This window comes from Armigeres subalbatus, chromosome 3 (assembly GCF_024139115.2).
Source record: "Armigeres subalbatus isolate Guangzhou_Male chromosome 3, GZ_Asu_2, whole genome shotgun sequence".
NCBI lineage: Eukaryota > Metazoa > Arthropoda > Insecta > Diptera > Culicidae > Armigeres > Armigeres subalbatus.
The window spans coordinates 384,321,936-384,610,293 of record NC_085141.1 but is presented as its reverse complement, the minus strand read 5'-3'; the positions used below and the strand labels follow the sequence as shown (position 1 = coordinate 384,610,293).

Here is a 288,358-nt window from a genome sequence, read left to right as displayed (position 1 = left end):
AGAAGGCGCATAAGGACAATAAATCGGTTCTTTTCGGAACCACTGTCCCGGCCGGAGTCATCATATGACCTGAAATGAAATATAAACATGAATTATAATAATAAATCAACTAACAAATTAATGACTTACTGAATCAATCCGCACCAACTGCAGCATATTTGTGTTGTGTTTGATCTTGCTAAGCATTTACACCTCGGAAAATTTTCCGCCGGATTTTGAACCCGTGCATTTTAAATGGGGCCGGATTTTGATTTTGTGCCCAAATCCGAAAACATCGATATGCAAAAATACATGGGGAAAAATCCGCTTACAAATTCCGAGGTGTGAGGCTACTAACATACGCTTACAATAGAGTAGTCATTATGAGACCAAACACTTATACAGTATCGTGTACCGTAAGCAATCAAAAGTTACGTTTAAGAAATGCAACGGAGATAGGAATGTAGACAGAAGTGTTAATATATCCACTAGGGTTGCTCAAATTAGTATGGGAAAAACTTTTTCAATTTTTTTGATGAGCCGCCCTCTTATTCAGTTCTATTTGATGCCCTGAGGCTCTGGACAAAATGTCAGCCAAATCGGTCACGTTTGAGCGTGTTAAACTCTTAGTTTATATAGTCGTATGCACATTTCGTGAAAATTGGACGGCACAACTTACGATGAAGAACATGATACTCATTCAGACTTGAAGATTACAGAATGTTATGAGAAACCGCGAGAAGATTAGAGTTTGCCCGGCTAGTTATTAGCATTTCTCTGAAGTGGGTTTGAGCAAATTTCGTTCTTTACCTTTGAAAGAAACATATTCACCCCTACAACACTCTAGTAAAATGCTAATATCTTTGCCCAATAAACTCTAATCGTCTGCGGTTTTCAGCATAACATTCTGTATTTAATTCTACAAGAACGGAATGAGTATCAGGTTCTTGATCGTAATGTGCCGTCCAACTGCAAATCACTGTTTTTGAATGTTTCTGCATACATTTTCCATATAAACTTCAACGAGTTTAGCACCGCCCTAATAGCCTATTCAGATTGGGCTATTTATGACTTTGTTAAGGAGAGGGTATCCAATTATTACGAGGTGTTCAGACTGCAGCAAGATAATATATCTTGACGTTTATGCTTCCTCATTTGCACGCTAATACAGGGTTGAATTCAAGAGAGTTTTAAAAAATTTGCGAAATCAAGCATTTGTGTGGCGATAATCCAATTTTTTTTCTGAACAAAGTTTCTAGAAAAAATATAAAAAAATATGAGGATTTTCGAAGAATATTTAAGCTCTCTAAGATAATGAGCGAAGTACATTCATTAGTTGGTGCTGTTCTTCGGGGAATCAGACTATTCCTCAATTTATGTTTAAGTTTAAAAATATTTTGATTCTGTAATATGATCGAACGGAGATTTGATAGAAAATTTAGATACTCTTGGAATTCTCACAAAAAAAAAGGACGATTGGACCAATTTTCAAGAAATATTATCGAACTAAAATGTATTTCACCAGTATCTCCATGTATGAAGGGCAACTCAGCAATTTTTTTTTCAAAATGGAAACTGAACATTGTGTTCTACCTGACAATCAATGATACAGCTTCTAACAAAATCGAATCGTGTCAATGTGATATAATTTAAACTGATGTTGGATGAATATGTATAAATTATATGTATAAACCCATTCAAATCGTACAGTTGTCCCTGAAAATGTTGAACTAAAGTAATTAAGCATTCAAGGAGCAGAATTGAAACAATTTATGAAATCATGTTTATTCATGAAATATATTCGTTTTACAACCATTCCTACGTTTTAAATTGTCTTCCGCATTGGCCCTTGAACTTTGAAAATTTATTTGATTTGTTCTATTAAATCTAGGTTTAAGTAAATACTTCATGTTAATTCTAGAGAGCATCTGTTTTTAAACAATTCATGTTGAATAAGTGGAGAATAAATAATTATCATCATTATTTTCATCATATAAAATGCTTTCCACAAAACCATCACAATCCGAGTTATTCTTCAGCGCTCAGAAGATTTCCATCTAACATGCATCTGACCCTGGTGCGACAGAAAGAGTACAGTCAACTACGAAACAGAAATGAAAACAGAGAGAATTTTCTGTCAGAAGAGAGCGTGACGCTTGTCAGTTTTGTTTGTTGAATTTCTCCTGCATTCCAGTTAGAACGGAAGCTCTCGTAAATTGTTCGTTAAATTTTTTTAGAGGGTATCTTTTGACAGCGCAAATGTATGGAATATTACGTAAATAATGACATCATAAAGCGTATTTACCCTGAAACGCCAATTATTATGTCATTAATGGCGTAATCTGAATAGGTTAACGTTGACCGATTTGGCTGAAATTTTGTCCGAACATCAGGGCATCAAATAGAACTGAATAAAAGGGCGGCCCATCAAAAATTTGAAAAGTGTTTTTGAGCCACCTAATATCCACAAATCAAAGAAGATGACTCGTCAATCTCTATAAATCTTTACAAAAATTCAAATTATTTAGTGGCAAAACAATATTGAAAATCATCTCAAACTGAATACGACATGTAATGAAAAGAATCGATAGTGACAAAATGATGCTATTTGAGTCAATGGAAGGAAACAGTAAATATCGTCCCAGATGCCAAAGTGAAATCAGTTTCAAATCGTGACCAAAAGTGAAATATTCTTTCTCCAAATCTTAAATCAAGTGTTCTAATTCAAAACGTGACTTGTAGCCGTGAACCGTTGCCGGTACACCCAATTCGAGACGATTTTTTTACACGGCCGTAAAAAATCCCATACAAAATTTTTGCAATATTGCTCCATGTTTCATGATTCGTCGAGAAATCAAAAAAGGATTTTCATTGAACTGAAAACTTTTTACCCGTAAAAAAGAATCAGGTGAAGTGAAACCGTTGCAAATGATTACTTATCGTTGAAAATTAGGTCGACGCGAAAACATTTAGCGCTGTCTTCGACATTCTTCATGGAACAGCTTACTGCGACGCTCCGCAGTGGGAAAGTCACGGCACAAGTGAGCAAGCTCAAAACAGACACGGTTTCCATCGACGAACTCAACGCTGAGCTCGATAATTTGCATCTCCATAGCAAGACTTTCGAGACCTGAAATTCCATTGCCTATGCAAAGGCCATCGGAACCAACCTGGGTGACAGTATCTCGAATCGAATCACCTGATTCGTAAGTTTTGATTCGTTTCGAAAAAACGGCATTATCCATTTCGTTCGACTTCATTCAGTCGCAGTACAAGATTTCGAATGGTGCTGTACTACCTCAATCGAGTATGTTCTGTCCAGAGTTATATATAGAGTTACGCAAAGAGTAAGCCAAATCTACCTATTGAACTGTCAAACCGTCTACCTATCGAGCAAAGTAAACAAATGCTTGTTGGTAAGGCGGAAGTATTGTTATCGCCTAATGATTATTATGGCGAATTAAAACGCATGAATTGAAATGTATTAGATTTGTTCGAAAACAGCTTCTCAATACACCCCCAATAAAGTAGCAAAAGACTCACGTGTTTGCACCTGTGGGTGACGGTTATCGAATAAAAGCTTTAGCAGTGAAACCCGTGAAGTCACTTTAAGGGTTGAACAAAATGAAAGGTAAACAGAATAACAAGAAGATCGTTCAGAATAAGTGTAAGAAGATCCTCTTTGCGCAACTCTATATAATAGACTCTGGTCTTGTCAAACGAAATGTAAACAGAGAGAATAAGAGATAGTGTCTCCGTGTTTAGTATGCCGCCCGCTGAGAGACCTCAAGGCATGGCGAATGTGAGTAAACAGAGAGAAGAGTAATTTCTTCGTGTAGTATATTGTCTGTTGGGAAGGCATCCTTCAGGGCATGTATTGGCAGTTAATTTATAATCAAGAAAATTGTGCTTAATGACTTTAAAAGCAATATTATTTATTGAGCAGTCGCAACTGATTAAAACATTATGATACGACATGTTTTGTAAATTGAGATATTGCAACGACACAAATTATAAGTTTTATGTTTATTCGAGTGTATGCCACAGATCCAAATTTGAGCTAAATAATTTAAAGAAGGATCTGATAATAAATTACTTTGATGTTTCCTATTTTAGTTAAATGAACTCTATCTTACGCGTTTTTTATTTAACTCGTCTATTTTACGTAGATTTTAGAATGAAGCTTTTTACGCAGATTTTCTCATAGATTTTTCACGCGATTTATCGAAATCATCAAAAATATGTGAAAACTTCGAAAAACGGTTTTAGTTAAGACCTTTTTTCGCGGATTTCGGATAAGAGATTGCATATTGTCTGAAATAAAAGTAGGTATACTAATTTCTTTTCCTTAAGAGACAATATAAAACATTTATTCTCTCCCGTAGATAAAAATAACAAATATAATTAAAATCTTTCAGCAAGAAATAACTCGAACAACATTCGAACGCTATAAAGGTGACGAGTGTTTTTCATTCGATTTAAGTCGTTTTCAGTGTGCTAACGAGTTTCCTAATGCCAAAACATCTCGTTATTTTGTACCTCCTCGATCATATCCGAACGATGAGTCGTTTTCGAAATCGAATCGAAACCCGTAATGCCAAACATGTTTGACTCGATAGAATTACGTCTGAATCGAGATGCACAATGCCACCCCTGGATTCTGAAGCCGAGCCTGAAAAGCGGTATATCCTGCTAAAAGCCATCATCACGCAGCTTATACAATCTTCCGTGGTCGTCGTTCGAGTTTCGAACTCGGTTGCCAGCAGGGTTTCCAAATGAAAATCTGTATTTTGACCAAAAAATCTTTTCATCTGTATTCCTTCTCCAAAATCTGCATCAATCCTTTCGAAATGTTTTTTTTCAGACTAAGGCCGAAGTATCGTGCGGTATATAAGAGTCTTCCATTCGGTCGGTCCGGCTCACGTCGCCAACCACGCAGTTACGGAGGTCCGCAAGTCACTTCACCTGATCGATCCACCTTGCCCGCTGCACCTCGCCTTCTTGTGCCGTCGGATCGTTGTCGAGAACCATTTCACCGGGTTACTGTCCGACATTCTGGCTATGTACCCTGCCCGCCGCAGTCGTCCGATTTTCGCGGTGAACGATGGATGGTTCTCCAACAGCTGATGCAACTCGTGGTTCATTCGCCCTCCACGTACCGTCCGCCATCTGCACCCCACCATAGATGGTACGCAGCACTTTCCTTCGAAAACTCCAGTGCGCGTTGGTCCTCCACGAGCATCGTCCAGGTCTCGTGTCCGTAGAGGATCTGGTCTTATGAGCGTTTTGTAGATTGTCAGTTTGGTACGGCGGCGAACTCTTTCGATCGGAGCGTCTTGCGGAGTCCAAAGTACGTACGATTTCCAGCCACTTTGCGTCTCCGAATTTCTCTGCTGGTGTCATTTTCGGCAGTAACAGTGAGCCCAGTACACAAATTCTTCTACCAATCGATTTCGTCACCACCGATGTAAACTCGCGGTGGTGGCTCACATTGTCTTCTTTGAACCTCTTCCTATCATGTACTTCGTCTTCGACGTGTTGATGATCAGTCCGATCCGCTTAGCTTCCTCTTCAGTCTGGATGGTTTCTCCATCTTCTCAAAGTTACGTGCCATAATATCTATGTCGTCGGCGAAGCCAAATAGCTGGACGGACTTATTGAAAATTGTGCCACCTGTGTTAATCCCCGCTCTTCGTATTACCCTTCCAAAGCGATGTTGAATAGCATACACGAAAGACCATCACCTCCGTAACCTCTGCGTTTCGAAGGACTCGAGAATTCCTGAAACTCGAACTACGCACATCACCGATCCATCGTCGCTTTGATCAACCGTGTCAGTTATCCGAAAACCGTGGTCGTGCATTAGCTGCCATAGCCGGTCCTGATCGATTGATCATATGCGGCTTTGAAGTCGATGAATAGATGATGTGGGTACGTTGTATTGCGGCATTTCTGCAGTACTTGGCGAATGGCGAACACTCTGGTCCGTAGTAGAGCGTTCCATAAACCCGCCTGGTACTGCCCCACGAACTCCCTTGCGGTTAGTCGGCGCATAAAATTTGGGAGAGTACCTTGTAGGCGGTTCAGCAATGGATTGCGCGGTAGTTGCTACAATCCAGCTTATCGCCCTTTTGTAGATGGGACACACGACACCTTCCATCCACTCCTGCGACAAAACTCCTCCTCCCAAATCTTGGTAGACCAGTGCAGTCAGCCAGTGCCTCACCACCGTGTTTAAATAGCTCTCCTGGTAGTTGGTCGCTCCAGGGCTTTGTTGTTCTTCAGCCGGCCGATCCTCCTGGATTTCTGAGACTCGAGCCGGTAAGATGATGTCCTGCGCGGTTCTCCCAGGTCCACCTACCGCCATCTTCGTCTGCTACATCGCCATTCAGGTGTTCTTCGTAGTGCTGCGCCACCTTTGGATCACCTCACGCCTGTTCGTATGGTTCCGTTTATGTTCTCCACATATCAGGCTGTGGCACGGCCCTTACGTGAACGGTTTATCTTCTAGAACTTTGTGTTATTAGCGCAGTACAGTTGCTCGTCTCTTCACGGTCTCGATCTTCCTGCTGGCGCTTTTCCTCCGGAAAATCGAGTTTTGTCTGTTCGCGCCTGTTATATCGCCTCGTTCGACCTCGTGCGGTGTTGCAGCAACCTCGCTCATGCTGCATTCTTCTCCACTAACTGCTCACATTCGCCGTCATACCAGTCGTATCCCTGATCCGGGGCACCGTGCCAGTGCAGCGGTTGCGGTGCTACAATGGCGGATCGTATCTCCAATCTTCAAAGACGCTGCGCCTAGCTGCTCTTCCGTGGAGTGTCCAGGCTGCGCGTATTCTTGGCTAGTCAGCGTCTTGTAGCCGCCCAATGTTAAGCTGCGGGTCCGACTTCGACGCGTGTTGTACACCGTCGAGAGTTTTGAGCGCAGGCATACCGCAACGAGGAGTGGTCGATTCAATATTCGCACTGCGGAAGTGCGGACGTTCGTGATGTCGGGAAGAATTAACCGTCGATAGAACGTGGTCGATTTGGTTTTCCGTTTCTGGTTAGGTGATTCCATGTGGGGATATTTTGCGGGGAAGAAGGTGCTTCGGACTACATTCCGCGGAGGCTGCGAAGTTTATTCGTTGGCCGTTGTCATTCGATACGGTGCAGACTATCCGGTCCGATGACCGGTCTATACATTTCTCCTTCCTACCAGTCGTTCATGTCACCGATGACGATTTTGACGTCCGCAGGGCAACCATCGCGTCTGTCCAGCTGTGCGTAGAACGCTTCTTTCGTCGGATCTCCTTCGTGTGGACAGTGACGTTGATGATGCTAAGTGAAGAAACCCTTAATCCTCAGCTTGCACATCCTTGCGTTGATTGGCCACCAATCACGCGTTGGCGCATCTTCCCAACACTATGAAGCCGGCTCAGCTCGTGGTGGTGCCACAGCTTTGGTAGAAGGTAGCCGCTCGATGCCCGCTTTTCACACTTTCTGTCCTGTCCAGCAAATCTCCTGCAGCGCCACGACGTCGAAGTTGCGGGATGTAATTCATCGTAGATCATCCTGTCGCACCTGCGAAACCTAGCGACTTGCACCATGTTCCAAGCTTCCAATCGTGATCCCGTGTTCGTCGCTCAGGTCCTTGTCGATTATATCGAGTCGCATTATTTCTATATTGTTCGTAATGATTGGTTTTCAGGCGGTTATTGGGTCTGCAAACCTCCTGTCTCGTCGGAGGGCGTCGTCAGGGCTGTTTAGTGTCCCACCTAACACCAGGATCTGGCTTGTAGGCTTTGAGCGGCACACGGTCGCTTTGGTGGGGCCTACTTGCGGATACATGCAGCTTTTATAGAGGTTAAAGGGCCCACTGTCAAACCCCACCACATCCTAGGCAAGCCCAAACTCGCAGATGGCCTGGGAGGGATCGTCAAGCCCTTGGACATAGTCCCTGCTGCTGTATCGAAATGTTATTGCCCATTTACGCTCATCTATCAGAGAAAAAATCATATAAAATTTTGTATGATGGCGCTTGTGATACAACTTGAAAAAAATCAATACAAAAATTTAACTGAAGTCACAAGCCGGGTGATTTTTTTAATTTGCTCAAGAGCTATTCACAAATAATATAACGTTAAATTGACACTATTTTGTACCCTCAATAGCAAAGTTACAATAGCAAAGCGATTTTACTTGTAACATTTCAAATATTAAACAATGGACTTGCTTCCAAAATAAATTAACAACTGATGTGTAGTACATTTTTTGCATTGAAGTTTAGGAAATTGCGAAAAAAAATATCGGCTTATCTTAAAACATAATATACAGTCATCCGACATACGTTTTGTTTCTCATTCGCAGATAATGCATCTTTACTTTTATGGCAAAAACCATTGCTTTTTTTTTTTGTGTTTTATTAAAGAGACTTTCAGCCCGAGGTGTCGTCTCCGCAAAACCCATTGTATCTGTTTTAATGTTTGAACAAGGATATTATGAATCATTTAGTAATCTGCTTTCGATCATTTAGTAGTTTGTCTATAACTCGTTGAAGAGGCTTATTTGATAGTCATATGGTGGACTTCTAGAAGGGTTTCATTATCTGCTTAATAGGTCGAAGTTCGAATTCCACTAATGCAGGAGTTATAGCTAGTTGCTGTACTTATATTAAATGATACCAAAATATCCAATCATTTATAGTAGTTACTGCTACTTATGCTTTATCTCCGTAATTAGTGAAATTCAAACAACGAACTGTTAGTCAGAGTTGTAGATAAATCTTGACCTAAACCACCATACAAAACAATTTGAAATTAGGCCTATGTAATGAGTTATTTTAAGTTCACACATTAAAATTAAGGAACTGTCGACGTGCATAAAAAAAAATATTATAATATTTTATATTTAGAAGCTTATGAAACATTTAAAAATATATTGATATTACAGGTCTGGTAAATACAAATTTAAAATATCTGTACATACAGATCGTGATTGAAAAATCTGTATATCTGTATTACAGATTCTGTATTCGAAAACTAGTGAAAATCTGTATAAACAGATTAATCTGAATTTTGGCAACCTGCGAAGCAGTGCGCCAAAAGGCTCGTAGCTTTCATCAATCTGATGTTCGTGTTGGGGATGCATGAACAGGACTGATTAAATCTGAATGTATTACCGGGTTTGGAAAGAAATGAAATTTGCAATAGTTCAACGGTGATAATCAATAGTATCGATGGATTTGGCAAATTGTTGGAGAGTTTTCGAATCTATTAGCGTTTGATCTCTGTCCTAGTTTTGATTTGACTCTCGAATTTGTTAATCTTGTTTACGTAGTTTTTATCAAAACACACATTTTTTCCCGAAATCATGAATCATGTTACCACTTTTGAGTTCCAGTTTTCATCCATGGACGAACATGTTCTAAAATAGTGACGTATTTGATGAGTCTTCCCCAAAAGACATTAAACCCATCGTATGGACCCCACACGATGCAATCCTAAGATGAGGTGGTATCCAGAGTAAACACCACCCAATTAAACATTCCACACGACTGTAATTTCATCTAATATAATCAACTCATGGATCGAATCCATCATCGCTACCACCTGCGGCCAAAATAAACCTTTTCTGTGTACACAAGCTCAATCTCTCGCGACGTCAGCGACGGCAGGCTCAGTCCCCGTTGGTAATACGCATATGTACGTCAGATTAACATCATCCAATCGATGTAGCGATCGACTGATGGCTATAGCCGAGTGAGCTGCCCCATCTATGGCTGCGGCTGTCGAGTTTAGATGAAGATCCCGCAGCAAGACCCTTGTTGGCGACAGGATGATGAAAGATTTCTCTTTAATAACAGGCTCGCATGGATACCAATCGACAAGTAATTTGTCAAATGGTTGTTACGTCGCTCGGCTATAGGCGGAGCGTTCCAGTTTCAGCCTGAGAATGGAACGGTAACGTTGGTTGGTAACCTATGATTTAATTAATTTTCATAATTATAATTCCCGCACATCGAGATAGATTAGGTCGGATAGAAACTGAACCAATCTTTATCTGACAAATTGTTTTGCAAATGAGCTTGTTGGCTTGTGTTCGAATCATGCCACGCAATCAATCAACTGCACCCATGTACGGGTTGGGATGTTCGGAATGAATGGGTTTATTTTGAACGCTGCTCGGAGTTCAATGTAATCCTCTGAGAAGAAGTCCAGTTTTCAAGAAACACTAAGATATAGTGATGATGAGATTATGACATGGTGAAAGATGATTTGATCCATAATCCATCGAAGCGGTTATTATTGGTTAACTTGTTCAGGTAGGAAATATGTATCATGTTACTTCATTTTTGACAGATGACATACCAACACATAACATACATTTTGTTATTTCGCATGACTTTTCAACTTTGTAACTAGTAACTCTGTAGGGTTGCGTAGGGTTTCAAAAAGATTGCGAACCAAATGTAAGTTTTATCGTGTCTAAAAATTATCTATCCATCATTTCTACCATGAACCATCAACGACTGCATCTAAATTCAACAATTTCTAGCCAAATGTCAAACGGTCCTCAACTCATATAACCACTGGACACGAACTCCACGAAGGCCTACACTGTGCAGCAATTACAGACTTAATCACACCGACCTAGCGCTGTTCCGAACTCATTAAACTCCCTTGCAACGCTGATCATTTACAAGACGTCCTTTTCAGCTCTTACAGCGAGACCCGCCAGCAGACTTCGAGAGAGCAGATAATTCGAAACTCACATTACCCCGTCAACTAATAGCTACATGTGAGATTTGTCAATAAATTCAAACTTAATCGCCGAGGTACCGACCGCGAGAAATTTTCGGTTGTTTCGAGACGTATTTACCTTATAGGACATGACCGGCGATTATGAAGACGACGAAGAAGACAAAGTCCGACCGGGAAAAGCACGAAATTAATTTTAGTCTTGATACTTTGAGATCATTTACTGTACGGTACACACGCAGGACCTCATTCGACCAGCTGAGGAGGACGAGAAGCAATAATCAAAAAGCCGTTGAATTCAGCCTAGATGTACGTTAAAGGCAGTTCAAGTGCCAGTACGTATAGCTTCATATTGAAGAAGAATACCATACAGGTGAAGGGATCCACTAAAAGCCTTCGCGTCTTAAGTGACTATTTATGGAGAGTATTCGAAGAATTTCAAAGTGCAATGGATTTATGCGCGACGAGGATGAATGTCAAGTTTCGAATGAGATTGCATGTTTCTGCCTTTTCTCGTACATCAAAATATGTCGAGAGGCTACAAGTTCACTTCAAAACTGAATTTTGATAGAGAATGCCCACACCATTATAAAACAGATATCTTTTACAAATGCTTTTCAAAAACATATGTTCACCCATATTTATAGTATTCAGTTGACAGCATTTCAACGTCATTTGACTCATTATATGCTGAAAATAAACTGAAAATTTAAAAAGAATTCATAGCGTTGGAAAAAATATCGAAAGTGACCTAAAGACGTATGCTAAAAAGTGTGATTAATAGTTGCTAATAAGCAACCAGCGATTTGATAAAATATGTTTACTAAATCAATCAGTCAGGAAAGTCAATTAGCGCTAGATGAATTAATCTGAGGTTTGTTTAATAAGATCAATTTACTCCCGTACCGGATTGTGTAATACGGGTCAGCGTAGCATGTATCAAATCGCGTTAGCACGCGCGCAGTTATGTCCGCACGTGCGCATTTTGCAACCTGCAACGAACGATCGCTCACGACTGCCAAGAATCACGAGGCCTGCAGATTCGGTTGTTTTTATAATTCACCGAACCCATTGGTCTAACGAACTAACGACAATAAATCAACCCATAATTCTAGCTGTTAACGGCCCGGTGATAATTAAATAATCAATTACAACCGTCGTAAATTGAATGATTTATTGGTAATTTTACTTCACTTGATTAAGGAATATTGCCAAAAGCTCGATTAAGGCACGAAAGAAACCGATAGCCCTGTGGATCGGTGCGCATAGAAAGCTACCTCAAATCGCGGATAGCGTGGCGGATTGAATCGTGCACCAGCAAAGCTCACTTTCAGCACCCATTTCCTGAGCAATTTAAAACACATGTTCTGAGGTACCTGAGTTTGACAGATTTATTGCCGTATTGATTTATTGAGCGATCGATTTGCGCTTAGCTACCAGCAGCACCCGTCATAAGAGGGAAAAGCCGACAAACATCGTTCCACCGTGGACACATGGAAAACAATTCAGCTGTCACCAGGATGGTTCTTGATCGTTGAAATAAGTGCTCTCGATATTTCGAGCGGGTCCGATTATTGGTCGTAAATATGTGCCACCATTCACTTACTCCTGACGAAGTAGTAAAGGTCTACTGAACAGAAGCACTGAATTGCTTTATTGCGGAAATGTTTTGTATTACCACGCACCGGTGATATATGATATTGTTACAGGCTTTATGCGAAGCCGACAAACACTAAATCCAATATTTATTATTTTTCTGTTTGCACCCAAAATCTCTTGCAGAATTTGTTTAATTGTGGTGATTTTTTATCACAACTTCATTAGAATGCAAGATACCTCTAGGCTTAGTATTGCCTTCGTCGTATAGCTCATAAGACGGTTAGAATGACACTGAAGACGAAGCAATACGTAACCGAACGAAGTACACTGCTCCGACAGATCTGTTGCGATAAAAGCATAATAATATGGATTATGTTTTTGTGTTGCTGAGTGCTTTGGGTTGGGTAGCCAGGTCCTGACCATGGTGGCGATACGCAGAAGTAGGCCCATTCAAGTGCTCGTTAAGTTAACGAATAAATTGGGTGCCGAGCGAACGGGCACGGGGTTGGCAAGCAAAGTTTGTAGATTAATATCCGAGCTGATGTTATTAGGTGTAGTTTGGTTGCTTGCGAGAGATAGCGCAGTTTGATCTAAAGGAATTGGTCAGCGATATCGTTAAAACAACTGGTGTGCAATGATTACCAGTGGAGATTGGATACCGACGCCCGGCAATGTGCTGCTGATCGGTTTGAGGGTGCCTTTATCAGTGTAATTAAATCTTGCTCCGTGACGCGCCTAAGATTATCGCCTCTCAATCCTTCAAAACGCTGACTGTCGGTGCGTTTGAAGTACTTACCTGTTTAGGTGACATTACACCTTTCTTATTAAGTTTAAAGAAACTGCCATGACTGTCATTGGGATTTTTTGAGAGCTGATTCAATTGGTTCCCATGTCAAAATGCGTGAGAACTAAATGTATTCCATTCAAGTGAACGGCTGTATATTTAATTATTATATTCACTTTCTAATCTTCCGCAGACAGCAGCAGTTTGCTCATTGTTTGCTGTGAACTATTATAATCAAAACACTCTACCTACTACATGACGTTGTCCCCTTGGGGATCAATGTGAATGTAATTTACAAACTGACAACTGAGTTCACCCTTGATTAGCACCATTCAACTGGATTGCAACTTGCGTTGGCCTGATACACTTTACTTACAGGCAATGCATGCATGATGAATCAAATTTTACACTACGTATCTCGATTTCCTCCATATGAGCTGTGATTTATGATACAGACACCATTCGATTTTGGCAACACGTTCGGAGCATTTATGTTGCCATGTCGAAAGGTTTTTGTTTTCTCAAGATATTTTACATTTCTTCACTCATTGGAATTTTCTAGACACACTGTGACGATATTTTACGCGGATTTTGAAATCTTGGCTTTTTTTCTACGCGATTTTTTTTACGTTGGCTTTGGGGTCTAACCAATTCATGCGGATTTTAAAATCTAAGCGTTTTTTCTTGAATTTTTTACATGATTTTTTACGCTATTTACGATTTAGGGGTTTTACCAGTTTTTTCATGCGGATTATTTAGAGTTCAACTTAAGAGCGGAACATTGTGTTGCCAAAATCGAATGGCTTGTTGGGTCTGAAACTCAATATAGTATTCGGACCAATCGGTATACGAAGAATCGCATGCCTGACTAATTTAGTACTATTCTATTTAATTCCACCAAGTTTTAATAAAAATCCACCAACAGATATGTATTTCGACTTCTACAGTAAAGGTTAGCGGTATTCAGTGTCTCGTCAGCAATTGGAGCCCAGAGACCCTGAAGACGGCATTACAGTTGATGTTGAAATACGTATCTGTAAAGATTACAACTGATTGGGCTGCAAAATGGTGGGTTGAGGAAGGAGCGCCTTAACATAGCATCTGGTCCCCACAAAGATCCTATCTACGCTTCCACCGGGTCGTCCGAGGGACAAATACCGCCAGCTAAGGGTTGCGTACTTAGCTTGTAATGCAGCCTGGACAGGACAATAGTTGTCCCTTCATTGACATCAGCTAGAGTGAGATGGTTGCGTCTCGAGTGTCTGTTCACCATGATGTGCAAAGCCCAAAACAGCGTTTGCCTGGTCCAGCTGCTGATTGACAAAAGCTGTATCGCATCAGCATCAGGTGGTAGCAGCCCACCAGCATATCTTAAGGTAACGCTGACTCCGGTAAAAGTAGCTTGGATGGAGAAATGGAGATGAAGAAAAAGAGAACGTTATTTTTGTGCAAACGACCCGGCAACGAAAATAAGGACTATGATTGGAAACTCAGTACCGTCAACTGGGGAAGATGATCATTTTTAAGACAAACATGCAATAGCAGTAATGTGTGTTTACATTTTAAATCAAGAACAGTAATATTTTTAAAAACAAGTACTGCTATACGTTGCAATAATCAACAACTTTAGTTTTCTGAAAATGCGTTCGCATGTATTAAAATAAATTGAATTATCACATTTTTGAATAATCTGGTTTGGGGTGAAGTTTTTATTTTTTATTGTCTTTATTAATGAGGTTTTCGGCCCTTGACCAGTTCCACCTCATCGGGGTGAAGTTGAGTCAAGACAGCTCTACTAAAACCGACCTTATGACCAAGTAGTCAAAATACACTAGGTTATCTGTATGAATGTTGGTTACTACATAAAGAAGTCTAAAGTCAATATTTGAAACGAAAATAGGCGTCATTTATGACTATCTCTCTCTTTCTTCCACAAAATACATTTTCATGATTATAATCGAAAAACTCAGATTTCTACCTACATTACTTGAACGGGAGAATATTTGTTGACTACCGTTTTCATAAAGAAGAATTTACGCACATTTGACTGACACATCAAATGATCAATCTTCACCTCAATGATCATCGCTTCACCCAGATTGACGGTACCCATGGAATGTGGGATCCTGAATGAACCTGAACCCAGGTTGCGGGCGTCCGTGAACCTACAGAAGGTTGGAGTGAACGTGGCGACTGTTCAAAGAAGTCGATAGCCTAGAATCCGGAGAACGTATTAGATTCAGAGTCGTGGATCCCACATTGACCCGGCAGCGGAAAAGCAGAAGGTATATGGAGTTGGTTTCGTAATGATGGGGCGAGAAAGCAGATGGAAGCAGAGTGATGCGGAAACCCGAGCAGCACAAGACAGACGAAAATGGTTACAGCAACTTGATTGTGACGGAATCTGGACACATTTCAGTTGCATAAACGAATGAGGAACATGTGTGCTGCTAGGGAACCCATTAGCGAAAGAATCTGTGTGTTGAGGAGACGGGGCAAATTCTTCAATTACAGCCTAATCAACGTTTACGCTTGCCGACAAACGATAAAATCCGACGACGTGAAGGACACGTTTTATGAATGTCTTGATAAAGCTTATGGAGAGTGCCCAATGCATGATGTGAAAATTGTTATCGGAGAGACGGTAGAGAGGACTATCAGTACCCGGCAGACGCCATGAACAGAATAACAAAACATGATATGAACTTGATTGATATAAGAGATACAATTCCAGACAACAATATCAACAATTTGCACCATTTATCATTTAAATATCAAGATATGCTATGGGTAAGAACAAACCAATGGCACATGATATTGATCACTTCTAACAAATAGCATAAATTGATCTCCTCGTGATATGTTTAGTGCAAAAATATTGATATTTGTCGTCTAATCTTTGTATCTCTTATATCAATCATGTCCATATCAAATTTTGCTATCTAATCAACATTTGATATCATTGAGCTATTTTCGTCTACTCGGGTAGCACATACTTTACACGGAAGAACATCCAAAAGCACACCTGGAGACACCCAAATGATGAAACTTGCAACCAGATAGACCATGTTCTACGGTGGATGGGCGCCATTTCTCGGTATGTTATCGATGTGCGGACATTCCAGAGGGATCGAACATGACTCCTGATCCACTACCTCTTGTTTATCATCAGACTAAAGGCCGGAGTGGCCTGTGCTTTGCACATTTTATAAAGACTTCTCCATTCGAAAGCTCGGTTCATGGCCGCTTCGCCAACCACGCACCAGTCTGCGGAGGGTCCTGAAGTCGTCCTCCACCTGGTCAGATCCACCTTTGCCCCGCTGTGCACCTCGCCTTCTTGTTCCCGTCGGATCGTTGTCGAAAACCATTTTCACCGGATTACTGTCACGGCATTCTGGCTACGATGCCCGGCCCACCGCAGTCTTCCAATTTTCGCGGTGTGAACGATAGGATGGTTCTCCCAACAGCTGATGCAACTCATGGTTCATTCGCCTCCTCCACGTACCGTCCGCCATCTGCAACCCCACCATAGATGGTACACGCAACACTTTCCTTTCGAAAACTCTTAGTGTACGCGTTGGTCACTCCACGAAAGAGCATCGTCCAGGAATCTCTCGTGTCCGTAGGGAACTACCGAGTCTTATAAGCGTTTTGTAGATGAGTCCCAGTTTGGTACGGCGGCAAGAACTCTATTCTGATCAGAAGCGTCTTGCGGAGTTCCAAAGTACGTACGATTTCCAGCCACTATGCGTCTCCAGAATTTCTCTGCTGGTATCGTAATCGGCGGTCACCAAGTGAGCCCAAGTACACGAATTCTTCAACCACCTCCGGTTTCGTCACCACCGATGAGAAACTCCTCGTGGTGGGATAGCTCCTGATGACCTCTCTTGGAGCCTCTTCCTATCGCCTTACTTCGTCTTCCTGACGTGTTGATGGTAAACTAGTCCAATCCGTTTAAGCTTCGCTTTTCAGTCTGATGCATGAGCTTCCTCCATCCTCTCTCAAAGATTACGTGTCTGTGTTGCCCAATATCAATGTCGTCATTGGCGAAACCAAATAACTGGACGGACTTCATGAAAAATCGTACCACTCGTGTCAATCCCCTGCCCTTCGTATTCACCTCCCTCAAAGCGATGTTTGGAATAGCAGACACGAAAGACCATCACCTTGCCGTAACCCTCTACGGGTTTCGAAAAGCCTCGAGAATGTCCCTGACACTCGAACTCCGCGCCTCAACCGCTCCATCGTCGCCTTCGATCAAGCCCGTATCAGTTTATCCGAAATCCCCGTTTTCCGTTGCCATTAGCTGCCATGCCAGCCTAGTCCCGATCGATTGTATCATATGCGGCTTTGAAGTCCCGATAAATAGATGATGTGTGGGCTGTTGTCAAATTCGCGGCATTTCTGCAATATTACCCTGACGTATGGCGAGACACCTGGTCGTCTGTGGTAGAGCGTTCACCCATAATCCCGCCTGGTACTGCCCCACAGCTCTCTCTTGCAATTGGTGTTAGTCGACGGCATAAAATTTGAGGAGAGTACCTTGTGAGGCGGCGATTCAGCAATGTGATTGCGCGGTAGTTGGTACGAAATCCAGCTTATGCGCCGCTTTTTTTGTAGATGGGACACACGACACCTTCCATCCACTCCTGCAGCAGAACCTCATCACTACCCCCAAACCTTGGTAATCCAATGCCCAATGCAGCGCTCTAGCCAGTGCTTCACCACCGTGTTTAAACAGCTCTCCCTGAAGTAGTTGAGTCAACTCCAGGGGCTTTGTTCATTTTTCAATGCCGGCCGATCTCCTCCTGGATTTCCTGGAATTCGGGCCGGAAGTCGCATGATCACTACCTCGTTGTCATTAAAATTCGATCACGGTTGTCAACTGTATCGAACAAAAAGATCACAACAAACGATGCGTTACAATATCCAGCGATTGTCGGCGGAAGGAGTATCGGCTGAGTACCGCCGACAACATCAACGATCTATGGGAGTCGATCCATTGAACGGTGAGCACAACATCACGAGAAGTGGTAGGCACTGCACAGAGGCGACCCAGGACGGTTGGTTCTATGTAGAGTGTCAGAGAATGACAGACGAGAAGAACGTTGCCAAAAGTCGGATGTTGGTGTCAGGTACCCGATCGAATAGAGATTGGTACAAGGAAGCAAGAGCAGCCATAAAACGAACCCACCGCAGGAAGAAAAAATAGTATTAAGAACAAGTAATTAACGAGGCGCAGGAAAAAATGGAGCAGAATCATATGCGGAGGTTTAATGAGACTGTCAATGGTGTGCGGAGAAAAACATGTCCTGCCAATCGTACCCTTCCGGCTTTCATTTCACTAATGGTGACAGACGTCGGAAGATGATCTGGGATATCACTTTGTGGGCGGCACTGAGGATGGTGATCGCTTGTCGCCTTTCTTGTAGATGGGGCATATGGTTGTAGGACAAAAAGTCGAAGGTCAAAAGGTCGAAGTCTTCCTTTTTTATTCCTTCTTTCTTTTTTGTTCTTCCTTTTTTCTTCTATTCTTTTCTTCCTTTTTCCTACTTACTTCATGTGTTTCCTTCCTTCTTTCTTACTTCTTTCTTCCTTCTTCCTTTCATATTTCATCTTCTTTTTTCTAACTTCTCTCTTTTTTCCTTTTTTCTTCCTTCCTTCCTTTCATCTTTCTTCTTCTTTCTACCTTTTTTCTACCTTATTTCTGACTTCTTTTTCCCTTCTTTCATCCTACTTGCTTTCTTCTTTCTTTCTTCATGTTTTCTTCCTTTCTGAAGCAGGCTTGGTAGTCATATGGCTACTGCTTCTGCCTCATACGCAGAGGTCGTGGGTTCAATCCAGGTCGTTCCATTCTCCTACTTTGTATCTTTCTCTTTATTTCTCATGTTCTAGCAAACGCTAAAACTGGAAATGGACTTCCATACCGTTTCCATTACTATTCCTATACCTTCAATTTGAGTATTCTAACAGTAACTGCTAGAATTGGAAATGAACTTATAGGGCTCGTTTCCTACATCCAATTAGAAATTCCATCAGTTTGGCAGCTCGTTAACCTCCATCCCAATTGGCAGCTCGTTAACCAAGACAGACCTCTGCCTCTCCAACCTAACAGAAATTCCAACAAATTCACGCATGAACTCGTGGCAAGGTGCAGAGGTATATTCGGCTTGCAGTGGGCGAGTGATTGTATCATCATTTCCTCCCCTTCCCTACATTGACTTGCATTCTGACGTGGCAGGCGCCAGTATGACCCTAACAAATGAGATCACCAGTACTTGTACATTTTTATTGAAGATGTGAGCTAGTCCCAAGCAAACATCTGTTGGTTCCTGTGCAAGAACAGCTGATCTGGTCATAATAGATAACCAACTTCACGAGCGCAGTCAATCAAGCTCAAGCAAGCTCAAGCTCTTTCTTCATTTTTCCTCCTTTCTTCCTTATTTCTTCTCTCTTTCTTCTTTCTCTCCTCCTCCTTTTTCTCGTCCTTTTTATTTCCTGTTTCTCTTCCTTCTTTCTTCTTACATTCTTCCTTTTTTTCTTTCTTTTCTTTTTCCTTTTAGCTTCTCTCTCCCTTTTTTCTTTTTTCTTCCTTCTTCCTTTCTTCCTTTCTTCTTCCTTTCTTCCGTATTTCTTCTTTCTTTTTTTCCTACTTTTTTTCTTCTTTCTTTTTTCTTTCTTCTTTCCTTCTTGTTTTCTTCTTTCTTTCTTCGTTCTTCCTTCTTCCTTTCTTCTTTTTTCATCTTTCTTTCTTCCGTCTTTATTCCTTCTTTCAACCTTCTTTCTTCCTCCCTTTTCTTCCTCTTTTCCTTCTTTCTTTCTACTTTCTTACTTCTTTTTTCTTCTTTCTTCCTTCTTTCTTCTCTATTTCTTCCTTCTTTCTTCCTACTTTCTTTCTTCTTCCTTCTTGTTTCCTGTTTCTTACTACTTTCTTCCTTCTTTCATTCTTCTTTCCTCCTTCTTCCTTCTTTTATCCTTCTTCCTTTCTTCATTCTTTCATCCTTCTTGCTTCCTTCTTTCTTTCTTCTTGCTTTATCTTTCTTGCTTCTTTATTCCTTATTTATCTCTTCTTTATTCCTTATTTCTTCTGTCTTTCTTCTTTTCTTCCTTTTTCTTCCTTCTTTCTTCCTTATTTCTTCCTTCTTTCTTCTTTATTTCTTCCTCTTTCTTCCTTCTTTCTTCCTTCTTTTTTCCTATCTTCCTTCTTTCTTCGTTCTTTCTTCCTCTTTCTTCCTCCTTCATTCCTTCTTTCTTTCTTCTTTCTTCCGTCTTTCTACCTTCTTTCTTCCTTCTTTATTCCTTCTTTCTTCCTTCTTTCTTCCTTATTTCTTCCTTCTTTTTTTCCTTACTTCTCTCTTCTTCCTTCCTCCTTCTTCCATCTTTCTTACTTCTTTCTTACTTCTTTCTCCTTCTTTTTTGTTTTTGCTTCATTGTGTCTTATCTCCTTCTTCTTCCTTTCTTCTTTCTTCCTTCTTCTATTTTCCTTTTTTCTTTCTTCCTTCTTCCTTCTTTTTTCCTTCTTCCTTCTTCTTTCTTCTTTCTTTCTTTTGTTCTTTTATTTTCCTTCTTTCTTCTTTTTTCCTTTTCACTTCTTATTTACCTCTTACTTCTTACTTCTCCGTTCCTCCTTCTCCATCAAATTTTCACTTGCCACTTTGTACTTCTTATTTCTTCCTATCCACTTCTCACTTCTCACTTTACACATTTCACTTCTTACTTCTCATTTATCTATACTCCTACTTCCATCTTGCATCTCCTAACTCCCATCTCATTTCTTGTCTTTTTGTTCTTTCGACCTTTTGTCTTTCGACCTTTTGACCTTCGACGTTATGACACATATTCGACCTTTTGACCCTTTGACCTTTTGTCCATTCGACCTTTTGTCCTTTCGATCTTTTGACCCTTCGACCTTTTGTCCTTTCGACCTTTTGTCCTTCGACCTTTAGTCCTTCGACCTTTTGATCTTCGATCTTTTGACACAGATTCGGGGCATATAACCCATTCCTTCCACTCCTCCGGTAGCTGTTCAGTTTCCCAGATTCTGACTATCAGTTTGTGCAGGTAAGTGGCTAGCTTTTCCGGGCCCACCTTGATGAGCTCAGCTCCGATACTATCCTTACCAGCTGCTTTATTGGTCTTTAGCTATTGGATGGCATCTTTAACTTCCCTCAAGGTGGGGGCTGGTTGGCTTCCATCGTCCGCTGAACTGACGTAGTCATCTCCTCCGCTGTCTTGACTTTCACTGCCTGTACTCTCAGCGCCATTCAAATGTTCCTCGTAGTGCTGCTTCCACCTTCCGATCACCACGTTCGTCCGTCAAGATGCTCCATCCTTATCTCAGCACATTTCGGCTCGCGGCACGAAGCCTTTGTGGAATGCGTTGAGCTTCTGATAGCCCTTGCTTATTTCTGCGTGGTTCGTGCACAGCTGCCCCGTCTCCTCGCGCTCCGCTTCTCCCAGGCGGCGTTTCTTTTCCTGAAAAAGGCGGGTCTGCTGGCTCCGCTTCCGTCTATAACGTTCACGTTCTGGCGGGTACCTTGCTGCAGCGCGACCGCCCGCGCTACGTCCTTCTCCTCCAGAATCTGTCTGCACTCTTCGTTGAAATCGTTCCGTCGACTTCGTCCCATATACCCGACGTTGTTCTCCGCTGCGTCGTTAATGGCTGCTTTGACTGTATTCCAGCAGTCCTCAAGAGGTGCCCCATCGAGCTCACCCTCTTCCGGCAACGCTGCCTCGAGATACTGCGCGTATGCAGTGGCGACTTCAGGTTGCTTCAGTCGCTCTAGGTCGTACCGCGGATAGTGGTCAGAGTCGATGTTAGCACCACGATATGTCCTGACGTCGATAATGTCGGAGAAGTGTCGTCCATCAATCAGATCATGGTCGATTTGTGATTCTGTCTACAGTGGTGATCTCCAGGTGTACCGATACGGGAGGCTGTGTTGGAAGTAAGTGCTGCGAATGGCCATATTCTTGGAGGCGACGAAATCAAATCAATTAGTCGTAGGCAGTTTTCGTTCGTGAGCGCTGAGCTTCCTAATAGTCGGTCCTAAACTCCTCCTCTTAGCCAACCTGAGCGTTCAAATCTCCTATGATGATTTTTATGTCGTGGCTTGGGCAGCTGTCGTACTCACGTTCGAGCTCACGTAGAATGCGTCCTTATCATCATCAGTGCTTCCGGAGTGTGGGCTATGGACGTTGATTATGCTGAAGTTGAAGAACCGGCGCTTTGATCCTCAACCTGCACATTCTTTTCATTGATCAGCCACCACCCGATCACGCGCCTTTACATATCGCCCTGTAGCTGGCACTGGAGATCTTAAGTAAATGTGCGGCTTAAGCGCCACTCAATAAAGGAGACCGCACACCAAGTTTGTTTGCCGGATGAGACTCAACCAAGGCGAGTCCAAGTATAATCTTCAAAGAAGAATGAGATCGATTCAGTACGACTACTTTCCCAAAATGGAACAAGTAGAAACCTCTATTGACGCATCAGCATAACTCTACGCAACATCAATCAAATCTCAAAATCAACGGTAAGAGGTCACGCATACTCATGACGACGCAACAAGACGTCATTTCATCATCATCGGGAGTTTACGCTATCCTCCACCAGAGTCGCGATGGTAGCTAAAGAGTTGCGCAACATAAATTTAAACTCAAGACAAAATAAATCAAACTAAAACGAATCCAAAGCAACGTAGAAACATTCAAAACCTGTATTTAATCAATAGGATAGTATAAATAACAATAATCACATTATTGGTGACTTAACAATGAAGGTTTATTCCACGTTTAACAGTAAGATTTTATTTCACCAAGCATGCTTGTCTTTTGTAAATTTCTTCCTCTCCTCTTTAACCTATCCTATTCTATCTGTGTGCGTTTCCTTCTCTATCTGTGCTTTGTGCTTGTTTTTCATTCCCTCATTCCCAGCGATGTGACGATGATGCAGCAACAAGAACGGCAAATGCTGTTGCCAGGTGTCTACATTGAAGGGGTTGGGTGGGCGGCCATAAATTACGATACGTGCGCACGATTTGTATCCTCGCCGACACCCAACCTCAATTCATCCAACGTTCGAATGTTTAGCGATTCACGCTCTTCAACCTAAGGTTGGCACAAAAACTTCTCCGTGGCGTCCTCAGCGGACGCCACACTTCCACGCAAGAATAATTGGGCCGGACTCACCAGATGGTTACTGCTGCTGTATCCTGCGCTGCTGTTACCGCCGCTGGCAGATTGACGATTGAGGGCCACCACGTGGGCCAATGAATGGCAGTTGGCGACTTCCACGTGTCTCGAATGGCGGCTTGGTCGATGGTGTCAATGGACAACCACACTCCCCACTGAAGCGATATAAGGACGAATCGCTTCCCACCGGACAAGATGACGGTTGCCGGGTCTTTCGTCCGGGGGATTCCGCTGACCTGGCGCTTGAAAGGAAATATAGCCGTCGGCTATTCGAGAAACAATTACAACAATGCATATTTCTACATAGCACAAATTAACTCATTACCTGGCCTAGATCGATTTTAAGCACACAAATCTAGCCTACGACGCACTATATTGACTTGCACAATTCAACTAGAACTAAACGAGGAGAATATAATTAAATACAAGTAATTAAGTTTAACCACGTTACTTTCAAAGCTTACAAATTGAAAACGACACACGAACAAGCAAAGACACTTCCACTGTTATCTGCGGTTCGGACGAAGTGAAACGAAACCGTGATCCTCAGATTAAGGAACGTGACCTCGCCGAATTCAATTCAGGATTTCCCGCGAATCTTTTCGACCGATTGGACAATTGCGAGATATTAATTTGACCGCTGGCTCTTCGTGCAATTTCAGGTGCAGCCGACTCTCTCTTTCCCAATCTTCCGAAAACTTCCTTGGACCGACCTTGATCTCGCGAAATCAGGCGCGGCGGAAATCTCGACCTATCGTTTTAGGTGTAATCGATCAGTGTCTTTATGCTTTTACTGGCCTACCATTTGGCGTACGTGAATTTAATTGGTTTATGGAGAATGCTATGTTCTAAATTAAAGATTGTGTTGCCCTATTATCTATTTAGCTTATTGCAGATTGTAGCAAATGCTACAGCCCGTCACTATGAAAGCTGTTCCCCAGCTCGTGTGTGTTGCCGCAGCTCTGGTAGATGGTATGATTACCTCTAAACGTTCGCACCATTGATCCCTTTCAACAAACCTCCTGCAGCGCTACGATGCCGAATCCACGGTCCTTGAGCACATCGGCGAGTATGCGTGTGCTCCCGATGAAGTTGAGAGATTTGCAGTTCCACGAACCGAGTTTCCAATAGCTAGTCCCTTTTCGTCGCAGTGGTCTTCACAGATGGTTCCGGTCCGTACTCTCTTGTTCGTTGCGTGAGTTTTTTTAAAGGCTGGCTTGCAGGGCCTGACGCCAAACCCCCTAAATTTCCGGAGGACCATTCCTCCTTATTCCCGGTGAACCATGGTGTACAGTTTCACTTAGAGTCCCTAGCTGGCACTTGGACGATGATCAGGTGCCCCTAACATGGAGAACAGACGCTGTTGTGAGCCGATCCTGACATGGAGAACAGACGCTCAGTAAGATTTTCACCTCCGGAGAGGAGCAAACCCCTCCTTCCCTATCAGCATACGACCATAGCTCTCACAGGGGTTGACTACCCGATCTTCCCTAAGGTTGCTCGTATCCCGGCCAGCACCACGAGGAGGTACGTGAAGTACCAATGGTACGCTTTTCCCAACATTTGCCGTGCCAAGCTAAGCTTCCAAGCTTCTCTTGAGCAACTAAAATATCAGCAAATAGAGCATGTTGCATTTCAAAAAGAAGCTAATAGATCTATCATTATCTGTATAGACCTTTGGGTCTATACTGCACGGAATTCTTGGGTTACTTGTAATGGAACACATGTTGAAGGTATGTCCAATTTGATTCATGAATCGCTGGGAATATTGATATATAGGCCGGAAGATGTTAGCTTACGCGAGAAGATCTGAAAACCAAAAATCCAGGAGATTTGTGGAAGACCTGAAATATGTGACGATAACATATTTAATTAATTAATTTAATTTGGATACTTGGATTGCTATAATTGACCTTTCCCGTCAAAAAATTTTATTCGCTCAATCGATTCTTTGGCTTTGGTCAACTTTGCCATATTTTTTGAAGCCTCTAACTGTTTTTAAAATCGAAAACAAAAACCGAAAAAGTGCTGCACATGTGAACCGGCATGAAAAATTCACCCGATGTTTGTTCAAAATCGGGCCAATCTTTAAAAATACAGCACTTTTTCGATTTTTAAAATAGTTAGAGGCTTAAAAAAATATGGGTTCTTTGGGAAAGTTGACCTTAAATAAGCCAAAGAATCGACTGAGACAATAAAAAGAGATACAATTTTTGACGGGAAAGGTTAATTATGTATCAAGTGATCTGAACAAAAAAATTTTGCAGCCTCCCAATAAGACAAAAAAGAGGTTGGATTGTACTCGATTCATTTCAATCGGTGCAGCCGAAATTTTTCAAATGTATAAGAGTTTGAAGTTTTGTTTTTTGTTCTAACAAATTAAGGGAGGACGATGAGCTGCCAAAACCACCCCCAGACTACGGCATGGTAAAAAACAGTGGCGGGGTCGGGGTTAGACAAAATCCGGGATAAACAGATTTGGGGAGTGACAAAATCGGGTCAACAGTGTATACCCAGAATGGACTATTTTAACACTACCGCAGCAATAGGACATACCGCAACGTTTTACTCTATGCAGCAAAATGCCCCTACTCCATCTTTTGCTGTGAATATTTTCAAACAAAATGTTCTAATTTTTCAACCGTCTAAGAATACATTCCACTAAAAGAGCTTAATATATTTTCTTCTAATTTTTGTAAAAGTCCATTTAGACGTATTGCCTGCTTTGTAAAAAGTTTAAATAGAAAAATAATTTTTAGAACAGCAATTACATTCTTAGAAACTAATCAAAAGAAAATTTGTCTATCAAATCATGAACGCAGAAATTGCAAAGTTCTTCAGATTTGCAACTTTCGCTTGTCAAGTCTAACTATAAAATAACATTGTAATGCATAATATTTAGATATCAAGTTAGATCCTAATTTTTTCAATCCTGATAATTTCTTATTGCAAATCAACAAGCTCAATAGCCGTTCCGATAAATGCTTTTCAATCTCGCTAAATTACATGCTGAAAATCAATTTATCGGGATAATAGAATGTTTGCAATCAGAAAAGGCATCCATTGCTTCACTTATAAGAAATGGTTATTGAATCCTGTCCATGCCTTAACTCCATCCTATTCAATAACTGCTGTATGTTGGCTCGTACTGATTGAATAACCGCAGCATTATTCAATGCCCTCGATTTAATAGGGACCAGTTTTGCACCATAAAACGCAAATTCACACCCATAATCAATCGCGTACTTTCAATTAGATCCTGTCTACCTCGGGTATACATGCAACTGATGCGATGAGTTGCGCACCCTTGATGAAATCATCAAAAGTGTCCAGTTTCATGAGTTGCAACAAAAACAATCTCATACGCCCTTCTTGGTTCTCATCTTTTACAGAGTGACCGAAGGTTGAACTAAACTCATAATGATCATTATTTTTCATACAAAGAAATTGAAAATTTCTCAATAAAAACTAAATTTCAATAAGAACATTTACAAACTAAGTGTAAAGCAAGCAAGAAGGAACAACATTAGAAATTTCCAATTAAGCTTAAGAGTTTATGTTGGAGGATGTATAAATCAATATCGTCCTTTCTGTCATCTAAATTAAGTACTTATTCAACTAACTTGCAAGAATTTCGTCTGGCTTATCTTCAAATTTATGCAACTGTGCGACGCTGCCGGTCGTAGGCTCGACCGTATACATACTTGCTCTCAGGTGAGCCCATTCAGATTTATCGATTGCCTACATTTTGATTGAAATGGCGCACCGTTGTCGTTGTCCGTCGTCGTTCATCGCGGGAAATATCCCGCCCAGTTCAATGCAAATCGCTGGCAATGGCTGCATTATGGATCGACCACTTGGCCCCTCTAGCCGCAGGACGACTCCGTAGACGAGAGCCCGCATGCGCGAAATGGAACTGCCGTATCATTATAATAACTAATAGCGATGGATGGCCGTTTCTCATTGCCTGTCGTCATGCAGGGCTCACGTCGTCGTCATCATCATCGTCTCCATATTGTGTATGTTTACGGGCTGCTTACAACAATAAATGGCGAGGGTGGAAAGCTGCAGCAATCTGTACGGTAATGATGACAAATCAATAGCCATTGGACGAAGGCGCCCGCTTGCACATTGTTAACGATTATTAGTGCTTGAATAGATGGACCCCGGCCGTCGGTGGCGGCGATGGCAGTGAAGAATTTGTTTGCATATTCCTACAATATTTTTCCAACGCGTTGCAACGGTTGAAACCGAATTGATTGCCAAGTGAGTCGCAACACTGTAAAAGATGCTGCGAAAAATGAGTCGTATAGAGCATGAATGTCATGTCAATAGCTTTCTGATTTTCTTGAACATCAAAGTGTACCTACCGAAAAGCTGTAAGATCATACAAAGAACAAACGTTTTATTATAGGCCCGGAAAACCAAGTTCCATATCGACTTGGTGTGTGCATAATGCACTTTACACTTTCCTCTAGTAAGAAGACACGGGAGGGTAAGGAATTGGAAATTTTCATTTTTTTGCGTGATGTTATTATTGGACTGTCCTATAAACATCTCAGTTGGTCCTCAAAGCAAAAAACCCGGTAAGGCGCGGGAGGAATGGTTCTAGGCTGTACGTTACATTCATTCCTGGCTTCATTCGAACGGTGTTGACGGACAAGAATGCTTCGCTATGTGAATGGAATCACGCGAGCTGCCGTAAGGTGCCTCTGCAGTTGTCGGCAGCTCAGCTCAGCAACAGACAGAGCTATAAACAATTGAAAACAATTTGTTCTACCAGACGCGTTTGCACCTATGTTATGGGATAACATGAGGCTTTGAGTGGGTGTGAAATTCCAGATGTAGGTGGGTGCTAGTGAGCGATATGTTCTGGACTGATCGTTGCCCACAATGAATTTTGTCCCAGAGGACAGTCATGTTAGTAATGTTAATGTTATGTGAGTAACATGTGTTTGAAGTGGAGCAAATTTCATGAATAAACCTAGCCTGAACTGAACGGTTTGAATGGTTTATGTGGCTTGAGGAAAACAAAATTGTTCCGATAAACTAACAATGCCATAAATCATCCTCGAATGTGTACCAGGAAAGCAAATCAATTGAAACATGTTCTCTAGAATTTCCTGCCACAAGTGCTAAATTCAATACCCTTGTTCCATCGTGCACTTATCATGCGTCCTATCGAGACCGCATATGGTACCTATGCTTTGGGAGTGAGTAAAGAATAATAGCGAAGCATACACAACAAGTTCATCATTTCTCGCGGATGTTACATGCTGCGGCATGTGCCATAAATATTTCCAGTACCTATAGCATAGAACAAGCCCAAAGATTCATTCTAAGGCAACAGGAAGTAATAAATAAGCATTGAGCTGCGGCACTCTGTAGATGAAAGCTCTAAACAGATCGAAACGATTCAATACCGCGCATCATAAAAAATATATTTAAAATCAGTGAGTGTTCTTTAAAATATCCGATAAATTTAAAATTCTTTTGGTAATATATTTTCTACGCCTAATCAATTTTAAAACGCCGCAAATGGAAGAATTGAATACGTCTTGTGTAGACACTGTGCACGGTTAGAAAAATGTACCTAATATTAGGTACTTTTCACACAAATCGAGGGTTTATTGTGGGAACCCAAAATTAAATAACTTTTTCTTGAAATTAAGTAAAATTCATCAAATATTAAGTAAAATATACTTAATTTTAGATAGAAACTAACCAAAAGTTAGGTAAATTTTACTCAACTTTTGTAAACATGAGATTACTTAACGTTGGGTTCCCACACTTTAATGTCCTTGTTAAGTGGTTTTGCTCTTCATTTTATGACAAGAAGAGGGAAGAGGGAGGGAGAAGCAAGAGAAGAAAAGTACCTAAGATTGGATACTTTTTTCTAACCGTGTGTATAATCGGCATGGTATTACCAACTATGCGAGATATATACGGCTCTCCGGTGGGTGCAGGCAGAATTACGCCGAAAGATTATGTGTGGACCATATTGCCTCGCTAAAGGCCGGATTTTGGGATAGGGGGCATGGCTCCGGGCTCCCACAAAACCAACCAATTTTACCGTTTTTAATTTGAAAACTTTTTAATATAAACCCCGTTGGTTTGAACATCGTTCAAATTCAAACTAAAAAGTGCTGAAACGTCATTTAGCACGTACATAGGTTAGAGAAGAAAAATGGAACATGCGAGTAAATGGAATGCAGAATCGAAACAAAACAGCAATAGAGCAGCCAAAAAACAGTTTATTTGATGCTCATAGACTAACCAGAAGCTCAGAACAAAAAATTATCGTTCAAATTATCGGGGGTCCACGGTAGTTGATATATTTCTCCTTCTATGATGAAAACTGTTCGGAGATTGCATATTGAATGAATTGAATATTGAATGTAATTTTTTTTTTGTAAGCAAAAGTTAAAAAAAACTCATCAAATAAATAGGCCTTTTCATGAGACGTTTAAAAACAGCTGATTTTACCGTCAATTGATAGTTCTTCTATGAAAGTGACAGCTACGGGTTTGCGCAGCCAAATCAGTCTCGGCAGCTTCACATGAGAGGGCAGCAGGGACTATGTCCAAGGACTTGACGACCCCTCCCCAGGCCATCTGCGAGTTTTGGCGCCTGCCTAGGATGTGGTGGGGTTTGACAGTGGGCCCTGTTGAACCTCTATAAAAGGCTGCATGTATCCGCAAGTAGGCTCCGCCAAAGCGACCGTGTGCCGCTCAAAGCGCACAAGCCCAAGTCCTGGTGTCAGGTGGGAAACAAAACAGACCTGACACGACGACCCTCCGACGAGACAGGAGGTTTGTGCAGGCCCAATAAGCCGCCTGGAAAACCAATATTTACGAACAATATAAGAGATAATACGATTCGATATAATCGGAAAAGACCTAGGCGACGAATAAAAGATCACGATTGGAAGCTTGGAACATGCAAGTCGCTAGGTTTCGCAGGTTGCGACAGGATGATCTACGATGAATTACATCCCCGCAACTTCGACGTTGTAGCGCTGCTGGAAATCTGCTGGACAGGACAGAAAGTGTGGAAAAGTGGGCATCGAGCGGCTACCTACCTACCAAAGCTGAGGCACCTCCAACAAGCTGGGCACCGGCTTCATAGTGCTGGGTAATTGATCCAACGTGTGATTGGGTGACAGCCAATCAACGCAAGGATGTGCAAGCTGAGGATAAAAGGCCGTTTCTTCAACTATAGCATCATCAACGTGCACTGCCCACACGAAGGGAGACCCGACGACGAGAAAGAAGCGTTCTATGCACAGCTGGAGTAGACATACGATGGATGCCCACTGCGGGACGTCAAAATCGTCATCGGTGACATGAACGCTCAGGTAGAAAGGAGAAAATGTATATACTGATCATCGGACTGGATAGACTGTATCGAACGACAACGGCCAACGATGCATAACCTTCACAGCCTCCGCGGAATGGTAGTCGAAGCACTTTCTTCCCCCGCAAGAATAACCACAAGGCCACAATGGAATCACCTAAACAAGTAACGGAAAACCAAAACGACCCCGTTCTAATCGACGGTTAATTCTTCTCCGACATCACGAACATACGCACTTAACGCAGTGCGAATATTGAATTCGACTACTACCTCGTTGCAGTATGTCTGGGGTCAAAACTCTCGACGGTGTACAACACGCGTCAGGTCGTCCACAACAGCTAAACATTGGGCGGCTACATGACGGTAGACTAGACCAAGACTACGTGCAGCAGCTGGAAGTGGCACTCCCAACGGAAGAACAGCTAGGCGCAGCATCTCTTGAAGATGTTGAAGAGAAGAATGCAGCATGGGCGAGATTGCTGCAACACCGCATGAGGGCGAACGAGGCACGATACAAACGGGCGCGGAACAGACAAAACTCGATTTTCGTGGAAAAAGCTCCAGCAGGAGGATCGAGACCGTGAAAAGACGGAGGAACTGTACCGAGCTAATAACGCACGAAAGTTCTATGAGAAGTTAAACCGTTCACGTAAGGGCCACGTGCCACAGCCTGATTTGTGTAAGGACATAAACAGGAACCTTCTTACGAACGAGCGTGAGGTGATCCAAAGGTGGCAGCAGCACTAAGAAAGAACACCTGAATGGCGATGTGGCAGACGAAGATGGCGGTATGGTGATGGACCTGGCAGAACGCGCGCAGGACATAATTTTACCGGCTCCGGATCTCCAGGAAATCCAGGAGGAGATTGGCCGGCTGGAGAACAACAAGGCCCCTGGGGTTGACCAACTACCAGGAGAGCTATTTAAACACGGTGGTGAAGCACTGGCTGGAAGCGCTGCACTAGGTCATTACCAAGATTTGGGAGGAGGAAGTTTTGCCGCAGGAGTGGATGGAAGGTGTCGTGTGTCCCATCTACAAAAGGGCGATAAGCTGGATTGTAGCAACTACCGCGCAATCACATTGCTGAACGCCGCCTACAAGGTACTCTCCCAAATTTTATGCCGTCGACTAGCACCAACTGCAAGGAGTTCGTGGGGCAGTACCAGGCGGGTTTTATGGGCGAACGCTCCACCACGGACCAGGTGCAGAGCGTTAATGAATAAAGCTTCCAATGAATGATTAAATAGGTTATGATTAAATCATTCAACTCTATGATTAAAGATTATGAATAATGATTTATTCGTTTTTAACAATGATTAATGATTATGATTAACGATTAAATTGATTTTTGACAATGATTAACGATTATGACTAATGAATAAAACGTTTGGGGTATGATTAACGATTACTGATCGTGATTAAATGTTGACACAATATGTGTATGATTAATGATTAACGATTGATATGATTAATGAATAATGATTATGAATAATCGAATTGAATGATTTGCATAGTGATAACCTTTCTTTCAAATTGGGCTATTAATAGGTATAAAATTTATATGATTATGATTGGAAATTAATGAATAAAAGTGATGTATGCAATGATTGAAATTGATGATTAATGAATAAACTCAAAACAATTATGAATATGATTAGTGATTAATGATTAAATGTAAAATTCTATGATTAACGATTAGTGATTAATGATTAAATCGTATTTTTTGTTTGATTATGATTAATGAATAATGATTAAATAACCCATTATTCATTAATCATGATTAAATCTATGATTAATCACTAATGCTCTGACCAGGTGTTTGCCATTCGCCAAGTACTGCAGAAATGCCGCGAATACAACGTGCCCACATCATCTATTCATCGACTTCAAAGCCGCATATGATACAATCGATCAGGACCAGCTATGGCAGCTAATGCACGAACACGGTTTTCCGGATAAACTGACACGGTTGATCAAAGCGACGATGGATCGGGTGATGTGCGTTGTTCGAGTTTCAGGGCATTTTTGAGTCCCTTCGAAACCCGCAGTTACGGCAAGGTGATGGTCTTTCGTGTCTGCTATTCAACATCGCTTTGGAAGGGGTAATACGAAGAGCAGGGATTAACATGAGTGGTACAATTTTCAATAAGTCCGTCCAGCTATTTGGTTTCGCCGACGACATAGATATTATGGCACGTAACTTTGAGAAGATGGAGGAAGCCTACATCAGACTGAAGAGGAAAGCTAAGCGGATCGGACTAGTCATCAACACGTCGAAGACGAAGTACATGATAGGAAGAGGCTCAAGAGAGGCCAATGTGAGCCACCCACCGCGAGTTTGCATCGGTGGTGACGAAATCGAGGTGGTAGAAGAATTTGTGTACTTGGGCTCACTGGTGACTGCCGAAAATGACACCAGCAGAGAAATTCGGAGACGCATAGTGGCTGGAAATCGTACGTACTTTGGACTCCGCAAGACGCTTCGATCGAATAGAGTTCGCCGCCGTACCAAACTGACTATCTACAAAACGCTTATAAGATCGGTACACAGAAGGACCAATCTTCAAAAAGAGGGTCAAAAACCATTTTTTCAAAATGATCCAAAATGATAACTTGAGTCATGGGTTGTTAGAAGAATACTTGACGATGATGGAAACATAGTTTTGAGTCATTTTATTCGGGTGGATCTTACTTTTACAGTCAATCCAAGTTGAGCATGTTGTCGATTTTTAATTCTGTTAAATCTTGTAACATTTATCTTACTGCTTTATTATGTTGGCCACAACGTATACATCACCCAAACCTATTATATTTGGCACCATCACAAAGTATAGTTCAAAAACTAATAAAGCCACGCATATACGTTCGTAAATTATTTTTAATCGCGCAGAAAGTACTCGGTCTTTATTATGTATAAAATTATTATTGTATTATCTTCTTGCTGTATTCATTGTGAAATTCAAAAAGGTACCCATTGGTACCCATCAATGAAATTCACACTGTAGTTTCATTTTTTTGTCAGGAATCCAATCCTGCATAAATTAGGTTCCGCCACCCTGCGCCCGCTCAGTTATTTCGGTTTTACTGACAGTGGTCGTATCGGTCTTGCCAATCAATTTTGATAAAAAGCAACGCACAAATGTTTTCTCTTTTCCTTCTACTTTTCATTTGCTCCAATACAATGGTGCGACATCAGCTGAAAATTGTCTAGGGGTCGTACACTTATTACATAAGCGTTTTTTTCAACAGCCCTCCCTTCATGTAAGATTTCTTACATACAAATGATTTTTTATTGATAGGTAAAACGACAGATCCCCCTCCCCCATGAGGGCATACGTAATATGTGTACGGCCCCCTAGTACAATTTGTTCTTGTCTCATGCATACTTTAATTAAGGAAATTCCACATGATCATGAGTTTTTACAGGTACTTGCGCTCTGAGATTTTAAAATATTGTTAAAGGAAGTAGGACAAACTATTAAGTCATGTCATGTTTAGTCGCAATGCGGGGAGAGTATTTTATTTGACCCCTACGTCTAATTTTCCATACTTACTCTGTAAAAAGATCATGAGTTTTTCACATGAACCGTAATATCAAGAAACGATTTGCGCCTCTACAGCTTTACTTTGTGTAGGAACGAAACAAAATTCATTCTATATGTTTACAATTTCTAATAATGGAATACATTTTTCCGTTAGCACTGCAGTGAAGCGGCAGAAATTGGTAATTAAAGGTAGCAGTTAATACCTGTGAAACTGCTCATAGAAATAGAACTCTACACTGGCGGTGCCAGCCATTGATATTTGATGAGGCACCACTTGGTGCAAGCACGTTGTCTTTGAGAACGTTAGCGTGCTTTCGACGACTGGTGCCCACCTCTCGTTCGGTAGTGAATCTCTAGCTTACGGGTTGGTGATGCCGAGAAGATGAACCATACATTCAATGAAATATCATAATATGTGGCCTGCTAGACCATTTTATTCACTTCAAACATTTTTGGAATTGGTCCCACTGTGCGGTAGTTCTCTACGGACACGAGACCTGGACGATGCTCGTGGAGGACCAACGCGCTCTTGGAGTTTTCGAAAGGAAAGTGCTGCGTACCATCTATGGTGGGGTGCAGATGGCGGACGGTACGTGGAGGAGGCGAATGAACCACGAGTTGCATGAGCTGCTGGGAGAACCATCTATCATTCACACCGCGAAAATCGGACGACTGCGGTGGGCCGGGCACGTAGCCAGAATGTCGGACAGTAACCCGGTGAAAATGGTTCACGACAACGATACGACGAGCACAAGAAGGCGAGGTGCGCAGCAGGCAAGGTGGATCGATCAGGTGGAAGATGACTTGCGGACCCTCTGTGGACTGAGTGGTTGGCGACGTATAGACATGGACCAATGTGGAAGACTCTTATATACCGCACAGGCCACTTCGGCCTTAGTCTGAATAAATAATAATAATAAGGACATTCCGGGTCTCAATCAGCGGAGCGAGTTCAATGCGCACAGCAGATGACACCTCCATCGTCTACAACGATAGAGTGATCAGAGCGCTAGTGGCAAAACTCAACGAGGCCTGGATACCCTGACAGAGTACCTCACCAGCTGGAAGATCTGTATTAATGCGGCGAAGAGCCAGGTCATCATTTTCCCCACTCCAAATCCCTAAACATGTTCCGTCTGGGGACTATTAAATCATCCTCTATGTAACGACTGTGGAATGGGTCAATGAGGCCGACTACCTTGGCTTGACCCTCGACAGCAAGCTTATTTTCAGGCAACAGGTTGACAAAACGGTGTCAAAGTGTAACGTTTTGTTGAAACTACTATGTTGATCCAGGCGAAGCTTGATGACCGGTGGTGGGGTGAAGCCATCGTAACGGCGAATTATCTTCAAAATCGCCTTCCTTCCCGTGCAATCCCAGTGACGCCTTATGAACGTTGGTATGGAATAAAACCAAACCTCGGTCATATTCACCCATTTGGCGTTGATGTGTACTGTCATATACCAGGAGTAAAGCGGGACAAGCTAGATGAGAAGGCCAGAAAACTTAAGTTTATGGGTTATAGCGAAGTATCAAAGGCATATCGTTTGATTGATGTTAAGAATGCCAGGATAACTATTAGTCGAGACGTAAAATTTTTGCGGAAATTCGATTCTGTGCCTAGAGCAATAAGTCAAGCAATGTGTAGCGAAATGATAGTTTCCATAACAAATGAAAAGATGGCCAACAATCCGGTGACTTTAGAGCAACGCGATGCTGCTCCAGTGGATCTAGAGGAGAATGAAATATGGGAGGATGCTAAGCTGGCTGCCGAAGACGATAAGCTGAGAAGGTCCACCAGGTCTACAAAGGGTCAACTGCCGGCCCGATATGCTTGCTCTGCGGAAGCTTCAGGAGGAGCGCAGATCCGTGAAGGAGGCGCTGTCAGGACCGGATAGCAATAACTGGAAGAAAACGATGCTGGATGAACTGAATTCGATCAAGAGCAATGATGCCTGGGAGTTGATCGATGCTCCATCTAACAAGCGTGTGCTAAGTTGCAAGTAGATTTTCAAACTCATGCGCACTGCTGATGAGAAGATCGTTCGTTTCAAGGTCCGATTCGTGGCGCAAGGCCACAACCAGCAGTATGGGAGCGAATATGACGAGGTCTTTGCCCCGTCGTTCGTCAGACCACTTTCAGGACTCTCATGTCTGTTGCGGCGAAAGAAGGATGGTTGTACGACAAGGATGGTGGATAACTATTTACCAGAGCGTTAATGAATAAAGCTTCCAATGAATGATTAAATTTGTTATGATTAAATCATGCAACTCTACGATTAAAGATTATGATTCATAATTTATGAATAATGATTTATTCGTTTTTGACAATGAATAATGATTATGATTAACGATTAAATTATTTTTTGACAATGAATAACGAATATGATTGATGAATAAAACGTTTGGAGTGTGATTAACGAATACCGATCGTGATTAAATGTTGACACCATATGTGTATGATTAATGATTAACGATCGATATGATTAATGATTATGAATAATCGAATTGAATGAATTGCATAGTGATCAATAATCAAGTAACCTTTCTGCCAAATTGGGTTATAAAAAGGTATAAAAATTATATGATTATGATTAATGAATAAAAGCGATGTATGCAATGATTAAAATTGATGATTAATGAATAAACTCAAAACAATTATGAATATGATTAGTGATTATTGATTAAATGTAAAATTCTATGATTAACGATTAGTGATTAATGATTTAATCGTATTTTTTGTATGATTATGATTAATGAATAATGATTAAATAACCCATTATTCATTAATCATGATTAAATCTATGATTAATCGCTAATGCTCTGCTACATACATACATACATACATACATACATACATAGTAACACCTATAAGACAACTAGTCATAAGATATTAATTGATATAAACAAATAAAATAAAAATAAATAAAATAAAGACTACAATAATTCCGTCAATCTTTCTAAGAAAAGGATTTGGATCAGCTCGACTAAAACAAATCAAATTTACGGGATCGGTTCTAAGTCCTCAGCCCGTGCGATAGATGGAAGAAAGAACGCCTTGCATCACTGTTTGTCGATCCGACTAACGCTAACCATCAACTTGGGTTCACCTCCAAGAAATCATCTCGAAATGAACTTTACAATACTTGAGGGGTCGTAATTAGTATTTGGTTTAACACTTTTTGCTTATTCTCTCTATAGCTTAAAGTTTTCCTACAATGTTGTTGATTCTATCGTTAGATTCAGAAATTTGCTTTAGGTGCTTTAGGTGTAGAGTTCAATTTAAAAATTTCACTGGAAAACCATGAGCGTCTTTTAGTCATCCCAAAACATGAGGTAAGCAGACACATTTGCGATTTTACGGACCTTGGTATCTTCTAGCATTTGACAAACATCAGAGGATTAGTCGATTATAGATGTTGAGTTCAGCTAAACTGTGGGGCTATAATGTCCTACTTGAGGAATGAATTGCTAGTAAAAAGAGATTGCTCCACAATGCGATCGTGAGACATACATTCGTTGTCACCTCACTTCCTTTGGGGCACTGCAGATGGGACAGTGAAGCGTAACACGAGATCGGGATACTTCCAGGCACGCGATATTGTAGCCATCGGGTCGCAACCGGAGCGGACATCTCATTGATACTGTTATGCTGATGTCGATTGCATGTAATTGAAGTCCAAACACTGAGCGCAGTTCTCCGCGAAAAGAAATACTGCAAGGAAGAGAATAGTGAAGCTGCTAATGTATGAAACGTGGGCGCGAAACAGCCATTTCAATTAACGGTTATTAGACAGGTTTAGAACAGGGCTCGCCATGATGATATAATTGGCAGTATTTTGTAACACAAGCTAGCAGATCGTCTTTGTGATAGCCAGTGGACATTTAATTGAGAATGAAAAAAAAAACGGGGCATTCAATGGATGAGATTTCAGATTAACACCTTGTTAGCAACCTGACGCGTCGCGTAGTTGAATAAAGATTTGACGAAGGTATAGGCGGGATGATCTATCATCCTGGCTTAAGATGATGACGGTGTGGTTTGGATTGAACATTCATCACTTCTAATCGCCGGTGGTTTCCAGTCAAAGTTTTCCCACAATCATGTTTCATACATAAATGCAACAGGTGTCCGGTGTGTCTGGATCCATCGCCCATTCATTCGTTGCTAAACGATTGCGCAAAAGATTGCGATTATCGACAGTTCGGCATCTCGGTGTTATCGTCGTTGTCGGGTGTCCAACTTGCGCTACAGAACAACGGCGCACAGTGATACAAAAATATTCAATATTTAGTTGTAATCAACTTATGGTGTTGAGATCATTGCAGGCGGTATTGATTAACTCAAAAGTTCATTGAATTCGAGTGCCATTTAATTAAAATCAAATCGCGTAAAAAGCTACCTTAACGTAAACGGAGCACTTTGTACTTTGGAACCGGCTTCAGATAAAAGCACTAATCAATTATTTTGTGTTCTGTGGTTCAATTATCAGTTTATTTGTTCATCAATTAGTTAATAATTGAATCGAATCTATACCCCACATTTCTCATTTACAAAATGTATATGAGCAATTGGACTTCTCTAAATCTAACTCAATGGTTAACTTTTACCATCTAAAACGAAGCAAAGAGTGACTGTGCAGCGTGCCGATGGATGGCGGGATGGTGTAGGAAGAACCGATCGCGCTTAATCGTACCAAATGTGGCTTAATGTTGTCATGTCAGTCACAAATCGACACCTTTTCTGCCGTGCTGCAGTTTAGTTTTTCTGCGCGTTGGACGTGCAACTTGTGTGTGAAACAAAGTTCCAGTTTGTTGTATACGGGGCTGGCGCTTGTTGGAGTGATATTGATTTCTTCCTTTTGGACCTGTCATGATGTTTCCCAAATGATAAGATGAAAGTTTTACGATGGAATAGAATTAGTAACGTAAACGTGGGTGTAACCTAATCGTTACTAACTACATGCCGGTCAGTCAGTATCCAGATTTAATATTTTATTACCACTTGCAACATGCTCTCGCAGTTCCAGCTCAGTACGCCAACAATGATCAATCATATTTATGCATTCATTCATCAAAATGCCTCGAAGCTCATTCGCACCAAATGGTCTAATATTTGTTTTCCAACCAGGTGACACCTTTTTTCAGCGTGCATATAAACGCACCAAGGGTTTTTTTAACGTTCGATTCAGAACTTTAGTTGCAGTTTCATGGTTTCTCGAGTTAAGAACAATAGCGATTGTGGTTTAATATTCCTACAAACCACCACGTGCTTGTTCTTACGCTGTTTGCTGATTTGATGGCGATGATGATGGAGCGTACAATCTTATGACTGCTAGGCGTCCGGCTTATGTAGATAAAGAACCGTCGTTTTGTAATGTTTCGTAACCGGATAGCCAACGGGTGGATTATACGCCTTGGTTATTTTATTTTTCGAAGTTCCAGGCCCTAGCTACACGTGATTTGCACCAGCATAGGAAAGGGCAGCGCAGTATATTTTGGTCGACTCAGTGTTTCCCAATCCAAATAATAGTTAGCGAAGTCATGTTCGTATTTTGGAATAGCATTCGAAAAAACCAATTCAATTTGTGATCTTCTGAACTGATTAATTTTATTCACTTCTCTCTCGTTTAAATACAATGAAATTTTGTATCTTCTCATCTTATTTCTAGCAGGGAAGGTAATAAAGTGATTGTTATCCAATCTCAACGAATGTTCAAAATTGTCATAGCACTGTCACTTGTTTGCCAGAATATTCAAAATAAATTATTTCTTATCTCTGCCGTAATCTGACAATGTGTACCTACATGTTTTCCATTTTTTTGAGAGCTCGATCAGTATAACTCGCTAACACCATTTTTGGAAAATGGCGTATACGTCACTTTTTTAGATTACTGGTCCAGTTATTATGGAGTATGAAACACAATAAGGTATTTTATGAAACGTTTCGCGGCGGCCGATTATTTACATTTAATGTTTTTGTTTTGTTATGATCTATCTATATTAGGGTGGCTCAAAAAATCACTTTTTCAAATTTTTTGATGGGCCACCCTCTTATTCGGTTCTATTTGATGCCCTGATGCTTTGGACAAATTTTCAGCCAAATCGGTCAACGTTTGGGCGGTGCTAAATTCGTTGGAAGTTTATATGCAAAAATGTTTGCAGTAACATCCCAAAACAGTGATTTGCAGTTGGATGGCACAATTTACGATCAAGAATCATGATACTCACTCTTTGTCGAGCTACTGTGCGAGACAGACGTTCGATTTTGTTCCTCCGGGTTCTAGTTCGGTTTTTTTCCCTTTATAGTTTGGTTTTTACCTGAGACCTATCTCCCGTGAATTCGGCTTAAGAAGCCACGTGGCGTGCGCGTCATCATCCGTATCAGCCGATACGAGGGGAAATCATCGCTGCCCCCGCGCAGCAATTATCCATTGTCCCGTTCACCCTAGTAGCAGTCATCGAACAAAGCAACACATTGCCGGCCGTTGGCTCATCGATGGACGCCAGTGCAGCCAAACCATCCATTCGCTGTTTGTTCCAAGTGCTTTCGTTTGGTTCGTGTTTGTAGGTAGCTGTGCGTACCGCAATGAGGAAGATTAAGTATTGTTTATTTTATCCCGTAATTTCCCTCCACCATCTCATTCGATATTAAGTTAGATTTTCTGCAGCAAGTTTTTTCTTTTCTCTCTCCCTTATTTTCCCATTCTGTTGGATTTAATAGTTAAATAGTTATTTAGTATCAGTATTTTTCTCTCCCTGTGATAAGTGTTTTTTTTTTTAATTATTGTGTGTGTTTGTTGCATTCTGGTGTTCCTAACCAGAATATAATGGAAACCAACAACACGCATACCATCTCTCCAGTAGCTAATGGTGCTTCTTCCGCTACGACCCTCCGGCCCAAGGTCTACCCTCACGACTCTGATGGGCCATATGTTGTTTTTTTTCAACCCAAAGGCAAACGCTTGAATATTAGTCAGATCAGCAAAGATCTGGAAAAGCGATTCTCGTCTGTCACGACCATTGACCTGGTTGGGTCCAGTAAGCTTCGTGTCACGGTCAGTGATCGCAAACAGGCCAACGAGATTGCCACCTGCGAGCTCTTCACCCTCGAATATAAGGTTTATTTACCGTCAGCAGTGTGTGAGATCGCGGGAGTGGTGACGGGGGGAAGTATGACATGCGACGATTTGAAACAAGGGTTCGGTCGTTTCAGGAACGTTTCTTTGCCTCCTGTTGCGATACTGGATTGCAAACAAATGTATTCGGTGTTGCAAGAGGGGAAGAAGCGGATTTATTCTCCGTCTGATTCTTTCTGCGTCACCTTCTCCAGATCCGCGCTGCCTGACTACGTAGTGATTGGCAAACTTCGTCTACCTGTGCGGCTGTATGTACCGAAGGTGATGAATTGCGTTAATTGCAAGTAGCTGGGCCACACTGCTCAGTACTGTTGCAATAAACCTCCATGTGCATCATGCGGAGAGAAGCAAGGATGTTAACGATCATTCAGTAATTTGCGTTCGATCATTTAGTAGTTTGTCAATAACACATTCCAGAGACTGAATTTCAAAATAGGTTGTATGGTGGACTTCTAGTGCGAAGGTTTTTCTACAACTTTGCCTAATGGTTCGTTATTAGAATTCAACTATTAACGGAGTTAGAGCGCTAGTTGCAGTAACTGAAACTAAATGATTGGAAATTTGTTATCATTTAGTCTAAGTTACTGAAACTATAACTATAACTCCGTTATTAATGAGTTCAAACAACGAACCATTGAGGCAGAGTTATGAAGAACCTAAGTCCACCATACAACATATTTGAAATTCAACTTCTGGAATGTGTTACAAACTACTAAATGATTGAACGCAAATTACTGAATGATCGATTAACATCACTTGAGAAAACATGTGGATGGCGCATGCAAGACGGCAACGAAATGTGTCTATTGCAACGACGGCCCTCCACATGCTCTTGAAGCTTGCCCGACGTACATACAGCGGCGAATTCACCAGAAGCGTTCTCTTCAGCAGCGTTCGCGACGTAGCTACGCCGAGATGCTGAAGAAGGCCGCTAAACCGGTTGTTTCTGACACCATCTACTCATCTCTTCCTCTGGACGATCAAGGTAGTTCTGACTCTGAAGTTGGAAATGGGGTTCCCTTCGTTTTCAAAGGCTCAACGAGGAAAAGAGTGAAACAGAGCCAGCGACCCTCGAAAAAGCCTAGAAAACTGGCTCAAAGTGAACCCCAATCCAACATGGTCAAATCAAAAGCGGATGGAAATGCTCAAAAGCGTTCAACTTTTGTGATTTCACATCAGGATGAGCGAGAGTTTCCTCCGCTTCCGGGTACATCAAAAATCCCAGATGTCTCAGGTTTTGCAAATTTCCAGCCAGAAAGAGAACATAGAGATCGAACGGAGCAACCTCCGAGCGCTTCAATGTTCACGCTTTCTGGCATCGTAAAACTCATCCTCAACTTCTTTAATGCTTCCGACTCCGTTAAAAACATGGTGAAAACAGTTCTTCCTATTCTGACTCCTCTCCTGAAGCAGCTGGCTTCAAAAATGCCCCTCCTCGAGTCATTCGTATCCTTCGATGACTAACTTCATCAATAAGGGTAACATGATTTCGATTTTACAGTGGAACTGTAGAAGTATTCTTCCCAAATTAGATATTTTCAAATTTTTAGTTAACAAATTACAATGCGACGTTTTTGCTTTATGTGAAACATGGCTAACACCAGATGAGAACCTTCATTTTCCAGATTTTAACATTATTCGCCGGGATCGGGCAAATGGATATGGAGGAGTGCTTTTAGGGATCAAAAAACAGCACTCCTTCTATAGAGTCGATCTTGCCCCCATGTCTGGCTCCGAAGCTGTTGCATGTCAGGTGACTATCCGAGGAAAAGACCTCAGTATCGCCTCGATATATCTTCCTCCAAACACCGCGATATCTCGTAGAGATCTCTCGCACATCTGCTCGGTTATGCCTGAGCCACGGTTGCTCTTGGGAGATTTTAACTCCCACGGAACAGGCTGGGGGGAACTGTACGACGACAACCGTTCAACAATGATATACGACCTCTGCGACGACTTCAATATGTCAATTTTGAATACAGGAGAAGTTACACGAGTGGCACCTCCAGCAAGAGATAGCCGTCTAGATCTTTCCATTTGTTCGAGCTCATTATCGTTGGACTGTACTTGGAAGGTGGTCCAAGATCCCCATGGTAGTGATCATTTGCCGATCGAAGTTTTAATTTCCAATGGACATAATCAATCCGGTTCTTTCGACCTCTCATATGACCTCACAAAGCACATCGATTGAGGGAAATATGGGGAGGCCATCATCAATGGCATACAGTCGATAGAAACACTTCCACCACGGGAAGAGTACCAGTTTCTATCTCAGTTGGTTATTGACAGCGCTCTCCATGCACAACGCCGTCGTAGGATACCACATAGTCCGTGGTGGGACACCGCATGCACACAGCTCTATCGTGAGAAATCCAACGCGTTTAAGGAATTTCGGAAACACGGATCGATCGTTCTTCACAAACGGTACATCGCGCTCGAAGTCCAGTTCAAGAAGCTGGTCAAGGTGAAGAAACGCGAATATTGGCGCACTTTCGTTGAAGGCTGTTGCGCGAGACTTTAATGAAATCTCTTTGGACCGTCGGAAAGAGTATGCGAAACGCGTCGTCCGTTAACGAAGATAGTGAAAGCTCGCCGCGGTGGATACTCGACTTTGCAAAGAAAGTTTGTCCGGACTCGGTACCAGGGGAGCAAGTATCACGTGATACTTTAGCTGACAGGGATGATATGGATCACCCCTTTTTGATGATCGAATTCTCGCTCGCTCTCCTTTCATGCAACAATTCTGCTCCGGGGATGGATAGAATCAGGTTCAATTTGCTCAAAAACCTCCCAGACGCCGCGAAGAAGCGCCTATTGAATTTGTTCAATCAGTTACTGGAGTGCAATATTGTTCCGGATGATTGGAGGTAAGTGAGGGTGATAGCCATCCAGAAGCCCGGAAAACCCGCGTCGGATTATAATTCGTATCGCCCAATCGCAATGCTATCATGCCTTCGGAAGGTGTTGGAGAAGATGATCCTCTTCCGGCTAGACAAATGGGTTGAATCTAATGGTTTGTTGTCAGATATACAATTTGGTTTTCGTAGGGGAAAGGGGACGAACGACTGTCTTGCGTTGCTTTCTTCAGAAATTCAGTCAACTTTCGCTAAAAAAGAGCAAATGGGCTCAGTATTTTTGGACATTAAGGGGGCTTTTGATTCAGCTTGCGTCGAAGTCTTATCCGACAAGCTTCACGCCTGTGGACTTTCTCCAATTTTAAACAACTATGTGTACAATTTGTTGACAGAGAAGCGTATGAGTTTTCTCATGGTGACTTGGCAACTTCACGAATGCTTCATGGGTATCCCCCAGGGCTCATGTTTGAGCCCCTTCTTTACAATTTTTACGTCAGAGACATTGATGAATGTCTCATTCCAAATTGCTCGTTGAGACAGCTTGCAGATGATTGTGTTGTATCCGTTTCGGGGCCAACAGCGGTTGATCTGCAAGGACCATTGCAAGATACGTTGGACAATTTGTCTACTTGGGCTTTAAAACTGGGTATCTAATTCTCTCCGGAGAAAACTGAAATGGTTGTCTTTTCAAAAAACATAAGCCGGCAAAGCTTCAACTGATGGGTAAGACAATCACTCACAGCATGTCTTCTAAATACCTCAGGGTCTAGTTCGACTCGAAATGCACTTTCGGGAAGCACATTGTGTATCTGACACAAAAATGCCAGAAACGAATCAACTTCATGCGAACAATAACCGGAACATGGTGGGAGCACACCCCGAAGATCTCATCACGTTGTATCGACCAACAATTCTGTCGGTTCTCGAATACGGTAGCTTCTGCTTCCAGTCAGCGGCGAAAACTCACATGCTGAAGCTTCAACGGATTCAGTACCGCTGTCTCCGTATCGCGTTGGGTTGTATGAATTCGACACATACGATGAGTTTAGAAGTACTTGCGAGAGAACTTGCTCTGACAGATCGTTTCGCAGAATTATCGCTCCGGTTCCTCATCCGTTGTGAGGTTCTCAATCCATTGGTTATTGACAACTTCGAGAAGCTGCTCGAACAAAACCCTCAATCTCGATTCATGAGTATTTACCACTGGTATATGACGCTTGAGGTAAGCCCATCTTCGGTTGACACCAATCGTGCTAACTTCTTACACTCCTACAGTTCCTCTGTATCATTTGATCTGTCCATGAAGCAGGAGGTTCATGGAATACCAGACTTCCTTCGTGCGGAGGTAATACCTCCATTATTTGCAAGCAAATACGGGCACGCCAGCCAGGAGAGACGGGTCACAGACGGGTCAAAAATGGATGACTCCACTGGTTTCGGTGTTTTCAACTTTTTCCATAGCGCCTACTTTAAGCTCAGAGAGCCTTGTTCCGTGTATACTGCTGAGCTAACAGCTATACACTATTCACTCGAGCAAATCGCATCTCTACCTCCTGATCACTTTTTCATCTTCACCGACAGCCTAGGTTCACTAGAGTCTGTTCGGTTAATGAAACTCAGTGAAGCACTCAGCGTATCTCCTAAATGGGATAAGAAAAGCATTGAGTGCTCTATCGAAACAGTCATTTACAATCACCATGGCTTGGGTCCCTTCTCATTGCTCGATTCCGGGCAATGAGAAAGCAGAACTCTTTGGCTAAGAGTGGGCGCTGTGGAAGGTGATATTTACGATAGGCAAATCACCTTCGATGAATTTTCACATTAGTTCGTCAGGAAACCTTGACAAGCTGGCAACAGAAATGGACAAATGGGGAGTTGGGTAGATGGCTGTATTCAATTCGCCCGCAGGTGTCAGAAGCGTCCATGGTTCAAAAATTGAATATGGGACGAGACTTCATTCGAACCATGTGTCGTCTAATGTCCAATCACTACACTTTAAATGCACATCTTTTCAGAGTGGGGCTCTCAGAGGGTAATCTCTGTGTTAGCGGCGAAAACTATCAGGATATCGATCATGTCGTGTGGGCGTGCGAAGAGCATCGTGGCCCCAGATCTGCGCTAACTGAACATCTCCGGGTCCGAGGAAAACAACCAAAGCCTATTAGGGAAGTGTTGGCGGGTCATGACCTAGAATACATGTCCCTTGTCTCTCAAATCTTGAAAGTTGCTGATGTTCGACTGTAATTATTGTCCACCCATCTTTTGCTATCGTAATCACTTCAGAATATCTTCATCTTGTCGTCACTCCTCATGCCTCCCATTTAACCTCATCCGTATGCCTTCCTCTCGTTGTTGTCTCCCCAAAGAAATGTGTCTTTGTACCGTTACAGATGTGAAACATCACCAAGATTGTCAACCATGTGAACATCAGCATTGTAATTAATTAAACACTTTAACTTCTTTTCCATTCCTACTGTATTATTGTATTCCCTAACCTCGACCAAACCGCAAGTCTTTCAGTTTCCCAAAACTATCCATATATATAATAATCATAAAATGTATAGAAAATCATGGCTCCGTAACGCTTCATGGCAAATGAGCCTACCAAATAAACGAAAGATTAAAAAAAAAATCATGATACTCATTCAGTTCTTGTAGAATTTAATACAGAATGTTATGCTGAAAACCGCGAGAAGATTAGAGTTTGTCCGGCTAAGTTGACCTTTGATTTACTCGTTACCAAACTCATAGTTGTAGTGCCGTCAGCATGCAAGGACCGTATGTAGATACATGCGCCGTAGGCTGCATTTGATGCGTCAGAAAATCCGTGAATTTCAACCGTAACTGCGCCATCCACAAACACCCGTCTAGGGATCCGAAATTGCCAGTCTGAAGGTAAAGCAGCTAAAAATGTCTTCCACAGTTGCGCAAGATCTTAATCCACCTTATCGTCCCAGTCCAACTTCCGCTTCCAAACTTTTTGCATTAGAATTTTCGCAAGAACAATAACGGAGATAGCAATCAAGAGGATCAAACAGTCTTGCTATCATTGATAGAATCTGACGCTTTGTTGGGTTTGATGTAGTACAATCTGGTTGTGAAATGAAGATAAGCATGTCATCATTGGGATCCCACATCAGTCCTAATGCTTTGATCACTTCATTTGCGACAGTGCCTTCGATGTTTACCAACTTGTCCAAATCTTCATTAGGAAGATGCTTTAGAAAATGACGTTAGCTGCCCATTTGTGTAAGTGAAATCCGCCGAGTTTGAGAAGAGAAATCAGCTCCTTCTGAAGATTCAGAACTTCCTCTAGATCATCTCCACCAAACAGTACATTGTCCACGTAAAAAGCTTTTCGTACCACTTCAGCAGCTCGAGGGTGTGATCTCTCCTCATCTCGCGCTAATTGATCCAGAGCTCTTATGGCCAAGAACGGAGCGGCTGCCATTTCGTATGTGACGGTTTGCAATTCCAATACTCGAATCGGATTCTTTTAAGACTTTCGCCAGAATATTCGTTGCAGTGGAGTGTGGCAACTTGCAATCAGTATTTGCCGATACATTTTTTCAATGTCGGCGCTTAGAACGTATCGATGCTTCCGGAACATCAGGATGATCATTTGCAGATCTGGCTGGATTGTTGGATCAACCATCATCTCATTGTTTAAAGACTTTCCAAAAACTTTCGCTGACGCGTCAAACACAACACGGCACTTTGTTGTAGTGTTCGATGGTCTAAGTACCGCATGGTGGGGCAGATACCATTTAAGGATGCCTTCGAAATCCTGTTCCTCATCTATCTCTTTACAGTGTCCCAGATGTTCATACTCCTCCATGAATTGGTCATACTGTTCCTTTACTTCTGGCTGCTTGAATAATTTAGACTCCATTGCGTAAAATCGTCTTAATGCCATCTGAAGCGAATCGCTTAGCTGTTTACAGGTTTCCCGCAAAGGCAGTTGAACTACATATCGACCTTCGGAGGTACGACGGAATGTAGACTGAAAGTGGGCCTCGCACTCTTCTGCCTCGGATGGTACGTTTTGTTCTATATCCACACTCTCCAATTTCCAGAAACGCTGAATTTGTTCACTCAATTGATCTGACGACGATATTGCGGTGTGTGAAAAAGCGACAGATCCAGATATCAATTCGCCAGTGATTTTTCCTCCAACAAGCCATCCAAAGTGGGAATCCAGGAGAATCGGAAGGTTCTCTGATAGTTTGACTCGTCCGGGCTTCATCAGGTCGTTGAACCACTCCATCCCGATCAAACTTGACCAGGTTTGTAGAATGTGAGATCTGCCAAAGTATTCCAGACGGAATGTTCTACGAAGCAATATCGATATCAAAAGTCGGCAAAATTCCGGTGAACTTACGATAGACCAAGCAATCCAATTCTATTTTGAAGCTGCGAAGACTCGAATCCATGTCTTATGTCGTACGTTAGACTTGATGTTGCTAACCCCGGTGATTGATATATTCCTTCTTCCTTCTGCAGTCCTAGCTTGTTGGCCATTGACTCTGAAATGAAATTAATCTGCGAGCTGCTATCTAGGAGTGCTCGACATGTATGCGGCTGCCCATGCTTATCCAACACAATCACTTGTGCTGTGAGCAGCTATGGGAAAACTCACTCACGAACCACACCGATTTAAAATCCCCATCCATCAGCGAACACACGATTGCAAAATGAATGCTACTCAACCCAAAAGCGAACCAACAAACGATTAATACCCCCCAGCAGGAATAAATGAAACCACAGATAGTGCGAAAAGAAATCGAGAGATGAGAATGAACCGATGTGTAGTGAGTGCAGCAGAAAACACTGAGTTGGACTCAGAAGATTGATTCAATTTAGACTCAATGATTCGTTTTGCGGCCTGATTCTTTCTGCCGAATCCTCACTCACCACTCAATTGCGATTCCATTCGTTGACGAACCGAATGTAAACAAATACTCGGCTATGCATCATTTGCTATCTGTGAGAAAGATTCGACGATGAATTTTGTCTGTTTGTTTTTTGGCATGATTCGTCACTAACTGAAGCCAAACGGCAGACAATAGAAATTGAAAATTTCGGAAGGGCTCGTGTACAGTTGCCTAATTTGCGATTGTGTGTAGAGGTGAGTGAAAGATTAGCGCTAAATGAACCGATTTTTCCCATACCTGGCTGTGAGAAGCAACACTTGCTGCGCTGCGTTCCCACACGTATTAGAGTATGCGGCAGTGACTTCGTTAGTGTTTGATGAACCTTCTTCTGGATTTACTGCTGTTTTTGTCGATGAATGCTGTTGCTGATGCACAGGAACTTGCTGTATTTTACCCATGTCCGATGAACGAGATCCTTCTCCATGAAGTAGAGTGTGGTGTTTCCGCTGACACTTTGAACACGATTTCGATGAAGGACAATTCACTCCACGATGGCCTCGCCTTAAGCAGTTGAAACAAACCTGCTTGTCACGCACTAGTTTAAGCCGGGCTTGGATCGTTAATTCGTAGAACTTAGGGCACTTGAAAGTAAAATGATCACCATCACAGAACTCACAGCTAATTGACACGGTTGCTGTATTCACTTGCGAATTCGATTGCTTATTCGACACTGGTTTCACTTTAAGCGACGTTTGGTTTGACTGTTTTTGATTGCTATTGACAGTGGACAACTGGCATCTTTCAAGAATGGGAATGCGATTTTTCAAAAACGTTATTGTGTCATCATAGCTTGGAAGTTCCCCATGTTTCATAGTAGATTCCCATGCTCTCTTGCTCTCGTTGTCTACAGCATTGGTAAGGATGTGTACGATAATCAATTCGGACACTCCAGTAAAGTCTTGCCTCAAAAATTTTAAATTTTCGACTTGACCCACACAAGTATCGATCAGGTTTCGAAGTTCACAATGCCCCTTTTTTGAACAATTAAAAGATTAGCAGCCCAGAAATATGAAGATCAACCATGCGCCTTTTATCCTCGAACCTCTCTTCTAGTATTTCCCATGCACGGTCGTAATTACCATCAGATATGGTTTTCGCATCAATGAGACCGGCAGCATTCCCAATCAATGATTTTTCTAAATGGTAGAGCTTTATTCGCGGCGGTTCATTCGACTTGTCCACCACATCCTTAAACATAATTTTAAACTTCTCCCACTGCTCGTATTTACCATCAAAGGTAGGGATGGCACGAGGAAGCGATTGCTGTACAACCAACGGTTGCTGAATTGCATGTTGATTAACAGAAGTTTGAGAGTTGGGCGTGGTAGAATTCTCGAGCCAGGTTTCGAGAAAAACTGATACTATTTCGTGTACTGTTTCAAATTCCTCGTACTTACTATTTTGGTCCTCTCTCATTTCCGGCGCCACCACCGCCACGATTCGTTCGTGGTAGTTGTGAAATTCGTTGTATGCAGCCTCCAGTCTCTTCATGTACACCTTCACTTGTGGCAGCGTAAGCGCTGTTGCCTCCACCTTCTCCAATGTGTTCTTCATGCGAGTGATCTTCCCTTTTGACAATCCTCGAAGATTCACCAGAGTATCATAGTCTTCCATTTCAACACTATCACGGCCAGCGGCACCGCCAGTGCCTCCCGGCGCACCACCAGTTGTTTTTAGAGGAGTTCTTTTCATTGTTTTTTGTTTCACTTTGTTTCACCAATTCACAGTATTTTCACTTTTCCAACTTGCACTGTCTTTTTCCACCTTTACTTTTTGCTTCCAACTAGCCAACCCACTCACTCGAATCCAGGGCACACATTGATGGCAGTAATCGATGACCAAATCCAATATCCAAAAAAAGGTTCCAATCCGGTTCGCACGGACCAAATGTTGCGTAACCAAGCAGTGGACTGTAAAACTGCTGATAGCAAAGCGAACGATGATAAACCAATCCATGTAGCGGGTTGCTAATTATCCACCAGGTGGCAGCCGTGCCACTAGCGAAGGGCGTGCGTGCCCACGCAGCAATTCCTTTGCGGCCCAGGTGCCGAGAGCGATGCGATGCGAGCGAAGAAAATTATTCTTAATTAACTCAGGTCCTAACAAGGACCGATTTCAGGAACGCCAAAACTGCAACGCGGATTAAGTGAGGGATCAGCCAGAATGGAAGCAACACAAAAAGTTTTATCTGAACATTTTTATTCCTGTTTGTTACAAATGGTTTTCTTCTCCTCTTCTTCTTGTTATGATGATCACTATACGATGAATCGAAACGAACTGACGAACTGACACGCGATGGAGCTCTCGTTATATACTCGCACTGTCTGACTTGTCGAACGCAGCATACTACTTAGGGGCGTGGCTTATGATGGATGGTGTTGTTGCTTGTAGTGATGTTTCCTCCGATTCCACTTCAGTGCGCTGACGCGGAACTGAACAACTCCGAAATTCAATGTCCGACCAGTCAATTTTCAATAAATTTGTACACATACACAACGAGACGAGCCAGCCTCGGGCTGAAAGAACAGAACAGAAGCACTGTGTGACGTGGCAATTATTGCTGAACCGTATCAGATCCCTTCTGACAACGGCAACTGGGTGGCGAGCTCATCGGGGATTGCGGCTATCCAAGTGATGGTCAAATTCCCTATTCAAGAAGTGGTAGACAGCTCAAGCGAAGGCTTCGTTATCTCCGAAATCAATGGAATCTTCGTGTCTAGCTGCTATGCACCCCAAGATGGATTTTGGAGCAGGATAACCGGATGCTGAACTCACTCACGGAGAAGCTGATCGGCCGAAAACCGATAATCATCGGAGGCGACTTCAATGCTTGGGCAGTAGAGTGGGGATGCAGACTGACTAGCCCCAGAGGTTACAGTTTGCTGGAGTCGTTGGCAAAGCTGGACGTCAGGCTGTGCAACGAAGGTACCGTTTATACATTTCATTGAGATGGCAGGGAGTCCAATGCGATCCGGTAGAGTATTGCCGAATGCCGACGGTACGGCGAGAGATTAGGAATGGCAGGCGAAAATGGAAGACGAAAGGCTTCGAAAAGGATCTTTTTATCGAAGCACTTCGAGCAGACAGCGGCGCTACAAATCTAGATGCAGATGAGCTGACAGAAACTCATGCATGCGATGCGACGGTGCCAAGGAGACTAGAGCCAAGGAAAAGCCGGCGGCTAAATTACTGGTAGAACGAAACTCTTGCTAGTCTTCGTGCTGCGTGTCTCAGAGCCAGAAAACGCTTTCAGAGAGCAAGATAATCTTCCGTGAAGCTAGATCGGCCTTCAAACGGGCGATTACAGTCAGCCTATCCATCTGCTTCAAGGAGTTGTGCCGGGAAGCTGACGCTGATCTTTGGGGCAACGCTTATCGGGTCGTAACAGCGAGGATCAGGAGGGCGAGACCAGCTTATCGGAAAAGCAGTTCGGATTCCGAAAAGGCAGATCGACGGTGAATGCAATCAGGACGGTCATTGAAGTTTCAGAGAGAGCGGCCAAGAAGAAGAGACGCGGCAATCAATTCTGCGCTGTAGTAACGATTGACATCAAAAACGCTTTTAACAGTGCCAGCTGGGAGGACATCGCCGCAACGCTGCGGTATGCGGGTCCCTGACTATTTGTGTAGGTTCCTTAAGAGTTACTTCCAGAACCAGATTCTGGTTTACGAAACCAATTCGGGGCAAAAGTCGATTAGGGTGTTCAGGTGGCAGGTGTTCCGCAAGGTTTTCATACTAGGCCCAACAACAGATTGCTCACCACAAAACAGAAGTGATGATGGTTAGCAACTGCCGAAGGACCCAGTGGATGCAGAGTACCGTATGAGGGCACAACATACAGTAGGTGCGGGCTTTGAGGCATCTAGGAGTGAGTGAGTGTCGACTATTCATGCAAAAGGCGGGTAAAATGGTCAGTGCGTTTGGAAGGATCATGCCGAACATAAGTGGTCCGAAAAGCAGCAGTAGGCGTCTTCTGGCAGAAGTATCATCCTTGATACTGTGGTACGGAGTTCAAGCATGGGGAGCTGCGCTCAAGTCAAAACGTAACCGCAGTTCCGCCTTGTGGCCGTTCGAGACGTGAGTCGCGAGTGCGTACCGAACCATTTCGTCGGAGGCAGTTTGCGTCTATCGCAGGAATGATTCCAATCTGCATAACCCTAGCAGAGGATATCGAGCGTTATTAAAGGAAAGACACCAGAAATGTGAGGAAGACGGTGGGACTGGCCTCTATGGTAAAGTGGAAGGGGCAGCAGGAGTGGGACAATGCGGATAATGGAAGGTGGACCCACCGGCTCATCCTCAATGTGTCGACGTGGGTGAATAGGGACAATGGAGAGGTGAACTTTTACCTCACACAGTTCCTGTCCGGACATGGCTGTTTCCGCCACTATCTGCATCAGTGGGGCCATGCGTCATCGCCGCTCTGCCCGGCGTGTGTCAACACGTGGTATTCGATTGCCCAAAGTTTACTGAAGTACGTAGAGGTATGCCTGCCCTACGGGCGGATAACATCACAGAGCGAATATGTAACGAAGAAGACACGTGGAATGCGGTAAATCGGTCGTGACGCAAATACTGCCAGAGCTGCAGCGTAGAGGGAGAAGGGCCAGCAAATAAGCGGTGTTTGGCCTCGGGTTGTCGGGGCGCCGGAACCGGAAGTCTTCTGCCAACCGGAATCGTCGGACCGACCTCGGCACTCAAACCGCCAACCTGCTGAAAATCGCCACCGGACCGCCAGTGCGGACGTCATCCACCACCGGAACTGTCGGACCACCTCTGCAACCCGAAGACGAAGTCGGCGCAATGCGCGAAAGCGTCCCCTGCGATAGCCGCCGGTAGTAGAAGCACCATCGGTGCGAAAGTTTCCTTCGCCGGAACTGGTGGTCCACCCTCGATGCCGGGGGAAGTCAGGAGGATTCGAGTGAGGAAGTTTGTTGCACGACCGCCGAGGGATCGAGACAACGTAGTAGTGGATCTCAGCAAGCCAGGCAAAAACAATTCAATAAAAATTCCGCGGAGAAAATTTGAAATTTTGTTTCGTTTCGTAAAGTTTTGAATTGAATGGATCTTGGTTTCGTATCTTTTCGAAGTATCGACAGAAAATCCATATTTCGTTTCGTTTCGCCCGGAAAAAGTGTGTTATCTCATATCCCCAAATTCTATCATGAACATATACATATGTTTAAGTTAGGCCGAGGATTGCAAGTAATTTTGTACATGCGTGAGGGTTCGACGGTTGACATTCTTCTATCACGGTTGAGAATCACTGACTGTCGTTGAATATCTTGAATTGAGTCACCTTAGTCACTTATTTGAAGCTCTAGCTTGAACAAGCAGGTATACCGCGCGAGTTCAACTAAACTATGCTTGACCTTTCGTTATGAGCGAGCTGGGTTCCACCCAGAACCCGCAAGTCAAATCCCCAGCGACCCAATACAACGACGACGACGATGACGGCGACAACGACGGCCATTAGCGGTCTGGACTGCAGTAGATGAATAATGAAGTGTAAAATGCAAATAATATCGTGAAATGTTCGATATTTATGGTTTTATGGTCCATTTCAGAGCCCCGATGAGCCTATGAATAGGGACTCCGCGCCGGAACGTGACGATGAGCGAAAGCAGCAAGGAGGGGCTACTGAAACCCTCGGGGTGGATTAACCGACAGCAGCATGGGAGGTGGAATTTTAAGTGCTGACACGTGAATCGATTCGTCGTCGGTCTGCCCAGCTTTACACTGACACAGCGCTCAGTTACAAATTGACGCTCATAATGAAGAAATTATGCGCTTATCAATCATAACACCACCGTCGCTCGGACAAGAAAGCTGTAACATTGAACAGTCGGTGGCGGTACAAATGACCGTGTCCATCCAGGTGCAATGGAAGATTTGTTATGGCTGGGGAGAATTTTGCGCCGTAATGATCACAAGGAGCATACTTTAAGAGGTCCTTCAAGGGAATGGATCTGGTCCATGTAAATAATTATTTGTTTTGGCCATTACTTTCGTTTCTGGTAAAAACACATCCATTATATTTTCGCTTTTAAGTTTTACAGTCAATGATAAATGAGCTTTGCTTATTTTTGCACTGGTTCTCAATCAAATACATAAGCTAAGTAGCGTATCAAACGATTTGTAGTCAGGTGAAACTCAATTAACTGCTTTGGTATCACGATGCAATGCCAATCATTCTAATCCGGTCCTATGTTTCCAAGATCCTCATTCATTTTCTCAAATGGAATTATTCCTGCCAAAGTGAATCACGATCTTCAACTCTATTTTCTCCAAGCCCCGACCGATCGCCGTCATATCGCTGTTATAAAAACAAATATCTCGTCCAGCAGCGGGGGAAGATTGGCATGCCTTGCAGAATTGAAAACGGGCAAACACGAGCCAACAATTTGAAGAAGATAAGTACGCCAACGGCGATGCACCGTTTCACATTGTAGTCTCTACGGCATCGTCAGTGATCGAAAGCTGCAAGCTTGCAACAGGTGCTTATAGGATCCCGGGTTATTTTATCAGAACGAACGCAAATATAATAGAAAATGAGACCCCACTTCATTGAGGAGTATGCTTGCTAAGGAGATGCTCTCAACGCGCTGACTGGGTCACAGTATGGGTCTACAATAAAATGTAGCGATAGCTTAGTATGACTCCGTTTTTTGAAATTCTTTTAAGACTTCGAGAAACCATGAGTCTTCAAATAATGATAATAGGAAAAGTGTTGGTTAGCTTTTATCTCAAAATTATGAACCTCGTAATGTACGTCTTAACGAGCCAGTTGACCAGCATGTAATTCAAATAAACCCACAAACATTTATGTTTTTATTTAACTAAATAAAAGTCCTAATGTAGCTAGGTAATCCATTTCAGTCACAGATTTAAATATCTACGGAAGCAATGCACCTTCCCATATTCTGGTACCGATATAGAAAAAAATGGCTTTCATTGATTTCCGAGATTAGTGTCATTTAAACACTTGTGAATCCTTCGACAAAGTTCAACAAATGTTGATGACTACGGTAGCACCCCTTCGATGATCCAGAAAATGCTGTCTCGAATGATTTAGAATTTTGTTTGGCATTATTTAAAAAAATTAAATCCATCAAAATTTCAAAATGATCAATGGCAATTATTATCGGGCGCGGGTCTCATTTTCCTTTTTACTCACAAAAAATGACAAAAAAGATAAAAAAAGCAGTCTAAAGACGGCCTCTGGTACGGTTTTGGGTTTAAAGTGAAGATGCTTTCCACCCCTGGGGCATAGTGTATTCATTGTTCCGGCCACTCATGGTAAGAAAAATCCCATATTTAGTAACCTGAACAAATGCTAAAAATTTGTTAAGGTTCCTATGCATGCCATTGTTGCCCAATTCGTTCCAAAGTTCCATTAATGAAGAAAACATTTTAAATAAACCTCACCAATGGAATATTTAAAAGTATTTTTTTAAAGAATGAAACACATCCCTTTTTGGCAGCTTCTTCTGTACACCCAGCAAGCGCAAGTGCAGTAAGATGAATGAAAATGGGTGCCCTCGCACGCTTTAGATAAACGCAGCGAATCGGTAGGTCAATATCGTGACCTGCGGAAGACTGAAGGCGCATATTGACTTGGAGCGAAAAACAATTTTATATTTTATCTACGCCTCGCTCATCGTCACTTTGTCCAAAGCACAATTTTTATTCATTTCTTTCTTAATATATTTAAAAATTTATTTATATTTGATTATTATTGTGTTTATATTCATTTATGTGTTTATTCACATGTGTGTTAAATTAACAGCTACAGGCATATAATAATAAATATTTCTTTAATTGCTAAGGCTAACACAATGTTTGGTCTCAAAACGCTGAAGTCATCGAAATATCATGCAGTCCTAGAAAATACTTTACGCGTTCTCGGAATATTCATATCCGTTTTCGGTTTTGCCCCAATACATAAAGAGGGTTTCACAATAGTCTACGCTTTTTTATAATTCCACCTTTTTCATTCTCCTCAATACTGAGCCGATCCTTAATGGGTACTTACACTTAGAGGTGTGCGCCGCCGCCAACGACTGTTTTTGGCACGCCGCCGCCGCCGCCGACATTTTTGCATCAGCGCGCCGCCGTTTGCAATTTATCACGCCGTTGATCTATAATTTTTCACGCCGATGCAAATTTGTAGAAGTCAACAGAATTTTTCTCAAACATTCTATAGAATGTTCAAATAGATATACATACAACATCACGTTGCAACTGCAGATAATTTTTCGTGAAAATACGGCCATACAAATTTCTGTCGGAATTTCGGAAACTTCTCTGTAAAACCCAAGACAAACTTCCAATGGAAATTCTAAAGGATTTTTTAACGATATTGTTTGGCCGAAAGTTGTTTGTCCTCTCCCTAACTCAATGTTTTGTAATTCGATATTTTCCATTACTCGATGAAATTCAAAGTACCTTGAATCTAGCATACTACGTTTTCTCCGTAAGTAGATACCTCCCTTACTCGATATTCTATAAATCGAAATAAATTTCCAATGCATTTTCACCTCGCTAACTCGATGTTGTCAGAAACGGTTTCCATGCACGATATATTCGGTCTCGGGTCATTTGGCAGAATTCCGTTTGGCCGAATAGTTTAATATTGTGTAGTATAAAGTAAGAAGTGAGAAGTGAAAAGAAAGATGTTGAAATTGAGAAATTCGAAGAGAGAAATGAAAAGTGAGAAGTTAGAAGTAAGTAAAAGGAGTGAAAAGGAAGATGTGAAAAGTTAAAAGTGAGAAGTGCTATGTGAGCTTTCTTCTTTCTTATTTTCTCTACTTTCTAATTTCCTTCTTTTTCTTTTTCTGTTTTCCTTATTTTTTTAAAATTTATTTCCTCTTCCTTCCGCTTTATTCCTTCTTTCCTCGTTAGAAAGTGAGAAGTGGGAATTGAGAATTCAGAAGTGAGAAATGAGGGAAGAGGAATGAAAAGTGAATGTGAGAACTGAGAAGTAAGAAGTGGGATGTGAGAAGTTAGATGTGAAAAGTAAGTAGCGAGTAAGTAGTAAGTGAGAATTGAGAAAATTTAGCAGTAAGAAATTAATTGTTAAAATGAGGAGTGAGAACTGAGGAGTGAAAGTAGGTTGTGATTGGTGAGTAGTGAGATGTAAGAATTGAAAATTGTTAAATTAATCCTAATTCTTTACAATTTCCTTCATTCCTCTTTTTGCTCCTTTTTTCCTTCATCTTTCTTCTTTCTTTACCTATATCCTTCTTTCTTCTTGCTTATTACCTTTTCCTTCTACTTTCTTCCTTCTTTTTTCCTTTATTCTTTACCTTATTTCTTGTTCTTTCTTCCCTCCACCTTCCACTTTCTCCTGTTTTCATCCTTCTTTCTCCTTTTATCTTCCTTATTCCTGCATTCTCCTTCCTTTTTCGTTATTCCCTTGTCCCTTTTCTTTTTTTTGTCTTTCTTCTTCTTCCTTATTATTTATTTATTCATCCTTCTTTCTTCTTTTTTTGTCTAATACCTCACCACTCACTTTTCACTTCTCACATCCCAATTATCATTCCTCACTTGTCACCTCTTGCTTCAGTTTTCCTCACCATTCACTTACTACATTTCACTTCGCAACTATCGCATCTCACTGGTCACCACTCACTTATCACTTCTCTTTTCTCACTTCTAACTACTCATTTCTCATTTTTCTACTGCACATATCTCACTACTAAGTACCCACTTCCATTTCTCACTCACTTCTCACTACCCTGTACTCAGTTCCAACTTCTCATTTCTCACTTTTAACTGGTCACTTCGAAAATCTCACTTCTCTCTTCACCATTTTCCCTGTTCGGCCAAGTGACCCTTTCTTCTAAAAATGACCCTTGCGACCAAATGGCATTCGCCAAATGATCTTGAACCATATTTCTACATGCTATGAAAAGTATTTATATTTTGGGAAAAATATAAACGTGTTCCCTATCTCGTTACCTCCCTAACTCGATGGTCCCTTTAACATGGAGTAAGGGAGAGTTCACTGTATGTAATTTGACGGAACAAGCAATTTAGATTCGCACAATTGGCCGAAAATGTCATTTAGTCAAAAGAAAAATACGCTGAATAGTTCTTTTGGCTGAAAAAGTCGGTTGTCCGAATAGCTCATATGGTTGAAATGGTCGTTTGTCAGAAAGGATCATTTGGTCAAAATGAACATTCGGCAGAAGGTGTCGTTCGGCTGAACTGACCATTATTCCGAAAAAGTCGTTTAGCCGACTGATAATTTGGCAGAAAGGACATTTTCGGGCCTAATGACTCTTTCTGCCAAAACATCCTTTCTACCAAACGGCATTTTCGACCAAATGATCTATTCAATCAAACGACATTTCCGGTCAAACGATTATTTCGGGTAAACGGCATTTTCAGTTAAATGACCTGTGAAGGCAAACAACTTTTTCGGCCAAATTACCATCGTTTGGCCGATAGGCATTTGGCAGGAAGCTATTTGATCGAATGCTTATTGGCCGATAGAACGTTAAGCCGAAAGTCATCTTGCCGAATTCCATTTGTCCGAAACGGTTATTAGGAAATGGTTTGGCCGAAACCTATCTGGCCGAAAATGTCTTTTAGCGGAAATGGGCATATTCGATCGAAAATATCATTTGGTCGAAAAAGTCGTTAGGACAAATAGGTCATTTGACCGAAAATGCCGTTCGCCGAAATGGTACTTTGGCCAAACGGGTCGACATTTTAACCATAAACTGAGCATTAGAAAATAGCACAATAATAACAAATTTGATTCGATGGCCAAATGAGATATGGATTTGATTGATATATAAGATAAAAGATCAGACGACAATATCAATATTATTAAGTCAGTAGAAAACCGAAATGGGTGACTAGCGAAGTTGGATTTTTCTCACAATACATACGTTAAACCTACAGGGTCGGGCAAATGAACTGCTACATAAGTGAGTAAAAGTAATATAATACAAAATACGTAGTGGGAATTAGTTCTACAAAACCTCGTCGAACCGTGGGCACGTCGTTATTTTGATACCAGGGGTTGGGTCTTACGACAGGATTGGACGCCGGCTCAAAAAATGAAGAAAACCCAACTAAGGCGTTTCCAGGAGTCATTTCAAGCTAAGAGCGGCCAGCGAGTTCGCCGGACATAAACCCTATGAATTTCACTGTCAGGAGTATGTTGGAGGCCGCGGCTGCTCTAAAACATCATGTTTTTTGTGCAAGTCCTGCAGCGACATCTGGTGAACTCTTGAAAAATAATACAAGAGCAGCCGCGGGACTCGATCGATGCATTCCTCAATCGTCTGCGACGAGTGGTTCAGCACAAGGACAAAAAAGGTGAACTTTACCCATGAACTTTCAAAAAGTGATATGTTTGCTGGTGAAATCAAATAAAATTATCGAATGAAAGTGAAATATCGAATAAAAGAAATATTTTTGTTTGTTTTGTTATTTTTTATTTCAGTCAAACCGTTTTCGGTCTAATAACCGTTTCGTACGAACGTCCATTTCGGGTCGATGACTTTCGGCTTAACGCGTAATTCGATTGAATGGCTTTCCACCAAAAGATTTCGTCAAATATTTTTTTAAAATAATTTTCCGTGGAATTGCAAAATAAAAATCTCCCAATCATTCTACGTTCAAATATCGAAAAGTTTTCCGTGAAAATGTTAGAAATTCTGAAGTCAAGTAATAATTTTAATTTCTCGTGGAAATAATTTAATATTTTAATTTCTCGTGGAAATTCCGAATAATTTTCCGAAAGGATTAAAAAAATGTGAGCAAAATTCAAAGAATTTCGTATCGAAATTCCGAATCATGTTCCATTTACCAGAATTTTCCGTGGAAATTCCGAAGAATTTCTCATGAAAATTACAGAGTTTCTAATGAAAACTTTCCCCGCGGATACTTCGAAGAATTTTCTGAGTAAATTTTGAAGAACAATCAACGGAAATTCCGAAAAACTGTCCGTGCATATTTTAAACAATTTAATATAGAATTTAAGAACAATTTCCTGAATTCCTTCCCCTTGAAATTCCAAAGAAATTCTCATGAAAACTTCAAAAGAGTTCCTGTGGAAAATCCGAAAACAATTTTCTAATAAGTTGACTCAAATTCCGAACATTACTCATATTCCGAATACTGGCGTTTTAGTGACCATAAACTAAGTTTTTCATTGATTTTCCGTACTGAGGTTCAAGATTACAGACGAATTCAAGATCCTATGGATAAAATTACGAGAATAAAGCTCAAATGGCCATTTAAAAGCGAGTGTTCGGAATATGAGTCATGTTCGGAAGGCTTTGTCGCCTGTCGAATACCACTTGTTGCGAGAAAATCGGTTAAGAATTACTATATGAAAAAGTGGCTAATGTTTTTCGGTTTTTGTGTGCATACACACATACGCACACACACACATACACACGGATAGACAGACATGTGTTCAGTTCGACGAGCTGAGTCGATTGGTATATAACATCGTGAGTCTCCGAGACTTCTATAAAAAGTTCGATTTTGGAGTGAAATGATAACCTTTTGGTACAACTTTGCCGCCGACCAAAATGATGACAAACGTCGCCGCCGACGATTTTCGAACAGGCGCACACCTCTACTACACTCCCAGTCAAACTCCTTTGGGTAAAATGTTAATTTTTTTTATCCATATATCTGGTCTATTACGCCCAATTGGTGACTCCGATAGCTCAACTGGAAGGTAAAGATTATCATACTGGGTAGTCGTCCAACGTTAGAATGTGTTCACAAACGGATTACAAGTCTTTATTAAGTTCAATGAAATCCTTCATTCAAGCAGAAATATTGAATAAGGCAGACGTTTATAAAAAAGTTGTTCCCAATGTGAAAAAATCTATGTAGACCAAACAAAAAGATCATTAGATGTAAGGTTCAAGGAACATATGTATGGCGGAAGTAAGTAAGGCGAAAAGAGAAAACGATAAGGAATCGTATTACGAGTTTAGATCTAAGGTAGCAGAGCATACGTATAAGGAAAATCACGCAATTACGACATCAAATATCAGAATCTTAAGAAATGTCTCTTCCCCGTGGAAACTTGATGTAGCTGAGAGTTTGGAAATCTACCGCCAGATACAAACAGCGCTGTTGAATAAGAATTAGGGAAACGTTATTCCTCCGGAAGTTCCTTCAGTTATTCATCCAGAAGTACCTTCAGGAATTCCTCCAAATTTCTTCTGAGTTTCAAACCAGGAATTCCTGTGTGTATTTCTTCAAGAAACATTTCATGCATTGATCATCAAAATCTCTTATGAACTCCTTCGGATATTCCCACAAAAATCCCGTCGTGAATTCTTCATGGAAGAGAAATTTCCCGGAGCAGTTCCTTGTGGAGTTCTATACATATAAAGATATTTGTGGAAGAGTTCTTAAAGGAATTTTCGCGATATTTTTGTTTTTTAGGAGAATTTCTAAAAAAAAGTATCTGAAGAAAAAGCGGGAGAATTTCCGGAGTATTTTTCTTATAGTATTTCGGAAGAGAGAATTTCCTGGAAAAATCCCTTATGGTTTTCTGGTCTAATTCTTGGTGAAATTCCGGAGAAGTTTCCGTGGGAATTGCCGGGGAGATTCTTGAAGAAATTTTGAAGGGGTTCTTGAATAACTTTTCGGAAGAATTCCTAAACAAATTTACGGTGAATAAATTTCCAGAATAATTTATTTGTAAACGAATTTTCGGGAGAATCCGTGGAGACATTTTGGGTAGAAATTTCGGAAGAATTTCCAGAGAAATGCGTTTAAGATTTTTTGGATCTTCATCTTCTTATTGGCATTACATCCCCCACTGGGACATTGCCGCCTCACAGCTCAGTAGTTATAAGGCACTTTCACATTTATCTGCGAGGTTTTTAAGCCAAATTACCGGAGATATATACTGCCGTCATACGCACATTTGTCCCATGTTTGCTGGGATTTCGTATGTACATGGGACAATTATGCGTATAACGGCAGTATAATGAACACCAGGAATCGAACCCAGCAACCTTCTGCATGGTCTCGCTTTGTAGCCGCGGATCTTTTCGCACGGCTAGGGAAGGCCCCATTTTCTAGATCTAGATTTCGCAATTTGATTTCCATAAGAAGTTCTTCAAAAACTTCTGGTCAATTTTCTGGAAGGGGGTTTAGTGATTATTTAAGAATTTACAGGACTTCTCGGGAATTTCCTTAGCCAACATCATGGAGCTTTCATATAGGAGGAATACTTCAGGAGGAAATTCTGAGAAATTTCTCAATAAAAAACCGCAAGAGTTCCCGGGAGGAGCTTCCAGAGAACTTCCTGGAGGAGCTTCTGGAGGAATTCCAGGAGTAACTTCCGGAGGAATTCATGGAGGAACTTCCGTAAAAATAACTGCTGGATCCTTCGGAGGAATTACTGGAGAAACTACCGGAGGAATTCCTGGAGGAATAACTGGAGGAACTTCCAGAAAAAATCCCGGAGGAACTTCCGGTGGAATTCCTAGAGAAACTTACGGATAAATAATTGGGGGAACTTTCAGAGGAATTACTGGAGAAACTTCCGTTGGAATTCCTGGAGGAACTTCTGGAGGAACTTCTCTAATTTAAAATGATTGATTGTTGTTATCAAATTTATCGTATAATAGTGTTGGTTATTATTTAGTTATTCTTCTGTGCTCAACGTTTAGCTGACTGTTGTTTACATGTGATTACCATGGCATCACGATCTAAATATCGACATATTTCAGTAAAAGCATAGCCATCTTCTTCTCTGCTTCTCAAGTTGAGTAAATTGGATGAGTACATAGCAACGACACCCTACAATCACTCGATTGAAGTTCGAGTCCCGGTAACGGAACACAATTTTTCACTGCGTGACAAAGTTAGAGAAGTATTATTATTATTCTGTCTGAAACTCGATTTGTGCAATTGCACAACATGTGAAAGATTTTATTCGAAAAATATATTGGAGGGTAAACCTTCGGTAGGGTTTGATCCCACGAAACCAGTACGCTAGACAGGTGCTTTCTTTCTTATTTTCTTAAGTTCAACGCCGTGCACCCATGCTTAGGGTAAAAGTTCCGATAGTCGTGGGTGTTTATATAGTTGCGGTGGTGTTCTTTTTATAGAGTCTACATTTTAATCGCAGCAACCCATTTAGTCAATCAATTTATCGAACTGTCATTACACAAAAACAAAGAAAACAGGTTGAAAATTGCATTAAATCGGTAAAGTATCATTAAAGTAATTGCGAGTTCCATAAGAAAACAATAGGATTTGCAATTATAAAACAGTAAATGAAAAAATATCGCAACTATTAGAACACTGTACCAATAATTGGAGTTATCACTTTTGGTTTGAACCAAGATGAATACACAGCTAGGTGTTTCAATCTTCCCAATTGATGGACGAGAAGAAGGCGGGGGTGAAAAATTCATTTTCGGTGCAAAACATAAACAAACAAGGTGAGTGAATTGAGATTTAATGTTATTCTAGGGAAATGAATATTTTTGGAACGCGCTTAGTTCCTCCACTATTGGATTATTTACACTAATATGTTTCTTAAACAAAATTTCGTTTAATTTTCCGAACTTTTAAGAATGTATTCCATTCATTATTGTGATACATAGTATAATATAATCGATTTTCATTTTTGTTTATCGATTCTTCTTCTTCTTATTGGCATTACATCCCCACACTGGGACAGAGCCGCCTCGCCACTTAGTGTTCATTAAGCACTTCCACAGTTATTAACTGCGAGGTTTCTAAGCCAGGTTTACCATTTTTGCATTCATATATCTAACTATGAGGCTAACATATGAGGCTAACACGATGATACTTTTATGCCCAGCAAAGTCGAGACAATTTCCAATCCGAAAATTGCCTAGACTGGCGCCGGGAATCGAACCCAGCCAAGCCACCCTCAGCATGGTCTTGCTTTGTAGTCGCGCGTCTTACCACACGGCTAAGGAGGGCCGGTTTATCGATGGTTGGGATGAATATTTGGGCTGTTATTAATATAGAAGCATTATGTATTTTTTTAACTGATTTTTATATGCGCATGTGCTGTAGGGACAATTTTTCAACACAGTCTATGTCCGGAAGATGGATTTTTTCACTCTCAAACAACAAACTTGGGCTTGTTGTATATCATGTGTTTATTAATCTTTTGCATACATGCGCATACATACATATGTTGAGAGTTGCATTGCGATGAACAGTGCGCATGGAGGAAGCCAACGACAGCAGATGCTGCTGATATGATTAATTCCTTCAACTAATTCCTCATGTTTAATGCATTTATGGAATGATGATGGTGGGTGAAAGAGAGATGCAAAGTTTTGCATGGGAGTGGACTTGACGCACGGGTTACCAACTGAACGGTGGCTACTCGGAAGGCTGTTTAATTCCACGTAAGGTAAAATAGTCAATTGTAAAACAAGTTCAAACTTCAAAAGCAGCATACAAATGGTATGGGAAAAATGTAAAATCATGAATATCGTAAAAACAGGTGATTATTTTTGAATTATCAACAATCTGCGAACTTACCTTAATCGACATCGGTCTACGGCAGACATGCAAAGACAGATGAACGCCAATAAAAGAGTTTGATTTGTAGTTGGAGAGGTAAGTAAAATCATATGCATTTATGTAAATCCAACAAACTTTATATCATTTGTATGTAAATTTCCTTCTCCTGGTGCTCCTCTAAGCTTCTTCGCCTTGACAAGGATAGGTGCCATACTTCAACCACTTTCGCGCGTGGGTGGCTTTCAATTAAAATTTATACTTTTTAATTTAATTACCTTCTTCTGTTTTTTTGCTCCATATATCTGGGTTCATTTTCCCGTGCATAAAAATATCGATGATGACTTGCCACCGCGCTGCCGAGGGTATGTATCTGTTTGCGGTTTGGCAAAGACAACGACATCGACGACGTCCAGCGTCGGGCTCGACTGTCGTGCACTAATGATGGCTAAAGTGGTGAAGGCTGTTGGTTGGTGGGTTTATTGGAGGGAGGTTTGGTGATTGCTGTTGTTCGGGACGGAGCGGTGTGTGTTGAAGACTCTCCCGTCTCGTGGAAACTCGTGTCTTGCTGGAGGTGCTTCTGGGCGGGTTCCCTCTTGTAGCATGTCATATCTCATAGGAAAAACAAACAACCGGGAGGCCCCTGCAGGAGCACCTTACTACTCTAACCTCTTGTTGTTCGGATTGTACCTTCCAGTCGACATGGACGGATGATGTTGATGTTGTTGTTGGCGTTTGTTGTTACGTTTAGCGCATTGGTTTGAAGAGGAAGCTATAATCGAAGCCTTCCATCGGTTCCTTGTTACGTTTCCCCTGCAACGGATGACTCGATGACGCACCCTTTTGCTGGCCGGTGGGCGAGGTGCCAAAGAAGTTCCAAATGGTTAACATTTCATCGCACCCGGCACTTGCTAGAAAGGAGAATACGATATTTAACCTTCTTTGGATGATGATGTCATAGAAAACAGATGTTTATGATTTTATGTGATAATCTAATTTTCTACTAATCCTAAACGCCACTATAGAAGCCGATCGGTGTACAGTGCACGATAGACAAAGAGCAATTGAGGCTTGATTTTGGACCACATTGATTCAAACATCTGACTAAGGTTCGCGGGGAAAGTGTTTAACATAGGATCCTGACCATCCCCACGGGGTGGACACGGTTCTCGATCCTTGTCATTATTGTGGTACTTATTTTAGTGGGTATGAATAATGGCATATCTCTCACCTAGCTGCTTGCCGTCGGGGCTCCAGAAAAGGTGAGCAACATGGTCATCGTGATTCTCCATGGCATCCACTACGCGATCCATCGATGCGAGCACCAACATATCGGGTGCCTTACCCGTTCGTGCTGAATTCGACCGTTGCATTGTAAAGCAGTAAAAAGGGAGTCACAATGAAAATGGAATAGAAAAAGATAAATCATTCGTTCGATATTGTGCAGCGTTAGTTGGATGGAATGTGAGCGATATGAATTAGGGTACTCCAGAAATGAAAATTGGAATACTTATGGTATTCAACGCAGCCTAATGCAACTCAAATTTAATCAAAGAAGATGTTTTAGTTGAGTCTGATCAAAATTTACAATACTGAATAGCGAGTTTGTTTGTAGTTTTCGATTATTTAAGTTACAATTTTGAGATACGGGTTTTGCAAAGATTTTGTAAAGATATTCATGATTATTCAAAATTGGATTTCGGAATAGTTTTTTAAGGCATTTATTTACAAAGCTGACGTTGCTATAAAATTGAGATGATGTAAAGAATTGAACAAATAATTTTGGTTTCAGAAGTTTTTTGAGTTAGTTTTTGAACGCCCTAACATTTACCGAAGCCCCGGGATGAGAGATTAATCGCACTGTTATTGGCAATGGGAATGGAGAAATTGCTGTGCGTTGTTCTGAATATCGCAAACTTTGGCATATCGCGATGGTTTTATCAATGTTGAAATTGATATTGATGCTTGGTGAGTTGTTACGAGCGGTCCATATCGGTGGGTGGCTTTAGTGTTCCATATTGGGTTAATCAAAGAAAGGCACGAGAGGAACGCTTCGCATTTTTGTGGAATGAAGAGATTTCAGTGTTCGTATAGTTGTAATTGAATTGCTTCAAAAAATATATATAAGCCAGATTATCTGTTTTGATTTTATCATGATCTTATAATCTAGCAACGGACATCACAACGCTTGCAAAAATACTATTACAAAATAATGTAAAATGGAACAAAACAGATAGCTGTGGCAAAAAGTAAGGATTCTTAACAGTAATGAGGCGCCATTTCTATATTCACAATTGACAGGTTTTTTTTAATTAATTGCATATTATTCAGCAACTCGGCCGTACGAAAATCATTTTTTTGTTAAATATCTTGGCTGTGCATATGCACAGTACATGTTTCGAAATGGACAAATTGATATGAAATTTGTGAAAAAATGTGCCTTTGAAGGAGACGAACCATTAACTTCCTACTCTCTAGATAGGCGTGATAGCCCCTACCCCTACACAACAAGACCACATTAAGGATGATGTTAGTCCCAAACGTCATCTGCTGACCTGACCAGCTGACCATAACCGACTGAGGGCTGACCGCCAACGGCTGACAATAACGGAGTAGCAACCGTGGGCGGTCAATCATGCTCATGCGATGTCAAAAATGTCCTTAATCTAATAGCTAGAAATCGAGATTTTAATCCTCAATATCATGACACTTTTGGATAAAAATCAGCGAATGCGTTATAATTATTTTCGGGGTGTAATATATCCAACATTATAAAGTAGACATTAGCTTATTGTGTTTTTTTTTCAGTAAGGGGTTGGGTGATTCAGTAAGGGGGTGGGATAGAACGGCCCTAGTAACACAGTTCAGATCGATTTAGTTGCAGCAACTCTAATGTAATTGGATTTGGTCGCATTAGAGTCACAGTGACTGGTATGTGACAAGTCAAGACAAAATTTTCAAAACGACTTATCTGCTTTTGTAAACAAAGATTCAAACGACGATTTGACGAATCTGATAGCTCTCCCACGCAAACCAACACCATTAATAGGTAGGTGAAAGACTCCGCTACCTGTTGATGGTGTTGGTTTGCGTGGGAAAGCTATCAGATTCGTCAAATCGTCGTTTGAATCTTTGTTTACAAAAGCAGATAAGTCGTTTTGAAAATTTTGTCTTGAAGTGTGCTTCTCGGGGGCTGTTGTGATGTGATAGTGATACCAAAGTCGCGTTGAGGTTTCATTTCCACTTTTTGAGAGGTCCATATTTTTTTGCACGTAATATTTTTCTTGGTTGAAAGCAGAAAATAATGACGCAACATTTTTCAAATCGTCAAAATTGGTAAACAGCATTCGCTAGTTTGAATAAGTTGCGCATCACTGCATCTTCAAATTATGTTTAGGCAGTCGCAAAAAAATATTAGGGTGATGACATGATGGCAATGGGATGCTGTTGAAACCACTCCCAAAAAATGTTAGAGGTGCGCTTTTATGACCAAAAATCACCTTCTTCGACATAAAAAAACAGCATATTCAGCTAAAATTGTTTGTTGCGTCTGACAACAGTTACTTTGAATAGCCGAGAGTTTCAGTTCGGTGTCTACAAGCAGTTACTGTCAAAATAGCAATTTTATAGCATCCGCCATCGTGGAAAGCTGGAATAACGATTGCCTCATGACGCGTTTTGAATGAGGGCAAAACTTACATTTTGAGGTAAACTACGTCTAAGGCTCGGATACATGGTGCAAAAAGAAAATTGAGGATCAATCATGTATGATTTCAAACGATAAAAACGCCTTCACCTTTCGATGGATTTTTAAGATTTATATATCAATCAATTCGCAAACTTTCCACAAATTTCCTAATTGTATTAAAACTATTGATTATCAACGTCATAGTATTAAAAATTTTAATTCGTTCACGCACGATAAAATTTGCAGAACCAACCAATCTTGTTCGTGCATCCCCAATACGGACATCAAATTGATGTAAGGCACGCACAATTGGCTCACCGCTCCATTTTCTCTGGGCATAAAAAGATCCGTGTCTTGCGTCCGCGCGTCATTTTCGTTCGAGATTTCACGGCGAGTGAACCGCTCCACTGGCGGTGCCTTGAAGCGTTGCCAATTACAACGGTGTTGGCTTAGGTGACGTCTAAATGGTGGCCGTGGCAGCAGCAACATTGCGTCGTTTACGATCGAGATTTCACGGAGCGAATTTTCTTAGTGCGCTGTTATATATAAAAGCAAGTTTAATTGAAAAAAAATCTCACTAAGCACAATCTCATGGTGACTGTGGAAAATGGAATGACGTCGTTCTTGATCTATGAGGTGGGCTGTACAAAATTGCTACAGACGCAACCGCGGCGATTAAATTCGCTGCAGCAGTCATCGCTGACAAAAGGTCGACATCGAAACATCGAAAAGGACAGAAGGTCAATAGGGACAAAAGGTCGAAAAAGACAAATGGACGCAAGGGCCTAAGGGTCTATCAATAACAAGTTGGGTGTATTTCAACTGAATTTGTGAAATGCATTTAACTTCAAGCAGAAGTAATACACTCATCTCATCAATCAAAGTTGAAGAATGAGTATTGTGCAAGATTGATTCTCTCTGTTTCAGTTTCTTTTCTATTTCGACGTGTTGTCCCTTTCGACCTTTTGTTCTTTTCGATCTTTTGTCCACGTTTTGTACTTTTGACCATTTGTCCCGTTTGGAACTTCATCCTTTCGACTTTTTGTCACTTTCGACCATTTGTCCATTATACTTTTTGTCTTTCGACCTCTTGTCCTTAACCCCCACCGATGTACGATGAACGACTTATCTGCTTTTGTGAACAGAAATTCAAATACGTCGATTTGACGAATCTGATAGAACTCCCAACCAACACCATCAACAGGTAGCAGAAGCCTTTACCTAAATATTGATAGTGTTGGTTTGCGTGGGAGTGCTATCAGATTCGTCAAATTGACGCTTGAATCTTTGTTTACAAAAGCAGATAAGTCGTTTTGAAAATTTGGTATTGCATTGTCTTCCATTTAAAATGCTGATCCTGAAAATGACCGGTTTGACAAGTTTCTGCATATCATATGTGTGTGGTAATCCAGTTGCTGCTAAACTCTCACAAACACTTTGAGAGGAATACTGCGGAATCAAACAGTTTTTTAAACGACATGTAAACAGACCCAGTCGTAATAACACAGTAATTGAATGTGTCATTTGATTTAAAATTCCATCAAAATCGATGCACATATTTAGAGCATTGAAAAAGATATAAAATTACACGAGTCATTACTCATTTTTCAATTGATGTAGAAAAACATCAATATGTATTTAATTTCCCATCAATAAAACTTTAATTTTACACGATCGTGTAAATTTCAACCCGCAAACTTTTAATGTGAAAACAACATGGAGACATACATAACTTGTTATAGTGAATATTGTAAGATCAGATTTGAATTGTGTTGTTAAAACCGGGCATTAGTGAAGAAGTTTAACCTAACGGAGCAACTACGTTAACGGTAAGAATATATATTGATGAATATTATTTAATTGCTTAAAAATCATCGATTGCTTATTTTGCAGTTGAATTGTTTGACCTGGCGCCAGCTCTCAATTTCCGCGGATGTGATGGCCAACTATAAATTCATGCGGATGCCTGAGTTAAATGGATCACTCTACAACTATTGATATTTTTATTGTGATTGTGAATATTTATAATTGAAATAAAATAAAAAATAAAACATTAAAAAAATAAAAAAATATTTTTTTTAAAGTTTGATTTAGGAATTGGGTGATGAAACGTTGTCGTCCGTTGGATTTTACATTCGTTTAATTTTACATGCGTCAGTTATACCAAACGTGTAAAATTCAACGATCTTAATTTAATTTTAAAGGGATGTAATTTTGATATCTAACTTAATTTTAGATTTATTTTGATGCTCCAAATATGTGCATCAGAATAAACGTTAATTTACACAAAAACTCTAATTGTGCACGCACACTTTTATTCATTTGGAGAGATCAATACCTATCAAACTGTTATCTTATTTTATAACTTCAAAAAATCGAAAACGTACACTTACCCCACGCGCACTCTTGCCCCACACAGATAAAAATATGTTGTGATTTTAAATGAATTTTCATGTAGATATTTGGAGCATGCAAATAAACGTAACATTCAATCGATCTTACCTTTCTTTCAAATCAAAATGAACTGAAATGAAATTGAACATCAAGTGTTTATTAGTTTATTAGGACTAGCGGCAATTTTACACGTCATTGATTTTTTTTAAATTATTTGCTGTACACTCTACTCTACTGATAGTGATTACAAAGGCGCATTTAATTGATCCTTTTTCATGACTATCATTTTATGAAAAAGATTTTGTTTGTCGTATTAGAAATTGTCGCATAAGTGATTTTTTTTCCGCAAATTTCTTACTTTCGATTAGCACCTTTTAGTGAGCATGAGCATGAGCATGATGACCGTGCATTTCGTAGTTGCTACTCCGTGATCGACCAGAACAATCGCAATTGCACAGGGAACCAATGGATGGAAGCATGGGATTTGCTCTCCAACCTCAATGTGCACAGTCCGAGAGCTCTAGTATTACTATTATTTATTTATTTACTGCAAGCCGAGAAAACCTCTGCACTCGCCACGAGTTCACCCAGTTGGAAACTGGGGGTTAGGTTTTATGACAGAGGTTCTTGGTTAACGGGTAGCCATTTTTTTTTCTTAACGAAGGTAATGGAAATCTGCAAACAGACACCTGGGGAGGCGAACCCAGGTAGTGTGGGGATGGGATCACCACTCCCGACCCACTAAAACCAACTCCTTCCTCTCCAGTCATTCCCCCGGCCCGCAATTAAGCAATTCTTCGGGGGATTACTATTGGGCGTTGCGCCCCCTCCATGACGTACACAAGTGCACGTATGCGCCTCAACTCTTCGACACTCCCCATGCAACACATTGGCACAAGACATACTGGCACCACATGTGCCCCAACACTCACCTGACTATGCCGCTTGAATTACTACCCCATGCCGCCATCTCACAACATAGACAGTCCTCACTCAGTATGGTGCTCACCCGTCCTGCAACAGAGTGGCACCACTTGTCTACCAAGCCGGAGGCGACCCTAGGTTGGTGGCTGCGGAGGCAGGCTCTTTCATGTCTCCTATTTCTGAGGTGCCGCAGAGGCATCAACCCCCCGACACTCCTGCCAGTCATAGCGAGACTTTCGTGTCCCCTACTTCTGAGGTGCCGCAGAGGTATCTGCCCCCCGACACTCCTGCCAGGCCTAGCGAGACTTCACTCATTCCGTCCCTGGCAGCCGGATCACACTACTGCCTAAGCAGCCACTCTGACCATACGTACCATGCGAGTCTGACTTGTGTGCTCGCTCATACATTCAGTCCCAATCGCTTGCACCACTTGTGCACCACTCTCTTGACATTCAGTCACTCACTCAGTGGGGGTTGTAATACCCCCATCTCCCATTTTTATCCACTCTGTGCACCTCCTGTGCATCGTTTGGGCGTGGAGCACCCGGCACGTCACGCGTGCCTAACACTCACCTACCCGGGCTTTGATACGGCCAATAGGTTCCGAGAACAGGTACTTTGCAGGTAGCACCCACCTATTGACATTTCGAAGCCCAGACAGTGTGGTGGTCACCCCATCCTGCAACGGAGTGGCACCACTCACCTTACATGTCTCCGATTTCTGAGGTGCCGCAGAAGCATCAACCCCCCGACACTCCTGCCAGTCACAGCGAGACTTTCGTGTCCCCTACTTCTGAGATGCCGCAGAGGTATCTGCCCCCCGACACTCCTGCCAGGCCTCACCAGACAGTCATTCCAGTCATTCTAACACAACCGACCATGCGAGTCTTACTTGTGTGCTCACCCATACACTCGGTCCGTCACTCTGTGAGGGTATTACGAGTAATACCCCCAACTCCCATTCGCTTGCACCGCATATGCACCACTTGGGGGTGTGTGGGTACCACCCACTGCAACCCGCTTGCCGCCGAAACAGCCCTCACTCTGTGGAACCTCCATAGGCTCCGTTAACGACCTGGATAATTGTTTCACCCCCCGGTTATTCATCCCTTCGGCACGGGTCGCCTGACACCTTGGGATTCGGGGTTAGGGGCTTGTATGCTTTAAGCGGCACACGGTCGCTTGATAGGGTCTGCTTGCGGATACTTGTGGTTTTTGGGAGGGAATTAACAGAGCCCCCTGTTAACCCCAACCACCTCCTAGGCAGAACCCCCTGACTCGCAGACAGCTGGGGAGGGGTCGTCAAGCCTTTGGACATAGTCCCTGCTGCCTCCTTGCCAATGTGATAGTTGCCAATTGGGTTGCCAATGTGATAGTAATGAAACGAGCTTTTTTGCTCAGTTCGAATTCTAACAGTTACCTGCTGGAACTAATCAAGTTGTAGGTATAGGTAGGGCAAGTGATCCGATAGTCGTGGGTGTACCTATAGTTGCGGTAGTGTTGTTTTCACAAAATCTACTTATTTAACGCAGCAACCCATACAGTCAATCAAACAGTTGTCCTGTCATTAAATGAAATAACGGAAAACGGTTTGGATTTCTATCAAAATCGGTAAATTATCGCTGAAATACATTATCTTTTTCTCGTCTTTGCTCCAATAGTTGCGGTAGTGTTCCCATAGTTGCGAGTCCCATATAAAAGCAATGGGATTCGCAACTATAGGAACACGAATTAAAAAATAACGCAACTATTGGAATACTGCACCAATAATTGGAGGCATCATTTTAGGCAACAACGATGAATGGTGCTGCAATTGTGAAACTTATCTTTGAAGCATAATCAGTGACTATTCGTTCGCATATTTGAGGTAGGTGAAATGAAGTATAGGCTTGGTGTAAACCAAAAATAGTGGGAGAACGTGCTTAGTTCCTCCACTATTGGGTCTTTACCCTATAGAAGATGGAAATGGTATGAAAGCCCATTTCCAGTTTTAGCGATTGCTAGAACATGAGAAATAAATGAAAAGATACAAAGCAGGAGGAATGGAACGGGCCTGGGATTGAACCCACGATCTCCTGCGTATGAGGCAGAAGCGGTAGCCATATGACCACCAAGCCCGTTTACTTTCGATTTGCAGCTTTTAGTGACTAAATAGAGGCATTGATAGGATTTTTTTTCATTGTCGGCCGTCTACGGGTAGTTGCTGCTGAAACTTCTTCACAAAGATGACGTCTGTAATAAATAAGCGGTAACTCATTCAGCTACAGACCTGCTTTACTAAGATTTTTATACGAAATCAATTAAAGTTTGCTGATGCAAAACCGCAAACGCGCGCGGGAATGCAGCTTTACGATTTGACTTGGAACGAGTTCTTCACCGGTAGCGGTCTTAATAACATCTGTCATGGCCGTCAGTTTGCTATCTGTTTGTAACGTGAATATTTGAACTTTACATTATTTTTTGTTACAATTTGTAATAGTATCAAGTACCTATACAACGTAATATTTACATGATATTACGATTCTCATAGCACTAAGAGGTTTTACGTCGAGCGGACGTGTTTTGTACACAACCCTTCAAATTTTTCAATCTCAAACATTGGAGACAGCTTAAAGTGAATCGCGTTGGAATCCAAATTCAAAGTAACAAAGCGCTTTCAAGGGCACAGAACTCCAAACGCAAATGACAGGCAGTTGTGAAAAGCAATTTTATACCTATTCTCACTTGCAGCAAAATGGAAAAATGGTTTTCAGGTGTGCTAATACACCCGATTATTTTTTTACACGGGGGATGCGTTGTAAAAAAAGTTTTCAGTTCAAAATTTGAAAATCAGTGTAAAAAAAGTTTTATGATTTCTCGACGAATCATGCAAAATGGAGCAACTTTGCAAAAATTTTGTATGGGATTTTTTTACACTGCCGTGTAAAAAAAATCCGTGTAAAAACAGAATCGGGTGTACTGCTGCCTATAAATAGTCATTTGTGCGAGGAAAAATGTGAGGTGATGGCTAGGACGGCCTTTGTGACAGCCATTTTTAAACTCTGTCGTAATTGTCCTTAAAGATCTGAAGTTCTATACAGGTAAACGACATTTAAATATGTTCCTTCTGCACTACATAAGATGTTGGTAGAATTTCTACTAGTGTCATCTTGAGCAGTGTCCGGCGCTGAGGGGCCCCCCTTATATGTTTTCGTGAAACATTACTATTTCCTATTTTCTATAATTGGTTTTTCGTTAGAAACTTTGCACCTTTTGGATTGATTTAATAAAAAGCGCTGGATCCCACGAATGAAATGTTTATCGCTAAGTTCCAAAGACACTTTCTTAAATCCTGCATTGATGAATTCATTTGAAATTTTCACATATCGTGTAAAACCCAAAATTCGTGTAAGGAACCGCATTAATTCCGAAATGTGCATGAAAAACCGTGTGAACAGCAAAATTTGCGTAAAAATATTCGAGTAAAATGCGATCCACGTAGAATGTAAACTGGAGAATAATTTATTGTTTATCGAACTCCCGGTTATTTCCCAGTTTTTTTCAGTGACAACCCACAATTTGGTACGAATGCAATCAACTTTGAATACAATTCTAGCATATTTTATTAAAAGTATACTATGTCTATAACAGAAATTTCATAGCAAGCAAGCCCACAATTGGTGGTTGCTTCATAGTAGAGGGTTTATGGCACAGATTGGAAGCACGACTAAGAATTGCCTGCCCCATAAACAATGCACTTGTTGAGCAACAATAGGCGCGTTTGAGGTATAGCAACTGGCGTTTTCCTTACTACACTACACCTCCTAAGCCAAGTCAAAGCCAAAGTTATTCATGGTAATAGCAGCGTATTGCTGATTACACCTCACCATTATTGTGTTCCGCCTCAAACAGCCAAGCTGATCAGTTTGATTTAGAATTTTAATTAAATTGTGCTGATTCTGCACGGGACGACATATAATTAAGCAGACCATCCAAACGGCATAAAGCAATCAAAACAACAACTTTATTTAATCCCCTTTTGCAGAGTGCCTCTAATGGGAAAGGGCGTTTTGCAATTACAGAAAAATAATCAACCCCTTCGCTGATTATTGGCTTCACCAAATCAATACATAATTCCATAATTATGCCATAAAATGGTCACGGTTGGTCGGGTTGCGATTGAAAAAGTTAGCCCACCACAATGTAGGCCGTCCGCTCGTAACTTATCGTCCTTGAGATCGTGAATTCCAGCATTGATCGATGCTATCTAAGATGGGGCAGCTGCCGCAAAATGGTTCTACGGAGACCAAAATCCCAATGATTGAAAATTCAAGAGTTTTTTTTCGTTAGACAACTCAAACATTGAAGGTTTGATATTTTATTCAAGTTACTATTAGAGTCAAACTTTGTCTGTTTAGTTTTAGAACCGTTATATTAAATATAAATTAGGAAAAATTGCAAAATGTTGTATGAATATTTTTTTACTTAATATTGAATATGAATACCCATAAAGCATAATCTGAATAACTTTGGACGAATTGTTCGAATTTATTATTTACAATTAATAAATTATATTGAACCTTGAAATGCCGGAGATTTATGTTGTGAAATTACTTATTAGTAAAATTCTATCGTATGACATGATTGATAATTTAAATATACAAACAAGATTTGAGGATTTGTTAAATATGATATTAATTTTTTTTGACGAAAAATTGGTATGGAATGAACCACTATGAGATCAGCAACGGGAGCGCGCATTTAATTTTAATCGTCTTTAATTAGTACTTACGAGGATACGCGTAGGAAACCACCAGCTCGCCGGAAATCTTGTTGAACGCCAGTGCCGTGATAAGGCAGTCCACATTGCGACGGCGATGAAACGAGAGCACCTGGCGTCTGGCCACGTGATACACTGCGATCGTAACGGGCTCTGTATCAGCTAATAAAGTTAAGGCCATTTAGCACGATCGCTTCCACTGATTCGAACCTTTAGCTCACAATTAATCTTACCGATAATGATCTCCTCTTCGCGCCACGGGTGCCAATCGAAGACCGAGGCCATCCCATCGTTGTTGACCCAGGCCGTCAATGGGCTCAGCTCGCAGTTGGCATTCCAGCTCCAGATGCACAATCGGCCGGACTCATCCGTTGAGGCCAGATATTTGGACGTGGCACTGAATTTGACCATTATGATCCTGCAGTAGTGCACCCGTAAAATCGGGCCCGGCATGCACTCGAAATCGCGCGTGCGGATCACCATAATTTTCCCGTTGCCGAGACCGCATGCCAGGTATCGGCCGCCCGAGTGCCACGCCAAACAGCTTATATCTGTATCAATGTGGGAAAACACCTTCACGTGCCGAACGTTGGCCTTGACATACGGTCGTAGGCAGCTGAGAAGGCGCAGGATCGGCCTCGACATGGTGAACGAGGCCATCGCCAACGCATCGCCCGCCGGGTTGAACGCAATCGCCGTCGTATATAAGGCACAGTACGCGAACGTCACATCGGAGTTTGGGGTCCAGACGACCAGCCGCTTGCTGAAGATAGCCGCAATCTGGTTTTTGGCCGACCAGTCGATAATGTTGGTGTACTCAACCTGGGGTAATGCATATCACGCATGTGGAGCGGGATAAATGAAAGGAATTGCAAGATTTAGTCAAAACTCCCGTCTGGATTCGTAAAATGCACATGGAGAAAGGAAATAATTATAATTGATTGAGAATAAAATTGAATTGGGAAAACTGGTTTGTTTTTCATTTTCAATTTTAATATCATTGTTTGAACTTTGGATCGGGAATGATTGACGATTTACTGTAGCTATCCACATGAATATATAAAGCATCCGGAGTATATCCAAAGTTTCCTGAGCAAAAGCTTTCACGGATACCTATCTGTGAGAATTTGAAAGGTGAAAGAAAAAAGCTTCTTTCTCAATACGCAAATGCAAATAGTGTAGTCAATCAAACTTAGTTTTAGGACAAGATTTTTTTTAATACGTTAAAATCAAATATAAAACAAATTAATCGCATTGTAGGAGTTTTTACTGTACATATGAAAAAAAAGTAATTTTATTTCATTACCTTGATCCTGGGCAGATCGTGCACCGACTCGATGAAGGCAAGCGGCTTGGAGCGGGGTCGACATCCCCAGTCCAGTTTGTGCTCATTCTTGTACATCGGTTCCCGCTGAAGCAGCAGCGGCTCACGGATAGCCAAACGCTGGCATATTTCCTGATTAGTTGCGTCGCTAAAGTTAAGAATCCGATCCACCGCCGGACTGAGGTTGAACATTTGGTTAAATACCGTGGCAAACGAGTGGGACTTCCAGTAGCCCTTCCGCTCCTTCTGAAAGCAAAACAACAAGCCATTAGAAGAGGACTTGTTTCCTATAGCCGCATGTCGGATCGGAAGCCGCCCGATCCCGGAGGTCATGCCATTACCATACGCATCACGTCGGTGCCTCTATCGGCTTTGCACTCCGCCTTGAAACGGCTCGAACTGGTTTGCGCATATCGGCGCGGGATGAAGCGATCGCCGTACCGATTCGGAACATAGTCCACCGGTTTCAGAACCTGCAAATCGAAAGAAGACAACGAGCGCAATAAGAAACTCAGCAAAAGAAATCTGTCGATGAATCAGTGGCCTTTGGTTGGATTGTTTCTCTTATTTTGCAGCAGCCAGCGTGACAAGCTTCTGAATGAAAATTGGATTGAATTCAGGATAAGGATGTTTTAATTTCAATTACGTTTCTAATAGATACACAGTAGAGGATTTAATTTAAGATATTTTTTCAAAAGAGATAGAATAAAAATAAAACCATGTATTTATTACTCAACTCGAACAGTACGTCGTGCGAACAACTTTTGCTGCGCAACTAAGATCAAGAGCTTTAGACGTGACAATTATTTGCTATGCCAGAAAAAAATGGAGTACAGTAATTCTATCACAATGTTACCTAACTCGCCAATTCCCCCATCAATATTAAATAAAAATAGTGACTACTTCCGGCCACTATGCACACCATTCGGACTGACTCAACTCCAGTTGCTGACGACGCTTACGATAACCTTAAAAGCTACCGCAACACGATAACATTGTGTTTTACGAGGCCTAAATGCTACTTAAAATGTCAGGGACCTATTAAAGGAAAGAAGTTTCTATTAAGTGCCGATAACATGCAATTGTGCGCGTAATTACGGGCGCACCCCGCCACCGACGATCCCGAACACCGTTCATTGTGGCGAAGGGTTGATTCCTGAAGGGCCCCCGTGTGCAGATGTGAGTATTTACCTACGTAGATATCCCATTTGTTTCTTATTGCCTTGGTGCGCGCCGTTAGATTTATTACCGACATGGCGCATGGCTCCATCGCGCGCCGTCATGTCGATCGGCCACATCGACGAAGAAAGGAGATTTAATTACCTCGGTGTGGTGTGCCGATATCCAATTTATACAATTTGACCGGATCGGTACTTCTTTAATGTTGTGCTTTTATCAATATCATTGAACTTTGAATTGATAGTCGGATGCGTGGCAGCAGGGACAATGCCCAAGGGCTCGACCATCCTTCCCAGGACAACTTCGAGTTTTGGTGCCTGCATAGGATAGGGTGGCTCTGTTTAACTTCTATAATTAGCTGCATCAATACGCAAGCAGGCTCCGCCAAAGCGACCGTGTGCCGCTCAAAACGCACAAGTCCAAGTCCTGGTGTTAAGTGGGACGCTAACACTCCTGACAGGACGGCGCTCCGACGAGGCAGGAGGTTTGCGCAACACCAACAAGCTGCCTTTAAAAGCCACCATTACAAACGACATAGTAGAAAAGACGACTCGATACAATCGGCAACTACCTAGGCGACGAATAAAGGATCACGATTGGAAGCTTGGAACATAGAACTGCTAGGTTTCGCAGGTTGCGACAGGATAATCTAAGGTGAATTAAATCCCTGCAACTTCGACGTCGTAGCGCTGCATGAAATCTGCTGGACAGGACAGAAAGTGTGGAAAAGCGGGCATCGAGCAGCTACCTTCTATCAAAGCTGTGGCACCACCAACCGGCTTCATAGTGCTGGGCAAGATGCGCCAACGCGTGATTGGGTGGCAGCAAATCGACGCAAGGATGTGCAAGCTGAGGATAAAATGCCGTTTCTTAAACTATAGAGACCCGTCAACGAGAAAGAAGCGTTCTATGCACAGCTGGAGCAGACATACGATGGATGTCCACTGCGAGACGACAAAAGCGCCATCGGCGATACGAACGCTCAGGTATGCAGGGAGGAAATGTATAGACCGATCATGGTCTGCAAAACGTTTCGAACGACAACGTCAACAATGCATCAACTTTGAAGCCTCCCGCGGAATGGTAGTCTGAAGCACTTTCTTCCCCGGTAAGAATATCCACAAGACCACATGGATATCACCTAATCAATAAACGGAAACCCAAATCGACCACGTTCTAATCGATGTTATTCTGCTCCGGCATCACGATCGTCCGTACCTACCGCAGAATTGTCAGAATTTTGATCGGTGGCGGCGGCGTTGTCGACGTCACGCCGCAAGCCATTTCAGCCGGCGGCGGGGGCGGCGGCGTGAATAGGCGTGGCGATTTTTTTGTTACGTTTCTTTGAGATTTTTTAAAACTTTTTCTCGGGATATAACTTTAGAATTTCCAAAGAAAATTGGATATTTGTCGGAATTTACATGGAAAATTCTTCAGAATTTTCATGAGAAATTGTTCCAATTTTTTACAGGAAAATATTTTTTGAAATTCATAATTCAATTTTTCATAATTGTACAAGAATGCGGCTGTTAGAAAAGGTGTTTGAACGTTGAATTGCTCAGCCTAAAATAATTAGGACGGATGTTTGGCACGGCCAACAGTTCTTTATAATACCTGCAGGAAACTCGAAGGAGTTGTAGAAGGAAACTCTGACGTCAACTGACAACCGTTTGATGTCTAGAATGCATTGCAGTTATCGAACGAAATTCGATAAGTGAAACGTAAATATGTTGCAGTTATCTAACGACTAGTGTATTGTCCATAACAAACTCTTTCGAAATTTCATTGGCTGAAATCTAAATACGGCTGAACTGGTAATTTGGCCGAAAAAGTCGTTTTCCCTAACCGCTCATCTGACGTTTTCCCATTTGATAGCTAAACAGCCCGAAAAATGCCATTTGGCCGAAATGGACGTTTGACAGAATGGCCCATTTGGCTGAATATGTCGTTTGGCCCAACGGGCCGAATGTCAATTACTGAACAGATAATATGGTCAAAAATGTCCATCCGTTCGGCCAAATGACATTTACGGTGAAATGGCCTTATTGTCAAACGACCATTGAACGAAATTTCGTAACCTCTCTATTCTTAAAATCGATACTGGCCTTCATGCCAAAAGTCATCTAACCAAATCTTATTGGGCCGAACTGAACATTTACTCGAAACTGTTATCAGGTCGAAAATAGTTTGTCCGAAGATGTAGTTTGGGAGAACTACATTTGGGACATTCGGTCGAAATGGTAAATTATCCGAAAAAATCGTTAGAACGAATAGATCATTTGGCCCGAAAATATCTGTTGAGAATAGTTGATAGGTTTGTGAAACTGGCAACACTGGTGATTGAATGTATGGTAATGTCATATACTTACACACGGAAGCAATATATTGGACAAGTTTAGAGTTGTGATGGAATCGGTTGCTGGAATATTGAATCCAAACTGGATTGTAAGTTAATTATATGAATATCACTAGCTTTATGTACCCGGCCTTGCTCGGAGTTGCCTGATGGGTTTGCAGTTTTTTTTTTCACAATCGGAAAATATTAAAACCAATTGGTTAACAGGGTAATTGTGTTTACTTGTTGATACTTCATCATTTAATTAAAAGAAGGCTTTTGGAAATATTGACTGATTTTGAAGAAGGGATTGTGGGTTTGAATAGCCTTGTTCCGGGCAAACGGCTATTTCTAAAGAAGGGAAAACATCCACCAATGTCTTATTCCGTGCAAACGCATATTTTTGAAGAAGGGATCACACCCACCATTGCCTTATTCCGAGAAAATACCTACTTTTAAAGGAGCAATCGCATCCACCATCCAGAAGGAAACACATTATTCATTGCTTTTCACTGGGCAAACTATGATTCCGATGAAGGGTAACACTTATCATTGCTTTATACCCAGCAAATGCATGCTTTATATGAATTTTTTTTTCTGATGATGTTCAGTATTATCCCAAATTCACTTCATGTTAAATGACCTTAGGTCAAATAGTGTTATGTTAATGGCCTGCTTCATTCAGGGTTATGTCATTTTCAGGGAAATGTTATTGTCGAGGATTTGCTATTTTTGAAGAATTGTTTTCGGAGCATTGTACAATGTCAAAGAACCTTGGATGAACTAAATAAGAGGGATTTTAAATTAAGTCGTTTTCTATACAATACCCAACCCTAACATTCTCCCGCATTTCAAATACTCCTCCCAGCCTCTCTAAAATAATTTCCTTTGGGTAAACAATACGTGTTTAAATATTTGGTTTGAATTCACCCATGCGATAGAAGGTATACTAAACTGTTCGTTTAATAAATACGCCCTCTCTCGTTCAGCTATGACAGTCCTTCATAGCCTGATATAGTCTTCCTTAGACAGAGAATATGAGTTCCAAATTTGGTGGACATCGGTGAATGGGTTCAGAACTTATGCTGAATTGATCGCTAACTAAACAATACCCCTCTCACAACCACCCCATTTTAAAAGGACCTACCAATATCCACTAAAATCGGTTCCTTAGGACAGACAATATTTGATAGAAATTTGGTTCAAATCGGTCATGGGGCTCAAGACTTACATTGAGTTGATCGATTGTTAAACAATACCCCTCCCTACATACCATCTCTTATTTCCAAAGCGCATGCCTAACCCCTATCGTCGTCTCCTTAAAATAAAGAATGTGTGTTCCAAATTTGGTTGAAATCGGCTAAGGGGTTCAGAAGTTACACTGAGTTGATCGATTACTTAGCAATACCTCTCCCCCCTTACCCTCCCCCTTTTCCGAAGAGCATCCCTAACCCCCCTATCGTCGTCTCCTTAATATAAAGAATGTGTGTTCCAAATTTGGTAGAGATCGGCCAAGGGGTTCAGAAGGTACACTGAGTTGATCGATGACTAAGCAATAACCCTTCCCCCACCCCGCTCCCTTTTCCGAACAGCATCCATAACCGACCTATCGTCGTCTCCTTTAGGTAAAGAATGTGTGTTTTAAATTTGGTTGAGATCGGCCAATGGGTTCAGAAGGTACACTGAGTTGATCGATGACTAAGCAATACACCTCCCCCCACACCTTCCCCCTTTTCCGAACAGCATTCATAACCCCCCTATCGTCGTCTCCTTAAGATAAAGAATGTGTGTTCTAAATTTGGTTGAGAACGGCCAAGGGGTTCAGAAAGTACCCTGAGTTGATCGATTACTAAGCAATACCCCTCCCCCTTTTCCGAACAGCATCCATAACCCCCCTATCGTCGTCTCCTTAAGATAAAGAATGTGTGTTCTAAATTTGGTTGAGATTGGCCAAGGGGTTCAGAAAGTACCCTGAGTTGATCGATTACTAAGCAATACCCCTCCCCCCACACCCCCCCCCTTTTCCGAACAGCATCCATAACCCCTCTACCATCGTCTCCTTAAGATAAATAATGTGTGTTCCAAACTTGGTTGAGAACGGCCAAGGGGTTCAGAAAGTACACTGAGTTGATCGATGACTAAGCAATACACCTCCCCCCACACCCTCCCCCTTTTCCGAACAGCATTCATAACCCCCCTATCGTCGTCTCCTTAAGATAAAGAATGAGTGTTCCAAATTTGGTAGAAATCGGTCAATGCGTTCAGAAGTTATGCTGGAACATACATTCAAACATACATACAAACATACAAACATTGAGTTTTATATATATAGATTAGTTTAATAATTATTAACAAAAAATATATTCTAGCTTTGAATCTGTGCAAATGATCACTGCTTTCAAAACAGTTTATTTCGAGCCAGGGAAAACCGTCACAACAATATGGTTTCCGCAAAACAACCATTTCGGCCAAAAAGCATTTTCTGCCAAATGACCTATTCGGCTATACGACTTCTTGAAAAAATATTCAATTCAGCCGAACGACACGTTTCGCAGAAAATGCCATTTGGCTAAAATGGTTGTCTCGAAGAAAAGACTTTTTTGGGCGCCATTTGGTCTTTCTGTCAAATGACCATTCTTACCATATTGCATTTCTGGTCAAATAATCTATTCGGTCAAACGACTTTTTCAGACGAACCGCAAATGACCTGTCAAATGACCTGTAAGGACAAACAAATGTTTCAGTCAAATTACCAGTTCAGCCAAATGTTCCTTTCGGCCAAACAACATTTTCGGTCAAACCATTTTCGACCTGATAACAGTTTCGAGTAAATGTTCAGTTCGGCTCAATAAGATTTGGTTAGACGACTTTTGGCTTGAAGGCCAGTATCGATTTAAAGAATAGAGTGGTTACGAAATTTCGTTCAATGGTCATTTGACAATGAGGCCATTTCGCCGTGAATGGGATTTGGCCGAACGGATGGACATTTTTGACCATATTATCTGTTCAGTAATTGACATTCGGCCCGTTGGGCCAAACGACATATTCAACCAGATGGGTCAAACGTCAATTTCGGACAAATGGAATTTTTCGGGCTGTTTAGCTAATGGAATTTGGCTAAATCAATTTTGACTTAAAGGCCAGTGTCGAATTAAAAAGTCCGGTGGTCATTTGACAAACGAGTTGCTATGATTGACCATATTATCCGTTCAGTAATTGATATTCGGCCGTATACCAAATGACATTTGAGGAAAAATGGCCAAACGGCATTTTGGCCTAATGACTTCTTCGGCCAAACAACCTGTTGGGGCATGCGGCTTTTCGGTCAAATTAGCAGTTTTGTTGTATGTTGCTTTTGGCCAATGGAATTTCCCAAGAACTTCTTATGAAAAAAAAAACAAAACAAATCGTGTAGAAATCCAAAGAAATTTCTTTAAAATTCCGAGCAATTTAAAAATCAAAGATTTTTTTTGTTGAAATCTTCATTTTGAACAATCTTCCGCGAAAACATTGAAAAATTTCTCGTGGGAATTCCGGAAAATTTCTCGTGAAAATTCCAGAGTCTCCCTACCTCGTTTATGGTTGCAAACGATAGTGCATAGGTCGAAAATTCATGCACCGATCTCATAAAAATTCTGTAAATAGTCTAAGTTCCCCCAAGTCCGTAAAAACAATATTTTTATGTTTAAAACATTTTAAGAAATATTTTAGGTTGAGCACTCCTTTACTGAAAATGCGATACTTAAGGTCACTCCTGACGGAATCCAACTTTTAAAGTGCTCGCGTTTTTGGGGGCACACCACTCGATACGGAAGCAACTCACAACTGTCATTTTTAATTTTTCACGCATGCTGCGACGCAGCAAAGCTAAATCAACAAAAATGACAGTTGTGCACCGCCTCCGTATCGAGCGGTGTGCCCCCGAAAACGCGAGCACTTTGAAACTTGGATTCCGTCAGGAGTGACCTTAAGAACTACTGAACCATCAACCCAAAACGTCAGCCTTATATATCAACTGTCAAAAGTTGGAATAAAGTATTTTCATCTGCTTTTAAATTTCAAATAAAACAATGTTCCTTTTGATTTCTGAGTCGAAAAAAAAACCTGACGCGTTTTAGATGATTAGCTTCGTCGTATTCTGAAAGAAAATTGAACATCTATTCTTCATTTTAAGACCCAACTAATATAGATTGAGAAAGTCAACGTTAAAGCATCCTTTCTACCAGTTACAAGCTCTTAATACGAATATGAAGGATTTTTTGTGTAAATTTCGAAGAATACACAACAGACACTTTCAGTGTATATTCCAAATATTTTCCTGTAGAAATTTGGAACAACTTCCCTTGAAAATTCTGAATAGATTTTCATGTAAAATCCGACGAATTGTCCGCTGAAATTCAAAACAATTTTCTTTGGGAAATCCATAGAGCTCTTCTTGGTAATCCCAAAGAATTCTCGAATCTTCAAAGTAGTTTTGGTGGAAAATCTTAAAATAATTTCTAAATGAATATTCTGGAAAACTGGAGTTTTTTGGGGAAGTTGATCAGATTTTTTTTAACGAAATTCAAAAGATTCTTCCGTTAATGTCTTGAATATACACTACCCGCCAAAAGTATGGAAGCGCAAAAATAAGTATTGCAACACCTGCTTTGAATATTGCAACACTCCGAAAAGTTTAGCATCACTCCGGAACTAACATATTCGTGAAGATTTATCGTCGGATCCTTTACATTTAGAATGGTGGAACCTTCTACAAAATTTATCACGGCGATAAGTGCATTGCGAAAGAGGACAATTTAGCTCTTTGGAGTGCCCTGGCCACCAGGTAGACCGCGGATTATCCGGATTCTGAACCACGTGTGAAATCACCGCTTAATACATCTATTCATTCTAGCGACATGCCAAATGTTCATCATCTTTCGTAATCGCAATATGACAGAAAAATCAATGCTGATTGACGCTTGCTTGACCCTTGGCGTCCTCCCAGTGGTCCTCCGGGAGTTTCGGAACATCCGGTAAAGTGGTTAAATTTTGAAATTCGTCACAGAAAGCTGCCACTTTTGCAAAGCCGATTGTGACAGAATTATCAGAGCAAAATCAATGCAAGCATCACTCATTGACCCCAGATGGCCTCCCAGTGGTCCTCCGCAAATTCCGGAACATCCGATGAAGTGGTCAATTTTTAAAATTCGCTCCAGGAAGCTGCGACTTTTTCTAAACGGCTTGAGGGAGCATTGCCAGAGAAAAATCAATGCAAGCATCACTAATTGATCCCAAGTGGCCTCGTATTGTTCCTCCGGAAGATCCGGGACATCCGGTGAAGTGGCCAATTCTTGAATCTCGTCCTAAAAAGCTGCGACTTTTTCTAAGCCGATTGTGGTAAAATTGTAGGAATTCCTTCGGAAGTCCTTCTAGGAATTCTTGCGAAAGACTTTCCAGGAATTCCTTCGGAAGACCTCCCAGGAATTCCAGGAATTCATTCGGAAGTTCCTCCAGGAATTCCTTCGGAAGTTCCTCCAGGAATTCCTTCGGAAGTTCCTCCAGGAATTCCTTCGGAAGTTCCTCCAGGAATTCCTTCGGAAGTTCCTCCAGGAATTCCTTCGGAAGTTCCTCCAGGAATTCCTTCGGAAGTTCCTCCAGGAATTCCTTCTTTAGTTCCTCCAGGAATTCCTTCGGAAGTTCCTCCAGGAATTCCTTCGGAAGTTCCTCCAGGAATTCCTTCGGAAGTTCCTCCAGGAATTCCTTCGGAAGTTCATCCAGGTATTCCTTCGGAAGTTCATCCAGGAATTCATTCGGAAGTTCCTCCAGGAATTCCTTCGGAAGTTCCTCCAGGAATTCCTTCGGAAGTTCCTCCAGGAATTCCTTCGGAAGTTCCTCCAGGAATTCCTTCGGAAGTTCCTCCAGGAATTCCTTCGGAAGTTCCTCCAGGAATTCCTTCGGAAGTTCCTCCAGGAATTCCTTCGGTAGTTCCTCCAGGAATTTCTTCGGAAGTTCCTCCAGGAATTCCTTCGGAAATTTCTCCAGGAATTCCTTTAGAAGTACCTCCAGGAATTCCTTCGGAAGCTCCTCCAGAAATTCCTTCGGAAGTTCCTCCAGGGATTTCTTCGGAAGTTCCTCCAGGATTTCCTTCTTTAGTTCCTCCAGGAATTTCTCCGGAAATTCCTCCAGGAATTCCTTCAAAAGTTCCTCCAGGAATTTATTCGGAAGTTCCTCCAGGATTTCCTTCTTTAGTTCCTCCAGGAATTCCTTCGGAAGTTCCTCCAGGAATTCCTTCGGAAGTTCATCCAGGAATTCATTCGGAAGTTCCTCCAGGAATTCCTTCGGAAGTTCCTCCAGGAATTCCTTCGGAAGTTCCTCCAGGAATTCCTTCGGAAGTTCCTCCAGGAATTCCTTCGGAAGTTCCTCCAGGAATTCCTTCGGAAGTTCCTCCAGGAATTCCTTCGGAAGTTCCTCCAGGAATTCCTTTGGAAGTTCCTCCAGGAATTCCTTCGCAAGCTCTTCCAGACATTCCTCAGGAAGCTCCTCCAGAAATTCATTCGGATGTTCCTCCAGAAATTCTTTCCAGGAATTTTTCCGGAAGATCCTTCATCTTCCAGGACTGCTTCCGAAAGTTTATCCAGGAATTCCTCAAGAAGTTCCTCTAGGAATTCCTCAAGAAGTTCCTCTAGGAATTCCTCCAGAAGTCCCTCCGAATTCCTCCGGAAAATTCCTTAAGAAGTTCCTCCATGAACTACTCAAGAATTTCCTCCAGGAATACCTCCGGGAGTTTTTCAGGAAGTGTACCGGAAGTTTCTCCAGGAATTCCTCCAAATGTTTTTCTGTCCGTTCTTCCAAGAAATCCCCTTGAAATTGTTTGCAGGAATTCCTCCGGAAATTCCACTGGAGTTCGATAATTCCACTAGGACCTACTCCAGAAATCCCCCAAAATCTCTACATAAATTACTTTGAGAACTATACAGAAATTTCCTCTGAATTTCTAAATACACATGGAATTCTTTTAAGCCCACCTATCTCCGATCTCCGATATTTTTTCCTGAAATTTCGCATTCCGCCAGAAAACCGTTTGGAAATTTTTTAGAAGTTCTTTCAGGAATTCCCCAGAAATCACCCAGAAAACCGTTCACGATTTATTTTCAGGAAATACTCTTGCAATATTATAAAGAAGTTAACCTGAAAATACTCCCACTTTTTCTTCCACAAGGAGGGGCTTGTATTCCACAAGGAATTCTGCCAAAAAATGACCAGGAATTTCTGCGGAAATTACGTGGAGAATTGTTCCAGGTATCCCTTTATAGATTCGTTTCGAAATTCCCCAAAATTTCTCAAGGTATTCTCAAGAAAATCCAGGAATAGCTCCGGGAAATTCCACTTCCAGAAAGATTTTACGATAGAATTTTTATGCGAATATCTGAAGGAGTTCCTAAAAGAATTCATAACGAAATTCCTGAAGGATTTTTTTAACAACGTTCTTAAGAAATTCTCGAAGATATTCCTGATTTGATTCTGAAGAAATTTTTACAAAATTGTTTGAAATAATTTTAGGTGATTCCGATTTATGAACTATATCGGAAATGAGATTATATTCTGCATCATTAGAAGTGGAAAAATGTCATATGAACATGATGGAAAATATGTATTTCTGACAGGAGTTAGACGAAACTGGAAAACTGAACTTGACTTTACTGTTAATGCTCTTTTGGAAAAAAGTTCGAAATCCATAATCCTACTGCCTACAATAGCCATCGGCGTTGTAAAAAATATTTGGACGTGGTAAATTTTCATACAATTCATTTTGATGGAGGCGGCGCACAGGTCTATTCCTGAGGACCACTCAGTGAAATGTTGCTTTCATATTGCTACATCTAACTTACGAGGGAGGATTACTAAGACGAATTTAAAAAAATGGACCACTTCACCGAATGTTCCAGAACTTCTAGAGGACCATCCGAGGAGAACGACTGGTTGTTATATTGAATTAGCTCTGACATTTTTACAACAAGCGATTTTCAGAATGTTGCAGCTTTCTGAGTTGAATTACAGAAATTTACCACTTCTCCGGATATTCTAAAGCTCCCGGAGGATTACTAGGTGGCCACCAGGCGTCAATGGGAGATGCTCGCATTGATTTAACTCTGGCATTACTATTACAGTCAAACCTCTATGAGTTGATGTTCTATGACTCGATATCGACTCATGGAGGCAAAATATGCCATATTGAAAAAAAATTCTGGGTTACTGTGATGGTCCCTTCAAACAGATTTTCAATGATTCTCTATTCCACGTCTCGATATTTAAACGAGTCTTCATTATCGACTCATTGAGGTTTGCCTGTACAAACGCTATAGGAAAAATCGCAGTTTTCTGGGATGCATTATAAAACCATTAAATATGACCACTTCACTGGATTATCCACTGGTCAATGAGTGGTGCTTGCATTGATTTTGCTCTCACAATGCTACCCAGACGTTTTAGAATAACTCGCAGCTTGCTGGGACGTAATTTAAAAATTGACCACTTTACCGGATGTTCCGGATCTTCCGGAAGAACACTGGGAGACCACTTAAGGTCAATTAGTGATGCTTGCTCTGATTTTCTCTGACATTGCTTCCACAAACCGTTTAGAAAAAATCGCAGCTTTCTGGGACGAATTTAAATAATTGGCCACTTTACCGGATGTTCCGAATCTTCCGAAGGAATATTGGGAGACCACCTGGGGTCAATTAGTAATGCTTAGATTGATTTTTCTCTGACAATGCTTCCATCAACCGTTTAGAAAAAATCGCAGCGTTTTGGGACGAATTTAAATAATTGTCCTCTTTACCGAATATTCTGGATCTTCCGGAGGAATACTGGGAGACCACCTGGGGTCAATTAGTGATGCTTGCATTGATTTTTCTCTCACAACGCTTCCACAAACCGTTTAGAAAAAATCGCAGCTTTCTGGGACGAATATTAATAATTGGCCACTTTACCGGATGTTCCGGATCTTCCGGAGGAATACTGGGAGACAACCTGGGTTCAATTAGTGATGCTTGCATTGATTTTTCTCTGAAAATGCTTCTACAAACCGTTTAGAAAAACTCGCAGCTTTCTGGGACGAATTTAAATAATTGACCACTTTACCGGATGTTTCCGGATCTTCCGGAGGAATACTGGGAGACCACCTGGGATCAATTAGTTATGCTTTCATTGATTTTTCTCTCACAATGCCTCCACAAACCGTTTAGAAAAAATCGCAGCTTTCTGGGACGAATATTAATAATTGACCACTTTACCGGATGTTCCGGAACTCCCGGAGAATCAGTGGGAGGCTACCACTAACTGGTCAAGCAAACGTCAGTCAGCATTGATTTTCCTGTCATATTGCGATTACGAAAGATGATGAAAACCGCATCTCGCTGGAATGAATGCATTTATTAAATTGTGACTTCACACGTGTTCCAGAATCCGGAGCATCCGGATGTCCACCCGGTGGCCAAGGCACCCAGGGAGCTAAATTGACGTCCGGCCTAATGCACTTATCGTCGTGAACAATTTTGTTGAAGGTCCCATTATTCTAAATTGAAAAGATCCGATGGAAATGTAGGAGTTCTGAAGTGATGCTAAACTTTTTTGGGGGTGTTGCAATATTCAAAGTAGGTGTTGCAATACTTATTTTTGCGCTTCCATACTTTTGGTGGGTAGTGTATCCCAAATGATCAATTCAGCCGAACGAAAATTTAGGTCAAATGGCGCTTTCTGGAAAATGACAATTTCGGCCAATTGAGCTATTCGGTCAACCGATTTTTTCAGCTGAACGAACTGTTTGACCAAATTACATTTTTGTCAGAAAACTCCAGGCTAGATAGTCTTATACCAAATGGTCTATTCGGTCAAACGAAATATTCGGCCAAACAACTTTCAGCCTTGTGGTCTTTGGCCAAATGGTTTTCTGCCGAACGACCGTTTTCCGTTCAAAAATTCACTTTCGACGAGAAGTTCTTTGGATTTCAACATGAAATCCTTCGCAATTTCCACACGACTTTTTTCTGAGTTGAAAACTCTGCGGACTTCTTCAAATTTGAATCGGCGTGGAAAATTATAGATTAGCTGCGTGACAAAATTTAAACGGCGGCGTGCTGATGCAAAAATGTCGGCGGCGACGGCGTGGCGCGGCGGCGCACACCTATATGCGCGGTAAATCCGGGTCAACGAAACGATTGGTATGACGACGAATGTGAGCAGCTAGTGGAAAAGAAGAATGCAGCATAGGCGAGATTTCTGCAACATCGCATGAAGGCGAACAAGGCACGATACAAACGGGTACGGAACAGACAAATCTTGATTTTTTCGGAGAACAAAGCCCCTGGGATTGACCAACTACCAGAAGAGTTGTTTAACACTAGGATTTATTCGCTAAAAAAAACTTACGCGGATACACTCGAGCAGAAAATCGTTGTAACTAATTTTTCAAATGGCTATTACTCAGTGGTTTTTCAACCGATTTTCTCAGTATTTTCCATTTTTTTATCCATCTCTTCTAGTTTCTGGACATTACAGAATATTGTATCTAGGGGTGTCCATTTTTCACTAGAGCTGATTTATAAAAATGTGATTTTGGAGATATACTCATATTTCATTACCAAAAATGATATCTATTCATATAGTAATGATGGAAATTTTGAAATAACACCCAAAAGATGTCACCTCGAACATATCGAATCAACATAGGCTCCCATGATGTCCCCAGCCGCGATATCAACCCAGTTATGTCCTCCGAGTATTTGTCTTTCACTTGCATCTCAAATCCAGGCATATGAGATGTTGTAAGATCTCCAAATGGTTCTGGAGTTTGAATCAAATGGTCTACCGAATCAACCAAGGCTTCCAAGATATCTTCAGCCACGATATCAACGCAATCATGTCCTCTAAGTGTATTTAGTTTACTTAACAAATGAACCACGACTTGCATGATGTCCTTAGCAACGGCAACTCCAATTGCAGGGCTGTTACAACAGTCGCGGATTTCGCGATTTTCGCGTTTTTCGCGAATTTCGCGGATTTGTCGCGGATTTACCCTTCCAGTTGCGAAAATCGCGGTTCCTTCAAACATTGTCGCGAAAATCGCGTATTTATAACTACACTCTCGCGAAAATCGCGATTTTCCTTATTTAATTTTAGCATAAATTCAACATGTCGATTATTTGGGCGTTTGCAGAATAAGCAATCCGTCAAAGATCAAAACACATGGTATTCGAATAACCTTTCAATAGTCGTATGGATGTTGGTTTAAGTGGACTAATAGAAAGTCTGTCGAATTACATTTATAGATTACTGAAATGCCGAGAATTATTTATTTTATTGTGACGATAAAGTTGGATCAAACGCATTAATACTCACACATGCAACTGACGGGGCGGAACTGATAGCTGATCGAAGCTGTCTTTATTTATAATATTCGGTTCAACACCAATGAGGAAAGGAATCAGAAGGATTCCTTTCGCGAGCCAACCTTGGGTCCCGCCAATAGCAAGGTACATATAATAGCAATTTAAATTAAGAGGAAGGCCGGACCAGAAGGGCCGCCTTGTGAGCCAACCAAGGGCTTTGCCAGTTATTTTGAATTAAAATTGTCACATTAAAATTATTGTAAGGATAAAATTAGGTAGAGAAAAAAAACACAAAAACACTAATAAAGATGATAGGGTTCCCGCGGTTCCGGCTTCTACCTGAGGACCAGTGTTGGTAAAAACTCAAATTCTCAAAAATCATCCACGATTCAAATCAAGCGCGAGGCAAACCTCATCCGAGTCATGGCTTAGAGAATCGTCCATGATTTGACTCGCGATTTGCATCATTGCTTGATTTTTGCGTGTTCTTCTTCGTTAAATTCATCGGAATAAATTTCTTTGCCTAAAACAATAGATAATAAATCCATACGTAAACATAAAATACGCTTCGATTAGGTTTTAACACTTTTTAGAGCGAAATCATTTTTCGGCGAATGAGCGAAGCGATGCGATTCTGCGTGAAAAACTCATGCGCGATGCTTTCCATGCAGAATCGCAAGCCAGTCAGCTCGCGCATGAGGCTTCGGTGAGTGAGATTTGAGCATGATATCTTGATATACCAACACTGCTGAGGACTAGAATCCTGGGGTTCCTGCCGCCTTGCATGACTCCTTATCCTAGGGTGGTGGGAACCTGGTTCATCTGCATCCTCGAGTGTCTCTTGCTGCTGAAGGATTGAGGTCTAGGTTGGGAATGCCACGCTTTGGTCATCCTCGGCAATATTAGCTGTCAAACAGAAAGTCCTTGTAGATTGTTCGACCTCTCTCTTTTTGTAGAGAAAGGATCAGATCGCATGTCAATGGTTGGGGCGATATTCAGAAATCCGAATATCGTCGGTGGAACGATAGATATAGTTTTTTTTTTCATTGCTCGACCATCAGTTGCATCAAATTTTGTACCATGCTTAATGACTCCCACTATTGCATTCAGCATTCAAACCATTCGATATTCGTCCTTTGTTTTATTACGTATTCCAACAACTTTGTGTAGGCTAGTTTTTTTTCAGTTCAATGTGTTTTTGTTCCATTACCTGTGATTCAAAATTCATCGCTGTTCTTATGTCCATTGAGAGTTTATTCGTGATTACTTAGTTGGAACAAACTGTCTGACTGAACTTGAGCCTTGAGACTCCAAAAGACTCCTACGATGGATAGCACATACGGCGTTGTAATGCTCACTATAGATGGCTAATCGCTAGATCCTGACTTAGTTTGGGAGACTACGTACTTACGAACTAGTTTGCACATGTAGGGGCAGAATCTAACTATTTCCACTTACTAAGCTTTACTCCGATATAGATTCATTAACTCTTACGTACTCAGTTAATCCTGGGCCAACTGCTAAAAAGCGCACTGAAATTTAGTACCCTCAGGTCTACTTCAATTGCAAAACACCATCCTGTACGCGACCTACTATGAAGCCTACCTACGGTCTCTTTTGGTACCTCTAGTGCATGTTATCTTTGCTTGATGCTCTTCCGGCAAATGAACAACGCGTCGAGTCTGCCGTGTTATATAAAATTAGCAATCCCCATCCATTATCTCATACGTAGTGGTAATGACATCATTTTTCAAATCGTGAGCATTATCCAAGTTTTTAAAAATTCGTAGGTCTTAGAACCGTTCCTGTCCGCCTCTGGTATCATTTCGCCTGAGTGCTTTTAAATCAAATTTGTCAAGCTTTGTTCGGGTTTCTGCAGAGCTATGTCGCTTGCTTATGAAGAAATTGTCTTATTTCCTAACTGGCGGATTAATGGAAGTGCAAAATCCAATGACTGATCAATAAATAGCCGGACGGATTATTGGTGCGTCCATGCCCTTGTAAAACGATGGTAGATATTAGAAAAAAAAACTAGCGTACTAAAAAGTATAATTCAAATATAACCCTTGATCTAACTGGTATTTACAAAGCTAAATCAACAAAAGTGACAGTTGTGCGCCGCCTCTGAATCGAGTGATGTGCCCCCGAAAACGCGAGCACTTTGGAACTTGGATTCCGTTAGGAGTGACCTTAAAACTGCCATGTGTCCCAGCAAAGGTATGCACCCAAATGTGTCCTCCAAGCCCATGCACAACACATGCACTACTCGCTTGACACCGATAAACACTGTAGTAAATGTACCTAGATAAGTACCTAGATAAATTATTATACCTACGCATAGTATAAATAGTGTAAGCTGCGATCATTTTCTTCAAGTCGAGTCAAGTACGAAACACTGAAGACGGCCTTACTGTTGAGGTCGAAAAACGTATCTGTCAGATGGGTGGAATTCAATGGGATTGTACAAACTCGTCTTATGACAAGTGAAGACATTCCACTAAAAAGCTCAAAATAATTTTCTTATCAAAGAATCGGAGTACCAATTGTTTTATTTTTTTTTTCAGCTAAATTGCCTGTTTTGCGGGGCATGTTATTAATAATGGTAATAATTAACGAGGTTTCTCTCGTTAATCCGACTGTCAAAACCATACAAATGAATCAAACGAAAATCACAGCACAAATTTGAAAACTGACTGGACAGGGCATTCGGCCGAATAGGACATTTGGTCGAAAAGGTCATTCGGCTGATCAAGTCATTTGGCCGAATCTGTTATTTGTCAAAAGGTCATTTGACGTCTCATTTCTCACTGCTTAATAATCATTTCCCATTTCTCACTACTAAAAGTGAGAAATGAAAAGTAAGAAATGTTGAGTGAGAAGAGGGGCGACTCTTATTTTTCACAGTGTACAGTGAGAAATTAGGAGTGAGAATTGAGACTTCACCCTTCTCACTCCTGATTTCTCACTTTGCACTTATTACTATGAAAAGTGAGTAGTGCGAAATGAGATGTGAGAAGTCTCACTATTCCCTTTATACTTTGGTTTTTGTTTTATTTTTCACAGTGAGAAAATAGGAATGAGAAGTGAAAAGAGATACGTCTCTTTTTTCACTTCACCCTGATCATTTCTCACTATTCACTATGAAAATTGAGAGGTGCGAAGTGAGTAATGAGACGTCCTTAGTAGCACAGTTCAGATCGATTTGGTTGCAGCAACTCCAATGTGACTGGATTTGGTCGCATATGAGTCGGAGTAGCTGTTATGTGACAAGTGTGGTACTCGGGGTCTCACTTCTCATTTTGCACTACTCACTTTTCACAGTAATAAGCGCGAAGTGAGAAATCAGGAGCGAGAAGAGAGAAGTGAAAGGTCTCAATTCTCACTCCTAATTTCAGGAGGAACTCCTAGAAGAATTCCTAGGGGACCTCCCAGATGAGCTCCCAGAGAATCTATCGGAAGAACTTCGGGAGGAATTTCCAGCTTAATTTCTGAAGAAAGCCTAAATGATTTCCTGAAAAAAGCCTGAATAATTTCCTGGAATAGCTTCTGGTGGAACTCCCGGAGGAATTTCCGGAGAAACTCCCGGATGAATTGCTGGTGGAATTCCCGGAGGAAATCTCGAAGGAATTTTCTGGAAGAATTTTCGAAATTTCGATAACTCACTTTTCACAGTGGGAGGTGAGAAACTAAGAATAAAGAGTGAGAAGTGAGACTCTCACTTCTCACTAACCGTTACTCATTTCTCACTTCGCCCTTTGAAAAATTAGAACTGTGAAAATTGGCAAGAGCGAAGTAAGAAGGGAGACGCTCTCTTCTTACTCATCATTTCTAACCATGGGCGTTGTTGGCGAACTCACGCCAGCGCGCCTCTATCATTGCGGTATCTACAACAAACCGACGCAAGTACCCCTCACCAGAGTCATCGGTAGGTATCGGAACGAGTTAGAATGTAATGCGATGACAGCCTACTCGAGGACATCGGTGAGTTTGTTTAGTCCGTAAGGAGATAAGAAAGATTGAGAAGAAGGCAAACGCTAGATTATGAACTATACATGCACGTTTAACCGCACAAGTGAATTTCTGCGATAGCAATCTTTTTATTATATACATCGTGAATTCGAGGGCTTAAATTATATAAAAGCTAGGAGCACCAGTGAGTTAACAATACACTATTCTTAACCTAATTCACGTACTGAACCTACGACGTAAACAATACGGAATAGTAGTACGAATAGTTGAGCTGGACGAGTTACGCGAGATTCAATTCTAGACTATATTGCGACAGACTGGACAAATACGCTAAAACGGGACTAAACGTAAGTCTAAACATTTTCATGTATTGGCAATTCACAGAGCATAGATGAAATTGAATTATTGAAGTGTACATGCAACTATCACTCGGTTATTGACATACAAACCTATTTGAATGACCTTTCAGGAAAATAATAATCCCTCCAAACGTAAACTCTACGCGCCGGTCGTTTCATTTCGGGGTTATTATTTCGGAAACTACCCTATCTGTTGGAAACTTCCAACAGGCGTAGCCAGGATTTCAAGAAGGGGGGGCAAACTTTTTTGGTCTTCTAAATCGTAGTTTTATAGTAGTTTTGACGTAGGACTTACGTCTCTCTTTACTATACCGGGTGTCATTCCAAAATATTCAAATCGACCGCGTTACGCTGTGTTGAAAGATTTTAAACGTTAATAGTGTTCGTCTCAGTGGACGAATTTCTGCCGTAAGCCCATCAATCGACAGATTTCAAGTATGCCTTTCATGTCCATGCTTAATAAGACCCGAAAAACTTGTTTCAATAGGCATGAAACTGTTTTCAATGAAAAACATTGAGATCAAGGGAACCTATAAATATGGGTACCGCATAATTCTTGCATCATTCTATTATCACGTTCTCATTGGTGCAGACACCAGCGAATGAGCAGCTGCTGGGTCTGCCGAGAAGCCATAAAATAGCGCAACGCGATTTTTTCCTTTCATTCTGACCAGGACAAGCGAAGCAACCGCATCTTCGATTGAACAGCACTCACACCTTTACGCAGGGAATGAAGTCTGCACCGACCGCTTTTTCGGCTCGACAGCATCGAAGCCACCATCATCAGCCGAAACCTAGCCAGTACAGCAGCAGTCCACCCTACAGACCCGACAAAGCAGCAATGCTGAGCAGATACCGGCAGCAGCAGCAGAGTCGAGCCGAGACCGGCCGGCATCGGTGATGAGCCGAGACAGGCTGAAGAAAAGCCACATGATGCAGCATGTATGTCCAAAAAACAAACGGTTCTTCAGAGAGCCAATAATAGAGATCAATATCAAAGCTTTCAATACCCTTCGGGATAGAAATTGTACTTGGGTGCCAAATCCAATATTCTAGTAATAAAATGTTATGCGTGATTTTCATAAATAGCGTCAAAACTAACAGTGGATAATTTTTCTGATTTAATTGCGAAGTGGACGAAGGACTTCGCTTGACCATGCCTAAAAAAACATAAGATGTCCAAATCTCTCACATAATATTTGGATATTTGAATTAAAAAAAACCACCGATAACAGCTCAAATATTAATAAACTATCAATCGATTTTTCATCAAATATTGGATTCTTTGGCATTGATCAAGGAATATCTAGATAAACATTGTTAGATACTGACCGCACACAAAGCGAACGTGACTGAATGATCGTCCCATGTTACCAATTCTAAATCTTATCACCCGAAATCCCATGTCCGGGTGTTTCCTTTCATCTACTACTAACAATGTTGTCTCAGAAAAGAACACGTACTTCTCACCTGAACTGCAATTCTAAGCTCGCTTGCCCGGCTTATTGGCCTGTATCAAGCGAAAAGTCCCGTTAGGAAATAGACGCCAGCAGCAAACAACAAGCGTAAAAAAGAAGAAGCCCTTCTCGAACGCTTTGATGATGATGACGCTTTGGCTGACAAAGAAGCGGGATACAAGACACTGGCTGATTGGCCCACCAATTGGGAAGCAGAGAAGATTCAAAATAAGGTATAAAAGAAAAGTGCATTCGCTCGCAGAGCATTCAGTCTTTTTTATACCACCACTAGAAATTCGCGGTTATTTGAAAAGATCGTTTTCTTACTTTTTGGACTTAGCCGAAGCAAACAGCCTTTTTCAAGGCTCTAAGAGTTAAAAATAATGTTCTCCTTCAGTCGCTATCGCACGGATTAGGAGGCCCTACATCCCCTGCTGGGCCAACTTGTGACTTATTTCAGGCAGTCCTTCAGTGGGAAGGTTGCCACTGTCGAGGCTAATATTCCGTGACCGGACAGATACTTCCTGAATTGTTTTTGATGATTCTTGTTCGAGGTAGATTTGATTTCTGTGTCGGTTTGATGAGAAGATTTTGCCAAGGAATGGTATGCAACGCCGATTATTTATCCAAAATAGTTGATGTGAGAAATTTGGACATATTATGTATCTTAAAGGCATGGTCAAGTCAAGTCCTACGTCCACTTAGCGGTTATGTCACAGAATTACCCACTGTTCGTTTTATAAAAACACATGAAACCAAATCCAAACCAAATCGAAACAATAATGATTAAAACAATAATGGATTTAAAAATGCGTGATTTATTGCTCATCAGATATTTTTAAATAAAGTGAGAAAAATATTAACAAAGGCTTCTTTAGGAATGCCTCCAGCAACTTATTCGGCAATGTCTTCAGGAATTCCACCATAAATTTTGCCGGGAATTGATCCGAAAATTCCACCATTATTTACTGCAAGAAAATCTTCACGAGCTTCTTTATAAGTTCTGCAGAATTCCCTGCAATAATTCAAATAATTTCGTGCTGTTTCCCATAGTTTTTAAGAATAAGAATATTCCATGGAAATTCCGCAGAACTGCCAGTAAACATTCCTGAGAATTTCACGAAAAATCTTCGAATTTCTTGGCTAAATTCCATAAAATTTTCCGCGAATTGTTTCGAATAATTGACGAATTTCACGCCAACCCTTCTATGGGGCTGGCAGCACCATCTCAGAATCGAATGAAACTTGGTGGGCATAAAGATATGGTATTTCTAAGCCATTCTGCATACTTAGTTTTTCAAAAATTGTCAGGAGTAACATTTGATGAGGGCCTAATTTTTTTTCATGGATTTTTTATAAATCGATGTAACTCTAAAATGACAAGACCTACAAAAAAGTGTTGTATGGCGGACTGTCGTGAAATTCCCTGAAGTTTTTTGGAAAAATATCCAAAAAATAAAATACCGATTTCTACACTGAAAAAAAGTTGTTTTAAAAATTAAAATCGATATTACAAAAAAACCTCATCTCAGAAATCGATGAAATTTTTTCTGCAGATAGGTGTTTTAATTATCTAACTTTTCTGGGAATAATGTTCCTGTGACATATTTAAGGAAAAAAAGTTTTTCTAACAAAAACTTTTTTCTTGTCCATTTTGAGTGAAAATTTATCAGCGTGTTTTATGCCTACATCGCCAATTATAGGTTCAGCAGCCTATCATCAACCAACGACACATTTTGGACGTATAAAAATTTGTTTGGGAAGCAATTTAGCTTAATCTAACATAATTGTGGACCAACATTTGAAAAGGGTTTATGTTTTATTTGACTTTTTGTACCGAAGTAACTTAAAAACAATTACAAAAAAATAATTACTTTGAAAACGGGCAATGTTGACGAAGCGAAACTGAAATGATATTTAATTGTAATAGTGGAAAAGAAGATGTTGTTTTTCAGCAAAGGCTAACCACTGAATGGTGTAATTTAGAAACCGTTATAAAGCCTGTAGATGATTTTGTATCGTATTTTATTGAAAAAATTGATAAACTTATAACTTATGATATTATTTGCAAACAGCAATACACTCGTACTGTTAGATTTCTCTGAAAATTATTCATTCATTATCCAAAATGCTGCTCAAGGTTGGAATAATTTCCAGGCAATAATACATCCATTCGAAGTTTACTTTAAAAGAAACGGTTAATTAGAAAACGTTAGCCTTATTAATCAGAAGTAATGACCCATGACACAACAGCTGTTCACTTATTTATTTCAAAATTAATTGACTTTTTGAAACAGTCGATCGATTTTACAAAAATTACTTTTGTGTCTGGGTGAGCTGCACATTATAAAAATAAAAGGAACTTTGCAAGTCTGTGTAATTTAAATTCAAAACATGGCTTAGAAGCAGAATGGCACTCTCAAACGAATGGCAAAACGAGCAACTCTTGCCAAAGATTATGGAAATACTATCAAGACTCCTCGGGAGTTGTACGAATGGGCGAATGGGCACGTTTTCAATCAAACAAAAATATCACTATACATATTACATTTCTGTTATATCACGAATGAGCAATACCGCCATCGGGGTGGCATTATTTCATTATTCTTTAAATGTGCGTTTATCTGAAATCCCCTAATGAAATTACCTACCGTTTGGAATCAACATGTTTATCTGATAAAAATCGACCTTTAATTTTTTTTGCTAAACCAATTTTAATCTTTACATTCATTAATTTATTTTCTCGGTGAACAGAAACGCTTTTATGTTTCAGACTTCATAGTTCAGACAAATTTACAATAGTCCATCATATATCACAATTTTCTAAATCTGGTAATTTATGTGTAACATTGCTAAAAGAAATCTAGGAAAATATACGTACTCTTCAAATGTCGGTCTACATTAATGTTAGATTATGCTAAATTGCTTCCTAAACAATTTTTTATACTTCCAAAATGTGTCGTTGGTTGATGATAGGCAGCTGAACCTATAATTGGCGCTGTAGGCATAAAACACGCTGATAATTTTCACTCAATATGGACATGAAAAAAGTTTTTGTTATAAAAACGTTTTTCCTTAAATATGTCACAAGAACATTATTCCCAGAAAAGTTAGATAATTAAAATATCTATCTGCAAAAAAATTTCATCGAATTCTGAGATGAGGTTTTTTGTAATATCGATTTTAATTTTTAAAACAATTTTTTTCAGTGTAAAAATCGGTATTTAATTTTTGGATGTTTTTCCAAAAACTTCAGAAATTTCACGACAGTCCACCATACAACACTTTTTTGTAGGTCTTGTCATTTTAGAGTTACATCGATTTATAAAAAATCCATGAAAAAAATTAGGCCCTCATCAAATGTTACTCTTGACAATTTTTGAAAAACTAAGTATGCAGAATGGCTTAGAAATACCATATCTTTATGCCCACCAAGTTTCATTCGATTCTGAGATGGTGCTGCCAACCGCTGGTCGAGTTGGCGCGAAATTCGTCAATTTCTTATGAAAATTTCAAAGAATTTCTTCAGGAATTCCACCGGAAATTTATACAGAAATTATACCAAAAATGAAATCAACAATGGAATTTTCGGAGGAATTCCTAGATTAATTCGCAATGAAATCCTGAAAGAATTCCGGATGAAACTTCAAGATTTCCACTGGGAGATCCTCCAGGAGTTGCTCCGAAAATTCCTCCTGGAATTCTTCCAGGAGTTCCACCGGCATTTCCACCAAGAATTTCTCTAGGATTTCTTTCGAGTATTATTCCGGTAGTTCTATCGGCAGTTCCTTTGAAAATTCTTCCGGGAATTTCGGCAGAATTGGAATTTATTTAGGCTTCTTCAGGAATTTATATAGATTTTCCACCAGAAGCTCCTCCGAGAATTTCTCTGCGAGTTCCTCAGGGAATTCTCCGGGAGGTCCTCTGATGATGATAATGGTCCAGCTACAAACCCCAACAAAGGTATCAGCTAGACGAGATTTGTCTATAAGATGAATTCTCTTGTTTCCGAGAATGCTTTTGGTAGTTTCCCCGGGATTCCTTTGAAAATTCTCCCGGGAGTTTCTTCAGAAATTCTTCCAGAAAGTTCCTTCGAGAATTCATCCGGGAATTCCACCAGCAATTCATCCGGGAGTTTCTCCGAAAATTCCTCCGGGAATTCCACCAGAAGCTATTCCAGGAAATTATTCAGGCTTTTTTCAGGAAATCATTTAGGCTTTCTTTATAAATTAAGCTGGAAATTCCTCCCGAAGTTCTTCCGATAGTTTCTCTGGGAGCTCATCTGGGAGGTCCCCTAGGAATTCTTCTAGGAGTTCCTCCTGAAATTCCTCTGGGAGCTCTTACGGGAGAACTTACGGGAGCTCCTCCGGCAGTTCCTTCGGGAATTCCTCCGGGAGATCCACTAGCAGTTTCTACGAGAATCCCTCCGGGAGTTTCACCGCAGTTTCTTCGGGTGTTTCTCTGAAAAGGAACTCCCGGAGGAGCTCCCAGAGTAATTTCCGGAGGAACTCCCGGGGAATTTTCTATAGGAATTTCCGGAGAAATTATAAGAGGAATTCTCAGAGGAACTGCCGGTGGAACTTCTGGAGGAATTTATTGAAGAACTACAGGAAGAATTTCCGGAGGAAATCCTGGAGGAACTCTCGTAAGAATTCTAAGATGAACTCCCAAAGGAACTTCCGTAAGAATTCCAGGAGGAACTCCTGGAAGAATTTTTAAAATAACCTCCCGGAGGAATTCCCGTAAGAACTCCCAGAGAAATTCTCCGAGGAACTTCTGGAGGAATTTGTAGACAAATGCCTAAAGAAATGCTAAATGAATTCCTGGAAGAAAGTCTGATTGAATTCCCGAAGGAACTACTGGTGGAACTTTGAGGAACATCCGGTGGAATACCCTAGAGGAAAAGAAAACATATTTCTGAAGGAACTTCCGAAATCCCATTTCCCGTGAAATTCCTGCCAAATATCGTCCAGGAATTCTCTGTAAAGTTCCTGGAGGTATTACCGGAGAATTTCTTGTAAAAACTCCTGGAAGAACTCCCGGAGGAACTCCCACAAGCACTTCCGGAAGAATTCCCACATGGAAGTCCTGAAATAATTCTTAGAGAAGTTTCTAAAGGAATTTCCGAAAAAATATCTGAAGGAATTCCCAGAAAAATACCAGGAGGAATTAATGCAGAAATTCCCAGATGAAATCCTGAAAGTATTCCCAGATGAATTGCTGAAGAAAATTCCTGCGGATTGTTCCGAAGAAATTTCTGGAAGAACTCTTGGCAGATATCCGAGTGAATTCCGAGTGAAGTCCGGAAGGAATTCTAGTACACTTCCGCGAAAAATCTCCCGGAGAAATTCCTGAAGGAATTCCTGGAGAAGTACCTGAAGAAACTCTCGAAAAAATACCTGTTAGAATTTTTGGGGAAATACTTGGACGAATTCCAGGAGAAATTCATGAAGATATTTCTAGAGCATTTCTTGAAGGATATTCTGAAGTAATGGCGAAAAGAATTCCAGATTGGGATGCTAGATGATTTCGCTATTGAATGTTTGGAGGTATTCCCGGAAAATTTCCTGGAAGTAATCCCGGAGGAATTAAAGGAAGAGCCCGGAGAAGTTCCTAGAAGAATTTCCGAAGGAATTTCTTATAGATTTACAAGTGAAATTATGGAGCTAAATCGGAGGATTTCCGTCATAAATTTTTGAAGAAACTTCTGGTAGAATTTTGGGAAGAAATTCCGTATGTATTCTTGACGGAACTCTCGAATGCATGCCTAAAGGAAATGCCGGATTCTTCCTGAAGAGAGAATAGCCGAAAAAATATTTAGAAGTAAATCTTGGAGAGAAGAAAAGGAATTCAAGGAATTTCCTCGTGAATTTTCTAAAAACAATTAGTGGGGGGTTTCTAAATAAGGAGGAATTACAATTACATGAGAAGGATTTTCGAACGATTTTCAGAGGAATTTGTGGATAACTTTCCGGAGGAATTCAGAAGTTCAGGAGCTTCTAGAAGGATTTCATGGAGAATTTTGAGACCGAAATGTTTCGAGTTGTTTTGAACTTTCATATATTATGGATCCTGGATGCCCTAATAATTTTGGGAATCTTTTGAATTTCAACCACCTATTTCTGTATATGATTGAATCGTAAAGTGCACATGTTTGAGGGAATTCATTTCAGTACCCGTTCAATCTTTCCACAATTTAGGGGGGGGGGAATTTAAGAGCTCTTCGCGAACAAAATCAGAGCTGAGTTGGCTATCAATAGATTTTCAAGTGATAGATGATATTACAATGTATGTTTGTAGCCTTTGATAGATTGAAGTAAAGTGATGCACTCTTGAATCTATTGTTCAATATAGCACTGGAGGGACGAGATTCGCGCTGTATAGTACTCTGAGTCTTCGGGTGGTATTATACGACTATGAAACTTAGACGTTGAAGAAAGCTGATCAGGGAGCTTTCGGGGTATTTCAGCGTAAGATGTTGTGGACAATATTCGGCAGTAAACAGAAGAACGGCATCAGGCGGCATGATTCACGAGTTATACCAGGTGTATGAAGGGATGAGTATTGTAAGGCTCTTCGTATGCCGGAGAAGCGTCAAGCGAAGATAGTGTTCAGTACAGAATCCGGAAGATGCCACAGGCATCTCCTGGAAGGATTGATTTCTTAGGGTCTGTCTCAATTGGAGAATTAAACTGAAATTAAACTTAAAAGTGACATTTCAATAATTATCAAATAACCCTGCTCGCAGAGCAAGATTACTTTTGACAGATATCGAATCATTTTGCATCGATGTCTTATTGGAATTGCTGGGCAGCACCAGCCATTCTTATGATTGGGTTATTCGCTAATTTTCGAACTGTCACTTTTGAGTTTAATTCTCCAAATGAGACAGACCCTTACTAGCATGGGGCGCGCCTTCAATGGGATTGCTCTCTGCGAAGGGTCTAAATAGTGGGACCTTGTCAGTATGCTCTTGAGAAAACAAAACAAGAAATGTTTCGAAACCTATACTGCATTGCTTCTCAACAGTAATGGAGAAATTCGACATGCACTTGTACACTAAGGATACGGGTTATGCTACAATAGATCTAAAAACTGGTCGCAGTGGCACATCCGAACAGGAAAAGAAAATACGAGAAAGGCAAAAAAATCATTGACTTCAATATCGCATATGCCATAATTGCCAGCGGCCAGATATGACAGTTAATGCACGAACAGGGATCTCCGAATAAACTGTTAGGATTAGTAGGACGATGTGTTTATTTCTAGTTCCAGAAACGATCTCGAGCCCTTTTGAAACATGCAGAGGCTTACATAATACTTATTGTCTTTCGTACCAGCTGTTTAACATCGCTTTGGAGGGGTTAATACAAGGGACAGGAGTTGACAGGAGTACCAATGGCATTGATATTGTAGCACGTACATCGGGTTGTAGAAGGAAGTGAAGCGAATCGGACTAGTCCTCAGTAACTCGAAGATGAAGACAAGAAGTTGTTCAAGATACGATAATATTAGTCACCAATGTCAAGTGTGTACCTGAGAAGACGAAATTAAGGTGGTTGGTGAGTAAGCGTACTTTAGCTCACTAGTCAGCGCCGAAAACGATGCCAGCAGATAAAGCAGAGTTCTCCGACGTTCCGATTTGGTCATCTTCGGGCATGAGATCTGAACAATGCTGGTGGAGGACGAATGCGGACTTGGAGTTCTGCGAACCGTCTATGGCCGAGTACAGAGGAAAGGAGGCGAATGAATCATGAAATGCAGCACCATATGTATCATTCACACTGAGAAAATTGAGTGGCTCATTTGAGTGCGCATTTGATTTTTTTTTTTGGATAAAAGTCTCTTATTCCCAAATTGATGACTTTCAAAGCATTCCTATCAAAAGTTATTCTAAGGCAAAAGTTAGGCCTGTAAACTTGCCCCGGTTTACTCTATATATGTATTAGACGTTTTACATATTGGTTGTTCCTGTTCTGGAGCATGACTTTGTAAAAAATATATGTTTTAACAATCGCTTTCGCTTTGCAAACCCTCATTGATAAAGAATAATCCATATAAATCAAAAAAGGTGTGTCCATATACTCTTCATCAAGTGATAAAGCTTATAGGCTATAACCGAAACCAAACTCATAAAAGAAATGGATAAAATAGAGCCTGCATACGATCGTTCGTTAACAACTCAGCCGACATCCTGCTTTGAGTCAAGTCAAGATCTACCAGTAATTCATCTACATTCATCAATTTGGAGCGCTATACATAACTCACTCTCCCATTTCGCAGCAATAAAAATTCAACGAATGAATCTCAATAGGACCTCGGTCCGATGCTAATGCTCCTGCATCCAGCTGGAGACCCAACGGAGAAGCACACTCCGTAAGCGTGCCGCACCAAGATAGACCCATGGGAAACCATTCCATCGAGCATGCAGCACGCGCGCACACTTCATATTTCTCAATCTGCACCACCGCACCGTTTCGTACAGCTCCACGAGAGAACGACACAAATCGAATCGAGAGAATAGATGTCTCTCGCGCCCCCAGCATCCGATCAGCTGGTTGCTGTCGCCGACGCGACACGACGACGTTGCAAACCGCATGCAGCGGAGGTCATTCCCGTTTTTGGTTCATTGACTCCACGGGGCGAGGCGGGGAGATCCTTGGCAGAATAGTCCATTCCGGACTGAATTGGCTGCTTTGAAACTACGGAGGTTGAGAGTGAGTTACACTGTTAGATTGATGACCGATCCAGTTCCCGAGCGTGATATGTAAGTTAAATCAAATCAATGCTTGTAAAATAGATGCTACTCAGAATACTTGGCTTCAGAAAGTGTTTAATCTGTATTGAAATAGTTCTTCTTCGAGATATTATTTTGTACAATTATGGATAACGTTTCAATACGGATTCTGGTACAGTTTAACTTGTTCGTTTTTATTTCAAATATTTTTTCTTGAAAAACTGTTAAGTTCCTCTATAAGAAAAGTCTACAAATATTTTTTTCGGAGATTATAAACATAAATCGTTTATAACGTGAACATCAGGCGGCTTCCGAGAGCCTGACATGCTGTCAGAATGTCAGACAGTATCTGTTCATTGGAAATTAGTACTGGATTAGTATTCACTCGTCTTATGAAAAGACCTGAAAGCCACAACAATCATGCATAACCGAAATGTTTTTTTTTTTCTATTTTTGCTTTGAAGACTCATGTATCATTATCCACTATTTTGCTTCAACTGTATGATCTCGGTACATTCGGGACCATGCTTTCATCATACAGTTAAGTTTGATCTCACGCTCCACTCGGGTTTCTATTGGAGGTTCACTAGATCTCGCGGAATTCCAATCAGCACTGCCGGTGCCTAGAGATGGCGGTTTTGCTCTATTTTCTCTTGCACACTCTTGCTCTCGCTGGGACCTCAGCCACAGTGCAGTGGAGCAGCCCGATATTGGAGGGGTCAGTTACGACGGGTTTCCTCCTCCGTTGCTGCTGGACGGACACAAGTGGTGCGCGCCTATAGTTGATAGTTTTGCACATGCTACTACTAGTAATTGTTCGTCGCGCAATCGGATTAGGCCAATTCGCGCACGCATCGAGCTCGAAGTGGGATCGAACTAAACCAGAACTTTGATCGAGATCCTTTGGTTGCAGTTTGCAGCAGCCAACTCGTTGCACATGCAGTTTAGTAAATGTGCAGTGTTTGAAGAAAGCGGTTGACGCTAGAGAGTTGCTGAGCCCGCCAATGAGCCATCTCGAACCAATTTACCTAGGCGCAACGAGTTTTCTTGTCGTTCTCTTGTTCGCTACATTTTATGGCACCATTTGATTGAACCAGGTCCAGGCTCCAGCGGTGATTACGAGTGTAGTGACTGACCATTGATATGATTTTTCCCATGAAAAGTGGACCTCTCGGAGTGAAAACGGATGCTGGGCGGGTAATCAAATCATAGTGCTAGTGTGAGAAAAGCGCTTCGGTGATAATTTGAATCGCTCGCCATGAGACAGGAAACTGTTGCTGCATTGGGAGGATGTGTTTCAAGATAACAGTGAAACAGGTAATGGAAGGAAGTGCTATTACTGCCACTGCCCACTCGATTTCGTTAAGACCCAGTTTGTGACGATTGAAGTGAGACAAAGTTAAGTTTATTGAAATTCTTCAAGTGATGGTGTCTATCAAAATTAAAAGGGTTGGCAATGAATGGCTTGGCTATTGTGTTTGATCCGTAACGAATAAAAAAAAGATCACCCCAAACTAGGTGCCAGGATTTTGGTGGAAGTGTAATCAGCCGAGAGGTGAAAAGTGGAACGAAAATGAAAGATTGTGCAAGAGGCAGTAGCCAGCAAGCGACGAACCCGAAAGTTGAGCGTCACCGATGATATCAATCAAAAATGCAAAGCAGATACGATTGAAGAGACTGGGTGGGTTGGTTGCTTCGAATGGACGACAGACAGTGTGGTAGAAGCCAGTTGAACGAGTTCTCTCGATGGTTGTTTGGTAAGTTTAAGAAATGTTGAAGCTATTAATTTAGTGCTTGTTTGGGCTTTTGGGCGGTGTTTTGAACATGCGATCAATCAGTTACGCAACGTTGTTTGGTTTGTGAAATGCGAAGATTAAAGCTCAGTAGTCAATATGGCCAGATAGTATTATTATCGAGGTGTGATTTCTCTATGACTACGGTATTAATTCGAGTAAGGTTTAATACTGCTACAATGGATTTCGCTTCATTACTCATTTTCATTTTTATTTGTTATCAAATTTAAAGAGTGAAACTATTACTCTACAGATCTTAAATAAATGTTAAAAACTGATTGTCTTTTGTTGATTAGTTTGCTTTTCGTAGAACATATCAACAACAATAATTCTTTTGGGTTCAATCAAAGTTAATTGCCTATTTCCGGGGATTAAACCACCCGACTTGGACGTTAATTTACAATGTTATGGAAACTCATATGTGAATATGTACGTTATGTGGAAGATATTGATTTGAAAAATGTATTGAAGGTAACCACTTTCCCTTCGATGGGACTCGAACCCATGACCCTACAGTACGCTAGACTGGTGCTTTAACCAACTAAGCTACGAAGGACCTCCGTCGGCCTTCGCAACCTAGCGGCTACTGAACGAGCTCGAGATTCCCAAATTGGACGCATAGTCAAATCACTCGCAATCCATTTCTCAAGCCAATACTTCCACATGTGTATTGTACACGTCCACATTAGAGGAGCGTGAGTATTTAGAATGTCTGGCGGCTATACACATTCTTCATCAGCAACGGTACTGATCAAGTGAGGTTGTGTAAGCATTTGCCAGTCGGTCGTCAAGCTCAGACCCGACCGCATTGCGTAGGCAAGAGCACGCAACTCAGGTTCAGTTCAATCAAAGTTAATTGCCTATTTCCGGGGATTAAACCACCCGACTTGGACGATAATTTACAATGTTATGGAAACTCATATGTGAATATGTACGTTATGTGGAAGATATTGATTTGAAAAATGTATTGGAGGTAACCACTTTCCCTTCGATGGGACTCGAACCCATGACCCTACAGTACGCTAGACTGGTGCAGAAAAATCTTGGTACATGTCGTTCGGCTGAACAGGTCATTTGACTGAAAAGTCGTCTAATCGAATAGGTCATTTAGCCAAAAAGGCCTAGATGGTCGTTTGGTACAAAAGGGCCATTTGGCCAAAATGAACATACGGTGTTGTTTGCTCGAGCTGCCGAAAAAAAAAACGTTTGACCGAAAATGCTTCTTGACCGGACGAGGTGACATAAGGTTGAAAACGGTTTGCGACGTACGGGTGAAGATCATACGGCCGAACTGATAATTTGGCCGAAAAAGACGTTTGCTTCGACAGTTCATTTGTTCGAAAATGGCGTTTGGCCGAACGGGTCGACGGTTTTCGCCGTATAATCCGATCAGCCGAATAACATTTTCGACCAAATTGCCCTTCCTGTTAAACTACCGTTTCGGTCCAATGGAATTTTCGATGACAAGGCCTATTCGACCAAACGACATGTTAGGGCATACGGCTTTTCCGGCCAAATGACTAGTTTGGTCGTACCGCCAAACCAGTTTCCACATAATAACCGTATCGGACAAATGGAATTCGGCTAGATAGCTTTCGGCTTAACGTATTATTCGGCCATGTGGTATTCGGTCAAATGACTTTCAACCAAACAACCCTTCGTTTTTTGAAAAGTTTCTCGTAGAATCTCCAAAAAGTTACTAATAGACAACATAAAGAATTTCATAGGCATAGGCAAACTCCTAAACAATTTCCCGTGAAAACTTCAAAGAAATTCCCGTGAAAACTTATATTTATTGAACGGCAACTCAGTCTTGCGATTATTATCAATAAATATAATTATAACGTACAGTCCCCGGGTAGACGATAATGGCTCATTAACAGTAAAACGTGATATTGATAACAAAACATGATATTAACTTGTTTGAACTAAGAGTAAAAATAACAAGCGAAAATTACAAAAATTTGCACCGAAATATCATAAAAATATCAGGTTTTGCCATTAACAAAAACTTATCAATATCTTAAGCTATTAGTTCGTTTTACTCTTATTTCAAACAAGTTAATATCATGTTTTGTTATCAATGTCTCGGATTCTACCCGGGTCGATCCATAATCAGTAGGGGAAACTGGACACACATGATCCCCACTTTTTATTTTGGATGTTTCTAGATGTAAAATGCTTTAATTTATACGATTTAAGATGGACGTGATGAACAATTTAATTAGCTATTCAAAAACATCATTGGAAGAAATTATTTTTTCATGAAAGTTATCAAAAAATCGATTTTTCTAAAAGATAGAAAATTTGACATTTTCGAAACTTGCGGGAGACTTGATTCCCATATCGGGGGAATTGATCCCTTTATGAGCTGAACATATTTAGGTTCTTTCAAGTCTGATGAAAGACCAAATTGGTTTATTTTCAAATCCTAACAATTCTTTTAGCCTAACGTAAAAACAGTCGTGCAAAAATTAAATATATTGTTGGTATTAAGTACCTAAGGCAAGTATTTTGGTTCTCGAATAGAGTAACAGTGGCAATTATCGACAAAGTTGACATGCTGATGATTATTTATGCAATCAATCTACTCCACTAAAAGGTCATATTACGGCAACCATGATGTTTCCAAGAGGATCTCTCTGTATGGCTGATACAGTTATGATACCAAAACTGGATGATCGACACATAAATATTAAATATATCTTTGTTGTTTTTAATTTTAAAAATTAGCCTTCAAAATCCATGGCCAGTGGTAAAAATCCCAGAGTGCCTATTTCGGAACCAACAAAAAAGGGCAGTGATTAAGGATGTTATCGATCATTTAGTAATCTGCGTTCGATCATTTAGTAGTTTGTCAATAACTCATTCCAGAGGCTAAATTTCAAAATGTGTTGTATGGTGGACTTTTAGTGCGAAGGTTTTTCTACAACTTTCCTTAACAGGTCGATGTTCGAATTCCACTGCTTAAGGAGTTACGGTGCTAGTTGCTATACTTATACTAAATGATAACAAAATATGCAATCATTTAGTCTAAGTTACTGTTATTAGCGCTTTAGCTCCGTTACTAGTGAAATTCAAACAACGAACTGTAAGGCAGAGTTGTAGATAACCTTTGCACTAAAAGTCCACCATACAACACATTTTGAAATTTAGCCTCTGGAATGAGTTATTGAAAAACTACTAAATGATCGAATGCAGATTACTAAATGATCGATAACATCCTTGGCTGAGATGCATCGCGGTCGCCAGACTACTACCAATACCACGACCGTGATCATACCAGGCTGGTGACTCCATACATCAGTGTGATACTGTCACGCATGCTTGAAACATTCTATTTACGTGTATATTAATAGTACACAAATGCAATTTCTTTTAAAATACTGAATAGAAGCGGTAGGATTAGCCTATTGTTAAACGTTCTTTAGGAAGACAGACAAGAAGACTTACCCCATTTAAAAAAGAAAGTACAATTGAATATTGAGTATTTTTAAAACTTCATTTAATCTTAGATTGCACATTATGTTAATTAATTTACTCACATTTAATAAAACTTATCAAAATTAAGTATGTTAAGTAATTAAGCTACACTTTGTTCTAGATAATGAGATAAGGCGATTGGCAAATTCAAAATACACGTGTGCTTGAATGATAAAATTGAAGGAAGTAAAAAAAATCTATTTAAACAAAGAAACACAGCACCAATCTCGTCGCTTCTTTTTGCTAACAAGCGTGCTCAATGGTGAAAAAATCACAATAATAAGAAACAAATCAAATTCCTTTTCGAGACGAGTTTATACCATCCCATTGAATTCCACCACTTAATTGTATCTTGACAGATACGTATTTCGACCTCAACAGTAAGGCCGTCTTCAGTGTCTCGTACTTGACTCGACTTGAAGAAAATGATCGCAACTTACACTATTTATACTATGCGTAGGTATAATAATTTATCTAGGTACTTATCTAGTTACATTTCGTACGGTGCTTACTTCTACTCGCTTGTTGCGCTTAATGCTTAGGTATAAACTTGAAGCTCTTCGGCCTTACGGCCTTACGGCCTTACTGTTGAGGTCGAAATACGTATCTGTCAAGATACAATTAAGTGGTGGAATTCAATGGGATGGTATAAACTCGTCTTATGACAAGTGAAGACATTCCACTAAAAAGCTCAAAATAATTTTCTTATCAAATTCCTTTTCATTGCTTTGTTTTGATGGGATGGAAATAGGAGCTGTGGAATAAAGTGTCGAACCGTTCACCTAATACAATAATATGCAAATGCAATGGAATCCAACAAACGCCTAAATATGTGCAATATCGGGATCAAGTGTGTCCAAACTGTGGGGGATCAAGTGTGTCCATGTTGAGTATTTAACTTGGTTAATTATTCCATTCAATGTGAAATTAGCAATGATCAATTTAATGAGCCTATTCAATTCTGCAATAATAAAACCACGGCCAGTAAAAATTTGACACATTTTGATTGAATATATCCAAAGTTATTAAACTTTTTAACTTTGCAGAAAAAAAGAATTGAGAACGCCAAAATAATAAAACCTTTCTAAAACCCATATACATAATGGAACTAACATCAAATGTTACGCAGATTCAATTATCTGTCTAACGGATCTGTTTACGCATATCAATGGTATAAAAATGTGATTAGTTTACGAGAAAACAGGGAGGGATCATGTGTCCCCGGGGATCACGTGTGTCCAGTTTCCCCTATCCCGTGAAAACTTAGAGCAATTCCTGTTGAAAATTCGAAAAACTTGGAAGAATCTCCTGGGACAGCTCATTAGATTTTTCCGGAGAAATTAAAAGGATTCTCCCGTTACTGTCTTAAAATATCCTTAAAAAAACTTTACGTCACGGACGTAAAAAAAAATCGCTGGCCTAAATCAGGACAAACGTAGCCGCTAACGATTTTCGGATCGGTGCTGACCTATAACGGTAGTAAGAATCCTTGCACGGTCATTATTTGGTCACTATGTCTGCAGCTTAAAGTCACTGTTTGGTCTCTTTTTTCACCAGTGTTGGTCACTAAAGTCACTATTTTGAGCGCATTGATCGCTATCAGCCCTGTATTATAGCGTAAATCAAATAAAAACTGACATAATGCAATGGAAATCGTATACCTACATTCAGGCGATAATATCGTTCAAATTTACGCTTTTTTTGGCGTTCCCTTTACGTGCATTATTTTTTGTGTACACTGGATTTTGTTTTTACACGATTTACATTTTCTCAATTTTCCACTCATCCTAAATGTTTAACGTATATAAATTATCATGTGATTTTTCTTTGATTTATTCTGGATTTTTTGAAACATGTTGCGAAGAGTTTGGTGGCAAATTGAAGTCACACGATCAAAAATACAAGCGAAAAAAATCGTGTAAAAACAAAATCCTGTGTATTTAAACAATTTTTTCTATCGGTGCGGATTTGGTCGTACATATTGTGTATCCGGAATAAATTTATACCGCTTTTTATACCGAAGTTGGATTTTTCTCCAGATACAGGCAACTTTCCCAACTTCGGAAGTAGTGCGCTGGATTCGCCTAAAGATGCGCTAAACAACGCATCAATTAGTTTGACAATTAAAACTTCGGAAGAAAGTTGGGTTCGGAAGTCCCGACTTCCGAATTCTAACTTGGTGCTACGCCGACAATAAGTGACAACAACTCGTTTATGACAAGTGTGCCGCTTAGGTACTGGTACCGTTATTATTGTCTATCCGGAATAAATTTTTACCGCTTTTTATACCGAAATTGGATTTTTCTCCAGATACAGGCAACTTTCCCAACTTCGGAAGTAGTGCGCTGGATTCGCCTAAAGATGCGCTATACAACGCATCAATTAGTTTGACAAATAAAACTTCGGAAGAAAGTTCGGTTCGGAAGTCCCGACTTCCGAATTCTAACTTGGTGCTACGCCGACAATATTTAACTTGGTTAAAGGACACCAAACTTTTCTGTTTTTACCTTTCGCGTACAACAAAGTTGTACAACTTCAGGCTATAATTTCACTCCGAAAACGATCTTTTTATAGAAGCCTCGGAGACCCACAGTATTTTATACCAATAGACACATCTTGATGAGCTGAACAAATATCTGTCTGTCTGTATGTATGTGTGCGTATTAGGGTTCTCAAAATCGAGTCTGGAATGCTGGGGGCTCAACCTTCAAATGAAAATTTGTAGTATAACAAAAGAAAAATTGTTCTACGACAACGCTGTGAAATGACGTTTTGGGGTAGCCCTAACGAATTTTATGAAAAAAGTGCTTTTTTATAGGGGATAATAAAAAAAAATGATATATCGGAAAAAAAATCGATGGAACCTATCCATGACATTATAGAACCCAAATGAGTGCTTCAATGGATTTTTTGCAATTCCTGATTATAATACCTGGTTTACAGTTGGCGTTTGAGTGATAAAACGGCCTACTTTTCCATACCAATGACATGGATGCTTTAATGAACATTATGCAACTCAAGTGGGTTGCATAAAATCCATTATAGCACTCATTTGGGTGCTATAATGGAAAACCAGCATTAAAACAATAGTTTCATGACCACATTCAGCTAAATTGGCTTGGGTGAGTGTTCAAATAGTGTATTCTTTGTGTTACGTAATAAATGAAATAATGTTATGGGCATGACATCCAATTTTCCAAAGGCAGGTATATCTATCGCTTTATGATCTGTCGAACACACAATGGGGCACGATAATATGGAATCTGTTTGTTTTCTGCAGCAACATGATTTTTTGGTAAGATTGGTCATGCTAATTAAATAAAATTTTACCATTGTGGTACAGATTTATCATATTTTAGCCCATTTTTCGTCATTGCAAAAAATAGCGTGTGTAACTCGTTGCAAAACTCGATTTTTTCAGCACTCGTGGTATTTATCCAACTCGGCAAGCATCGTTGGATAAACGTACAACTCGTGCAGAAAAAATCATCTTTTTGCAACTAGTTGCACAAACTACTATTTTGCAATTCCTGATCATAATATCTGGTTTACAGTTCGTCTTTGAGTGATAAAACGGTCTACTTTTCCTTACCAGCGAAATGGGTGCTTTAATGAACATTATGCAACTCAAATGGTTTGCATAATATTCATTATAACACTCATTTGGGTGCTATAATGAAAAACCAACATCAAAACAGTAGTTACATAACTACATTATGCTGAATGAGCTTGGGTAAGTGCTCAAATAGTGTATTCTATGCGCCTGTAAGAAATTAAATAGTTTGGTGGACAAGACATCAAAAATTTTCAAAGGCAAGTACATCTATCGCTTTACGGCTTATCGAACTATGCAATGTGGCACGGTAACATGGAATCTGATTGTTCTCCGCAGCAACATAATTTATTGGCAAGAATGATCATGTAGAGTAAATTAGACTGTACAATTTTGGTACAGATTTATCAAATTAAAGTTCATTTTTCGTCATTGCAAAAAATAGCGTGTGCAACTCGTTGCAAAACTCGATTTTTCTGCACTCGTAGTTTATCCAACTCGGCAAGCCTCGTTGGATAGGGGCAGCATGGACTATGTCCAAGGGTTTGACAACCTCTCCCAATGGCCACTATGAGGTAGGGGCCTGCCTGGGATGTGGTGTGGTTTGACATTTCGCTCAGTTGAACCTCTACAAAGAGCTGCATGTGTCTATATAGGCAGGCCCTATCACATGAAAGTATATGGTGTCGTGTAGGCTGTTGAAGTGGAGGCGATATAGGTGCTTCTCCATACAACATGTATGTATATCGTGTATCTATAAAGTCTCCAATTTAGCATCTTGTATTGCACCATGTACGACTTTGTATTGACTGAAAAGCGATCGTGTGCCGCTCAAAGCGCACAAGCCCAACACGAGTGCCAACCGGCACATCAGGATTAATACCAGTGAGATCCTGATTACGGTATACTGGTCACGGCAAGCGACAAACACACGCGCGAAAGTAATGCAAAATAAACGACATGTAAAATAAACGTAAATTAACAAAATATGTCTGGCTGAACATTCTTATTTAACGTCAAATAGAGATAAAATAATTAGCTTTGTGATTACTATCAATGTGGTTGAACAGCCGTGAATATTACTTTATTTTCGATTTTAATTCCGTTTTTTTACTTTCCTTACGTCAAAGAAATGATGACGCGGGCGCTTAATCCCTAATTCAAATGAACAATCGCTCACTTTATTTTATTTTATTCTCGCGAAGGATTGAACAAATCAAGGAAATGCTAATACTGTAGTATAAAAGTTGCAAAGTCACATCACTTTCCATGGTGAATCCTGATCTATGTCACTGATTACCCCAACCAACTAGCACAACTTCCTTACCGTGGTAATAGTGGAGTTGCAGAGGAAACCTCGGTCTCTAGTAGCAACAATAACCACACACCAACATTCCTACTTACCCTAACTGCCTGTAAGGACTTGGCCGGCGCCGTTATTGATCAACATTTGAGAGCTGCTGAAACGTGCACTTCGAGAATAGATGGTAAACCCCAACCACTATTCACTTGGATCGTAGTGCAATTTGCACCAGTTCTGATCAATCACGGAGTAGCAACCATTGATATGTACAGTCAGTCTAAGCTAAGCTAACTCGGCAAGCCTCGTTGGATAAACGTACAACTCGTGCTGAAAAAATCATCTTTTTGCAACTTGTTGCACAAACTACTATTATGCAACCCATTTGAGCTGCATAATGTTCATTAATGCACCCATGTCATTGGTATGGAAAAGTAGACCGTTTTATCACTCAAATACCAACTGTAAACCATGTATTATGATCAGGCATTGCAAAAAAATGATTATAATACTCATTATAGTGCGATAATGGAAACCAAAAAATGGAACACCAGTAACCCGAGTAACACAAGTCAGACAAAAATGGTTTCAGCAACTTGATTGTGACCAAATCTGGTCACATATGAGTTGATGTAACTTATGTGATACATGTGTGCTACTAGGTAATATGATTGACTACAAATTTGATTACAAAGTTAGTTTATAGGTTAGCGTTCAAATAGTTTGATGGATATGACTTCAAAACTATCCATAGGTATGATCAGCTATCGTTTATTGCTATTGTCGAACTGTGCAATGTTTCTCGATAACATGGAAATAAGTTAGTTTCTGTATCAACTTGATTTTCTAGCAGCTTAAAGCTTATTTTACTCATTGCAAAATTTGGTTTTTCATCATTCGTAGTATTTATCCCATTCCGCACTGAACAACAAAGTCGGCCCGCGTGAACTTTCTGCTTACTGAGCAGAAACACGACAAAACAGGCACCGTGTTGAGAAAATCACCTTTTGGCAATTATCAATTACTATTATCATTATTTTTTAGCATATTGAAATATTTAGCATCTAATGTTTATGGCATCTCTGGAAATAAGAACAATCTACACTAATAACAAACGATTTTGCCTATGAATACTGAAAACGACGACCTAGACAATCTTGGTCTGCCTTTGAACCAAATTAAACAGGGGAATAGCTCCGATTTCCATATTACTGAACATATATTCATCTCATCGCAAAACAAAGAAATACAACACCAATCTTGTCGCTTCTTTTTGCTAACCCTGCTTACTAGTGAAAAAAAATCACAAAATTAAGAAACAAACCAAATTTCTTTTCATTGCTTTGTTTTTGATGGGATGGGAATAGGAGCTATGGGATGAAGTGCCGAACCGTTCCCCTATATGCTATACTGCAAGGGCTCGCTCGCTGGATCGTTTTGTGCTAATTTTATTTGCTAATTATCTAATAAATGCATTCATCATTAGACTAGGTGTTTTCTTAACACTATCATTCTTATATGCTATGATGCATTTTTGATTATTTGTTGCAATTTCTTAATATTAGAAATTCTATGAAGGCAACGGAGGCAACTTCAAAATAATTTTCCAAATTTTATTTTAAATCTTCTGAAGTGCCTTCTTTCTGATATTGCAGCAACTAGTCCATATTGGCACAGCATACAACATGGCTGGTCTAAAAAAATCGTTTGTAATCAAAAATTTGTTCTTAAGGCAAAGTTTTAGTTTTCTGTTTATAAGTGGAAATAGACACATGTGAATTTTAAAAGTTAATTTTTGGTCTAGGAGAAGTCATAAATATTTCGCTTCGCTAGACCAAATAATTGGAGCCCCATTCATAGTGACAATGCGTCTGCTAGAAAGTTTCAAATAAGAAGCTCTCGTCTTATGTAGAAAAATTATAAGCTGAGTTTTGGAAGCATTCGGGGAAATTTTTCATTTTTGCAAATAAGTGGAGATATCCAAACTTTTTTACAATCTGTTATAAATAACACGAAGGCTTCGTCCTATGGCGGAAAGGCCCGTGTCATCTACGAACAAAGATTTTTGAAATCCTGTTGGTAAATCATGTAAGTCAGAAGCTAAAATGTTATACAATATAGGCCCCAGTATGCTGCCTTAGGGAACCGGCTCTTACAGGTAATCTATCAGATTCAGAATTATGATAGTTTACCTGCAGTGAGCGATCTGATAAATAATTTTGGATCAGTTTGATAATGTACAAAGGAAAATAAAAATTCATCAATTTTACAATCAAACCTTCATGCCAAACACTGTCAAATGCTTTCTCTATATCAAGAAGCGCAATTCCAGTCGAATATCCTTCAAATGTGTTGAGCCGAATTAAATTCGTATTTAAACCGTAAAACCAAATTGCTCATCAGCAAAAATAGAATTGTCATTAATATGAACCATCATTCTATTTAAAATAATCTTTTTAAACAGTTTGCTTATTGAAGATAGTAAACTGTTTGGGCAATAACTAGAAGCCTCGGTTGAATTTTTGTCCGGCTTCAAAATTGGAATAACTTTGGAGTTTTTCCATTTATCTGGGAAGTATGCCAATTGAAAACATTTGTTAAATAAATTAACCAAAAAGGATAAAAAGGAAGGATTCCGGTGCTTTCATATTTTTTTAAATTTCTAGTAATAGATCTCACTTTCTCCAAATTAGTTCCCGACGAAGGGTCAAAAACATTCTCTTGATTGAGAATGTCTACGATCCTCCGAGTGACCTAATCCTCAATAGGACTAGTGAGACCTAGACTACAATTATGGGCACTCTCAAACTGCTGAGCAAGTTTTTGAGCCTTTTCGCCATTTGTTAATAAAATTGTATTTCCCTCTTTAAGCACTAGAATTGGTTTTTGAAAATTTGTTTTTAAGAATTTTCGATAATTTCCAAAAGGGTTTCGAACTGGGATCCAACTTCAAGACATAATTCTCAAAATTGTAATTTCTCAGAATAGCGTTGGATTGTTTTGCTCTTTTGTTTTTGACAACAGAAGAAAGAGTGGATGAAAGAGAAGAGAAAAAATAACTCAAAAGTAAGTTTTAAAAAACTCAACGCTGGGTACTTTTTTTCTTCCGTGTACAGCAACATTGGATTGATCTCAACGAATTTTCCTTACCACTTCCTGTGCGAGGCAATTCTGCTCATATGCCGTAGGTAATCTGTCATTGCCTGGATTAGAGTCGCATATTGAGAACTTTAACCTGCCACAATGTAGAATTCTCGCTTAACTTTTCAAAAGGACCTAAGTAACATTTTTTTCATGATTTAATTTAAATATTGCAATCAACAGACCTTCATATTGTCTTTTGATTGCAGTACTCAAATTAAATCATGAAAAAAATGTTACTTAGGACCTTTTGAAAAGTTAAGCGAGAATTCTTCGTAATATTTGGAGAATAGGTCGACAAAAAACATCTCCATTTTCCTTGAAATATTATTTTCATTTCACACAAGAGCACTCGCGGAAAAAACGGAAAAATGACGGATGAAAAAAATTCGCGTTCATTTCACATCATCACCTACTTCGATCTCCCGAAAAAAGCCAATAAATTAATTTCGATAAAGTCACGCGGTGATCAAAAACGATCCGAATACCTCCTATGAAAAGTTTGCTTTTGGAACAAACATATAGCCTGTACGTAACATAGGGAGAGATTCCCCAGCACCGGACACCTCTCAATATCGGACACTCCGACAAAGCGACACTTGCAGAGGTCTCTCCGCATCTAATGTTGTACAAAAGAAAGCTATAGAAAAGTTCTTTACCTGTATGGAATATCCGATCGTCATGTTGTGAACTTTGTACACAATTTAAAATTGAGCAAAAATGCCAAGAGCTTTAATGTTCCGCCTCACTTTAGAAAGGTTGAATAAATAATATTTAAACCAATCAAATGCATTCTGATTATGTGGAGATGTTCAATATTAGCCATATTTTAAATTACGATCATGTTTTGTTAGATATAGAGAGTAACAGTGGTGCAAAATCAATTTCTGTATCCGGTAGCTGTCCCCCGTGTCCGGACAGTGAGATTTTTTATGTAATCAAGTAGTCATTCTTCACATCTGTTTTGTTAAACTTTCTTTAACTCAATTGTTTCTTCTTGCTTGGGTATCAGAAAGCCACAGAAATAAGCAAAATCAAAAATTGAAGATGTCATTGAAAAAAGTGGAAATTTGGTGTGGGATAAAAAAACAGTTAGGGTAAAAGTTCCGTTAGTCGTGGGTGTTCCTATAGTTGTGGTAGAACGATTTTTAAAGCATAAACAAATTAATCACAGCAACCCACCGTACCGGTCAATTAGTTGACCTGTCATATTACGTTAGAGACATAAACATCATTGGAATTTCTTTGAATCGGTAAAGTATCTTTAAAATAGCTTTTCTTTTTCTCTCTCTTGCGCCAATAGTTGCGGTAGTGTTCCAATAGTTGCGAATCCCATATAAAATCTATGGGATTCGCAACTATAGGAACACGAATAACAAAATACCGCAACTATTGGAACACTGCACCAGTAATTGGAGGATATATTTCAGGTAACATTAATGGATTATGATGCAGTTATGACACGCTCCGTTAAAATAGAGTTCATGAGCTTTCAGATGATCTCTCAAGGTAAGGGAAATAAAGTATAGATGAAGTGTAATCGACCAATTAGTGTAGGATCGTGCTTAGTTCCTCCACTATTGGGTCATTTACCCTAGATGTAGGGTCAAATAAACCCTACCAACATATTTTAATATTTACAACTCACAACTGGGAGATCTCCCCCTGCTTAGTATACGAGAAAGGCAAACATGTGCATTCTGTTTACTGTCTATGATCGCATGTCAATCCCATATGAATTTTTTTCGTTTTCGAGTTAGAATCTGTAACGGTCATATTCATCATAGTATAATTATTATATATATTCAGCAAAAGTAAAAAAATATCGGGCCAATTGCCCAGATTAAAATAAGAGTCCTTTTTCCTTGATAATGGGTTTCATATGCGGCCATTTTCAAGATGGTACAATGATGTTCCCAATTTTCTCCATTTAATGTTTTTTTAATGAGTCAAATATGCGGTCATAAGCAGTTTATCTCTAGTTATTTACTTTGTATTCAGACATCAGACCATTATTAATTCAGTTGAATGTCACATGCCTGATACAGTATTTAAACAGAAACGATACTAAAATTAACTGAGCCTCGTATTAACTACCTACAGCCTATCGACCACATTACATGAAAGTAAGCCGAAAATACGTGCGCAATACATCAACGGTATCCAATTTACATGAGCCATGACTTCAAAGTTTTAATTCTATGATCTACAATTAAAACATAAGAAAACTCGAATATAAATTAGCTCCGCACATTCATTCAACACCCAATAATCCTTTTATGGTGGTTTACAAATGAGTCCCGTCATGATTGAACTGCCGCCAATTAATTATAATTAATTTGAATAAGCAACAGAGCACGAACTATAGAACGGATTTATGAGCTGCCACGTTCTATTCTACTTATACGTTCAATATATCTGTTCATTAAGGTTGAATTCCCTGTGCCGTCGCCATCGGATTCGGTCGCCGGAACTCACACGCCTTTTCGCACTCGATGGACATTGGCATTTGGAGACGATCTGCGGCTATCGCCAGGAGTGTAAAGTGCCACTGCGTGGCCGCCTGTCTGCTGCTTTCCTGCTTGCCACCATAAGTCACACCGTGGGCGATATAGGCCAGCTCTTGAATGACGACGAAATCCACGCATGAAAGGGTATGCGATGCGGATTTTTTTTAAAGAATATTCGAATACAGCGATTCCACGAAAAAATAATAGGTAGGCTCGAAACAAAGATTACTTTTGAATAAATGAATTGGCTGTGGGTATACAACAGTAAAGCACATGTGGAGATTGGACAAATCAAGCATTAGAAAGATATTCAATTTGCCAAAAAGAACTAACCGCGGTGGAGGTTGGTACTCGGATTCTGATGGCTTTTCCGCAAAACGTGACCTTTAAGTGGTCTTGTTGCGTAGCGGATATCACGCCCATCTAGAGAGTAGGAGGTTTAGGGTTCGAGTCCCTCCAAGACACGTGGATTCTTTTTCGCAAATTTCATATTAATTTGTCTATTTCGAAACATGTGTTGTGCATATGCACAGCCAAGATATTTAACAAAAAAAATAAATCGATTTGCAATCTTTATGCATGAATGTTCTAGAATTTATAAAAAATATCGTGAAAGGAAAGTAGTAGTAATGCATGACTGATTCTAAGTTTTTGATTTAAATTTGATCGTAAGGTTATATTTTGCATATGGTACAATGCGTCGGTGAATTTCGTTTCGTCAAGCTGAACCAAAATTCTATCGAGTGAAATTATTCAAATAACTCACAAATACCGTATATCCCTGAACGCAACGAGCCATCGGCCTAATGCCAATAGCTCAAGGGCTGACGGTACCCGACCGTTTCTCTGCCATCCTTTCTCACCAGACGGCAGAGTTGGTGCAAAGTGCATTATAATAGTCTCCTCGCGAGGAGAACCGTACATTGATTTATTGGTGCAATGATTTATTCACAGCTCCTTAAACGGGAACGGTTTCCTTTCGCAATGGTCAACCCCTCGATGCCACCTCCTCCGTCACGTTCCCATGGCATTATGACCATTTTATTGGCCGTTGTAAATCACGCTCCGGTGTTCCATAAATGATTAATACAACTGGAGCTATCTCGTTCCCGGGGTCCTATGGCCTGCCCCGGTGCTTGTAGGATCAAGAGAGTTTACGCGAAGATTAGTGTAATTAACGGGTATCGTGCACGGTGTGAGCCACGATGGGACGAAATTGAGTGTTAATTTACTTGGACGGGCACGGGGTCTGTCAACAGCTCGTATTCTTCGGAAATTAACTGCGCTCACTCAACTGATGTCGCAAATGCACATTGATGGATTTGAATCGAGTGGGTTGGGACATTATCGCGGTTAGTTTAATTGAATTTTAATTGCTGTCTCGTCGCCCGGCAATCAGTACGCACGCCTGTGCACCTTATCTGCGCGCTTCGAGGCTCCTGAAAATGAGACAACATTCCAAAACCGGTAGGAACATATCGGAATGCCGGGAGAGGGGAACAAAGATGATGAGAAGTGAAAATACCTCAAATACTTTGCCTTGAATAAATACATACGAAAATCAAGAGCACAAGTAATCACCTCGTAGAATTGTATCAGCACCCGACAGCAAGAGTAAGTAACAGTACGAGCAGTATTGGAGCCGGTTTCTCGCTTGATAATGCGCCTGGTGGTGTTGATGTTGTAAGGGGAGGCACATGATTAAATGCTGCTAATTAGGCAACGCACGCATTTCTTCGCAACGTCCAATTATCCAACCGGCGAGAGGCGAAAACGTCCCGGATGATTATCGACGTATTGCACTTCTGGTGACAGAGTGGCAGTATAAGGATCAAAAACAGTGTATCAAGTTAATTTATCAACAAATATTGGAGCAAATGAAAGACCCTATAGATGAAGGATAAACAAAAGTGCGCAGACTTGAATTGATGAGTGATGATTTACTTGAATATTTTGGCTATACTGATTATCAATTGATAATCAGCAATGCTTTAATGTGTTTTTCCATGTAAATTAGATGTGCTGTAGGATGTAGTATGATGAGTATGACTCAAGTGTAACATCGTGAAAAAAACGAATGCTCTGCCTGCATCCAAGTGCGTGGAAGATTTACAAAACGAAAGACCGACAAAGATAGAAATGTACATTATAAACTGGTGCCATTACGGTTTAAGGGTAGACATAAAATCCAGGTTCATTCTGATCTACAAGTAATCGAAGCATTGGGTCCGAATCACTGGCGGGTAAATTCACAGCATTCCTAGTAATGGCGTAGACAGCGACACCATAATTTCCTCCTGTGCCATAAATTAACCACCATGTGTTGTATTCCCGGCCTCCACATTCTGCTGATTATTCTCGGGCTCTCTCCTGTACTCAGTCCAGATATCTAGATTACAAAAGACGGCATCGTATTTATTAAATTCAATTTCAAAACATTTCATGTTACTATTCAATTTGGAGGCGAAGATGTAATTGACCATAAATATGCTAAATTGCTATCTGTCTACCCTCGGCCGACAGTCTGCTAATAGCATTATCGGAACTACCACATCTCGCAACATGCCGTTCGTCTGTCCGTCTTGCGCTCAAAATAGCACTAAATAGCTGAAAGTATCTCTCATATAAGGGAGAAGGCCCTACCTCTTCCTCTAATGGTTGGTCGTTGATCGTATACCAGCTGGTAGTCGTCGGCACAGTACCACGGGTACCGTACGGCTGTGTATATTTTTTCATTAATTCAACGAACATAATCTCATTTGAATTTTGATCTATATTACATGCAGTGACGCCCTCGCACGCTTTTCTTACACGTTGTTGCATTTTACACGCTGCTGCCTGATTCCAGACAAGGCTGCCCGCTGCTGCGGCTCTGCTGTTGTCTCATTTGGTGGCAGTTGCAATTGCATTTGCAGCAACCATCCAGTGATCGAACAGAAGGCAGATTCGCGTGTTTCACCACAGCCACAGATTCCCATCACACAGCCCGCTGCTGTCGACTTTGGCCGGCGGAGCTTCTCTTTGCGAATCCCTCCGAGTGGATTAGGGGGGATCTATAATTTGAGATCTTTCCATATTATTCTGTGCCTTAAAGGTATGCGTTCGTAAAATATAAAATCCAGTTGATCGAATGCCCGAAGATTGTAATTCGTTCAATTGAGGTGTGCTTTATGGGTGCTATGTATTGCTTTTTACGTTGTTCTACATGCATTTGCTGGAATAGTCTTTAAAATTAGTGTTTCGCAAGTCGCAATCTGCCTCACATCTGACTTCTTGGATGATTGTGGGTTCATATGTTGCTCATGAGAAACAAAACAGATAAGTTGCACAAATAATATTACTCCGGTTCATTATTTGTACCACAATGCCTCTGATATGTTACAAGAAACTTCGAGGTCCGCTGAGTAGCATTTAATTTAATGTTAATTAATGTTCCCTAAAAGGTGCAATAAAATTACAAATGACTTTGTTGTTTATGTAGTGCACTTGTGAGCAGGACCCCCAAATTGAATTGGTGGTATGATGGTTAAAGTGGTAGGTTGTAAATCTTAAGGTCCATGATTTGATTTTCCTGCAGCAGTTTTTTTTTTGTAGGCACAAGATGTTGCAAAAAGGCTCTATCTCTTGCGCTTTTTGTGTTACAAAAGTGTTCCATATACGATGCATTGAGCATAATTCAGACCTTTAATATGTCGCACTGCAGTTGTTGTTACTTACTTGATACTTAATGAGCTACAGCTTCTCGATGAACCTACGCCGAATGGAGTAGCCTTCTCCACTGGACTCGATCCTGGGCCAATCGCTTCCAGTCGCCCAGGACGTTTAGCGTCGAAATAAGGAGGGTTATTTCTCGGTAATTGGCGCACTCCAGTCTGTGCCCTTTCTTAAAGAGTTGGCAAATGGCCCAGCAAATGACAACCAGCTAGCTGGCAATTCCTCGTCTTCTCGTATTTTCGTATTATCTTCTTCAGGACTTCATAAAGCTGCTCACTGCCATGTTTGAGAAGTTCAGCCGGGAGCTAGTCCTACTCCACAGCATTATACTATTTTTTTTTGGTTTCCAGCTGGAGCTACATGGTATTGTCAAGACTGGACCCGAATAGAAGTTTTGCCTCTACTAGGACCACGACTTAGAAGAACTAGTCTATGTTGACCGCTTGAACACTATTTGTTTGAGTATTGTAGAAGCTAGTAGAATCTCACAATTTCTGTTTTTGTATAGATTTCCCTTTTCTATTACGTCTATTTACCGTCAGCCTGTCAATAATTAACCAAACAAATAATGGAAACTCTAAAGACACAAGCAATGTTTTCCGAGAAGTAAAATGTTATATTTGTGGAAAATTTAAATATTTAAAAATTTCTTGGAGCCGACATTCAATATCTAATAAAAGAAGCCTATGTTGGCTTGACAACGGGTAATAGTATTACCACCTCCAAGTAACACTTAAATTGGGGATATTATTCTGATAGTGTCTCTAGAATCTACTCTCTAGTCTCTAGTCTCTAGAAAATACAAATCGAATGCAAACCGAACGTTCGTCATTGATCTAACTGCACGAGGGCCTCCATGTTTCTGTGTGCCCTACTGTATTGCATTGAAAGTAACAAACAATTTGATAAAATTACGAACAAAATCAACACCTCCTGAATCGAAATCCGTCCACCGTGGATGGATTTCGAATCCGAACAGCTATTTTCTAACAAAATATTTAAATTAAAACAGACCAATTGATCAAACTAACAATAGGAATAGCGCAATACGCACCTTGAGAAGCGATCCCTTTGTTATTTATGCTGCTGATCTTGCACTATTAATTGCAATTTGCAATTTAAACACACTCACTTTTGGTACAATTGTGTCCAACGCGCGAACAAAATGGCACTTGAAACTTCGCGTTTGCAGGTGCCGATTTGTTTATTAAATATGTTATTTTAATTTCAGAGCCTGCTTTCCATTTCAATGGCCAGAAATCTTTCTGTCAAGCATAAGATCAAGATACGATAAATGATTCATACATTAATTCCTTCAAACCCCCTTTATTTTATTGATATCTCACGAAGTGGACGGATCTCGGTGCTTTACGGATTTCGATCCCCCACGGTATAATGGATCGAAATATTAATCCAAGAGCTCCCTTATTTTGATGCGGTTAAAGAAGTAGTTTGGAGAATTTTACCTATCTTTATGTCTTCTACCAATTGCAGTGATGTCTGGTATTACAAGTTTTAATAGTCAAACTGTAAGTTTACTTCTTATTTTGTCGAATAGTTCGTAAGTTGTCATTTTGTTTTAACTTGTTTAATACACCTATCACCGAGCCTATCACATTGTCTTTCTTAGTTTTTTTTAGTTCTCTACGTAATACAATTTAAGTCGATACTTAATGTTGATTATGTTACGTCGTTTCTTCATTTTATTTGTCTAATACCAATCTCCCAGGGTCGTTTCCGCTTAGATGAAAAACCTAGTTTAAAAGCATTGCTTTAAAGTTGAGCAAAGATAATGAAATTTGCCCTACCGTTTCTAATTCTGGGATTCACTTTTCGGTGACAAAATAAAGCTTCATCAGGCCTATTCCCTATCTGTTAATAAAATTTATCGAGAATGAAGCCATTATTAGATTGTTTGTATACCATAGTTGTCATGTGTGGTATTTTATATTATGGCTCTTTAATTTGAGACATAACAAAATAAGAGATGGGCCACGCTCCTAGTTTTGAAAAAACTTCTACTCAGTGAATCCTATTAATGTTGATAAAGTTGATTACATTTTCTCTATATGTATATACCTATCTAGCTAGATTTAAGCGTAGCTACGACTCATCATCATCAGGGAACACATCAGAAAAGTATTGCAAAAATAAAGGAGATCTCATTTCATTATTACTGAGGAAAGGGGCCCACCTCACTGCACTACTATTCCAAGCTCCAAGACACGATGTCGTTGGTTCACATGCAACTCCGTAAAATCAGTGCGTCAATGCCAAATTACCACCACGACAGGATATGTCCTTGGTTGCCATATCAGTGCTAATGGCGTAAGCCCACCCATCGCGGCAAGATCACATATCCGAGGGGAGGGACAGCCTTATTGTTTTCCAGCTCTTCAATGGCTTTTCTAACATCATCTAGTGTTTCACAGGTTGTCCATCGTCCCTAATGCTTATTCTGTTCATCGATACACCGTCATTTCCACCGTTTAACAAACTCTCGAAGTGTTGCTTCCACCTGGCAGCCACTTCGGTCTTATCTGTCAGCAATATCCCTTCTTGGCCATTGCACATGCCGGGAGATGGCACTGTCTTTCTACGCACGCCGTTGACAGTCTTATAAGACCTCCATTCCTTCCTGTGCCTCACTAATCACTTTATCTTCATACTTCACATACTCCACATCGAACCAACCCATCGTGGATACCAGATTGGGGTACTTCGCATCAGCAGACATGGTAACTGGTAACTCACTGATCTGAGTAGATGCAACACTAATAAGGGGTATATCGCAGGGGTATATTGTAAGGCATCATTCGCTGTGATCTTTCATAGTAGACAATCGTGATCGAATTTTACCGACAACAGTGTCAATGATCAGTGTCATCAGTGCACTATGGTCCAGGATTCAGATTTACACGGAAAGATGCATTTTACGCCAAAACTATATTTTTTAGAAAAAACTGTTGTTCTACAAAATTGTTCGAAATAGTAAGGCCATCATTATGGTTCTACCAAAAAAATAGGGTGGCCCATCATATAAAAAAAATAGAAAATATTTTTTTTATTTCTCAGAATATTGACATGTTATGTTCTACAAAGTTCTAGCGCAGCTTATACCAATCAATTTTGCAAAAAAAACTTTCGCTGTAGCTCTTAAGTTGGCTGATTTAGAGCAATTTTACCTAATTGGATTAGGTGTACCTCAAAAAACTGTATTTTGATCTACTTCTTTTGTTTTACATTTCTCGAAAAAGTCGTCTTCAGGTGACTTTTAGAGCTCAAAAATGCAACTTTGATGGGTAAATACGCTCAATATCTTTTCCGATCAAAAGTTATAATCGTTTTCTGTCAAAATTACATTTTTTTCATAAGTTGATATCTCCGGTTAGGGCAGACCAAAAAAAAATGTTCACACGGCATCTGAAAGAGAAATTAATATTCTTTATTATGTCAAAAAATTTAAGATATGTTATTTTTTTATCTCAAGTTTCACCAATTTTACTAAAATCATGTTTTTTCAAATAAATTGATATAACTCGACAATGGAAGAAGATACAGACGATATTCTTATAGCAAAACACGAGTTTTAAAAAGCCTCAAAAGTTTTCAGAAGGTGACATTCGTGAAAAATAAAAAATGAAATGAGCAGATTATAAATATTCTTTTTTGAGGGACACCCTAATCCTGGTAAGTAAAATTACTCTAAACAAGTGAGCTTAAGAGCTACATAAAAAGTTTATATAGCAAAGTTGATTAGAAAAAGCTGCGCTACAACTTTGTAGAACATTTTATGTCAATATTCCGCAAAATAAAAAAAATAAAATTTCACATTTTTATAAAATGGCCCACCCTATTTTTAAATAACACTATAATAAGTGCCCAAGTATCCAGAACAACTTTGTAGAACAAATTTTGTTTCTTAAAAGTATGCTTCAGACCGAAAATGCATCTTTTCTCGTAAATCTTGCAATACGATGATAATGATAAAATTTATAAAAAGTGTTTAAGCTGTAGATTTTTTATTTTCCATTTCTCACGAATGTCATCTTCTGAAGACTTTTGAGGCTTTTTAAAACGCGTGTTTTGCTATAAGAATATCGTCTGTATCTTCTTCCGTTGTCGAGTTATATCAATTTATTTAAAAAAAACATGATTTTAGTAAATTTGGTAAAACTTGAGATAAAAAAATAACATATCTTCAATTTGTTGACATCATAAAGAATTCTTTCAAATGCCGTGTAAACATATTTTTTGTCTGCCCTAATCGGAGATATTTTTTTTTGACAGAAAAACGAATATAACTTTTGATCGGCAAAAGATATTGAGCACATTTACTCATCAAAAGCTGCATTTTCCTGAGCTCAAAAAGTCACCCGAAGACGACTTTTCGAGAAATGTAAAACAAAAAAGTAGATCAAAATACAGTTTTTTGAGGTACACCCTAATCCAATTAGGTAAAATTGATCTAAATCAGCCAACTTAAGAGTTACAGAAAACAGTTTTTAGCAAAATTGCTCGGAATAAGCTGCGCTACAACCTTGTAGAACCTAACATGTCAATATTTCGAGAAATAAAAAAATATTTTCTAATTTTTTATATGATGGACCACCCTATTTTTGGTAGAACCACAATGATGGCCTTACTATTTCGAACAATTTTGTAGAACAACAGTTTTTCTAAAAATATAGTTTTGGCGTAAAATGCATCTTTCCGCGTAAATCTGAATCCTGGACCATAGTGCAGTGTCATCATGACCACTGACTGCATCAGTAGCTTTATGGGCAAAACAACTTAGGGGTCGTACACTTATTATGTAATATGTGTACGAACCTTTTAGTAGGCTTTAACAGATGTATATTCTGGGAATACTGGAAGTAATTTCATTTACAAAAAAAAGCTTTTAGGCTTTGTGAATGCATTTTTCCCGTTTTTTAACAAAAAGGAATCTTGAAACAACATTCAGCAAAATACCGAATATATTACCGAGATATTTGAAATCATGTCACAATCGTCAAAAATTTCTGAAAAGTATCTATATAGAAACGTGCGGCCATCGTGATTTTTTTTCGACACGGTCGAAGGCGTAAAGCCGAGAATACAGGGGTCATTTTTAAGTGCACAAATTCAGCTTGGTTCATGTAATTTTAACATCTTCTTCTTCTTCTTGGCATTACATCCCCACACACTGGGACAGAGCCGCCTCGCAGCTTAGTGTTCATTAAGCACTTCCACAGTTTTTAACTGCGAGGTTTTCTTAGCCAGATTACCATTTTTGCATTTGTATATCATGAGGCTAGCACGATTATGCCCAGGGAAGTCGAGACAATTTCCAATCCGAAAATTGCCTAGACCGGCACCGGGAATCGAACCCAGCCACCCTCAGCATGGTCTTGCTTTGTAGCCGCGCGTCTTACCGCACGGCTAAGGAGGGCCCAATCTTAACATAATAACATGCAATGAATGCTGGTTTTTCTTATTTGTTACAAAAAAATATTATGAACCAGTCTTATTGTACGGGATAATTTTCATACACCCTGTATTTGGCCAAATGACCGATTAGGAAAAACGGCTTTGTCGATCAAATTACCAGTTCGGCCGTATGTCTCTTTTGGCCGTATATCACTTTCTACTAAATAACATTTTTGGTCAAACCGTTATCGACCTAATAACCATTTCAGCAAAACTTTCAGCTCGACCAAATGGAATTCGGCAAGATGACTTTCGGATCAATGTGTTATCCGCCTATGGTCATTCGGCTAAATGGCTTTCCGCTGAATGACTTCCGGCCAAAAAAAAACTTCTGCTTATTATGCAATTTATCGTGGAATTTCCGAAAAAAGATCGTATAGATAATACATTAAATTTTCCTTTGAATTCAACAGAAATTCATTAAAATATAAAAAAAAATGTTGAAATATGTAACAGTTTTTCGTAAAAACTTTTTGAGTAATGTTACGCATACGTTTTGTTTATAACGAATATGGTTGTTTGAAATTATGTTGATAGTCAAAATACCAGCGTTGAAACCTAAATCAAGGCAAAAGCTCTGCGAGCCAATAGTTGTAAACCCCTTTTCATCTACGCCACCTCGAACCCAACACGCCTCAAGCAGATAATCAATGAACACAGCGATTCACCAACACATAGCCCGGGAACGACGATCATCAAAGTGCCTGATAGACGACGAGAAGCAGAAAAGAAAGCGTGTTGAGAGAAGCATTCGCCACACTCACACACAACATACAGCGAGGAGATATACACCAACGGTCACTTGAGGCAATCGACATCAAACCCACGAGAGGTTTAAACAGAGGTTTAAACAGAAGGTTTAAACAGAAAAGGTATTAGGTACTGCGCGTTGATTACACTTGATGTAAAAAACGCGTTTAACAATGCTAGCTGGGCAGCAATTGCTGACCCTGCACCGATTGAGAGTTCCGGATTACTTGTGCAGGATACTGAAAAATTATTTTCAGAACAGGGTGCTGTTATACGACACTGATGCTGGTCAAAAGTCGATCGTAGTGTCTGCGGGTGTTCCACAGGGATCGATCCTCGGACCGGTTCTGTGGAATATTATGTACGACGGAGTATTACGCTTAAGTCTCCCGGCCGGTGTGAAGATAGAAGGCTTCGCGGATGACGTAATGCTAGAAGTAGCAGGTGACACTCTCGACTGGAATGGCTCAACTCGAGACGGTTGTCCCTTGCACACCACAAGATGGAAGTCGTGGTAGTGCATAACCGCCATGGGTTGCAGCAAGCGAGGATAAGAGTAGGGACCTGCACAGTTAACTCCGTGAGGTCTCTCAAGCATCTGGGCGTGATGATCGAGGAAAAGCTCAATTTTACGAGCCACGTCGATTATGCATGTCAGCGGGCTTCATTGGCGATAAAATCTTTATCACGAATGATGTCCAACAGATCGGCGGTGCATAGTCAAGTGCGTAGGCTGATAGCTGGCGTAGCATTGTCTATCATCCGTTATGTACAAAGAGCATGGGACACCGCAATCAAAGGTCGTTGGACCCACAGACTAATTCCAGATGTGTCCAACTGGGTTGATAGGAAGCATGGTCAAGTCAACTTCCACCTAACACAGGTGTTGTCTGAACATGGTTGCTTTAAAAAAATCCTACACAGGTTTGGCTTCGCAGATTCTGCAGAAACTGCAGCGGTGGTGGCGTCTTGAACAAAACCAACGAGTGCAGTAGGGGCACCTGTGTTGCAGTGAACACTTTGCTCACCCCGACAACCAACATGTCGCGGGTGGGCTGCGGGGACCTCAGTATGTAGATATAATTGCGGGCCGGGGGTACCGACTGGCGAAAGGGTTTTGGTTTTAGTTGGTCGGGTAAGAGTTACATGACATACTACCTCCTCAGGTGTCTGGTTGCAGATTTCCGTTTACCCTTGCTCAAGAAATCAAACCCACACGAATTGATCGTGCGAGAGATCGACGCCGCACCGCGAGATGAGAGCCAAGATAGTGGTTTCATCGGTTGCCGCCACTCGCTCACAAAACGTTGCACGATCAGATAGACGAGCGAGCGATCAAATGACTGGTGAAAATCAGTTCGTCTTGGTTCGAGAGACACTCAGCACATGAAATTGATCTCGGGATCGTCTGAACGAAAGTGCGAGCCTACAACGTGCAAAGCACGAGGTGAAGCGTGAACATTCTCTAATAATCCGCACGATAGTAAATTGATTAAAATTTAATATCAATTGGAAGGGAAGTTTGGCGTCAAGAGCTGTGGGCCAGAAAGAAAGCTGTTAAAAGGTGAGTTCGAGTTTCTAGATGATTATGCGAACCACCTACCTAACTGGATCGTTTCCGCCATTTTGCAGTTGACGCAAACCACGCTCTTTTGTCCGACAATCCTTGTGCCGGTGGACGTTCGCTCTATCAACCAAAATGCTTCCGAGATACGTTTTAGGCAGAGTGTATGTAATTAAGAGTCGCGACACTGTCAGAATTGGAACAAAATTTATCTGTCATTCCCATACAAAATCGCGTTCCAAACGAGCAGAAGACCTGTCAAATGCGGCACATGTCGCCACTATTAATTACATACACTCTGGTTTTAGGCAGAACACTAGCGTCACGCAACGAAGTACGCGTGAATCGCCTGCTTTGAGCGTGCTTACAGCGGCACACTAGGAGTTAACTTTCTGAAATCAGTATGGCGAAAGGCATCTAAGGTTCGATTTCTCAAAATTAAGCAACTTAATCGAAAAAATATTTGGTAGGCGTAGTAGCGAACACCATCCTTCATAACCGGTACCAAATAGTTTTTCATGAAAAGCTCCAAATTTGGAGAAAACCCGCATTAGATGTCTTTCGCCATACAAATTTCTGGCGGATAACTCATGCTGGCTATTTTGCGCTTATACTATAGCGCCTGGATGTGGCAGCGGCGGGTACAAAATCAGCCACTGCCAATAATTCATTGGGAGAAGCGAAAGCCCCGCGATAGGGTGAGTTGGCCAATTACGACCATGCAAAAGGGTGTTGCAAATGGTACGATGCCTCCAGGACTTTTTTCTTTTGACTCGTTCTCTCGATCAAGGGCACGTGAAGGCACTCGTAGGTTCGTCGTTCTCGAGGGGCAAGAACATCGCAGCATCGGCCAACGGTCTTGGCGGCGCGACAAGTGGCCCTGTGAATATCGCTGGAACAACATCGAGCCGGAGCTGACGAGCTTTGACCCGCTGTTGACATTAGCGTCGAGCATGCGGCGCGCGGAAGTAAACAAGCGGTGCAATTGCACCAACGCGCACGTTGTTCGCGTCGACTAGAGGACGACGGCGCCGAGGCAAACGGGGTTCGTGGTTCAACGTGAGTAGTATTACGCTAGATGTAAGACAACGATGAAAAGAAAGTAGGAGTCAGGAAAGTAGAGTGCAGGAAGAGCAGGAAGGAAGTATGGGGAAGTAAAGTAGCAATAAATGATGTAAAATTTCAAACAACATTGTCTTGGATTCAGTTTTGTGCGCATTTCCCTTCAGCTACTCGGGACTGCTCGGGTTCGATATTTCCCCGGTAGACCTTTATGCTTCAGTAAGAACTCCGGATTTTCTTCCGTGCAAATTCCAAAGAATTAAAGAGATATCCAGTGGTAATTCCTAATAAGATTTTCACGAAATCCGTTCAAATATATGGATTCCCCGAACGGAGGGTCCGCAAGTCATCTTCCACCTGATCGATCCACCTTGCTCGCTGCGCACCTCGCCTTCTTGTGTCCGCCAGATCGTTGTCGAGAAACATTTTCACCGGGTTACTGTCCGACATTCTGGCTACGTGCCCGGCCCATCGCAGTCGTCCGATTCTCGCGGTGTGAACGATGGATCCAGCATCTCATGCAACTCGTGGTTCATTCGCCTCCTCCACGTACCGTCCGCCATCTACACCCCACCATAGATGGTACGCAGCACTTTCCTTTCGAAAACTCCAAGTGCGCGTTGATCCTCCACGAGCATCGTCCAGGTCTCGTGCCCGTAGAGGACTACCGGTCTAATGAGCGTTTTTTAGATTGTCAGTTTTGTACGGCGGCGAACTTTATTCAATCGTAGCGTCTTGCGGAGTCCAAAGTACGTACGATTTCCAGCCACTATGCGTCTCCGAATTTCTCTGCTGGTACACAAATTCTTCTACCACCTCGATTTGGTCACCACCGATGCAAACTTGAGGTGGGTACTTCGTCTTCGACGTGTTGATGACTAGTCCGATCCGCTTAGCTTCCCTCTTCAGTCTAATGTAGGCTTCCTCCATCTTCTAAAAGTTACGTGCCATAATATCTATGTCGTCGGCGAAGCCAAATAGCTGGACAGACTTATAGAAAATTGTACCACTCTTGTTAATCCCTGCTCTTCGTATTACCTACCCCTTCCAAAGCGATGTTGAATAGCAGACACGAAAAACCATCATTTTGCCGTAAACCTCTGCGCGTTTTGAAGGGACTCGAGCTCGAACTCGACTCGAACTACGCACATCACCCGATCCATCGTCGCTTTGATCAACCGTGTCAGTTTATCCGGAAATCCGTGTTCGTACATTAGCTGCCATAGCTGGTCCCGATCGATTGTATCATATGCGGCTTTGAAGTCGATGAATAGATGATGTGTCGGCACGTTGTATTCGCGGCATTTCTGAAGTAATTGGCGAATGGCGAACACCTGGCCCGTGGTAGAGCGTTCGCCCATAAAACCCGCCTGGTACTGCCTCACGAACTCCCTTGCAATTGGTGCTAGTCGACGGCATAAAATTTGGGAGAGTACCTTGTAGGCGGCGTTCGTGCCGTTATATCGTGCCCTCGTTCGCCCTTCGCCGGTGTTGCAGCAATCTCGCCCATGCTGCATTCTTCTCGTCCACTAACTGTTCACATTCGCCGTCGTACCAGTCGTTTCTCTGGTCCGGGGGCACCGTGCCAAGTGCAGCGGTTGCGATGTTACCAATGGCGGATCGAATATCTCTCCAGCCATCTTCAAGAGATGCTGCGCCTAGCTGCTCTTCCGTTGGGAGTGCCACTTCCAGCTACTGCGCGTATTCTTGGGCTAGTCTATCGTCTTGTAGCCACCCAATGTTAGGCCGCGGCCTCCGACTTCGACGCGTGTTGTACACCGTCGAGAGTTTTGAGCGCAGGCATACTGCAACGAGGTAGTGGTCGGATTCAATATTCGCACTACTTTAAGTGCGAACGTTCGTCATGTCGGAGAAGAATTTACCGCCTCCTCCATGGACCGTCCGCATTTGCACCCCGTCATAGATAGTACGCAACACTTTCCTCTTGAAACCCTAGGTGAGCATTGTCCAGGTCTCGTGTCCGTAGAGGACTTCCCGGGTAATGAGTGTTTTGTAGATAGTCCGTTTGGTTGTAGATAGTCAGTTTGGTGGATTTTGTGAACTTGAGCTCACTGGTGACCTCCGATAACGATACCAGCAGAAAAAATCGGAGACGCATCCTGGTAGGAAATCGTACGAACTTTGGACTCCGCAAAACTGTCTGATTGAATAGAATTCGCAGCCGTAATAAATTGACTAGTACAAACAAGTTTAAATAGACCGTTAGTTTTCCTGGACGATGCCAACGCGCACTTGGTAGTTTCCAGTAGGAAAGTGCTGTGTACCATCTATGGTGGGGTGCAGTTGGCGGATGGTACGGGTAGGTGGCAAATAAACCACGAATTGCGTCAACTGTTGTGAGAGCCATCCATCGTTCACAACCCAAAAATTGGACAACTACGGTAGTCAGTACCCAAGCAACACCTCTTGTTTCTCGGTGAGTAACAACAACTGTGGTGTGACTTACTAAAGGTCTGACTTATGCACAACGCGTCGTATTTGGAACTTCTTTGTAACACAAAAAGCGCAAGAGGTGGAGCCAATTTGCAACATCTTGCGGCTACAATGAAAATAAAAACACAAAAACCAACCGGGAAACGAACCATGGACCTTGAGATTTGCAACCTTCTACTATAACCATCACACCATCAATTCTATTTGGAGATTCTGCTACAAGTGCACTACATAAACAATAAAGTCATTTGTAACTTCTTTGTACCTTATACGGAACATGCAGGGGACTGTCAAAAATAAAATACTGCTCAGCTGAGCTCAAAGTGTTTTGCAACATATCAGAAACATTGTCGTAACAGCAATGAACCGAAGTGTTATTAATTCTGCAACTTATCTGTTTTGTTTCTGATATGAAACACATCGAATTTTAAACCACCCAAGAAGTCAGATGGGTAGAATATTGCGACGCCACCTAAACGGAATTGAAACATTGTGATTTTCTGAAACTGGGAAGTGGCTTTAATGTGACTCGATGTATTGCCAGTGTCTTCAATGCAATTTATTAGGAACAAACACCTATTTGAAAGATGTTGCGCGTGCTGCTTGGGTATGGTGGTCAGTTACCCGATAAAAATGGTTCTCGACAACAATCCGACTACCACATGAAGGAGAGTTGCGCAGCGAGCAAGGTGGATCGATCATGGTGGCGACATTCAGCCATGGATCAAGATGACTGAAAAAAAAACTGTTATGTACTGCAGAGGCCACTCCGCCCATAGGCTGAATGAATAAATAAATAAATATACAATCAGGTGGTGGAATTAAATGGGATATGACAAGTTACACTACAACCCTAGCTTCCGTTTTGACTCAAATCCCGAACTTGACTTATATTCCGAACACTCGCGTGTTAAGGCAATGTCAACTTAATTCGTGTAATTCTTTCTGTAGGATCGTTAAATTATTTACAATCTTAATCGTCAGTACGGAAAATAATTGAAAGTTTAAGTTCAAGGGCGCTTAAACGCCAATGTATAAATTATGACTCATTCCACATACGAAAAATTGTTGACCGCATATATTTTTGACATCATACAATTAGACCAAATACCCTGTTGATTAGAATTTACTAGGAGGAAAACTGAAGTGTTTAATACTGTGTCTATAAAAGTTGTATGAATGCACGTGGGAGTAGACATCAGTTCAATTTAACAAACTAAGACCTTCTTAAGACCAAAACTGGAAAATAACTTTGAACTCATTTAATGAAATAAAGAAACAAAAGAGCCAAATCGAGCACTTACGTAATAAACTAAATGTAAAACAAATTCAGTTCAATTTGTTACATCGAGTGGGTACACCCGATCTTGACCTAAAGAGGAACAAACATTATTAGGAAGCTCTTATACAAAATTGTCGAACCACCCTAATTCGTGTAATCGTGGCCCACAATCTCAGCCGGAGCAAATTTTTAGCAAAAGAAGCTAAGACACGAAATGTGTACAGCGACTGCACATTACACCCATTTTTGTGAGTTTGCTTGCTGGGGAAGATCCATAAAGTACGTCACGCAAAAATCGGCGATTTTCGACCCCCCTCCCCCCTTCGTCACACTTTTTGTATTAGACCTCTAAAATTTTTGTATGAGTTGTCACGCTGCTCGGAACCCCCCTCACCCCTAGGAGCGTGACATACTTTGTGGATGGCCCCTGGCTGGGTTCGAAGTTTCAAATCCATGTTCCCCAGGGTCGATCGAACCGCAAGCCAACCAACTCGACAGTAGGCAGTTGGAGTCGGTGTTAGTTAGTAACTAGTACGATCGGCCAGAGGAGATAAAGCAATGCTGCCCACTCTCGAACATGATTCACTTGTTCGTCCACCGGTGCGACGCGCCACGATGGGCTGGGATCGATCTGCCGACTGGCCAAGGTGCCGATTGCTGTTGCCAGCAGCCCGTCCAAAGAACTAAACACACATACACACGGGAGGAAGGGATTCGGAGCATTTTAGCGAATCACCGACGACGACCGGTGGCTCTTGCGTGGCCGCCACAGTCCGGAGGAATTTGCTAATAGGCGCAGAAAATTCTCCTCTAAGCTGACAGAAGAGGGTGTTTAAGTCTTTCAAGCCAGTCGGCCGCATTCAGATCGAGGGACAACGGCGACGTGCGCTAATGTATGGGGGGATCAGCATTTGGAGACTTATGGCAGGGAAATACACGCGCCTCTCTTGAAAGGGTGTAATTTATATTGTAGCCCAAACGAGAAGTCGCTCATTCGCGGTGCATGGCGTTGGATTATGCGACACTTTGAACAGGCTTTCATTAACCGTCAAGGAGATTGGGGCGTGCTTTTCGCAGCGTTTGATGGAATTTAGGACGCAAGATTAAAGAACTACATGTTTCACGTAAAAAAGGTAAATCACAGCACAACTTTGCACTGTACCCCCATGATCGATAAATTTGTGGAACATTTGGAAAAACTTTTTTTAACGAAGAAATATTTTCCGAATATTTTAAGTTTTTATTACACCAATAACTACCTGTTTTTTTTAAATACTGTATATGGCAATAGTTTAAATTAAGGCTAGACAAGTTTCGTATTTATTGGCTTGATGGAAACGTATCTTATCATCATCATCATCATTGTATCTTAATGGCATATAAAAAGTAAATATTGATATCCTGACGTCTACTAGGTCGTGGGCTCAATCCTAGACTCATCTCATTCCTTCTTAATTTTTCTATATTAATTATTTCTGTGTTTTATGTTCTACCATAACGATTGCTAATGTTACACCTTTCGGACTAACAATTCCAAAACCTCCCGTGGCACCAATGAGAGGTCGTAGAGTGCTTTGCATCTTTCTTAAGTAAGTGCCCAACTAACCGTTATCATCCTTCCGTGGTCAAGACAGATCTCGACTATTGGAGAGCGCATTGCTTCCATTTAAGAGATCGTAATTAGTCCTAAATCCATATATGTGACAACGGATTTAAGTGATGCAACTCTCATGCACCTCTCATACAACAATAGTTCAATGTTCCATACAATATTGTATGTCTTGACTTTTTTTTCACTTATAATTGTAACAGCTTTATCGAATATTTACACCACTAATTTTGTTACAAGATAGTCAATAACTTAAACGACACATTTATGATTTCCGGTGAAGAACTTTTTTTTTTCTTTAAGCTAATTAGATACATCTGTAAATAACTCTGAAACAGGCATAACTGCACATAACATATGGGTAACTCTGGCTCAAAAGCTGTACCCAAATACAGATTCAAAGGTGGTATAGAGAACATCGTAACGTCAAAGGCATTATACCAGTTCACATTCGAAACACGGAAAAAAATATAGTAAACACAACCAAACCTTACACGGTTAGATGACTTTGCCCATTAATGGGTACTGTTTTTTGTTGATATTATTTCCACCGTGAAAAAGTCACTCATTTTGAACTTGAGGAACGTACACATCTTAGTTGCTACACCGTGATTGACCAGAACAATGGTAATAGACTAGACTTTCAATGGTCAATTATGACACCGGCCACGTCCTTAAGGTAATCGGGGATGGGGAGGAATGTTGATGCAGTTACTCGCCCCACTGCAAGCCAAGAACATCTTTGCACTTGCCACGAATTCATGCGGAATTTGATTGGAATTAGGAGGTTAGGTTCTATGGCAGAGGATCGTTTTGGTTAACGAATTGCCGATGTGATAGGAAAGAAATGATTATATATTCTTATTGATATGCAGGAAACGTGCTTTTCCGTTCATTTTCAATTCTAACAGAATGATAGAACAGCTCTTAAAGGAATAGTTAGACGGTATGGTATGGGACTCCATTTTCAGTTCTAACGATTGCAAGAACTTGAGAAGTATATAGAAAGATGCAAAGTGGGAAGATAATGGAACGGGCCTGGGATTGAACCCACGACCTCCTGCGTATGAGACAGATGCGGTAGCCATATGACCACCAAGCACGTTTCATTATTCCCACCGTGAAAAATCCAACAAACAATTAAAGCTGAATAAGCTAGTTTTTTAGCTGAAGAAAACTATTTTTGGCTATATAAGCGCTTCACTCACCTTCAATGTTTGTTGGGAAGTCACCCATTCTACTCTGAAAATTTTGGTTGATTTAGTGTGATCATTACAAAATTAGGTTTGAAACAACAATTAATGTGAGTTAAATTTTTTCAGTAAATTTGCATTATTATTCAGAAGCATAATCAGAACATACATACGATATCCAATTTTTTTGCCAAAACGTAATTTCAAATACAATGAGAAGCAGCAAGCTATACGATGTCGAATCCTTCCCTTCCAATGAGCTTGACAGAGAAAGATAATCACGTCAGACGTCAACTGAAAGCAGTTGTTTTGTTTTGATGCAGTGATGTTAAACGTTTAGGAATTAATTAAATTAAGTTACGATAATTGAAAAAATATGTTTTGCACATGTTTTAAATATTGGATATTTCAAGCGACAAGCGACCAGTGTCGGCAACCGACCACCTTCCCCTTCACATTTTGGACACCCTCATTTTAGTCTGTTCAAAGATGAATTTTCAATTTACACAGGTCATTTAAGCTAAAGCAAAGTATTATATTTTGATTGGGATGCTTGAATGAGAATATTGCATCGATTTAGAGAGAGAGATTTGATTGAATTGAGATTTTCAACGATATATGGTTTGAAGCGTAACGCATAATAACGCTTGTCTTTTTGAACAAATGATTTCATTTAAATTTCATCTAAATATCGTTATTTTCGCACAGGAAACTAGTCAAACATATGCGCAGCAATCTATTCTTCATGAAGACAATGCGGGATTAGCAGCGGCATTGATTTTAGTTCAGAAATCAAGAAAATGTCGCCGGAAGGGTCCAAAATATGTAGAGGCTGAAATCAAGTTGATTATTCTATTTTGCTTAATGGAAGCCTAATTTTGTAAAATTAATCCTGTGTGATACCACCAACGGGGGTGTCATTGGGCCAAAATGTGGTATGCTCCATGTATGTGACATTGGGCCAAGTACAATAAAGTTCAGCGGTGACGATGCAACGATTCAATCGTTCATTAAAAATAATTGCCTACATTACGGCTCTTATCAACTATGTATGGCAAATCAAAGAAAGGCTTGGCCCAATCTCACCCCTTTTCAGCGTGCATTGCTCGTTGCCAAGAAAAACCAGAACCGCTATATAAATATTCATAAAATTCGATAAAATAACAACAGATTATCGTAACATGATAACCAGGTATCCATCGATCTTAAAACTAGTTATGTAATAGATTTGTGGGGCATTACTGACACTATTTTAATACGGTTTCATTCGATCAATAATTTTACATTCAAATTCCAAGCATTATGGTACGAGCACAATTAGTTCTTGGAATTTATTTTGTGATTTCCTAGACGTGAATTTTCATATAATTTCGAACCGTTTGAAGCTTTCATCAAAATTCGTAACAGTTTCTGAGATATAAGGAGTTGAAACATTTTTCGTTTTTGGCCCAATCTTACCCCCTAGGCCCAATGTCACCCCGAACGACGGTACCTTAAAATGAATGAGATTGATATGGTAGTATATTTGAATATTTGCTTCATTGAGAAAAAAAGTGACACGACTGCGTACCGCATACAAAGTGATTTGACTCAATTTTTGGGTTAATTTATTTGTCCGTGCAGGACCTAACTTTTATACCACTTTTGAGTTCCGTGTCGCTTTTCTAATGTGACAGAACGATGTTCCCCATACCAGTTATACAACTTTGGCGAGAAGCAAAGGGGGCCAACTTTTTGCTTCGGTTTCTCTTCGGAGTTACACTTATGTTATGTGCTCATATGCAATATTATGACTAAATAATTCAATTCATTCCTTATTTTATAACAAATAATTATTCATTTATGTCTCTTAATTCTTCATCTCACCGAAGATTCGATGAAGATGTTGGGGAAAAGCGTGTATAGTAAAATAGTAGAGGGTTGTATCAAAGTTGCGATCGCAAATTGAACGTAGAATTACGTATAGTGCGATAGTGCATACGAAATTTGATCATCAACATTTTATGAACGTTTATGCCGGTTGGATAAATGAAGGCAATTTACTGTTAAAGTGCATATTCAACATTGGCTGGCAAAATTGAATTTTTCAATAGTAAAATGCATGAAATCAATTGTTTACAATAGTTGTATGCAATCTTAGAGAGTTTACTGATCGATTCATACCAAAATCTCCGGAATCCGTTGAAAAACGACTGAGTTATTGGATCGTACCTCCTGACCTCTTTTCGTGACGCTCCCAAATTTGAAACTTTGGAATGACCCCCCTATCTTTGCGAAAGACGTAATTCTACGTCAAGAAATATTTGTTTTCTAAACCACATTCAATTAACCTCTCTTTCCAATGTTTCAGCCAATGAACAATTTAATTACAGAATCAAACTCTCGTGCTTGCTTAAAACTCAATCCATTATCATCGAATAGATAACACATACCATCACATACCAGCTGATCTGTTTTGTTAACTGAATCGAAACAGAACTTCGATAGCATATTTGCAATACAATAACAATATTGCGAAATTATTTCATTTATTGTATATTGGCCGACTCATGCACTACATCTTTTCCTATCAAAGTCCAAAGCACGCCGCAGCACGGATTACACCGCAAACATACTTCGCTGAATCAACTGGAGGAAGCTGGGGGTGAAATCTTCGCACGATGTTGAATTCCTCTACCCCCGCCCGGCAACTCAGCGAACCGAACTGACATTGACTTTCGACACATGCCTCACTATCTACCGCTAAGACGAAATAGAAACCGCGAGGAATGATAAATGCTGAAAATTAGAAATAAATGAAAGAAAATGAAGGAAAATGTTCATTTTGCATGTAGCACAAATTAATTAAGCTGATTTATGTATATTAGCAGCGCGGAGCATTACTTCTAAGGTAGGCTGAAAATTTGCAATCGTCATTTCACCTCGCGTCCCAACGGCGTTGCTAGGATTCCAACCAAGGGGTTCAGGGGTCTATCAACTGGTTTTATGATTTTGGGAAAAAAAATTTTTGATTGTAGACAATTAATTTTTAAAAAAAGTATCAAAGGTACCAATAAGCTTTCAGATTTCAATATCTGTAGAAAACCCCTGCAAAGCTAAACTAACAAAGTGTTTGTCTCATCACTTCCTACTTCGCATCTAACTACGCCAATGCCCATCGAATCGATGGTGTTGTCTTGGGCTGTGGTGGCCAAATCGAACACAATTGACCGCGGAACGAAATTGAAGAAACGAACCCGCTTATAGTCGCGCGAGTTGTCGTGGTCGTCGTGGCGCGCGTGGGCAGCGGAGTCAGAATCCAGGGCGGCACCAGCCAGCCGACCGAGAGAGGAAACGGAATGCGCTAGCAAATGTGTAGCGAAATCGGATTTGCATAAATGAATAATTAGATGTTTTCTGTGCATAAATGAACATGTTCTGCAGATCGCCGCGCCGCGTCGCTCCTCCGACGGAGGAGGTGCACTTACAGGGCCTTGTGTGGTTGGTGGTGTGCAGCACGGTTTGCACAATGTTTGACAAGAATTGATGTTTTAACGCCTAATTACAGTGGTAATGTGAGGTGTTCTGGCGGCCGCTGTGGGCCGTTGGAGCAGTAGTGCAATGTAGGTGAAACGTAGGGTGCCCTTCTTATGCAGCTGAGTACTTTGGAATATTCTCAATGGAACTACATTGATACATACAAATATTTTGTGACGATATATATTCTTCTAATGGCCAACGGAGGTCCTTCGTAGCTTAGTTGGTTGAAGCACCAGTCTAGCGTCGTGGGTTCGAGTCCCATCGAAAGGAAAGTGGTTAACTCCAATACTTTTTTTTAATCAAAATCTTCCACATAATGTACATATTCACATCTGAGTCACATCAGAACATTGCTAGCTTTGTTATTATTGACTTCTTGGCCGTTTGAAGGCCGTCAGATGTGCCCGACGAAGTAAACGTGTAGTATTTCGTCTTGAATTCAATAATCAATGAGTTTATTACAACAGATGTTCTTTTGTTATAACATCCGAAATGGAAGTAGCACCTACACATCATTTCGACTATCGGTTTCGGTTTTCGATTTATCTTCTCTATATATAAAAATGAATTTGCTTTTCTTTTGAGGCAATATACCGTGGGGCAACGAAACCCGTACGCTCAAGCACCTTAGTATATTAAAAAAAATAGGAATCGAAATTAAAAAAAAGTTTGTCATTTACACAGGAGCATGAAGGCTTCTACTTTTGAAGTGTTTTACATTTACTCATTAAAAACTACGAAAAATATGATAAAATGAAGAATAAAATCTACTACTCCTGACTCGAAACCCGTCCACTGTGGACGGATTTCGAATCAAAGGATCAAAATCCGTACAGCTATTTCTTAACTAAATATTTAAATTGAAGCAGTCTGATTGACTAAGCTACCACTGTAAATAGTTCGATACGTACCTTGAGAAGCTCTCCCTTCGATTTGTATTCCGCTTATCTTGTGTAATGATTCGCAATTAGCAATTAAAACACAGTTACTTTTGGTGCAATTATGCCCTACCCGAAAACAAAATGGCGGCAAAAACTTCGAGTTTGGTGCGTAACGATTTGTTTTGATTTTTGTTGTTTTAATTTCAAAGCCTTCTTTCCATTTCTATGCCCTTACTGCCAAGTATCTGAACAGGATAAGATAAATTATTTCTTCATTAATTACCTTTAACCACCTTTAATTTATTGATATCTCATGAGGTGGACGGATTTCGATGCTGTACGGATTTTGGTCCCGCACGGTAACTCACAAACGGATGGACCGATTCGCATGATTTTCTCACTAATCGATTCGCCTTGAGATCCGTTGTGTTAATATAAACGAAAAGATAGAAAATTTCACCGGGAAAGATGAAAAATTGTCAAGAGGCAACGATTTTATGAGTTCTGAAGAAAGTATTCATACTTGAATTGAAATCGATCTAAAGTGCAACGCTGCAAATAAAGGATTGCCAATTTGGTCGAAAAAAAAACAAGTTAAGCGAGGTCGGGCAGGTTCGACTAGTTAAGAATAAAAACTAGTTAAGAGTAAAATGCTGAAATTCCAAAAAAGCTTTCAAAATAACTCCATATTTATTTTATTTTATTGAATGGTTTATTGAATGTTATCAAAACACTGATACGGACACTTAGAGATACAACTGCAGAAATTTGGTTCATCTTTCAAGCTGCGTATAATACAATTTCTGTTATGAGCATTTAAATTTACGATTGTAATTGGACAAATTAGGGAAAAAGTTTTCTAAAAAAAAACCCTAGATCTGATGATTAACTTAATCTAATATCACAGTGTCTGAGCATGGAGGGATTCGATGAGAGGATTTGCTGATATCTGACAGGAGTTCCAAAAACTCCGTGCTGTTTTGTTGATGAACTTTTCGATAGTTACTACTCCAGTGACACGGTGTAGTTCTTCAGTTGGGTAGAATGGATCAAAGTTGTATATCATTTTTAACAACTTATTTTGTTTCACCTGAAGGCGTTTCCGATGGGACTTTGCACAATCACCCCATACAGGTGAGCCATAAACCATAATGGGTCGAAGTATACATTTGAAAATAAGTATTTTGTTTTTTGAGCTCAGCTTGGAACGACGATTGATGAGCGAGAACAGAGAGCGAGTTGCTTTATCCAGTTTTTGGTAGCATAATCAATGTGTTTGCTGAAGGTGAGTTTGGAATCGTATATAATTCCTAGGTAATTAGCTTCATTCGTCCAGGGTGATGATAGGCCATTTGTAGATACGGTGGTAATCGGAAGATTCCGCGCTGCTCTTTTTGGTAAAAAGATAGTCTGGGTTTTGGTGGCATTGATCTTAATCCTCCACTTGCGTTGAAAATCCTCAAGGCTGTTTTGTGCATTCTCTAGTTTGTTCACGATTATTTCGGGATCTTTATCCGAAGCAAGGTATGCTGCGTCATGTGCGAAAAATTCATACACTACTCCGTCTACTTCCAAAACATCAGCTGTGAATATATTGTACAAGGTGGGACTCAAGACGGAACCTTGTGGAACACCGAATGGAATCCGGTGTGTAGTAGATAGTGAGCCACTGACCGCAACTGCGAATGTTCTGGAGGACAAGAACGAATGGACTATTTTTACGATATATAGTGGACAATTAGATTGATGCAGTTTGTACACAACTGCCTGCTGCCAGACTGAATCGTAGGCTTTCTCCACATCCAAAAGCACCATTCCGGTTGACCTACCAGCAGAAAGATTTTGTTGGATTTCTTTTTTGATTCGGACTAGTTGATGAGCAGTAGAGTGTCCTTTTCTGAATCCGAATTGTTCGTGTGGAACAATAACATCGGTTTCCAAATGACGGTTCAATCTGGATAAGACCACCCTTTCCAAGATTTTGCTGGGACCACTCAATAAGCTGATTGGGCGATAGTTTCCAGGTGAAGTGATGTCTTTGTTTGCTTTTGGAATCGCAATAACCGATGCATGTTTCCATTTCACTGGAAAGTAGCATAGCTTGAGACACGCGTTAAGGATCTTTGTTAATAGAATAAGTCCTTTTCTAGGAAGGTGTTTTAGTAGTACGTTCCTGATTCTATCGAGACCGGGAGCTTTTTTTTTAAATGGCACTGATTATGGATTTCACTTCTTTTGGTCTAACAAGCACATTAGGTTCAATAACGCTGTCGCTGTCAGATATTCTTGCAATTGTTCCATTCACTTCTGCTGTCGTCGCGGAATCACCATTCAGTGGATTGTTGTGTGCTGCGGCGAAGGTAGCAGCTAATGCTTCAGCTTTCTGTGCAGGTGTTACTAGCAGGCTGCCATCAACTTTCAAGGGAGGGCTGTGCTTCACGTTATTGCGGAGATTTTGCTCAGCTTCCAGAATTTTTGGCAACCGTTGTCCAACGTTCGCAGCATGTCACCAAAATTCTTGAATCGATGCTCCGCGCATTTAGTACGAATAGTGTTGTTGAGCTGAGACACAATTGACCCTAGCAACGGGTCTCGAGTGCGTAAGTACTGACGTCGTCTTACATTTCTCAGTCGGATCAGCAGCTTAATTGATTCGGGAAGAACAGTTTTCCGAGGAACGATTATTTCCGGTACGCTTGCGTCTTCAGCACGGAGGATGATATTTTCAAACAGATTGATGGCTTCGTCTATTTTGTCGTGGGTATCTAGGTTGTTGATAAGCTGAGAATTCAGGTCGATATTCTCGTTGATCGTCCTGGAGAAAAGACTCCAATTTGCTTGGTTGTAGCACCGAGAACTGCGACCTGGAGGCACCATTGGAGTGTCGATGGTTATGTTGAAGGTAACTGGAAGATGATCCGACGACAGTTCAGTATGAACAATCGGGACTGACATTTGGATTAGATTGTTCGACAGGGTGAGATCTAGTGTTGATGACCTTCCTCTCCCTGGTGGGTGGCGTGTTGAAGACTCTGGATAGTTGATATAGAAATCCGATGACATGTACTCCTGGAAGAGAATTCTACCCGCTTTATTTGCACTGGCACAATTCCACATCATGTGCCGAGCGTTGAAATCTCCAACAATGAAGAACGGCACATCCCAAGATGTTAACATTCGTATGTCGCGCCTAAACTGGTGTAGGTGCTGCATTTTATTCGATCCGGGATAGTAGGCTGCCACAATGTTCAGTGACGACACGGCGGTGTTGATTTTGATTCCTATGGCCTCAATAGTCGTAATCGAGAGATCCAGTTGACTGTAGGAGAGTTCTCTTTTAATAAGGATAGCTACTCCTCCACCACGGTCTGCATTCGTGCTTAGGCGATCCATGCGAATTGCCGTGTAGCTTGGGTGGTACATGGAGTTTCTACTACGTAACCAAGTTTCGGTTACTACTGCAACGTCGATATCGTGAGATTCAACGAAATGGAAAAATTCTGTAATTTTGTTATTCAGGGAACGACTGTTCCAATTCAGGAATTTGATGGTATTATGATTAGACATTGTAGATGTGTTTCAGTGCGAGTTCGGAGAGAACTGAAAATTGTGCTGCTTTCGTTTGGCAATTTGACAGCCTTGTAAAGAGCTCACGTGCGAGCATCACAAACTCCTCCACAGAGAAAAGATCATGCTCCACATGTTTCTTCCCTGTTACCGTGGGTTGACTATTAGTAGTCACACTTGCGTAGGAGTGGATACGTGAAACGGTTTCACTAGGCAATTGTAGCACATTGTGTTGCTGGGGCGGCAACCTATCATTTTGGGATTGTACAATTCTGGTCTTTCGGCCCACAGTGGTTCGATTTTTCCCCTCCTCAAGCTTCTTCAGATACAGCAAGCGAGTTGGACACCCTTTGAAGTTGGCGGTGTGATTTTGACTACAGTTTGCACATTTAATTTTGTCTTTCGTCACTGATTCATCGTCTGCTTTTGCAGGGATTTGGCATTCTTTCGTTAGGTGGAGCTCTCCACACTTGACACATTTCGCTTGCAGGTTGCAGTTTCGCATACCATGTCCATATTTTTGACATCTGAAGCACTGTACAGCGTCGATCTTCTTCTGAGTGTAAAAACGCCAGTACACGATCACATTGAACAATGATTTCGTTTTCTGGAGCGTTTGGAGCTTTACAGACCCTTTTGGAAGTTGTAGCAAGTAGGCAGCGATATCGCCAGTACTCGACGCAGAGAGCAGCTTGACGTCAGATGGGACAATGTTGTTAACCCGCAGTTCGGCAATTAGTTCTTCGATGTCATATCTCGGGAGACCAGAAAGAACGAATTTGTCGGGTAGTTCGTCACTCATTCCGTGGGTGTAAAATTGTACGTTGCTGGAGCGTAACTGTTCCACAGCTGCCACAAAGTGGGGTTTCGTTTTGATGGTGATTTGTGTGCTACCTTTTCCAATTCGGAGAAGGTAATCTTCTTGACTAATGTTTGCTGCGACCAACAGTTGATTCAGCTCTGTAACCGTTTTATCGTAAACGAATATCGGTGGGCAACGTATTTTCCTAGAACTAGCACTGTGATTTATGGTGCCACGAACGGATGACACATCATCGTTTGCAGCTGTGTCCATGTTGTCCAAAGACACAGACAACGATTGAAACGAGTTACTGGTCGGTACATTAAACACCGGTTGGTGGGTAGAAGATGATGGGTTGCATGTAGGTGGCACGGGTTGCGATTGTATCAACCCCAGGTCGATATTTCCGGAGTTAGTTCGGGTACGATGTGAGTCTTCAGGAACCACTAACGAGTTTCCTAACATTGTGTCGATTTGTTGTGGTGATGAGGTTATGCGCAATTTGTTTTTCTCATAATTCTTGCGAATAACAATATTAACTTTTCCCACCGGCCCAGCATCCTCACCAATGCCGGTCGCGGGCTTACCGCGGGAAGATTTCCCCAGGATGACCAATAACGGGGCCAAGGAATAGAATATAAATGAATAACAAAGCGCGCTACTACAAGAGAGATGTTTATAGTATGGGCTTTGACAGCTAACTGAACTCCATATTTACAAATCTTTACATCATGTCTCTTCGACCCTACGATGTTATACCTCCAGAAAGTTCCTCGTGAGTTGCTCTGGAAGTTCCTCCAGGAAGTCATATCAAGTTCTCCGGAAGCTCCTCTAGGAAGTTCATTCAGGAAAGTCCTCCAGGAAGTTCCTTCAGAAAGTTCCTCCAGGAAGTTCCTTCAGGAAAGTCCTCAAGAAAGTTCCTTCAGGAAGTTCCTCCAGGATGTTTCTTCAGGAAGTTCTTTCAGAAATTTCCTTCAGGAAGTTCATCCAGTAAGTTCCTCCAGGAAGTTCCTTCAGGAAATTCCTCCAGGAAGTTCCTTCAGAAAGTTCCTCCAGGAAGTTCCTTCAGGAAGTTCCTTCAGGAAGTTCCTTCAGGAAGTTCCTTCAGGAAGTTCCTTCAGGAAGTTCCTTCAGGAAGTTCCTTCAGGAAGTTCCTTCAGGAAGTTCCTTCAGGAAGTTCCTTCAGGAAGTTCCTTCAGGAAGTTCCTCCTGGAAGTTCCTCCTGGAAGCTAGTTAAGAATAAAAACTAGTTAAGAGTAAAATGCTGAAATTCCAAAAAAGCTTTCAAAATAACTCCATCTTTACAAATCTTTACATCATGTCTCTTCGACCCTACGATGTTATACCTCCAGAAAGTTCCTCGTGAGTTGCTCTGGAAGTTCCTCCAGGAAGTCATATCAAGTTCTCCGGAAGCTCCTCTAGGAAGTTCCTTCAGGAAAGTCCTCCAGGAAGTTCCTTCAGAAAGTTCCTCCAGGAAGTTCCTTCAGAAAGTTCCTCCAGGAAGTTCCTTCAGAAAGTTCCTCCAGGAAGTTCCTTCAGGAAAGTCCTCTAAGAAGTTCCTTCAGCAAAGTCCTCAAGAAAGTTCCTTCAGGAAGTTCCTCCAGGATGTTTCTTCAGGAAGTTCTTTCAGAAATTTCCTTCAGGAAGTTCATCCAGTAAGTTCCTCCAGGAAGTTCGTCCAGGAAGTTCCTTCAGGAAGTTCCTTCAGGAAATTTCTCCAAGAAGTTCCTTCAGGAAGTTCCTCCAGGAAGTTCCTTCAGAAAGTTCCTCCAGGAAGATCCTTCAGGAAGCTCCTTCAGGAGAAGTTCCTTCAGAAAGTTCCTCCAGGAATGATTAATTATTTTAGAGCGTCTTAGGGGAAATGCTACAAGGTTAAAAGACTATTATTCTTCCATTTACTTCCACTATTAACTATTATTAATAAACTAAATTTCCTTCAGGAAGTTCCTCCAGGAAGTTCCTCCAGGAAGTTCCTTCAGAAAGTTCCTCCAGGAAGTTCCTTCGGGAAGTTCCTCCAGGAAGTTCCTCCAGGAAGTTCCTCCAGGAAGTTCCTCCAGGAAGTTCCTCCAGGGAGTTCTTCCAGGGAGTTCCTTCAAGAAGTTTCTTAGGGAAGTTCCTCCAGGAAGTTTTTCCAGGAATTTTTTTTCAGAAAGTTCCTCCTGGAAGTTCCCTCAGGAAGTTTCTCCAGGCAGTTCTTCCAGGAAGTTCCTCCAGGGAGTTCCTTCAAGAAATTCCTTCAGGGAGCTCCTCCAGGAAATTCCTCCAGTTAGATCCTCCAGGAAGTTCCTCTGGAAATTTCTTTAGGAATTCCCCCGTATATTCCTTCAGGAATTCCTCCGGAAACTCCTCCAAAAATTCCTCCGGAAGCTCCTCCAGCAATTCCTTTGAGAGTTCCTCCATGAGTCGATATTGAAGGGACCATCGACTCATGGAAATATCAAAAAGAGGAATATAAAATCCGTAGGAAGCTGTTTAAAGAAACCATCATAGTAAACCTAGAAAATATTTTTTAATGTAAAATAGTTTGCTTCCATAAGTCGATATCGAGTCATAGAATATCGACTCATGAAGGTTTGACTGTATAAAAGTACCAACATATTCCTCCTTCCTAAAAAAGTTTCCTAAAGAATTCCATCGCAAAATTCTCCAGCGATTCCTCTGGAAGTTCCTTCAAAAATTTCTCCGGAAGCTTCTCCAGGAATACCTCCTCCGGAAGATCCTGCAAAAATTCCTTCAGTAATTTCTTCGAAAGTTCCTCCTGAAGTTCCTCCATGAATTCCTCCGGTAGTTCTAAGGAAATTACTCCAGATGTTCCACCAGGAATTAGTTGGAAAGCTTCTTCAGGAGTTCTTCGAAAAGCACCTTCAGGAATTCCACGAGAAGCTTCTCAAGCAGGGTTCGGATTTCTCACTCACTCACACAGCAACTGATCACTCCACCATGCCGGATAAATTACAGTGCGATAAACTCCGGCACAAGCGATAGTGCGAAAAATTGTTATCCTTCTTCCCATGTTTCGCGAAAATCAAATGCTGCTTACTTTGCCTCTCCAAGCTGATTGATGCGCTGATGCGCCACGATAAGCAGAAGGTTCAATACAGCAGTTATTCCCCACGCTTTCAACCAAATCATGTGGTGGTGTGGTTATAGTGGGCGCTCAAAATATTTTAAGATTGTTTTGGGTTCGAATCCCGTTGCGGTCTTAAATTTTTGTAAATATGCTTGTAAAATTTATCAAGTGAGGCGACAAGAAGGAAAATTTGTGGATTAAAATTAAATTATCCGGCGATCCGGTGCTCACGAATTTATCACCCGCCATTCTATCCGGATAAAATGTTGTGTGAGAATACTTCCTCACAGGGGGACCATGAAAAATCACACTCCGCTTAATGTATTAATCGCAGGTTTTTATTCATATGAGTGAGAATTCCGAAGCCTGTTCTCAAGGAATTTCTATCAACGTTCTAACAAATTTCTCCAGGAATTTCTTAAAAAAAGTTTCTTAAAGAATTCCATCGGTAGATCCTCCCGGAATTCCTCCAGAAGTTCCTTCAAAAATTCCTTCGGAAGCTTCTCCAGGAATTCCTTTTTCAGAAGATCCTACAGAAATTCCTTCGGATATTCCATCAGCAGTTCCTCCAAGAATTACTTTGAGAGTTCCTCCAGGAATTCTTCCGTAAGTTCCATCAGGAATTAGTTGGGAAACTCCCCTAGGAATTCTTCGGGAAGCTCCTGCAGGAATTCCTTGGTAAGCTTCTCTGAGAATTCCTATAAAAGTTCCAACAAATTCATCCAGGAATTCCTAAAAAAGTTCCTTCAAAAATGTCTTCGGAAGTTCCTTCTGGAATTCCATCGCAAGGTCCTCCAAAAATTCTTCAAAAATTCCTCCGGAAACTTCTCCAGGAATTCCTTCAAAAGTTTCTCCAGGAATTCATCCTGAAGTTCCTCCGGGGATTCCTCCAGAATTTTTTCCAAGAATTCCTCCGGAAGTTACTCAAGAAATTCCTCCGGAAGTTTCTCCAAGAATTCTTCCGGCAATTCTACCAGGAATTAGTTGAGAAGTTGCTCCAGGAATTCTTCGGGAAGCTCATTTAGGAATTCTTCTGGAAGCTTCTCCAAGAACTTCCATAAAAGTTCGAAGAAATTCCTCCACGAATTCATAAAACAAAAGAATCTGACAAAATTTCCTTGAAAGTTTCTCCAGGAATTCCATTGCAAGGTCCTCCGGGAATTCTACCAAATTCCCTTCAAGAATTTCTGTGGAGTCTGAAAAAATCCAAAGGCACTATTATGTGAAAAAAAAACTTCCTTCAGCAACGTACCTGAGGATTATTTTGATTTTTACGAATAGTCCAGTAGAATGTCTTTCAGATTTTTTCTCTTGGAATTTCTCCTAAAATTCTTCCTGGAGTTGCTCTAGAAATTCTCCCAGAACTCTTCATAAATTATTTTGAGAACTCTCCAGAAATTTCCACTTGACTCCTTAAGAATCTCACATAGAAGTTCTCACCCAACTCCCACACCCACAGGAACTCTTCCGGAAATATACAATTTATCCGGAGTTTTACTAGGAGTTATACTAGGAATACTTATGGAACTTTAGTTGCGAATTCCTCCAGAAATTCTTCTAATCCATAAATTCCTCCAGAAATTAACCCAGAAATCCCTGCAGGTTATACTCAAAATATTCCTCCCAGAAGCATCCTATAAAATCGTTTTGGATTCGTCAGTAATTCCTTCAAAATTCTCCTGGTAATTTTTGAACAAATTCGTCTAGAATTATTTTTATTATCTTTATAAAGGAGACTTTCAGCCCTAGGCTGGCCCGTCTCCGAAACCCCTAAAAATTGAATGCACACCAAAACTCATTGGAAATTATATATGTTTGAAATTTCCTCGGCAATTTTTATAGAAACTTTTACAGAAATTACTTCTGAACGTCTCCTATTTTTTTTCTGGTACTTCCATCCAAATTTCACTTCTGGAAATATTTCAACTAATTCTCCTGCCTTAACACTTTCGAGTTCCCCCAGGTTTTTTTTCACCGTTATTTCAAGAATCCTTCTATAAATCCCTCAAGAAATTTCTCGGAAAATTGTTTCGGATTTTTTTATATGAAATTCCCCCAGGAATTCCTTAAGATATACTTCAAAAATTATTGAAAAATTTCCATTAACGACGCAGCGGAGAACAACGTCGGGTATATGGGTCGAAGTCGACGGAACGATTGGTTCGACGAAGAGTGCAGACAGATTCTGGAGGAGAAGGACGCAGCGCGGGCGGTCGCGCTGCAGCAAGGTACCCGGCAGAACGTGGAACACTATAGACGGAAGCGGAGACAGCAGACCCGCCTTTCAGGAGAAGAAACGCCGCCTGGAAGAAGCGGAGTGCGGGGAGATGGAACAGCTGTGCCGTTCTCAAGATACACGCAAGTTCTATCAGAAGCTCAACGCATCCCGCAAAGGCTTCGTGCCGCGAGCCGAAATGTGCCGGGATAAGGATGGGAGCATCTTGACGGACGAACGTGTGGTGATCGAAAGGCGGAAGCAGCACTACGAGGAACATCTGAATGGCGCTGAGAGTACAGCCAGTGAAAGTCAAGGCAGCGGAAGAGATGACTACGTCAGTTCAGAGCACGATGGAAGCCAACCAGCCCCCACCTTGAGGGAAGTTAAGGATGCCATTCAACAGCTAAGGACCAATAAAGCAGCTGGTAAGGATGGTATCGGAGCTGAGCTCATCAAGATGGGCCCGGAAAAGCTGGCCACTTGCCTGCACAAACTGATAGTCAGAATCTGGGAAACCGAACAGCTACCGGAGGAGTGGAAGCAAGGGGTTATATGCCCCATCTACAAGAAAGGCGACAAACTGGAGTGTGAGAACTTTCGAGCGATCACCATCCTTAATGCCGCCTACAAAGTGATATCCCAGATCATCTTCCGTCGTCTGTCACCATTAGTGAACGAGTTCGTGGGAAGTTATCAAGCCGGCTTCGTTGACAGCCGCTCGACAACGGACCAGATCTTTACTGTACGGCAAATCCTTCAAAAATGCCGTGAATACCAGGTCCCAACGCACCATCTGTTCGTTGATTTCAAGGCGGCATACGACAGTATAGACCGCGTAGAGCTATGGAAAATTATGGACGAGAACAGCTTCCCTGGGAAGCTTACCAGACTGATCAAAGCAACGGTGGATGGTGTGCAAAACTGTGTGAAGATTTCGGGCGAACACTCCAGTTCGTTCGAGTCGCACCGGGGACTAAGACAAGGTGATGGACTTTCCTGCCTGTTGTTCAACATTGCGCTAGAAGGTGTCATGCGGAGAGCCGGGTGTAACAGCCGGGGTACGATTTTCAAGAGATCCAGTCAATTTATTTGCTTCGCGGATGACATGAACATTGTCGGCCGAACATTTGAAAAGGTGGCAGAACTGTACACCCGCCTGAAACGTGAAGCAACAAAAGTTGGACTGGTGGTGAATGCGTCAAAGACAAAGTACATGCTTGTGGGCGGAACCGAGCGCGACAGGGCCCGCCTGGGAAGCAGTGTTACGATAGACGGGGATACCTTCGAGGTGGTCGAGGAATTCGTCTACCTCGGATCCTTGCTAACGGCTGACAACAACGTTAGTCGTGAAATACGAAGGCGCATCATCTGTGGAAGTCGGGCCTACTACGGGCTCCAGAAGAAACTGCGGTCAAAAAAGATTTGCCACCGCACTAAATGTGTCATGTACAAGACGCTAATATGACGGACATGAAACATGGACAATGCACGAGGAGGACTTGCAAGCACTCGAAGTATTCGAGAGACGGGTGCTTAGGACCATCTTTGGCGATGTGCAAGAAGACGGTGTGCGGCGGCGAAGAATGAACCATGAGCTCGCCCAACTCTACGGCGAACCCAGTATCCAGAAGGTAGCTAAAGCCGGAAGGGTACGATGGGCAGGACATGTTGCAAGAATGCCGGACAGCAACCCTGCAAAGATGGTGTTCGCTTCCGATCCGGCAGGTACGAGACGGCGTGGAGCGCAGCGAGCGAGATGGGCAGATCAGGTGCAAAACGACTTGGCGAGTGTGGGGCGTATCCGAGGATGGAGAGATGCGGCCTCGAACCTTGCATTGTGGCGTCAAATTGTTGATTCAGTGTTATCTGTTTAGATGTTAACTAAATAAATGAAATGAGCCGTTCAATAAATATAACTCAATCGCACAGTCGATCCATAATCAGTTTATTCAGAATTTTTCTCCAGGAATTCCTTCGGAAGTTCCTCATGGAGCTCGTTCAAAAGTCTATAAGATAATTTGTTTAGAGATTTCTGCAAGATTATTTTCGGAAGTTTCTGCAGCAATTACTTCAAATTCCCTTTTAAAATTTCTGTGGTGTCCAGAAATTCTAAAGGCGCTATTACGAAAAAAAAATCTCAGTGACTTCCTTTAGCAACGTAATTGGGGATTATTTAATTTTTTTACGAATAGTCCCGTAGCGTAGAATATCCATCAGTTTTTTCTCTAAGAATTTCTCCTGAAATTCTTTCTTGAGTTCCTCCAGAAATTCTCCCAGAACTCTTCATAAATTACTTTCTTACTACTCTCCAGAAATTTCCACTGAGCTCCTTGAGAGTCTCACATAGGATTTCTAAACCAACTCCCTCACCCTCATGAATTCTTCCGGAAATTTCATGAATTCTTTCCGGAGTTTTACTAGAAATACTTTAGAAATTTAGAAATTGGAATTATTCAACTATCACTTCTACAATTTGATTTTAGTTAAATTGTACGGGACTTATGTACGAGTCCCATCATCCTAGTTATTACTACTAGCCCTTCCATAGACATCGGCGTGGTAAAAAATATTCGGCGGCGTAGAACATTTTTATGTGGCGGCGCGCTGATTCATTTCTGACGGCGGTGGTAGCGTGGCGCGGCGGCTCGCAGGTCTAATACCAAGTAGCAGTGTTTGTAATAAATTTTCGAATCTCATTCATCGAGCTGTAACGCGCGAGCGAACGTGTTTGTAATTTTGAAGGAAATCTTCAAGATTGAGTTTCAAGTCGCATCATTTCACCCATTTACTGAAAATCATTCTGCTTCAAGTGTTTGCACTTTATTGTCGAATCATGCATGAGTTTTTGGGAAATGAGTTCGGCTTACTTCAACTAACGCTTGAATCTAATCATTCTTTAATAAAGTTGAATTTATTCAAGCGAGAAGTTAACGACTTAAATGTCATGGAGATGCTGATATAATAACTATCTTGAAAATTCAGGTGTTTTTTTAAGATAATAAGTAGAGTGAGCAGGTTTCACTCCGAGTTCACTTGTAGAGGCACTTAATGTCAAGTCTGAACCTGGCCTTAAACTTCATAAATCAATACAGATAGCAGTATGAGTAAATAAGAAGCTATTTTGTGTAAAGTGGAAAAATTTCGATAAGACAAGATCCACATCTCGAGCAACAGTATAATTGAATGTTAGAAAAACTTGCTCCACATTGCTTCCTCACCCTCCATCATCTGTCACGTATCCGACATGAGCTAATATTTTTAATAGCTCCATGATGCACAGATAATAACTTAATAATAGCTGAGAATGGTATCACTTTACATGCATCAATCAACCGCAAAAACACACTAAAAGACACTGACCACCGCCACCATTCGCTCATTTCCCCCTGCACAAAGTGAAATTGTTCACAAGCAAAAAGAGTGGTCGGTGTGGAGCACGGGGTGAAAAACAGAACCAGGATAAAAAAATAAACAGCCAGTCAAGCGATTTTTCTGAAATGCTATCTTACGGTAAACCTCAGACACCTGTTGCTACTGTTCGTTGATTGGTTGGTTGGATGATGGAACAACACTGTCCGTCGTCCGGCTATCAACTTCAGCATTAGCCTTCCGTTGCAGCGCGTTGCGCAGCATAGTAGCGTCTCATTGAACAAAACTCGCCCAAAACTATTGGGAATTTAAATTTATAACTTAAGATATTGAGGCCTCATGGATTGATGTTAAACATTTCCCATCTAACTGAAACAATAAGACAATGAATAAATCACCATTATTGTAATTTAGCTAACATACTTGCTCACTGCAGAAAAATCACTGATTAAAGCATGAAGTAAACTATTTTCCATGATATTTTAAATAAGTTGCCGAATGTATTTAGACTTGTTTCATATTTTAAACACTCGACAAAATATCGGAGAATTAGTGCGATTTTTACAGATTTTCATCAAAAACAAATCCACGATATTTTAATGCCGAATGTTACGATCGTCATCCGTTTTCTTAGTTCCTAAATAAAATATATATATATATATATATATATATATATATATATATATATATATATATATATATATATATATATATATATATATATATATATATATATCTATATCTATCTATATCTCATTCTACTATCAAAAACACAATTTATTGTGTTGAACTATTTTCGTATAGGGTAATTCGCCAAATGTTGAACGGCTAATTTCTTCGCCTATTGTTGAACGCACGTGCATTTCTTATGGGAGTTCAACAATAGGCGACAAAATTAGCCGTTCAACATTTGGCGGTTTCCCCTACCATATTTCAACTCGTCTTACATGCAAGCTAAGCCTTTATGATGATGGCATCTATGGATGAGCGAAATCATGGTTGAATACGTTTTTTACAGCCAACCCCGAAATATTTTGACTGCAATTTTAACGACATGCTCATTTTGAGAGAAATTATCGTTGAAACTACTTAAGCCAATTTCTTCACTTCCGCTTAGAGCATGAACAAAAATGCATTCTAGATAAAAGGTACTTTTTAAACTGCTAAACATTGTTTAATATATATCGAACTTTGTCACCACTGCGCGCTGACTCACTGATTGAACCGAAGTGACGTCGTACTCGTCGACGGTGTCAACAGCAGATCACAGCCAGACGCTGAGGCTGGTTTAGACAAGCAGATAAATAATTGTTTTTTAACGTCTTCCGATTCGATAATGCTGGCTTCCAAAGGAGATACTTGTCCTTGCAATGCGAATGCAGACAGGTACGGGTTATAAGTATCTGCGCCACTAAACGAATGTAATGAGCGATATGGAAGTAGGGTTGCGGCGTATATAACCGTCATATATGTCGGCCAATTTTGTATTGTTACCGACGAACCTATACTGGAAAAGCAGTTAATATATTCATCATTTTGAAGATTATTCAGTATAGAAAAATTTAACAGATTTACATAAATACTCAACAGATAATAATGAACAAAAAATAAAATTAGATTCTGATCATGCAAAACGCCCTTAGATACTTCATTTTGTTATAAACTTTTCATACGCATTTTATGTGCTGTATCATGGTTATTTGCTAAAGCAAACAGCATGGATTGTCTTTTGTTTTATCAGTCTGCTTCACCATAAAAAAATGTTCCATTAGATGACATTTTTATGCAGTTGAGTTATGAATTAAGGCATTCTGGTTTTCAATCCTATGACCAAACATGTACTGCAGGTAAAAATATCACCCATAACCCTATTATTTATAATAACCGGTAACGAGGCAACAATGTGATATGGAGGAATGGGAAATTTCTCAAATATTTTGAGGCAGTCCACAGGCATACTAATTGATGACTTCGTTTGCACTATGCTTCGCAACGTTGGTTACGCACTAATTGATCATGTTGAGTCAAACGAATGGCGGATCAAATAGACTTTTTCCGAGTTGATGTATGATGATTGGATATTAATTCCAGCCAATGAATGCCAGCAATGGAGATATTCATACATTGTATAAGGAACGAGACAAAATACCGATCATTGATATGTCATTACATACTATGTATGTGTGAATGATGAATCAAACAGAGGGGATTTTAAGACGTACATTTTTTTTTAGGTCTAACGTCACATCCCCATCCCCTCTTACAGAGCAAGGAGTATATTTGTTCCTGAATGCAACAAAGGGCATAATGGAAAAAATTAACAAAAATAACTCTGAATTTTACGATGATTTTATCAAGATTAATCAGATTAATTTTATCAGATTAATCCACCTAGCGTTGGTGATGCCTTTCTCACATTTAGTAAAGACACAAACCTTATATGGAGCTTATATGGTGCGATGTAGCATTTTCTTCATAATTTCTAAACGCAATGACCGATCGTTATCGAATTCAATAGTGATCAACAAGGCTTTGTCCAATGTCGAATAAAACTTGTTGCGAGAAGATCGGTTAAGGATTACTATATGAAAAGTTGTCTAATGTTTTTTCTAGCTTCTGTGCACACACATACACACACATACACACATAAATACACACGGCAGACATACATGTGCTCAGTTCGTCGAGCTGAGTCGATTGGTATATTACACTATGGGTCTCAGAGGCTTCTAAAAAATGTTCGTTTTCGGAGTGAAATGATTGTCTTTCGGTACTAGTTTGTTGTACGAGAAAGGCAAAAAATATATTTTTGAAGAATTTATCAATGTAATTTGCGCCACCCGAGAATGATATACAAAAATGTCAATTATTGAAATCTTTGGTACAAGATTAGTTAAGGTTGTTTTCTTTACATCACTCATTTTTTTGTTCATCTCCAAATCTCCGAAATTCAATATTGTATATTGTGGAAAAGGGGCCCTCCTTAGCCGTGCGGTAAGACGCGCGGCTACAAAGCAAGACCATGCTGATGGTGACTGGATTCGAACCCGGTGCCAGTCTAGGCAGTTTTCGGATTGGAAATTGTCTCGACTTGCCTGGGCATAAAAGTATCATCGTACTAGCCTCATGATATACGAATGCAATAATGGTAACCTGGCTTAAGCCTTCAGTCCACTGTTTGTCATAATGACAAATATTTGTCAAGTTGATCCGGATATCTACCAAACCGATTAGAAATCGACATGGATATCAGGCTGACTTGACAAATATTTGTCATTATGACAAACAGTGTACTGATAGCTTTAGAAACCTCGCAGTCAATAACTGTGGAAGTGCTTAATGGACACTAATCTGCGAAGAGGCTCTGCCCCAGTATGGGGATGTAATGCCAATAAGAAGAATAAGAAGAAGAAGATTGTGGAAAAGAAATCCGAAATTACAAAAAAATATTTTAAATTATTTTATTTTTTTGATATCGATATTTTGATTCCACCACTCATTTGTGCCTTGACAGATACGAATTTTGACCTCAGCAGTAAGGTCGTCTTCAGTGTCTCGTACTTGACTCGACTTTCGAGTCAAGGTACAATTAAGGTGGAATTAAATGTGATTGTATGAACTCGTGAAGGGGTCCTTCCTTAGCCGTGCGGTAAGACGCGCGGCTACAAAGCAAGACCATGCTGAGTGGCAGGTGCTGGTGGCTGGGTTCGATTCTCGGTGCCGGTCTAGGCGATTTTCGGATTGGAAATTGTCTCGACTTCCCTAGGCATAAAAGTATCATCGTGCTAGCCTCATGATATACGAATGCAAAAATGGTAACCTGGCTTAGAAACCTCGCAGTTAATAACTGTGGAAGTGCTTAATGAACACTAAGCTGAGAGGCGGCTCTGTCCCAGTGTGGGGATGTAATGCCAATAAGAAGGAGAAGAAGATGAACTCGTCTTATGACAAGTGAAGACATTCCACTAAAAAGCTCAAAATAATTTTCTTAACTGAATCAACAAGTTGACACTAAAAGTCAAACTTTTGTTTCTTTACGTTTCAGGCAGGTGTACTGCTCCGCCAGCTTTGAAAATAATCGGCCGACAATGTCCGTATTATCCGCGAAATAAATAATTGACTGGATGTGTTAAAAAATGTACCCCGGCTGTTACAACCGGCTTTTTGCATGACACCTTCTAGCGCAATATTAACCACCAGACTGACTACAAGGACGTGGCCGTTGCCGCTATTGATCATTTGAATATTTTAGTCACTGAAACTTGCACACTGAAAATACTTGAACTAGAGTTTCCATCCCGGGACAATTATTTTTGAAATCCCGAAAATCCCGGGATACCCGGGACAAAAAATACTGTTTCATTTCCGGTTCACAAACAGTGTAATTTTTCTTCTTACAAAAGTTACGCGAAACCCTACTTGATAATTTGGTGATGAACTCATTTCATATTTTTATACCTCCCATCAGACATAATTTTTTCCAAGTTCATTTATTTGGTGGTCTCAGGCATGTATACGGAGCCAAGGTGCTTTCTGATGCACAATCGATATCATCTTATTATTAAATAAGTAAGAAAGGAACAGACATGAAAATATCGGAGATAATTAATACATAGAACACCTTCACAAAAAAATTAGATTCCCCTATACCACTCAATGGAGGGCTACTGACTGATACTTTTCTAGCAGCTACACTGCCGTCATACGCATATTTGTCCCATGTTTGCTGGGATTTCCTATGTACATGGGACAATTATACGTAGAACGGCAGTACAGCTCTCTATTAATTAAACGACAAGTATCTACAGTACAAGATCAGCTACATCTATTTGGCGCCTGCTTTCTACCCATCTCCCGTCTACAGAAAAGTTGTGTACACTAGCTGATATTCGCCTTGCTAATCTCCTCGCGCCGCCCAACATTGAGTCAGTCTTCTTGAGCTTCTTGCCTTCAAAACAATTCTTGATCCAATTCATGTCCTTCCAATCGACGTTCATACAATAAACATTCCAGCACATGCGCAAGTACAATTGGTCCGATGCTTGCCTATTTTTTTGGTGTATCGCTTCGATCAAAATCAACTCTGGTCAACAGGCTGTAATCAAAATTGGCTTCTGACAGGCTCGGCTTCTGTCAAAATTGTATACCAACTCGCGTAATCTATTAACCCCATTATCGTTAAATTATCGACTTACGTTAAATTATCGAACTCCGATAATAATTGCGTTGAATCATCTTAATCGCAGCAAGCGATTACGTTGAACACAAAGAACTTTATCGGTGATAACGATAAATTAACGATTAACATAAAGATTAGGAAGCGATCTGTTCAAGATTAGGAAGAGCTGCAGCTCTTGGCAAAAGTATCAATTAGTAGCCTGCCATGGGTTGGAGGATACTCAAGTATTGTTTTTTTTTGTGAGGGGTTTCCCATATATCCAATAGGTTATGGGCCCAGTATGATTCTACTGCGCATCTTCCATCTTTCCTAACTAGGGTATTGAATGCAATCCCAGCAACTGTTTAAACCCAATACACATTCAAAACAATACAAACAGACAAGCCGACTTCAATCGCCAGTGAACCCTTCTTTTCGGACTCGGCGATTATATATTCCAAAAGGCTACTCTACCTTCCGAGAAAAACGTGAATATTATTTGCTTCTTGAAGTCGTTTTTTTCGAAAGAATCGATTCAAATTAGAATTAAATTGAATTCCAATTTGAAATCTGTATTATCTGTCCTTTCTAAAATATGAACATTACCCCTGAACATTGGATAAAATCGTTTTTATATCAAAAAGTAAGTTTTCTAAGGAAACATCGAAGAATCCCGGGATCGATTTCATTTATTTAGTTTACATCTAAGCAGATAAAACTGAATCAACAATTTGACGCCATAATACACGGTTCGAGGCCGCATCTCTTCATCCTCGAATGCGCCCTGCGCTCGCCAAGTCGTTTTGCACCGGGTCTGCCCACCGCGCTCGCTGTGCTCCACGCCGTCTCGTGGTTCATTCTTCGCCGCCACACACCGTCTTCTTGCACACCGCCAAAGATGGTCCTAAGCACCCGTTTCTCGAATACTCCGAGTGATTGCAAGTCCTCCTCGAGCATTGTCCATGTTTCATGTCCGTAGAGTCTTATTAGCGTCCTGTACATGGCACATTTGGTGCGGTGGCGAATCTTTTTTGACCGCAGTTTCTTCTGGAGCCCGTAGTAGGCCGGACTTCCACAGATGATGCGCCTTCGTATTTCACGACTGACATTGTTATCAGCCGTTAGCAAGGATCCGAGGTAGACGAATTCCTCGACCACCTCGAAGGTATCCCCGTCTATCGTAACACTGCTTCTCAGGCGCGCCCTGTCGCGCTCTGTTCCGCCCACAATCACTTTGTCTTTGACGCAGTCCAACTTTTGTTGCTTCTCGTTTCAGGCGGGTGTACAGTTCTGCCTCCTTTGCAAATGTTCGGCCGACAATGTCCATGTCATCCGCGAAACAAATTAATAAACTGGATCTGTTGAAAATCGTACCATGGCTGTTGCACCCGGCTCTCCGCATGATATCTTCTAGCGCAATGTTGAACAACAGGCACGAAAGTCCTCGACGCGATTCGAACGAACTGGAGTGTTCGCCCGAAATCTTCACACAGTTTTGCACACCATCCACCGTGGCTTTGATCAGTCTGATAAGCTTCCCAGGGAAGCTGTTCTCGTCCATAATTTTTCATAGCTATGATCTGAGATATCACTTTGTAGGCGGCGATCGCTCGAAAGTTCTCACACTCCAGCTTGTCGCCTTTCTTGTAGATGGGGCATATAACCCCTTCCTTACACTCCTCCGGTAGCTGCTCAGTTTCCCAGATTCTGACTATCAATTTGTGCAGGCAAGTGGCTAGCTTTTCCGGGCCCATCTTGATGAGCTCAGCTCCGATACCATCCTTACCAGCTGCTTTATTGGTCTTTAGCTGTTGGATGGCATCCTTAACATCCCTCAAAATGGGGACTGGTTGGCTTCCATCGTCCGCTGAACTGACGTAGTCATCTCCTCCGCTGCCTGTACTCTCAGCGCCAAAGTGTTCTTCGTAGTGCTGCTTCCACCTTTCGATCACCACACGTTCGTCAGTCATCCTTATCCCTGCATATTTTGGCTCGCGGCACGAAGCCTTTGCGGGATGCTTTGAGCTTTTGATAGCACTTGCGTGTTTCTTGAGAACGGCACAGCTGTTCCATCTCCTCGTACTCCGCTTCTTCCAGGCGGCGATTCTTCTCCTGAAAAAGACGGATCTGCTGTCTCCGAATCAATCGTTCGTCGACTTCAGCCCATATACCCGACGATGTTCTCCACTGCGTCGTTAATGGTTGCTTTGACTGTTTTCCCGCAGTCCTCAAAAGAAGCCCCATCGAGCTCACCCTCTTCCGGCAACGCTGGCTCGAGATGCTGCGCGTATGCAGTGGCAACATCAGGTTGCTTCAGTCGCTATAGGTCGTACCGCGGCGGTCGTCGGTACCGAACATTGTTGATGACGGATAGTTTTGGGCGCAGTTTAACCATCACCAGATAGTGCTCAGAGACGATGTTAGCGCCACGATATTTCCTGACGTTGATAATGTCGGAGAAGTGCCGTCAATCGGAACGTGGTCGATTTGTGATCCTGTCCGCAGTGGTGATCTCCATGTATACCGATACGGAAGGCTGTGTTGGAAGTAGGTGCTACGAATGGCCAGCTGTCGTACTCACGTTTCAGCTGCGTGTAGAATGCGTCCTTATCAACATCAGTGCTTCCGGAATGTGGGATATGGACGTTGATTATGCTGAAGTTGAAGAACCGACCTTTGATCCTCAACCTGCACATTCTTTCATTGCTCGGCCACCACCAGATCACGCGCCTTTGCACATCGCCCATTACTATGACAGCTGTTCCCAGCTCGTGTGTGTTGCCGCAGCTCTGGTAGATGGTATGATTACCTCTAAACGTTCGCACCATTAATTCCTTCCAACAAAACTCCTGCAACGCTACGATGCCGAATCCACGATCCTTGGGCACATCGGCAAGTATGCGTGTGCTCCCAAAGAAGTTGATGAATTTGCAGTTCCACGAACCGAGTTTCCAACCGCTAGTCCCTTTTCGTCGCAGTGGTCTTCGCCTATGGTTCCGGTCCGTACTCTCTTGTTGATTGTTCGTTGCGTATGTTTTTTAACAGCTGGCTTGCAGGGCCTGACACCAATCCCCCTAATTTTCCGGAGGACCATTCCTCCTTATTCCCGGTGGACCATGGTGCACGGTTTAACTTAGAGTCCCTCGCTGGCACTCGGACGATGATCAGCCGCCCTTAACATGGAGAACAGACGCTGTTGGCAGCCGATCCTGACATGGAGAACAGACGCTCAGTAAGATTTGCACCTCCGGAGAGGAGCAAACCCCCCTTCCATGTCAGCATACGACCATAGTTCCCACCGGTGCTGGTTACCCGATTTTCCCTAAGGTTGCTCGTATCCCGGCCAGCACCGCGGGGAGGTAGGGATAGGAGTTGCTGGGTAAGACGTTAAGGACCGCGAGATGGGGTCTATTTTATGCCTTAAAGTACGCGAAGTACCAATGGTACGCTTAACCCAGAATTCGCCGTGCCTGATATAACCGTTTCAATAAACTTTACTACCATATTGGGTTTAGTGTCCAGATATCGGTAGGACTTAATATGCCTTCACAAAGTACTTCTTTCTTCGCACGAATAGTGCTGAATAATCACACAGCAGATGTCGACAGGTCTCAATCTCCCAGTCACAAAAGCGACAGATATTAGTTGACCTTTTATTTATCTTATTCAAATGATATCTGGCCGAACAATGTGAGCAGACCAATAACTATTTTCAGAGAAAAGCTATTAATTTCGACTGTAGTTTAATGCATCGGAGATGGCTGTCCAACGTTTCGGTCCGTTTGGGACCTTCCTCAGGGACTCAATTCTTACCGGTTTATCCTCAACTGTGGTTCAGCTAAACCATTGATTGTCACGAGGTTAGGATTTTCCCACATAAACGAGAACGGTTCGAGGACCGCGTAAAAAGCAATGGTGATCGATCTTGTTCCAGGTACTGAATTCCAAAAAACGATAAGCGGAAAGGGTTTTACCATAAACGCGATGGTAGCAATGCAACATGTTTTAGTTACAAGATAAATATTGTCGTTTCGGTTCCTTTTGTTCTGCTGTCCGGAACATGTTGGGTACTGAGCTGTCAAATCGTATGGATTTTCCTTCTTTGACATTTAGCTCCCGTATCATCGCCGGCAAAAGATGTTCCGGACAGCGACGACAGCGACAAACTTTATCTTGTAACTAAAAAATCTTTTCGTTGCTGTGATACAGTTCTTCCTGCTGTTAATGATCCACCAAAATGATGATGGGCTCAACTTAACTTCCTCTTGGACACGAAAAATGTAGTTACGGAAAGTAGTGTTAACAAATTCGCCATACTCTGCTTCGAAGGGTTGAAGAAACGTTCTATTCTCAAAATTCCGGTTTTTGAAATACCGTCGTCGTGCCTTGCGGAGAACGTTACGCATGTGTTGTAAATCTGCATTCCACCAAGGTTGCTTGAATGTCCGACGCGTTGAACATCTACGGATAGTAGTATGCCTTCTGACCATGTCATACACAGTACTGTAGATAGCCATATTTACATCGGTTCCACCAACGATTTGATACCAATCGAGTGAGCCAAACTCCGACTTTACAGCGTCGAAGTCACATCGTGCGAAATCTAATTCTTGATTAGAGGTGATTAGTCGAGAACGATCCAAAGTACGTTGTATGTCTAAACGTATAACAAACGGTTTATGATGATGGTCTGGCCTTAACATCGCGGATGGCGCAAATGCCAGATCTAATAGTCTACCATTGGCGTTGAGCACATCACGTATTTGCAGCAGACCAGAGGAGATGAGATTCTTGGTGAGAGTAAGCTCTTGTTCGGAGCTCACGTCGTCATCGTAAGCCCACAGAAGTTGAGAGAGATTGTAATCACCGAGTATGATAACTGTGTCGCAATCTGCAGCTTTATCTACTAACTGATGCACGCAGACGGAATGTGCCGCAAAGCTTTCTGAGTTACTATTTGGCCTCAGGTAAATACCACAAATGTAGACGGATTTATCAACGAGAGTTATTTTGACGATGACCTGTTCCAGAGAATCACTTTCTAGGGGGGCAAAACGATGCGCTGACCAAATAGCATTTCACCGCCATGAGTACTCCACCACCTCGTTGAAATTGACTGTTTGAACTACTACTTTCACACCGGTAAATGTTGTAGTTAGAAGCCAGTTCCGAGTTTAGCACGTCGCTTCGAAGCCAAGTTTCAGTTAGCACAGGTTTTAGGGGGGAGGGGTCTAAGATTTTGTGACAGCACATGTACTAGGTATACAAAAAAGCGCGACAGAAGGGGGGGCTCTATAAATCCCAAAAAGTAGTGGACGTTATATTTGAATCACCCCTAAGCTGTTTTTCCAAATGCAAATGACATTATGCATTTATTATTATTTTATAAGAAGTTCAGCATTAAGCTTGTTTCAATCTGCGAGGAAAAAACACACATTATGCAATTTTCCTAAATAATAGTTTTGAAGTGATGAATTTTATTAATCATGATGATAACACGGTTCATGCTTCAACAACATTATGGTGGGAACTTGAACGAATCCCCGAATGCATCGAAAAAATTGGCACAATTAAAAGCTTCTCTTGTCATGTAATGCTTAACATGGGCCACTTGAAGTGTATTCTCTGAAATCCTTCACGGAGAATGCCACATTTTTCCCAACCGATGCGTTTTACAAATATTGCAACATTTTGAAGCACATGATTATTATACTTTTTCTAAACTAAATAAACAGAACACACAAATCATCAGGGTATTAAAATTTGTATGAATGTTACCCAACTTCGCTACACCCTCCTTAAGCGATTTACCGTGCATAGTTCGTCCGACACTAAATCGTCAACCTTTCCGCACATTTAGAGCAACGAAACCTCCGGGGGAAGTGCAATTAAACGGATAGCAAAATCAACCTCAGAAATGCGCTCGAAGGGATTGACGCGCATAACATAAAAAAAAAAAAAAAAACGTCCACCACTACCGTGTACATCGTGCACATTACGCTGCCGCCATCGCATCGCATCGACTGTATTGCCACATTTGCCGATGAAAATAATTACCGCCGCGATAATAGCTAGTTTATGGTGTATTAAACCACGCCTTCGACCAATCGGGGGGTGAGCTTTCGTTGGGTGGATAAATGAATTTCATTCGAACCCCTCCCTCGGAGTGCCCCATTCCATTTCTATCACCCACAGGCCGTCATTGGACGGGTTGTTGGGTCTCCTGATTGCGCAAGTCATCGTCGTATGCATTCAAATGGGGCAAAAGAGTTCCAGCACTTTGCATTACTACTAAGACTGCTGGTTGATATGCGTCCAAAGTGCAGATAGATGCACCATGCCCATACCCATAACTAACGCGATGCGCTACCTGGAAATTGGTATGGGGGGCTGTTTGCGATCGCTGGCATATGGGAGAATATATTATTAGCACTCCGGTAAGTGAACTCTCTTGAAAATGAAATAGGTATCCATTGATAATGGAACACTGCGTTCATTATGTATCGGGTAGGGAGCAATGCACATTGGATCCATCAAGCAACTTCATATCACAGTTTTATGGTTTGGCGTCAGCATGCAATGATGAAAGGTCACACGAACACAGAGAATCTGTATCTAATTTCAGCAAAGGGGGCATATCAATCATCCAATTAACATCCAATCAACCTCACAGAGCGAGTGATACAGAGTTATTTCCCAGACACGCGATTTCCAGCAAGCCAGTTTGGACTGCATGCCATTACGTAGCGCATCCCAGTTATGTTAATTAAATAGTTTTTCCTTTTCGAGACGCATCTGATGTAGTTCATATTAAGCCGGAGGACAACCATCCTGCCCCAGTGGGAAATTGACCGATCCACACGCCAATCTTAACCCAACATGGGTAGCGCAGAAACGACGACCAGCGATAGTATGCACAATTATCACCACTCTCGACTTTACATATGGTCATCATCATTACCATCAAGATCATCGCCAGCATCTCAGCACATGCCGGTTCCCTCGAGTACACCCAAGTATTCGCGAATTAATTTGCAATTCCTAAAAGCGGTTTAGTCAAATTCCGGACGCACTTTTCCGAGTATGCCGTCCTCTATGGTTGGTTGGAGCACGTTCATTCGATGGCGACCGCCTCTCGTGGCCACGCGTGATAACAGATGGGATGGCCAAAAAAGGAAGCTAGTCAAATGGATCATGTTTTAATTACAGCGCGCTTGGACGCCTCGTGCTCTTGACTCTATGCAGTGCCCTACGTTGCTCTGGGTCAACGGTAGTTGTTGATGTTGATGGAGCGTGCCGCATACTGGCTGCCATTTATGGTGGTGACGAGAATTTCTTTAAAAAAAGCTTGATGAAATGATTTAGAGGCTCAACTTGTCAACTAGTAGGTAAGCTTAATTAGCGCCAAACTGTATTAATTGTTTTCGCCAAACTGAATTTGCTGTTTTTGCGTGTGAAGTGATTATCACCTTCAAGTTCAGGGTAGTTATTTGACGACGATTCATGTAGGTTAGACCTATTCATGTTTTCAAAAAGTAATAAGAATTCAACCGGTCAGCCCAAAATCACACTTCTTGTGCTAAAATAAGCGTTCTGTCAAATTTTCAGCTAATTCAGATAAGGTTTTGAGGTGGGTCGAGCCAATTTAGTTATTTTTGGCTGTTTTCAATTTTGAAAAACAAGAGATATAAATGCCGAAAATTATAGCAACAACTTTAATACGGAAGCTTTTGGTGTGCTCTACAAGCCTTGTGAATATTGTAATTCGTTCCGTTTGCTTTTTGACCATATAGAAGTGATTTTAAGGCTGCCTGTCTTTTCTTTTAATGTTCGATTTACCGTTAAATTTTAAAAAATCAGATGCTGAACGTTTACAATAAATTTTTAATAACATTTTGGTACTATGCTGATTTTATAAAACTCTTAAAGAGTAAATTATGGTCTTCAAGAGCGTTATCAAACTTAAAATGTTACTTGTTGATTTCACTTGTGACAACGATGCACTCGATGTCAAAAGCATACACACATTTATGTTAAATGGTAATGTCATATTTTCAACACGAAACAATATGCATCCGATAAATGTTTCCGGGGTAACCTCACTTTTATGTTTCTTAATTGGGTCCTATAATGAAGAATCGATATTTGATTTTCTTTCAGGGAACGATGAAGGTAATCATTCTAAACGTGTCAGTTTTTCTTTAGACTCAAAAATCGAAAAGAACATTGTTTAATTTGAAATTGAAAAATAGATAAAAAATGCTTCCTCGACATTTTCGGCCTTGTTTGACGTACGGATTCAAACGCACTAGCTAAACACCACAGGGCATTTGAATCAACCTTTGACAGTTAATATATGGAGCTGACGTTTTGGGCTGATGGTTCATTCGTTCTGAAATGTTGCACAGCCCAAAATTTGCCTTAAAATGTCTTAAACACAAAAATATTATTTTTACTGATTAGAATTTTACCAGAATTTTTATAACAACGGTACAAGTATTCTTGACCGATGCACTATCGTTTGCAACCATAAACGAGGAAGGGCTTTAGGACCCAATTGCGAGAGCTGCAAAAAATCACTAACAATATAAAAAGGCTAAAAAGTAAAGAGTTTTTTTTCACGTGCCTAAATATTACAAAATTATTGATACTACCTTTTTTCACTACTGAACATTTTCCACTGATTCATTTGATGGGTTTCACTTATTTTAACAAACTCGGCCAATCCCGACTACGTGGCTACCGAAACCGTATTGCGAAGAAGAGGAAGCAATTGCCAAGGGTCGACAAGTGTCCAATGACAAGCCGCGAGGCACCTGAAAACGAAGAATGCCCCCGCTCCAGATGGAATACCAAATGTAGCTTTGAAATCTGCGATTTTGGCAGCTGCCAAAGATGCAGTTTGGATTACACAAAGGAATATCAATAGTGGATGCAATCCAAACAATGCTCGAGAGTGCTGAGAAAGCGTCCAAACAGAAGCGAGGAGGAAATCGATACTGCGTAGTGATAGACGTGAAGAACACGTTCTACAGCGCCAGATTTGAAGTATTTTCCACTGCGCTGTGCAGAATGGAATTCCCAACTACCTTTGCCACATCCTAAAGAGCTACTTAAAGAGTCTGGTGTTACAGCGGGTGTTCCTCAGGGTTCCATACTTGGCCAAACCCTCTGGAGCGATAGAGTCCTGATACTGCGGTTGCTCAATAATGTGAAAATCGTTGGTTTTGCGGACGACGACGATTAACGGTGATGTACGAGACACTTAAAAAGGGGGGAGCTAGTGACAGATAGCTCACCACAATACTGAGGTGCTATTAGTCAGCATAGCAGCATAGTCGGATGAAAATTGTCGTCGGAGGACACGAGATTATATCGAAGCAATCACTGAAGGCACTAGGGAGTGATGATTCAACAGCCATGTCAACAACGCCTGTGAAAAGTCGACGAAGGCAATGAACGAAGTCGGCGCAATGCGTGAAAACGTCCCTTGCGATAGCCGCCGGTAGCCGGGGTACTAGCAATGCGGAAGTATCCTTCAACGGAACTGGTGGACCACCCTCGACGTCAGGAGGATTCGAATCAGGAAATTTGTTGCACGATCTGCGATCTAGCCTAAACTAGGGGTCGGAATTGCGTTGTAACGGAGTATTTCGTAGATTGCATACTGATAGCTGTCATGTGTATTCTTTAACTGTCTTACTCCAATTGATTATGGATTTCCATTTGGGATTTAATGGCAATCCAATTGAGGGTCAAAAACGATAAAGCACATAAGCTACTATTGCTGGCCACTCCCATCTTCTCCGTTACTAGGGAAAGGAAGGAAATGATATGACATCCCGACCAGTGGATAGTAACAGATTTATATCAGAGCTTGATATTCTGTTACAGCAGTTTTTTATAACAGCGGTTGTTATAAAACATGTACCATTAGTAGTTAAAATAACAAAAATTGTAACAAAATCTTTACTAGTTTTAACCAAATTATTACTAAATATGTTATTAATTAAACAAGAATTTAACTCGTTGTATTACATAAAAAGTGGTGAAAATAGCTTGTACTATAGCAAATTATGTTCCTGAAAAGATTATGATTATCCATAATGTAGGCAATTAAGTTTGTCCAGCTGGTTCAACTTTGGATGTAGATTCAAGTTATACTGCAGTTGGTACCTCACTTTTTTTCCAATTCCTATCTACCAAAAATGTAGGCAATATTTTTTCGGTAGAAATAAACATAACACAGTATGTTATAATCATGTTATGACGATCATGAAATTTTATTTCCTCCATCTTTGGCAGAGAATTTATAACAAAATTATTGCAAGTTTTGTTATTTGTAACACATATTGATATAATTTGATAAAATTTTGTTATGATTAACTAGTCGGGGTCCACTTAAAGAGAGGCCAGCGACTCACCGACGCCCTCATAGATGCCAAGGAATTGAATGGTTGGTAGGGATGTGGTTTGGGAGTATCATTATAAGCAAATGATAGAAAATTTGTGAAAAGAAAAAGATTTCCTTTCAGTGTTCAATGCACAACGTTATGATTTCCTCACATTGAATTATCATTATGTTTAAATAATTCATGTAAATATTATTCTCACGATTTCACACCTTTTCATACGTTGCCATTTCATCAGTAGTTCGCTCTGCCGGTCTCTGCCGATCAGAATCCCCCTCCCCAAATGTATGAAAAAGTGAGAAGTTAGAAGTGAGAAATTCGAAGAGCGAAGTACTAGTGAGATGTGAAAAGTTAAAATTAAAAAGTGATAAGTGAGATATGAGAAGTAAGAAGTGGGATATACGAGGTTATAAGTGAGAAGTGAGAAAGGAAAAAATGAGAATTTGAAAAGAGAGATGTGCGAAGTAAGAAGTGGTAAATTAATAGTGAGAAGTGAGAAGTGGGAAAAAATAAATGAGAAGTGAGAAATTCTAAAAGCGAAGTAGTAGTGAGAAGTGAAAAGTGATAAGTGTGAAGTTATAAGCCAAAGGTGGGATATAAGAAGTTATAAGTGAGAAGTGAAAAAAAGGAAAATGAGAATTGAGAAGGGAGATGTGCAAAAAAAGAGTGTTAAAGGAATAGTGAGAAGTGCGGAAGTGAGAAGTAAGTAGTGGAAAGAGGGAGGTGAGAAGCGAGATGTGCGAAGAGAGGTAAGAAGTTAATAGTAAGAAGCGAAAATGAGGAGTGTGAAGTGAATAGTGAGAAGGTAGTAGTAAGAAGTGAGGACTGAAGAACAATTAGTAAGAAACGAGATTCTTGCTCATTATTTAATTGGTTTAATCATCGTTACTCAGTATGAAGCAACGGGTTTTTCTCTGTGGCGTTTCACGTACCACGTGGTACGTGATCGCCCAGCAGAAAACGAGGTGGACATTGCTGCGGTGATCGAAACGCGTCTGAAGATGGTCGAGACAAGGTAGTAGACCGAAACGTCACGCAGAAAAACAAATGGCGTATTGAGTAACGGTGATTAAACCAATCAGTCTGAAGTTGTTTTGTTGATTTTTCTCGGTGAATGGTGGACGTGTTCACCGAGAAAAATCAACAAAACAAGTCCATTCTGAGATTTTTTCCCTTTCCTTCTTTTTTTTCTTTTTCCTTCTGGCTTCCTTCTTCTTTCTGGCTTATATCTCTCCACTCACTTGTCAGTACTCAACATCTCGCTTCTTACTTTACAATTATCATTTCTCACTTTTTGCTTCTGTTTATCTCAATACTCACATTCTACTTCTCACTTCGCAAATATCACATCTCACTTTTCACAACTCACTTCTCATTTCTCATTTTTTTTTTGAAATATCTTTATTTTGTATAATCTATTTTATTTGTCAAAGTGTTTCATATATATGTTTCATAAAAGATCACGATTAGAAGCTTGGAACATGGAACTGTATGGTTTCGCAGGTTGCGACAGAATGATCTACAAAGAATTACATCCCCGCAACTTCGACGTCGTGGCGCTGCAGGAGATTTGCTGGTCAGGACAGAAAGTGCGGAAAAGCGGGCATCGAGCGGCTACCTTTTACCAAACCAGTGGCACCACCAATGAGCTGAAAACCAGCTTCATAGTGCTGAGTAAGATGCGCCAACGCGTGATTAAGTGGCAGTCAATTAACGCAAGGATGTGCAAGCTGAGGATAAAGGGCCGATTCTTCAACTATAACATCATTAACGTGCACTGCCCACATGAAGGGAGACCCGACGACGAGAAAGAAGCGTTCTATGCACAGCTGGAGCAGACATACGTTGAATGCCCACTGCGGGACATTAGAATCGTCATCGGCAACATGAACGCACAGGTAGGAAGGGAGGAAATGTATAGACCGGGATCATCGGACCGGATAGTCTGCACACCGTATCGAATAATAACGGCCAACGATGCATTAACTTCGCAGCCTCCCGCGGAATAATAGTCCGAAGCACCTTCTTTCCCCGCAAAAATATCCACAAGGCCACATAGAGATCACCTAACCAAGAAACGGGAAACAAAATCGACCACGTTCTAATCGACAGAAATTTTTTCTCCGACATCGCGAACGTCCGCACTTACCGCAGTGCGAATATTGAATCCGACCACTTCATCGTTGCAGTATGCCTGCGCTCAAAACTCTCGACGGTGTACAACACGCGTCGAAGTCGAACGCCGCGGCTTAATATTAGACGGATTCAAGACGGTTGACTAGCCCAAGTATACGCGCAGCTGCTGGAAGTGGCACCCCCAACGGAAGAGCAGCTAGGCGCAGCGTTTCTTGAAGATGGCTGCAGAGATATTCGATCCGCCATTGGTAGCACCTCAACCGCTGCACTTGGCACAGTGCCTCCGGATCAGAAAATCGACTGGTATGACGAATGTTAGCAGTTAGTGGAAGAGAAGAATGCAGCATGGGCGAGATTGCTGCAACACCGTTCGAGAGTGAACGAGGCACGATATAAACGGGCGAGGAACAGACAAAACTCGATTTTCCGGAGGAAAAAGCGCCAGCAAGAAGATCGATACCGCGAAGAGACGGAGCAACTGTACTGTGCTAATAAAACACGAAAGTTTTATGAGAAGTTGAATCATTCACGTAAGTGCTACGTGCTACAGCCTAATATGTGTAAGGACATAAACGGGAACCTTCTTACGAACGAGCGTGAGGTGATCCAATGGTGGCGGCAGCACTACGAAGAACACCTGAATGGCAATATGGCAGACGAAGATGGCGGTATGGTGATGATGGCGGTATGGTTCACCGCCGTACTGACAATCTACAAAACGCTCATTAGGCGGGCCCTCCTTAGCCGTGCGGTGAGACGCCTGGCTACTAGGCTACTACTAGGCAATTTTCGGATTCGAAATTGTCTCGACTTCCCTGGGCATAAAAGTATCATCGTGTTAGCCTCATGATATACGAATGCAAAAATGGTAACCTGGCTTAGAAACCTCGCAGTTAATAACTGTGGAAGTGCTTAATGAACACTTAGCTGCGAGGCGGCTCTGTCTCAGTGTGGGGATGTAATGTCAATAAGAAGAAGAAGAAGCTCATTAGACCTTACCCTTCTTCTACGGACACGAGACCTGGACGATGCCCGTGGAGGACCAACGCGCACTTGGAGTTTTCGGAAGGAAAGTGCTGCGTACAATCTATTCCATCTATTCGTTCTATTCCAGCTTGTTTAAATCGCGTCTTTGCACATGTTTACTTCCAAAAAGCGCTCAAAACTAAGTATAGAATTATTATTGTTTTCTTATCAGTGTTTCATATGCAGAATTAGCATACTATTTTTAAAATTATTTTTTTCTGCAGATATACCTAGTTTAATTTAACATTTAGTTCATTACTTGCAGAGTTCGCGAGACATCGAGTCTCAATAATTCCGTTACATCAAGATCGCGGTTACTATAAAGAAATCACATCCTTCACAAACCCGCATGACAGCCGGCATGACCAAAAGCGATTCCTCGTAGTATTAAACTCAAAACTCCATGCAAAACAACCACTTATCGCACCGCGAGAATCACATTTCCGATCTGTAAATCATATGCATACCCCCCAAAGACGGGAAACGAACGCATAGCCAGCTGCTTGCCCAGCCCAACCAACCCGCACGGCTAGTGGAGGTTGCATTCCGACCTCGCGTTGCTTCCGCCCACCACAGAAGGGCGCATTCGAATGGCCATAAATTATATAATTTCGCTCCTAATCGCATTAATAGTTCCAGTTTTCGCAGTCATCCATCCGCCAATACTGCCGACATCGGATCGGCCCCTCCGGAACGGACTCGCCCGGACCACATCCACCATGCTGCGAATGATCTGTGACGCGAGCTGATCTCTTTATTTTATATCGCGATGCCGCTGTGAGGTTTGATGCGGTTTTGCTGTTGGTGGAACCCGATTTCGAAACGGGATACTGGCGGGATAGTCAGACGGTGCATTCCACCTGACTTAACGAATATTAGTAATGTTTTCGATAGGGTAATAAACAATAAATTCACAGCATGCATTTCTGTGTGTAAAATAGAGAACGAACATGTTGGTAGTTTGTTGGCTCACATCGAGCTTCTGAAACATTTTAATGCCTCATAAGAATTTTATGAGCTTCCATAAAGCGTGGGGCTTGTTGATCATTATCAGAACATAACATAAAATGAAAATCCCTGACTTTTTGTTGTTTTACCATTGGGTTGCACATTCTTAAGATATGAAGTTAAAAAAAACAACTTTTCAAATTCTATGAAATTTTTGTTCTATTAACAGATAATAAATCCTACTGTTAATATACAATCCATTCGTAATATGCTTTTGAAGACTTCAGTTTCGTAAATTTGAAATTTTATCAACTAATATAAATCAAATTTTAATATTAAGATTGTCATGATAAAACGAACTAGCGTTGAATAAAAAAGGCAAAAACGTATTATAGACAGACAATCTTGTTGAGAAATTGGATTGCTAATCCAATTCATTGTGATATCGCTATGCTGTGATTAATAGCATGTTAATGTCGTTCCCAAACCCAAAGTTCTAAGAGAACTCTGTGTCTTTTGGCCTTTAAAAAACTCCCTTATTCTAGTACAAACAAGATAAGCTGTTTATGAGTACAAATGTTGTGTAAAAAGTATGCTCAATTGTAATGGTTCAGAAAATACTTATATAATGATCTACCAATTTTGCAAGGTCCTTAATTGTGACATCCGATGGGCGGGGTACAAGCAAGCAAGTGCACTAACAACATAATCGTTTGAACAATCTAATTTATCATAAAAAGTATGGTACTTTCCAATGATTGTCAATGTTTTGCAAAAAAAGTAAATTGCATCCAGATTCCATTCGGCTTTCAAATACATCAACACTCATTGGTTTAAACTGTATAGCAGCTGCAATGCGCTATGATGCCATTAGTTTTTTTATTCCACACCATAACCTACCCCAGTTGCTTAACGACAACGAGTATCTAGTCATTGCTGTTTTGTTTTTATACACAATACCAAGCAATTAAAACAAAAACATATTTCCACACATCACATTCTCGAACAGAAGTGTGAGATGATGATCGGTTCACAAAGCTCACGCGCAAAGATAAGTTATCCGATTGACGGGTTATGATTTATGTCATCTTTCTTGGACCCATGTATGGGCTCTGTCTCTATCATGGATTGCTCGCGGCCAAACCAAACCTCACCGAGCACAAACGCACTTCGTGTGATTTTTCCTTTCTCGTTGAGGTTTTTGTAGCGGGTAGTCCAAGCTGCTGCTCTACTGCGTAACCACGGATGATAACCATTTGGTGCAGTTTGTGGTAAAGGTAACTCACGCGTATGATTGATGATTTTCTGAAGCCGGCATCCCCACCACTAATTAGGAATATCTTTACTCACTGTCACCCATATTTTACCACTTCGGGCCAGAAGATTACTCGCCCAGATACGTCCGCTGGGAGATGATTGAATTCATGACGTTATTATATGCGAACGCCGGAGACGGTTCGTCGCGGAGATTTATGGGGACATACGCAGTTGTGTTGTCTTTTTTACGAAGGTCGCAAGATGCGGGTAGTGCGCGTTGTGCTTCTCCCAGTAAGACATTTCTCATAAATATTGAAACAAGCATTACTCGAGGGAGGCACACGTACATGCATTCCGATAACACTCACTTTGAAGGGAAAATGACAGTTGATCGAATATGAAGGAAGCATTCCGAGTCAGTTGATTGAGGTGGCACAATTCACACGGGAAAACAACTTTGTGTACGAGAGTGGAATCGATTGCACCAGTTTGGAAAACCTTTATTTAACGAAAAATAATACAATGTGATGGGTATTTGTTGAGGTATACAAAAGCAAAGTTGCGTACACAGGTTGCGTTGAGGTACACAAAAGTAAAGTTACTCAAAGCGAATCGGCTCACACTGATTCTGAATGAAGCTCATGTGATTATGTTAACAAAATCGAATGCAGGTGGTTTCATAGTTACTCAAAACACGGCACGCAAAAACAAGATATTGCCTACTTTACCCAATTTTCCCTTATTTCTGCCTTTCTCGTACTCTAAGTATTAAAGTTATTTTCAATTCAGGATTTTGATACACTTCAGTCGTTTTGAACTCAAAATATCTAAATTTCAGAAAAAAACAAATATTTTTTTCTGAAATTTGGTGAAATATGCCAACAAAGTTCTTGGTGGAGTTTCTGAAAGAATTTCTAGACGAAACTATGATTTTTTTAAATTCCTACAGACATTTCTCAGGAAATTTCATTATGAATCCCTTCGTAAAATCCTATGACAATTTCTGCAGATTTTTATTTTATTTTGTAAAGAATGATCCATTCAGGTTCTCTTTGGGAAATTCCTTTAGTAAAACATACAATATTCCTGCAGGAATTCATTCGGAAATTATTAAAGAATTTTTTTTATTGAATTCCTATTTTTCTATAGAATTCCTTAAAGAATTTTTAAAGGACTTTCCGAGAGAATTCCTGAAGTAGTGTGGGAAAGTGTAGTAGGAACCTTTTAAGAAAATTTTGAGGAAATCCCCGCAGACATTTTTGAAGGAATTCCTAACAGTATTTCCAAAATGCATCAGCGGCTGCTCCCGCATCTTCCTCGATTGCACACTCCAGAGCCAACGTCCTCTTCCTGGTTCTCTGCAGGTTCTTTTGCTGATCACTCTTCCGCCATACGCACTACATATCCAGCCCACTGTAAACTGCCGTATTTTGTCAGCCGGCCTGTGTCTGCATTTATGCACACTTGGTACAGCTCGTGAATCATTCATTCGTCTGCGCCATTAACCGTTTTCCACCATACCGCCAAGTATGGAGCGCAGTATTTTTTACTCAAACACTTCGAGAATTCGATAATCTGCATCTTTTAACGACTGGACAGGACGACTGGACGAATCAACGATGTGTACAGAGTTAGATTTGTCAGTGCCTGTAGGTAGTTTCATAAAGATAGAAAAGAATTTACTGGAGGAATTTTCAAAGGATTACCCGAAGTAATTCTCTATAAACTGCTTAACGTAGTTTTGGAAGAATTCCTAAGGGAAATTCAGGAAAAAATGTCAAGGAACTTGCTACGGAGCTCCTAGAGGAATTACAAAAAAAATCCGAAGGAATTCCTTGAAGAATCTTCCAAAGGAAATAAAAAAATAATTTTCGAAGAGATTCCTGAGCAAATAACCAAAGCTGAAAGAAATTTCCAAAGTGATTCGTAAATTAATTTCTGAAGGAGTTTTTAGAGAACTTTTGGAGGAATTCTGAAACAATTCCATAATGAACCCCTCAAACATTTTCTGTAGTTATTTCAAAAAAAAAAATGCGAGGGATTTCCAGAAGGTATATCCGAATTTCTGAACGAAGTCTTGACGGAATGTCCAAAGGAATTTTCGAAGATAGCTAAGACTATCAGAAGTTCCTTCAGGAGTTACTTAAAAAACACTTCAGGGACTTCTTCGGATATTCCTTCAGGAACTTTTTCAATTCTTAAGGAAATTTCGTACTAGAACTTTGCAAATACATAATTCCAAAAGAGTTCTTAGAAGAATTTCTTAAGGAATTTTCGAGAAAATACCTTAACGATTTTCCCAAGGTTTTCTTAAACAAATTTCTGAAGGAACTTTTTTCGAACTAATTCCTGAGAGAAATTCCAAAATATATCTGAGAGATTTTCCTGAAAGACTTTCTGGAATTCGTTTCCGGAGGAGTTTTTGAAGAACTTCTTTAGGCAATTTCCGAGGGAATTCCTGGACGAATCTCCATAGGATTTTTTGGAGAATTACAAAAAAAAAACCTAAGGAATTCCTGGAGAAATCTAAATAGGAATTACTTCAAAAATACCAGTGGGCATTTCCTCTGAAATTCTATTAGAAATTTATTCATAAATTCCTTTAAGAATTCCTCCGGAAATTCCTTCATGGATTCCTAAGGAAATTCCTTTAGGAATTCTCTTTGGAAAGTCGACAAAATATCTTAAAGTAGTTCAAACGGGAATTATTTCCGGAAATCCATTCAGGCTCTCTTTTTAAAATGCCTTCGGAAATACATTTAGAAATTCCTGCACAAAACCCTCCAGGAATATCTTCAAAAACTTCTTTAAAAAAATCATTTAAGACCTCCTCAATTTTTTTTCCTATAATCTAAAAAAAATCCAAGAATTCCTTTGGATATTTCACCAGGGATTTCTTTGAAAGTTTCTTCAAAAAGCCTCAAGGATTCCTTCTTAGATTTCTTCCAGAAAATCCATTGAAAATTAATTAGAGAATGGAATAGTTTTCGGTAGAGTTGATTGAATTTTCGAAAAAAAAAACAAATTAAACAACTAACAGTGAAAAAATCCGAAGGTTTTACTGGAAGAATTTCGTAAAGAACCCGTGAAGGCATTTTCGATGGAATTTCTGCAGGAACTGCTGGAAGAATTCCCGGAGAATATTTTAAAGGAATTGCTGGACGAAGTTCTGAAGTTCTGAAAAATTCCTTTATTCAATCTCCGGAAGAATTTATTTAAGGAATTCATAGAATAATTGCCGAAGAAATTCATAAGGAGGTATTGCTTCAAAAAATTAAAGAGTTGCTAAACAGTTTGAAGAAACTACGCCCTAAAAATGTTAGAAAAGCTTAGAAAATTGTTAGATTCTTATACAATATTTGTATAAGAATCTAGCAGTTTTGCATATGCCCAGTTCTTATACAGGTTTTGGTAGATTCTTATACCGAATTGTTGGAAAATCTAACAATCGCCGGTTGGGTGTACAAATGGAATTTATTGAGAAATTTCTTTCGAAATATCTGGAGAAATCGCTAAAGAAACTTCCGAAAATCCTTAATGATTCTCCTAAGGAATTCCTAGAAACATATTCGTAGAAATTACTCAAACATTTTTTTTTGTATGCATTCCATACGAAATTTCCTGATATTTAGAAAATTCAAATAGCATTTTATTAGTTGCAATTACTTAGTTAAGATTGTAAAATCGTTTGGATGGAGTAAAATAAAAAAATCTTTTGCACAGAGTGTAGGACAACACTGCCTACAGATTTAGGTGCCCGACTGAATGAGGCTTTGGCTTAGACGAATTCCAAAGACCAGTTAAACATTTTTTCTATTATTCTACTTAGTAGATTAAATCTACTAGATATAGCCTAATTCAAATTCACAACTAATCAACCAACCTATTCATTAAACAATGTTTATCACCACACTGTCTTAGAGACACCAACACATGAGGTAGGTTTGAAATTTAATTATGACGAGTTCCACCACTAACTAACAACAACAATCATAAAACGAGTTTAGTACTTTTCCAATCAATTCCTTGGGCTGCGAAATGGTGAGTTCACATCCGGGAAGGGGCGCCTAACATAGCTCTGGTCCTCACAAGTTCCAATACTCACGCTTCCACGGGTCTTCCGATGACAATTGACCGCCAGCTAAGGGTTGCGTACTTAGCTGGTAGTGCAGTCTGGGCACTGTTGTCCTTCTGACATCAGCTAGAGTGAGAGGGTGCGTCCTGTGGCGTCTGCCTAGGATGTGGTGGGGTTCGACAGTGGGCTCTGTTGAACTCCTATAAAAGGCTGCATGTGTCCCCAAGCAGGCCCTATCAAAGCGACCGTGTGCCGCTCAAAGCGCACTAGCCTAGTCCTGGTGTTGGGTGGGACTTTAAACAAATTTGACCTGACTGACCGAGCGTCTGTTCACCAAGGAGGTGCGGCTCCAACAGCGTCTGTTCTGGCATCCAGCGGCTGAGTATGAAATGCTATTCCCCGGAAGCTATACCTAAGATGGCAGCCCCATCCCGGTGGATAGGGAACCTTGGGCCAACAACCTACTGTTCCCGAAACATCAATTTGTTCGAGAATCCGATAATGAAAGAATACGGACTGATTTTACGGCGACGACTCTTAGCGCGAAACAACGGACACGAATATGAACATGGAACGTTTTAACCCTAGCCCAGCAGGGTAAATTGGCACAACTTGCCAATGAGGCACGCCGCATGAAGCTTGAGATCCTGGGACTGAGTGAAGTCCGTTGGCCAAACTTTGGAGAACACAGAACGCCGTCGGGACAAGTTCTGCTATACTCTGGTTTACGAGGTGAACACGCTCCCCGGCATCGCGGAGTTGGCTTCCTACTAAGCGCTCAGGCACACTCTGCGCTTATAAAGTGGGAACCTATAAGTGAAAGGAGAATCGTTGCCAGATTTAGAACACGGGTCCGAAACCTTACTATAATCCAATGTTATGCGCCAACCGATGCTGCCGATCTGCATGACAAAGAGAACTTCTACAGTCAACTCAATGCCGTCGTAGATAGAATTCCGAAGGGTGATATCAAGATCTGTTTGGGCGACTTCAATGCGAAGATCGGATCCGACAACTCGAACCATGAGCGCATTATGGGACGCCATGGTCTCGGAGAAATGAGCGAAAACGGAGAGCTGTTTGCAGAATTTTGTGGTAATAACGACATGGTGACCGGGGGATCGCTCTTCCCTCATCGACCGGTTCACAAGATCACGTGGGTCTCCCGTGACGGCTTTACAGAAAATCAAATCGACCACATCTGCATCAGCCGAAAATGGAAACGGAGCCTTCTTGATGTACGGAATAAACGTAGTGCCGATATCGCGTCTGATCATCACCTCCTCATCGGCGAAATACGCCTGCGCATTGCGCGGATTCGTCGGCAGGAGGAAAGAGTTGGACGACGATTCAACACACGCCGACTGGAAGATGCCACGGTGAAACGGTCCTTCGTTGAAGAACTGGAGACGCGTGCTGCAGATATTCCGGAAGGTGGCAGCGTGGAAGACCAATGGACCGCAATCAAGAATGCCTTCATCACCACCAGCGAGAACAATCTGGGCGAACTACGCACCCAGAGAAAACAATGGATCTCCGATGAGACCTGGAGAAAGATAGAGGAGCGAAGAGAAGTCAAAGCCGCGATAGAGCGATCGAAAACCAGAGGAGCCAAAGTCTTAGCCCGTCAACGATACGCGGCTCTTGAGAAGGAAGTAAAACGCTCATGTCGACGGGACAAGCGAGCGTGAGCAGACTCTCTGGCCGACGAAGGAGAGAGAGCCGCTGCAACCGGGGACATTCGCCTCCTCTACGATATCTCACGACGCTTAAGCGGGGCGAAGATTAATGCAACGATGCCTGTGAAAGACGCGAATGATCAGTTATTGACCGACCCAACTGACCAGCTGAAACGCTGGTTCGAGCACTTCGAACAACTTTTTCAAGTGCCAGCCAGGCCATCACCACCTCGGCATGATCTGCCTAGGATCCGACGTATAACACGCGTCAATACCGAAGCTCCATCACTGCTAGAGATTCAAACAGCCATCCAAAGCATGAAATCGAATAAAGCCCCAGGGGTCGACCGCATATCAGCCGAGCTGACCCCTTAACATCCGCTCAACTACTGCATCGTTTATTTCGTAATATCTGGGACACCGCAACTTTCCCGGTCGACTGGATGCAAGGTATCTTAGTGAAGGTGCCCAAAAAGGGTGACCTGACTGTACCGTTCTCAAAGTTCTGTGCAAAGTTATCCTAGCCCGGATTCAGGAGAAGATCGATGCGACTCTCCGGCGGCAGCAAGCCGGATTCCGTGCCGGAAGATCCTGTGTGGACCATATTGTCACGCTCCGCATCATTCTGGAGCAGGTCAACGAATTCCAAGAGTCCCTTTACTTGGTATTCATTGACTACGAAAAAGCTTTCGACCGTCTCAATCATGAGAATATGTGGGGCGCCCTGAGACGCAAGGGAGTTCCTGAGAAATTCATCGGCCTCATCGAGGCACAGTGCGAGGGCTTCTCGTGTAGAGTGTTGCACAATGGGGTCTTGTCTGACCCTATCCGGGTCGTAGCTGGTGTGAGGCAAGAATGTATTCTATCACCGTTACTGTTCCTCATCGTAATCGACGAGATTCTGGTAGATGCGATTGACCGTGAACCAAACCGCGGGCTGTTATGGCAGCCTATAACCATGGAGCACCTAAATGACTTCGAATTGGCGGATGATGTTGCACTCCTCGTGCAACGGCGCTCTGATATGCAGAGTAAGCTCAACGACCTTGCCGAGCGCTCCTCTTCGGCAGGTTTAGTCATCAACGTCAACAAAACCAAATCGTTGGATGTAAACACGGTAAAAAGTTCGTGCGCTTTGCTTTGCGCAATCTTCCTTGGCGTGATGGCCAACATTTCACTCCATATGAAAACCGCTGTCGGCTGCTTGGGCTGGATACTTTAAATGTTCGACGCCGTGTGGCACAGGCCATGTTCGTAGCGAAAATCCTCAATGGTGCTTTTGACTCTCCAGCAATACTTAGTAAGATGAATTTTTACGCTCCTATGCGTCCGCTGAGGAGAAGGGACTTCATTCAGCTTGGTGCTCGAAACAGTCGATATGGTCAGCATGATCCAGTTCGATATATGTCATCCAATTTCAACGCAGTGTTCCACCTCTTTGATTTTAATCTATCGCCAGCAAATCTACAGCGAGTTTTCACAACACACTTTCGAGACACCGTTTGACACAAACGTAGTTTGTTAAGTTCTGTTTTACTGTAGTGATTAACTCTTGTGTATTATGATTATGTATTATGTGTATGCTTGTTAGATTCAGTGATAAGTTTTACCCTTGTAGTCATTGAGACATCAGATGTCAGATGACAATTACTACTAAATAAATAAATAAATAAATAAAGTAACTCCTTCCAGTTTCACAGTAGCCGGGCAACCAGTGGAGAATGTTGAAAGCTTCCAATATCTTGGTAGCCAAATGGCGTCAAACGGCGGTACCAAGATCGACATAGGCGCACGGATAAAGAAAGCAAGGGCTGCCTTTGCGAGTTTAAGAAATATCTGGAAAAACAGGCAGATAAATGAACGCACAAAAATACGAATTTTCAACTCTAACGTGAAATCTGTGCTGTTATACGCTAGCGAAACATGGTGTGTATCAGTGGAGAACACTCAACGGCTGCAGGTGTTCATTAACAGATGCCTGCGGTATATAATTCGGGCCTGGTGGCCTCACAACTGGATCTCAAACAACGAGCTCCATCGTCGTTGTCACCAGAGGACGATAGCAACAGAAATTCGGGATCGGAAGTGGGGCTGGGTCGGCCACACTCTACGTAGGGGCGGAAACGAAATCTGTAAACAAGCATTAGACTGGAACCCAGCGGGACATCACAGCAGAGGCAGACCCAGAGGCTCATGGCGGCGAAGCCTCAATAAAGAAATAAAAGAAGTCGACCGAAATCTAACCTGGCAACAGGTTAAAGCGATAGCCGGGCAACGCTCAGGATGGAGATCTTTCAAGTCGGCCCTTTGCACCACCGGAGGTGTACAGGACCCATAAGTAAGTAAGTAAATCAATTCCACCACGTTGTATTGTCTTACAAATACGTATTTCGTCTTCAACTGTAAGGCCATCTTTAGTGCCTCTTATTTTACTCGACTCAAGTTAACTGATTTTTTTTATTGCGATTAGTCATCGGCGTGGCAAAATTATGATCGGCATCGCGTCGACCCAAAATCGTCGGCGGCGGCGGCGTGAGTAAAACCACCGGCGGTGGCGCACAGGTCTATGTTGATCAACGCCTTACCCAAAGGTACCAGGTGTCAAATCAGAATCTAAAATTGGGGACCGTCACGAAATCATGTAAGATTTTGAACGTTAATAGAGCATTTATTCTTCGATGGATTTTTGAGATTCATATATCAATCGACTCGGAAACTCTCCAGCAATTTTTCAATTTAGTTGAAACTTTTGATTATTTACGACAAACTATTGAAAACTTCAATTCTTGTCTTAGCCAGTACCCAATTAATGCCGTTCATTCATTCCCAACACAGACATCATTATGTAATTTTGTAAGTTATGGGCCTTATGACCCACCGTTTCATTTTCTCCGGGTATAAACAGCCCATTATTCGCGCTCGCCCGTCGTTTCTCTACGATGATCCACGGTGAGAGTGACGGAGAGCGCACAGAACGATGGGGTTGGTAGCGGTCCTAGCATCGATGGTGGTGGTGTCTGCATCTGTAGCGGTTTAGCGGCAAACTATCGAGTGGCTATCGTCGGCGTCAGCGGCACTCTAGTGAAAACCCTTCTAAAATTACAATCTTGAGGGGAATTTGCATTTGACATGGATGCTTTCCATGCGATTATATTTTTGCAGCGTCTCTGACGCGCGGTCGTGATTCCGCTACCGGCGGAAACTATCTACCACCACCAAGCGATTAGTATTGTTCTTTGATCAAAATTCGTCTCGCACCAAATTATGGCTTAAGAGCTGCTTTCACTGATGATAGCCAATCGATGGTACTTCAGACGCCACCGTTGCAGAAATGTGCTCCACCACAGCCGCCATCGTAGCGAAACAGGCAAGAAAATTTCATCTGAGTGCTGCTGATGCGCCGACGACGACCGCACGACCCACACCATCGGCGGGAATAAAATTTCCAGCAGGAGCTCCGCCGATGCCGATGGTGGGTCCGCGGTCCGCTTTTCGCGACGTCTCGAACGAAATGGCTCTCGCGCCCGGAAAAGCTGCTTTCTTGTAATCAATAAAGTTAACCCTGTAGCCAGGCCCCTTTGGTGAGTGTTATTAGAAATTGATCGATTCTTCTCAGAGCCACCGTTCTATACAAAGGAGGATTGGGCGAGACGAATTTGTCCAAAGTACAACGTCAGAAAGTTGCCGACCGTAGCAGAATTACGAGCGCGTATCGTAGGGAGGCGTCAGTGGCAGCCAAGTGAAATTATCTCTCAAGATTCTGATTATGGTTTTGTTGCTGTTTGTGATTGAAAATGCGCATTATGGAAATTGATTCGGTTCTTCTCATAACAACAATTCTATGGAAGAGAAGGTTGAGCCGTGAAAATTTTCTTCAAAGTTCAAATAATGTGACCGGATAAATTTTGTGTGAGCGCGGGACAAAAAAGGTTCATAGTTTAATATGTTTAAGTAATACGCTTAAATCAAATCTCTCAATTTTTAATTTTTACCGAGGCTTAGTTTGCTAACTGTTCGATAAACGTCAACTCATTTTAGAAGTCGAAGCTTTCTTTTAACGTTGAATATGCAGCTCCATGTAGCTGTCATGGAGTTTTGTATAATTTCGAAGTTTAGCGGTTCCCTGTCCTATAACTGAAGAAACATTTGCTCAGAAAATCGAAATCCTGTCAAATTTCAGATAGCTTTCAGAGAATCCGGCCTAAAATTTTCCAGGAATGTGAGGCTACATTGAACACAATATCCACATTTTTACTTAACTTTTTAGTACCAAGTTATTCAACGTAACTGTTGGATCTATTACTATCGATATCGAATATCAGCACTGTAAAGTTCGTCTTCCAACTGGGCAAAATTTCCCGCTAGATTTTGGTCCGCGTGGAATTTAAATGGAGTGGAATTTTGGACGTTTCGTGTCGTCCAATTGCGCTCCAATTACGCAGCAGGAAATACGTGGAAGCAAAATATGCTCACAAAATTCCCAGGGTATAAGGTTTGGGTGAAACAAACTATAGAGATAATTTTGTCGGAGTCACAGGAGCACATTTTAATTTTGATTTCTATAATCCATAATCCCATTTATCCCGAGCAGCACAAGTCAGAGAAAATTGGTTGCAGCAACTTGAATGTGACTAAATTCACTCACACATGATTTGTGGTAATCTATGTGGAACGTGTGTGCTACTAGAGATGATTGCCTTACAAAACATTTGTCGTAGTCAAATTATAAATTTTCAAAATCTAATAATTTCTTTTAAAATACTAGTAATAGCTAATAATGTATTCTTTTTTTCTGTATTTCGCGGGACATAACCTAGAAATAAGTTGAACGCGGGACGTTTCGCGGGACGCTTTCCAGCGCGGGACAAATAATGAAAATGCGGGACTGTCCCGCGAAACGCGGGACGTCTGGTCACATTAAGTTCAAATCATGGTCGCTAGGCGACAGCAGAAATAATATCACAAACATGCACAGGAAGGATACCGTCTATAGCGTTTCATCGGCAAATTTTCGAGTTAATGATGTTGGCATCAATAGCAACTAAGTGCTCAATTAAATCGAGATTGTCACTCTGCGTATTTGATTGTACTTGGTGTTTTACCCAACACAAATGTTCTGATTTAAGAAAATCGCTCTCAATTTCGATTGCGATATCCCTAATTGCTGTCGGAGAAAGTCATTTCACGTGGAGCTTTCTAGCTTCAGTGTTACGGTGTTGTATTATTGTACAACAACGTCGGAGCAGTTATCGTAATGCGATATCGAGGAAGTGCCTTCCACTCAAGGTAAGGCTTTTCAAGACGGAATGGATTCGCAGTACAACATCAATCGAAATAAATTTCACTGAAGAAAAGGAATTTCTGAAGGAAGATAAAGATCAACCTAATTGTGACGTGAATATTCCATAATCTACAACATACTTTAGCTACTACTACAAATCATACTTTAGTTAACACAAAAATCATAACCATAATAAACTACAAAACGTCTGCCTTGCGGTTGTGTCTTGTACACAACCATTCTGATTTTTGCTTTGAATTCCTGATTCAGATTGCTTGACTTGATTTCAATCTAGGATAAAAATCACAAAAACATGAGGATTACTACTATGGCCACGTCTATCTTCACCGTCACTTGGGAGGGCAAGGAAGTGTTGATGCAGCACCTACTTAATAAGAGCCCCCGACTATGCAACACCCTCATAAGTACCACGGAGTTGGATATTAGGGAAGGTATTCGTTGGGTCAGGATTTGCCTGTAGCTGACAATGTGACCATGGTAGGTCTTACACCGTAACACACTACGCAAAGGTGCCTATCCAGCGTTATGGGGATTTACAATTCTCAAAGTCAAAAAATTCACCTTATGCGTTTTGAATTAAAAAAAAAATGTTGATAAGTTTTTGAAAAGGCTCTATGAATATGATATGAATATGAATAATATGATAAATATGAATATGAATATGCTCTTCGATTTCCTTTGGGTAAATATTTTTTCTCTCTTTACCTCATCGGATCGTTCATAGCTTAGCTTAGCTTTGACTGACTACACATATCTATGGTTGCTACTCCGTGATTGACCAGAATCAGTGAAATTGCACAAAGAATCAACTGAATGATTGACTGGGATTGTTCAAGCATTCTCAGTGTGCAAGTTTCAGTGACTCTAAAATTCAAATGATCAATAACGGCGCCGGCCACGTCCTTGTAGTCAGTTAGGAAGAAGGAAGGAATATTAGTAGGTGGTTTTTGCTATTTGAAGACCGTGTTTACCTCTGCGTCTCCACAAAACCACAGGAAGGATTATTAGTTAATTGGTAGGCATCGTTGGATCTGGATTCACTCTGATAAGCGATACGACCGTGCCATTCATTATACACAGTGATTTTACCTAGCCATGAATCGGGCGCGAAAAGTAGTACAAACTAACTACCGGCCTACCGGGCGCGCAATACAGAACACAATATTTCGGCCGATCGAGCGATCGTTCTGCTGTCCGAAACAAGAGAAATCACGCACTGAAATGATTTTTATTACCGGCCGCGCAAAGCAGAACACAATATTTCGGCCGATCGCGCGATCGTTCTGCTGTCTGAAACAAGAGAAATCTCGCACTGAACAGATTTTTATTACCGGCCGCGCAATGCAGAACACAATAATCCGGCCGATCGCGCCATCGTTCTGCTGTCCGAAACAAGAGAAATCTCGCACTGAACTGATTTTTATTACCGGCCGCGCAATGCAGAACACAATAATCCGGCCGATCGCGCCATCGTTCTGCTGTCCGCAACAAGAGAAATCTCGCACTGAACTGATTTTTATTACCGGCCGCGCAATGCAGAACACAATAATCCGGCCGATCGCGCCATCGTTCTGCTGTCCGAAACAAGAGAAATCACGCACTGAACTGATTTTTATTACCGGCCGCGCAATGCAGAACACAATAATCCGGCCGATCGCGCCATCGTTCTGCTGTCCGAAACAAGAGAAATCTCGCACTGAACTGATTTTTATTACCGGCCGCGCAATGCAGAACACAATAATCCGGCCGGTCGCGCCATCGTTCTGCTGTCCGAAACAAGAGAAATCACGCACTGAACTGATTTTTATTACCGGCCGCGCAATGCAGAACACAATAATCCGGCCGGTCGCGCCATCGTTCTGCTGTCCGAAACAAGAGAAATCTCGCACTGAACTGATTTTTATTACCGGCCGCGCAATGCAGAACACAATAATCCGGCCGGTCGCGCCATCGTTCTGCTGTCCGAAATAAGAGAAATCTCGCACTGAACTGATTTTTATTACCGGCCGCGCAATGCAGAACACAATAATCCGGCCGATCGCGCCATCGTTCTGCTGTCCGCAACAAGAGAAATCTCGCACTGAACTGATTTTTATTACCGGCCGCGCAATGCAGAACACAATAATCCGGCCGATCGCGCCATCGTTCTGCTGTCCGAAACAAGAGAAATCACGCACTGAACTGATTTTTATTACCGGCCGCGCAATGCAGAACACAATAATCCGGCCGATCGCGCCATCGTTCTGCTGTCCGCAACAAGAGAAATCTCGCACTGAACTGATTTTATTACCGGCCGCGCAATGCAGAACACAATAATCCGGCCGATCGCGCCATCGTTCTGCTGTCCGAAACAAGAGAAATCACGCACTGAACTGATTTTTATTACCGGCCGCGCAATGCAGAACACAATAATCCGGCCGATCGCGCCATCGTTCTGCTGTCCGAAACAAGAGAAATCTCGCACTGAACTGATTTTTATTACCGGCCGCGCAATGCAGAACACAATAATCCGGCCGGTCGCGCCATCGTTCTGCTGTTCGAAACAAGAGAAATCACGCCTACCTCATCGGATCGTTCATAGTCGACAAAATGCTTTTTTAACTCCATCGTCACCGAAAAAATACCAGTTGACCAGTCGATTTTGAGAAACTTTTTAAAATTTGAATAGATCTAAGGCCGTTACAAATATTTAATTTTAATTATGTCCTACTGGTCAATAAAAAATAAATATTAAAATGGGAAAAATCAATAAAACTCCTCATATTTGATAAGAAAATTATGTTGAGCTTTTTAGTGGAATGTCTTCACTTGTCATAAGACGAGTTAATACAATCCCATTGAATTCCACCACTTAATTGTATCTTGACAGATACGTATTTCGACCTCAACAGTAAGGCCGTCTTCAGTGTCTCGTACTTGACTTCAGTGTCTCGTACTTGACTCGAAAGTCTAAAGTACTAACGTACTAAAGTCGAAAGTACTAAACTCGTCTTAGACGGTTGAAATAATTATAATTGTTCAGATTCAATTGAATAAAATTAAAATTAGCAAGCTAGCTTAGTTGAATACATTTTGTCTTTAAAATAGCTGTAAATTCAGTTAAACATTGTGTTTATTTTTATTAAGATTATGCTTTGTACTGAAATATTGGGCTCTGTTTCAAAACCTCTTCTTTCACGTGACACATGTTGCAAATATTGCGCATGTATATACACTGTATCCTTTTGCAACATATTGAAGACCCAAACATTAATTAACACCATTCCGTCATACAACTTTAGCTGCATGTGGCTTTATGCACTATTTGTCTACCATCCAAGCCATTATAAATAAAAGCACATTTAAATGTGCCGGTATCTCGGCATCATTGATGTAGTTTATTCCCAACACACACATTTTATGCAACATTTGAAGATCAACTGGTAATTTAGCACTCGATCAACCTGTCTTTACCGAATGATCGAACATGTCACATTACAAATGCATTTGCAATAAGGTTGACACTTCCAGTAGGTACCTACTCAAACCGATGCACCTGTGCGATCCGCTCTACGGGAGTCTAACGAATTCCTGCAACACTGTAACATTTTTGCGTGCACATGTCCGAAGTGCTCAATCACGGTTGGGGAGCACATGTCCACATTTCATAATCCCCCAACCCGCACCCCACGCTTTTCTCCACCCCACATGAAGACACTTGTTGCGTTGCACTGAACTAAAACTGAATTAGCACGGCAGCCAATTGGATTGATTCTGATGTCACCTGTTTCTTCTTGCGGGGTTTGCGTATGTGGACCCCATCAGAGTCCGATTGCATCCGCATCGCACCACGAGATCGCGTAAATCCTACTCACTTTTGAGCGGTAGCCCATCAATTTTCTCCCCAGTGCTCCGTGCGACAACTCCAGTGATAATCGTCGATTTATGGCAACTGGTTTTTTATGTGCATTTGCGCGTACTTCGACGTTTGCATCGTCGTAGTTAGCTTTTTCTGACGGGGGCTGTAGATGGCGTTAACCTTAATTTTAATATTTGTGTATCGATTACCAACGAAATGTGGCGATAATTGAGTAGAAATCATTAAGCTTCTTTACAAATAATTTTCATTTTTGGCAGTTTTACATTTAAACCTCAGCAATATGATTACCCCTCGAGTAGCTATTGTATTTTATATATTTTTTTGCTTTAGCAGAACCAAGAATTCTGAGAATCTAACCTACCGACCTTATCTAACTAACAAAAAACATTCAATACGAAAAAAAAAGAGTTGTCCATGGCAATTTCTGTGTAATCTGTGAAGTCTATTCTACATTGATACTTGGGTTCCCATGACAGATCATAGTAGGCATGGTATAAGATACACATTTGCATGTAGTCCTAGATAATCTGTTAGCGCCACAGGGAAACTAAAGGAATTAAATTACATTTTTGATACAGCTAGACTAAACGGATACTCAAGTAGAACTATTCAGACCATCATTGACAAACATAGAAAAACTTTGTACAGAAAATCATTAACCACATTCAGGGCTGACAATCGTCATCGTCATAGCACGAAATGCCACAGTAGCGACGAGTTGCAGTGTCTTCATTGCTACTCTACACATCGTCAATGACGCGCACGACGTTAGCTTTCGTCGTGTAACCAAATCGTCATGACGACATCGAAGAACGAAGTCTTCATACCGTTATTCTTCAAGCGGCAGCTGCCATGCGAAGATTTTTACTAATCCTTTGTAATAATGAATTTGAAGCAACGTTTGAAAGCGTTATGGATGTTATCGATACATTTATGTTACCAAAGTTCCTACTATTTGTTTATTTGAGACGCTATTATGTTTTTAACCAGTCCGTCTATAATGACGTGCAATCAATTGTGTGAAGAAGTGACGACGAAAATCGTCATAACTTTTGGCTGCGCGACTATCGTCGTGGTACGCATGCGGCGCGAAGAAAACGAATAGGTGTTGCGTCGTGCGTCGTTATGACGAAGACTAATTTTTTTTCGCTTTCTTCATGCGACGAGAATGACTATTGTCAGCCCTGACCACATTATCACCAATAACAAATGAATTGCGACGCGTATCCGTAAATTTTGATCATAACTTAACCAGACCATTACGTTCTAAACTTAAACAATTTGGTATCGAACTAGTTTTCAGCAGCAGGAACAACCAACTTAAAAAATCACTTGGAACCACAAAGACCCCGTGAACACCTTGGAAAACAGTTTTTGCTTCGCTTTTATTATTTGTTATTGTTATTTGTTTATTGTTAGTTATTTAATGAAAGCGATTTCTGCAAACCCTGGGTGAGTGTCATGGATTCAAATCCCATCGAAGAAAATTAGTTACCTTCAAAACATTTTGCAGACCAAAATCTTCTACATATGTAATGTACATATTCACATCGGAGTTTTTCAGAACATTGTAAAAAACCACGTAATTCATCCAGAGGACCCCTCCCCCCATTTTGTTTATTGTTGTCATTTGACAAATACCTTCTCCCCCCATGTATGACCACGTGGTTTCTTGACAGCCCCATAGGACATTTGATCGAAAGTTCCGTTTGGCCGAAATGATCGTTTGGCAGAAAGGGTCGTTTGGCTAAAACGGTATTTTGACCGAAAACGTCGTTTGGCTAAAAATGCCGTTTGTACTAAATGGTCGTTTGGAAAAAAGGGAAACTTACCCAAAAATGTTATTTAACCGAACAATCATTATAAATCTCTTCACACATTCACTACTGTTAGGCCAAACGACATTTTCGGACAAAAGTAATTTTCCGCCGAATGGCCCTTTCTGCCAAAACACCATTTCGTCCAAACAACATTTTCGACCGGTTTGGTCTTATGTAATTTTCCGAAAAATGGCCATTTTTACTAAATAGCATTTTCCGACAAATGACCTATCCAGCCAAACAACTTTTTCGATCAAATGATCTATTCGGCGAAACGATTTTTTCGGTTAGATTTCCAGTTTGGTCATATATTATTTGTGGTCATATCGGTCAAACGTCCAGTTTGGCCAAATGAAATTTGGCTAGATGTGTTCATTTTGTCTGTCCTATGTTGATTTGTCGCAGTGAGGGCATGACATTTAAACTTCAAGGCGCCAACGGGGTGCTTCCAAATCGTTCTAAAATGGTTCTCAATAATGATGCAGGTAAGTTATATGTTGGTTTTGGTCAAGACTTATATAAGCTGTCAAGCTTTGTAGAGTACTATATAAAACACACATAAGTATAACCTTTACTCCTGAAGAAGGCCTGCATAGGAAGGGTTGAACAAACTGTTTGGTCACTAAAGAAATGTTTCCGTTTTGCTGCCTGAGAGAATGAATATTTTCTACGACTATAATTATTACAATTTAAGTCGACGAAAAAACTTTCTATGTTTGAACAGCATTCGTCGAATGATTTTTATGATGATGCGAACGAAAAAATGTATGTAATCCATGTATACATACCATAACACTTTTGTGATAGGGGAAAAGACGGCTTTGGCAGGTTTTGTTCTATTATTGTCAGGGGGGTTTTTGCCGACCAAATTTTATGAAATTTGGCCACAATATTCTTTGATATGCAAAGAATGTTTAAGCCAAATTTGAGCATAACCAGTCATAAAAAAGCCGTCATTCCCCCTACATAAAATACCGATTAAAAATTGTCACATTATAATATTGCATTAAAATAATTATTCCTGGAAGTACTCGCATGCAAATCCAAGGGCGAAAAATGTTTGTTTATGTGTTTCCGCTATCTTCACTACGTTGCTGATATTTTTGCAAAAAAACACCAAGTTTTTAGTTAAACCAATATAAAACTTGCAGCTCCTACAATGATTTTAAAAAAAGCCTAGATAAAAACTCTAGATTATTCGAGAAATTGCTCCAGAAGAAATTGAATACCGTAATCCGGGGGAATATTGATCATTTTTTAATTGTTTTGTAAATATTTCCCACGTAAGTAAAATCATAGCTTTTTTCATATTTTAAAAACTAGTACTGCTACATGTAGCATAGACTGGCCCAGGAGACAAAAAGTTGTCTAACTCCACGGGGCACCCCCCAGGATTGTGCCTTTGGGTGAGAAAATCAATCTCTGAAAATTTCAGCTCAATCGCTTGTTGCATAAGCTGGCGCATTTGATTTGAAGTTTGTATGGGGATTTCAGCCAAAATGTATAGGAAAATACACCTCCATCACTCTTTCGATCTGGAAATTGGATCTGATTGCTCGATTGACCTCATAATTGCAAAAACGGCAGTTGCTATGCTACAGAACAATTTCACAGAACATTGTATGATGATTGAATGAACTTTTATATAGGTTTTGGCTGATGCGATTCGATCAATAAATCCAAAAATACACAATTTAGCTCCTAATAAATCCAGTCCAGTTTCCCAAATACCGGGGCGGGAATTGAACCCACGCTCCATAACCCATGCATTTAGACAATTGACGTCGCTAACCGCACGGTCACGAAGACCACATTCTGACATATGACTATAAATCGTTACTGTATCAGATGGCTATCATAAAAGAAGTAATTATATGATTCCAAAATATATTTGGTGCTAAAGTATGATTATTTGCCAGGTTGAGCGTTTTCTACATCAAAGTGACTAATAATTGTATGTGACCCATTATTGTAGGGGGACTTTAAACACTTAAGAATATTCTAGGAGAGTTCCTGAAGGAATTAAGCGGCCAAAAAATCCAGAAAAGTTTTGTAGATGATTGTTTGAAAAACTGCTAGGGATAGTACCAAGAGATTTTTTTTGGGCGAATGTCGGCAGTAATTTCTGGAGATAGGTGATAATTTTCAATATAAGGGTTGACGACTGAAGTTGTAATTTTGAGTTTGAAGTCTTTCGGCTATAGTAGTTTTAATAAGATTCGAGTATAGAGGAAAAAAATCAAAGGGAATTTCGGAAGAGTTCTCGAAGTAATTGATAAAAAGTTCTTGTATCTGTGAAATAATCCAATGGAATTCTCAATGAGAATTTCTGGAGTAGTTCCTAGAATGGCGAATTTTCTGAACGATTTCCCGGGATGAACTTTCGGAGAAATTTCTCAACAAATTTCTTAAGGAAATCCTGGAATAACTTCCAAAGGGATTCATTAAGCAACTTTTGTAGGAATTCGTGGAGGAATTTTCAGATGAATCCCTGGATGAACTTCCGGATCTACCGAAGGAATTCTTGAAGGAACTTTTGGAGAAATTTCTGGAGGAACAACCGAAGGAATTCCTGGAGCAACTTCTTGAGGAATTCCTGGAGGAACTTCCGAAGGGATTTTTGAAGGAACTTTCGGAGGAACTGCTACAGAAACTTCCGGAGGAATTGCTGGAAGAACTTCCGGAGTAATTGCTGTAGGAACTTCCGGAGGAATTGCTTAAGGTCACTCCTGACGGAATTCAAGTTTCAAAGTGCTCGCATTTTTGGGGGCACACCACTCGATGCGGAGGCGGTGCACAACTGTCATTTTTGTTGATTTAGCTTTGCTGCGTCGCAGCATGCGTGAAAAAATAAAAATGACAGTTGTGCGTTGCTTTCGTATCGAGTGGTGTGCTCCCGAAAACGCGAGCACTTTGAAACTTGGATTCCGTCAGGAGTGACCTTAAGAAGTTTCCGGAGGCTTTCCTGGAGGAACTTCCGCAGCAGTTTCTGGATAAAGATCCAGAGGAATCCCTGGAGGAACGTCCAGAAGTATTTCTGGAGGTTCTCCTGTAGAAACTTCCGGAAGAACTGCTGGAGAATCTTCCGGAGGAATTTCTGGAAGAACTACCGGACGAATTTCTGGAGGAGCTTTCTGAGGAATTCTAGGAGGAATTTTCGGACAAATCTTGGAGGAACTAACGGAGAAATTTTTGGAGGAACTTTTGTAGAAATTCCTGGAGGAACACCCGAAGGAATTCCCGGAGAAATTGCTGCACGTACTTTGAGAGGAAATTCGGGATGAACTTTCTAGGAGATATTTCCGGAGAAATTCCTGGAAGAACTTCCAGAGAAATCCTGGAGGTACTTCCGGAGGAATTACTGGAGGAACTTCCGGAGGAATTCTTGGAGAAATTTCCGGAAGAATTTTTGGAGGAACTTTCGGAGGAATTTCTGGAGGAATTGCTGGAAGGGTTCCTGGACGAACTTGCGGACGTATTCCTGGAGGAACTTACAGCGGAACTGCTGAAAGCTTCGGAAGAAATCATCAGAATTTTTAATGCAAAAAATTAGCCCACTTTGACCCACGCCGCGTCGATCACAAAGAGCATGACGCCGCCACGCCGCCGACGCTGGTTGAAACTGAACTATCACGCCTCCGCCGACAAAATTTTAATCGTCGCACATGTCTACTCTCAATATAAGCGTGAAGCACATTACTACAATTCAAAGCTAATGTTCGTTTCAAACACTTTAACATGAAGCGGTTCATATCCTTGACCGTGAACCAAACCGCGGGCTGCTATGGCAGCCTATAACCATGTAGCACCTAAACGACTTTGAATTGGCTGATGAAGTTGCACTCCTCGCTCAACGGTGCTCGGATATGCAGAGTAAGCTCAACGACCTTGCTGAGCGCTCCTCTTCGACAGGTTTAGTCATCATCGTAAACAAAACCAAATCGTTAGATGTAAACACGGTGACCCCTTCCAGTTTCACAGTAGCCGGGCAATCAGTGTAGAATGGAGAAAGCCAAATGGCGTCAGACGGCAGTAGCTAGATCGACATAGGCGCATGGATCAAGAAAGTAAGAGCTGCCTTCGCGAGTTTAGGAAATATCTGAAAAAACAGACAAATAAGCACCAAAATACGAATTTTCAACTCTAACGAGAAATCTGTGCTGGTATACGCTAGCAAAACATGGTGTGTATCAGTGGAGAATACTCAACGGCTGCAGGTGTTCTTCAACAGACGCCTGGTTGCCCCACAACTGGATCTGGAACATCGTCATTGTCACCAGAGGCAGATAGCAACAGAAATACGGAATCGGAAAAGGGGCTGGGTTGGCCACACTCTACGTAGGGGCAGAAACGAAATCTGTAAGCAAGCATTAGACTGGAACCCAGCGAGATAACGCAGCAGAGGCAGACCCAGAGACTCATGGTGGCGAAGCCTCAATAAAGATATAAAATAAGTCGACCGAAATCTAACCTGGTAACCTGGCGATAGCTGGATATCGCTCAGGCTGGAGATCTTTCAAGTCGGCCCGGAGGTGTACAGGACCCATAAGTAAGTAAGTAAGGTTCATGTCCTTGAGAACATGGGATGTTTATTTGGCATAACCCATCAAAGTTTAAGTTCTACTTTTGTGATTTATGTTGCTCTAGGTATGCCACTGTTACGATTTCTTTTGAAAATCCTAACATTCAAAAAACAAACGTAAGTTTACAATTAAATATAAAAAAACATGTTAGATCAAGACCATAATAAGAGAAAGTCTAACTCCGACCACACCTCTAGTAACACTAATGGTCATCGTCCGAACCAGCGGTTTGTCCGGTGCGGTTTTTACACAGTTGTATACAGCTGATTGAACATCATAAATTCTGATGCTTAAATTTATTTATTACATTGTAGAAGTTGCCCTTCTTTACGCGATGGCGATTTCCAGTTTTCTGCAGCAGAGTGCTCCTTGTCTTGGCTGGTGCCCGTCGGAGCAGGATTCCGGCAAGCGGGCGAAAGAAGTGCGATAATAATCACCTATTGAAATGTCATTTCTTAATAATACCCGTGGCCGCGTGGTGGTTTGTTGGCATCGCATTCACCGGAGTAACACGGCCACATCATCTCCACGCAAATACGCGCTCCGACGTGGTCCTAGTTTTACTGCGCGCGGAGGTTGGTTCGATCTCAGCTGCTGGTCCATGCTGTGAATACTGGAGCAGCTTAGTGAAAAATCCAGCTGTCGCTAGGCGGCAGCACACTTTTCCATAAACGAAAATGGTTCCAGGGTGATAAGTTTCTAACCGGCGCGTGAATACGCCCACAGATGAAAGCTTTTTTACGGGATGGATTAAGATTGGGAGTATGACCGGAGAGGACACTATCGCGCGTTGGCCCGGTTCGGACCCCATCGTGCGGTAACATGGCAAAATATTGCTCCTATTAGCGATACAACCAATTTATTCGGTGCGTTGCGGAACGCAACGGTGGGTATGGCGTTTATGTTTCCATAAATAAATTGAGCTTAAAAATGCTGCTGGTCGTTTTGGTGTTAATATCAAAACTTCTGGTATAGATACTAAGGAAATAAATAGTTATTATCCAATTGAATGTACTCCATGAATTAACAAATTCATCGTTTAACTTTTTATATCCATGTTTTCTTTATTTACAGGTTTGCTCTAAAGGATAAACATACTGTAAAGCGATCATTACTCTCAACTGGCAAGTGCAAAAGGTATTTAAAAAAAATTGCTAATATAGCGAGATTTCATCACTGTCAGCTGACAGTCATCATCGCGCCAAATCAAGTCACACAGCTGTGCACAGTGAGCTGCATTTTTGACGTCGCTACTCATGTCTCAGTCAAACGAAACTTATTTTTGAATTGTAGTTCTATACGCTGCGCCTGGCGTACTCAAAATTTCGACTGATTTTCGTTTTGAATTAAGTGGGAAACGAGTTTGCATGTCTCAATCTAATTAACGGGAATCGAGATCCTAATCTTTGGAAGGATGACCATTTTCTATTTATTATAGGCACTTGTATTGTTATTATTTCCGGGTAAGTATATAAAACATTATTGTTCCTGACTTGAAGCTTTTGTTTCTATTACAATCTTTCCACAAAACAACTCATTTTGAGTTCCTAATGTTCAATACATGGTTATAAAATAGACCACAAATTTTGGCTTTGATGAGTTTGTTGCAAATGCGATTAATATAGTAGCATGTAATTCCTTATGGAGCATAAGCATGCGTTCCATCTGTCATAGTTTACTTCAAACTCCAACTAACTATCCGCAAATCGCAAGCCACGCGAGATGTTTTATTCGCTTCTAACCCAAAGGGGTTAGACGACTGCGACAACTAGGCAGGGAAACAAAGTTGCCGACAACCCGCGCATACTGGGGGCAAAATGCGCGGCTTCAACGCTGCCACCACTTTCAGAGGTGTCGGCCTGTCGAAGTGAGGACGTCGTAAATTATTTTCCCCAACTAGCTGAACGAATTGTGTTGTTCTTCCTGCCTATTCCCTGCGCCACTGGTATTTCCACACACCCCAACGCCATAGTCGGCACCAGCGACGGGGATGTTGTCGGCACATGAATTATCACTTGTTCTACGAGGTGTTCCGGACTTATTACAGCAATGTGTAATTAGCGGATTTCTCTGGTGCCGGCGACAACGACAGTTACTGCGAACGGGCGACCGAACGCGATGGCTTCAGCACGTGGGTTTCACGAGAGTGCGGGTCGCACTCTCTAAGCCTTTTATTATTTTGCCTGTCGAACCAGATGGGGAAGACCTGTCAAAACCCGAGAGCAGTTGGACGGCATGGTTTAACTAGGTACAGTATGCTTGATAAAATACGAGAAATGGATTAATGTGGCTACTTCCGCTGTGGCAGATAATAATGTTCTATTATTGGTTTTATGTGAACTAATATAAGGATATCAAAAATTATCCAATTTATTAGTTTTTGAATTATTTTTATTTTTATTTTAAGTTTTGCTAAGAAAATGACGAGTTGGGAACCTGCACAGTTTGGTTACGCATACACTACCCGGGGTGCTGAGCAGCTGTATCGAAATCGAAACATTGGATTTTAGACTGTCCAAAGTATATGTTGGATCGAAAAAAAATGCTTGTTGTCTGGACGACCCAAAACCCTGACTATTTTGTTAAGAAAATAAGTGTCCGGATAAGTGTCTACTGTGGCATAACACAAATGATTTTTTTTTTCAATTGAAGTATTTATTTGTTCAGTTTTGGTTCAATACCACACGAACTAGAGTACCTCAATCTTATTTTTGAAGATAGGTTTACTATCATTGAAGTCAAACATATATCACATAGGGTTACTGCTCCTGGACTTCATCTCATAGCCCCGATATTAGTTGAAGCGAGGTTTCTAAGCCAAGTTACCATTTTTGCATTCGTATATCATTTTGCAGCGAGAAAGAGACAAAGCAGTCCGTGCAGTGCCCTCTACTGGGTGTCATTAACCTTCGGGGACTCGCGCCGTTGTAAAAAGTACAACAGCTTCGAAAAAAGCACACTTCTCGTTCACAACACAGGCGGGACTGCGTGAGCGGTCCAGGATGAAGCGAGCCCCGGAAGGTTAACATTTTTGGAAATCGAGAGCGTTAAACTTCTTCTTATTGGCATTACATCCCCACACTGGGACGGAGCCGCCTCGCAGCTTAGTGTTCATTAAGCACTTCCACAGTTATTAACTGCGAGGTTTCTAAGCCAGTTTACCATTTTTGCATTCATATATCATGATATACACGATAATACTTCTATGCCCAGGGAAGTCGAGACAATTACCAATCCGAAAATTGCCTAGACCGGCACTGGGAATCGAACCCAGCCACCCTCAGCATGGTCTTGCTTCGTAGCCGTGCGTCTTACCGCGTTACACCGAGAGCGTTACACTGAAAGGGATGATTTCGAACGTTACTAGCGCCTTTATACTTCGATGGAATTGGAAATATCAATCGACTTGGACACTCTCTAGCAATTTTCCAATTTCATTGAAACTTAAGATTATTAAAGATAAGCTATTTAAAATTTCAATTCTCGTCTAGGCCTATAAAAAGTTCATATATAACCAATCTCGTACATTCCTAACACGGACATCAGAATGATGTAAGTCACGGACCTTCGGGTCCACCACAAGATTTTCTTTGTGTACAAAAGAAGCTGTGCCTGCCGTGTGCGAGTCATTCCGGTTTGTGACAGCAGCGCGTATCGACGTGCTTTTCGCACACGCATTTTTTTCTCGTTTTTTCGCTGCGTTTACGTACACAGCATTCAGTCGGCAGCGGGAGGTCTGCGAAAATGCATGAAAGAAGAGGGCGCATTTTGCCGATGCGATTGCGATCGATGCGATCGCCCATCACAGCGCTCGGATTTTACGGCTGGAGCCGATGACGGCTGAGGCTGCGATGTCAGCAGCGGTGGGTGCAGAAGAATAAAAGTAGCCCGGATAGATTTGGTATGCTCATCCATGGAAAGTGATTGGTTTCATAATCCACATCATTCCTGGAGTCATGGCACATGACTGATCATATGTTACTTGAGGTTGCTACTAAACGACACGTACATTAAAACAGGGTTATACTATTACAATCCTGATTTTCTAGCAAAAACAAATCAACTGCACTGATTCTGACGAGTGACCTAATCGACCAAATGCCCTATTCGGCCAAATGATGTTCTGATTTCCGGCCTAATGGTCTGTTCAGCCAAACATCTTTCGGCCACATGGCATTCGGCCGAAGAGTATTCAACCAAACGTCCCTTTCCCTTCTCACTCCTCGTTTCTCACTTCACACTGTGAAAAGTGAGTAGTCAGTAGTGAGACGTCTCACTTTTAACAATGAGCAGTGAGACATAAGAAGTGAGTAGTGAGACATCTCACTTCCCACTCCTATTTTTACACTTCTCACTGTGGAAAATGAGAAGTAATAAATTAGTGGTGAGACATCTGTCCGGTTCGGCCAAATGATCTATTCGGCCAATTGGGCAGACGGGACATAGGTCCATGGGCTTTACGACCACTGCCCACAGCCTCTGCGAGTTAGGGAGCCTGCCTAGGACGTGGTGGGGTTTGGCAGTGGGCTCTGTTAAACCTCTACAAAAAGCTACATGTGTCCACAAGCAGGCCCTATCAAAGCGACCGTGTGTCGCTCAAAGCGCACAGGAGCCCAGTGAGTGCCAATTGGCATGGGGATTGTCCCTACTTCAGTTGGGTAGTGCGTGTGCTGCTTCAGCAGAGAGCGAGTGATCTGCTTGTGTGGAGGCAGGAGTGTCATAGTGCGTCACCACTACTGTAGCGTAGTATCGTTGATTGGTCCCTACATACCGCTATTGACACCTCGAGGCCAGTGGAGTGTTGGGTGGGCACCCAAATAAGACTCACATGGGGCGAGTGACATTTGAAGGAGCTGCTTCGGCGGCGGGATAGTAGTGGGTTGAATCCACACACCCACAGTGAGGCACAAGTGGTACACGGGGAGTGCCCCTACTTCGCGTGGTCTGCTTCGGCAGAAGCAGCGCGTGGTCTGCTTCGTGGGTAGCGCGTGGTCTGCTTCTGCAGAAGAGTGAGTGATCGGCCTGTGCTGAGGAAGAAGTGCCGTAGCAGGCAACCGTCATGGTCATCCCGCGTCATCGCTGAAGTTTGTGCATAGACTACACATGTTGAGGTTGAAGTGTCTTAGCGTAGTATCTGCAGGCCCAGGCAGTTACCACTAGACCCCTCGCGGCATCCACTGCCATGTCGTTAGAGTGTTGCCATGTGGTAGCTTGACAACTACTACGCGTGTGCTGGGTCAGTTCGTTAGCATTACTCATTGTAAAAAAATCGGCCAAATGTCCTATTTGGCCGAATGTCTTATTCGTCCAAATGTCCTATTCTGCCAAATGTCCTATTCAGTAAATTGTCCTATTCGGCCAAATGTCTTATTCGGCCAAATGACCTTCTCGGCCAAATGACCTTTTCAGCCAAATGACTTTCGGCCAGATGGATTTCGGCCCAATGGTTTGTTCGGTCAAATGGGTTCCGGCCAAAATTACCCTTCTCCACGTTAATAGATACATAAGGCCGTCTTCAGTGTCTCGTACTTTACACGACTCGAGTAACTCGTATCTGTTAAGTCCACTGTTTGTCATAATGACAAATATTTGTCAAGTTCAGAGGCGCATCCACGTTCCAAGTCGTGGGAGGGACAAATAGTGAAAATGACTATTTGGGCAACAGTTCTGGTATTGAGAAATCGGTGCACATCTTTCTATATAATAAAAATGAAATGGTCTGTGTTCGTATCCGCATAACTCAAAAACGGCTGGATGGATTTCCTTCATTTCTTCAGCAAATATGTTCATCATCGTTTCCGACGGGTTTATACGATATTTCCTTAAGCGAAAAACACGAGTAAGGGTGAGTAAATCGTGAAAAAATAAAATTTAGAATCGTATGGAAATTTCGGCATGGGCTCATAACACGCATTTTCGCCTACTATGCAGGACAACGTCTGCCGGGTCGACTAGTTTACATATAGGGGAACTGTATTGGTTTTGGCCATGTTCCTAATTTGGCCAGTTTCTCGCATATCTCCGAAAATAAAGCAATTTCCGAGGGTTTTATTAGCTGTAACAGAAGATATATCCCTTACGATTCTTCGCTGTGGAAAATAATTGATAGTTTTGGAAAATATGCATTTTTCAGGGTTGGTCAAATTAGGCACGGCGAAAGGTGGCCAAAACCGGTACACTTCCCCTGACTAATTCATAATATTTTTAAAAAAATGAGCATCCGGATCTTACGGAAAAAATCCTCACATAATTTGTGAATTTTCAAAACAATTCGTTGTTTAAAGTTGCTCAATCAAAACAATAGTCAATGTAATGGAGTCAAAAGAGAGTAAAATAATTTAACAATCTTTGCTACAAAAAGGATGGTAATGTATAGGAAGTCGCCTTGGAAAGCGACTAAATATTTCATTTTACGATGCTTCTTCAAGACGTAGGGACAAAAACCGCGACTGTTTTATGCAGATTTTTCAACAAGGTTTTTTACGCTGTTTTTCAAAAAGGGCCGAGAACAAACGGATTTACTCGGATTTTTATGCGGTTTTTGGTATTTTACGTTTTTTAGAACGGCACCCTGTGAATTTCAAATTCCTCTAATTCTCTTTCTGTAACAATATTTTTAGTGTTTAAACTTGTATTGCTGGGTAAATAAGTATAATGACCATATACAATAGATTAAGTGTGGATATTGATGAGAAATATGAAGAAATCACTTGAAGCTGTATTGTGCAAACACCTCAAAACCGTGTGAAGGAAAAATCCTAAAACGTAAAATCTGCAAAGCTCGACATCTTTTAAGGTTTCTACAAAATATTTTCCCGTGTACTTCAAATCCATTTGAACTAATAATACGCTAAACTGCCTAATATCAGATGATATTTTCCCAGATCTACAAATCATATCTACCAGACAGTATCGTAACTAAAATAATAACCGATAATATCGAGGATGATATGTCACCAAAATCATGGGTAGGACAATGCCTTGATTGTCCCACCCAGGAAATTTCGTGCGTAGGACATGTCCTACTTGTCCTACCCACTACCGGCGCCACTGGTCAAGTTTATCCAGCTATCTATCAAACTGATTAGAGATGGGCGAACGCTCACGAGCCGTTCATTTGAACCGGCTCTTAAGAAAAAGCGTTCAAACCACGGCTCTCGAAATTTGAGTTGTTCAATTCACTTGCTCTGTCAAAACGTTTCATTAATCTGTAAATCGTTCGAATTAAAATGGAGCACGGAGCACGAAATTAAACAAAACAGCAAAAAAGTCCATTTGAAATGAGTTTTATTAAAAATTTACTAAAAGTTCAAAATAAAAATGAATTCCGGTAATTTCATGTCAAAAAATCATGGATTGTACTCTTTTGTACTCTATTTTCACTTGTTGTAAATGTACTCGTTTTAGTAAAACCGAATCTGGTAGCATTACTCCATACAATGCTATCCCGGACACGGAGCAAGTGTGTTTGTTTATTATTGTCCAGTAGTGTAAGATATAAATCTTTTAAAAATTACTACCTCCGATTTGGAAAAGATACAAAACTGTATACAATCATTAATTCTACTACTTATAAAATAAATTTAGTTAGGGCGGTCAAAAAAAACGATGCAGCCATTTTTGAAACTAGCTTACGACGGAGAACGTTTTACAACGGGCGGTAACGAATTCTAGTTTACCCCACCTCGAACGAACAGCGAACTAGCATAGCATAGCGTATTGTTAGCCGGGACCACAAGATTCTGCAAACGTCTACCACGGGAATGAACAAGCCTCCCATGAAGTATCGCAGGAGAATGAGTTGTCACCAGGTTTCGCAGAAAAATGCAGGAGTGATGCGCATAGATGTACTTTAAAGATCATCCATTAAGGTGACTCACATGATCGTAGCGGTTTAATCCATAGACGTAGCGTACACAGCAGTTTAGTGCCACTCTCCAGACGACGAGGCAGCGGAGGTACAGAAGTACCATTCGATGATGTGACCATCCGATTCCAGGAACGGGTGGAGTAAATCCACCAACACCGTCATCGGTCTGCCACATGTTCAAGGTCCTCATTCACCATTCTGACAAGTTCTCATGCGCAAGGGCCAAGCCGAGTAATGTAAAGCTCAACATCATCAGCAAAAATTTGAATTGAGCAATACTTCAGTACCGTTGGTAGATCGTTGATGTGACAACTGAAGAGTAGTGGACCAAGGACTGAGCCTTGCGGTACACCAGAGAGCACTCCAACGCTGCCAGAGCAACAATCACCACAGAAAACCGTTTGTGTTCTGCCATACAGATACGACCCCATTAGGTTTACGGCGTCAGGGAAGAAGTTGAACTGAGTTTGAAGTTTATCCACTAGCTTGTTGTCAGGGATGGTATCAGAAGCCTTGGAGAGGTCTAGTAACAGTAATATACTATTTATTTATTATCAGACTAAGGCCTGTGGCCTGTGCTGCACATAAAAGTCTTTTCCATTCAGCTCGGTCCATGGCTGCACTTCGCCAACCACGCAGTCTGTGAGGGTCCGTAAATCGTCCTCAACCTGATCGATCCACCTTGCCCGCTGTGCACCTCGCCTTCTTGTTCCCGTCGGATCGTTGTCGAGAACCATTTTCACCGGATTACTGTCCGACATTCTGGCTACGTGCCCGGCCCACCGCAGTCGTCTGATTTTCGCGGTGTGAACGGTGGATGGTTCTCCCAACAGCTGATGCAACTCGTGGTTCATTCGCCTCCTCCACGTACCGTCCGCCATCTGCACTCCACCATAGATGGTACGCAACACTTTCCTTTCAAAAACTCCCAGTGCCAGTTGGTCCTCCACGAGCATCGTCCAGGTCTCGTGTCCGTAGAGAACTACCGGTCTTATAAGCGTTTTGTAGATAGTCAGTTTGGTACGGCGGGGAACTCTATTCGATCGGAGCGTCTTGCGGAGTCCAAAGTACGTGCGATTTCCAGCCACTATGCGCCTCTGAATTTCTCTGCTGGTATCGTTATCGGCGGTCACCAGTGAGCCAAAGTACACGAATTCTTCAACCACCTCGATTTCGTCACCACCGATAGCAACTCGTGGTGGGTGGCTTTCATTGACCTCTCTTGAGCCTCTTCCTATCATGTACTTCGTCTTCGACGTGTTGATGACTAGTCCAATCCGTTTGACTTCGCTTTTCAGTCTGATGTAGGCTTCCTCCATCCTCTCAAAGTTACGTGCCATGATATCAATGTCGTCAGCGAAACCAAATAACTGGACGGACTTCATGAAAATCGTACCACTCGTGTCAATCCCTGCCCTTCGTATTACTCCCTCCAGAGTGATGTTGAATAGCAGATACGAAAGACCATCGCCTTGCCGTAACCCTCTACGCGTTTCGAAGGGACTCGAGAATGCCCCTGAAACTCGAACTACGCACCCCAAGCAACACCTCTTGTTTCTCAGTGAGTAACAACAACTGTGGTGTGACTTACTAAAGGTCTGACTTATGCACAACGCGTCGTATTTGGAACTCCTTTGTGACACAAAAAGCGCAAGAGGTGGAGCCTATTTGCAACATCTTGCGGCTACAATGAAAATAAAAACACAAAAACCAACCGGGAATCGAACCATGGACCTTGAGACTTGCAACCTTCTACTATAACCATCACACCATCAATTTTATATGGAGATACTGCTACAAGTGCACTACATAAACAAGAAAGTCATTTGTAACTTCATTGTACTTTATACGGAACATGCAGGGGACTGTCAAAATAAAATACTGCTTAGCTGAGCTCAAAGTGTTTTGCAACATATCGGAAACATTGTCGTAACAGCAATGAACCGAAGTGTTATTAATTCTGCAACTTATCTGTTTTGTTTCTGCAGAAATGCCGCGAATACAACGTGCCCACACATCATCTATTTATCGACTTCAAAGCCGCATATGATACAATCGATCGGGACCAGCTATGGCAGCTAATACACGAAAACGGATTTCCGGATAAACTGATACGGTTGATCAAGGCGACGATGGATCGGGTGATGTGCGTAGTTCGAGTTTCAGGGGCATTCTCGAGTCCCTTCGAAACCCGTAGAGGGTTACGGCAAGGTGATGGTCTTTCGTGTCTGCTATTCAACATCGCTTTGGAGGGAGTAATACGAAGGGCAGGGATTGACACGAGTGGTACGATTTTCACGAAGTCCGTCCAGTTATTTGGTTTCGCCGACGACATTGATATCATGGCACGTAACTTTGAGATGATGGAGGAAGCCTACATCAGACTGAAAAGCGAAGCTAAACGGATTGGACTAGTCATCAACACGTCGAAGACGAAGTACATGATAGGAAGAGGCTCAAGAGAGGTCAATCAGAGCCACCCACCACGAGTTTCTATCGGTGGTGACGAAATCGAGGTGGTTGAAGAATTCGTGTACTTGGGCTCACTGGTGACCGCCGATAACGATACCAGCAGAGAAATTCGAAGACGCATAGTGGCTGGAAATCGTACGTACTTTGGACTCCGCAAGACGCTTCGATCGAATAGAGTTCGCCGCCGTACCAAACTGACTATCTACAAAACGCTTATAAGACCGGTAGTTCTCTACGGACACGAGACCTGGACGATGCTCGTGGAGGACCAACGCGCACTGGGAGTTTTTGAAAGGAAAGTGTTGCGAACCATCTACGGTGGGTTGCAGATGGCGGACGGTACGTGGAGGAGGCGAATGAACCACGAGTTGCATCAGCTGTTGGGAGAACCATCCATCGTTCACACCGCGAAAATCGGAAGACTGCGGTGGGCCGGGCACGTAGCCAGAATGTCGGACAGTAATCCGGTGAAAATGGTTCTCGACAACGATCCGACGGGAACAAGAAGGCGAGGTGCACAGCGGGCAAGGTGGATCGATCAGGTGGAGGACGACTTGCGGACCCTGCGCAGACTGCGTGGTTGGCGAAGTGCAGCCATGAACCGAGCTGAATGGAGAAGTCTTTTATGTGCAGCACAGGCCACTCTGGCCTTAGTCTGATGATAAATAAAATCTGTTTTGTTTCTGATATGAAACACATCGAATTTTAAAGCACCCAAGAAGTCAGATGGGTAGAATATTGCGACGCCACTTAAACGGAAATGAAACAGTGTGTTTTTCTGAAACTGGGAAGCGGCTTTAATGTAACTCGATGTATTACCAGTGTCTTCAATGCAATTTATTAAGAACAAACACCTATTTGAGAGATGTTGCGCGTGCTGCTTGGGACATCACCCGATCCATCGTCGCCTTGATCAACCGTATCAGTTTATCCGGAAATCCGTTTTCGTGCATTAGCTGCCATATCTGGTCCCGATCAATTGTATCATATGCGGCTTTGAAGTCGATAAATAGATGATGTGTGGGCACGTTGTATTCGCGGCATTTCTGCAATACCTGACGTACGGCGAACACCTGGTCTGTGGTAGAGCCACGAACTCTCTTGCAATTGGTGTTAGTCGGCGGCATAAAATTTGGGAGAGTACCTTGTAGGCGGCGTTCAGCAATGTGATTGCGCGGTAGTTGCTACAATCAGATTATCGCCCCTTTTGTAGATGGGACACACGACACCTTCCATCCACTCCTGCGGCAGAACCTTATCCTCCCAAATCTTGGTAATCACCCAGTGCAGCGCTCTAACCAGTGCCCCACCACCGTGTTTAAATAGCTCTCCTGGTAGTTGGTCAACCCCAGGGGCTTTGTTGTTCTTCAGCCGGCCAATCTGCTCCTGGATTTCCTGGAGATCCGGAGCCGGTAGAATTATGTCCTGCGCGCGTTCTCCCAGGTCCATCACCATACCGCCATCTTCGTCTGCCACATCGCCATTCAGGTGTTCTTCGTAGTGCTGCCGCCACCTTTGGATCACCTCACGCTCGTTCGTAAGAAGGTTCCCGTTTATGTCCTTACATGCTATGGCATGTGGCCCTTACGTGAACGGTTTAACTTCTCATAGAACTTTCCTGTGTTATTAGCGCGGTACAGTTGCTCCGTCTCTTCACGGCCTCGATCTTCCTGCTTAAGCTTTTTCCTCCTTTTTGTCTGTTCCGCGCCCGTTTATATCGTGCCTCGTTCGCCCTCGTGCGGTGTTGCAGCAATCTCGCCCATGCTGCATTATTCTCTTCTACTAACTGCTCACATTCGCCGTCATACCAGTCGTTTATCTGATCCGGGGGCACCGTGCCAAGTGCAGCGGTTTAGGTGCTACCAATGGCGGATCGAAAATCTCCAGCCATCTTCAAGAGACGCTGCGCTTAGCTGCTCTTCTGTTGGGAGTGCCACTTCCTGCAGCTGCGCGTAATCTTGGGCTAGTCTATTGTCTTGTAGCCGCCCAATGTTAAGCCGCGGCGTCCGACTTCGACGCGTGTTGTACATCGTCGTGAGTTTTGAGCGTAGGCATACTGCAACGAGGTAGTGGTCGGATTCAATATTCGCACTGCAGTAAGTGCGGATATTCGTGATGTCGGAGAAGAATTTACCGTCGATTAGAACGTGGTCGATTTGGTTTTCCGTTTCTTGGTTAGGTGTACGACCCCATACTAGTTACTAAATCAAACCACTAGAGTATTCCTATCAAAAGTTGTTCTAAGGTAACAGTTAGGTGCGCAAACTTGCCCGCTCTACTAAATGTTTCGGAATATTCGGAACTAATCAATCTTCCTCGTATGAGTATTTATCGCTTTTATAATTTTTCCGAAAGTTTAATGTCGATATCTTTTTCTGGGTTTAAACAGCTGTACTTTTAACAATAAGCAAGTTCTCGTCTAGAAATGATGGATACAAGTCCCGAAAGGTAAAATTATTTATTCTTAAGGAATAAAAGATTTCTAGATATAGTTCCGACATTTTTTCCAAATTTTGGCGACGTATGCTGTATTCGAATTCACCGGAGTAGAAATGATCGAACGGCAACCGCACCAAAAAGATTGCATATAGCATAGACGGAGAGGTCAACATCGTGATTTTCTTCATAAATACTATTTTCTTCATTCCGCGCGCGAAAGGAATTGTAACAGCACCCAGTGCCGTTCGATCGGTAACAACATTGCAAAATACCGCTCCGTATGCCTATAGTTCCCGGTGATAAATTTAATTGCGGCCAATTGCGACCGTAAATACTCATACTCCGAAGGCGTGAACGCATTCCATTACATCGCATCGATAGGACGGGATGCAGCAGCTTTGGCATCCCCGACTAAAACCGATAGGGCGAACGAGCTCTTGAATTTCAGTTCGATGGAGGTGTCCCACACCGCAACAATTCAACAATAACTTAATGGGCGAAATGATACGCAAACATTACATACGTTTTTAGCGCGTTGCTGACTCCCCCTCCAGGGCAATTGAGAACTAAACATATGTCTCATAATAATGTAAGAATTGACAAAAAATCCAACATGCATTGCTTCTATAGGGTAGAATTAGAAGAGATTGGCCATAAGATAAATTTTTCAATCCATAATTTAAAAATAATAATTGTGTTTAAACATATTTTTAAAATTTCATTTTGCAAATCTCGCCATGTAACTTTTAAAGCGGGATCGCGATTATCTATTAATAATAAAAAAAAATGCATATAGTGAATTTCGACCCGATTGAAGGCCGTATATACTTTAGTCAAGGAGTTTCCACTCTACGCACTCAAGGGATTTTCCTTATCAAGTGCATAAGATCGCTCCATTCAGAAGAAAGAATGCGTTCGAATGGCTTCGACTCACCTCACCGTTCGGGGTTTGGATCTGCGAAGCTGCCGCATTATAACCATAACGGATCGCGTGCCATGCGATTGCCGAGTCCGTCGCCGTTGTCGTCGTCTCCGTTGACTTGGTTAGTTATAATGGGGATGATGCTCTGGGGACACCACCAGCGACGCGAACCGACAGGTCCGCCGCTAATGGTAATTGAAGTTAATAACTGCCGGTAATGTCGAACCGAATGGCAGTCGCTCCTAATGGCGAACGACGGATTTTATTGCACTGATTATGGAAATACGATGGATGTATGATCTGTGAGAATTCATGGCGGAATCAATCAGCTCCACTTTGTCGAAGTTTCATTGAATGTTTATGAACCTTGTAAAAAGCTTATAAAAGTTTGAAACGATTCGATTAATCAGAATGTTGTCAACAGCATTCCACAATTTCGATCGAATCAAAACAACATTGAATAAAACAGTTTTCTTTTTTTTTTTAATTTGAATAATAACTAAATTTGAAATTTTCTAAAAATTGTTATGCTCATTCCAGGAAAATTAGAAATGGTTTCATATGGTGGTCACACTCGCCGTTATACACAAATATTCTACTTCATCAATTCATGAAGCGTCTTTGAAAACCGAACCGGGCGAGATAAATTGCCACATTGCTCCGAAACTAATTGGGAATCGTGAACTACCATCAATAATTTTATTTACCATACATCGCCTGCATTTTCACACTAAGAAAACCATATGCCCCCAGGACTAGAAACCACCATTCGAGGGCCAGCAGCCGGCGGTAAGTACGCAGCGACGGCCCAACTGCTCCAGACCATATCCATTTCGCACGTAACCTAAGTATGTACAACAGTGTCCGCCCTGGGCTTTCAAGTTTGACCGACACGTCTAATAGACGGGACGCCAATAAATCACTCCACCTTTAAAGTGAGAAAATATGTTTTAACGACTCGTCTCCACGGTGGACTAGGAGCAGATGCAGCCCCCAGGTAGGTGGGAGGTTCACGCCGATGAGGCTGTCCGCTGCCGCTGTTCGTATGGGATGCGGGCGGTCCCGGTCTTGTTGCTGTCTGGGATGCTGTCTAGCCTGGAGTTATGCTCGCGTTGGCTTGGACAAGGAAAACATTACCCCATACATAATATGTATCTAAATATTTACACTGTTGTTTGCTCGCGGTTATTGATCAGGAAGCTTTTAAGTGGGAGATCTTAGATATCGATAGGGGCTTACTGCATGAGAAGATCAGTATCAGAAATTGATTTGCTTTCGAAAATTTTCGCAACGTATTGCAATTTGTATAAAGATAATTCGAAACAGATATTTTTTTTTTCTTATTCACTTTACTCTGCTTCATTATTTTCAATCGCATTTCTCAGATAGGACATTGCCTCTACGAAATAAAACACCAATAACTTTTGGGAATGAACTAAGGATAAATATAAAAATAAATAGACTTTGAGTAACATCAACGAATCTTTTCTTAGTATCAGTATCATTCTTAGTTACTTTGGGTATTTTTCCTACAAAAAGTTCCGAGAAAAGTTTAAACATGAGTAAACCACGTTAAAACAGTTTGGTTCATTGAGCATTTTTGCGCCATTATGCACCATTCTTGTGTCACTGGTTTCGAACAAAACGGCATAACTGGATACCGTTTTGATTCAAATTCCGAACATGTAAGCAAATTTTTCACTTCGGAGGTCTTTATGGCACATGAAGTAATAGTAGTTTGTGCAACTAGTTGCAAAAAGATGATTTTTTCAGCATGAATTGTACGTTTATCCAACGAAGCTTGCCGAGTTGGATATATACTACGAGTGCTGAAAAAATCGAGTTCTGCAACGAGTTGCACACGCTATTTTTTGCAATGACGAAAAATGGGCTTTAATATGAAGAATCTGTACCAATTGTACAGTCTAATTTAATCCAAATGATCATTCTTGCCAATAAATTGTGTTGCTGCAGATTCCATGTTATCTTGCTTTTGGAAAATTTTGATGTCATTATCATCAAACTATTTATTTTTTTACGATGCGCAAAGAACACACTATTTAACCTTCAAGACTCGCTTAGTCCTGGACCGCTCGCGCAGTCCCGCTTCTGTTGTGAACGAAATTCGTGATTTTTTTAAAGGTGATGTACTTTTTACAACGCCGCTAGTCCCCGGAGGTTAAGCACTTCTCCAAGCTAATTCAGCAAACTGTAGTCATGTAACTACTGTTCAGAAGTTGGTTTTTTATTATCACTCATTTGGGAGTGCTATAATGGATTTTATGCAACTTATTTGAGCTGCATAATGTTCATTAAAGCACCCATTTCGTTGGTATGGAACAAAACGCCGTTTTATCACTCAAAGACGAACTGTAAACCAGGTCATAATACCTGGAATTGCAAAACATATAGTTTCATGACTACATTTTGCTGAATTAGCTTGAGTGAGTGATCAAATAGTGTATTTTCTGCGCCTCGTAATAGGGTAAATCACTACTTGGGCCTATGGACCCGGTTCCCGGATCACTGCACAGAAAACTTATGATTTATACTGTTTGGATGCCGTAGGTTTATGATTGATAATTTTTAAAAAGTCTCCCATTTATTTTTCACAATACTCAATATTTTTCAATCACTTATTTTACTCCTAATTGATCCAATTGTAGAAAACAAAAATGTAGATTTCAAAATTCGCTCTCCGACGCCACACCACTGAGCCGGAGTGATTCTTTCCACTTTTACAAAACGGTATAATCGAATAAACACCTACCTGAAAATCGTCACAGTGCTGAAAAGAATCTAAGTAGGTGTTGAGCGGAAAGGATGATTTTTTTGATGAATTTTCTAGCTTTCCACCTAAATTTAAATTTAAATGTTTTTCGTGTCTGTGAAAAGTGAAATCTTAAAAGAAAACTGCATAATATAACATACCATACGTCACAATTCGATAAAAGGCGAAGATGTGGTACCCGAGGTCACCGCATCCTAAAGGCCAGCGTGTACATATTTGTTTGCCTTTTACCTACTGTCGGATCTCTACTACCTAATCCGGACATTGAGAAAGCTGCTGCCATCCCAATTCAGCACGGATCTAATGAAGAGCTGCTGACTGACGATCAATGTGGAATGTGTTCAAGATTGAATCGTAGTCATCAAAACTATTGCATTTAAATCAAGCGATGGCGCACCTTCTTCAGCAATATGTCCAGCAGGGTTGCTGGTGCTATGAATTTGGTTGATCAGCCGTTTGTTTCGAAGGATGCATAAAATCATCGGAAGTCAGTTTGCATTTGGTGAGATCAATCCAATATTATTTTAAATTCTCTGTTGCTATTTTTTTTAACTATGCCATTTTACTGTCATATTCTTGATCTAATCTTTGGTTCTCAATTGATCCTTTTTCTCCAAATTTTTTTTACTGGATGGCTACGGTACCTCATACTCAAGCCGACTCGTAATAATACAGTCATTTTTTTCTATTGATCTTTGTTATTATTTGCTTTCATATTCAATACGTCAGGCCTTTATGTTTAATAACGTTTTAGTCCAAATCCGTTTTTCAGATTTTATTTTGTTTTTTGTTTTATATGCCTAATTCTATTATAGTTTTCTGCTTGTTGATATTTTGTAATTAATCCTATTAACAGCTAAGAGAGCTACTTGAGACATGTCCAAAACTAAAGCTATTTTGACTCAACTATTGAGCAATCTCCATTTTTTCCCTTCCTTTCTTTTGTTGCTACATGAAATTAAAAAAAATGAAATTAAGCGCTAAATACGTACAGGGGATCGTTTGCTGCTATTGCCGCGGATATTGTGGGAGTCCCAGGTATCCGGTTCACGCTTTAGTTAGCAACGGTGGCTCTTCTCGACCTTCTATTCCCTGAGTAATTAGTACGAATAAGGGCGTCCTTGTGAAGTTTTGCTGTACCTGTTATGAACAACTAGTACATCCCATTCCCCACACATTCTGAAGAAATTTTCTTTCTTCAGAAGTAAATCCTTTTTGTAGTACTAGTCTTCATAACAATAAGGGCACCATTACGTAGCATGAGATATGATCAAATTATTCGTAGTACTACTTGATTACAACCATTGCTTGAAGCTGTTAATCAGCACACTATAATTCTAAACACAAGCACTTCAATTATTCCTATTTGTTCGTTTCACTAGAACTTATTTAAACATATTAGAATACATTTTAAAATGTATTCTCAAACCGAACTAAAATTCACCTCGGCCCAAGAACTTCTTGCCAAAAGGCCAGGATTATGAAAATGATCCTTCATCGTTAATAGGAAAATTGTCTAATACGTTGACGCTGTCATGTTATTTATAATTCTCTCGATTTCAAAAGGTGGTAAAAATATTGTTTTTAAGTATTTGGAAGAAATTTGGATGAGTAAATATACCTTCTCAACCTGAAAGGATCCCTTTAGTGACGTCCGTACGTCTAGGTACCTTGGCTAGCTCACCTCTTCTGCTATCTCTCAGGGTCGGCAACTGGCCTCGGGAGAACTCTTGGAACACTACCACTTACCGATTATAGAAAACGATGAACTACCACATATTCGAACAAGGCCACATCCATATGCTCTTTCGATTTTTTGTAAAAGATTGAGTGAGATAAGAGAGATTGGTTTGAACAGTTTATTCGGGTTCTTAGCTACAAAGAGAGAGAGGGGAGGGGGGGGGGTCTTCGTTGCAGCGCTGTTCGGTGATGTTGGGGCCCTTCTTTGGATGGCTGGGATAGACACGTACCTTGGAATCGGGGACGTTGACGTTGTGTTGGTCCATTCGTTCGGAACCAACGATGATTTTGCGGAGATGTGTGCCGTCGGCGGGGAATTCTGCTCTTGTGGATCCTCGATAATAGCATGGCTGTTACAGCGGACTGAATAGCGGTGGAAGTTTGACCAACCTGGGCGTCATGACATAGCACGCCCATAGCACCGATTAGGATGGCGCGTTAAACAACAGCGGCTGCCGAAAAACATATGAAGATTTTCTTGCACTATCTCGCGGTCATTGACCGCACTGAGATCACGGCTACGTCCTGGCTAAGGATCTTCCGCTTCACCACTCGCTGTCTCGTCGTTATCAATTGCTTTAGATTGCTTCCACTGATTGTCCACACGATACTCTTCACATCATCCATCCAAAACCGCCATTCGCCTCCAAAAATCCATTTTTTGTCCCGTTTTCATTTATCAGCTATCTGTCCTCTTACATCAGATCTAGTAGGGCTGTCATTTCTAAAAAGCTAATTTTGTTCCGAATTCGATCGTCCCCTCAATAGCATTATATTTTATAAAAGCGGTGTTCAAACTTAGGGTTTTTTTTAACAATTCTAGAAGGATTTTAATTTAAATTTACTCGCAGATACTAATTTAATTTATTTATCAAGCTTATCGTAAAATAACAATTGTGAGACAATTGTTTCGATTTTTGCGAAATCGGTAACAAACCAAATAAAAATGATTATGAATAATACCATCTGGCATCTTGTTGTCGTGGAACGTGCATATTTTTGTTTACGTCGTATTTTCTACCGCCCCGAGAGAGAATGAGAGTAAAATATTGAGAGATTGAGTGAAATTTTACTTAGGCCGGGAACAAATAAAAGCTTTTTTGAACGATATTTATCACGAATAGCTATTTTTTAAGCAGAAGTGAACCCCAATGCAGTATTATACATCCCACAAAATTCAGGAAAAGTTGCTTCCTGTCATAAATATCAAATAAATAATGCAGTCATACGCATGTTAGGCCGGGAATGGGGTAAGAAACCCTAAATAAAATAGTTTGATGGACATGACATCAAATTTTCCAGAGGCAAGTTCATCTATCACTTCATGACCTGTCGAGCTATGAAATGTGGCATGCTAACATGGAATCTGATAGTTCTCTGCCGTACCATAATTTATTGGTAAGAATGAATTCTCGGGTACTTATTCAAAAGGACGTATGTGATTTTGTAAACAAAGATTCAAACGTCGATTTGTCCGATCAGATGGCACTCCCACGCAAACCAACACCATTAACAGGTAGCCGAAGCCTCCCCCTATCCGTCTATGGTGATGGTTTGCGTGGGAGGGCAATCAGATCGGACAAATTGACGTCTGAATCTTTGTTTACAAAATCACATACGTCCTTTTGAATAAGTACCCGAGAATTGTGTGTGTGAGTGAATTCGACTGTATAATTTTGGTATAGATTTATCATATTAAAGCCCATTTTTCGTCATTGCAAAAAAATAGCGTGTGCAACTCGTTGCAGAACTCGATTTTTTCAGCACTCGTAATATTTATCCAACTCGGCAAGTCTCGTGGGATAAACGTACAACTCGTGCTGAAAAAAATCATCTTTTTGCAACTAGTTGCACAAACTACTATTAATAGATCAATAGTTTCCATCAGCTGGCGAAAGAAATTAACTTTCATATAAGTGCTTGATATTCATTTTAGATTGATTGTAACTATCAATACTGAATGATTTTATTCTGCCGAAATTTGTCTCAACTCATAGTAAAAATGATGTAAAATTCCGAACATTTTGATTTAAATTCCGAACACCACCTTAAAAGAACTAAAATGCAGAATATTTTCTAAGACGAATTAAGTACTGTCCATTTAATTCCACCAGTTAATTTTCGTTATCTTTGCAGATACGTATTTCGACCACAACTGTGTGGTCGTCTTCAGTGTCTTGTACTTGACTCGACTTGGGCAGTACTTAATTCGTCTTAGACGGTTTAATACATTCCACTAAAAGAGCTTAATATATTTTTCTGAAAATATTTTCGTTATTCCGAAGTTGGAACTTGAACCTTGAACTGTATGTCTGTCGAGAAATTTCATTTTTTTAAGCAAAAATAACAAAGTGCTTCAGATAAATCTTCATTTAATGAGTGTTCGAAGTATGAGTCTGTTTGGGATTTGAGTCAAAACGGTATATACAAATTGTAAGATTGAAAATTTCCACTTGAAAAAAAAAACAAAGTAAGAATCTTGCAATACAATTTCATTTGAGTGCTGCTGACGCAAACGACAGCCACTCGATGATTTGCCGTTCAATCGCTGAAGACACTACTTTTGCGAATAATTCCAATGTCAATTTACAATGTTATGGAAACTCATATGTGAATATGTACGTTATGTGGAAGATATTGATTTGAAAATGTATTGAGGTAACCACTTTCCCTTCGATGGGACTCGAACCCATGACCCTACAGTACGCTAGACTGGTGCTTTAACCAACTAAGCTACGAAGGACCTCCGTCGGCCTTCGCAACCTAGCGGCTACTGAACGAGCTCGAGATTCCCAAATTGGACGCATAGTCAAATCACTCGCAATCCATTTCTCAAGCCAATACTTCCACATGTGTATTGTACACGTCCACATTAGAGGAGCGTGAGTATTTAGAATGTCTGGCGGCTATACACATTCTTCATCAGCAACGGTACTGATCAAGTGAGGTTGTGTAAGCATTTGCCAGTCGGTCGTCAAGCTCAGACCCGACCGCATTGCGTAGGCAAGAGCACGCAACTCAGGTTTAGTTCAATCAAAGTTAATTGCCTATTTCCGGGGATTAAACCACCCGACTTGGACGTTAATTTACAATGTTATGGAAACTCATATGTGAATATGTACGTTATGTGGAAGATATTGATTTGAAAAATGTATTGGAGGTAACCACTTGACGACCGACTGGCAAATGCTTACACAACCTCACTTGATCAGTACCGTTGCTGATGAAGAATGTGTATAGCCGCCAGACATTCTAAATACTCACGCTCCTCTAATGTGGACGTGTACAATACACATGTGGAAGTATTGGCTTGAGAAATGGATTGCGAGTGATTTGACTATGCGTCCAATTTGGGAATCTCGAGCTCGTTCAGTAGCCGCTAGGTTGCGAAGGCCGACGGAGGTCCTTCGTAGCTTAGTTGGTTAAAGCACCAGTCTAGCGTACTGTAGGGTCATGGGTTCGAGTCCCATCGAAGGGAAAGTGGTTACCTCAATACATTTTTCAAATCAATATCTTCCACATAACGTACATATTCACATATGAGTTTCCATAACATTGTAAATTAACGTCCAAGTCGGGTGGTTTAATCCCGGAAATAGGCAATTAACTTTGATTGAACTATCCAATGTCAATGCCAATGAATTTACTTGCAGATGCTTGGCGATTATATTTTGCACGTTGAAGAAAGTCTCTTGAACAAAAAATCCAAATCTTGTGAAAAAAAATTCACTTTTCGCTGACAACCACCGCTCGAACCGATATTGACGCCATCAATCTGCTATCGACGCAAAGTGATTATGATTTGTATTTACTGCGATGAAAGTTCGCTTCGCGTTAACCTCTATTGTTAGTTACTCTTTTGAATGAAACACAACCAAACACAGAATTTTGCAAAAAAAATCACAGAACGCTAAAAACAGTCCCGCTAGTACACTTTAAAAAAAATCATCTCAGCTTAAGTATGATTTTTTCTCGTCGAGGGACAGCGATTTGTGTTTGATTAGTATTTGGATCGGATCGGATTGACTAGATTTGGAGGATCGGAGTTAGAATTGCGCGTCGTTTCGGTCGTCCAAAGCACGATCTTCCACAGTTTGCATAGGGGAAGAGGCCCCAAAACGCCGCCCAAGGTCAAAAGGCCTTTTGTGGTTTTCCTCATATTTAACGTCATTAAGATGGCCGTAACAAAACTAGATCTAAAATTATGTAGGTTAGGCGAAAAAAGTTTCAAAATAGTGTATGGGAAGGTCGGAAAACCGAAATGTTGCACATTTTGAAGAAACATCTAACATTTTGGCGAGACAAAACGCCCTAGTGGCACTACAATGTACTTGCGTCTCCACGTACTATCCATACCAGAATGCTGATTCGCCGACGCATGCTGCTTTGTTCCCTAGGAGCTGCCAGCTAAAAGGCGTTTTGCCTCATGAGTTTTCCGGCAACAGAATATCAACACTTTTTTGAAATGTGGATTATATCAATATGATTGAAGTTTTTGACAATTTTTGAATGGCATTAACTAGCTATCTTGTTTAACTGTTGCATAATGTGAAAATACCCATGAATAAAGTTACAAATAAGACAATAAAGCAGTGTTTGCTTAGCTAGGGCATATTGGCTTCCCTTCCCCTACACCATGCTTAGATCTTAGACACTTCGCAGGATTCGGTATTTTTGTGTTTTGCGGTCAAAGTCAACTTCTACAGTCAACTCAATGCCGTCGTAGATAGAATTCCGAAGGGTGATATCAAGATCTCTTTGGGCGACTTCAATGCGAAGATCGGATCCGACAACTTGAACCATGAGCGCATTATGGGACGCCATGGTCTCGGAGAAATGAGCGAAAACGGAGAGCTGTTCGCAGAATTTTGTGGTAATAACGACATGGTGATCGGGGGATCGCTCTTCCCTCATCGACCGATTCACAAGGTCACGTGGGTCTCCCGTGACGGCTTTACAGAAAATCAAATCAACCACATATGCATCAGCCGAAAATGGAAACGGAGCCTTCTTGATGTACGGAATAAACGTAGTGCCGATATCGCATCTGATCATCACCTCCTCATCGGCGAAATACGCCTGCGCATTGCGCGGATTCGTCGGCAGGTGGAAAGAGTTGGACGACGATTCAACACACGCCGACTGGAAGATGCCACGGTGAAACGGTCCTTCGTTGAAGAACTGGAGACGCGTGCTGCAGATATTCCGGAAGGTGGCAGCGTGGAAGACCAATGGACCGCCATCAAGAATGCCTTCTTCACCACCAGCGAGAATAATCTGGGCGAGCTACGCACCCAGAGAAAACTATGAAACACCGATGAGACCTGGAGAAAGATAGAAGAGCGAAGAGAAGCCAAAGCCGCGATAGAGCGGTCGAAAACCAGAGGAGCCAAAGTCTTAGCCCGTCAACGATACGCGGCTCTTGAGAAGGAAGTAAAACGCTCATGTCGACGGAGCGTGGGCAGACTCTCTGGCCGACGAAGGAGAGAAAGCCGCCGCAACCGGGGACATTCGCCTCCTCTACGATATCTTACGACGCTTAAGCGGGGCGAAGATGAATGCAACGATGCCTGTGAAAGACGCGAATGATCAGTTATTGACCGACCCAACTGACCAGCTGAAACGCTGGTTCGAGCACTTTGAACAACTTTTTCAAGTGCCTGCCAGGCCATCACCACCTTGGCATGATCTGCCTAGGATCCCACGTATAGCACGCGTCACTACCGAAGCTCCATCACTGCTAGAGATTCAAACAGCCATCCAAAGCATGAAATCGAATAAAGCCCCAGGGGTCGACCGCATATCAGCCGAGATGCTCAAAGCTGACCCCATGACATCCGCTCAACTACTGCATCATTTATTTCGTAATATCTGGGACACCGCAACTTTCCCGGTCGCCTGGAGGCAAGGTATCTTAGTGAAGGTGCCCAAAAAGGGTGACCTGACTGTATGCGATAACTGCCCTAGTAACATTTTGGTTTTATGCTGGTTTTATAATACTTTTGAAGAGTAAAATATGGTTTTCCAGAGCGTTATAAAACTTAAAATGCTACTTGGGTGGCGAGGCATTATGTTGCTGTGTACCGTTCTCAAAGTTCTGTGCAAAATTAGTCCTAGCAAAATTATCCTATTGTTCAGGAGAAGATCGATGCAACTCTCCGGAAGATCCTATGTGAACCATATTGTCACGCTCCGCATCATTCTGGAGCAGGTCAACGAATTCCAAGAGTCGAAAAAGCTTTCGACCGTCTCAATCACGAGAATATGTGGGGCGCCCTGAGACGCAAGGGGGTTCCTGAGAAAATCATCGGCCTCATCGAAGCACAGTACGAGGCCTTTTCGTGCAGAGTGCTGCACAATGGGGTCCTGTCCGACCCTATCCGGGTGGTAGCTGGTGTGAGGCAAGGATGTATCCTATCACCGTTACTGTTCCTCATAGTAATCGATGAGATTCTGGTAGATGCGATTGACCGTGAACCACACCGCGGGCTGTTATGGCAGCCTATAACCATGGAGCACCTAAACGACTTCGAATTGGCTGATGACGTTGCACTCCTAGCGCAACGGCGCTCTGATATGCAGAGTAAGCTCAACGACCTTTCCGAGCGCTCCTCCTCTGCAGGTTTAGTCATCAACGTCAACAAAACCAAATCGTTGGATGTAAACACGGTGACTCCTTCCAGTTTCACAGTAGCCGGGCTACCAGTGGAGAATGTTGAAAGCTTCCAATAGCTTGGTAGCCAAATGGCGTCAGACGGCGGTACCAAGATCGACATAGGCGCACGGATCAAGAAAGCAAGGGCTGCCTTTGCGAGTTTAAGAAATATCTGGAAAAACAGGCAGATAAGCGAACGCACCAAAATACGACTTTTCAACTCTAACGTGAAATCTGTGCTGTTATATGCTAGCGAAACATGGTGTGTATCAGTGAAGAACATTCAACGGCTGCAGGTGTTCATTAACAGATGCCTGCGGTATATAATTCGGGCCTGGTGGCATCACAACTGGATCTCAAACAACGAGCTTCATCAAAAGAGTGTCCGGCGCCGTAATTGATCTTTGACATTTCAGTTACTGAAATTTGAACATTAGGAATACTTGAACAATCCCAGTCGTTCATTCAGTCGATTCCTTGTACAATTTCACTGATTTTGGTCAATCCCTGAAAAGCAACCATTGATTAGTGTAGTCAGTCATAGCTACACTAAGCTCAGCTCAACATGACTTAACTTTCTTCCGAATATAAAAGTGGTGCTGAAAAGAACCGATTTATTTTCAATTATAATCAAAAGTTTGAATTTTGCGAGACAAATCTGTTTTAAGAGCTATTTCCAGACCACTCGGGTCTGCAGACCAGGGCTTAAAATATTTAACTTCATGAAGCTGCTTCATTCCAATTTTTGACAAACATCGCATGATTTACAATGATATGGAAATGCTAATATCATCTTCCAAACTCAGACGTACATGTTCATGATAGAATTAGAGGCGAAAGTATAGAATTGATAATTCCGTTAGGATACGGCAGGCATGAAGAATGTTTTTTATAGAAGTCAATTTGAAAGCAAGCAGAGGGCAATATTTGTGATGGCACATTTCGCACGACCTTCCTTCTGCCAAACTCCCGTGTGAAGGGGGAGAAAAGAATATCAGTGTGGAAGCTGATATATCTCCACTTGTTCAGTATTTGACCATGATGCGGCACGAAATAAGCCGGTAGATTAGACATGCGAATCAAAATAAAAACATAACATCTTCTTCTTTCTTCTTCTTCTTCTTCTGTATAATAAAAATGAAATGGTCTGTGTTCGTATCCGCATAACTCGAAAACGGCTGGATGAATTTTCTCCATTTCTTCAGCAGATATGTTCGTTATCGTTTCCGACGGGTTTATATGATATTTTTTAGGCGAAAATCACGAGTAGGGTTGAGTAAATCGTGAAAAACTTAAATAAAGATTTGTATGGAAATTTAGTATTGGCAGTTCTCTACGCGCTTTTTCGCCTACTATGCAGGACAACGTCTGCCGAGTCGACTAGTTTTTAATAAAAGCATTGAAATTCTTCAACTTCCAAGCCATCCTTAATTGAACATCTCCAGGAAAAGATTGTACGGATTTACATTAAAATAGTTTAAAAAAATAGAAATAGAAATAATTAACGATGCAAACTTAACCGGTGTTCCATTAATCACTGACTGTTTGACTTATGGTTCCCTCATAGTAAAACTGGAGTTCTCTTAAAACCATTTCTGCCAGTATCAACTATATCTACATCCCAAACCGTTCATTCATGTTGGTAGTCGCAAATTACAACCGTTTTCAACGCGGCACGGCGGCGCGAGGTCAAACCACGACCAGGGAAGTTCACGCATGTACCATCGTGCAATTGGCATGGCAAGAAGAGATGATATAATTTACAGCCGCATTGAATCGTGTTAACATACAACTAGCAGCCCTGCTCAACACACACTTATTGGCAGGGATGGTGGGCTCCTCCCTACGCCACCTGATCGTGACATATTTTCCTTCACCGCGCATGATCAGGAATGGGCTGTTCGCTGCCAACCATCACAGCAGCTGTTACTGCGGTTCACTTGCATGAAAAAAAAAACTTATGGTGCGAATCGTGAGCGTGTGCTCGCGCGTAGACAAGCAGGAATTTTAACGCAAAACACGCGCGAAACTCCGCTCACAAAACAGTAGTAAATTTAAAATTGATTTTCAATTCGAACATAAATTCTGCGAATGTGCGATCTATGCTGTTGAAGCAGCCTGGGTAGCACAACTGGATCCGTCGGAAGCCAAAGTGCAAGACATTCAAAGGAGCTTACTGGTCGCATTGCGGATGCACTTTCCCACCGCATATATGGGCCGAGGGGCTGTGATGAAGCATAAAGATGAAAATTATTTATACCCGATCGGCGCGAACTAGACCCGGAATGGTTGTGGCTTGGTTTGATTTAACCACAAGAGCAGTCATTAAGGTGGTATATGCTATTGACTTTGAGTTACCACAAAATCGAATCATCGAATCATGCATACTCGTTGTAAAATTGGATTTGTCTATGGTCGAAAGCTAAACTAGTTCAGCTTTGAATCAAAACTTACTAAAGATAAATAGAAAATTATTTGAAGCTTAATAGATGTTTTTTTTTGTGCCTTGAATTGGAAGAAGTTGCCTATCACAAAATGATTATTTAATTATAATATATAATTTTGTTGAAACTTGTTTATTAATTTCTAATCTGTATTAGCTACATTCAAAAAATATCAGATTCCAACGGTAAAAAGATATCTCTTGATTAACGTTCTATATGGTGATAATAATATGTATCACTATTCATACGTCCCTGACACCATTTTATCAAATACAATAGAATCCAAGTGCATATGCGCTGCGAGCTCTAAATAGTTGCCACATTAATTTTATCGGAATTTTCCATAAATTGGAACCTCCCGTAATTTATTGAATATTATTTCCATGCCTTCACAGCATGCGCCATAATGTTTCCCGCTGCGACCGGTCTGCATGTAAGCAGAAGCTGCTAAAACACACTCTCAAGTAGATTGTGTCATTATCGATTTCTCGAGCGCAAACACCTCTCGGATGTGGTTGGCACACGCGTTCCGCAGACCCCCCGCTGTCGATGACCAAGTCCCGATTCCGTCCGTTGGGAAAGCCAGACAATGCGACATAATGATGTGCGGAAAAATGCAGCCCAAACAGATCACCGCGCGGAATTTCCACCAGAGGAGTGCACTATTGAAACGTCTTAATAATATCATAAACTAGCTCACCACCACGGCGCGCGAGCTGTTAGTTCCTATGAGCTTTTCTCGAGTGGACCACATAATATCGTATAGAACCACGACGCGATCGGCACTCGAGGAGGACGGGGATAAGTTCCATAAAGCCACGTCCGTCGCGCTGTCAGAGTGAAATGTTTTCAATGGGGGCATTATTGGATGCCTCCTGTAGTGGCCGGTCAGACGTCCGCCACAGAGCGCGAGTTTGTCGCACGGAAGGTGAAGAATTGAGTTCGTTAAAATTAATTCAATTTATGTCCCGGGCGGTGAATGGCGGTCGCTAGGTTGTTTTGAGAACGGGCGGGTATATAATGTGTTTAGTGTCTGAAAACTCCTTTTGTTAGCATACAGTTTCTCATTGATTGAAGCTGCCATTATTCATTTGCTAAATTTTGGTACTGCTAAAAATCCAGCGACTGAGTTCTTGGTAATCTGGATGAATCCCGGCTATTTTGGCCAAAATTTCTAAAAACTTAACCTAGACTTCGATGGTTATGAAGAAGATCACGAGAAATTAATCTTGTTCGAATAATCAGCCTTTGGTGCAATATTGATGAATCGTCACCGTTAAAAGTTTTAAAAGTTGACTTTTGAAACATACCAGCTACAGGTAAACTTCGATATAACGTACATATCGATTTCAAGTTTGTACGTTATATCGAAGCATGAGTGTTGTCACCGAAACTCTTAGAGCGATCCCGAACCAATTTAAAACACAGGTGATTTGTGGGATATACTTTAGCTGTAAGTTTATTGGGTTAGAATACAAATGAGACTGCATTAATTGATTATTACTTACAAATTTTCAGTATTTTCAGTACAAATTCTTCCCTGATCGAGTCTCCCAAATATAGGTTATACAATTGCTAGAATAACAAATTTTGCATGATAGCTTTAAGTATAATGTTATTTGTATATAAATTCATACCACTTTCTATTAATTTTAGATGTATATAGATTTAGGTAGGATTAATACAATAAATAGGCTGATTTTAGCACTTTTAGAAATTATCGCACTTCAATGCACATTGAGCCACATACCAATTTATTTATTTTTCTTGTCATCACCTATTTCTCCCTCTCCACCGTACGGCGAAAGTTGTCATAAATCGGTACGTTGCAGCTTTTATCGTATCGTAGTTGGCGTTAGGTAAACTCCACCGCGAGGTGGCTTTCGTCGTCACATTCCCCCCCGCGTGAACCGCTACCATTTGCTGTGTTAGGGTCACCATCCTCCATGACGTCAAGCAAAGCCAAGTTAACTACTGATCTACGATTAAGACCTCCGCTGGTACGAACCCACGCTTGCCGCACTCGTCCATCCGACCCAAGCATAACTCCTTCAACCTTTCCTCTAGTCCATTGATTCCTCACTGCACCACCTACCACCAGTACCAAGTCTCCTTCTATCAAATCCCTTACGCCATCAAACCACTTGCAGCGTCGTGAAATTACCGGAAGATACTCTGTTATCCAGCGCCTCCAAAATCCATCAGCCAAATGCTTGGCTAGGTTCCAACTGCTGCGTAGAGTTGAATGGTAATTGGTTGGTAGAACAGGTAATTGCTTCACACCGGACGAGCTTCCAAGCAAAAAGTGGTTTGGCGTTAACGCCTCTTGATCTGCCGATTCCAGGGGAATGTAAGTCAAAGGCCGAGTATTTATCATACCTTCTGCCTCAATGATAACTGTCTCCAGAGTTTCATCGTCCGGTTTTCTAGATGTTTCCAGAGTGAACTTGATGGCTTCCTTCACAGACCGCACCATTCTCTTCCAAACCCCACCCATATGAGGTGTTCCCGGTGGGTTGAACGACCAACGAGTTGCTGAGTTGGTGAAGACTGTGGCTAACCGTTTGCTTCTCTCCTCTATCTCTTTTTGCAACTGATTATTGGCTCCGTGGAAATTTGTCCCATTGTCGGTGAAGAACTCAGCTGGCGATCCCCGACGTGCCACGAAACGACGAATGGCTTGAATGCAAGACTCTGTTGACAAACTGTGTACGATCTCCATGTGTACCGCCCGAACACTTAGACACGTAAAGAGTGCAATATATCGTTTTGCATTGCTGCGCCCAACCTTCACCAAAACTGGCCCAAAATAATCTAAACCAACGAATGTGAATGGTCGCACGAAAGGTGTCACACGAACTTTTGGCAGCGGGGCCATTGGAGGTGTTCGCGGCACAGTCTTACAGCCATAAATACAGCCTAGACGGCATTTGGTTGCTATTGGTTGGCCCCAACCACCTTCTCGAACTTTTTGTGGAATCGTGAGTTTCAGGTTGTCAAGACCAATAAGGAGTTTTAGTGTTACATTTTCGTAGTCAGCGATCGGCAATCCTCGAAGGTACGGATACACTTCTGCTAGTTCCCGGTAGCACAAGGATTGTGATGACAGTCGGAGACCTTTTACAGTACGTGTATCAACTATCTTGTAGTGGTTGGTTGACGCAATGCCTGATATTTCTATTTGGATGACACGTGAGTTGGCCTCTTCCCGCGTAATATTTCCCGTCCACTGTAGTCCTAGGGTGCTGGATGGACCAGTAACGCCAAGCTGCTGAGCTACTGCTTCTTCCAAAAGAGAAATCTGCGAGCCTTCGTCAACAAATGCAAATACATTCACTTTATGCCCTTCCGCGTACAGCGTAACTGGTATAATACGAAATATTGGGCCATCACCACGTAATAGCTCCGAATGACTTGTAGACGCTACGAGTGAAATGTCCGGTGTGGCAGCATGCAGCAGCGTATGATGACGAAGACGACATCCTTCAATTCCGCATGACCGCCACGTTTTACACGGCCATTTGCCGTGTTGATTCAAACAGGTTCTACAAAGCGCATTCTGACTGACGACTTTGAGACGATCGTCGACTTTCATTGCATTAAAAGTGAAACATTCCGTCACCTTGTGTCCTTCTTTCTTGCAGGCAGCACAGACCTTTTTTACCGGAGGGGCTGATGTGCTCTTGTTTGAAGTCAATCCAGCCGAAGTTGTTTCTGCGTGTGCGTGAATGAAGCTTCGGTCTTTGGGCTTCGGTTCAGCTTTCGAGGCCTTCGTACTCGGTTTGTCATCCATAATATCGTATGCTAGTTCTACCAACGATGTCATGAAAGATCCGAAGGTTCCAAGATTTACTATCGGAATGGTACTTTTGTAAGCTGACCATTTCATACGGTAATCCACGGGAAGCTTTGCAACCAGGTCGTGCAGCAATGACGGATTTGCCAAGTGCGCCTGTTGCTTCGCGGTCTTCAAATGTTCGACCAAACTGTCCACCGCTAAACCGAAGTCAACTATGCTTTCCAAATTATCCATCTTTGGTGGAGGTAGCTGTTGAATCTTTTCGGTAAGTGCCCTTATCAACGTTTCAGGTCGACCATACCGCATCTGCAAAGTTTTGATGACGTGAGGAACGCTTGCAGGAGAAAGCAATCTGCACCGCACGGTTTCCATTGCCGGTCCCTTGAGGCTGCGCTGAAGCCGGATTAGGTTTTCATCCATCGAGAATCCGCACGTAACTGTCGATCGTTCAAAGTTGCTAATCCAGATTGGCCATTCCTCCGGATTCCCGGAAAATGTTGGCAAATCCTTTCCCATTACCTGTCGCGCTGCCAACTGTCTGCTAGTTGGACTGTAATATTCTTGATTATCTACTACAGCGCTTGCTACTCCGCACGCTACGTCTTCATTTGGATTGTCGGTGCGAGTTTTCCTTGATACTCCAAAGGCTTCTCCGAATTCGTCTTGATCTGCTTTCTCCAACACGTTGTTGATGCTTTCTGCTGCTGGCGTGGATTTCTTGTCTACCTCTGTCTGCTCGCCTGATTTTTGCAACCAACTTCGTATTTTCTCTTTAGAATTAGTTACCACACTTCCACTCACACTTGATACTTCACTGCCGCGTTGTGAAAATTGCCGAACGATACACTTTTTGGCTTCTAGTGACAGTCGTCTCATCTCCAACAACGCCTTACGGCCTTTATCTTCCTCTTCTAATTTTTTCTCCTCAAAGGCCTTCTCTTCTGCTATTCTTTTGGCTTCTAAAGCTAACTCGCGGTCCCTGTTCTGTTTCGCTAGCAATAACTTTTTATTTTTCATTTCTAACTCAGCCTGAAGTTCTTGCTCCTTAATACAGTCCTGCTCGTCTATCATTTTTAGTTCGAGTTCTAGCCTAGCCTTAGCACTAGACGTTAAACTAACATTATCCCCTACCGCAGATTTCTTGCTCTTTCGTGAAGCTCCTTTGCTTGCAACGGACGTGTTTGACTTGCCTGTATTAACTGGAACCGTGAGACGCTTCCCGCCTTTCTTGCTGTCTGCCTTCCGAATGGCTTGCGATGGAACCGGAGTTCGGTTTAAAATGCCGCAAGACGTGCACTGCTACGGCTGGTCAGCTACACTTGCATCGACTTCTGCGCAGCTGTAATGGTACCAAGACTGCCATCCATCACACGCCACCATGTCCTCGGCGCTGTCCGGGCGATCACAGACTGGACAGTTCGACGGTGATATCGTAAGGTCACCCATTTCTGCATGTGAACTCATCTCCGGGGATCTTGTAGTGAAAATTTCTAAAGAAATTGTTGTCACCGAAACTCTTAGAGCGATCCCGAACCAATTTAAAACGCAGGTGATTTGTGGGATATACTTTAGCTGTAAGTTTATTGGGTTAGAATACAAATGAGACTGCATTAATTGATTGTTACTTACAAATTTTCAGTATTTTCAGTACAAATTCTTCCCTGATCGAGTCTCCCAAATATAGGTTATACAATTGCTAGAATAACAAATTTTGCATGATAGCTTTAAGTATAATGTTATTTGTATATAAATTCATACCACTTTTAGAAATTATCGCACTTCAATGCACATTGAGCCACATACCAATTTATTTATTTTTCTTGTCTTCCCCTATTCCTCCCTCTCCACCGTACGGCGAAAGTTGTCATAAATCGGCACGTTGCAGCTTTTATCGTATCGTAGTTGGCGTCAGGTAAACTCCACCGCGAGGTGGCTTTCGTCGTCACAATGAGTAATCATTCTTATTTTACACTACATAAATGTTGTACTATCATGTACTTTATGGGCGAATTTTATTTTTTTTATATATGGCTCAGCTAGCAGTGCGAAACAGCTTTTCTTGTGAACAATTCCTACAAACTTGTTCGTTGCTAAGAAAAATGACCCGAAGAATTGTATTCGTCATTTTATTTCTATATAAAGTACAGGAAATAAGAGGCTGAGAGGCACTGGAAACACAAGGCTTGCTTTTCGTTGCACCGTTTGTTTGATTTATTGAGTATTCGCGATCTTTAGTGGATTTGAACTAGGGCACGATGGGGCACGTGACTGGCCAAATTAAATATTTTCATAAATATTTAATTATATACGTCAACATTATTCTGAAAAAAAAGCTGATATCACGGTAATTTTTATCAATTTTATTCGAAATTTCCGATGGAATTTCTAGAGAAGTTCCTGAATAAAAGTCTGGAGAATTTTATGATTTTTTCATCGGAAATTCCTTTGATATTTTTTTCAGAGATTTCTTTAGGAATTCTTCTCTTCAATTAAATCATACAAAATACCTGAATTCTATCCGATACTTTGTTGGATGTATTCTTCCAGAAATTTTAATACTTCCTTGAAGGAATTTTCAACAAAATGTTTGAAGGAATTTTTGATGGAATTTTTAACGAAAAAGTCAAAGATTTCCTAAAGGGATATGCCAAGAAATTCCAAACGGCATTTCCAAACTATTTCCCAAAGAATGCCTAAAAAATCAAAAGAATTCTTCGAAGCATTTTCCGCTGGTATTACCGAAAAACATTCCTGAGAAATGTTTAAAGAAATTCTGGAAATTCTGAAAAAAATTCCAGAGGAATTTCCGAAGAAATTTCTGAAAGAGTTGCTGAAAAAACTGAGGAATATGCAAAGTAATTTCCTGCAGAAAGATCTGAATTATTTGCTGGAGAAAGTTCTGAACGAATTTCTGGAGGACTTTATAGAAAATCCTGATTTTTTTTAAATTTTTATTAACGTCTTTTTTTAATTTAGAAATTAAGTTTGACGCTAACAGGAATTTCTGAAGAAATTTCCTAAGGTATTTGCGAAAGAATCTCCATGGGGATTTCCGGTGGAATTCCTGAAGGAACTCTTAAATGAATTCCTAAAAAGTAAATCTAAAGCAATTTCCGAAGAAATTCCTAAGCAAATTTTCAAAACCTTAATAATTTTCCGAAGGAATTTGTAAAGGAATTCCAGAACGAATCTCCAAAGGAATTTTTGAAGGAATATCCGAAAAAATTACCAAAATATTTTCCGTAGATCTTTCTAAAGGAGTTTCGGAAGGTTTTTCCGGATAATGTTTAAAAGGAATTCGTGAATATATTTCTAAATGATTGATTCGAAGAATTTCCTAAAGAATTCCAGAAAGAAGTTTTGAATTCCGAAGGAACTCATTAGGTAGATTCTGAAGTAATTCTTAAAATTCATTCATTTCGAAGAAACATTGAGGACGAATTTAAATATGATTTTTAGATTTATTTCCGAAGTTGTTTCCGGATGATTTTTCAAAGAAATCCCAGCTAGTTAACCTGTCTTTAGAGTCTCTGCCTTCCTCGCAGCACTGCACCACTCTTTCCTTCCTTCCTTCTGTGGCTGTGTGGGCTTACCGGTGGTATCGCCGGGTTGCTTGGAGATCTTCCTCGCTTCTTGCTTCGTTACAACTCGACCAATAAGAAGGGCGATCGACTTTCAGCAGATTGGGACTGGGCCGGATTGGGCCGACTACGGAACCAGGGAATTACGGCGGTTCTTGCTGGGGTTTTCAACGTAAAGACCGTGGGGTTGTCCTCAACGCCTTCTCTTGTCCCAAGTACTTTCTCTCTACTCTTCAACTTCCAACTTTGGTAACATTGTAACTTTGTAACATCCGTTCGCTTCAAAATATTTTGGAATAGTGATCGCATCCCAGGGTCATGACCTCCTTTTTCAAGTAAGTGACCTCGTCTCATAGTATCGACCCAATTACGCCACCCCTTAATGGCTACTTAACGAAGGTACTTCTGGCCTTCTGGTGTTGGGTTGGAGGACTATGGTGAGTGGTTGGATGCGGTCTTATAGGGTGGTGGAGGCTAATCATGCCCTGCTCTACTGCAGTTGCTAAAGTACTGGGAAAACCTACGAGACGAGTTTTACCTGCCATTCACAAACAATTAACGCATTAGACTACAATGTCAAAAATTTCTCGGAAACACTCATCACTTTTATTCTAGAATTTTTAAGAAAAAATCCTGGGATGATTTCTAAAAGTGTTGCTCAAGGAGTTTCCGATGGGGATCCGGAGGTCTTAGGATTTTCTTGAAAGTATTGACCTAATGTCTAAGGGAAATTCCGAAAGAATTCCTGGAAGAATTTTCAAAGGAATTACTGGATTCATTTCGGAATGATGTTTTGAAGAAATCCCTCCGGCAATTGTCGGAGTTCCTGAAGGAATTCCTGTAGAAATCTAGGAATTTCTTCGCAAATTCTATTTCGAGTAATTAATGCCTCTAGCTGATAAAATTAGACTCCATACAATTATGCCATCCCTACATCATAACGATTTAGTAAATTATTTTGTAATAACTACCAAAATTAAAATTATTTTTCAAAGTGTACGTTATAACGGGGAAAAATGTACGCTATATTGAGTGACGTTATATCGAGTGTACGTTATATCGGGGGTACGTTATATCGAAGATTACCTGTATATGCATTAAGTCGGTATATTTGGTTTATATTAAAACATCTAAACGACTCTCGCTGGAACACTGAATCGTGGTCAGCAATTAAACTTGTATTACTTCAACATTATTGTCCCTGTTACCTTCTACTTGAGATTATATGACATCCAAATAACATACTACGTGGATTGTGATAGTCTTCTAGTACACACGGCCAAAAATCCGCAACTAAAAAGTGGCAAAATGAGTCATGATTTTAATAAAAATGTGTGTTTCTATGTTATGAAAATACACCATGAAGAAATATCATGACATCATGATTCATTTGGCTGTACCACTAGCTTGGCGTTACGTTTTCGATAGTTTATGGCAAAAAGTGGCAAACAGGGTCATAATATCATGAAGCATGGACTCCATAACCATGAACTGAAGTCATGGAAATAGAATCGTAATTCGTGAATCTGGCATCTGTCATTTATGATTCCGATTTATTTGACAAAAAGTGGGAATTTTGGTCATGATATCATGACGCAGCACACTGGAATCGTGAACTAAGGTCATGAACGTAGTAACATAAATAATGAATCTGTCATTTATGATTCCAAGGTGTCGATTCAAATCTCAGAATAAAAATCGTGAGTTAAAATCATGCATTACTGATAAACACATCTGTCAACAGCTAAGCAGAAGCAGAGGAATATGGATTTTTTCAGCATTTATTTGGCGTGCCCAGCACCAACACTATCGAAAAGATTGATTTTCTGTTCTTCGATGCAGAAATTTTTTTTTCACTTCGCGTTCCCCCGGAGTACCTCACTACGTTCAAATTTCCAGAGCAACTACAAATACCTGATTATCAGCTCAGATTTTGACATAATTTATGACTTTGGTTCATGTTTTCAAGACTCTGAGTCATGCTTCCACTACTCAGCATCGTTTTTCATGAAACAGCTTCATGATTTTATGAATCAGAGTCATGAAAACATGAAGCTGTTTCCTGAAAAAAACGATACTGAGTAGTGGAAGCATGACTCAGAGTCATGAAAACATGAATCGAAGTCATAATCTATGTCAAAATCTGAGCTGAGCTGAGCTCTTCTTTCTTCCTCTCCGGAGGTGCGGATCTTATTGAGCGTATGTTCTCCATGTTAGGGGCGGCTGATCATCGTCCGAGTGCCAGCGAGCTAAACTGTGCACACCATGTTGCATCGTGTCAGCATCGAGAAGGCAGCCCCTCCAACGCGGTGTAGGTAGCGCAACCCTGGTACGGTAGCCTACCGAAAATTATACAGTTACCAAGAAAGGCAAAAGTAGAGCAAACGGATTGATTCAACGGCAACAGACCTGGCAACGAATAAAGGACTACGGTTGGAAAGTCGAATCTTGGAATGTGAGAACTTTAAATAAACCCGCACGTGTTGGGCTCCTGCCTCGTGAGCTGCATAAGGTCGGCGTGAGTGTGGTAGCAATCCGTGAACGTGAATTTCGGGCAGTGGATCCCATAGCGAACACTTCATTCAAGTACCACATCTACTATTGCGGCGGTGACAGAGCAGAACGAGGAGTTGGCTTCATGGTGATCGGGAAGCAGATAAAGCGTGTTCCCGGTGGAAGACGATAAGCGACCGCATTTGCGTGTTAAGAATGAAGGGCAAATTCTTCAACTATAAACACTTATTTTTTTTACCTGGATCTCAGCAAAATGTTGAACTTTTACCGAGAATCGCACAGCCGTGGCCCAGCAAACATGTTTTTTGCCGAGATTTCTGTCAAAATTGCTGACAATCAGCAAATAATTTGCCGAAAATCAGCTAACAAACGCTATTTTTGCCGGAATATCAGTTTTTTATTTTGCTGGCGCACGGCTGTGCGGATTTTTGCCGAGCTGCAGAAATAAAAACTGAGTGTGTAGCCTGATCAGCCTCTATGTCCCACGAACGATAAGCCTGATGACGTGAAGAATGAGTTCTATGAGAGCGTTGATAAGGCCTACGGAGAATGCCCAATACACGATGTAAAGATTGTAAACGGGGATGCAAATGCGCAGATCGGAAGAGAAAGTTTCTTTCGCCCTGACATTGGTTTGGTACGGAAAGCATTCATTCCGCTACCAACGCTAATGTTCTGTGACTTGTACCCTTTGCTGGCAACATCCGAGTGGAGACACTTGCTCACAGACAGACCACGTGCTGGTCGATGGACGACATTTCTCGGATGTTATAGATGTAAGGTCCTTCAGAGGTCCGAACATCGACTCTGATCACTATCTTGTAGTTGAAAAAAATTCAGGCGCGACTCTCCAGCGTCACGAATTCACGAAACAACAGGACAATGCGTTTCAATATCCAACGCTTGTCAGTCGAAGGAGTTGCTGAACAGTACCACCAGAAGCTGGACGAGCGAATAGGAGATAGGTATCTGGCAACGTCAACAGATTGTGGGGAAATATCCACGAAGCTGAGCTGTGACTACAACAGCGCAGGAAGTGTTGGGCACTGCACAGCGACGCCAACGAAATGGTTGGTTTGATGAGGAGTACCAGCGAGTGACGGACGAGAAAAATATTGCTAGGAGTCGAATGCTAGTGACTCGTACCCGTTCCAACAGAGAACGGTACAGTGTAGCAAGGGCAGAAGAGAAACGAATCCACCGCAGAAAAAAAAGGCATCACGAAGAGAGTGTGATAGCTGAAGCGCAAGAGAACATGGATAGAAACGATATGCGGAGGTTTTTCGCAACTGTCAATGACGTGCGGCATAAGACTGCGCCAGTGCCCGCCATGTGCAATGGCCGAGAGGGAAATTTGCTGACAGACAAGACTACGATAGCAGTTAGTTGAAAGAAGCACTTCGAAGATTTGTTGAACGGAGAAAATGAAGGTGTATTAAGGAGCTGGATGGACATAGTCGGCGATGGTAAAGCTGTGGAACCACCAACGCTGGACGAGGCTAAGAAGGCGCTAAATGAGCTGAAAAACAGTAAAGGTGCTGGCAAGGATGAGATCCCGGTCGAGCTTCTCAAACATGGAAGTTACCAGCTGCATCAATCAATCCACCACATTATCCAGAAAATATGGGAGGATGAAGAACTGCCTGCCGGCTGGTTGGATGGCCTCATATTTCATTTTCATTTATTTAGTCTACATCTAAACAGATAACACTGAATCAACAGTTTGACGCCACAATACACGGTTGAAGGCCGCATCTCTCCATCCTCGAATACGCCCCACACTCGCCAAGTCGTTTTGCACCTGGTCTGCCCATCTCGCTCGCTGCGCGAAGCAAATAAATTGACTGGATCTGTTGAAAATCGTACCCCGGCTGTTACATCCAGCTCTCCGCATGACACCTTCTAGCGCAATGTTAAGCAACAGGCACCTTGTCCATCACCTTGTCTTAGTCCCCGGCGCGATTCGAACGAACTGGAGTGTTCGCCCGAAATCTTCACACAGTTTTGCACACCATCCACCGTTGCTTTGATCAGTCTGGTAAGCTTCCCAGGAAAGCTGTTCTCGTCCATAATTTTCCATAGCTCTACGCGGTCTATACTGTCGTATGCTGCCTTGAAATCAATGAACAGATGGTGCGTTGGGACCTGGTATTCACGGCATTTTTGAAGGATTTGCCGTACAGTAAAGATCTGGTCCGTTGTCGAGCGGCCGTCAACGAAGCCGGCTTGATAACTTCCCACGAACTCATTCACTAATGGTGACAGACGACGGAAGATGATCTGGGATATCACTTTGTAGGCGGCATTAAGGATGGTGATCGCTCGAAAGTTCTCACACTCCAGCTTGTCGCCTTTCTTGTAGATGGGGCATATAACCCCTTCCTTCCACTCCTCCCGTAGCTGTTCAGTTTCCCAGATTCTGACTATCAATCAATTTGTGCAGGCAAGTGGCTAGCTTCTCCGGGCCCATCTTGATGAGCTCAGCTCCGATACCATCCTTACCAGCTGATTTATTGGTCTTTAGCTGTTGGATGGCATCCTTAACTTCCCTCAAGGTGGGGGCTGGTTGGCTTCCATCGTCCGCTGAACTGACGTAGTCATCTTCTCCGCTGCCTCGACTTTCACTGCCTGTGCTCTCAGTACCATTCAAAAGTTCCTCGTAGTGCTGCTTCCACCTTTCGATCCCCACACGTTTGTCCGTCAAGATGCTCCCATCCTTATCCCGGCACATTTCGGCTCGCGGCACGAAGCCTTTGCGGGGTGCGTTGAGCTTCTAAAAGAACTTGCGTGTTTCTTGAGAACGGCACAGCTGTTCTATCCCATCGCCCTCCGCTTCTTCCGGGCGGCGTTTCTTCTCCTGAAAAAGGCGGGTCTGATGTCTCCGCTTCCGTCTATAGCGTTCCACGTTCTGTCGAGTGTCGGGTACCTTGCTGCAGCGCAACCGCCCACGCTGCATCCTTCTCCTCCATAATCTGTCTGCACTATTCGTCGAACCAATAGTTCCGTTGACTTCGTCCCATACCCGTGGTTGTTCTCCGCTGCGTCGTTAATGGCTGCTATGACTGTATTCCATCAAACCTCAAGAGGGGCCCCATAGAGCACACCCTCTTCCGGCAACGCTGCCTCGAGATGATGCGCGTATGCAGTGGCGACATCAGGTTGCTTCAGTCGCTCTAGAACGTACCGCGGCGGTCGTCGGTACCGAACATTGTTGATGACGGATAGATTTGGGCGCAGTTTAACCATAACCAGACAGTGGTCAGAGTCGATGTTAGCGCCACGATATGTCCTGACGTCGATAATGTGTTGGAAGTAGGTGCTGCGAATGGAATTCTTGGAGGCGGCGAAATCAATTAGCCGTTCGTCAGCCAGCGGGCGCTGAACTTCCCAATAGTCGGTCTAAACTCCTCCTCTTGGCCAACCTGAGCGTTCAAATCTCCTAAGATGATTTTGACGTCCTGGCTTGGGCAACTGTCGTACTCACGTTCCAGCTGCGCTTAAAATGCGTCCTTATCATCATCAGTGCTTCCGGAGTGTGGGCTATGGACGTTGATTATGCTGAAGTTGAAGAACCGGCATTTGATCCTCAACCTGTACATTCTTTCATTGATCGACCACCATGCCCTCATATACCCAATCTATAAGAAAGGGCACAGACTAGAGTGTGCCAATTACAGAGGGATCACCCTTCTGAAATTGGCGAACAAAATCCTGTATCGTAGTCCTTCGTCAGCGAATACCAGGCAGGTTTTCGTGTGGGCCGACCAACGACGGATCAGATGTTCAGCCTGCCTGGATGATCCTTGATAAGTTCCGGGAGTACAACTTGCAGACTCACCATCTGTTCATTGATTTCAAAGCAGCGTACGATTCAGTTAAGAGAAATGAGCTGTGGCAGATAATGTTCGAACATGGTTTTCCGGCGAAACTGATTAGTCTGATACGTGCAACGCTGGATGACTCGAAATTAAGTATTCGGATTGCAGACGAAGTGTCAACCTCCTTTGTGACCTTAGATGGATTGAAGCAGGGGGATACACTTTCGAATTTATAGCTCAACATTGCACTCGAGGGCGCTATTAATTGAAATTCAGCTTCTGGAATGTGTTATTGACAAACTACTAAATGATCGAACGCAAATTACTGAATGATCGTTAACATCCTTAGTTGGAGTGAAATTCTTATTCAATATAACTTTGTTGGACGAATAAGGTAAAAAGCTCGAAAATTGCGATAACTAAATGATTTACATATTTCTGTTTAAAACTACTTTTTTGTGGTATCTCAAGTAACATGTTTGGTAATAAAAACCACCTAAGTAACCATGAAGCTATATATGCTTGCAAATAATACAGCCATTGAAGTTGATTTAAAGCGGAAAAGGCCCTTTTACGATCGAAATAATGCTTCATTACTTTGACATGTTGAAATAAAACATAAGTAATGCATCTGCATTCGTAATGCTGAACGTGTGTATCGTTGCTTGACAGTTGGTGAATAAATGCATCTTTATATCGTTAAAACTGATCTAATGCAATTAGCATTTAATATGCTGTTCTGTGATTGATTACATGCAATAATTGATGCAACCACCAATGCTTGGACATTAAACCTGTTCTACAAGACTTCAATAAAAACTTCATAAAACGCGAATGATACTAAAGATTTTTGAAACTGTTTCATCAAACAAAACTAACATGCATGTAACAAGTTTCAAAAAAGAAAGAAAAATTAACATGCGGTAAAAAATTTACAATAGACAAAATCGAGAACATATTCAACGTAAAAATAAAATTCATTGAAATTTGAATTTCATATGCAACAATGTGTTGTCTGTACCCAAATGAAACCATTAATCAATAACTTCTGTTAGCCACCGATCGTACATGCTTCTAATGGTTTCCCGCCCTCTTTAAAGCAACCACTGTGGATTACATTTGTTTTACTCGAACCTGTCATAACTGCTAGCATTATTTGATTGGAACCATATTGCTAAGCGTTGCAGAAAGCCAGCGTCCAATCAAAACCAAAATCAAAAGGCCATTAAAGTCGACTCGTTGAAAAATGGAGATCCCTCTGGGCACAGCAGAGCCAGGGTAACCGCTGAGCGAGTGCGCTACTGGCCACAGGAAAACCTACCCATCGAACAAGTTTATTTGAAGTGCGCAATAAAATAAATAGCATCAAAATTAAGCAACATTTTTCATCGATTTGCGCGGAGCGTCGCTGACTGTATTTGCGCAAAAGCTCTAAAGTTTATAGTGTGCAGAAAAACATAACAAGCAACGCTTTAATGTCTTATTTCTGCAAGCCAAAAGCTATCGATTACAGGACCAGCTGGCGAGGAACAGAAAATGACTCTCGGGTCAGCGGGAAAAAAAAACTACACACTCTTTAACCTACCCACCTTCTACCGCAGCTGAACTGGCCAATTGTATATAATTAACAATAACACAAGAAGCCTGCCAGGCATGAGGCTGATGCTGATTAGCAAATTGGCCGTGCCTCGGCCATAAGCCATAAATGCATGCAGTTAAAATCGGTGCTCTTTTATGCCATGTCGTTGCTTGGTTGGTCTTCAGAGGATGAGAAGTACTCCTGAAGTGCTCAAGTGTGACTAATGAATTTTTTGGTTCCCTATGTTTTCGTGATGTGCATTGGTTCTCAATCATTTATCATGCTTCGTATTCTATTCCACATTATTTTATTTTATGTATTTTTAATAATGTTCATTTACTCTATTCTGCTGTTTTCAATATTACGCTCACTCGATACTGCTTTTCGAAATTTTACTCATTTAAAGATACAGTTATCAGGCAATGTTGTACATGATATTTATGACGCTGGACGACAAGTTCGCTCTACTTATTTCAATCAACTATTCTACGTTTACTAAAAACTTGAAGAGAACCACTCTGAGTTGAATGAAGTATTTCATTAGCTAACACTCGATGGAACACACCCATGTCTTTACCCATGACTCGTAGATGCTACTCTGTACTATCAATTACAATAACAACATTGTAGTTTCAATTCCAACCATCCAACGAAAATTTGTGAGTCTCCTGGAATGAACCTCAGTCACTAGTGTCAATACAGAGGCAACCCGAGTCAACCCAACGGCAAGCATAAATTCTGCTGTGATTTATGGAAAACATATTTCGTGCGATCGCTCGTTTAACATACAGAAACTCCCGAACCCGGAGCGAGAAATAATTTAAAAGATTTTATACAAATGATTTTCTATTTTATTTATAGTAGCCTCAAGTGACGACTGTTGTTACCGCGACGACGACGACCGCTGAAGTTGCCACATAACATACCGACAAACGAAGAATCAGCACCCATTCCGTTTTCGTGATCGAAATTATCCGCTCGTAATCCGCGCGGCGCTCTGCCAAACGTGTTCGCGTCTTCGTGAATAACTGGCCGTTTTTCTTTTCAGCTAACCACAGGGGAATATTTGTTTAATATTGTTGGTCAAATCAAGATTGTTTTTGAAATAAATTTTTTACACTCCTCCATTCATAAACCATGACTGAGTAACATTTGAGTCCTATATTTTTGTACAAAAGTAATAACCTTGTTCATAAGTACATTGCCTTAAATGTCTGAGGCAAGCGCAAGAGAGACATCACTCAAAATTGTCACGAGTCCTTTGACATAATGTCATTTGCGAACGTCATTAAATGAAAAGAAAAATTTTGCCTCTCACGCTTCAGATTGAACATTCCAGCTTTCAACATATGTGAATTAGATTTGATAATATTTAGAATACGGGACCTTCCTTAGCCGTGCGGTAAGATGAGCGGCTACAATGCAAGACCATGCTGAAAGTAGCTGTGTTCAATTCCCGGTTCGGTCAAGGAAATTTTCGGGTTGGAACTTTTTTTCAACTTTCCTGGACATAAAATTATCATAGTGTTAGGCTCATGATATACAAATACAGAAATGGTAACTTGGCTGGCTTAGAAACCTCGCAGTAAATAATTGTGGAAGTGCTTAATCTACACTTAGCTGCGGAATATCAAGCTCCATTTAATTTATTTCCATTTTTTATATTTTTAGCAGAAAGCAATAGCACAAATAGCAGTGACGGAAAAGAAACTAACAAAACTTGTTCCCAAATGGTCTATTGACTACCTAATATGGGAATAGATTTTTAACAATGAAGCAGATACTCTACATATTAACCACCCGGCTTCAAGAAATTCCCAACTGTGCGACGCAACTTCAGGACGTATAGCATGGCACTGATTAGCCGCCTCTCCCTCAACTGCGATGGCAATTTTCCATTACCTGCTGCACACTAACTGGCGCGCAATCTGCGGAAAATCGGTAACGTCATGCCCGACGGCCATCATCGCACATCGCCTCGGCGCTCGGTAATAACAGCAACCGCAAGAACTTTTGACACTTGGTTGTACACTTAATAATGACTACAATTCCACCGCCAGAACGGAGTCAAAACAAGAGTCGGACCCGATCAGGAACTCCGGGCGCCGGTTGCGGGTGGAAAGATCGCTTGCTATGTAATTTTTTTCAATCGAACTGGGATTTTGTGGACCAGAAGATTTCCTGCATACGATAATAGCTACTGGCCTACTAAGTCCCAACTTGTTTGGAAATTGTCCGACAGATAGCAAGCGGTGTGTTGTTAGGAAGTTGAAGTGAGCTTCGATATCGATTAACAGTGAACGGTCAACAGGAGATACATTGAGAAGCGGAAAATATGCACTGAGTTGGGATTTTCGAGTGACATTAACGTTCCATGATGTAATGTCCTGTGAGTTTACATTCGTAATGCCCTTGGAAATCCCAAAATGTTGCATGTCACGGCGATGAAGCTGATACCAATCGATCGAATAGTGCAGAAAATGAACAAAGCAGGCATACACAGATAGAATATCAGAGTGAGAATCACTTACCTTTTTGACCTCGTTTATCCAGCAATTGTCGCGTTTCATCACATGACACTCCATTACCGCTAATTGCACTATATGCACTTATAATAGAATTATTGAAAATAAAAATAATTTAACAAAAATACAACACAACTAATAGAAACAAACATCACTGAGACCTCCACACGGTCACACTATTTGAGTCATGATTTCCCACTATCATCAAGCCGTGCCGTTTCAAGCACAAGAAGCACCAATCAATATTTATAGATTGGTTGGTAAATATTTTAACGAATCTCAAACAATAGGAAGCGTGCAAAATTGTCTATGTAGAGAGTGAGTGGTTGTAAGGTGGGTGCCTTCACTATGGAGTACTGTGCTATTTGTCACGTAACACTGTATGTTATTTACTTCTTTAAAATCATTAAATTTAGCTCTATGTAGTTTTTAATGTAACTAATCTAATTAAAAAAAAACTTCAATAAATTACTATATGTTTCAAGAATATTTTTAAGGTGCTCCATATAAAAATGGTGTAGGAAAACTGGGGTAATATGCAACCCCGGGGCAAAACGACCCTATGGCATTTTTGAGTACATTTTCGGCAGTTTTTCTAGAGTATTTACTACAGCGTATATAGGGGACCTGTTCCGATCTCCATCTCACTGTGCATATATCCATCACATCGCTAAACAAAGAAATACGGGACCAAATTCGTCGCTTCTTTTTGTCAACATGCGTGCTATGGGATGGAAATAGGAGCTATGAGATGAAGTGACAAACCCCCTAGTTCGGATCTCGTACTACTAATCCAGTATGAAGCATTCTTGAAAATTTTCCTAGAACATCGCTTAAAATGTCAAAAGGTCGCTTTGCCCAAGGGGTGCATATTACCCCAGTTACCCTTGTTGCGCTGAAAAGGTCATATGCAGCAAAACTGCATACAAATTCATTGGGTTAAAATTCAAGTCATTTTAGGTTAGAAATACAGTTGCCTCTTCATATCTCGATATTGAAGGGATCATCGAGATAAGGAGAGATCGTGGAATGGAAGGAAAATTCAAATGGGTACTAGATCGAAAAACAATAACAGACAACATAACAGATGTCTTCTCTTGTTTTTGAAATGTTTGTTATTGTCCAAAGATGGTCTAGTACCCTACAAAATTGAACATATCGACATAGGGAGCCAGAATACATCGAGATAGCGAGATATCGAGATAGAGAGCATATCGAGATGTAGAAAGTCCAAATGTTTGTAGATTGAAGAGACCATGCAAACTACAGGCCTTGATAAGAGGAACGCGGAACATATTAAACCGGGGTATGTGAAATTTTACCTGAATAAACCATTAAATTATTTCTTCCTTTTCATGTGTTGTTGTTTAATGAGTAAGATTAACTGCAGTGTTAGCCGAGTTACATTTTCTATCCACGTTGCTCTTATTATTGCTCTCTTAGTGCAAACCATCGACATAGAGTGAGATATCGAGAAGTAGAACATCGAGATGTAGAGAGTCGACTGTAGTAAACATAGAAAAAATACCGGAAATGAAAATTAACGGAAAACATTAGCGAAATTATTCCAAACAATAAGAAAGCGTAAAACGTAACATCGCCAAAATAGTGTAGGGTAAATCCGGGTAAGATGCCAAACCCTTATGAAAAATTGAGACACTCAACCCTTTTTTTACGGCAAATTTTTATACGTCACTTGGTTTTACGGCACGTGACGTAAAAGAATTTGAAACATTATTGACATCCAGAAGTAAGCCTATAAGAAGGCACTCTTAGAAACCCAAAGAACAAAGTAGATGCTTTGTATATTCATCATTTGCCTTCAACAATTGTTCAATTCCAGGTCATCCAAGAATTTCCTGGAGTCTACAAGCGTAACCAAGGACCTAGGGTCTACAAGCGTAACGAAAGAGCTGTTATCTCTTCTGAAAAATGGTTCATGCCCTATTTGATATATTAAACCAAATTCCGTTCCAGGTCAACCAAGAATTCCCTGGAGTATAGGTCTTGAGGTCTACCTGCGTAACCAAAGGGCTGTTATCTCTTTTTAAAAATGGTTCATGCCCTATATGATCAATTAGACCAAATTCAATATGCCTTAAGCAGCCGTTCCTTTCCAGGTCATCCAAGAATTCCCTAGACTCCTCAGCCAAATATTTGTCTTTCATTTGCGTCTCAAATCCAGACATATGAGATGTTGTAAGATCTCCAAATTGTTCTGGAGTTTGAATCAAATGGTCTACCGAATCAACAATGGCTTCCATGATGTCCCCAGCCGTGGTAACAACCCAATTATGTCCTCCGAGTATTTGTCTTTCGCTTGCGTCTCAAATGTAGGCATATGAGATGTTCTAAGATCTCCAAATTGTCCTAGAGTTTGAATCAAATGGTCTACCGAATCAACCAAGGCTTCCATGATGTTCCATGCCGTGGTATCAGCTGAATTATGTTCTCAGATTATGTCTTTCACTTGTGGTTCAAATCCAGGCATATAAGTTGTTCTAAGATCTCCAAATTATCCTGGAGTTTGTATAAAATGGTCTGCCGAATCAACCAAGGCTATCATGATGTCCCCAGCCTCGGTATCAACCCAATTTTGTCCTTCGATTATTGTTCTACGTCTCAAATCCACACATATGAGATGTAGTAAGATTTCCAAATCGTCCTGGAGTTTGAATCAAATGGTCTGCCAGATCAACCAAGGCTTCCATGATGTCCCCAGCCGCGGTAACAACCCAATTATGTCGTCCGAGTATTTGTTGTTCACTCGCGTCTCAAATGTTGGCATATGAGTTGTTCTAAGATGTCCAAATTATCCTGGAGTTTGTATCAAATGGTCTACCGAAACAATCAAGGCTTCCATGATGTCTCATGCCGTGGGATCAACTCAATTATGTCCTCCGAGTATTTTTCTTTCACTTACGTCTCAAATTCACACATAGGAGATCTAGTAAGATTCCCAAATCGTCCTGGAGTTTTAATCAAATGGTCTGCCAGATCAACCAAAGCTTCCATGATGTCCCCAGCCGCGGTATCAACCCAATTATGTCCTTCGAGTATTTTTCTTCCACTTGTGTCTCAGCAAACTCCAAGGACAATTTGGAGATCTTAAAACATCTGATATACCTGGACTTGAGACGCAAGTGAAAGACATACAAGCCTTGGTTGATTCGTAGACCATTTGATTCAAACTCCAGGACAATAACGGTCGTTCTGACAATTCAGCTAGCATGCCTGCTTTCAATTTTGATTTTTTAACTGAACAATTGCATCACATGATTGATGCAATGTTTAAAGCAAATACCAAAACTGAAGCTGTTCGGGTTAATATCAAATTTACTCAAAAATTGTCATTGGATTTCGTTTTAATGGATCCAAATATTTTTTAGGAAATTTTAAATTGGAATTCCCGCTCTATAAAGGGTAAGAAAGATGAATTATTCAACTTCCTAACAGTTCATAATGTACTCATTGCCATTATAACTGAAACATATTTAAAACCTGGACTCTTCATCAAAATATATCCAAATTATTTTATTTACAGAAATGATCGTTTTCACTTAACCGCGCCATTCCACCATTATCATTAATAGACGTCGCCATTGTCATTATTAGACGTATCAAACATAAATTATATTTTTCATTTGAAACCAAAGTTTTTGAAACCTCGAGAGTTTCTGTTGAAACAAATTTTGGACCATCCTTTTTTATTGCTGCCTACTTGCCTTTCCAGTGCAATGGGTAGCAAAGGAATTTTTTGAAAGCTGATCTTCAAATTCTAACTCGCAACAAATCCATTTCTTTCATAGTTGATGACTTCAACGCCAAATACCGTTTATGGAATAATGCTCAAAGCAATTTCAATCAATTTTTTTGCTGCAGATTGTTCTGCGGGATATTGTACTAGGGTATGATGTTCAATAGTGGACCCTCCAGCCATACTTGCTTTATTACAGCATAATTTAAACATTTTTCTATGAAATTCCATCGAGAGAACCTAGCTTACATTCTAATGATTCGATGACATGAAAAAATCAGTCAGACTATGAAATGTTAATTATAACGAATTACGTCGTGTATTTGCATGTTTTACGTGGAGGGAAAATGCAGAACTTAATACTAGGTATCACGTGAATTTAATATGTTGAAAATTTCTACTCCTCCAAAATTCCGTTAATAATAGGCCCCATATTATTGAGTATTTTATCTATTTAATATCCCAATGGACCAACTTGTTTTTTCTTCCAGTCGAAATCCTTCAACAATTGATTTAGTTTTAACGGATTCAAGTCAGCTGTATGGTCAATTGGTAACTCATGCTGACTTTGACTCTGATCAGCTTCCTGTGACGTTTGAAATCTCACAAGAAGCCATTAATAATCCAATCAGCTCTACTTTTAATTATCTGAATAGGATTTATATAAAACGTATATCGATAGGAACTTTGATGTTGATATTCCTCTCGATACCAAACGTGATATTGATAATGCTTTCGTTTCTTTGACAAATTTAATTGCAATACAGGTATGTTCCGATTTTATCACGTTCCGATTTTGTCACGCTCCGATTTCGTCAACAAAATTATCCCGTTTTTATCAACAAGAAAATTCACATAGGCGTAACTAGAGTCCCGGTCTACACACTCAGTTTTTATTTCTGCAGCTCGGCAAAACTCCGCACAGCCGTGCGCCAGCAAAATAAATAACTGATATTCCGGCGAAAATAGCGTTTGTTAGCTGATTTTCGGCAAATTATTTGCTGATTATCAGCAATTTTGACAGAAATCTCGGCAAAAAACATGTTTGCTGGGGCACGGCTGTGCGATTCTCGGTAAAAGTTCAACATTTTGCTGAGATCCCGGTAAAAAAATTAAGTGTGTAGGGAGGGCCATGGCCCCGGCTGGTGAGAGATAACATTCTTAGGCGATAGAGAGCACTACTTGCATGGGCTGCCAAGATTTTTTTATGCCTTTGCCGCTCATTTTTCATGTTGTTCATTTCAATTTTTTCATTTTTCATTAATTTAGTCTACATCTAAACAAATAACACTGAATCAACAATTTGACGCCACAATACACGGTTATAGGCCGCATCTCTCCATCCTCGAATACGCCCCACGCTCGCCAAGTCGTTTTGCACCTGGTCTGCCCATCTCGCTCGCTGCGCTCCACGCCGTCTCGTACCTGCCGGATCGAAAGCGAACACCATCTTTGCAGGATTGCTGTCTGGCATTCTTGCAACATGTCCTGCCCATCGTAACCTTCCAGGCTTTAGCTACCTTCTGGATAGCTGGGCGAAGTCTTGGTACATTCTTCGCAGCCACACACCATCTTCTTGCATACCGCTAAATATGGTCCTAAGCACCCGTCTCTGGAATACTCCGAGTGCTTGCAAGTCCTCCTCGAGCATTGTCCATGTTTCATGTCCGTAGAGGACAACAGGTCTTATTAGCGTCTTGTACATGACACATTTGGTGCGGTGGCGAATCTTTTTTGACCGCAGTTTCTTCTGGACCCGTAGTAGGCGGCCGACTTTCACAGATGATGCGCCTTCGTATTTCACGACTAACGTTGTTGTCAGCCGTTAGCCGGCTGTTACACCCGGCTCTCCGCATGACCCCGTCTAGCGCAATGTTGAACAACAGGCACGAAAGTCCATCACTTGTCTTAGTCCCCAGCGCGATTCGAACGAACTGGAGTTTCGCCCGAAATCTTCACACAGTTTTGCACACCATCCACATTTGCTTTGAGTAAGCTTCCCAGGGAAGCTGTTCTCGTCCATAATTTTTCATAGCTCTACGCGGTCTAAACTGTCGTATGCTGCCTTAAAATCAACGAACAGATGGTGCGTTGGGACCTGGTATTCACTGCATTTTTGAAGGATTTGTCGTACAGTAAAGATCTGGTTCGTTGTCGATCGGCCGTCAACGAAGCCGGCTTGATAACTTCCCACGAACTCATTCACTAATGGTGACAGACGACGGAAGATGATCTGGGATATCACTTTGTAGGCGGCATAAAGGGTGGTGATGGCTCGAAAAAAACTTGTCGCCTTTCTTGTAGATGGGGCATATAACCCCTTCCTTCCACTCCTTCGGTAGCTGTTCAGTTTCCCAGATTCTGACTATCAATTTGTGCAGGATAGTGGCTAGCTTTTCCGAGCCCACCTTGATGAGATCAGCTCCGATACCATTCTTACCAGCTGCTTTATTGGTCTTTAGCTGTTGGATGGCTTCCTTATCTTCCCTCAATCTGGGGGCTGGTTGGCTTCCATCGTCCGCTGAACTTACGTAGTCATCACCTCCACTGCCTTGACTTTCACTGCCTGTACTCTCAGCCCCATTCAAATGTTCCTCGTAGTGCTGCTTCCACCTTTCGATCATCACACGTTCGTCAGTCAAGATGCTACCATCCTTATCCCGGCACATTTCGGCTCGCGGCACGAAGCTTTTGAGGGATGCGTTGAGCTTCTGATAGAACTTACGTGTTTATTGAGAACGGCAAAGCTGTTCCATCTCTTCGTACTCCGCTTCTTCCAGGCGGCGTTTCTTCTCTTGATAAAGGCGGGTCTGCTGTCTCCGCTTCCGCCTATAACGTTCCACGTTCTACTGGGTACCTTGCTACAGTGCGACCGCCCGCTTCGTCCCATATACCCGACGTCGTTCTCTGCTGCGTTATTAATGGCTGCTTTGACTGTATTCCAGCAGTCCTCAAGAGGGCCCCATCAAGCTCACCTCTCTTTCGGCAACTCTACCTCAAGATGCTGTGCATATGCAGCGGCGACATCAGGTTGCTTCAGTCGCTCTAGGTCGTACCGCGGCGGTCGTCGGTACCGAACATTGTTGATGACGGATAGTTTTGGGCGCAGTTTAACCATCACCAGATAGTGGTCAGAGTCGATGTTAGCGCCACGATATGTCCTGCCGTCGATAATGTCGGAGAAGTGGCGTCCATCAATCAGAACGTGGTCGATTTGTGATTCTGTCTGCAGTGGTGATCTCCAGGTGTACCGATACGGAAGGCTGTGTTGGAAGTAGGTGCTGCGAATGGCCATATTCTTGGAGGTGGCGAAATCAATTAGTCGTAGGCCGTTTTCGTTCATCAGCTGGTGGGCGCTGAACTTCCCAATAGTCGGTCTAAACTCCTCCTCTTGGCCTGAACGTTCAACTCTCCTATGATGATTTTGACGTCGTGGCTTGGGTAGCTGTCGTACTCACGTTCCAGCTGCGCGTAGAATGCGTCCTTATCATCATCAGTGCTTCCGGAGTGTGGGCTATGCACGTTGATTATGCTGAGCTTGAAGAACTGGCCTTTGATCCTCAACCTGCACATTCTTTCATTGATCGGCCACCACCCGATCACGCGCCTTTGCATATCGCCCATCACTATGAAAGCTGTTCCCAGCTCATGTGTGTTGCCGCAGCTCTGGTAGATGGTATGATTATCTCTAAACGTTCGCACCATTGATCCCTTCCAACAAACCTCCTGCAGCGCTACGGTGCCGAATCTACGGTCCTTGATCACATCGGCGAGTATGCGTGTGCTCCCGATGAAGTTGAGAGATTTGCAGTTCCACGAACCGAGTTTCCAATCGCTAGTTCCTTTTCGTCGCAGTGGCCTTCGCAGATGGTTCCGGTCCGTACTGTCTTGTTGATTGTTCGTTGCGTATTTTTTTCGCCGGCTTGCAGGGCTCTCTACCAAACCTCTTAAATTTCCGGAGGACCATACCTCCTTATCCCGGCCCCATTTAAAATGCACGGGAACCAACATCCGGCGGAAATTTTTCCTGAGGTGTAAGGTAGCCTTAAGGTTGCTCGTAACCCGGCCAGCTCCACGGGAAGGACCGCGAGATGTGGTATATTTTATTTCTTCAGGTACGCGAAGCATTGGTACTTTACCTTTACGCTTTACCTAGAACTTGTCTTGTCAAACAAGTTGAAATAACGTCGTGGATATAGAAGAACGCAATATGTGCAATTTTTGACGATTTATGTTATTGATTGTGGGAGTAAAACAACAAAGTAAAATCCTATCAATGACTACTATCCTCGACTGTTTATTGTAATTCAGTAGACATAAAAAATTGTTAAGGCGAAGAAATTTGTTTGTTGTTGGGTTGAAATACAAATGTAAATGATTATGCTTTTCTTAAAAAGTACGTTCAACGATAAAAACAAATTAAAATCTCATTTCTCTACCATTTTCTACGTGTGACGCCTCCCCCTGAGGTGTGGCGTCTCACCCGGATTTGACTTTTTTTTATTCAAATATGAAAAGTACAGTCCGATTTTATTTGCTTTGCAAATGACTTCTATACAATGTAGTAGGATCCCTAAACTATCGAAAACGGTAAGAAGAGTTTCCATTTAACGTACAGTTTTGGAGATAGGGGGAATTACGGCTTTGGCAGGTTTTGTTCTATTATTGTCAGGGGTGTTTTTTATGACTGATTATGCTCAAATTTGGCCTAAACATTTTTTGCATATCAAAGAATATTAGGGCCAAATTTCATAAAATTCGGTAGACAACCCCCGCCCCCCTGACGTTGCTACTCCGTGATTGACTGAACTTGCGAAATTGTAGGTTAGCTACCCATTCTCAATGTACACGTTTCGGGAGCTCAAATATTTAAAGTCAATAACGGCGCCGGCCACGTCCTTACGGTCATATAGGAATGGAAGGATTGTTAGTCCAACTCTCGTTGCTACTAGAGACCGAGTATACCTCTGCATCTCCACGATTGTCTTGGGATAGGATATCGTTTTAGTTACAAAGGATAATTTATCTGGATTTACTTTGGTAAGCGATGCGATCTATGGGACGGAAAAAAACACTAATACAAGTTAAAAGTTGAAACATGCACGCCCGGTGGCATATGAAAACTGAGGAGATTCGCGTTTTGGACGACCGCACGGAAGCGCAGCACTCTGTACTCACTTGCTCGATGGCTACAGAACGCGTTTTTTTTTCGACCGTTTTTTTTCGACCGCGCGCGACATGCGCATGAGCTACCGAACACAAGATAGATATTTTATTTCTTTCCCGACGACTAAAACACGCACTGCACTTGCTTGTTCGATGGCTACTTTTATTACCGGTCGGGCAATGAAGAACACAATATATCGGCCGATCGCGCGATCGTTCTGCTGTCCGAAACAAGAGAAATCTCGCAATGAACTCCTGCCAAAACCGTCTGTTCCCTATATCGATTGTTATAAAGGTGTGGCATCTCACCCGGATTTACCCTATATCTGTAAGGTTCGGTGGGCTTCGATCGAGGCTTCGATAAACACGCAGAATGAAGAACTTATATACGTACAACGCTCATCAATATGCTATTTGCATAACAACGGGCGTCTGTATAAACGACATTTCTAATCCGATTACACTGATATTGTTTATATTGATTTATGACTTTTTCGAATACATTCGTAAATATTCCATACTAAGGTATTATATTCGATAGTAACTATATTTTGGTTTTCTTTATCAGTGCTAATATGTATACGATTGTGATGTTAAGTAGCATCATATGCGATGAAATTTCTATTTTCATATACGATCTGTGGTTGACTAGATCCAAAAAAGCTTGTTGCTATGAAAAACGTCAACAAATGTCATTTATTGTTTTTAATATATTTGTTATTTTTGAGCGTCTGTTCACCAGGAGGTGCGGCTCAAACAGCGTCTGCCTGGTACCCAGCGGGTGATTAACGAAATGCTGTATCGCGTCAGCTATACCTAAGGTGGCAGCCCCATCATCGCGATGTAGGTAACGCGACCCCGGTAAGGTAGCTTACTGAAGCCTCTCAAATACCACGAAAAATGGAGATAGAAGAAAAAGAGAACGTTATTTTTGGCAACCGACCCGGCAACGAAATAAGGTCTATGATTGGAAACTCGGTACCTGGAATGTCAGGACCCTTAATGAACCTGGACGAGTGAGCCTTCTGGCTCGTGAACTGCAGAAGGTTGGAGTGAACGTGACTGCTATTCAAGAAGTCCGATGGCCTAGATCCGGAAAACGTGAATTCCGAGCTGTGGACCCAACAACCAACACTGCATTCAAGTATAACATCTATCACAGTAGCGGCGAAAAAGTAGAGCATGGAGTTGGTTTCGTAGTGATGGGCAAACAGATGAAGCGAGTTATGCGGTGGAAACCGTGTTGAGGATACGGGGCAAATTCTTCAACTACAGCCTAATCAACGTTTACGCACCGATAAACGATAAATCCGACGACGTGAAGGACACTTTTTATTAATGTCTTGATAAAGCCTATGGAGAGTACCCAAAGCATGACGTGAAAATTGTTATCGGAGACGCTAACGTTCAGGTCGGTAGAGAGGACTTTTTCCGTCCCATAATCGGTAGGGAGAGCCTTCACTCCGCTACCAATGACAACGGCCTACGGCTAGTAAAATTTTGCTGCTGCCAGAGGGATGGCCATCAGTAGCACCTACTTTGCACGAAAGAACACCCGAAAGCACACCTGGAGATACCCGAATGGTGAAACTTGCAACCAGATAGACCATGTTCTGGTGGATGGGCGCCATTTCTCGGATGTTATCGATGTGCGGACATTCAGAGGTCCGAACATTGACTCTGATCACTACCTCGTTGTCAGTAAAATTCGATCACGGTTGTCAACTGTATCGAACGAAAGATCACAGCGAACGATGCGTTACAATATCCAGCGATTGTCGGCGGAAGGAGTATCGGCTGAGTACCGCCACAAGCTCGACGAACAGATAAGTGCAATCAACGTTAGCGACAACATCAACGATCTATGGGAGTCGATCCATGGAGCGGTGAGCACAACAGCACGAGAAGTGGTCGGCACTGTACAAAGGCGGATGGGTTGGTTCGATGTGGAGCGTCAGTGACAGACGAGAAGAACGTTGCCAGAAGTCGGATGTTGGTATCAGGTACTCGATCGAATAGACATCGGTACAAGGAAGCAAGAGCAGCCGAAAAACGAACCCACCGCAGAATGAAAAAAGAGTACGAAGAACAAGTTATTAGTGAGGCGCAGGAAAAAATGGAGCAGAACGATATGCGGACGTTTTATGAGTCTGTCAATGGCGTGCGGAGAAATACAGCGCCATCTCCCGTCATGTGCAACGATCAACAAGGGAATTTGTGGACAGATAAAACTGAAGTGGCTGCCAGGTGGAAGCAACACTTCGAGACATTGTAGAATGGAGGAAGTGACGATGCATCGGTGAACAGAATAAATATTAGCGACGAAGGACAAGCTGTGAAGTCACCTACACTAGATGAGGTTAAAAAAGCTGTTAAAGAGCTGAAAAACAATAACGCAGCTGGGAAGGACCAGCTCCCGGCTGAACTTCTCAAACATGACAGTGAGCAGCGTTATGAAGTTCTGCACCATATTATGTCGAAAATATGGGAAGACGAGGAAATGCCTGCTAGCTGGTTGGACGGCCTCATTTGCCCTCTCTTTAAGAAAGGGCACAGACTGGAGTGCGCCAATTACCGAGGAATAACTCTCCTTAATTCGGCGTACAAAATTATGTCCCGTATTCTGTTCAACAGATTGAGACCGCTTGAAGAGTCCTTCGTCGGCGAATACCAAGCAGGTTTTCGTGAGGGCCGATCAACGACGGATCAAATGTTTACCCTGAGACAAATCCTTGATAAATTGCAGACACTTAATCGGTTTATTGATTTCAAGGCGGCGTACGATTCAGTGAAACGGAATGAATTATGGCAAATTATGCTTGAACATGGTTTCCGACGAAACTGATACGGCTGATTCGTATAACGTTGGACGGATCGAAATCAAGTGTAAGGGTTGCGGATGAAATATCGACGTCATTTGTTACCTTAGATGGATTAAAGCAGGGTGATGCACTGATGCACTCTCGAATCTACTGTTCAATATAGCGCTCGAGGGAGCGATTAGGAGAGCTGATGTGCAAAGAAGCCTTACCATTATCACAAAATCGCATATGCTCCTGGGATTTGCGGACAATATCGATATTATCGGAATTGATCGCCGTGCCGTGGAAGAGGCTTTTTTGCCTTTTAAGAGAGAGACAGCGAAGATTGGAGACAGCGAAGATTGGAGACAGCGAGGATTGGACTCACGATCAATTCCAGCAAAACGAAGTATATGGTCGCTAGCAATCAACGTGGGTTCAATAGTGGTGGTAGTAACGAAATGGTGCTGGATGGTGAAAAGTTTTAAGTGGTAGAAGAATTTATGTATCTTGGAACATTAGTGACGTGCGATAATGATGTTACATGCGAGGTGAAAAGGCGTATTGCAGCTGCAAATAGGGCTTATTACTGACTTCGTAACCAGCTTAAGTCCCGTAGTCTGCAAACGAAAACAAAACTCGCGCTGTATACTACTCTGATTCTTCCGGTGGCTTTATACGGCCATAAAACATGGATGTTTAAGGAGACTGATCGGAGAGCTTTCGGAGTGTTTGAGCGTAAGGTGTTGCGGACAATATTCGGCAGTAAACATGAGAATGGTATCTGGCGGAGTCGCATGAATCACGAGTTGTACCAGGTGTATAAAGACCTGGATATTGTTAAGCTTATACAACACGGCAGACTACGATGGGCTGCTCACGTTGTTCGTATGCCGGAAGAACGTTAAGTGAAGATAATATTTAGTAGAGAACCCGGAAGCGGCCGCAGGCTTCGTGGAAGGCCGCGTACACGATGGCTTTTGCAATTGAAGAGGACGCGCTCAATGTTCAGGGCGACTGGAAGCCAGGATCGAGTCCAGTGGAGAAGGATACTCCATTCGGCGTAGGTTCATCGAAGAGCTGTAGCCCATCAAGTATTATTCAGTAAGTATGTTTGATATTATACAAAGATGGTCTAGTACAAAATATATTTTAGTTACCAGATAAAGATTGTCGCTGTCCGGAACATCTTTTGCTGGCGAGGATAGGGGATCTAAATGTCAATGAAGGAAAAATACATACGATTTGACAGTTAGGTACCACACATTTTTCGGACAGCAGAACAAAGGGAACCGAAGCGACAATCTTTATCTGGTAATTAAAATATCTTTTTCTAGTATACCCTAGAAAATTCAAAATATCGACATAGAAAGAAAACAAAATTCGACCAGAACACATCTAGATAGCGAGATATCGAGATAAGGAGGATATCGAGATGTAGAAAGCCTAAATGTATGTAGATGGAAGGGACCGTGCAAACCATCGACATAGATGTGATGTAGAACATCGAGATGTAGAGAGTCGACTGTAGTAAAATGAAAAACCCAGATTAATCCACCTAGCGGCGATGATGCCTTTCTCGTGCGGTAAAAAAATAGTATTTTGGGCATTACTTCTAAGCCCACTGTCTGTTCGGGCCAATTTTCAATAGAAAATAATGAGACAAGATTCTGCGTCGAATACAACCTGTTGCGAGGAAATCGGTTCAGGGTAAGTGCATTAAAAGTGAGTAAGTGCATTAAAAGTGAGCTAGACTTTTTTACGCGCTTTTTTATGAGAAAAAGTATTTTGGCCATAACTACCAAGCCCATTGTCCGATCCGTCCAATTTTTAATAGGAAACAATGGGGTAGGATACTGCGTCGAATGCAGCCTGTTGTGAGGGAATCCGTTCAAGGTAAGTGCATTAAAAGTGAGCTAGACTTTTTTACGCGCTTTTTTCTGAGAAAAAGTATTTTGGTCATAACTACCAAGCCCATCGTTCGATCCAGAAAATTTTCAATAGGAAACAATGGGGCAGGATACTGGGTCGAATGCAGCCTGTTGGGAGGTAATCCGTTTAGGGTAAGTGCATTAAAAGTGAGCTAGACTTTTTTACGCGCTTTTTTATGAGAAAAAGTATTTTGGCCATAACTTCCAAGCCCATAGTCCGATCCGACCAATTTTCAATAAGAAACAATGGGGCAGTATACTTCGTCGAATACAACCTGTTGCGAGTAAATTGGTTGAGGGTAAGTGCGAAAAAGTGACCTAAACTTTTGCTGTTTTGGTGCACACACTCACACACACACACACACACACACACACACACACACACACACACACACACACACACACACACACACACACACACACACACACACACACACACACACACACACGCACACACACAGACATCTATGGGTCTCCGGCCTCTTATAAAAGTTCATTTTGAAGCGAACATATAGCCTTTACGTATACTTAGTATACGAGAAAGGCAAAAAATGCCGGGAATGGAAATTAACGCATGGAAAACATTAGTGAAAGACAAGAAATATTGAAAAAAAAAAGCTAAAAAATGTATGTATACACGGAACTGCGAAACAACTCACTTTATGGTTCCTTTCACTTAAATCCACTCTTGCGTGGAATAAGCCAAAAATACGTAAAATTCGAAAAAATCCGGTGAGTACTTTGCCTTTACTCCACCAGCTCAAATTTACGTTATTTTCACTCACCCGAGGCTATGGTGAAAACAACTCAAATTTGGCTTCTTCCACGGAACGGCACACATTGGGTCGATGCAGCTCTCTTTGTTTTTAATATCATTTATGAGAGGGAGTGAGAAAACTACTTACTTTGGAAATAAAAATTTGAACTTTGTACTCAAGTTGAGTTCTTTAACCTTTTTTTTATCATTATTTTTTCTTTGTATGAAGAAGGGCCACCATTTCTGCGACTCACCCCTGTGGTGCATCTGATTGACATGCACTCTGAAAAAATCTATACTCAATAGATTAAAAGTCTCGCTTAACTTTTCAAAAGGACCTAAGTAACATTTTTTTCATGAATTAATTTGAGTACTGCAATTAAAAGCTTTCATGTTGTTCTGTTGATTGCACTATTCAAATTAATTCATGTAAAAAATGTTACTTAGGTCCTTTTGAAAAGTTAAGCGAGAAGTCATTCTAACTACACAGACAAAAATTCCGTGGTAAAAATTACTATTTTGTAGACTACGCTCTGTTTACGCTCTATAAACCGTAATCAATCGGATAATGACGATGATTTTATACGAGATGAGCCGGCCTAGGGCCGAAAATCTCGTTTATAAGGACAAATAATAATAATGATGATTTTATTCGAATCCGCACTAATACTAATACAGTTTTGGACTAAATTCAATATTTTGGGGCTATTTGCCAACTTACCTCCATCATTTCATATTCATTACATTTTTATAATAATTTTTCACTTATCCAAACTAATCATTACTGAGGAATTGCTGGAAAAACGCTGAAAACTGTTTTTTGTCTAGGCCGACGTTCGTATTTTTATCGAACGCATAACACACAAACACATATGAGCAAACAAATTCACACCCACTTCATTTTTGATCTTTTTCTACTTACTTGATTTTATCACTCCTAAAACATATTCACTAACACATTTTTCTTCAATCATGACTACCAATTAATTCACTTCACGTCCAAAAACTGTCGAAAACTGCTTTATAAAAATTGAAGTGAGAGACAAATTTAACGCCATCTTGTTTCCAATCGAACCGTCAAAAGCAGTTTCAATTCGACTTATTTACAAGCAAGCAAAAAGTTCAAGTGCTGCCACGATTTCATGCATTTTCATACGTTGCCATTTCTACAGTTTTTCACTCCGCCGGTCTCTGGTTATAGGTTTGCTAATACTAACTGGCTATTTGCCTAGTTGACACGTCTTCGTTTAAATGCATGGGAATGCATGCATGCAATGGGAATACTGTCTTCAGTTTACGTATGAATAGGTTAATCGATTCTAATACGAAAATGTTCTATTAAGGTTCGGTTGTTTTTGAACTGTCAAAACCAATTTTTTAGGAATAAAAGCATAAGTTACAAAAAAGTCCTCTTAGTCGATATTTCTCTATATTTCGGTCTGAAATGATTGTGGCTATACAAATTTGTTGAGTACTCTCTTTTGTAACTTATGCTGTTATTCCTAACATATAAAAAAACCTTGGTCTCTGATAAATCGGCTCGCTCTGAAGACATTCCCTCAACAGCTCAACAACCGGGACGCCTGAAAAGGGGCCATCCAGAAACCACGTGGTAAAATTTTTGAAGATTTCCACCCTCCTCCCCCCATGTGGCTTATCGTGGTCATTTGGCAGACCAACCAACCCCCCCTTGACCACGTGGTTTTTTTCAACTTCAAAATTTTTTTTAAATACTTTATATAACTAAAACATATGGTTAATCCGATCAATTTTGAAGATGGACAATTTCAACTGATTCAAAATCAAACTAAACCCAGCTTGGAAATTATAAACTTTCATGAATTCGAACATTTTGATTATGTTATCAAGTTGTAATGTGTATCAGGTATTAGTATATCTAGAACTCGCACACCTTCGATGCATCAGGAGGGAACAAAAAAATGTGGACTCGAATATGTTATAAAAATTTGTAATGGTTCAGAAATATTCCAAAATATCCCTATATTTTTTTTTTTATTTCTGTTTTGGTGATTTTTTTAAAATAATTATGAAGTTCACCACTGAATATCCCTATAGATTCCTAAGAGTATTTGGGATATTCCGTAGCTCTGGAGGTACTGGAAATTATTAAGATATATTAACCTCAGCGAAGCATCTGAACTGAACTGATTCTCAAAACTCTCTTCATTATGCCAAGATTCTATAATTCTAATAAGAACCGTAACACAATGTCCTTAATATACCTTTGCCTGAATTATACAGTTTTGGCTTAAAATGCAAGTTTTCATTTTAAACCTACAGTCTTTATTATCTTTGGGTTCCTTTTGGTATTCTAGAATTTATTGTTATATTTTGGTATTTAACCCTCTCAGGACGATTTTTTTACATGGATTTAACGTACATATTTAGGGGTTTCCACTCGATCTTGCCAAAACTAGTATAGAAAGAACTAAAAGTCGTACTTTTTCGGGTGTCATAGGCCAAACTGCTCTGAAGTACATATCCTCGAAAGTATCAAAATCATGTCAAGAAACAAAATGTCCTAAGCCATAATATTAGGGAGTTTTGAAACGACCCGATCAACCAAGTCCTGAACGATGTATCCGTGCATCGCTAAGCATCCAAGCAGGTCCATTGAGCCAATGCGATTTCATTTATTACTTTCAAGACCTTCCATGAGTCGATGTTCTAAGATACTCAGCCTAGAAAATTTTAAAAAATTTCCATAACAATTAGGAAATTTCCAATAAGAAATCATGGAATTAGCAATAAAGAAATATCAAATTTTCTACAAATAATGCAAAATTTCCATAAACAATTAAGAATTTTCCACAAAACAAAAATAAATTAACACTTTTAAAACCAAAAATTACAAACATAAAAGAAGAATTTTCCATAAAGAAATCAAAATGTCCCACGGAAAAAAAATATTCCATAAATAAATCAATATTAGAAAAAAAATATTACAAAATTTTCAACAAAATAAATATTTTTTTAACAAAAAATTGAAACCTTTCCATGAAAAAATCAATAATGAGCATTGAAAAAAAAGGAAATTTTCTATCAAAGAATATGAAAAAGCAATAAAACTAAGCATTTTTCCATAGATCAACCCTTCTTTAAAAGCGTTTGAAGTTCATGAAAATTTTATCAATTTGGTTGCTTTGCTTTCTTATTTTCTTATTTTAGCACCGCACTCTAGATCAATTTCCGTGCGTTTGTTCTCTTTTCCCCAACAGCTGACCAAAAATTGTATTTTAATGACTTTTTACATTTCCCCGTTAAATTCACTAACTTAAATTCACTAACTTGTATATACAAACATTGCGGATCCCAAAACGAATCGATTAGGGGAGAATCTTGCAAATCGGTCAACCGGTTCGCGAGTTAAATCGTCAAGAAGGAAATCTCAACTCATTTTTATTATATAGAGATTATGTGTAGAAAAAAAGAGGTTTGTTGGAAGGGATCAATGGTGCGAACGTTTAGAGGTAATCATACCATCTACCAGAGCTGCGGCAACACACACGAGCTGGGAACAGCTTTCATAGTGATGGGCGATATGCAAAGGCGCGTGATCGGGTGGTGGCCGATCAATGAAAGAATGTGCAGGTTGAGGATCAAATGCCGGTTCTTCAACTTCAGCATAATCAACGTCCATAGCCCACACTCCGGAAGCACTGATGATGATAAGGACGCATTCTACGCGCAGCTGGAACGTGAGTACGATAGCTGTCCAAGCCACGACGTCAAAATCATCATAGGAGATTTGAACGCTCAGGTTGGCCAAGAGGAGGAGTTTAGACCGACTATTGGAAAGTTCAGCGCTCACCGGCTGACGAACGAAAACGGCCTACGACTAATTGATTTCGCCGCCTCCAAGAATATGGCCATTCGCAGCACCTACTTCCAACACAGCCTCCCGTATCGGTACACCTGGAGATCACCACTGCAGACAGAATCACAAATCGACCACGTTCTGATTGATGGACGGCACTTCTCCGACATTATCGACGTCAAGACATATCGTGGCGCTAACATCGACTCTGACCACTATCTGGTGATGGTTAAACTGCGCCCAAAACTATCCGTCATCAACAATGTTCGGTACCGACGACCGCCGCGGTACGACCTAGAGCGACTGAAGCAACCTGATGTCGCCACTGCATGCGCGCAGCATCTCGAGGCAGCGTTGCCGGAAGAGGGTGAGCTCGATGGGGCCCCTCTTGAGGACTGCTGGAATACAGTCAAAGCAGCCATTAACGACGCAGCGGAGAACAACGTCGGGTATATGGGTCGAAGTCGACGGAACGATTGGTTCGACGAAGAGTGCAGACAGATTCTGGAGGAGAAGGACGCAGCGCGGGCGGTCGCGCTGCAGCAAGGTACCCGGCAGAACGTGGAACGTTATAGACGGAAGCGGAGACAGCAGACCCGCCTTTTCAGGAGAAGAAACGCCGCCTGGAAGAAGCGGAGTGCGAGGAGATGGAACAGCTGTGCCGTTCTCAAGGTACACGCAAGTTCTATCAGAAGCTCAACGCATCCCGCAAAGGCTTCGTGCCGCGAGCCGAAATGTGCCGGGATAAGGATGGGAGCATCTTGACGGACGAACGTGTGGTGATCGAAAGGTGGAAGCAGCACTACGAGGAACATCTGAATGGCGCTGAGAGTACAGGCAGTGAAAGTCAAGGCAGCGGAGGAGATGACTACGTCAGTTCAGCGGACGATGGAAGCCAACCAGCCCCACCTTGAGGGAAGTTAAGGATGCCATTCAACAGCTAAAGACCAATAAAGCAGCTGGTAAGGATGGTATCGGAGCTGAGCTCATCAAGATGGGCCCGGAAAAGCTAGCCACTTGCCTGCACAAATTGATAGTCAGAATCTGGGAAACTGAACAGCTACCGGAGGAGTGGAAGGAAGGGGTTATATGCCCCATCTACAAGAAAGGCGACAATCTGGAGTGTGCGGAATTTCGACTACTCACAATCCTTAATGCCGCCTACACAGTGATAGCCCAGATCACCTCCCGTCATTCCTTGTCGAGCTACCGTGCGAGACAGACGTTTGTTTCGTGCCTCCGGGTTCTTTTCGGTTTTTCCAAACAATAGATTGGTTTTTTACGAGTGCTAGTGATTATTGTGAGCTAGGTTTGACAAAGGAAGAGGAGCTCATTGACGAGGTCATAGAGTGTCCTTCAGCAAGGTTTTCCGGTGCATTCCGGCCTATGAGTTGGCCCAGCAGCCATCGTCTTCTGTGTGCCCATCGAGCCTAAGCAAGCTGCCCATTGTTCGTTTGGATGGTGCAGTGCGAGATCAGCAGAGCAGCAGTCATCTGACAGACCATCACACGGTTGGTCGGTGTTTGGACGGCACACGCGCAGCCGCTTAACATGTAAATACATACACCTCGCATCATTGGCCCGTTCCATGTGATGACGTCTAGTGCGTACTGTGGCAATCGTAGCCAGCAGTAAAAAAGAGAAGTATTTGAATTTTCCCCTCGTTGTCTTCCCACTCTTCTACTGTATTAATCGATAAGTTAGTGTAGGTGGTTATAGTTATTTTTTTCTCTCTCTTTCACATTTTTATTGTGTTAAATAGTTATTCTTAGTATATTAGTTTTTTTTCTCTCCTTATAATAAGTGCTAATTTGATAATTGTGTGTGTGCCTCGTGGCAGCGGAACATTTCCGCGATGCACGAGGGCGATGGTGGCGGGGAAACGTCACATACTGTTTCCGATAATTTTTTGTTGCATTCTGGTAATTCAAACCAGATGAGAATGGAAATTAGCAACACAGTCACCACCTCTCAGTTCAGTTCATCGCCGGTGGTTAATAAATCCCTACCCTCTACCGCCCCCCGCCTCAAGGCCTACCCATCCAACTCTGATGGGCCATACGTTGTTTTCTTTCGACCAAAAGAAAAACGTTTGAATATTAATCAAATCAGCAAGGATCTGGAGAAGCGTTTCTCGTCGGTAACCACCATCGACTTGGTCGGTTCCAATAAACTGAGGGTCACTGTTAGTGATCGTAAGCAGGCTAACGAGATTGTTTCCTGTCAGCTGTTTACGCTTGAGTACAGAGTGTACCTGCCGAGTCAGGCAATTGAGATCGCGGGAGTGGTCACCGAAGGAGTATGACCAGCGAAGAAATCATTCATGGCTTTGGCCAGTTCAAAACCGTTCTCTCCCTCCCGTCCCGATACTGGAATGCAAGCAAATGCATTCAGTGTTACAGGAGGGAGAGAAAAGGCTACTTGCCTTCCAACTCCTTTTGCGTGACCATTTCCGGGTCTGCATTGCCTGATTTTGTTGTTATTGGCAAACTTCGATTGCCTGTTGAGCTGTACCTATGTGCCGAAGGTCATGAACTGGATGATTGCAAACAGCTGGGCCACACCGCTCAGTACTGCTGCAATAAGCCTCGCTGTGCATCGTGCGGAGAGAAGCATGCGGAGGGTGCGTGTAAGACTGCGCCGAAATGCGTTTATTGCAACGAAGGCCCTCCGCATGCTCTCACCGCTTGCCCCACGTACATACAGCGGCGAGAATACCAGAAGCGGTCTTTACAGCAGCGATCTCGTCGCAGCTATGCCGAGATGCTTAAAAAGGCCGCTTCTCCAGTTGAAGCAGAAAACATCTACTCTTCTCTACCTATTGACGATCAAGCCTCAGACTCTGAAGTTGGCGAAGGGGTGTCCTTTGTTTTCAAAGGATCATCGAGAAAACGAGGAAAGCAGAGTCAAAGGCCCTCGAAGAAACCTCGAAAACTGCCCCGCAGTGTTCCCCAAGTCAACATGGTAAAATCAAAGGAAGGTGGAAAGCGTCCGGCTCCCAGAGTCTTTCTCCAGGAAGAACAGGATTTTCCACCTCTGCCGGGAACATCTAAAATCCCTGATGTCCATACTTTTTCGATTTATCCCTCAGCTACGGGGCATCGGAAGCATTCTAAGAGTGCTTCAATGTTCACGTTTGCTGGCATCGTGGATTGCATCCTCAATTTCTTCAATGCTTCTGACCATGTGAAAAACATAGTCAAATCAGTGCTCCCTCTTTTGACACCTCTTCTGAAGCAGCTGGCTTCCAAAATGCCCCTCCTTGAAACAATCGTATCCTTCGATGGCTGACGAGGTCAACAAGGTTAATACGATCTCGGTTCTACAGTGGAACTGTCGAAGCATTCTTCACAAATTAGACATTTTCAAATTTTTAGTTAACAAATTACAATGCGATGTTTTTGCTTTGTGTGAAACATGGCTAACCCCCGATGTAAACCTCCATTTTCCAGAATTCAACATCATTCGCCGAGATCGTGCCGACAGATATGGAGGGGTGCTGTTAGGGATCAGAAAACAGCACTCCTTCTATAGAGTCGACCTTGCACCGATGTTAGGCACTGAAGCCGTCGCATGTCAGGTGACTATTCGAGGAAAAGACCTCAGTATAGCCTCGATATATCTTCCTCCGGGAACTGCGATATCTCGCAGACATCTCCCACATATCTGCTCGGTAATGCCCGAGCCACGGTTGCTCTTGGGAGATTTCAACTCTCACGGAACAGGCTGGGGGGAACTGTACGACGACAACCGTTCATCTATGATATACGACCTATGCGACGACTTCAACATGACCATTCTTAACACTGGAGAAGTTACACGAGTGGCACCTTCAGCGAAAGATAGTCGATTAGATCTTTCAATATGTTCAAGCTCACTATCGCTAGACTGCACGTGGAGGGTAGTCCAGGATCCCCATGGTAGTGATCATTTGCCGATCGAAATATCAATTTCCAATGGAGCATACCAGCCTCCTACGGTCGACATAGCATATGACCTCACGAGGCACATTGACTGGGGCAAATATGCTGAGGCAATAGTTGTCGGTGAACAGTCGGTAGGCGTTCTTCCACCGCAGGAAGAGTACCAGTTTTTGTTCGAATTGATTCTTAACAGCGCTCTCCAGGCACAACGCCGGCCGGTGCCAGGAGTTTCGGTCCGTAGGAAGCCATCCAGTCCGTGGTGGGATGGCGAGTGTACACAGCTCTATCGCGAGAAATCCACAGCGTTTAAAGATTTCCGAAAACATGGTTCGGTCGTACTTCATAAGCGTTATATGGCGCTTGAGGACCAGTTCAAGAAGCTGGTCAAGGCGAAGAAAAGCGGTTACTGGAGGCTCTTCGTCCAGGGTCTGTCGCGTGAGACCTCAATGAAGACACTTTGGTCCGTCGGTAGAAGAATGCGTAACGCGTCGTCGGTTAACGAGGATCGTGAAAGTTCACCACGGTGGATATTCGATTTCGCTAAGAAAGTCTGTCCAGATTCCGTTCCAGTGGAGCGAATGCTTCGGGTCACTTCAGCGGTGGTGACATGGATCGGCCCTTTTCGATGGTTGAATTTTCACTCTATCTTTTTTTCATGTAACAATTCTGCTCCTGGGATGGTTAGAATAAGACTTGATTCGCTCAAAAACCTCTCAGACGTCGCGAAGAGGCGCTTATTGAACCTATTCAATCAATTCTTAGAAATGAATATTGTTCCGGATGATTGGAGGGAGGTGTGAGCCATAGACATTCAAAAGCCTGGAAAACCCGCGTCCGATTGTAATTCGTATCGTCCTATCGCGATGCTGTCCTGTCTTCGGAAGTTGTTGGAGAAGATGATTCTCTTACGGCTAGACGAATGGATTGAATCGAATGGTTTGTTGTCAGATACACAGTTTGGTTTCCGCAGGGGTAAGGGAACGAACGACTGTCTTGCGTTGCTTTCTTCAGAAATTCAGCTTACCTTTGCTAAAAAAGAGCAAATGGGCTCAGTGTTTTTGGACATTAAGGGGGCTTTTGATTCAGTTTGCGTCGATGTCTTATCCGACAAACTCCACTCGTGTGGACTTTCACCAATTTTAAACAATTATTTGTACAATTTGTTGTCAGAGAAGCGTATGAGTTTTTCTCATGGCAACTCGGCAACTTCACGAATTAGCTACATGGGTCTCCCCCAGGGCTCATGTTTGAGCCCCCTACTTTACAATTTTTACGTCAGAAACATTGATGAATGTCTCATGCCAAATTGCTCGTTGAGACAGCTTGCAGATGATTGTGTTGTATCCATTTCGGGGCCAACAGCGGTTGATCTGCAAGGACCATTACAACATACTCTGGACAATTTGTCTACTTGGGCGTTAAAGCTGGGTATCGAATTCTCTCCGGAGAAAACTGAGATGGTTGTCTTTTCAAAAAAGCATAAGCCGGCAAAGTTTCCGCTCACGCTAATGGGTAAGGCAATCACTCATAGCATGTCTTCTAAATATCTCGGGGTCTGGTTCGATTCCAAATGTACCTTCGGGAAGCACATTGTGTATCTGACGCAAAAATGCCAGAAGCGAATCAACTTCATGCGAACAATAACCGGTACATGGTGGGGAGCCCATCCGGAAGATTTGCTTAGGTTGTATCGAACAACCATTTTGTCGGTATTGGAGTATGGTAGTTTTTGTTTTCAGTCCGCGGCGAAAACACACATGTTGAAAATTGAACGGATTCAGTACCGTTGTCTTCGCATCGCGCTAGGTTGTATGAACTCGACTCATACGATGAGTCTAGAAGTACTTGCAGGAGTTTTACCTCTGACCGATCGTTTCGCGGAATTATCGCTACGTTTCCTCATTCGTTGTGAGATACTCAACCCATTGGTTATTGAGAACTTCGAGAAGCTGCTTGAACTTAACCCTCAAACTCGTTTTATGAATATGTACTACTGGTACATGACGCTGGAGGTAGCCCCCTCTTCGGTTAATACCAACCGTGTTGACTTCTCTGATTTCTGCAGTTCCACTGTAGTTTTTGATACAACTATGAAACAGGAGATTTATGGAATACCCGAATCTCATCGTTCGATGGTTATACCTAGCATATTTGCAAACAAGTATGGGCATGTCAGCGCGCACAGAAGGTTTTTCACGGATGGGTCAAAATTAGAGAATTCCACTGGTTTTGGTTTATACAACAAATTTCATAGCGCCTCCTTCAAATTGCAGAAGCCATGTTCAGTATACACTGCTGAACTAGCAGCTATACACTACGCACTGGAGTACATAGCAACACTTCCTGCCGAGCACTTCTTCATCTTCACCGACAGTCAAAGTTCTCTGGAGGCTATTCGGTCGATGAAGCCGGTTAAGCACTCAGCGTGTCTCCTAAGTGGGATACGGAAAGCATTGAGTGCTTTATCGAAACGCTCCTACACCATCACCATGGCATGGGTCCCTTCTCATTGTTCCATTCCGGGAAATGAGAAGGCGGACTCTTTGGCTAAGGTGGGCGCTATTGAAGGCGATATTTACGAGCGACAAATCGCCTTTGAAGAATTTTTCGCAATAGCTCGTCAGGAGACCTTGATCAGTTGGCAGCGGAAATGGAAAAATGGAGATATGGGTAGATGGCTGCATTCTATTCTCCCGCAGGTATCGAAGAGACCATGGTTCAAAGGTTTAAATAAGGGACGTGATTTTGTTCGAACCATGTGTCGACTGATGTCCAATCACTACTCGCTAGATGCACACACATTCCGGATTGGGCTTTCGGAAAGCAATCTCTGTACCTGCGGCAGTAATTATCAAGATATCGAGCACGTCGTGTGGGGGTGCGTCGAGTACCGTGAAACCAGATCTAAGTTGACTGAAGCTCTCCGGGTCGGGGGAAAGCAGCTAAAACCCATCAGGGAGGTGTTGGCGGACCTTGATTTAGAGTACATGAGCCTTATCTACATATTTTTGAAAGAAATTGATGTCAGAGTCTGATTTGCCCCCCCCCCTTTTCTGTTGGTTTTCCCTTGCATATGTCTTCTTCTTTTCGTCGTCCCGTCTTTTTTTTTTGTCTTTCTTTGCAGATCGACGTTAATCTTGAACAGCAAAACAAGTCAACATCGTCAACAACAATTCAGTACATTAAGATTCCCAAAACCTTTCCCTTCCCTATATTTGTAATCCTTAATCTCGAGTAAGCCGCGAGTACGTCGGTTACCCTATCTAACTCTAGTATAAGTCTTGATAACTGTAATATTACCAATGTAAAAACAATCGTTAAAAAAAAACAAAAATTTCGGCTCCGTAACGCCCAATGGCAAATGAGCCTATCAAATAAACGAAAGATTAAAAAAAATCATCTTCCGTCGTCTGTCTCCATTAGTGGACGAGTTCGTGGGAAGTTATCAAGCCGGCTTCGTTGACGGCCGCTCGACAACGGACCAGATCTTTACTGTACGGCAAATCCTTCAAAATGCCGTGAATACCAGGTCCCAACGCATCATCTGTTCGTTGATTTCAAGGCGGCATACGACAGTATAGACCGCGTAGAGCTATGGAAAATTATGGACGAGAACAGCTTCCCTGGGAAGCTTACCAGACTGATCAAAGCAACGGTGGATGGTGTGCAAAACTGTGTGAAGATTTCGGGCGAACACTCCAGTTCGTTCGAATCGCGCCGGGGACTAAGACAAGGTGATGGACTTTCGTGCCTGTTGTTCAACATTGCGCTAGAAGGTGTCATGCGGAGAGCCGGGTGTAACAGCCGGGGTACGATTTTCAACAGATCCAGTCAATTTATTTGCTTCGCGGATGACATGGACATTGTCGGCCGAACATTTGCAAAGTGGCAGAACTGTACACCCGCCTGAAACGTGAAGCAACAAAAGTTGGACTGGTGGTGAATGCGTCAAAGACAAAGTACATGCTTGTGGGTGGATCCGAGCGCGACAGGGTCCGCCTGGGAAGCAGTGTTACGATAGACGGGGATACCTTCGAGGTGGTCAAAAATTCGCCTACCTCGGATCCTTGCTAACGACTGACAACAACGTTAGTCGTGAAATACGAAGGCGCATCATCTGTGGAAGTCGGGCCTACTACGGGCTCCAGAAGAAACTGCGGTCGAAAAAGATTCGCCACCGCACCAAATGTGTCATATACAAGACGTTAATAAGACCGGTAGTCCTCTACGGACATGAAACATGGACAATGCTCGAGGAGGACTTGCAAGCACTCGGAGTATTCGAGAGACGGGTGCTTAGGACCATCTTTGGCGGTGTACAAGAAGACGGTGTGTGGCGGCGAAGAATAAACCATGAGCTCGCCCAGCTCAACGGCGAACCCAGTATCCAGAAGGTAGCTAAAGCCGGAAGGGTACGATGGGCAGGGCATGTTGCAAGAATGCCGGACAGCAACCCTGCAAAGATGGTGTTCGCTTCCGATCCGGCAGGTACGAGACGACGTGGAGCGCAGCGAGCGAGATGGGCAGACCAGGTGCAGAACGACTTGGCGAGCGTGGGGCGTATTCGAGGATGGAGAGATGCGGCCTCGAACCGTGTATTGTGGCGTCAAATTGTTGATTCAGTGTTATCTGTTTAGATGTAGACTAAATAAATGGATGAAATGTGTAGAAAAAAATATTTATTTTGTGAAAAATTTTGTAATTGTTCATTGCTAATATTGATTTATTCATGAAAATTTTGTATTTTTTTCGTGGAACATTTTGATTTCTTTAAGGAAAATTCTTATTTTACAATTGCAGTTTTTGCTTTCAAAAGTGCTAATTTATTATTGTTGAAATTTTTTTCGGAATTTACGCTGGAGTTGATTTGTTTTTTTTTTTCATTAACAATTTGTAGCAAAATTTCCAAGCAAAATTTTTCACAGAGAATTGTTCAAAAATCATTCGGAATGCCAGCACTTTATCAGGATTGTATGAAGTAAAGTCAAAGTTTTTACAGGCAATTTCTTTACTGGATTTTTCCTGAATATCCACAAGAAATTCTTTTGAAGTTTTTTTTTGGATTATTGTAAAAACATGAACATTTTTCAAAATTGTAGCTGCAGACCGCTAATGCAAAAGTGTCAGCGGCGCGATGCCAAAAACCATCTGTGGCGGTGGCGCGGCGGATTTTTTCTTTATATTTTCCCATTTTGCCTTTCCAATTTTTTTTGTGGAAATTGAGACTGAATCGCAACCTGTTTTTTCGTTTATTTTTTTATGGAAATGGGCTAAGGCTAAGATGGTCAAATAACGCAGATACGCATCGACGTTGCGACCGACGCTGCGTTACCGGTTATTTTCGATGCACACCTACGTCTTTTCAACGCTGAGTTGAAAAGACGCTACGTGGGCATCGGTTCTAAGATGCGCTTTGCGTTTAATGATTTGTATTTTTACACCGCTATTGTTATTCCCCAAAACCTTTTTGTATAAAAATAGACCACGTGGTTCGAGAGCAACACCCCCCTCCCCCCATGTGGCTTATCGTAGTCATTTTCCAAACCCCCCTCCCCCCATACATGACCACGTGGTTTCTGGACGGCCCCTTATAAGCCATTTGGAAGTCCCGGAACCTCCCATCACAGTCCTGCCTGACCATCCAGCCAGCGTTCAACAGTCGTCTTGGTCCTGTGAATGAGTCAGGTGGTAGGGACTTCCACCCTGCAGAATCTGGCAAGTATGAGAACAGGATATGAAAACATATATGTTACTTACCCAGCAGCACTTACATCTCCAACTCAACACGTCACAACACCACCGAAACTCGTCATCCACGGCACGCAATCACCTCCCATGCAAAAATGCAACAACTTCCGCAAACGTTTTGCTGTACTGCCAAAACGTTGGTGGAATCAACAGTTCACTTGCCGATTATAAGTTGGCAGTCAGCGATGGGTGTTTACGACGACATTTATGCTTTTTCCGAAACCTCGCACATCGAGAAAACCACATCGAATTTGTTATTTGATGAATACGTTTAGAGACAAGATCGCTCGCAGTCAAATAGCCGTAAACTCACAGGGGGTGGCGTCCTGCTAGCTGTTCGTTCAAGCTTTAAGTCCCGTAAGCTAGATCCTCCATAAGGCTTAGAAGCAAATATGGGTCACTATTTCTACTATCGATGCCACGCTTTACCTCTGTGTTGTTTACTTTCCGCCTGATAGAGTCAACGACGATAACTTAATTGAGAAATATTTCAACTCTCTGAACTGGATCGTTTCGCAGCTGACACCAAGAGATAACATCGTTGTTTTAGGGAATTCCAATTTAAGTTCATTTTCCTGGAAACGAAATTCTAGACGAGCTCGGTGGTCTAGTGGCTACCACTTCTGCCTTATAAGCAGGAGGTCGTGGGTTCAATTCCAGGCTCGTCCCTTTCCTACTTTGTATTTCTATCTTAGTTCTTTCTGTGTTTCACGTTCTACCAAAACGATTCCTACTGTTATAACCTTCCACACAATCCCAAAACCTCCCGTGACACCTATGAGAGGTCGTAGAGGTCTTTCTTAAGTAGGTATCCAACTAACCATCCTGTCCCTTCCTCAGCATTCGCAAGGATATGGCCAGGACAGATCTCGGCAATTGGAGAGTACATTGCTGCCATTTAAGAGATAGTGATTAGTCCCAAATCAAGATCTGTGGTAACGGATGAACGTGATGCTCCTCTCATACAATAGTCCAGGCTTGTATCACCTACGAATTTGTGCGAATTGCTCAATGCTAATGCTAATGCTAATGCTAATTTTCCTGGAAACGAAATTCTTATGATTCCCTTTTTCCGATTTCCTTTCAATCCTTCATCAGTAAAATATCACGGGAGTTACTTGATGCATTCAGTACTACTGGCCTCGGACAAAAGATGGACAAATAAACAAGAACAATCGCATTCTCGATCTATGCTTCGTTAGCAATGAACTTTGTACAGATTGCACAGTTCAACAAGCACCATCGCCGCTTGTTAAAATCAGCAGACATCATGCTCCTGCCATGATAAGTTTGAATATTAGCCCTTGTCAGCATTTTCGAGACTCTTCTGAAAGCATTTTGTATGAGTTCAATAAGGCCGATTTTGTTGGCATGAATGATTTTTTATCACATCTCCACTGGGATGTAATTTGGCAGCATCGACTCTGTCCGGAATTATGCTCTATGCTATTGATCAGTTTGTTCCTAAAACTAATCGGCCAGCTCTGACCAAACCAGCGTAGTCTAATCGATTTCTTAAAAAACTCAAAAGGCTCAAGCAGACAGCTTTGAGACCACACAACAAACATCGAACAGAATCCACAAGATCGCGATATATTAAAGCTAATACTGAGTACAAGCAATATAACGATTATTTGTATAATGCTCATCAGGATGATCTGCAACGTCGCTAAAAGTTTTTGGCGTTACGTCAACGATCAACGGATTGCCTCTGACGATGACTAACGGATTGATAGAAGCCAACTCTACCGAAAGTATTGCAGACATGTTTCGTCTACAATTTAGCAACGTTTTCAACAATGAGCAGCTCAATTCACAAGATGTTACAACTGCTACAGCGAACGTTCCCTGTTTACAGAATTCCGAGCAACCGATTGCTATCACCAAGGATATGGTAACTGCAGCTGGCAAGGAACTGAAATCGTGGACATGTGGACCCGACAATATTCCTTCACTGGTTCTGAAGCGTTGCATTGTTTCTCTTGCATCACCGCTAACAAAAGTTTTCTGACATTGACCACAGGAGTTTTCCCGGACTGCTGGAGGCATTCGTATGTTTTTCCAGTATTCGAAAAAGTCTGTAAGCGAACTGTCTCTAATTTTCGTGGTACAGCCGCGTTGAGTGCCTCGAAGCTGCTGGAGCTAATCGTACTTCATAAGCTAGTTCAGTGCTACGCGAAATTATATTTCACCGGAACAGCATGTATTTATGCCTAAGCGCTCAGCAACTACCAATTTGACTTCACCTCGTATTTGATACGCCAAATTGAAATAGGTCATCAGGTTGACGCCATCTACACGGATTTATCAGCGGCGTTTGATAAAATGAATCATGAAATTGCAGTTGCCAAGTTTGACAAACTAGGCATGAATGGTAACATGCTTGTTTGGCTTCGCTCGTATCTAACCGGCCGCAGCATGTCTGTTAAAATCGGAGACCACGTTTCTTCACCGTTTTTAGTTGGGTCCGGTGTTCCTCAAGGCAGCCACGGTCCATTCTTATTCTTGTTTAAAAGAACGATGTGCATCTTGCTTTGAAGTGTCTAAAACTGTCATATGCCGATGATCTAAAGCTCACACTTAAAATAAATCGCCGAATTCGGTAAAATTTTACCGAAATCTCAACAGCAGAACTGTTCGGTAAATAATTCAACTGATTTTCGGTGATTTTGACAGTTGAACAATGGAAAAATTACAAAAAAAACTGTAAAATAAATTACCGAACAGTTCTGCTGTTGAGATTTTGGTAAAAATTACCGAATACGGTGAAATGAGTTAAGTGTGTATATTTTGCGATAAAAGAGCCTAATGACGCAGCCTTTCTGCAACTGCAATGTTATATACCAATCGACTCAGCTCGTCGAGCTGAACAAATGTCTGTCAGTATGTGTGTATGTGTGTGTGCGTGTGTGTGTGTGTGTATGTTTGTGTTCTTGTGTGTGTATGTGTGTCAGTGTGTGCACACAAAAACCGAAGAACATTAGCCACTTTTTCGTATAGTAATTCTTAACCGATTTTCTCGCAACAAGTTGCATTCGACTTGGAACAAACCCTAGTTGATCACTATTGAATTTAATCACGATTGGTCAATGCTTTCAAAACTTTTGAAAAGTTATGAAGAAAATGGTGTGTTGAACCATATAAGCTTGATTGGTTGATTCGCTATACAGCGTTTGCAAGAGCCGTAATGTAGGCAATTGTTTATTATGTGTATCACACTAAGGCGAAACCAAACGATTGAATCGAGAAAGGCATCGTCACCGCTAGGTGGATAAAGCTGGGTTTTATAAAATTCATTGGGTTAAAATGAAATCACAGACAAAACGAGATTATTTACATATTTGGGAGCTGTTTTTCTGCTTTAGACATTGAAGCACACAGCTAGTTTATTTTTGTTACACGGCTAAACCTTTGAGCTCCAATAACAAATGTATAGAAAAATTCGACCGTTTTTTGGCCGAGCTTGGAATTGGCAAGTTAAGAACTTTATATAGTTTCAAAAGCAAGCCAAGTGCTTTGAAGAAACTTGCGCTACATTGAAACCCAGTTGTCTGGAAAACCACTATATATTGGCCTACAGCGGAGGCCAATGAGTCGCAATAAATGAACGGATGTGGCGGAACATCGAAATTAACCTCTTCCTCCTGCTCCCATCTTACAAAAACAGAAGCGAAGTCTTCCAGCGGCGGTAAGTTCGATGGGTCTGCTATCTTCACGTTTTCCTGGTGTGTCAGTTCCGCCATGGCAGACGCCTCCATGCCCTGTCGCTGTTACATTTGTCGTATTTCTCCATATCACCTATTAGCCGCTTTGCCTCCCACATGTATGGCTGATGTATACACCAAAATTATTACGCGGACCTCCCACACGTACCTAAATGCAGTGAAAGATTTTTGGCATTCACTCCCATTACGATAAAGAAAAGCTTGGGTTTTTCAAAATACTGCATTCACTAAGCAAGCTTTTTGATATGCTTTGCGGTCAAATCAATGAGCCGCTTGCTTCGCAAAACAAACCATACGAAAACCCTTTTTTACACAAAAACTTCATAATCAATCGCAAGCGCACTACCCTCCACTACCATATACACTATTTATTACAATTTTGGTGCACTTCTTCTAATATTTTATTATTACTATCTTCCTCCGCACACTGAGCCAAAGCTACCTCTTCCTGGTAGTACTGCCAACGGAGACGCATCATGGCAGAAAATCGTACGTTATTTGGACCCCGCAAAATGCCGTCGAAATGGTCGAATAGAGTTCGCCGCCGTACCAAACCGACAACGCTCATCAGACACAGCGCAAAAATTGGAAGACAGTGGTGGGCCGGGCACGTAGCCAGAATGTCGGACAGTAAGCCAATGAAAATGATTCTCGGCATCGATCCGTAGGGCACAAGAAGGCGAGGTCCACAGCGAGCAAGGTGGATCGATCAGGTGGAGGACGATTTGCTGACCCTCCGAGCTGAATGGAGAAGACTACTGCACAGGCCCCTTCGGCCATAGTTTGAAAATGAAAAAAAAATGTTCAGGAGACGATGGTAGCTTTTAGGAACCGCCTGTCACCTTCCGTAGTGAAGAGTTTGTTTCTAGTTTGAATTTGGCCGTCAGGATTTGGTGACTGTTCTTGTTGCTGTAGCTGCAGCCGTGCTGCAGAGTATTAGCGAAAGATTGTGGTTGAATTGTGATTTTTCATATAGATTGATGGTTTCTCATCCGTCTTAAAGTTGATGAAAGATTTATAGGATTTGTAGTAGGAGCTGGAAGAGCTGCAATTGGGTGTTCGATCCGGAAAATCGACTTTTGGCCATTGTTTCATTCCTGAATGTTCTGTCTTTGGGCCTGAAGATAGGCAATTAAAATTATAAATAGAGGAATTCCCAGACACAGATTTTATATTGCTGGTGCCACATGGCACAAATTAACTAAAGGTGCCCAAATAGGATCAAAATTCCTTGACAAAATAGAGCTATGTATACCATGAGCTGTTGTAGACAAAATACAAAACGCAATAAAAACACATTTGCGGGACTTGACTGATGGACCTAAATCTTATATTATAAGGAAACCTCGTCATATCTCGCAATGGGCAACACATTGGGCGTTTCTCTTGGGTCACAGAGAGGTCGTCAGTTATTTTAATTTGTTGAATATGTGTTCGTTCACTGTTTATTTTTGTATGTCTGTAAAACTTTTTAATGCCTCGGGCATTGGTGCTGTTGATGAGACGTTTGTTTTGCATGGAGATATTCCACCTCCACCTACATTTCATTTCCCCATCAGGAAAGCATTTCCAATCGGGTCCGCACATGGGAATCAAACGATTGCTGTTGTGAGTCAGACCTCTTTGGGAACCAGGTGCTCGGTGGGCTATTTTTTCAGCTATAGTCACAGTCCCACCCTCATTCAGTGTGGGCAGAAGTAGAATCATACTCAAATCTCATGGAAACCTCATGCGCGAGAAAACTCGTTTTTAATTCTGTAGGGAAAGTATCATGTTTAAGTTTTTCATACAGAATCGCATCGTTTATTATTCACCGAAAAATATTTGACGCCTAGCGTAAGACAACGCATATGACAGGCTATTGACATTCACTCATATAAAAATGTAGGCTCTATCAAGGTTTCTTCAGACTTTATACCGTAACGAAATAATGATGTAGAAGATTAAAATCAATTCGAAAATTTCCCTTCAGGCCCTCGAACCGCATGTTTTGTTTGTCGTACTACCATGCATACATTTATATCATAGTAATTAGTTTCTGTAATAATAATTAGCGAATATTAACCCACCCGGTGGATGGCTTACTGGCTGGCCGCGATTACGCACCAATTGCTCCTGGAGAGGAGGTGCAGCTATTTGCAATTATGCCGGACATTATTATAGGATTTCTCCGTGGTGTAGTTAAATCAATTAGCTTCACGATGGCTGTTAGGACGCATCGACATTATTTAGCATACCCATACCTAACATCGTAAATCGTTTGCGGTGGCTTGATATGAAGGTCCACCAGCGTTGTGAGTACGCTGCAAATACATACATAAGTCGATATCTACATTTTTCTGGTTGAGTATCCGCGACACCGCGTTGCGTTAGTCGATCGCTAATGTCATAAATAAATCATAACTATTGGTCATAGCTCATAGCTATTGTATACCGAATAATTGGGGCAAATGAACTGAAATTAACGATAATGTGCCGCCATTGACGGGTTGGCTGTACCAGGCGTGACATGTCCAGATCGTGGAAAAGCAAATGATTATATAGTTTCCCCTCGACGAGTAGTTGCTGGAATGCTGCGCTATCAATATTTTGAAATCGGCTAAATTATTGTTTCGATAAATTTCACCCATGACTTGTTCTCGTTAGTGCAGGCTCGTTTGTTATTCCAATCTCAGATTCCAATGAAGTAATGAATGTTCAACAAATGTGACTGTATTATCGGGAACGTTGCAACCGCAGCCAAGCCGGAAGAGCTTCTAGCGAATAACCGTACACGTAGATCTCAGTGCTGCTGTTCACAGGAGATTAGTCTCTACAAATTGCTACCACACAGCACGACTAAAATTGCACGTTGAGGATTTGGAGATTGCATTTCGCTTCATCACCATACTGTGGGCCGAGAAAGAAAATAATTATGAGAATAGTTCTACTCCATACAATAAACATATTTTGATTCATTTTTTTAGATTTTTTTTAACAAGAGTTGATTTTTATTCGTACTTTTTTCACCTACAATGTTTGAAACTTAGGCTTCTTTCCTCAAATGGTTTCCATGACAAATGGTTTCCCTTGACGTTTACAAATATTACAAAAGTTTTGGAAATTCTCTGGAGCCCGGAGAAATTTCTCAGATTTCATAGAAGTCAACAGAAATACTTGTTCTTCAGGATTTCTGCTGGTCCGAAATCAATAGTACATTAGCTTATGAGGGTTTTAAAAATACAATATTCAATCAATTTTATGATAATACTTGATAATAACTTTTACTTTAATAATACTTTTTGAATTCGTTAATACTTTCAGGAATACTTGAAATAGCCAAAATGTTGTCCTAACCATGATTATGGTGAGAATATCATTTCGATAGACCAAGGAGTTTCCACATGTACAAACTGACAATCGTGGGTTTTACTGGGATTTTAAAGAAATAATTCTAATTGGAAAGGCTACTGAGAGCCTATAAAGCTTCCATGAAGCTTTTTATAACTTCCGGAACTAGTTTTCATCGTTAGTATTACGGAGACAAAGAAAAATTTGGAAGGCTATGCGGAAATAACGCGCAGAAGGCAATCTCCGCATAGAACAAATCATACATAGTGTGCGTTGAATTGAATTCAATCATTAGAACAAATTAAATGTCATTAAGTCCCAACAATTTGAATGCTGTGTACATAAACATGTAATAAATAATTATTCCAACACCAAAGACTAATTAGTCTTTTTCAGTGCCCTACCATTGTATAAACAGATTGAAGAGAGAAAAAATTGATCCCTTGGCCCGTTGTATTATTAAAACCATTATAGTAAAGTTAATTTTACCCCAAAAGTGTTCCTGATTATGTTGGTGTTGTATCATAGATATAATTATAATTATGGTTGTATGCAGTATGCAAAATCTAATATACATTGGTTCAGTGCTTCAGTGTTATGGTTTCATGTTCTAAAACTCTTATATAATGATTGGTTACGGGTGGCTTAATGAACCTGGATGGACCTTCTGTCTTACCATGAGGCCACCGTATCAAATCTGTTAGAAAATATTACCCAGCACCAGGATTCGGGCTAGTGCGTTATGAGCGAAGCACAGTCGCTAAGGTAGGGTCTGCATGTAGATGCTGCTTTTCATATAAGCCCCCCAGCTTAGGCAAGCTCCATAACTCGCAGTGGCCAAGTCCTTGGGCATAGTCCTCGCTGCCCCCTAAAGCCCACAATCTTTGACTTATAAATTTCATATAGTCATATAAGTCTTTTCTGTTCGGTAATTTATTCTTTCGGGCAGTAAATTATTTTTGTTTCGGAATTGTGCGATTCCCCACAGGCAAATTTCCAGTATAAATGTAAAGCCATCGAATAAGAAGAGCCTTAAACTTCATCACTAATCCTGTTCCTCTTCAGATTGATTCATTTAGGAATGCCAAAATTATAAATATAAACAAAACATAGCAAATTTACCATAGCTGTCTTCGATCACTAGCCAGGAAAATATTCATTGGAGGCGTTTTGAATTTTCCAGGTTTCCAAATTTTTCTTGCAATGCGTAATATTGTACTTTTTACAATGGCGCGAGTATGAGAGATTCGGTGACACCTGTCATGTTTGTCGACTGCTGCTCGGCGCGCCAGATTCTCTGCAAGCTGCAGGCAATCTGAGTGGTTGTAGCCAAACTGCGTTCCACTTCTCAACTGCATAAAGTTATCTGGGGTTGTGTCCCGACCGCAAACGTCTAGCATATAGCTCTTCTTTCGTCGTCGAAACGAGGATATACAAATAGTAGGGGAGACTGGGGAGACTTGACCCCCTTTTCCGATTTCCGATGTATGGATCACAGCCAAAAATAACTAAGCATACGTGATTTCCACATAAACTCTCTAAGAAATATAGTATTTAACTTTACTGATGCATGACAGTCCTTAAAGTCCCATACCACCACGATGTGCTCTCTTAAAGCTGAGCTGAATACATGCTGCGAGAAATGATATCTGCAGGGGTTTCAACTCCTGGGACATGCGCCCAAACACCATCGCCGGTGAGATGTTGCACCTCGGAGACTCGATTTGCGATAAAAGTTTTCCACCGCGATGGAGTCGAACGAAGCCACTGGAGGGTGATCATTGAATCTGTAAAAAAAAATTGCCTTGACTTTCAACACTGTACTTATTTGAACCTTGTAGTACAAATGGCCCAGGAGAATTGCTGATGAGAGCTCAAGACGTGGTGAACAGATGCGATACTGTTTTTTGGAATCTCCGATAAGGGCCAACTTGGATTTGGCAGCCAGCAATCGAACGGCGATCATTCCGACTGTCGAAACTGTGCGTATATAAATGCAGGCTCCATATGCCTTCTCCGAGGCATCGCAGAAACCATGCACTTCAGTGGACACGAGAACTGAAGCAGGCATCGCCCATCTAGGAATGCTAATCGCCGATAGCCCATCTAAGCTGTTACGGAACTCCAACCAGTGATGTTGTCCGGCTTCGTCTAACGGGTCGTCCCAATTCCTCATAGCTCGCCAGAGAGCCTGAACGAAAAGTTTAGCGACCACTACATTCGGGCCTATAATACCGAGAGGATCGTAGAGACGAGCCGTATCCGATAGAACGATTCGTCGAGAAATTGGCCCTTTATTGGACCATTTGGGAACAGAGTATCGAAACACGTCCTCCACCGGTTGCCAATAGAGCTCCAATGTCTTGATTGGAGCGGTAGACGAGTCCAGCGAAAATGTAGTTCGTTCATCGCGGAGCTCTGCTGGTATGTGGGCGGGAATTGCTGGAGTATTCGATGTCCATTTACGCAAGCTCATGCCGGCCGACTGCATCGATTGTAGAAGCTGCTAATAGAGTTCTACACCTTCGTCCACATCGTCGACACCAGTCAACATGTCGTCCATGTAAAAACATTGCTAAGGTGAACGCAGCTAGGTGAAATTCTTCCGACCCAACCTTGGACAACTGCTGAAGGCAGTGGAGGTTGCCAAATATGTGTCAGTAGCGATGCCGTACGTCACTGTTGTCAGCTCAAAGGTACGAAGAGGCTGGTCCGGTGAGCTACGCCAGAGAATCTGCTGTAGTGGATAATCAGCAGACTGGACTCGAATTTGCCGAAGCATTTTCTCGATGTCAGCAATAATAACGAAGCGATGCATCCGAAACCGCAGAATGATTGCTAACAAGTCATCTTGAATGACTGGACCTACCATCAGTACTTGATTCAGCGAGATCCCACTATCAGTAGAACACGAAGCGTCAAAGACTACTCGAAGCTTCGTGGTTGTACTGTCTGCTTTCTCTACGCCGTGGTGCGGGAGATAGTACGAAATACAACTAACAAAAACATCTTCATTGACAACTTCTCGCATATGGTTCAATTGATGATATTCTTCGATAAAGGCCTAGTATGCTCCCATCAGTTTGGGGTTGGCTTGCAGGCGACGTTTGAGAGCGATAAATCTTCGAGTAGCAATCGCCTTTAAACTTCCCAATAGGTTTAGCATCGACGAACGTTTGGGAAGAGTGACTACGAAGCGAGCTGATTCATCACGAGAGACGTTTTGATCCAGCAAGATTTAATTTCCCAAAAGTGACCAAGCTGGGCATCGAGAGATTCAGCACTGGTTACATGAGCAAGTTTCTGAGTGTGCTCAGTTGTTCGGTTGGGGCCTGCCTACCGGAAGCCATCCAAGCACGGTGTTTTGCAGGACAGGTTTTTCTGGTCCGAGTTTCAAGAATCCTTCGAGAAGCAGGTCATAGTACAATTCCATACCGATGAGGAGATCGATGGGTCCAGGCTTGTGGAACTGCTGACGTGTCGATGCACCTGGCTGGCAACTCATGTGTAATTTTCTTTAGGATGTGACATTGTACATCAGTGACAAAATCCGAGCAACGCGAACCTATACGAATAGGGACAGCATGGTACGAAACGACGAGGGAGTTACCTACGCCACCGATCTCTTGGCGATCAGAATAGCAGCGTAACTGGAGTTTCTGGACGAGATTTTCCGTAACCAAGCTTAGCTGTGAAGCGAGGGATCGAGTAATGCTAGGGCACAATGCGTGTGTCCGTGTGTATCGAAGATCTTGTCGATAGCGGTTTGTAGCAGCACAGTAGCTGGAACAGTTCGAAAACTTCCAACGAGTGGTGGAAATGAGGCTTGTGGCATTATTGGCTGATGGCGATTGGAATTCTGTTGTCGATAATTGACGAGACTGTGTTGGTTGCATTGACGAATTCGATGCCGAAAGTAGCGAAATAGCAGCAGAATTTGTTGGCTTTGATAGAGTGGACGAACGGTCTTGCGACTGATGTAGCATTGTGTGATGTTTCTGGCCACATACTCTGCAAGCACTGGATGAGCAATTTCTGACTAGGTGGGAGGAGGAGAAGTAGTTGATACAGAAACCTTTCTTTTTTACCTGCTCGAAACGCTGGACGACCAAAAGTTTGTGGAATGCATCACACTTGAATGGAGAATGAGGAGACGTACAGCAGAACGGGCAAGAACTTGGCGATGAACTAGTAGTAGTTACTGTGTGGGTGGACTGTATTTATTTTCGACTTCTGTGACGGTATGACTCCGGTTTGGGTGTATCTAACAAGTGTGGTTTCGATGGAGTCAGCGATTGGAGCACCGTTAGATGACGTCTTCGTATTTCGGAACCTCTGTCGATTTGTGATACGTTTCCCACTGCTTCAGCGTGGACGAATAGAGTTTACTACAAACCATGTGCGTCAGCAACACGCTCCAGTCTTTCGTGGGAATGCCCACATTGTCGACCATACACAGGTCCCGTTCAAAATCATCGACAAGATGCATAAGTGACTCATAACACTCCCTTTTGAGGGACCCAATCGAAAATAGAGCATCAATCAACGTTCTGACGGCTAACTTTTTGTTGTCGAATCGCTTCTCTAGTAGGTTCCAGGTGACGGGATAATTTGCAGCAGTGTGCTCGACGGATTCGACCGCCTTCCTAGCATCTTTGGAGAGGGAAGCAACAAGATACGACAATTTATCGATAGGCAAAAGTTGGGGATTGGAGTCAGTTAGGGACTTAAACGTGTCACGAAACGTTATTCACTCCGACACGCACCCAGAAAACGTGGGAAGTTTTACTCCAGGGAGCTTTATACGGGAATAAGGGTGATTGAATAGGTTTTCTGCATCACTGGTAGTAGCAGGTACTATTGATTGTGGTGTGATAAATAGCTTTCTTATCGGTATCTTCGCTGAACAATTCAATCTGTAAGCGATTTGCCTGAAAATCGGCATAAGCTGTCCTACATCGCGCTCGACATTATAATTCTCCACAAAACGCTTTATGTTGGTCATGGTGTCCAAATGAAACTGCTCTTAGCGGGAAAGTGTCCTCAAACTAGGCGACATTTTCCACACACGCAGCCAAAAATTTATCAATATTAGCTCGACCTTACTACCGAACAGAACTCGATCAGGATGAAAGCAAGCGAAGCCTGTTGGTGCTATGAATAATAATTGTTGTCTGCTGACCTTTTTTGACCGTCGTCCTATTGTACCTGTAGGCAGTACAAAGCAAAACCCAAGCCAAGCCAAACCAGCGTACCTAGCTCTCACGATGAGGACGGCGCTATTGTACATGTACCTACGGACCACAGGAACAGCAGCAGCTTTGATCACTAACGAGATCGAAATATCAAACGATCTTTCGCGCACTGTTGGCTCTAAGCAGAATATTGTTGCAATTGCACCCTCAGTCCATGCGTTTGATCACTTATCACTGTTCAACGTCACGGCAGTGCTTGGGTAGTTTGTCACTTTATGCACTTGTAGTCCCAGTCCGTAAATCACTAGTTGCGTCACTTAACCCTGTGACGAATGTTCACTTTTCGAC

The 288,358-nt window shown here is 41.5% G+C and overlaps 1 protein-coding gene across 2 annotated transcripts; it reads right to left on the bottom strand.

Moving 5' to 3' along the window:
- Positions 1 to 65,753: 65,753 nt before the first annotated feature.
- LOC134223811 (protein cortex) lies at positions 65,754 to 248,047 on the bottom strand. Of its 2 annotated transcripts, none has more exons than XM_062703014.1 (7): positions 247,846 to 248,047; positions 79,066 to 79,197; positions 78,707 to 78,970; positions 77,634 to 78,222; positions 77,413 to 77,562; positions 66,867 to 66,989; positions 65,754 to 66,546 (listed from the first exon to the last, which is right to left on the bottom strand). In XM_062703014.1, the coding sequence occupies exons 1-7, from the start codon at positions 247,897 to 247,899 to the stop codon at positions 66,383 to 66,385; spliced, it is 1,476 nt and encodes a 491-aa protein (XP_062558998.1). In that variant the 5' UTR covers positions 247,900 to 248,047; the 3' UTR covers positions 65,754 to 66,382. The 2 variants fall into 2 exon arrangements, with proteins under 2 accessions (XP_062558998.1, XP_062558999.1); XM_062703015.1 differs by having other exon boundaries at positions 78,707 to 78,967.
- Positions 248,048 to 288,358: the final 40,311 nt, after the last annotated feature.

Coding starts and splice junctions, on each gene's coding strand:
- LOC134223811 (XM_062703014.1), bottom strand. CDS start 247,899: ATGGAGTGTCATGTGATGAAACGCGACAATTGCTGGATAAACGAGGTC. Junction 78,971..79,065: donor GCACCGACGTGATGCGTATG/GTAATGGCATGA, acceptor TTTTGCTTTCAG/AAGGAGCGGAAGGGCTACTG. Junction 78,223..78,706: donor ACGATCTGCCCAGGATCAAG/GTAATGAAATAA, acceptor GCATTACCCCAG/GTTGAGTACACCAACATTAT.